The following is a 288,358-nucleotide window of genomic DNA, read 5'->3' as shown; positions in this document are numbered from 1 at the left end:
TCCACCATGGATTTCCTGTGGCCTGTCTGTAAAGGCCCCTTTTGACTCCTGAACTTCTTTGATTGATCACTATCAACTGTTAAGATTTTTCTATCCTTCAGATACCTCGACCCACAAATAAAAGTCAGGTATGAAGTATATTCTGTGTCTTTTTTTTAAGATGCTGTACTCATATCAGTAACTCCTGTCTATCTATACAGATATATGGAATAATTCAGGATAGGCTTTGACCTGCCAGAATTAAGCATAAAATAAAGCAGTTCGACATACATCTACGTAAGGGACTACCAACACTCCCATTTCAGAATCATCCAGATACAAACCAGTTCACGTCAAAGTGCCAGATGTGTACTAAAAGCACATTGTTCCAGTAGTAATTAGCCAAATTAAAAAATGATTTGCCAGCATTCGGTCTGCAGAGTGCTCATTTTTAACCCATTTAATTATTCTGCACTGGTTTTCTCCTCAAGCTTTGTCTCTTGACCTACTGTGGATACCTACCACTATGAAAACCTAGACTGCTCTGAAATACATTTCACTTTTGACACTGACAGTGACATTGTTCTATTGCAAAAAAAAAACCCCTAAAACCCAAAAAACAAACTTAAAAAGAACGACAGTCAAAAAGGAAAGGAGGAGAGAGAGAGCAAAGGCTGTCTGAAAAACTCACGATGCCAGTTTTTGTGAGTTTTCAGATGTAAGTCTGAACAATTTACACAAATGTCAATGGATTTCATTGATTCTGAGTTCTGGCACAAGGATCTCTACATCTTTTAAACAGCTGAGTTTTCCTCTGAGATAAAGCTGAGGCAGTGTGTTGGGACAGAGCTCAAAGTTGGACTGGAGAGCAGACACTAGTCCTGCAAAACTTATTGTAGATATTACTGAACAAGAAACCAGGGTACCTGAGCAAGCCCAGGACTGAGGTGTGGTGGAATTCTAAATGGGTCACTGTAAACTGCATTCTGCATCCACGTCTAATGTTGGCAAGTGAGGGAGAAGGTTGAAAAACTGGAAAAGCTTCTGATTAGAGGTTAGATGATCACAGCGGCCCTCTCTGGCTTTAATCTTTGACTCTATGAATAAACAATGAGAGTATTTAGAGTGCAGAGGGAAACAGGGAAACCTTATCAGCAGGTGCTCAGTTGGGTTCCCAATAATATTCACTGCTGGATATCACTGCTGGTCGGGGTCCACTCTTAATTGGATGGTGCTGAGAACACAAGGATGGGCAAGAAATGATCACATTTCCCTGGGAAGCCTGTGGAGGTCTATCACCCATTGCAACTGGGGCACCAGGAAACTTCCAGCAAAGTTGGCAGCCAGAGTTCTCTGCTGACAGCTTCTGTGTTTGGAAAGATTGGTTGAGATGGGAAGGTGCTTTTTTTGGGTATGAGGGAAAAAGGTGAATGGTACTTTAGGGAAAGCTGTGAGAAATTTATTTTGCTGCTGATGTTTATTATGCTTGTGGTTGCAGTATATGCTCCAATATATTATGATGCACAAAAGATTAAGCAAACTGCATAGCTATACAATTATTAGACAAAGGTCGTTGCACTGGGGATGACTTTTAAGATCTATGAACAATGAAATGTAAACCCACTCCAGTGTTCACTTATTTTCACAGTGATCTCTCTTCTTGATGAACTGAAAAATTTCATTTATATAAAGGTACAGCTCTCTTGCAAATCCAGTCTTTGCACTGCAATCACAGTAGTGGTGAAAGAAATGTGCAGTGAGAGGGAAAGCTCTTTCTTTCAAAAAGTTGCCTCCATTTGCATGTACTTCTAAAAGTAATGTACAGTATATCTTTAAGCAGATGGTACTGATACAGGATTTCCCCATGTCATTTACTTGCTCAGGACTGATATTTTATAGGGAAAATAAAATACAAAGAGAAGGGGTAAAACAAAAACAGAGTGTATTAAATATCTTTTTGGCATAAGACTGCAGCCAGATTGACTCTCTGAGCAACTATTTTTCAAAAAGCCTCCTGTGGTATTGGCCTAAGCATCCTCTGAACTAGGATATGTACAATATGTAGAGAAAGAGCAGCATTTGCTTAGTTTTCATATCATCCCTTATCAAAATAATTTTAAAAGCTATTTTCCAGGATTAAAGGGTTTATTACAAATAACAGTATTAATGAACAAGATACAGTTTGATTCTGTCATCGTCATTTCAACAAAAGTACATACCCAAATGAGGTGAAACACTTCTCTTTGATTCCATCAAAGCCTTTCCTTAATGTCATCTTAACCACTTTATCTTGGATTTTACATATCACACTAGCTGAGCTTTAGCTTTCACAGCTAAGCATTTTAATACCTTTGTGAGCTTGTCTATAAACAAATGACTGGGCACCTTCAGTTGGTAAGGTCAACTTTATGATTGATGAGCATGAAAATCCTCCCAGAAAATGTGCTATCCAATTTTGAAACTGAACATTAAAGGACCACTGTATACAGAGTGCTGACAGAAAAGGAACAGAAGTTACACTGCCATCACAGTATTGCTGGCTGCCTTTGTCACAGAATTTTTTCTTCGTTAACTCACCAACTCAGTCAGGGGGAATAACACTCTGTGTGAAAATGAGTTAGATCCAGTATAGCACAAATTTAAGTAGCTTTAGCTTGAGGATTACCCATAGCCTGTTTCCCACAAATGTGTTGAATTTCAGGTTTGAGTTTTATTAAGCAATACATCACTTAAGTTCCAATTTATTAAGAAGTAATACATCAAAATATAATAAAATGAAGTCTTAGCTAACAACTATGTGATTACTCAGCTCCTTACTGCAGGGGATACTTGATTTTATATATATGTAATCATAGGCAGAGCTAGCCAACTCTGCCAAAAACGCCAGTATATTGAAATTGCAACTCTTCACAGAAGTTCAGATGAAACTTTCATTGAGAAAGGTTTATTTGCTCCAGGACAGAATTCCTGATCAAGATGAGAGAGTGAAAGAGGCAGACAGACAGACGGGAAAGAGAATAGCCTTGTCCTTATAACAGCCACAGAAACTGAAGTCCCCTTAAAAAGACCCATGTCAAAACACTGGTTCTCTTGCAGTCCAGGTTCCTCACTGGAACACTCTAATCTTGTATCCTCTCTCTCTTCTTCAAAAAGTTGTGGCTTTATCTTGTGAAATAAGAAAAGTTTTGAAGTTTCACCAAAATGCAAAGTTGTTTCCCACTCTCCAAATGGGAATTGAATCCTATAGTTTCCATAGCATTTTGTAAAGGAAGCGTTGTAAAATGAAGAGACCTGATACCAATAAGGAGTTCAACTAGAAATAGTTTCATGTATGCAATTAGGTAGCCAGTTATTAAAATAGCAGTTTAGTTGTCAGATAATGATCTATCATAGCCGTGCATTCTTCAATACATGCTGAATTCTTGTGCCCAGCTTTCTATGAAGAGAGGTGCTATAATTCTTATGTTTGTTACTTGGCCAACATTAATTTATACACAAAACATTAGCTAATTAAAAAGAAAACTCATATTATTAAGATGTGTTATTCCTGTGACAGATAACAGAATTTAAGCAAAATTATTCTTTTTCTTCATTAGGCTGCATCTAGAAAATTCACGACAACTTTCTGAATTCATGTCTTCATAAAAATTGCGTTCTTCATTACATGTTTTAATTATTTTAACATAAAGCTTAATTCTATACTTTAGTACAAGGCAATTTAAAAAAGATTATTTTTCTTTTTCAAACTTACTGGGAGTTTGCTGCTAATAAAACAATAGAAGCTTGGAGAGAAGAGGCAAGCAGAAACCTGCCATTTCCCATCTGAAGCTTACAACGGAAAGTGACCCTCTGTGCTGGATAACTGCTAACAAAATGTATTACTCAGCAGGTACAGGTTCTTAAAATGAAAAAACACAAAAAAAATCAAAAAGAAAAAAAAAGAAAACTAGTACCATATTGACACAAAAAATGCCTTCTCTTTGAGTTACATAATCTGCTGATACATTACGATCATTGCCCTTCACCATATGATTAGTAAATTATGATTAATGTTATTAAAAATTACTGAGTTGGAAGGGACCCATGAGGATGATCGAGTCCAGCTCCTTACATAAAAGGACAAAGCATATCAAAGGAAAGCAGAAATATGTTTTGACCAGAAAATCGGGAGAGGTGGAGGTAGGACTGGGAGTATGGGTGGCATCAATTATTTTTCTTTTCCTATTCCAACTTTAAATTCTGCCAGTTAATAAAATAGCTCTAACTGCAGAAACCCATCTCTGCATTGAAGACCAGATGTTCATAGTGTGTCTTAGGCATGCCTCTAACTTTTCCCTCCTTGCTCTACCAAATTTATGACTGGGCTTAATATGCCCACCTAGATACGAACGATGTTTCTCTTTTATCCTGTTTACATGTTGAAGAAAGAGAGTCTTAACTTGTTTCTTTGCCTTGAATAATTAACAATGCTAGTACAATTTCCAAAAGCATCTTTCAAAACAAAACTATATTTTCTGTGTTGGTGTGATTACTAGCCATCAATGAAGAATCTATAGGAAAACTATATAAAATATTTAAATTGGAATTAAAATTGAAAGAGTAGGCTAGATGCATATTTAGGCTTCTGCTTCAATAATTTATTATAATTGCTGTAATGTAACGGGAGCTGCTATGGCAAACATAGCTGTAGAAATACTGCTAGAAAGTAACAAGAGTTCATGTAATAAATATGTTTCTTAAATACAAATGAAGCAAACGAAATTGTAAATGTTATTTATAGTTTCATTGCAAGCTATGAAAAGTGACTGAAATCAGATGGTACATCTGAAAGATTGTGCTTCCTTTCAGAGAAATGTAATTTATCTCATGATTTTAGGCAAGACCTCTGCTTGTAGAGGAAACCCACCTGCAGCTCTGTGACACAGCCCAAAATGTTCCCGCTGTCCCTGTGCTGCAGCAGAGACACACACACCCCCAGACCTGCAGACAGAGCCATGGGGAAGAGCTGTGGCTGCAGGAAACTGCCACTGGAGGAGCAGAGATCGTCCAGAGAGAAGGGAAGCAAGAAGAAAGGAAAGATGGGATGACAGAGCAGGTGTGAAAGGACAGTCAGTGAAACAAAAGCAAAGGCCTGAAAACAGAGCTTAGCTGTTTTATTTAGCTTAAAAAAAGAACAAAAACAAGAGCAAAGCTGAATTACCTTTCTCTTTTGTCCAGCACAGACAGAAAAACAGACAGAAAACACAAGTGTTCTGGGATAACACAAACTTTCTGGGCAAACAAAACATGAAAGGTCACTCAATTCTGAATGTATCTTCACTGAAAAAGCTCTTGTTTTTATCTCATGTAATGAATCCATGCTAGTTGTCTTGAGGTAAAAGCATAACGATGGTACAGTACTGTAGTTTTAAATAAAAACGGTATCCAAATCACATACACACAGAGCTGTGGCATAACTAAATGGTGTCACATTGAAGCTGCACACCTATTACAGGGAAGAAATGCATTACACAAGGATCTGCAGAAAGGCTGTACTTAGGCTGTATTTTGTATCAAATTCACCAAAATCCACTTGCTCACTCTGGAGGAGGGAGTAAGGACTTGGGGAGAGGCACCATCAGTTGTCAGCAGCCAGTGAATTCAGTGTTCAGTGAGATACACAGCACTGAAAACTGTCTCATCTTTACCCAGACTCTCACTTCCATCACCAGAGTAACTGATGAAATAAAAGGAGATGTTTTTAAAACAAAGTAAAATAGCTTGTAGAGCAAGAAGTCATCATCAGCTCATTCTTAATCTGCATCTGTTGTTCTAACAACACACCCCAAAAGAAAGGTTTGTAGACCGGAGGCAAGGAAAGCAGCTGGGGTAAGAAAGGGTTCTCTGAAGCATCCTGGTTTCAACCTGGCTTGAAATGACTGTGAGACAGCACCAGGACAGACAATAGGCTGGGAAGAGGGAATGTTAATATTCTTTAGGGAGCTTATACCCAGAATTTTTGTTTGGGACTGAAAAAGTACTTGATTCAACTGGTTTTAAAATCATAGAATAATTTAGCTTGGAAAAGTCTTCTAAGATAATCGACTTCAACCATTAACCCAGCACTGCCAAATCCACCACTAAACCACATCCCCAAATGTCACATCTACATGTACTTTAAATATCTCTGGGGATGACAACTCCTCCACTTCCCCGGGCAGACTGTTCCGGTACTTAACAACCTTCTTGGTGAAAAAAATTTCCCAATATCCAACTTAAATCTCCCCTGGTGCAACTGGAGGCCCTCTGCCCTTGTTCTGTAACCTTGGAGAGGAGACCACCCCGTGCTACAGCCGCCTTTCAGGTAGTTGGAGAGTGATAGGGTTCCTGCCAAGCTTCCTTTTCTCCAGGCTAAAGAATCCCAGCTGCCCCAGCTGCCCCAGCTGCTCCTCAAGATTTGTGTTCCAGACCCTTCTAAGGAAATAAAGTTTACCTGGTTTGTATGTCCTAGTTCCACTTCCCCTCAGTAACTTGTTGTCTTGGTTTGAAAGACAGGTGTCTGCTAAGGAAGGCAGTAGCCTCCCTTGGAATGGAAGATGCAACCCCCTTCCCTGTGAGTTATTATAATTTTGAAATCAAGGGCTTTTAGGCAAAGATGTGGGGAAATAGGAATAAAAGTTCTTTACTATTATATATCTATATGTGTATAACCAGTCAAACAAACAACAATAACTATGGCAGTAACAGCAAACAATCACAAACCCAGTCCCAGCCTTCTCGGCTGTCAGGCCCTTTCCCCTCGGGTGCAGTTCCGCTCGCAGCCGGCAGGGGCGCTGGCGGCTCCCGGTGAGCAGGGCAGGTGCGATGGTTCCCCCGCGGCTGCAGGGGGCGCTCCGGAGCGAGCTCGGGGAGCACGCGGCACCGGTGGCCTGGGATGGAACAAAGGCTTCCATCCCGGGAGGGATGGAACAAAGGCTTCACAAACCCCTGGGCAGCTGATCCCGGTGTCCGGCCAGACCCTTGTGAACAGCAGGCTGGAGCGGCAGGCTGGAACAGCAGGGACGAGCACAAATCCCAGATGGCAGACGAGGTGTATACAAACAGAGAACCGCCCCCCCGGGGGTCAGGGCAGGCAGGGCAAGCAGGCCTACAACGTAGCGAAGGCTCGAAACAGTGGCAGGGCAGGGCGGCCACAGCCCGGCTCCTAGCAGGGCAGGGAAGGCGGGCTTGGGATCCCGGGGCTTCTCCGGCAGAAAGAAAAATGGCCGAAAGAACAAGCAGCTTCCCTCTCTCCCCGAACCCCGAGACTGACTGACCACACACCCAGGTGTAACAAAAAAACCAGCCAGGTCCTTTGTTTTTCTTAAATACTCAGCCATTTGTTCCCCTAGCAACATGTATGGGGGGAAATTCCTTTAACAGAAAAAAAAACCAACCAAAAAACCAGGAGAGCTCCTAAAAACCCCAACACTTGTGAATTGTTTTGCCCGCTTAAGCTACCTCTAACTTCTGTTAGAGGTATGAAGGATGTAAATTCCTCCAAACATCACAAAAGAACACAGCCAGGTGGAGGAGAAAGACACAAGTCTGTGTGCCCACAACAGGGACTGGCAGGAGCTCAGGTGTCATTCTCAGGAGCTCACAGGAATGCTCCAGCCATAGCAAAGATATCCAACAAGGCAAAACTACTACGGTGCCGTCCCGGGCTAGCGCAATGTCCTGGCACTGAGCAAACTTCTGCCTGCCCCAAGCGGGGACAGATGGAGACCAAACGCAGCCTGGCGGGGCAGGCGGAGCACCTGCATGGGTTCACCTTGCCTCCCAGTGTTGAGGGCACGCGAAGGAGGTAGGATGGAAGCAGAGGGACTCTCTTGGGGGAAAAAGGTTTATTTGGAGAGCAGAAATCCACAGAGAAGCTCAAGCCATGCGGCTTGCAGGAGCATTTTGTACCCCTGACAAAGGGGTGTGGAAAATGCACAGTAACCAATGATACATCAACCAGGGGGTGTTACAGAGGCGGGGAGAAGGGATTACAACAAATGGGGGAAGGGGTAGGTGGGGAGGAGTAACAGAGACCAATTAGCTGCCGAAGAACCTAGATCTCTCTGAAAAGTGGCCAGATATGAGAAATATGGGGAAGGGAGAGCTGCAGCTGAAGGTAAGGCACGGATCACAGCCTCTGGCGTGCTCCCTGTAATTTCAGGGGTTTTGGGCTGTGGAAGAATCAAACCAGTGGACTCTCTGGTCCCTTCGATCCGGCTGGCCCTGGGGTCGGTCATGGTTCACTGCAACACAAAACCAAACAGAGCACCACAGAAAACCAAGCTATATATTTTTTGCTATTCCTAAAGTGTGGTTGTTTTTCCCAGAAAGTCCTTTGAAGCCTTTGAGTTGGCAGTCCTCCTGCCATGTGAACCTAATGAAACACCTTGCATATTCTATAGGCCATTGTTGTAACCGCTAGACTCTGCCTAGCAGGCTGCTGCTCCCTGAGAGCTCAGCGAGGGTTTCCTAGGGCCATGCGATTGATCACATCCTGGAGTCCATTTTGGACAGCCCTGCGTCCTGGCTCTGGCAGCCAGCAGTGTTACAACACAGTGGATGGTAAAGAAGGTAGAGAAGGGTCTCTCATGAGGGTTTGAGATGGCTTTAATCACATCTTGTCCCCGCGATGTTCAGAGGTAGAGGGACAACATGGTCTGGGTGCAGGGTGGTTTTGTCAGGGGCCCAGGGGGGGTCCCTGGGTGGGGTTGGGGTACAGGAGCAAATAGGGAGAAACTGAGGGAGTGGCCAGGGCTAGGGCAGGGAACAGGGGGAACATGTGAAATAGGAAAAGCAATGGATTAACAGATCCCCACAGGCCATAATAATTTATTTTCTCCAGTTGGTTTTTCCAGAGCAGGAATTGAAATTAAATGCACACATTTCAAAATTTCACATTAGGCAAGCCTAATCTATATGTATTTACACAAAACATAATGAGTTCCGCAGCCCCAAGGGTTGCATATTCTATAAACTTAGTTGCAGTAATTATTTATATTAAGAAGATATCTTCAGAGCCAGAAGGACTAGAAATAACTTCTGTTCAAAATTTTTCTACCTTTTAGAAAACAGATTCATGATCCTAAAGTAAAAAAAAAAAAAAAATTAAAAGTACAAATACATAAACAAAAATACTTGCAGTTTCAGAGATTAGTTTAAATGACATTACATTGAAATCTATAACTTCTCCCAGAAATTCAGCAGTGGTTCTCCCAGCACAAATAACAGTGATTGCATTTTAAAGTACTATACTTTTTCCAAAATCCAGATTAAGCAAGAAATTTGACATGAAAATATGAGTTTATAGAATCTTACCTGGACCTACTAAGGGCAAGCAATAGAAAAGAACAGCTAGCTATTTTTTCTCTTACTACTTTATATGGAATTATGCAAGAACAATTTCCCTAGATTATCATAATTAAGCACTAGAGATTGTACTTTTGTTTCAGCAATAAATATTTTCACATTTCCATTTGCACCACTAAGTAGCTCAAGAAATATTTACATTCTTTGCACTATGCCATGTAAAAGCTGTTATGAGAGTAAAACAAATTGTTGGGATCACTTTTTAGAGCAATAAAACCTGAAAACATTACTAAATAAAAGCACGATTTTCTAGTAGCACTCACAGAAATCTGAACCAGAGTTTTGAAATGCCAGTCTGCGTTTTGGGTACCTAATTTGCACAATTTTAATGAGACATGGACTGTAGGTTTCAGGTTTTACAAATGCACACTTACTAAATAGATAGCTCTACACATCCGAAAATTATTATTATAAAACAATATATATATTGGGAGCTGCCAATAATCCTAACCCTATGTTGTGCATTATCTGCACATAACACCCGAATGTAGAAAAAATGAAATCTTTCTGATATATTTTATTTATTTCACGGATAGACAAAATTTGTCATCCCTCTTGCTTATAACTATTTTCAGCTTTTATTTTTCGCTGAAGTAGATGATGGTTTCCTATGCTCTTTTAATCACCTATTCTAAGCTGTGATTTTTTTTACTGGGATCATTAGTAGAATGTAAAGATTGAAGCATAGGTATTCTTCTTACCAGATTAAGCCTTTCCACCTGATCTGCTAAGGCATATGTTCTAAAAATTATGGTTATCCTCCTGAAATAAACTTGCTCACTTAGCAATAGTCTATTATTATTAAACATCCTTCAAAAAGGCAATTCAGTTACTTTTGGTCTCTTATATTTTCCCATTTCCCTTTTTTTCTTCACTGATCACCTTAGAAACTGGTAGAAAGTGTTACTTCTTTTTACACAAATGGTCAAGCAAAATATGCAGATGTCCAAAGGAACAGCTGATAACAAAATTGAGCACTAGTCTTTATTTACAGAAATTCCATGCCTATTCCACAACAAAATTAATGCCAAAATAGCAGAGGCTTTTTCTTGACTTATAGATTCAGGTCTTTTGAGCCAACCCCTTGCCAAAAGCTTTCCTTCTTAATTTTTTTTTCTCAAGACCACACTGTAAGAGCTTTCTCTCTGTGCCCCTGTTGTGCTTAGCTCTCTCCCTGTCTCACACACAGCTAGTTTCACAAAATTTCCCCATCTCTACATTTTTTACAAAATCGTCAAAGAAAAAATGCAACTGAATGGTCTGACTCATGGTCCAAATTTCTGTGTGGGTAATGGTTTCCTGTTGTTTACCAAAACAGCATTTAATTTTTCCTTGATTTACTGTAAATAAAAGCTGATTTTCAAAAGATTGCTCAATGCATCTGCATCCTCTCTCTTCCTCCCCTAATATTAATTTTATCATTTGCCTTCATAGAAAAGAAAATACAAATTTCCCCTGTGGTGTGATAAGAAAGAAAGCAAAGATTTCCATGTGATACAAATTAAATATGGATATAATTGCATGTTATGTATATAATTTTTTTTTTTACATCAGGGCAATTTTACCTCAGCCCAAATTGGGGTTTGTGGCTGTCCAAGCCTGCCTCACTGCTTCCCACCCAATTTGCTTTCAACCACCCAGGATGGGCATCTTTCACTGAGCCCCTGAGGAATGTCTGTTGTTGCTGTGAGTTCTGCTGACTGAGACAGGTCTTACTCATTTTGTTCTAATGGAAAATTCATCTCTGTCACAGAAGTATCCTGCCATCAGTCTGTGCCAAGAGCTCACATCAACATCAATAGGAGCTTCGCGTGCATTGTGCAGGTAAGGTATAATCATCATTATTTATTAAACACTAATGGAGTCCCAGGCCCAGATCATTAAAAGTTACAGTTGAGATGCAGTCTGTATAAGACTGGTGATTCTTTAGGAGTGGTGGTATTTTCTTTTTGTCTCTGTTTCTTTGCTGTGTTTCCACAATATTTAACATGAGAAGTGGGTGGTTTTTTGCTTCAACAACTAGTCTGACAGTGAACTACTGAAACTATTTTGATAACCAACTAGCAAAAGTATATTATAATGATTGTCCTAGAAGACGACCTGCATTAAAGGCAGAGTCTAGTTAGTCCTGTATGGATATCATCTGTACATGTTTGACAGTGATCAAAATGTATAATTTGTCCTGTAATTTGTAAATATCTCATATTTCTGAATATGTGTTCTGAAAAACCCACCAAAACCTTCAGAGAAAACCAGGCTAAATGAGAGATCCAACATTTATTTTATTAATTCCATAAAATTTACTTACCTCACCTTCTTGTGCAAACCATTATTTTTTTTACTCTTGCTATTTCCTTTCATTTAAAAACTAAGTAAGTCTGTGAAGCTCCTGATTTGTTCTCAGTCTTCTGTGCTTTACTTTACCTGCCTTTGTGATCACAGGACTTGACTAAGGCGAAGACAGCAGCTCATGAAATTATTTCAATGACTGTTTAGTCCAGAAATTAGTCTCCTGAAGCACCAAGCTGTTGCACTCTTAGCACATTGCATTTGATCCAGCCAGATCTACATTTTTTTGTCCTGTTATTGATGAGAAAAAACAGACCTAAAGCCTTATTTTGTGCTATTGATCACATTTTGCCCCACAAATCACTCCTCGTGCACAATCCTTCAGCTGCCTCCTGTGAGGAATTCAGCAAGTACAGAGTGAATTTCTAATCAGCTGCGACTGTTCAGCACTAGGGCTGCCAATTATGCTCCCAGTGCCTGTATCTGCAAGTGTTATACATTTGTATTTGCTTCTTGCTGAGATCACACAGTTGGGAAAGCAATCATGCTCCATTACTCCTGGGTTTGATTCTTGGCCCATATGGCTGCTTGCGGACAGTCTTTCAGTGCTTTGCTTCATTTGTAGCTAACGTGGTTAATGACTCTTTGCTTTCTGCAAGTCCTGAGCTGCTGAAATTTGCAGCTGCTCTTTGTTAGTGGGGAAAGCTTCCCCTCTCTTACATTGCAGATTTCTGTTCTACCTAGTGACACCTGGACAAGCACTCTTTTTTGGGATGTGAGGAAAGGAAAGATGAAGCAAGTGGTTGCCCTTTTACTACCAGCAATTTTATCTGGGAATGGATTATATGAGAGTTTTCAGTCTGGCTCCAGGGAGTAGCACTGTCCTAGGATTGCTTTACTTAAGGTCACAAATGATTTATCACCAGCTGCTGATTCAAGTTAAATTACAGTACTCCTGCTGATGGATCTTTCTGCTGCCTTCAGTACAGTAGATCTTGGAACTTTGTGGAACTGTTTGAAGCAATTGCTTAGATTATGAAGCACCATCCCTGATCGGTATCATTCAGAATTGATGGTGTATTATCAGGTTGTAACTTGGCAATTGTGGATCAAGTTCTGCCTCACTGGTCACATTGCTACTCAGAATATAATATCCTATAAGCCTCTTTCTTTTTATTTGCTACAGATGTGGATGGAATTCTCTAGCAGCACAATATTAATTTTCAATGTAACACAGCATATAGATGTATTTGTCTTTTACAATTTAGCTTCTTGCAGCAGTTCAGACCACATCTGTTTGTTTTACCAAAGCATGGTCATGGATAGTCCCAAATGGTCTGAAACCAAACTGAGATAAAATGTAATTGCTTTTGGCAAACCCTCTCTATCTACTAGGTATTTCTTTCTAGGCAATCGAAACTATTTATGCATATCTAAAGTATGCATCTGGAGCTGGTCAGAACATTTTCATAAATGAAGTCTCATCAAAATATGCTGCTTTGTCAGAGCCAAAAATTTTGCAGAAAACATGCCTGTTTACATGAAGCTTTAATCAGGGAGGTATTCAAGATTCAAGGCTCTTGGTCACTTCTGGAGGCAAAAACAGAGAAAGCATGCAGTCTGTTTGAAAATCCAAGATTTTTCATCTCAAACCAATTATTTCTGAAAAACATTCAGGAGGTTCTGGTTTTGTTCCCATGCCAACTGAAAACAATGCTGACACCACAAAAGCTGCCGTGAAGCAATTACCACCCTCTGAAAGGGATGCTCACAAAAGCTGTACCTGCATCATCCCTTCAGCTGCACAGAGCACCTGGTGTAGATTATGGTGAGTTCAGAAGCTGAAGGACTGGAATGGCATGGGGCTCTGTCGTGGTAATTGGCTGTTCACACAACTGGTCTTTCACTGCCTGGAAAATTTTAACCCACAGAAACAACTGCTTTGTGATAAGAGATTCCAGGAAAAATAACCACTTTCCACCCTGAAAAAAAATTCCTAGTCAGAGAAAAGATAAAAATTCAAAAATCTAATATTTTCCAGAAATTAAAATATGGTGGAAAACTAGTTGGTCCATCAACATGCACTTAAATATTTTAAATATATTTTCAATATTCCAGGAGGTTTTAACTCTTTAATTAAAGTTTTTAACTTGCTGATATAAGCTTTTCAATGTGAGAAATATGCATATAAAATGATTAATCTCTCAAAATCTCAACAAACTTTACAATATGCCGTCATTTAGCATTTACTCTTACAGGATTTTCTGTTTCCTAATCCTAAGGGTAAGCCCACCTGAATTCTGTCAAAGAGAAGTACTAGACACTTGTTTCCAGGACAGACATCTAGCCATGGCTCATTCACCCAAGCTCTGGACAAATGGACTCCTCAGAGACATTTCTGGGGTTGCTGTCCTTCACAGAGCCCAGCTTGGTGATCCAAGGGCACATCACCCTCCAGGTTCTGCAGCCCCAAACATGGACCTCATAAATCCATGTGCTGGGGCCAGGCACTGCCAGGTGCTGGGGCTGCGCAGCTCTGCAGTGCTTTGGGAGCAGCGGCTCCACATCTACAAACCCAGCACCATCTGGTTCTCCAAGTGATCTTCAGGTCAAGTGCTCACCTTCAAGCACAGGAGGATGTCTGCTTCCCATTGCTTTAGAAAGGGCAAGTGCTTTTAACAAGACTTCTTCAAGATCAGCTGGAGAACAAGAGACCTGTGCAGCAGATGAAGGTGGACACACATGCTCACAGTTTGAATGGCAGAGCTGATTCCAGGCTCTCCCAAGATGGGGCATGCCCTTCATACAGGGGCATACAAATGGCCCCTCTACCCTCATGCTGGGTGAGTTCCCTGTACAGAGGTATTTTCCTTGGGGGACAGAAGGGAAGGAAAATGCAGTATGCCCCATCCTGCTTCTTTCCTAGGCTGGATAGGAAGTGTGTAGGTGATCGCTTTATTCTAAAAGGCTCAGTAACAAAAATATCCATATATCATATTAAATCATGTAAATAATTGGCATTTAGGGTGTGCACAGCAACAGGCTGCTTGGACAAACAGGTCTCAATTATTTGGGAAAGCAAAGACTGCAGAGGCATGGACTAATAAATACTTTATCTTTACATACATGCCACCGCCACACACCTGCTGATGGTCACCGAGTGCATTCGCATTAGCCACAGTCAACAGGGTCGACTGGAAAAACATTCCAGTGTTATAACAAGGTGCATTAACACCAAGAGTCTGCCACTGATCTCCAGTTATCCCCATTGCTCAGCACCTAATCTTGAAAGGTTTAGGAACATGGAAAACAAACTCAAACAAATTGCAATCAATATTTAAATAAAACAATCACAAAAGCCGTAAGACCATTAAAATATTGCAGGAGAAATACCTCTAATGTGTGTTTAAAAATACTTGCAGGGGCTTTATTTTTTATTCATTACTTTGTGTCTGCTGTTGCAGAGCCTGAAAGAGCCTCATGTTTTACTTCCTGATTGTATGCAAGGTGATGCAGAGTCCACATTTGATTTTAGGTTGCTTGTTGCCGGTCACTTCCTTCCTGTAGATCCCTAACGCATTACCCACAGCTGCTGCACCAACAAGTGTCAATAGTAATGCATTACACTTAATTAACAAGCATTCAGACTCTACTTTACAATAATTTAAGTAATCATAACTTAAACAAACACAAACCTTGGCCTTATTAAGTCTGTTCTAATTACTGGATTATTATTCTAACCTTAGTAATAGTCCAGAATATTTTGGAAATTAAAAGTTCTCTTCCCCTACAACATTTAAAAATCATTTTGTACCAGATAAACATGCATTTTCTTTTGTAATAAAGAAGGACTTCAAATCTAAATGAATGATACAGCAAGCATTTACTGAATTTTAATTTTTTTTTGTTACCTGTATGTAGAAATAAACATTTTGGTTCATTTTGACTCTATGAAATTAACAGCAGCCTGACATGAGATGAATCAACAGAAAGAACCCTTTTTATTGCAGATTATTCTTACCCATCAAGTACAAATTTTCTATAGTAGATATATTTTCCCTATTTACAAACCTTACTCTTACTACATGGTGGGAATAAATCCATCAGTATCAGGATATGTGGGGTTAGTCCAGCCAAAGACCGGCAACACAGCTGCACAAGTGGAATTATTCAAGTGGAAGCTTGCACACTTTTGCTGTTGCTAGCCACTATATTGTGCTCCAGCAGCAAAGCTCACATTTGGTACCCGACATTACACCATCTTCCGAAACAATTTGATTTTTAGTATTGCTGGATTTGAATGGCTATTTTGGCTCCAAACCATCGGAGTTACCCAGTTTGTGCACAGAACTTTAAGCTTTTTCTAACATGTCAGAGGGAGCAATAAATTGGTCATGGATGCCAGGGACTTTCGAGCCAGCTTTGCTGCCAAATACACACATATCAAATATTGACATGCTCACTTTTCAAATCAAGGGTGGTGAGGCATTGGGACTGGTTGTTCAGAGAAGCTGTGGATGCCCTACCCCTGGAAGTGTTCATGGCCAGATTGGATGGGACTTTGAGCAACCTGGTCTAGTGAAAGCTGTCCCTGACCATGGTAGGAGCATTGGAACTGGATAATTTTTAAGGTCCTTTCTATAGCAAGCACTGGAAGGACAAAAACCTTGCAAAATATCTTCTCAATTAGCTCACTGGATGAAACAGTATGTCACTCTTTGGACATTTTCTTTCCTTTTATTTTCTCAACCCCTTCTAATCCACAGCTTTCTTTTTCAGAGTCTGAGACGGCACTCTTGCTCACTAAGTCTAGCATGGTAACACGTAGTTCAACACTGCTATTAAGAGCACTGATTTAACTGCTACAGATAACGAATATATTTTTCTTTTACGTCAAGTGGTCCTTTCTGCCCTCTGTCTTCACTATTTGCTGCCTTGCTCTGGTTTTACACTCTGTTTTTCTATTTTTATTATTGCACTGCGTAAAACACTGCAAAGAGAGCAATATTCCCAGTTCTAATGCTTCATCATTACAAAGTTTCGTATTGAAATACATAGACAGAATTTTTCACAAGCATTTAACATTGACGGTACCTTTAGAATCATAGTTTGAAAAATTAATAATCCTAGATATGTACTTAGGGGCATGAAGTGATCAAATCTGCTTTTTGTCTTTTGTCTTGCATCTTGATACTCCAGTTAGGCTCTGCTGATAATGACTTGACTTGCTTTCTTATATAAAAGACTTCTTATAAGTTTCTCAAAGCCATTTACAAAGGCATCAGGCATTATCATGGTCTCTGCAGATGTGGAAAAGAGCTGGTAGGAGCTGACTTTGTTGCACAATGCCTGAGTATAAGACACCAGCACTACTGCCAGTCCAGTACTTTAACAACTTTTGATCTTAATTTGTAAAAGACCTTCCCAGGATTTGGGTATGACAAGAAAAACAGAAATCAGTTACACTTTCTCCAGTCTGAGAAGAACATAACCAGTGTGTCTTTCGGGGGCTAGGTGGGCATAGTAATTTTCTCAGAAACAATAACTTGAAATGCTCAGTGGAAATAAAGTCCACATAGGATGTGTGAAATGATTAAAAACCCCATGTACAATTAAGACTTACATTGTAACCATAGTTGTTTCTCTGAATAAAATTTACTTTCAAACATTGGAGTTTACAAATCTTTGAGAAAAATTCTGGAAGCAAACTGATTAAATTCCTAGTCAAAACTCTCCTGCTGAATCTTCCCTCTACACCTCGTTTAAACCTATTTTTTTAATAGTTTTGGGGGAACGGTCTTTGGGTTTGGAGTTATGTTTTGCTTTGGGGGTTTTGTTTGACATTGTAATGCAGGGTTTTTGTCTATGTGGACCAAGCCAGATTCCCACTGAAACTTCCTCCATGCTATATCTGCTAAGAATCCTTAAGCCTCTGACCCAACTGCTCTTCTGAAATTTGTTTCAGGTTGCAAAATTACTTGCTACATAAAATACATGCCAGCCTTTTATGCTGCATGTCATTTGTATTCACATAAATTTGCTTCTGACAGTTTCAGTACCCCAGCTGCATATGAGACAGAGGTTGGGGTGCAGCGTAGGAGCCTGATGAGCCCCTGATGGATGGATTTATAGATTGTGGATCTGTGAGTGTTCTAGCAGAGACCAAGGGCCTACTGCCATCATCACCCAAAAGCACTGAAGGGAAATACTAATTTGTGACCCAGCTTACCTGGGTTTGTAACTTGACCTGCCTTGGGAGTACCCAGGGCAGAACAGCCCTTTGGGAAGTCACCACGTGCCTGGCTTGAAAACCAGCAGCCCTGCAGCACTGGCAGAGACAGCATGGCATTAACAGCCTCTTTCTCAGAGATTAGGGCCACAAAAGATCACTCGACCTGAACTCCTGGGACTTCCAGCCTGTAATTAGCCTGATTTGCTGCCTTAACCTTTCTCCCTGAATATTCCCAGCTAGTGAGCCTAATTAAATCTCCTGAACATAGGATGTTTCAGACTGGCCTGAAATGCCTACTGCAGCTTGCCTGTACCTATCCAGCCCTACAAACACTGGGGTAGGAGAAGACAGATGGGAAGAGGCTCATCCTATCTCAGCAGGGCTAGGAGCAGATTGTCCTCCCTCCAGCCCATCTAAACATGACAGAATGGAGGTGAAAAGCACAGCAGGAATGAGACCTACAAGTGAGAAACACAATTGACAAAATATGCAGTAAATGGGATTGGAGTGGATCATTCAGTTGTATTTTTCTTGATACCCACTTACTCAAAACGGGACATGTTCTGTCCATTTTCTGTAAGTGTGTGGTCAAGTGAACAGAGAAAGACACTGACTGCTGTTCCCATCTGCCCCTGTGGTCCTATATGGCTCATCCAGCTGGAGCAGGTTAAGCACCACTGTCCTACACAAAAGGCACGGGAAGAACCCATCTGGCAAGCAGTTTTCCATACTCTTCCTGGTAGTGCCTAGCAAAAATAATTACAGGAGAAGCATAAGACCTGAAACTAAGCAGTGCTTCATTCCCTTCTCCCAGATACTTTCTCCTTTAGACTCTCCCTGACTTAAAGCCCAAAGCAGCACAGGGCAGACACTGCTTTAGGATGGTTCTAGTAATAGCACTAACAGCTCAGAAATGAATAGCATATGCCTGTCTGGATCAGGCTGGCCAAACAGCTTTGAACATCGCACTACATGACCCTTGACACAAGACAGGTTGATTTATTACACTGTTAGCCCTCCTGACAACAGGCACTGTGGGCTTGGGACTGTCTGGTCATTTTTCAAGATCTTTGTGCATTACTGGCACCTATATTCTCTAACATATTACATCAGACAGCTCAGCTACAGAATACTAAAAGCCCCTCTCTCCTGCATCATTCTTTTCCTCTCTCGCTGTTTTCCCAGGTAGTGGATGAATAGTTGATTCTAATGCAAGATAGGAGGTTAATATTTGTATTGGTAGAAAGAATAAATATGCATGATGTAAGTAAGGTCAAAAGGACAGAGTAGAGGGTGTTACAATAATGCATTTGCAATGATTCTTATTAAGTGATGTCCAATTACCCATAAAAGATGTTCCCCGATCCAGAAAACACAGTCCCATAAAAGGTCCTGCCTTTTGTGTGCCAGGGCATAATCTAAGACAGGGACAATCCAAGAAAAGATTTTTGAGTAAAAGTCACAATATCTTCTACATTTCAAAGAGTTAAAAACTGTTACAGTTCTGCAGCAGTAAGGAACCAGGTTTCTTCAATGGTCACAGCCAGAGCACCAGGTTTGTAGACTCTAAGGGCAAAAAGGCTTACTTCTACAGCAATGATGAACAGCTTAAAGCTCTTGAACTAGGCACAGCTTCCGAATGTGGTTTCAGTACTCATCATGCAGCATGTTCATGTGTTACATCACATGCAGGGCTGGCATGGCGACTGCTGAAGAATATCAGTGCAGAGCAGCACAGTGAGGAAATAAGACACTTGCAGCTGTTAACCATCATTGGACCATCCTCCAAGGATACCAGGACAACTGGTAGACAGACCAACTGGACTGACAACAGAGTCAGTCCTTCTGTACCCACTGTTTAGGCAATGAACCAGCCCAAACATCATTTGTTGTCCTCACTCTCTGAAACAAACTTTGCAGCAGTCACCTGACCAAACACTGCCAGCAACTGAAATTCTGCCCCTTGCTACAAAAAAGAAACAAACCTTAGGGTAGGCCTGGACAAGGTATGCAGCTCAGTTTATGAAATCACTGCCAAAGATATACTCTATAATACCAGGGTGAACTTCAGCATCCTTATAAGAGTGAAAAAGAAAAAATAACCACCATGAGTCTAACAGCATTGAGATTAGATAGGAAAGTACATAGAAACAAAGAAGTCCAGTGAAAGTAAAAAAAATTAAGCAGCTAAAGGACAAAATGCTTGTAAATGGTGAAGGGGACTGTTTTAAGACATCACTGTGAAGGCACACTAGAAAGCAAAAAGATTGGTAAAGACTTTTTCCCTCAGCCCCACATGTACAGTCACAGAAGGGTGGTGAGAAGACAGCCTGCTGAAAATAGAATCTTTGTCTCAATAAGAAAATAAAGAAAATGGGATAAAGAATAAACTTGACATGTAAAGATATAACAGCCATAAGGAAAGCCAAACAGATTAAAGGTGCAACCTGTTAAAGGCATAAAGAACATGAAAAAATACCTCTTCCTGAATGCAGAATCCTTGCCAAGGGTCACTCGGTCATCACCAAAGTGTCAGGGCAAGGTAAAAGATAACAAGACCATGACAGACTAGTTAGATGAATGCTTAGTATTACTGTTCATTATAGAAAAGTTTTCCATCTTTCAGCCCTACTCTGCAGGAGGAATATGCTAAAGAATCACTTTAAGGCTAAAGGGTCAGCAGAAGGAGGCGCAGAAGAGCCAACCCAGACTGTACTCATTTACACCTTCTTCAAAATCTGGGTACTGAGTTGTAATTTGAAATCTACATTAGCTTTGTCACTGAAACATGATTTTTTTCAGAGATCTCACATACAAATCTTCATGCTAGGTAAAGTGGTTACATCGAGAAGAAAGCATAGAATTAGGCCACATATTCCAGTGCAACAGGTAAGTGTCTAATTGGCTTTTGTACTGGGAGTCATTTCTCACAAACCAGTTAAAGTAGTTTAAAGGAGCAATAAGGAGGTAGAGCAAGATTATACAAAAGGGCCTGAAGACACCCATTTGCAGAGTCTCTTAAAGACACTAAACTGCCACACACCTTGCATATATAAATTATTCTTTAAAGGATGGGGGAAAATGATCAAGAATAAAGGGAAGTTCACACTGTAGGAATTTTAGTAAGGCAGTCTTCCAGGGAGCTACAATGGAGATTGCATTGCTCAATATACCTGTAAACGGCCTGTGTAAGATCACTGATAGTGACAAAGATTCAGGATGAGATAGGTTCACTAACTTACAGCAGTTCACTTCACTTACAGCAGAGGCTTTCAAAAGGTCTCCGGTCTTCAGTAAATGGGTTGTCAGCTGAACTGCAACACTGACAAATGCAAAGTCATCATCATGGGAAAACCAGCAGTATTATGTTAAAGGTCTACATATTAACTACTCCTGCTTAAGAACATGGCGTAACAATGGCCTGTCTGAGCCAGGTCCACCTTGCATAAGCTTCTGCCTGACTGAGGCCAATAGCAAAAGTTTAGAGAGAAGCATGGAAAGGAAGTAAATCATCCTTTCCCACCATACTCTCCCATCTCCTGACACTGTGATGCTTGAAACTCCTGAACCAGCAACATTCCTTCTGTTATTTAATAGCCATTGATTAATTTTTCTGTCATGGATTTCTTTAATTATTTTTAAATCCATGTAAAGTTGTGGTATTTGTACTACACTGTAGCAACAAGTTCCTCAGTGAAATACTCCATTAGATAAAAAGAAATTAGGACAGTTCTCTGACAGCTCAGTGGCCTGGAGCAATCAAATGAAGATGCTGCTATTAAAAAGGGAATTAATTGGAAAGATGTAGCAAGAAAAATAGGAAATGTCATAAAGCCATGGTGCTGATACATGGTGTACCCACATTTTGATGACTGGACGCTGTACTGGTCATCCCAAGAAAGAAAAGTTAGAGTCTGCAAAAAGATAGAGTCTGTAAAAGACTGTAGGGCATCATAAAGATTACCATACGGGAAGTCTTTCATAGGACAATGTTTTAAATAAAATAAGATACTTCAGCTTGTAAAAAGAGATAAGGAAGGAATGATAGAAATAAATCAGAGCTGTTTGAAAAGGAAGAATTCAAATGTACGAGTGAGAAATATCTCTTTGGTTTCCATAATTCTTCAGTTTTGACTTCTCCTAGATAACATCCCTAGAGATTAGATTTTTTTTAGATTTTTCAAGAAGAGAATAACAGGAGAATAAAGCTGCAAGTAGTTGCCGTTGACGCTTCAGGTTTTACTTCAGGAATTGGGAAAACTGGAAAGAAATGCTAGCTGTTTCTGCTATTCCTGAAAACTCACAGTGAGACACCTTCTGTGGCCTTAACTGTGTCTGAGACAGGCAACTGTGCTTTTAAAATCCTGATATCCCTCTTGAGCAGGGAGGCTGGCAGATGACCCACTGTGGTCCCTTCGAACCTGATCCACTCTGTGATTCTGTTAAACCAATGCAATGAGCATTTTCTATGCCACCCCTTCTTTCAAAGGATTTGTACAGAGCTCAGTTCTGCAACAGGATATTTGCTGCCCTGGTTTTCTAGAGAACACCCTCTTGATCCTTTGGGAAGTGAAAACAGGTTGGGAAATTGGAAAAGGAAATACCCATATAGAACTGTGCTATGAAATAAGGACTTTCCTTATAATCCTTATAAGCCATTTGTCCTCTACACAGACTAATATTCAGAGAAGAATTAGCTAAAGAATACTATAGCGTTACTGTGATGTAGCAAGAAAAATGTTTATATATTTAAAGAATTTTTTTCAGTGTAAATTTAGTATTAGAGGCGTGTTTCTGAATCATTGCCATACCAAAAGCACAAAGAACTTGTGTATAAAACAAAGATTTTTTTTCTCCCTTTGCTAATGTAATTTGCAAATGCATTTAAAATCACTCTATTAGAGTACATTACAGTCATCAAACTATATAGAGAAACATTTGATACGTCATATCAGGATGTGACTTGAAGAAGAGGTTTATGATGTGGATGTTGTGTACCATTTCTGATGTGTATCATGTGCATGATGCATGATTGTGGCTCTAAGAATCCAGTGCATGCTCTTTCTCTTCCCCAAAAGCTATTTGATAGCATTAACACAATGATGGCTCCTTACTCCAGTCTTGTGATGCTTTTCAAAATAAAATAGATTTGTGTTCAACAGAGAATTTGACTTTTTATTAAACAACGGCTAATTGGCTGACGGTCCTTTTCATGTTTGTAAATACTAGATTCTCCCCATGTGTCTGTTGCAAGCTACAATTTTTTTTTTTTTTACTCTTAATCTGCTGCTACTTGAGAACTGAAAGAAAAAAATCTACTTCAGATGAGCCACAAATAGCGGATTTGAATACCTGTTGTCATTGAACAAGGTATTCATGTGCTAATGTCATGGGTTAGCTAGCATAGTCCTGGAAGTGATGTCCCTGCAAAGGGTTGCTTACAGCTTCCTCTATGATCTAACAGAACCTATCAGCTGGCCAGTTTGAATATGGACAATTCTTTAAGCCACTTAAAGTTGTGACCGCCTCTGTGATCCACACTTAAGAATAGGAAACTCCGAGGCAGAGCCTCTCTGTCTCGTTTCCGGTGCTGGGACAGGTGGCTGCGGGCCCCGTGTGGGGGCGAGTGGGCCCGGCCCAGGTCCTGCTCAGGCTGGGCCGGGCTGGGTCATGGCCATCCTGGAGCCAATGGGCCCTGTTCCACCCATGGAACTCCCCCACAGCAGGGCTGTGGGCAGCTGGAGCGGCTTGGCTCCCCCCCCTCCACTGTGATAAGCAACATTCCAGCTGCAAGGCCTGGGTGAGATTAACCCTTTCAGTGCTATGAAGAGCTGAAAACCTGAGGGAAGAGAAAGAGGAGATGCTTAAAGCTGAAATTCTATTGTGAAGCTATGATATATCAGAGTATCCCATTGTAATTTCATGAAGATATGGGGGGTGGAGTGTTCAGCTCGTAAGCAAAAGCACCTGTGCTGAGATAGGCAGATGATGACGCAGCTGTAATTTCAGGAGAAGTTTGAACAGGGAGAGATGGAAGCGATGAGGACTTTTGCTCCAAATGGGAAAGGAGAAAACCTCAGTTCCTAGAGATGCTCCCAGAGATAGTCCTAAAGATGAAGATGAGGAAGACCCTTTGCTCCCAGGGAAGGAGAAGGGCCTCTATTCTTAAGAGATTAAATGCTCCCAGAGATGGGTGAAGAGAACTTTTGTTTCTGAACGGCTCAACCTTAAAATTGTACCCCAAAAAACTTCAAGAGTGGATCCTCAAAAGCAGTTGTGGGAAAAGCTGCAAGCTGGGGGAAAGGACTCACATGCGAGCAGAGAGACTCCTCTTCCTAAATGGACTGAACAAAGTTATTTGGAAGTGGGCAGCTGTCTCGTTGTGGTAATATTTTCACAGCATGGGCAAGAGAGACTCCTCTTCCTAAATGGACTGAACAAGGTTATTATGGAAGTGGTAAACAGACTGAACATCTCAAGGTTGTCTTTTCACATTGTCAGTGGGAGAAGAGAGGAAGGTGGGGGGAGGAGAAGAGTTCTGAAGGTGTGGTATAATTTTTTTTTCTCCTTTTAGGTCTGTTAATAAACTTCTTTATATTCTTTCAAGTTTGGTGCCTGCTTTGCATTTCTCCTAATTCTTATCTCACAGAAGATAAACAGTAATGAGTATTTTGGACCAAACCACTACACTAAATTGGTTTTTCCGCTCGGTTACAAACCCAACCCGCTACAGCTAACATTATAGAAAAGCAAATAAGAAGAATACAAAGAGATTCATAATGCCCAATTTCCATTAACTAAGTCTTTAAACTTTCTATATCTGTGTAAAGTACATTCCTAAACTGTGGTGACTCAGCACACGTCCAAACCCTTCAGTGTACTACTTCATCCTGACAGTATGTGTTACAAAAGGATGGGAATGGTCACCATCCCTCTGCATGTCTTGACAGAATAACGGGTGTCTGAGCTGGAAGTAATCTGTAGTCCTCCAAGGAAAGATCCATGAATCCAGTAGGATTGCAGGATACACAGGAAAGCATATCCATCACATGTGTTAGAGAGAGACAGAGATAACAAACTCTCTGAAGTTGTTTCTAAGTAACAATAATTATGAAAAAAAGTAGCAAAGAATCAAGACTTTGAAAACCTGGAGTCTGAAGTGCTGTCAGATAGGGAGTCTACAAGAAAAATGGAGAGAGATTTTTCACAGGGGCATGTAGTGACAGAACAAGGGGAATAGCTTCAAACTGAAAGAGAGTAGGTTTTCATTAGATATTAGAACACAGTTCTTTACTCAGAGGGTGGTGAGACATTGGAACAGGCTGCCCAGAGAAGTTGTGGATGTTCCATCCCTGGAAGTATTCAAGGCCATGTTGGGTGTGGCCCCGAACAGCCTGGTCTATTGACAGGTGTCCCAGCCCATGGCAGAGGGGTTGGAACTATATAACCATTAAGGTTCCTTCCAACACAAAACTAGTTCTCTTCTAGTAATGTATGCTTACGGTACTTAGCATTTGAACAGAAATGGCTGTAAATTCTACTAAATTATATCAGATGTTTTAAGAACTGACCCATAAAGTAGAGACATTATTACTTGCTTCTGAAATTTTTTAGTGATTTCTTACATTATATAGCAATCCTTGCCTATCTCACCCCCAACCAACCTTTATAAAGTAATGATTATCATAAATATATTTATCCTACTTGTCATAGAAAAATATTAGTCAAATTAGAATGGTTAAACATGGTATCAAGACAATATTCCATTAGGTCATGGACAAAGAAATTGATAGAAAAGCAATCATAACTGGAATGGAGTCTACTATTTTTCAAAATAGTTACAATGTTCTTGTTTTCAAGCAAAGTAGTCATCTAACATATATGGATTTCAGTATCATGTGGGAAATTGTTGTTCAAATTGAAATATGGATGGATGGATGGATGGATGGTTGTGAAGTCTGTAACGCTGGTTAACACAGTGATTTTACTTCATCTACATTTTCTTCCAGGTTCATTTAAAGGGAATGCTACCAAGCCAAAAAGAGAGAGGTGACTGAATTTTCTGAGGGTAAATGTGTTTAGTGAGACAGATCCTATTTATTATCTTCATTAATGGCTTTTAGACAAAAAAAAAAAGAACAGTGATCATCAAACTTGCTGATTAAACAAAGATAGGTCATCATGGAAGTAGAAGAGGACAAGGAGTGATGGATAACTCTGCAATAGTAAAAAAGCATAATAAAATATAAGAGACTAATAACAATTTTTGCCACTGGCCCATCAGCTGGATGCAGCAAAGGAAAGGCAGGGTAGTGATATACTGACTGGTCACAGAAGTATGAACCATCAGATGATGATGCATCTCCATCATCTGCAATCTAAAGGCAGATTTATATCTAGGCCTGATGTCCACCTTCCCTCCTGTACCCCACAGGCCCTGCCAGCTGCAAACCCACTGCAGCAGCCCAGTGCAAGAGCATGGGGAGACCGCACAGGTACTGCACCGTGTTACTCGGCACTCTTCAGAGACAGAAAGAGATATGGGATATGAATTCTCTCATCTGAGCTAAAACTGATACCAAGGCTTCATTCCCTGGCAAGTCCCACTTCTGTAAGGCTACTGCCCATAGAGGGTGAGGAGGGCAAAGTGTCTGAAAAGCATCTTTATAGGTCTCAGGCATCTGCTCTCAGGCACGGACTATGACCTGTTCGTAGCAGCATGACCTGAAGAGATGATCAGCCCATCCATCCTATGTTTTGTTGCATTTGGCCTTTCACATTATCTTGGGTGCTGCATGACATGAATGTACAGAAGCAGTGTCTGTGCTGAACAGTGCCTGAGGCAGTACACCCTCCCAGCATCTACCTCACTGGGACTGTGATATGGTGTGGTGGTTTGGTCCAAAATACTCATTACTATTTACCCTCTGTGAGATAAGAATTAGGAGAAAGCAAAGCAGGCACAAAACTTGAAAGAACATAAAGAAGTTTATTAACAGACCTAAAAGAAGGGAAAAAAGAAAAAAAAATAAAATCATACTACACCTTCAGAACACTTCTCCTCCCCACACCTTTCCCCCTTCTCCCACTGTAAAAAGACAACCCTTGAGACGTTCAGCCTGTTTACCACTTCCATAATAACCTTGTTCAGTTCACTTAGGGAGAGGAGTCTCTCTTGCTCATGCTATGGAGACATCTCCACAAGAGGTTCTCTCAGGGCTTCAGTATCACGAGACAGCCGCCTGGGTTGGTTCTCTGCTCGCATGTGAGTCCCTTCCCCCGACTTGCAGCTTTTCCCACAACTGCTTTCGAGAGTCCAATCTTGAGCTACTGGGGTACCATTTTAAGGTTGAGCTGTTCAGAAACAAATGTTCTCTTCGCCCATCTCTGGGAGCATTTTCATCTCTAAGAATAGAGGCCCTCCCCTTTTCCTGGGAGACAAGGGTCCTCATCATCTTCATCTCTAGGACTATCTCTGGGAGCATCTCTAGGAACAGAGGTCTTCTCGTTCTGATTGGAGCAAGAGTCCTCACCACTTCATCTCTCCCTGTTCAAACTTGTCATCAAATTACAGCTGCTTCAGCATTTGCTTATTCCAGCACAGGTACTTTTGCTCACAAGTACAAGTTGAATGCTCCACCGCCCCCATGCTTTCATGAAATTACAACGGGTACTCTGATACATCATAGTCCATCACCACCATAGTTTTACAACAGAATTTCAGCTTTAAGCATCTCCTCTTTCTCCTCCCTCAGGATTTCAGCTCTTCTTTCTTTACTTAATGTCTGCAGCACTTACAGCACTAAAAGGGTTAATCTCACCCAGGTCTTGCAGCTGGAATTTTGCTTATCGCTGTTGGTCACATGATCTTTGCCGGACAGCAGGGCAGCTTCAGCTGAATCTTCAGCCGCACTGGAGTTGGGGGGGGCTGTGCCGTCTGCACGTAGCAGGGCTGGGGGGAGCCACAGGTGGAACAGGGCCCATTGGCTCCAGGATGGCTGTGTCCCTGCCTGGGCCCGGCAGGCCCCGCTGGACCTCACACAGGCCCAGCCCAGTTACCTGTCCCCTGGCTGGAAGCAAGAGACAGAGCAGGGTTTGTCCATTCTTAAATGTGGACCACAGAGGTGGTCAAAATTCTAAGTGGCTTAAAAAGTTGCCAATATTCAAACTAGCCAGTTGGTAGGTTCTGTTAGGTCATAGAGGAAGCTGTCAGAACCTCTTTGCAAGAAAATCACTTCCGGGACTATGCTTGCTAACCCATGACATATGGGCATCCAATTAATCAACAGGAATCATTGAGTCCAGGAAGAACTATCACTTCAAGCTCAATTCTATCAATGGCAGACCTAAGCTGGCAGTATACAGACATATTCAGAGGACTTCCTCTGCCATATTCTCCACAGTACCTTTAATATCCAATTTATACCAGTCTACAGAATAACTTCCTCATTACCACAGATAACAGAGATTGATGATATTGCTCAAAGGACATCAAAAAGGTTTTGAAGTTATTAAGTAGTTGAAAAGAATGAGTATGGCAGAATTTGAGACACCTGATGCTGGGATATTACGTGTTTCTATAGTATTGCATAGCTTTCTTTACCAAATGTAGGAGACCTTATTTATTCCTGTTTTACCATGTACCAGAAGAAGAAAATACATCCTTTGGCGAGTATGATGATTTTTATTTCACTGATGAACTGATAGCTGAGTTGTAGTTTTAATACCAAAATAATTTTAAAAATCTATAATTTCTATTTTATCTGAAGTGGGAAATATAGAGCTCATTTTTCATTTGCTAATCTAACTCTGCTGCTGTCACTGTACAGAAACGGCATGTGTTCAAAAAAATAAGTGAGCGTCCATTAAGTCTCTGCAAAGGAGATGCAAAAAGTGTAATTCAGATTGCTGTAAACCACCGAGATTGCTTTTCAAGAGGAAACTTCTTGTTCAAGGCTTTGCTTTCAACCACAGTTTTTTTAAAGGGATGGGATTCTTCAGTAGCTAGAGAACCCTGGCCCTTCTATCCAAAAATGTGTGCTCAGGGGTGACAGTCTCCAGAGACAAAGACACATAAAACCCAAACGGTCATACTTCAAGCTGTCTTAGAAAGACACACCAACTACTATTCACAGGGATTCACACCCATGGTTTGGTAATAAAAATAATGGACCTCTATGAAAGTTTGCCAGATCATTTTGCATGCATACTGAGCGAGGAGTGAAAAGAAAGCTCCCACCTAAGTAACTAATTTTGAAGCATTACTCCAGCACATGTAAAACTTACATGGATTTTTTTTTTCTCTTTTGTCTTGATGTAGAGTGAAGGGAAAAAAGGAGATTGACAAAACTTGGAACATTTTTCAGAAATCTTTCATTTCAATAAAACAAAATCTTTACCTTAGGATACACTTTATGTTCTTGTGGCCCAGAACATTCCCTCCTGAATGGTCTGTGGACATTTAAATACCACAAGTTCCACGGAGTCCCACATCCACGTCCCCATGCTATCAGACCATCCCTAACTGAACTCTTTGAACATCTAATATGTAGCTATTAATTGAAAACTAAACAGGACTGACAAGATTTGAATTTCCATGTGTTAAGAACAGAGATACTTCAGAGGCATGTTCCTCTATGGAAATATTACTCTAATTATCTCACAGTGAGGTGGAAAAATAGACCAATTTTTAAATGTGCATTTTATTCCATTTCACCACCAGTGGTACAGAAGATGATTAGAATAGGCTAGATTTTTCACCAGATAAACAGTAGCCATCTTTACTGATGAGATGCCAGTTTTAGGTAGTGGGATTTTTACTCACTTTTGAAATACACTGTTTACTTTGACAGTTTTAGATGTCACTCAAAATCCTAGACTGGGAGTGGCAGTGGAATTTTAATTCATTTTTGAGGTATGTCACAGCTACCTTTATCAGAGAAAATGAAAGTCAGAATCACATGGTTTTGTTTAGAAACAGAGGTCTGCTTAACTTTAGGTTTTAGAAGGCAGAATAAATTTCACTGACACCATTTAGTCTGTTTTTAAACCATAATAGGGTTTCACTGAAACCATTTTACCATCATAACCTTACATTGTAATGGCTTCATAATGGCGCTGTCAAAAAGGTCCTTATAGACTTGCTCTGAAATAGTTTTCCCATAATAACTTCATATCTCTGACTTCATTGTAATGATTTCATCGTGAGGTCATGGACTAGCAATGAATCCCTTTTGCCATTGAAATCTTAGAGTTCCTCATTACAGCCTCAGTCACCACAGCATTGTGATGGGGCTCCACTGGATAACAATGAAACTGTTTCCTTATGATACATTAGGCTCAAATAATATTACCACCCTAATGATATAGTCAGGGGTTAGGAAAGAGTGAGCCACCCCCTTGCTCTTTTCAGTGTTTCAGTTCGGTGTTTGATGCTGGGGGCTGAAGGTGTGTGGTTTGGCTTCTGAACTGCCACCCCTTCTCTCATAATTGTCAATGGTGGCTACACGCCTTGCAAGAATGGCCAATTCTAAAAGAACAAAAACAGTAAAAGAGCCTTTTACTGCTTCTGGGCCCCAATTCAGGAAACGCTTAAGTCCATTCCTCTTTAGCAACAGGTCTAAGTATGTGATTAATTTTAAACCTGGATTCAAATCTCCTTAACTCCAGCGTGATCTAAATACATGGGCAGGTGCTTTCTTGTGTCAAGTCAGACTTGTGAACGTTGTCTGCAGCACTGAGCTCATGTTCTCATATCCTCAACCTAGCTGCTGCAAGAAAAATGCTGAAAAGTGATGCAGGTTCTGAGCTCCTGCTCAGGGTCAGTGGAACTATCAAGCCCTATAGAAGTGGATTTACAGGGAGTGCCCTGTGACAGCCTCAGCTGTCCTATCAAATCCACAGCCCTCCAAACCCACAACTCTACACTTCTACAGAAACTTGTACCTACTCTGTTTATTCAGCTTTCTTTGGTAGAATGAATACTCCTGATAAAACTTCTTTAATCAAGCTGACCTAATGAAGCAAACTAGTTCCCCTAGCCTCTCACCACAGGCTATCTTCTGCCAGACTCCTAAAATCCTTGCTGTCATTTTCCCTTGCTTGTGGACTTGGAAAAGTATGTTCTCAACAGACTTGCACTTTAGGCTACTGAAACCTTGAGTCACAATTGTTCTGCAATTGTCCCATCACAAGTTCCGCACTGACTGATGTTCCTTGTGCTGTCACTGCTGTTGCTCTAAAATCCTCCTACCTTCACATCACTTGCTGATGCTGACTACCCTTAAAAGATTAGAAAAACCAATTCCCAAGTCAAAACACAAGCTATTGATTTTATTTGCTACCTCACAGAATATGAAAGGAGCCGAGGAGTGCTGCTGCATGTGAAAGCTCCTTAGAGCTAAGAAGGAAAATTGGAACAATATAATTTTCTTAACACCTCAGCTTCTCTAAAACAGGTAACAGGGAAGTCAAGCAAGGAAGGCAAGCATGGCTCAGCCATTCTTGCCATTGCCTCTTTCAGTGTGACACAGATGGTGTTATTAATGGAACCTATAATGGTAAATATAGGCTAGATGTTTTTTCTTTTATTGTTGAAGCTATTTCAAATGTTATTTTTCTAGGTTTATGCGTGGATATGCAAATATGTCCAGAATAACTCTGTAAACCCATGGATGCCTTTACAACTTGCATCCACCAAGAGAGTGAAAGTCTGTAAAACAACAGGTGAAGAGTGAACTCTTTAGTTAGTTGCAAACTGAAAAATAAAACAGACTCGGATCAACTTCAACTGGGTATTTTTCAATTATTTAACCAAGGCAGGAAGCAAATATTTAATTCAACATGGAATATCCTTTTGAAATCAAAATAAATTGCTTTGTTTTCAGACACCTGCTAAACAACTCCAAAATTTATTGAGGGGCAACCTTTAAAAACCCTGTGTTCATATTCTCTATTTATTTACCCAATGGCTCAGCAGTCACCGAATGAGAAAGACTTGTTTTGGTACCTTCCACCACCTCTAAAGAAAATGTCGTCTACTCAGTTTCACTACATCCAGTCAGGTTTTCCCCATGTCAATGTCAAATCTTTTTCCATTTTTCTTTACTTCAAACCTTTTCCCAACACATTTCTAAAAAAAGATGGAATGGATATCTTACCACAAACTTTTTCCCAACACATTTCTAAAAAAAAGATGGAATGGATATCTTACCAAATACCCTTATTGTCCCTTTCGCAAGCTGCAAACTACCTGGAAAAACCAATTAATTCATTTACCAAAGACAGTGAGTCACATGTCTCTTCCAGAATAAAAGAAGAAGCAAGAAAACTAATATTTATCTTACAGTTTACTATGATCTACTGGCCCACTTATAAAAAGACTATTTTAAATAAATTGTCTATAAATCCATAAAATAAACAAAGTCTCTTTTCCTGAGCTCCAGTCAATTAATCTGAAAATAATCCCTTAAAGATTTTATTTAGAGCTGAGTACCTTCTTCAGAAAAACATACACAGTGATGCAGACAAATGACTTTCAGTTACAAAGGTGTAGCTGCACATTTTTAATTGACCATAGAGTCTTAATACTGATTCTATAGTCAAAAAACTTTACTCTACCCTCATATTCATTAACAATAGCCAATATTCAATTCTCATCATCACCATGTGAAAATGGCCTTCCTGGGCCAGCCATTTACTTAATAGAAGTTCTTATCAAACTCTGTTACATTTGGCTGCATAGCTTTAACTACATACATTTTAAATCTTTCCCAGTATAATTTAGAGTGCGTGGCACATATATACAAGTCAAGATAGCTAGTACAGAAAATGCTATGAAAAACCCCTAAAAATTTGGATAAATGAAGTCTGAAGTCCAAAATCCTTCTGATCTAAGTGAAATGCACTCTCTCTTTTAACTGTATGATGTTGTATTGACTCAAGTGTTAGCATTCTTCACCTCTGCCATTTTTATGGTTCAAAATATTTTTAAACAACAACAAGAATATAGCCCCAGCTGAAAAAAAGCTTAGAAAACTGTGGGTCAAAATAATGCAAGATGCCCAGAATCTGGAAGAGGTAAAACATATTCAAAAAGGGGAACCACAAATTCTGTAATACTTGCACAGGTAGAAAGAATATAAAGTACTCCTAGACAACCACATCACCCCAAGATTATTACACAAATGACCTTATGAATAAAGTATGTGTAGTGAGACTTCATACCTGCCTTTTCTACACACTCCATGGTATTAGGAAAATTGTTGGGGGGAGCAGTGGGACAGAGAGGAGAAAAGACCTGTAGGCCAGAGTATGGGAACAACTAGATAAAGAAGAGTAAGATAAGCAAGACATGTTTAAGCAAGCTGCATTTTTGCTGCAGGTTTAGGAAATTCCAGTGCCTTCCTTGGAGTGTCTGCTGGGAGTATTATGGTGTGTAATTTTGCTTGAGTGTTTGCTATCTCTGAGAAAAGCAGGCAAGACTTATGAACATCTCCAGGTTACTAATTTCTCAACCAGCAGAAGCTGCCACTGGGAAGTGCCCTTTGATACCACCAAGCACAGCTCTGAAAAAGCACATTCCTGAAACAGAAAATATTGGAGATTGTGTCAGTAGCTGACATTATAGTCCTGGAGGAATGATAAACCAAAGCTCTGCTTCAATTTGAGCTAAGCTACCAGTGAATCCAATATAAAGAATCCAATATAAACAGGCATATCAAATATGCTTTAGCAGCCTAGAAGCACAAACTTCTCAGGTTTTCTGGGACAGCATATATCTTAAATCATGTAGTGCTTTAAAAAAATCTTGACTAAATAGACTTACTAGAGGTTTATATTGCAGGTTAGATTTGTTGGGTTTGTTTTGGTTTTTTACTTGCATTTTTTGATGTTTTTTAAACATAGAGCAAAGAAAGAACTGTTTTCTTAAATATAAAACCAAATATATTTTATGTTCTTCCTCCCTTCTGCCCATGTATGCATACTTCAACACACTAAGTTTAGTCCTATGCTGTAAAATTGAATGAATTGAGTCAAAAGTCATACCATAATGAATTAGAAGGACAAAAAGGCACATACATGCACAGTCACCTGTAATTCTGCACCTTTTACTGAGAAAAGTATCACAGTGAGGAACAGACGCTGCAAACCAAACCCGCCATGTCTCCCTTAAAGCTTAAATTCGAAAAAATTCACATCTAAGCAGCTCCAGTTCTAGTAGCTTCTTCCTTCCCATGATGTTTCCCTTTTCTCACCACTCATTTCAGCACCCACTGGGGTAAGATGTAGTGGACATGAGCAGAGGTTGCAAGGACAAAGTATGCTGTGTATGAGATAATAAAAATATGTTGTCTCTTATCTTTTCCACAGCAACCAATCCGTAAGCTTCCCTTTAAAGACACTCAGTGACTACCTCTGCTCTGCTCAAAAAGATGGCTCAATGCGTTCCTGCTTGGTGGCCAGACATGGTGCTATCTCACACATCTGAGAAGAAGCAATTTGAGGCATACACTCCTCTCTCGTATTTCAGGAAGCAAAAAAAAAAGCTGGAGAGAAAAAAGAAGGGAAAAATCTAGTCAGGCTGAAATTGCAGATCAGATCCCTTACCTTTACTATGTACACCACTCAGAATGCAAATTGCTGCTAGTAAAAGAGTGATTGCCAAAAAACCCACCCTGCCATAATATCTCAAGACTAAATATACATATTAGACAGAGTTGCCAAATCTCCAGTGACATGTGGCCTTTGCAATTTCTGCGAATTCCTGGAAGGTAAGTGTTAATTACAGTATGTGGACAAAACCTAATGACTTGTTTTGGAGTTAATGTCCCATTCAAAAAGGATTACTGTTGTTATCAACCACATCAGGCAATTAATGGCATCCATAATGCTTAAAAATTAACAGTGGCAGCATAGCTGAGTGACTGTTTTGAAAAACTGGTCATTCCTTGGAGATTAATGAGCAATTTTCTGTCAGAGAGCAGGATGCACTCTGGTAGAAAACTGACAAAAGAGGCACCATCCTCAGGGGATTATTTTTAACAATCCATTTTGCTGCGCATATTTAAAAGAAAATTTGGTAGATATCGCTGCCATTCCAGAAGTATATTCTCATTTATTTTTCCCCTTAAACATTATAAGCCAATATATGACAAGTTACACTGAACTGGATATCTAGAATCTAAAATGAATAATTACAGGGGAAGAACCAACAAGGTGTAAAATACTGCATAAGGATTTTTTCCCAATTGCTTTCATTTAGGTTTGTTAGACAAATAAATATCAGCATTGTAGGCAATTAGATTTCACTGAAATCAGTCACAATCAATTAATGCGAACTGTTTTACTATTTTTGCTTGTGTGTGTCTAAGCAGGTACTCTGTTTTAAAGTAAAAAGTTTCAGAAGAGTGTGGTTAAATGAATTTAATTAGAATATAATGAGTGTGATTCTTACTAGAAAGTGAAACTGTGGTTTTAAAACATATATCCATATATTCTTTTGGAAAGAATTGCCCGACTTTAAAACTTCCTTTTTTTTTTTAACCCAAAACTTAGCCAAGATTCTAGCTTGTTTCTCCACTTATCAATTTGGTCATTGACTTGTACCCTCACAGATTACAACTGATCAGGTATGTAGTACCCAACATAAACTCAGCCCAAAGTATAGAATGGGCCAGCAGGTCCCATCTATCCAGGCTCACACTATTTCCCATGAAAAAACTGGCTATGACCCACAGTTTGTGGGCTTGCAGTTCAGGTCCAGGCCTGAGTTGCTTTTTTTCCCCTGAGGGTTGCTGATGCTCCTACCTTACTTCTCTCACAGAGCCTCATCGAGTTAATCATTTATAGTTCTCCAGTCCACTTCTAATAAAATTATACATAACCACCAAGGGCATGCTCTCTGGGCCTGGAAGAGACTGGCATATATAATCAGTTTATGGGTAGGAGGGAAAAAAGTTGCAAAGTGAAAATATTGCCGATTGATTTGTTTTGCATGGAAGTCTTCCATGACAAACTAAGCTCTTCTTCCAGAGGCTGCAGAATTGTTACAGCTGTTTATGATGTACCCCTGAGCAGATCTCATCCTGTCAGTGAGCCCAGATGACAGAGAAACAGTAAAACTTGCTTCTAGAGAAAGGGAAGCAAAGATGGAAAAAGTGAAACAAAGAAATCAGGAGCCATTGATTCCCTCAGAGAAAATTTTGCAATGGTCTAGGCTTTCCTGAGAATCATCAGGCAGGTGAAAAAAAAGGAAAGCATAAGGGAACTAGGCACGTTTTAACAAAGATATTCAGGGCCACCTGGGTAAATTACTTTCCCTTTCAAGGACCTTTCTGAAAACAAGCAGGTTTTCTGTCTCATTTGGGGTTTGCACAGTGCAGTTCCTAAAAGTAACCCAGTGCAGGGTCCCTGACAGTGTGTTTCTGTACAGTCTCCCTCCACCCCTCATCTTGGCTGCTGTGGCTTTAGCTGCAAGGCTTGGCAGTGGTCCACGGCTTTGTCCCAATGTTCTGGCGGCTGCTCTCCCAGCATATGGTCTATTCAGTTTTTCCCCAGCTGTTACTCAGCCAGGGAGACCACCCCAGCTCTCTCCCAGTTACAGACTTCTGTTCAGAAACAGGGAATCAATTTTCTCCTTATTAAAGGGGCACGAGGAGCAGAGGGGAAGTGAGCAGGTATTCACATGAACCTCGTGCATCCTAAGCTGAGTGCTGACACAGGGGCTTGCTGTCACTGAATAGTCAGCCAAGCCTTCAGAGGGCAATTCAGACTCTTTGGTGTGGAGTAGTGTTTAGGAGTATGTGGCAACCAACCTCCTTACCTCCCTACTATTTTTCCAACTCATTTATCCTTCACATGCTTCCTGGAGGCTCAATGACTCTTCTGGAGTTTTCATTCCTTTTTGATTAAATTGCATGGTGCCCATGCCAAAATGTGTGCTCCTGGTAGGACTTAAAGGGACCTTCTGTGTCTTTCAGTAGTGGGCAAGGTCAAATGAACAAAAATAAAGAATTAACTCACCTCTCCTTAAATTGTAGGGGTGTGATTCGACTAACTAGTGAAGGTGTAGTGGTTTGGTCCAAAATACTCATTACTGTTTACCCTCTGCGAGATAAGAATTAGGAGAAATGCAAAGCAGGCACCAAACTTGAAAGAATATAAAGAAGTTTATTAACAGACCTAAAAGCAGAAAGAAAAAAAAAAAATCATACCACACCTTCAGAACACTTCTCCTCCCCACACCTTCCTCTCTTCTCCCAGTGACAATGTAAAAAGACAACCCTTGAGATGTTCAGTCTGTTTACCACTTCCATAATAACCTTGTTCAGTCCATTTAGGAAGAGGAGTCTCTCTTGTCCATGCTATGAAAACATTATCACAACGAGACAGCTGCCCAGGTTGGTTCCCTGCTCGCATGTGAGTCCCCTCCCCCGACTTGCAGCTTTTCCCACAACTGCTTTTGAGGGTCCACTCTTGAAGTTTCTGGAGTACAATTTTAAGGTTGAGCCGTTCAGAAACAAAAGTTCTCTTCACCCATCTCTGGCATTTCATCTCTAAGAACAGAGGCCCTTCTCCTTCCCTGGGAGCAAAGGGTCCTCCTCGTCTTCATCTTTAGGACTATCTCTGGGAGCATCTCTAGGAACTGAGGTTTTCTCCTTTCCCATTTGGAGCAAAAGTCCTCATTGCTTCCATCTCTCCCTGTTCAAACTTCTCATGAAATTATAGCTGTGTCAGCATCTGCCTATCTCAGCACAGGTGCTTTTGCTCACAAGTTGAACGCTACACCCCCCATATCTTCATGAAATTACAACGGGTACTCTGATATATCATAGCTTTACAACAGAATTTCAGCTTTAAGCATCCCCTCTTTCTCTTCCCTCAGGTTTTCAGCTCTTCATAGCACTGAAAGGGTTAATCTCACCCAGGCCTTGCAGCTGGAATGTCGCTTATTGCTGTTGGCCACATGATCCTTTGCCGGACAGCAGGGCAGCTTCAGCTGAATCTTGGCTGCAGCGGAGAGGGGGAGCTGAGCTGCTCCAGCTGCCCACAGCCCTGCTGTGGGGGAGGGGGGGGTTCCGTGGGTGGAACAGGGCCCATCGGCTCCAGGATGGCCATGGCCCGGCCTGGCCTGGCCCGAGCAGGACCTGGGCCGGGCCCGCTGGCCCCCACACGGGGCCCGCAGCCACCTGTGCCAGCACTGGAAACGAGAGAGAGATTGGGGGGGGGAGTTTGTCTATTCTTAAGTGTGGATCACAGAGGCAGTCACAACTTTAAGTGGCTTAAAGAATTGTCCATCTGCAAACTGGCCAGCTGATAGGTTCTGTTAGGTCATAGAGGAAGCTGTAAACACCCCTTTGCAAGAACATCACTTCTGGAACTATGCTTGCTAACCCATGACAAGGTAAAGCCATGCAGAAATAGTGCTGCAAACTTTGACCTTACTTAAGAGTTGCTTTAAGTACTCTGCAAATAAGGACCTATAAACTAAAACATGTAAGACCATTTGACATGTGGAAAGGCACATTGAAAGACTCTCACTAGCCCACACCTCAGAAAGCCAACGAAATAAAACTACAAGGAAGAAAAGATGGGATGTGAGTTGAAGAAGGAGAAGGTTGGTGCACCAGGGAAATCAGATCAGTTCTGTAGTAAAGTTTATTTTTACAAACTCCCATTAAGAACTCAGTTATCTACATTAAAGAGAGATATTTAGTGGCTTGCTAACTTGGCGGCTTGCCACCAAATGACCAAGACTAGTCACTACTGGAGTTATTGGAACCTTCTTTCAACCAAGAAACTTACTGTTTGCTTTCAGTTTCTTCTAAACAAAATAAACAAAATATTATCAAGCACAAATTGCCAAAAAAAAAAAGGAAAATTTTCACATGAATAGGGTGCTGAACTAAGGAAGAGAAATTGCAGGCAACAGAACTCTCAGCCACATAGCCAGAAAACAGAAGGATCTAAAGTACGAAAAACATCAAGAGACATTTTCATTTATCACAGTGTCCATGATTTTTTAATTGTCTGGGACAGTGTTGTGAGCATAACAGCATAAGAGGAATGCAAAGGAAATGGATCACAAGCTTCACAACGAGTTCAGATGTAGCCGGAGTAAACTTGTACTTCCAATCTTAATTTTTTCACATGTGTAAATCTGTCTTGGGTTGTACATGGCAGAGGTTGTGTGGGACTCAAAGGGAAAGCCCCTAGTATCTCCCTGCAATTCCATCTGAGGTGACCCAGCATACAACAGCACAACAGTTTTTTTAGCACTTACTATATTGGTTACTACCTGGGAAATATTCCCACTCTTACTGCTGTTGCTTCAGTAACAGCCACAGTCACAAAGACAGTGGCAGTCATTTATTGGTTTTTGACTTCAACTCTGCTGCTTCTTTCTCCCATAGATTCATCTCCAGTAGGTCCTCAGCATCCTGCTCAGCACAACTTCCAGGTCATCAGGTCGTGTTGGGTCTGTTTCTTTTTTCTTCCTCCTTCTGCTATGGGATTCACCAGCAGTGACCCCAGACCTTCATCTGAAAGAGAGAGCAACCTCAAAGTTTGTGGATGAAGGTTCATGGAACACTAAAGAAAGACTGCACACTCTTGGTGGATGGTCAGTTGCCAGATCTGCCCATTGCTGTGGTTTTCAGAATTTATACCAACCACTGTTTCTTTTGTCCTGAACTAAACTGAAGCCCCTTTAGCATCCACATATATTTGTGTGCTCTCACTAAATGTATGGATTAGCGTAACACTTGGCTTTGATTTGAGAGTGCACAGAGATAAAACAAGAATATCAGGATAAGAAAATAGGACACTGAAGTTGAAGTGACAGTGAATGAAACAATAACTGTAGACTTGAGTGCATGCACTGAAAGGACACTTAGTTCTAGTTTTCATTATTACAAGACAGCAAGACCACAAGAGCAGTGACCAATAGAAAGTCAGTGGGGAGGAAAGAAATCTCCTTGGAGTAGCGGATTAATTTGTACTGCAAGAACCATGCCAAGGTCACGATTCAATAGATAAGGGGTTGCTAATAAAGAGCATGCTGGCCTTTTTGGAGGTGTCTTGTAGCCCATAGCAGAATGAATGCACAGTGACAAATTTTGCCCACATCCCTGTTTGTGAATTAGGAATCATGGCCTCCTGTACAAGATGGTCTAAAGGACAACTCAAAACATTTTGATATTAAATACTCTGTGGGAGTAAATCACATCAATTACTTTAATCAAAAAGTCTTTTCTTTCCCCCTGTCCTCCTCATCACTCTTTTTTTTTCTTCCCTCCTCTGCCTTATTTGCTGCTTATCTCCTTCTGGATTTTCTGCTTGAAAACTCAGGCTTCCAACCCAGCTTTCTAAATTAGATGGCATAGATAAGATACTTCAAGATGTGCTTATGTGTGCCTAGCACTCAGACCAATTTTGTCTTTCCTTCAGAGGTGGAAATACTCATTCACATCCTCTACCTCTGAATATGACCATGACTGACTTAACAGTGTTCTGGTCAGCAATCACCAACCTCAAACAGATTTTTTTCTTTTTAAATTTCTGGGCTGAGACAGATTCTGCTGGTCAGATATGAGACAGAGCATCTGAAATGAGGATTTAAATGGTAACCATACACAAACACATACGCATGCAGTCTCTGGTGCAGGAGGAAGGAAAAAGGTGAGAAATTCTCAGATATAAAATAGAATTGGGGAAACAAAATGAGTTTCACTCACACGTTCACTGCAAAGTAGATAGGCTAGAACTGTTCTTAAAGCACAGCACAGACTTTATCCTGTAGCTGTGTCTGAGCAAATGTGTCAATTTTCTGTGGACAGGCAGGCAAGGTTTTAAGGGGATGTGAATAACAGGGTGGGATTCTGGGTAAACCTCAGAGAAGTATGTGGATTTCACCTACTATGAAGGCATATCCATAGGCACCACTGATATTTCTCCCCTCCTGTACTTTGGTATGGCTCCGTTTCTTTTCAAACACAATTAAATCTAACCACGTACCTACTAGTGGACCAGGACTGTGGAAGTTTCACTGAAATTAGTCAAGACTCCAGTAATTCCACTAGTCTTAGTGGATCTTTCTGCAGCAGCAGGTGTTTGCTAGCAAGAGAAGGGATTTCATAATCTGAACTCTACTTGCTGAAAATCAATCTGCTGCCAGGATTATTAGAATCCCTGCACTGGGGATACAGCACATCGGACCCTAGAAAACCTACTTCAGTTACAGAAACTACAAATATACAAGTTCACAGGATTTATGTGAACCAACACAGGGGTTCCTTTGGCCGCTTTCCCACCAGACCATTGCATTAGATAGCGGCACAAAACTTTCAAACTTGTGTATCTACAATTTGGGGGCATATTTCCCAATTTCTCTTCACAATCTATTCACATATCTCTAACTGTCTCCTTGTACTACCCAGAAATCCCAAAAGAAAATATAGACAAATCACATGTGATTCTGCTCCACATCCAGAGGAATCCACCACATCTGTGAATCCTGCAGTTTTACTGAAGTATTAAATATCTGGTAGGAATGCACGTTCAAGCAACACTGGCTTGTTTTCATTCTCTACTTACAAATGCAGTTTGCCATGGCCAGCCGATTTTCTGAGGCTCGCTGCTAGAGATATTCTAGGTTGGGAATCTTTGACATACACCCTTGTTTTACTGTGCACCATATAATATGCTACTAAATCAGTTCCTTCCCCTAGCCACTCCAGTCCCTTGGGCTTTAACCCCACTCATTGACAGCCACCTTGCTCATGCTCCTCTGGAGAGACTTCACTTAACAGATTGCTTCTTGATTTTATCAGAATAAGTATAAATATGGGCTATCTCAACCCAGCAGCCTAGCTCTTCCTTAAAGTACTGAATTATTTCTGTTGCCCGCTGTATCAGCAGACTGAGATAGCAGCCCTGAGAAAATAAGTCCATCTTGGTATGACTCATTTCCACGAACTCTTGGTTCCTTTTATTTTGAATTAAATTAAAATACAGTGATTGATACTGGCATACTGGAAAAAATCAATATTTGACCCAAATACCTTTAACAGTAACATGTTCAAGTGTTACAGTGGTTTCCTCTGGAGAGCATAGATTAGATTTTATATTCATTCAGTCCAGAAATGACAATATTAATGGAATAGAAATGTTAAGAGTTGAACCCACAAATTACAGGTAGATCAGAAAAAAAGTGTGTCTTTGTTTTGTGTCAGACATTAGGGTCTGAGAGTACGTAACCACAAACCAACAAGCATGGAGTTCAGTACAACTAACAAGCACTAATTGGTTTTCCAAGTCAACCAGGAGAAGATACAGAAGTACTTCTTGGGCTAAACAAGTAAATTATCATAGAGAGAACCCTCTCTAACTGCCACATCATGTTGACAACACAAAAGGAAATCACATCACAAGACAGGGAGGATGGAAGTACAGAGGACCACCAGTGTGAAAAAGAGACAGAAACAAATCCATCCTTCAATAAAGCTCTACAAAATTTCTCCACCCCCTTTGCCTTCGTCTTCACGCTGTGTTGTTCTGTCTTTGTTAGTAGTTGTCTTCTTTCTGGTGTCCTTCTTATTTCTTCTCTCCTTCCCCTTTTTTCTTTTTTTTGTCACTGCCAAAGCACATAGCCTAACAAATTCCACGTGTGTGAATATGGAGTTTGAAATATACATTATGCTTCTATTTTTCTGTATGTTCAGAAAAGGGGTTTGAGTTTGGAACTTGGTGTTTTGAGTGTTGAGCCCAAATGGAAAGTGCTCACATAGCATGTGATATATCCTCTTCAAGGAGACCTGGAACACCTGCTGTGAGTGTAGCTCAGCATTCACATGTGTGCTGCTATTCTGAATGAAAGAGAGCACAGAAGACCCACATGCATGTTTGAAACCTTATGGTAGCAAAAAAAGTGTAAAAATCTCTAAAGTTCTAATGCAATAATATTGCAAGTACAACTTGCATGATTTCTGAGCAATGACAACTTTTTGGATATTCCTATATTGCTCTTATATTTGCAACGACAGACAATATAATTGCCTCTTTAGGAATTTCTCAGCAAAAACATATTAATAGCACCAGTCTGGCTCAAAAGTACAAGGTCATTCAAATTCTTTCCAGATATCCTTCACCAAGGGCAACCACCACTACTAGAAGCAACCCCTTAGGTTGCTAAAACACTTCATCCCTTATGGTATGTCAGAGCCACAGACATTTGAGGAGGAAAAAAAGCCCAAAAAGACAGCCTTATTATATTTACTTGCACGAAAATCACAAGTCTTTCCTTTATGCTTCTGACAGAAATGTTTCGATTCAATTAAAGGAATTGCATTTAGTATCTGCATATTTATCAGCTGCTGTCTGTTGTCCTAGCATATAAAGGCAGAAGACAGAATATGTTTTTACATCCATATCAAATAACATGAGAGAGCTGGAACACATGCTATGAGTGTAGCTTAGCACAAAAATGAGTTAAGCTAGGCACAGATCTCTTTGAACACCCTAAATGAACACTTGACAAAATGGAAAAGGTACAGTGTTTTCACTGACAAGAAAGGGGTTTTACAAAAAAAAAGATTCAATTTTATAACCTACATTATTAGAGTTAACAAAGGGAAAGACAAGATATTGGAATTCCTCTCAGTTTGTGGACTTGTTTATTTAGGGATTTGTATTGAAAGTATTAAATTCAACAAGACGGGTATGATCTTTTTAGTCTACTGTATTTTATATCTCAAAAATATGAGCACATGAAATAAAGATATGATCAAGCCTGATACATAATCTCTTAGGCAGAGCTTGTGTGGGATGACACCCAGGTTTTCTTTTCAATACCAAGGACAGAGCAGTTAAAGAAAGACGAGGGCAGCCTAAAATAGTCAAGTTAGAAGTTAGAAGCATTCTAAAGTTCTACTATTAACAGCTATCAGTGAAGCCCACTGAAAATCATCTCCTGTCAGCGCCAGACATGGCAAGAGTCTGTTACTGCCATCTGCATGCTGTTTCCTGACTGTGACACTGCTCATATTGCCTGTTTTGGATAAAACAATTCCACACAAACTGTGCTTTTTTACAGACTTTTGAAGAACCCCACATGATATTACATTGTTTTATTACAAAGAATTATAAAGAATTTCATATTATGAAAAATTTAGCACTTTTCTTCCCACCAATAGGCACCTCTTCTATCAATTCAGAGGGCTGCGGGGGTGACTCAGATTCCTACTCACATCATTCACAGCAGAACACAAAATCTGTGTAATGAGTGGGAAAATGGGGTTCAAAGAAAGCAAAAGAATTTTGCATGCATTACCTTGAAGAGCTAAGTTTTACCTTTACTTCTGCTACGGAGTTTTTGTGTTACACTGTCAGTGTACAATTACAGAGGCCGCTTAAATCAGACTTCTCCTAGATCATTTCATGCTCTTCATTTTATGGCCTCCACATGGTCCATGAAATCTGTTTTAGAAATAAGTTAAGTACTTAGGGTTGCTCCCAATAGCCCAGGGAATCTTTGCTACCAGAACACACAAACTATGAAAACAAACAATGAAATTATACTATGAATGCAAATTATGAAAAAACACATCCTATCTTGTTTTAAGCAAGCTTGGGAACTGACAATAATCCTTCTTTACTTTAGTTCTCCCATCAGTTAAACAGGAAAGTGACATCCTTTAACCCAGGAACACACTGAAATTATGTTAATGAGCAGATAAGAAGCACTAGGACACTAGGCAAGACTACCATAGCAAGTATTTTTACCCTGATATGGTCAGTATTTCTACATTCAGAATTAGGTTTGAATCTTAGGGACAAAAGGGAGGGTCATGCCTCAAACAAAGAAGACTAAAGTAAATGTCAAATTAATACTCTTTTTGTGGGTACCAACCATTCAGAGCGGTGAATTAGGCAGTGACTGTGACATAAATTATATGAGATCTTGTAATTAAAGACACTTTTGCTTTACATACAGTGCAAGGGGTTGTATTAAGATTACAAAGACTTCTAGCATTTTCCATTATTTATGGTTTTGATTTTGCATCCTTGAAATTCTCCAAATGAAATCTTCCAAAATGCAAAAAGCTTGTTTTATTCCACCTTTATAATTTATTTCTGAATCCAAGAGAATCAACTTTCTTCCACTGATGGGGATTCCAACCCTTCACAGGAAGTCTTTATGCTCTTCTATCTCAAAGTTAGTTGAGAATACTTTGATATTCTTTATCACATGCTCATCACGTTTTGGTCATGGAACTGAAACACCTTTGAGTCAACAGGTATAAATAAATTCCATCATAACATGAATAATGCCAACCAAATTGGGCTTTTTTAGTCTATTAAACAAGTAACATATACTAATGACAATGGAGGTACACCAGTGTAATTTTGTGGAAAGTGACACCTATAGTCTATATTTCCAAAAGCAATCCAGTGCTTCTCATTGAAATAATTTTGCAGGGATTTTACACCTGAATAACTTGGAAAAATCGATGGTTTTAAATTTTTGATTTTATTTTGCACTTGATCTTTGAATGAGTAACTCAGACTGTTAGTAAGACCATGTTTGAGAGGTAACATAATATTTTCTGGATCTGTGAGATCAACACGTGGTCAAATACCTTTTCATATCGGTCACCAATTTCCTTTCTGTTTAACATAAAATTTCTGGAAGGCCAGAGGGGAGAGAAAAGCCAATTGTCTTGAAAGTAAATGCAAAATACTTTTAGAGGACAGAGGGAATTAATTGCCTACACCATGTGGCGTTCAGGTTACCTCCGGAAGGACAATATTTCATAGATTGACAAGAAATAAAAATAATATCTGTTGTAAAATTATCTACCCATTACTCTTACTGGTTCTTTGCCAGGCTAACCCTTTCAACAAAAGTGGTCTAATACATTCAGAAATATTTCAAAATTCAAGTTTCTTCTGCACCTCTCTGCTATCTGTTAATGTTTGGTTATTTTAGCCTTGGCTCACATCAGTAGTTGAGGGTCTTCCATCTATTCACAGTGTCCCAAGAGAAAAAAATATTTCCATTTTATAGACCAGACGACAAAATATATTGAGAAGACTAGAAGGGCAAAGGAGTTAGGTGCCCTATCACTCTTGGAAAGTCATAGGCCAAAGTTTGGCATTAGGCTCCTAAACATGCATGGAAAGAGCCTGGGATGCAACATTGGGATTTGTTGGGCCTATGTCCTAGTCAGGAGTCACTTCAAGCTAGCTGATGCTGCAGAGTTTTGGTAGGCCCAAATGGAGGAATGTTATTCTTTCTCTCTCTGACTGCATGTCACGGTTCCTTTACCTCCTCCTGGAGTAAAATCAGCCTTTACTCAAAATTCACTTGGAGGACAGTTGTACAGCAGCTCCTGCCTCCCTTAATCCAGTGTCAGTGGCTATAGCACTCTGCTCACTGTGAGAACACGGTTTCAGTTCCTTTCTCTAATTGCAAGGAACTTGAAATTCCCAGGTGAATCATTTTGCTACGAGGTTGCATACTGTGGTGATATATGATGTTTTTAGCACTGTCTGTTGAAACTGCAACATTTTGCCAAAATACAGAAGGAAATTATAAGCACGAGCATGGCTGGTTAGGTGCCATGGTGGTTCGGTGGTTGGGAGGAAAAGCTATGAACTATTTTCTGATCCTCTGAATATTTAATACATAAGACTTAAACATTCATTGAATTCAGATAATATTTACTTAAGCCATTAGTCAATATTTTCCTCATTAAGAATGGCAGGATTTGACCCATTCCACAGTCAATCCAGTGGCACCAGGTAAATAACATAGTTTTTAACTCACATTTTTCATACAGAAGATTTCCTTAAGCAAATGGAATTAAATTTACAAATGCAGTACACATAATATTTGGATGTAATATTAGCTCCATCAGGAAGAAAAAATCCTGAAAGTTAACAAAAATTGATTGATGCTCCCTGACTGGAAGTGTCTGTAATTTTTTGCATGATAGCAATATGGAATGTGTTAACTCCATGAACACCAGTCTCCTTTAAAACTGCTGTTGCTATTCTAACCACATTATCAGCCTCACACATGTTTACCTCAGGGATATTTAGCTAGCCATAATTGACTTTTGCACAAAAAGAAAGCTGCAGGCAAGGTTTAATCCTTTTGGGCTTGCCTTCTCAGTAAAATAAACAAGTATCTAGGAGAATTGTAACTAGATCAAGTATAGAATCAGAGCATGAGGTGAATCTGTTCAGTCTTTTTCAATTTTATAATTCTTTAAATTTTCACAATTAAGATATCTGGAAAATAACAACATCTTTGCATTTAAGATGTTACAAATAAACAGAGAATTCAGCAACTCCACTTCCAATAACAGCATTTCTCTAATGGTTATTTAACCATGTCAGATTCCTTCATGGAGGTGGAGTTTAAAAAAGCCTGTTGTACTAATATCACACTAAACTTCAGCTGATAAGGTTAATGCCAGGCAGCAGTGATTGCACATAAACTTTAGGTGAGATTAATCTTGCTTAATATGGTAGGTGGTGTCATGGTATAACCCCAGCTGTTGGCTCAGACCCACACAGCCTCTCACTCCCCTCCCAGGAGGATGGGGGAGAGACTCAGAAGGGTAAAAGTGAGAAAAAGCATGAGTTGAGATAAAGAGAGTTCAGTAGGTAAAGAAAAGCTGTGCATATAAGCAAAGAAAAGCAAGAAATTAATTCGTAACTTCCCATGGGCTGGCAGGTGTTCAGCCTGGAAAGCAGGGCCCAATCACACATAACACTGACTTGGGAAGACAAATTCCATCACTCTGAGTGTCCTCCCCTTTCTTCTCTTTCCCCCAGCTCTATATGCTGAACATGACACTTGTATGGTGTGGGATATTTCTTGGGTCAGCTGGGGTCGTCTGTCTTATCTGGGTCCACTCCCAACCCCTTGTGCACCCCCAGCCCCCTCTCTGGTGGGCTGGGGTGAGAAGCAGAAAAGCTCCAGAGTCTGTGTACGTGTTGCTCATCAGTAACAAAATCATCCCTGAATTATCAACACTGTTTTAGTCACAAACCCAAAACACAGGCATGTGCTACTATGAAGCTACTATGAAGAAAACTTAACTCTGCCCCAGTCAAAACCATCACAGGTGACTAAGACTGGTGTTCAGTAGGTCCTTTAACCTGGTGCTACCAGGGAAAGAAAGCAGGCCTGCACTGCTTTTACTTACATGCCTTATTCCCAGTCCTGCACATATTTGTCTCTTGTGCTGATACCACATTTGTACAAATATATGGTAAATTGTTCAGGGAGCTGATCTGGCTGAAAACCAGCCATTTTCACACAAGCTTAGTTTTAGCTCAGATCCACTCACCACATGGTGCATCTGACACTTTGTGATGAGCACATGAGGAGGGGGGAAGACTCCAATACTGTTTCTTCTGACAGCAGGGCAAGCTTAAACTGATAATTCATCTTTGTCTTCAAATAGATGGAAGGAAGCATATTCTAGAGTTGCATCTTTTCTTTGCTGACAACAAAAGAAGCTCAGAAAACTAGCTTGAGCTTAAATTTCTAATTGCAGACAGCTGAAGTGAGAGAGATCTCATCCATGAACAAAGCAGTCCATACTATGGTAAAAATTCAAAACAAAATATTGTTTTAGGTTCTAACTCTGTACGTCAGGTCAACCATCTCAAGTGTAGGTAAAGGCAATCAGTGCTAGGCTATGCAATAGATGAGAAGGTAGGTCACTCGGGATAAAATTGTTGCTTCAGAAAATAAGCAGCAAACTTCTTGTTGATGTAGAGCACATAAGAATTTTATCCTACAGTCCTATGTTTTAATCTGTTTTTATCCATTGCTTAGCTCTTAACAAATAAATTAATATATATCTCCCTTCTCTATCTGTAAAATGGTCATTGATAGGACTGTATTTGTAAAATGCTTTCTAACAATATGTATGAAGGAGTTATTTAAGTGTTAAGTACATTTTTATCTACTGACAAGTCATCTGCTCTACTAGCAGAACAATTACAGAAAATGTTCTATATATTTATATGCAGACAAATCTAGATTTAAGTGAAAAGATTGAAGGGGGGGAAATGAGTGATTTCCCAAATTTATTCTTTCATATATGAAATTCTGTATAAAAGTTTTTGTAAACTGTTCTCTGACCTATATCACAATTTATATTCCCCACAGGAAAAAGAAAAAAACCCAGCTGCTTAACTTTTAACTTCCATCACTAGTCAAGTAACTGTGGTCCAACTCAATGTGTATGTGAATGTGTATGTGGAAATAAGAAGCAGGTTTTAACCAGAGAATGGAACTCTGCACTCAGAGTGATAGAAAGAGGTTTGATTTTCTAAATATAGCAATATGGGGTGTTTCTAGCAGATACAATAACTTTAAGCATGTGTGTGTGTGTAGGGGAGGTGTTGTAATGAGTCAGGCATGATATTATTGTTTTAATCAAAAATCAGCAATCATGGTATGAAAGCCTATAAATATATTATACATATCTATAGATAGATATAGATACCTATCTATAGATATAACTATACATAGATATAGATAGATAGATAGATAGATAGATAGATATATTTATAGCCTATAGATACTTCAGCCTTTTCCTATTTTCTTGGTTTTCCCTGAAAATCTATGAAAAGATCATTGAGAAAAAGATCTTTGAACTGGGTGCCTGAAAGTATTACTGTAGGTTTGCAGAATGTAGTACAGCTTTGCTTTATTGTTAGTACATTACACTTACAGTGCTAGAGCAACCAAGTAGAATTGGGAGAGGGGGAAAAATGCCAGTCTCATGAAAAGTCCCTGACAGAACTCTGCCTTCCTTCAAGGAATTCAAACATAACTCAAAAGATGACAGGAAAGGGTAACAAACATTTGAATACTTAAGGCTGGAGATGACTAAAACTAAGAGGGAAGCAATAAGGGCAATAACAACTGCACTGTGGTTCAGAAATAGAAACCTTTTCTCAAGGATGTAGTGAAGTATGAGAAATCCAGAAAGTCAAGTTGTAGCAAAAGAAGTCAAAACCCAGTATCATATGAGTATAGAAATCTGTAAGAATGTCAGCTTTAATAAAATGTACACCTTCAATACATAGTTGCAGCTGAAAGTGCAAAAAAGTACAAAGCTGAGTCTGGTTACATGTTAGAAGAAAATCCAAGTTATTCTTACTGATTGTATTCTGTAGTGATGACAATCACAATAATAATATTTGATGAATAAAAATAGGACTATTCTCATGAAATGTATATCCACACACATCTTAATTTCTTTTATCAAAGTAAATAGAGGATCATAAAATGGTTAAGGTTGGAAGGGACCTCTGGGGGTCATGCGGTTCATGAAGGATCACCTAGAGCTGTTTGCCCTTGACCATGTTTAGACAGCTTTTGAGTACCTCTTAGGCTGGAACAGGGAATTTAATACCACAACTCCAGAACTGTCTCTACAGATACTTTTGATTGTCATTCCATAGAAGGATGTGAAAGACTTCCAAAATTTCCTCAAAATCCTCTTATAAACCTTAGAAAAATCTGGGGTTTATTAAACCACTATGTTAGATGGTGTTGGGACAGGTTCTTTCATTAAGGGTGCAGCAACCCCTCCTGCAGACTGTGAGTCTGAGAATAGAATGCTGTAGGACATATTTAGGAAATGTGAATATATCTCAGTTTAAACTCCTGTATAAAAATTAGACTAGGTGTATCGAAACTAGAGAGATTGAAAGCACAGGTTGCACCTGCATTGAAAGAAATCCATCATAGAAAATATAAAGAGCTAAATATACTGCATTAAAGATAAAGATTGATTATTATTCCTCATCAATTTTTAATACATCAAGATTTTTCTCATATACTTATGTAGTTGCAGACAACTGGAAATAATTTTTGCTCAAACCATTACTTTTGCTCAAACCATTAGATTACTCCTATTTTGGAGTATTATATGCCATCACCAGCCTAAAATCCTAAAAAGGTTGTCACCTCTTTAATATTTTTAAAGCCTCGCAGAGTACTTGCAAAGCTGAAATTTTATTTTCATGTACATGAAAAGATAACAACCTTTTCACTGTATTTTAAATCACACATGAAGTTGAATTACATTTTAAGAATTGTCACTTATGCATTGGTTGCATGATTTGTCATTCACTGGGCTCCTCTTATTAAGGAATGAAAAGGCAGGAAGCAGCAATTTAACTAAGTAACATGTTATGCCATGGTCTCCGGCAGGTTTAGGGGAAGTTTGTTTGATTTACTCTGGGCAGTGCGCGGGAGAAACGAGAAAATTCGCAGGATGTTCAATAACAAACTTTTACTTGCAAACTTTAGAATATTAAAGTACAATATGGTACTCTGCAAATTTTAAAATGTAGCCATTTTGGTTAGAGATGCAACAATATAAAAGTGTAAAAACAACTCTTACGAAAATGTATAATGAAAAAGAAAGAGAAAGGATAAGACTAGAAATGTATACAGTCTCCACTCTTGGATCCACAAATAAGACTTGACTTGCAATTTTTTGTTGTTGGTCGAAGTGATAGTCACAGTCTTGATCTGTTGGGGTGGTGGAAACCCATGAAATACAAAGCCTGGGGGGTTAGTATTATGCTCAGGCTCAGTGGGATTGCCCAGGTACCTCTCCTAGGGTGAGGAGTTTTACGCTGGATGATGTAATACTGTGGTTCGTGGGACACTCTGGCAGTCTTCAACACCTTCTAAGACATGACAGCTGCCTCTTACGTGTCAGCGTAGCTTGGTTGTGTCAGTTATGGCCCATCAGAAGGCATGAACTCCTTCAGGCTTATGTCCTGGTACTTGCCCTGAGGGGAATTTTCACAGCTAAGCCACTTTGTAAGGATATTAACATGATGAAAAGCACGATCATACCCCACAGAAGCTGCCCCTTTGTTTGAGAACAATTCTACAGTGAGTAGGTCAGCAAATTAGGGCCATTTTCAATGTAAATTTCTGAACAACATCAGAAACGCATGCAAGTTGTAGCACACATTGGTGAGATGTAACAGAGCTGGGTACATATTCTACTCATCCTCCAGTGGAGTAATACAGAACAGAACAGAACAGAATCTAGAACATCATCTGGAGCAATCTACAAGCAATCTTCTTCAATACTCTACTAAAGTCAGTCTGCTGCAATGCCTGTCAGTCTATTAATAGCACTGAGACTGAGGACAGCACGGCAGCCAGTTGTTTCATTTCTTAAGGAAATATACTTTTTAATGAACAAATATATGAGAAAGTTACACTTTCTTCCCTCTCCAAACCTTCCCACGTCAGTTATAACATTTATATTTTGATCTCACGGAGCCTGTTTTCCAGTAGGTTGTAAAACGTCCATTGGGAACTATTCAATGTATGAATAAATAATTCTCTGTATGCTATAATGTGTCTGTTAATGGCACCACAAATATATTGATCTCAACCATCTACATATCAACATGGTTGTCTATATCAACACGTGTAAAAAACTGCAGTGGACAACAGCTGGCAAACCACTCAGGACAGCAAGGAGAAACTTGCAATGAAAGATTGCACTGGAATTTGTATAATTACAAGTTTCACAAAGAGATAAATCTCCTGTCTCTGCTTCTCTTTTAAATTTCTGCCATATAGCATGATCAAGAGGTTATGCATCTGAATCCCAGTTTTCCTGTATGCTAGCCAGAGGTTATCCATTTGTTTGTGGAGCGGCTTCTGGCTTTCCCATCCTCGTGTCCTTTATTCTACTTCCAGCTGCCCTGAATAGTGATCAATAAGTTACCAGTCTGTGCTGCAATCAGTTTCCTAACTCATTTCTGCTCCCACAAAAAAATATCTTTTTCTTATTCTTTTTAAATTTTTTATTACTCAGATCAATACAATCAGAGTTCTGCATCTGTCTCGCCTGCACTCAGCAGAGCCAGCCAGTGTGGGGACCAGCCAGTTTCTCAGTAATGTTCATGTTAAGAGAGCAATTTTTTTCCCCCACACCAAGTTCCTCCTAATGACTTCCTCTGAGATGCCAGGGGTGGCCTTGCTTCCCTTCCCCACAACTCGTTGTCTCTGTCCTGCCATGTCTGCTTTATAAAATGACGCCTTCCAATTTTAGGCCCATTTCTTTCCCCACAAGCAGTGAATGCTCTGTTAATCTTTAGGAATGGACCTCCCAAGAAGGCTGTAACTTCTATTTTAAGGAAGATTACAGTCTGGGTGAATGAATTTTATGACCGCAGTTAGTACTATTTCTAATCTGCCTTTGTTATCTAAGGTTTGGTAGAAGGTCACAGAAGTTTAAATTCTGGACTACCTTGCCAGAAATCATCTGCCTAAACAGCTTTAAACTTCTGATCCTTTTACAGATCTGACCCTGCATTACTCTGCATGTGTTGTGGGTTTACAGAAGACCTCATATCCATAGCTGAATTTTCTATTAATATTTCAAATACTAGTCAGACTTGATATAGTTCCTTCATCTTCATGTGATTAGAAAAGCTACATTTTTCATAATTCCCATACAAGAGTCTGCCTAACACGACAACAATTGAGAAACATAATTCCAGAAATTCAAACCAAAAAGTACAATGCTTTTATTAGAGAAATTTCAAAATTATAAAACCAACTAAAAAGAATCCATGGTGCTACTACTCAAAATATTCTGGAACAAAATCCCCTTCTCCTATTCCTCTCTTCCAAAGAATCCTAATATTAAGCTTGCAAAAAACCCTCAAATTCTTCAAGTGTTAAAGGCATGTCCCAACAAACAGTAAATAAATCATCACCGATAAAATAGATTTCATTTGTGTTAAATGAATGTCAAGATTACTTCCACTGAAATGAAAGCCAGATTCAGAAATTAGATCAGGAATAGAGCATTGTTTTCCCTGGAAAAAATGTGCATTTTCAGTCTACACTAAGGAAAGGAGGAAGTAAAGTGAAAATATCTACAAATTAAAAGGAAACTTATTTAAAACAGTGATCTTAGATTTGTAGAATCACCACAGTTTCTTAAAATTGGAGTCCCAGCATCAGTTTATTCAATGAATTATGATTTCTTTGTTTTATAGTACATTTAAAATCACTTAATCTAACAAATTCATAAAAAGACAATTTTTTAAAAGTTAATATGCCAATAACATATCAAATATATTCTGTAAGTTTTTCTTTGCTATATTCCCAGATTAAATATAAGTCTATAAAAAGTAAATAGCTCATTTAATGTTCAACTTTTCTTGTTTAAACTTGATGAGATTTGAATTATATTGTAAGGAAACTCATTGGAAACCCTGTAATTTCCTAAAAAAAATCAGTTCAATTCAATGTCTAATAAAAAGCAGAGTACTATTTCAAATTTAGGAGATAAAACGTACTGGGCATCTGAATCTAATCCAGGATTTACATGATTAAAATGGATACCCCAAAAAAACAAGCAAAATTTATGTATATAACTTTAGGTACCAAAGTTTGAAAAATTACCTAAAAATCTATGTAAAAGTATGAAAAAATCTTCAATCAGTATGCATAAACTGTGTCTGCCTCACTTACTGACTGTGATAAAATAAAGGCACCAGGTCGGGAGAATATTTTTGCCCTGAGGTGCTCAGTACCAAACTGAAAGCCCAGGGGATAGTTTGAGGACCAGGAAGACAATTTTTTTCCATGTCAAGTGCAATTATACTGTACAGGTCTTCTCATGTATGTTGATCTAAGATTATGATTTTCAAATGAAAAGGGACAGTTACCTCCAGAGTAGGACAAGATCATTGTTTATTGCGTGTCATGGGAAGCACAGGTAAACACAATTCAAAACATTACTCTTCCAAAATCAACTAGAATCAATCTTCGAAATGATGTCACAGAAAAAAAAATTCTCATGAACAACTAGACAAAATTTCCCTGAGATTTATTTAATGAAAAGCAGCAACTATACCTTGCTTCGCAAAAGTGTATGTCACAATGCAGGTGAAACCCACATCTAATTACTCACCAGAAAATGGCCTCTCTGACATGAAACAGGGAAAATTGTTTCATAAATCAATTTTGCACTAACCTTCTAAACAAATACACACCACATGTTTGAGATGCAATTACTTTGCCTTGTACATCACAGAATAAGGTGACTTGCTATTCAATGGAAGGAGAGGTGAGAGTTGCTCTCTGTTCCCTGCACTGTACATAACAATCTATTATTAGAGAAATTATAAACATTCACAACAAATACATGGTCCTCGACTCTCATGCACAGGCTCGTCTTAAACCTCTCCATGCAGCATTTCTTCACACCAGGGCCAGTGACAAGCTCAGCACCATCCCACAGCAGCAACTGCTGTCTGTGCTGGCTTATCTGCCTCCCACTGAGCATACCACATAAATAATTTAGACCCAGCCCTTTCTGTGTGTATATGGTTAATGGGCACTTGCATCTGCTTTCCAGAAGCTTCTGGAGTAAGAAGTACTTAAGACGGAAGTCCGAATTTTTTACTATTTTAATATTATTTTTATTACATTATCTTCTTCAAACGAGAAAATAGTTGTAAGGACAAAATAGTGCACGCTTCTAAAGAAAGAATGATGCAAACACTACTACTTATACGGTCTTAATACTGCTGCACTATTTGTCCCACTTCCTAAAACTGAGTTAGGGAGTTTACAATGAGGTACATAACTGAAAATGTCTTGCCTGGATTTCAGGGAGCAGCATGAAAAGACAGACAGAGATGGGAGGTGGTAAGTCAAGCTGGTTTTGGTTGGGAGAGAGTTAATTTTCTTCATAGTAGCCATTAAGAGTCTGTGTTTTCTATTTGTGACCAAAACAGTGTTGATAATAGAGATTTTTTATATATTGCTGAGCAGCGCTCACAGAGAGTCAGGACCTTTCTGCTCCTCACCCGACCACACCAGCAAGGGTGCTGGGGGTGCACAAGGAGTTGGGAGGGAACCTAGTCTGGACAGCTGACCCCAACTGACCCAAGGAGTATTGCACACCATACAGAGTCATGCTCAGCATATAAAGGTGGGGGAAGTAGGAGGAAAGTGAGTAGAATATTTGGATTGATGGTGTTTGTCTACTCAAGTCTCCGTTATGCACGATGGAAACCTGCTTTCCCTGGGTGGTTGAACACCTGCCCATAGGAAATGGTGAATTACTTCCCTTGTTTTGCTTTGGTTGTGAATGTCTTTTGCTTTACCTATTGAACTGTCTTTAGCTCAACCCATGAGTTTTCTCACTTTTGCCTTTATGATTCTCTCCCTCCATCCGATCAGACAAGTGACTGAGCGGCTGTGTGGGCCTGGGGCTAAATCCTGACACGAGCTAAGGGTTTATAGCAATCCCACCCTTCAGATTCAAAGGGGTCTGAAATGCCTACTTCTACACATACAGTTTAGACATATTTGTTTTCTGTGCGTGTGCTCTAGTCATCAGAATTGCTTTTGCCCCTTTACTGTACTTGTTTCTTTACATCATATGGAAATCTGCTTGGCTTGCTCACCCCACATGACAGGGATGGTTTGGCTGAGGTTATTGTAAACCTGATTTTCCCTCACAGTACCAAGAGTACACAAGAGCAAATCCTTGAGCCAGCGGTGAACCCAAGCGCAGCAAGTCCAAAGCTGCCTTGGGAAGAGGCTGCTTTTTACCAACATCTTGTAGTCAATAGAAGTTAAATAAGCTGAAAGGAAGTGTTTTCTTGATGAGACAGCTATAAATCAATAAATAAGGGATTAAAGGGATATTCAAAATGAAGGTGTCAACATGGGAACACACAGACAAGTCGGTGTGAATGAAGGGAGATGGTGGGCTTACCAGAGATGATGCTATTTGCATAATACATCAGTTTATACTTTCACAAGGATAAACACAAAGATGAAAATTTATTTGCTTAAATCCAAGCTCATTAAATAGTAAATATCAAATTACTAATAGTTATCTTAGGTAATCTTTGTGGAGGAAGGATTAAATTTACAAAACTGCTTGGCTTTGCCCTGACAAATCTGACACCAACACACTAACCATTTCTTCACTTCATTACTAATTTTGGTTTTAAGTCCTGATGCTATGGTTTCTTTACTTCAGTGTTGGGGTAAATTCACCACTGATTTAAAATATACAATTCTGCATATGACTATATTATTTACAAGTTATAATATTAATACTTTAATGCTGGTGATAAATTAATAAATACCATTGCTGGCATGAAATACATGAATTACAAGGGTTGAAATATACAGATTGCAGTCACTTCATCATCTGGTATCAAAGCAAAAAGCATTGTGCCTTTCTTCATCACATAATCCTATTCCACTTTTGTCCTTATATATAATATGTCTGCTTTTGTGGCACGTGGTATGCATTCAATTAAGTAATAGCACTCCAGATGTGGTAAGTGCCCTGCTCTGGCTTTACATTGCAGCACAATGTGTCATGTATTGGCAAACTAGACAATGATCTGATTTACAATGTGTATTACTCTAAATGTGAAAACTGCTCATAAATTGCATTTTTCGTATCTATCACTTAGTCTTCTACTGCTCATACCTGACTTAAAAAACTGTAGGAATTACCCAGTGAAAAGAACTTGAAAGTTCACAGCATCCTGCAGGAGATGAGGCATTGTAATGCACATCCTCAATTCTCCGCAGGATTCAGCAGACTGCAAATCTGTCAGAGCAGAGTCTGTGGGGAAACTGTACTTTTCAGCCATCTCTGTTGTATATAATCCACATTATATGATGCAATAAGATACAAAATTGTCAGAATAGTCCAGAGTTGTTCTCTCTTTGCTTAAAATTATATGTGCAAAGACAAGAAGACTGAAGTACAGTTTGTATGTTTTGGAGCTGAAATCATATTGTCAACATGATGCATCATAAATTTTAAACCATCAGCTGTCATGGCTGATCTTGTACAGGTGCTGAACAGTAAGCATTTGTGCTAAAATAACACCACATAATATATCAGTTCTGATAAGTGTTACTCCATGCTTTTATCTAGACATAGTAAACAGAAAAAAAGAAATAAGCATACAGCATTGTGAACGCTCAGAAGTAGATACAACTTTAAATAAATGCTTGAAAATAAAACCTTAGATCCTGGACAGATGGTATTGTCCTACAACATTTCTTCAGAAAGTACACCAGCACATCAACATCTCCAGATTTTGGGAAATGTGCATTGTGACAGAATCATCAGTCCAGCTTAATTCAGATTTCTCTCCTTTCCCAACTTCTGCCCACAATTCCTGTCTTAAGGGCTTTTTAGGTAGGATCACTCTCACCCTATCTGGAAAACTCTCAACCAGTAAAGCCCACAGAACCATAAGAGCTACCCTTTGGTACCATGAGAAGAAATGAGCAGCATAGGGTGGGGTGGATAGGAACTGCTTGGTCCACCCTTGCTGCAGCCAGAATGGCTGTATCTGGCCATGTCTTTACTTAAGATGTAAAATAGTTGTGCCAGGTGGGGTGGAGTTGCTAGGCTGGTACCAAGTAAAGCTTTGAGAGAACAAGAGTTTCAATTAAAACAACCAGCAAACCCATTACTCCATGTTGTGTGTAAATAGCGCCAACTGCCCAGTAAAATGCTGTGAGGAAATGCCCTGGTTCACTCTTCATCTGTATGGGATGTCTGACCCAGCCAAGGCACGTGACTCCTCAGAGTACTTGGTAGCTTAACCAGCACTGTTCTGGTTTGATGCTCCTTCCAGAAGTGCAGGCAACACCACGGTGCAATCCCCAGAAGCTCCCCTCATCCCTGTGCTCCCAGCTGGCCCACAGAGCAGAGACACCCAGCAGGAAACATTTCCAGCTACTGTCAGAAAAAGAACTTAAACTTGAAATAATGGGAACCAGATGACTAAACAGATCATTAGAGGTGACCAGTTTGTTGACAGGTGATACAGCAGGGGGAGATATGTTTAAAACACACACAAACTGTGACAGTGGATTGGTTTTAGTGGAGTTAACATATGTTGCATGTCAAATAATGAGACAGGAAACAATGAAGACTATACTGAAGATTTAATTAAAATAAGAATATGCTCTTTGAAAATGTATTCTTATATAATGGCAACCATGCTCCAGTTCAGAAGCTTTCAACTTCTTTTTAACATGACTGAATAACAGACCTTCTCTTCTTTGTATTTATAACTTGAAAAAAGGAAAACTTTTAACTTGGACAATTTCACTTTTTTGGTCATTATTTGAGGGTTAGAGGAGCAGAGGCCAAAAGGTGACAACTTCCTTTACAAGGTTATTACTTGCAGCTCATGCAGAGAGGTAGTTCCAGAAATGTAAACTTCAGGGCCACATCTCACACCTGTCTCTAGGACAGCTGCTGCTGCTCCCTCCCACAGAAATTTGCCTTCCCATTAGTACAGTAAATGATTTATACTACAACAGTAATACAAAATTACAACCCAAGAAAAACTAGCACCAAAAGAAAATCTCTACTTCTAACTCTTTTTAAATGTCTAACAGTGAAGTCAGTGCTTGTCAAAATTGCTGTAATCACAGTCCTTTTATACACAGGTCAGGCAGCCTGCAGGACTGGAGAATACAGGAGCTTCCACACTCACTGTAACCAGGTGTAATGAATGACCGCAAGAGTGGTTGTTTATCAGGCTGATCAGGACAAGTGTTTATATTTGCTGCACTGAGAACCTTTGCATTGTTGTAGATTAAAGAACTACAAACTTTTTCATCATTTAAGAACTAACTTCTGATTTAAAGAAAAGCACTGATTATTTGGCTGTTCTTATAATGGGACCAAGGTTTAGTCTTAACTGACTGGTGTCCATAACAGGAAAATTGAAGGATGGTGACCAAGGCCAAGTGGGTGATTTCTTACTTTCATTTAGTCCCTAGAAATGTGTTGGTGCTATCACAAGAGTGAAGAACGCAGATTAGTATTTGTAGATCCCCTTCAATCCCATTGCAGATGAAGCTGTGTCAGCTGTACAGGTTGCTGACTCCAGCCCCATCTGCTATCCCCACTGCTGCAGCCCACCAGCTCCTCCAGCCTGCTAGCAGAAGGGTTTGTGTGGCCATGTCTCCACCATCCCTTGCAGAACCAGCCAGGTTAGCCAATACTGATTGTTTCAAATCTCAGGGTTATTTGGCTCATTTTAACTGAGATGGGTTTGGATGCAATTACAGCAGCAAGTCATCAGCAGTGACGTGGCAGAAGCAGCCCTCATGTCAGCAAAGGGAGGGTTACAGGGAGCTGGGGCTGCCTGGAGGCATCACCTCCTCAACTGGCCCCAGAGCACCTGGAAAGGGTGCACAGACACCAGGTGAGTCTCACTGGGGGAGCCCACTTCAAACTAATTACTTCACAGGCAATCAAACAATCATCAGCTGATAACCACTTTTGGATATCATGGATCTGACTGATTCACACAAGAGACCAGAGCTGAAAATCTCTGTAGTCAATAATCAAAGCTCTGAGCCAGCTAATTCCCTTCTGTTAACACTGCCTACGCATGCACAAACACATGCACATGTTTTCTCTCTCTTTTCCCTTTGTCTGCCACCTTGAGCTGTAGCTGCAGATCCGAGGCAGGGCAGGGTGAGCACTCTATATTCTCTGCAATTACCCTGACATGCAGTTAGACCCACCTCCAGGTATTAGGGCCTGGAACATCACTGATAGCACCAAAACAAAAAGGTCGATGCTATATTTTTACAACCCAGGCAAGACAAAAGCGCCTCTACAGTAAAAAAAATCTTTACAGTATATAGCATCAATGAGCATAAGATATATTGGTAGGCTTATTCTTTTAAGATGCAACCACAGGGGCTCTTGTGTATGTTTGCAAAGCAGACTGCTTAGCATAAAAAGATTCTGCTCTGTTTGTGCAAGAAGAAATGGGCCATTCTTTACTTTCCTATGGCATTACAATTTCCAACCCTCATTGTCTATCACTTTCTGGGTGGTAAATTACTGTTTCTTTAGCAAAGGTTCAGATCCACAGGCCTTAGCAACTCCCTTTTAAACTTTCAACGGTGTATTTAGAATAAATCTTATAACAAAGTTACATAGTGTAGTACCACACAAGTAACAATGGCATTACTTCCACATGGTCAAAAGTTTTTAGGGAAAGATTTTTTATTAGAAGGATCCAAAATTCAGTCACAAAAGTGAGACGCAGCTAACAGTTCTCATAAGAAAAGAGGGGGCCTGGGGGATGACAACTGAAGTCTCAGTTTTGGACAGAATAGGTAACAAGTACAGAGCTTCAGCAGCTAGGAAAAATGCAGGCACCTCCCCAAAGAATTCAACAAGGTAATTTTGGTAAGCTCCCCAGTGAAATTAAATTGAAATATCTACATATGAGGAATCCAGGTTCAACACCTCAATAGTGGCAAAATCTTGTGTTGATTTTTTCCAGCTTCAGCTGAAGTTAATCAGAAAGCACTCAAACTTACATCCCAAGTCTCTTGTCCTGCAGAAATGAACTGGAATGCCAGAAAAGCCAGGAAAGCAGGACAGTGTCTTTTCAGTCATACTAACAAGGCTAGCCCTACACTGGTTTAAACCCAAAGAAAATCAGCTTGTATGATGGTTGGAGTTGTCTGTGGTAGAAAGGAACACAACGATCCATGAGGTCACTCTCAACATCATCTTATCTGTGCTAGCCTAAATTTACTTACTTTGAGTCTCTGACTCATATAAGCATGTTGCTATAGCTTTTTCAGGATGAAGGGCAACAGGTTTGATTCTGCTTAATTAAAAGTAACCAGCAGATTTACATAGACTTGTACAGGAATAAGATAGCCCTAAGTTACTAAATCGAACAGGCATTACAATACTTGCAAAAGAGAAGGAAAAAAAGTTAATTTTTTAAGGAAACAGCTAAAATAGCTATAAAAATAGACAAAAATTTACCAGTAGGCTTTGTTAAATAGAAAGCCTTTCTTTGTTTAAGTATGGATGCATCAATTTCCAGCAACTTTTCCAAAAGCATTTAAGTGACTTGGGAACTTAAGATCATTACATGTTTTTGGAAAACTTCATATTCTAAATCATATTGCATAAAAATCTGTGAAAGTTTCAAGGGATGGACAGACAGATGTCCAAATTGGTTTCTTTTTTGTATTCCTTGCTTGTAGCTTCTCCCTCTGTTAGCTGCCTTTTTTAATCTCACTTTTTTGGGAAATTAAAAAAAAAAAAAAAAAAAGAAAGGAAAAAAGCAGTACTCAGACACGCAGCCTGGTTCAAAGCTCTGGTGGGTAGCAGGGAAATACTTTAGAGATCAGGTGAAATGAATTCAAGATGAGTGAAAATGGTCTTTGGTTCTGCTCTACTACCTTTTACTGAAGATTCACTGCAGAGACGTGAATCATCTCCATCCATGCTGTGCTTTGCTTCTTGCAGGCATTTTTCACAGGTCCCTCCTGCTTCTTTTGTCTCCCAGTGTCAGACACGGTGATTTACCATTGGTCACTGTGGCATTAAGGGCTTACTACCAGTTAGAACAAGTGTGGAGGAAAAGGAACCTGCTGCAAAATAAATAAATAACATGATGGCAGACACCTTGTAATAAGGAATAACAATTAGGTAATGAAGACAGGGAAAAATGGGGAAGCACAGATTCTGTTCACTTGGCTTACAGCAAAAAACAATATTTTTTACTTTAGATCAACTAAAATCTCTGCTTAAAGTAAACTGAGAATACAATTAGATTCAGGCAACTGGGCTCTTTGTCTTTTTAGAAAGAAATCTCCTTCCCAGCCAGAATGAACAATAGAAATGTAGAAATAGGGTAAAAAAAAATACTTTTAATGAACACATTAATAATCAAACAGATGTAATTGTACAAGACACTAATGGAAACCATTGTTCACAGAAGAAGACAAATATCAACATGATAGAATGCTGGTTTTATAAGGTATATGAAACTTCAGCTCTCTTCTCCAAGTTATCCCCTCAAAAAATAAATAAAGATCATGTATTAAATATAACAGTGATTCTATTTAGAAAATCTAAATCGCTGGTTTTTAGAGCATTCAAAAAACCTAGGAGCAGTACCTGCAGTCTTAAATTTTATGTCTTCCTTCAAGGACTGTAAATAGTTCTGGTGTTTATGATAAAAGAGATAGCAGGAAAAAAAAAGAAGAATATATAGGAGAAATATGCATATTTTACCTGAAAAGGAGTTTTGTCTTCTTCATTTATGTATAATAGTCCAGAGATCCTATATATGTTATTAAAATTTAATGCTAATAGTATGCTAAGAAAAGCACGTACTGCTGTTGCTACATACGCTACAGTACAGAAGAGAACAAAATCACATTTTAAAATCTCCCCATTTTTTCCCCAACACTTTTTATTAATGTTTAAACTCTTAGATGTGTCTCTGAGGTCTTTTAAACTCTCAAAAAAGTCTTTAGCCAAACCCAGACTACACAAGGGCTGGAGCACTGAGTAAATTTTAAAAAAATTCAAAAACTAAACTGAACTAAATAAAGAAAATGATTTCTGAGACTTTTTAAAGTTCTGTTGGACAATAAAACTAAAACTACAGATGATACCAGGTTCTGTTCCAACAAATACCATATTAATGGACTTTGTGATAGTGTTTAAAACATTTTCTGATTTTTCAGAGAAGCATATAAGAACCAAGGGCCAGTGCTCCTTTATCATTAGTAAGAGGGCTGTTATTTTTGGGGCAACTCATTGTGCCTGGGATAGTTTTGGAGTGTATTTCCCAAAAGATATTCCCCAAACTGTTATTCCAAGTGAAGAAATGTTGGATGTATGAAAGCAGCATTGTTTCCTTAGAGCTTTTATCACTTATGGTTTGGACCCAAGGATTTAGTTTATTCTATCCCTAAATTAGGGCATGTCATGGGTTGACACTGGCCAGCTGCCAGGCACCCATGAAAGCTGCTCACTCACTCCCCTCTGCAGCTAGACAGAGGAGAGAAAATTTAATGAAGGGTTCATAAGTTGAGATAAGGATCAAGAGAGATCACTTATCAAATACCATCACAGGCAAAACAGGCTCAATTTAGAGATATAAAATGAATTTATTACTAACAAAATCAAAGCAGGATAATGAGAAGTAAAATAAGCCCTTAAAAACACCTTCTCCCCATCCCTCCTTCCTTCCAGCTCTACCTCCTACCCCAGTGGTGCTAGGAGACAGGGAATGGGATTATGGTCAGTTCATCACCTGTGGCTTCTCCCAATGGTCCAGGAGAGGAGTCCTTCCCCTGCTGCACCGTGGAGTTCCTCCCATGGGAGATAGTTCTCAGTGAACTTCTCCAATGTGAGTCCATCCCATGAGCAACACCACCCCCCAAATGCTGCAGCATGGGTCACTCTTCCATGGGGTGCAGTCCTCCAAGGACAGGCTGCTCCAGCATGGGAACAGGGCCCCTCTCTCCACAGGTCTCCCACGGGGTCACAGCCTCTTTCCAGGAATCCACCTGCTCTGGAGTGGGCACCTCCCCCACGGGCTGCGGGTGGATCTCTGCATCCCCTGTGGATCCATGGTCTGCAGGGGCACAGCTGCCTCACCATGGGCTGCACCACATCCTGCAGAGGAATTTCAGCTCCAGTGCCTGGAGCACCTCCTGCCCCTCCTTCTGCACTGACCTTGGTGTCTGCAGAGTTGTTCTGCTCATGTGTTCTCACTCCACTCTTCTCTGGCTGCAAATACTGCTGTGCAACAACCTTTGTTTTGATTTGTTCTCAACTATGTTATCACAGAGGCATTACCATCATTTCTGAGTGACCCAGCCTTGGCCAGCAGCGGGTCTATCTTTGGAGCTACCAGGGACTGGCTCTGCCAGATGTCGTGGAAGCTTCCAGAAGTTTCTCTCAGAAGCCACCTCTGTGGCCTCCTCCACACTACTAAAAACAGGCCATGCAAATCCAATACAGGAGGAAAAAAACCCCCCACTTTTCGTTATATAATTCCAAAGGATCTCTGAGAAGGGACGTTGCACTGAAAGCCAGTAACTTTTCTTGTTGTTAGACCAATCCTTGGCACAGTCTAGGCATAGGCATGATCAGTCAGCCAGAAATTTTTGAGGCAGCCTCTCTGTTTCAGAGCATGAGACACTTCTTCTTTTTCTTTTTAATCATCATGGACACAAGCTGCTACATGCAGATGCTCTTATGACCAAAGAGCAGTCCTGGGAACTTCCCTTCTAGTAGTACAACCATGGCCAGAGGCTCCCACACACCACAGCCAAGCCTTTCCTTTGAGACATCCCTCCTGGGAAGAGATTGTGCTGTTCCTCCCAATAACTGCTCACTTCTTTTTTTCCTGTGGACTACAGGAAGTACTGCTGAAGGCTGCCACTTCAGGTTCTGCTGTGGAGACAGATCTGAGCCTATTGTTCAGCCATGGAATATATTGCTCTTATTTTAGATAATTTTCAAATTATTTCCTAACAGCAGGAAAAGCAGAGGATGGAGACTGCAACACATGGCATGTGTATATCCACTTTCGATCCCCAGGACCCCCTTTGCAAATGAGATTTTGTACTTTATAGAGTTTTGTTTTCCCAGTAGTAAACTATTTAAATGGATAACCACATTTAAGCTACTCCTGGGGAAGAGCCAATTTAAGAAAAACCATCCAGGAATTCACTGCAAATGAGATGCTGCCTCTCCAAAGACTTTGCTCCTTGCCACCATGGTGACAGGCTTGGGATTGGCTTCTAACAGAGAATACCAGAAAGTTGGGAATTTGCCCATTATAACTTAAATTAAGAGGGTTGGAACTATATAGACAAAAAGTGATCTTCCCCCCAGTATCCCCCCGGAAAGCCCCCCCCAGCCAACCCTATGTATCTTTCCTGGCAAATAAAAAACAGTAACCACATTACAAATACTGACTACAGCAAGGTAGTGAAAGTTACCAGAGTCTTTCCTTATAAAATGAAACCATGTGATTAAGGTGTAGTTCTTTGGGGCAGTTACCTACTATAAGGGATTCTTATGGATTCTGTATTGCACTTCAGACACAGAAAGGTGGCTGATGCCCCAAGCCTGTCAGTATTTCAGAGGCATTTGGACAATGCCCTTAACTACGTTTAACTGTCAGTCAGCCCTGGAGCTGCCAGCCAGTTGGACTAAATGATCTTTGTACATCCCTTCCAACTGAAATATCCTATCCTACATCTAACTTTCTTTAATTCTTTTATAATTTTTATTAGACAAGCTATTGCAATGCTGTTATTATAATTATATATGTATTTATATCCCAGCTGAAGTCAGCAGTAAAACTGCTATTGATTCATTATCTGGAATTCTGGGATATCAGCTTTAAGATGTGGTTTGCATCCACAGTTGCATCTATTCACAGGTGTTCTATAGGTATCAAAAATTATAAGTCTACTGCACAACAAAAATTAAGCCTAGTGTTCACACAGAATTTTTTAAGGACACAACCTTGTCTGGTCAGGATCGGTCTATTTAGGTGCTCAAATTGTTACAATGCAGAGGAAATTGCTGGTTAACAGAATCCAAAAACAGTTCCAAGGAGTAACTTGGCTTTTTGTCTTGCGAGAACAAATGAAAATGCTCATGGAGCAGTACCTAGAAACAATCAACTTGTACTGATGGGCAGAAGAGTTTATCTCAGTGGTCAAGCACACCCACAGTTGCAAAACATGTCTAGCCTGGAAAATGAACTCATGTATAAATATCTCTTGGGAACTCACAGAAAACTCTCTGCTACATGATGGGTTTTGTGACCTCTGTAGGTCTTGCCCATCCACTCCAGCTTCCTCTTACTCAGTGCACACAGGCACTTGTTACCCAAGAAATGAGAGTGCTCTACTCAATGGTGAGGTGCCTCAAATTAGCCCAATGGCTTAACTTTCTGTTCTGGTTGTTCTAAATCCAAAAATCACCCACAATGAATATGTTTATTTTTGATGGATTCAGTAGTCATTACTACTGCATTCATCAATTGGACGCATTTCAAGGGCACTGAAGTATATTAATTGAAACAAGTTAAATCAGCAGTCATTGCTGGAATTATTCATTTTCACTTTCTTTCTTGAACTATTTGGCCTTAATGACTTTGATTAAATCACTTGAATAGTATTTCATTGGTATTTCTAATTTATGCCACTATTCTGCTAACATCCATCCATAAATGATCAGGGCTAATATCCATCTGTGGACATTTGAGAAACACTCCTTTATTCTTTATTGTTTGCTCTTCAAAGAGTGAAGGTGCTTCTACAATGGTTTGCTAACTTTGGAAGCTTGCCAGCCTTACTACAATTTTCAGCGCTGTTCATGTGAAGAAGAGAGGAGTATAGTGAATAAAGGTATGTCAAACTGGCTACAGGTCTATGCAGGAGGTCCACAGAGATTAAAGAAACTTGTAGGTCAGTTGTAAGTAGTTCAAAGAGTCCTTCATTTCCTCACTTTTGAGATTTTGCTTACAGCTCCCTTATCTTCCAAGCTGAAATACCATTTGGTACAAGCAGAACTTCAAAAGTAGAGCTCCTATTTGGCTCCTAGAAATAACAGCTTTCCTTTCTTCGGCAACTACTGACCTGCTGGCCCTAGTGTCAGGAAGAAATATTAATTATATTCCCACTTTTAATCACATCAAGGGAGAGGTCAAATCTTAAATAGCACCATAAACAGCTTTACACATATCAAAGCCTCCCTCTTTTAGAACCTGTCAAAAACTTTAAGTAACAAATTCACAAAATCTATTTTGTTTTATTGTGCTGGGAACTTGGGAATTTTGCTATATCACTGCATGTTATTTGAAAATCAAAAGAACACAATTTACATCTAGAGTAGAGTGCTTGTCTACTGGTATACTATGACAGTTAGCTAAGGATTCACCAGCCTGGCCAAAGTCAAAAGCCATCCTTGGAATTTAAGAACCTTTTTGAAGTTGCCATTTGTCTGACCTTTCTTGTCTTCTTAATGTCACGCGAGCCAGTGAACTGGAGAGTAAAGTTCAGCTAAATCCAAAACTGTGCTAAGAGCACTACACCTGCACTTCCTTCAATTTGCTTTTCTTCTTGTTAAGCATGACGAATTCATAGAGCCCTCTGCAGTTTACTGATGCAAAGCACTCCGTTGGATTCTCTTTCAAATTCAAATGACAGTATTCTTCTCTAGATCTTGATAACACTTTTAAGAAATCATGAAATGTCCACCCTTCTGGTTTCTCTGAAATAAAGGTGAAACTAATTCAGGAATACACTTTCAGCTCTCTATGCTAAAGCCATTCAGGGTCTCCTGCCAATCACTGAGAAGATAACTTATTTCAAGACTTCCCACATCACATATATTATAATCACAGCTTATTCCTTGTCAGATATGGTAATTGCAGGCACAGAAGTGCAGATAGTGGCTGGTAGAAACAACCATTCTGTATGTATGAATCTGGTAGGATACAAACCAGCCTGAGTACAGAAACTGTCAGCCTAGTTGTCAGCATTAAGTTATGCCCAGTAAACCTTGTATTGCAAACACTGCTTTTTTCCCACTGGTTATGTCTTCTGAAGTATCCTTTAAAGGATAAAGCCAATATGATTAAGGCTAGAGAAATTAGATACTCAGCTAGTGTTTCACTGGGACATGACAACCAGATACTGGATTAAACTACACAAAACCCTAAAATTTAGTTCTCAATCTACAGTATTTTTGCTGATATTCTTCTGATTCAGACATTTTAGGAGGACTGCAGTTTGTTTGTTGTTTATTTTTTCCTTTTACAGGCATGTTCGTAGATGTGATACATGGAAAATGTGATCAAACTTACTGACTACACCATAGGAATCTGTTCTTCTGACAATTGAGCCCAGGCTAAAGTTTACAGTCACCAAAGCTCCAGAAAGCTTTACTCAATGCTCATAGGGCATGTTTTAAAACAATGGTCAACACTTAGTACTTCCTTTGCATGTTTCCTTCCCTGCATAAGTAAGTCATAAATGCTGCCCGATACACAAGTGCGCTAAACTTTTAATCTTGCAACTCTGCTTTTATTCAAGCTTGTTCAGCTCATGGTCCACCAAGACCCTTAGGTCTCTTGGCCAGAGCTGTTCCCCACCCTGTGCTGGAGTTGTTCTTCCTTCCCAGGTACATACAGGGCTTTGCTTTTGTCCTGATTGAGCTTCAAAAGGTTCCCATCTATAAGATCAACGAAAGTTTCACAAAAAACCCTAACTCAGGAAGACCAGTACACATTTTCTTTATTCCTTCCTTCTGGTTAAGCTCTTGCTAATGTTGCATGCTCTTTCATTTTTCATAATTAATTTAAATTATAAATTCTTAATTCGGTTAAATTCTGAAAAAAACCCTTTAAAATGAGACTCGAGGACCTGTTAGTCCAAAGCTGTATTTCAAACAAAACCATTTCCTTATTTACAAACTTGTTCACAGCTATGGTGACCTTATGCTAAAATTCCTATTTAAAGGGGGAAGAATAAGTACGAGCCAATTACCTGAACACAAAAAAAAGCAATACCAAAAATATTGTGGCTCTTACTGGAGATATTTAAATTATTTCATTATAAGAAAAACAAACATTCAGAAACTTTCCCCTTTACTTCTCAGTTTTGTTGCAGCAATTTAAATAAGTTAAAACAGTAGACAAATGATCACCAAAAGGTTGCATCATAAAATTATGTTTTCACATGTTTGGGGCTTTCATAAAACCATTTGAAGTTTCACTGTTTTATTTCTGCTTCATGTTGCTTTTATCTGTCCATACTTGGGTATTTGGACTTGAAACTGAATTCTTCTATGGTGCTGGAGAAGACAGGGCATGGGGAGATTCAGTCAAGAGCATTGGTCAGACTTTTTTTTCCAGTTAAAGAAGTTCTTTTAGACAGGACCCACAATACAGTGAAATATTAATGTGAGCACATGACTGTTCTGATTTTTAAGTGAAAGACCCACATGCCATCCTCTCCTACTCTCAAATTAGCTTAACTCCCATCCCTCAAAAAAGAACCCAAATCAAAAAACCACACTTATCCATAAAAATGTAACCATTTTAATGAGAGTTAGTAAAATGTTCCATCTCCAACATAATCTGCTGATATATCCCCAATATATCACATGGGTTTGCAAATCCTCAGAATGAACAAAAATAGAAGCCCATGTCTCAGCCTAGGTGGGAATTGTAACCTATAGTATACTGGACAGAAGTAAAGAGGATTCCTCCCATTGGAAAGGCGGTATCTGTCACCTGCAGAAGGTGTACACTCTACCTGTTTTCAGGAGAGAATTCAAGGTTCAGAATAACAGAAGTCCATACTGGGTTTACGTTTCCCAGTAATTGCAGTTCTGGGCCATTATCAGACATCTCAAGTACAGGTCACAGAGCAGAGAGACCTTGTTTCTCTGTGTGCTCCTTGCTGACTCCAGCCAACAAGGAGAAGCTGTCCAAAGGCAGAATTGCACAGAAGTTGGTGGATTTAGTGGTATTGTCGTTGACCCAAAAACCAAGTTGTAGACAATTCAGATTGGATGCTCAGAATCAGCAAACTCCAATGACAACAATTTCTCTATATTTCTCTTTACAGAAAGATAAGAGTACCAACCTCTCGCATGTGAAAAGACATTAATTCTTATTTGAAAGACACGTGAAACAACAGTGATGAACACCACTGGAGAGACCCAATGGAATTAATAATTCTCTCTCCGTAACAAGACTTGGCTAGCAATGAGTGAGACATAAGAGCATCTTACAGGAAAAGTTTTCATTAGCTACCTCATATGCATTCAGGACTGGGGGTGCTCACAGACTGGGAAAAAAATGGCCATGCCTGTGTAATTAAACACTCTCATCAGGATGGACATACACACAGGAGCCAAGTTAGAACTGCACACGCAACCTTAAGTATGACTTTTCCTTTTTGAAATTAAAAATGCAGACCTATATTAAGAGAATATCATTAAGATTGCAACGTCATTTGGCAGTGGTATTATGAAAAACAGGCACTATCATACAAAGTGAACTTAACCTTAGCAGAAAAGAGAATCATAAGACAACACATTTGGGTCATTGTATTTTTTGTAATCATAAATCTAGATGAAGCAACAGAAAATACCAAAATTTAATTAAAATTGTTAATTATAACAAAGAAAACATTTTGCAAAAACCAGCAACATCTATATATCTGCTTTTTCAGTTAGTTGTTGCTTTTCGAACTATGTTTTCATTGTTTATCTATTCCACTTAGATGTAGTATGTCTGGTCTCCTAGCTAATCCACTCTTGTTTCCTGCATTATGAACCTATGCTTTTGGTGAAAGGCAGAGTCAACGCATCGATTTTTTTGAAACCTTAGTGAAATAAAAACATACTGTTTGATGCATCAGATTCATTTCCCAAACCTGACTTAGATTATTCACTGAATATAACTGCTCATTCTGTACAATATAGTTTTAGTATTGATTGAAAATCCTATACACATGTTAGGGAAAACATAAATCCCCTCCATGCCATTCTTGCCCTGGAACAGCTAAGAATGGAGGGATGTTTTTGAAACACCCCTAACCACCCCCAATTCAGCCATCAAAGGCACCTGTGAAGGGTCATAACTACACTCCCTCATACTTAACGATATCTGAAACAATGGAAAAAAACAAATCTTCCCATCTAGTTTTGGAAGAATCTGAAGGAGGATGTGAACCTGAACTGATGGCTTCAGGAACATACAGCCATGGCAAGATGGTCTGAGCAGAAGCTGTCACCATGAAAACAGTCTGCAAATAGAAAGCCTGAGACATTCCTCACATTGCAGCAATTGGAGCATAGAAGAAAACATGGAGATTAACAAGGGAGTATCTGAAAAAAGCAGAAAGCACACAAGCAAAGGAGGGTCAGAAAATCAGACTCAGATAGGAAACATCTATGTATTCTCTGCAAAGAGGACTAAAATGATAACTGTACATGAGATAAGCCTTCTGGGAACAGGCCGAGGCAACAGGCATAATTATGCTGAGGCATAATTTCAGACTATGTAAGAAAACATCTGAATTTACAATTCATAACTATTTCCTTGTTTCAGTGTGAATTATATATGCACATGAATTTTATGAAGGATTGGGAAAACTTATGCACTTCTAGATGGACAAGAGCTTATCTAGGAACATGTATAAAAATTAAGGGCATTTTTCTTATCTGGTGCCGTTGTCTGCTACTACTAGGCCTATAAACAGCTCTAGAGATTCATTTAAATTAGGTGAAAAGTTGGATTTTTAAAATATAATATTATTATATATTGTAATATCATTGTAGCAAGAATCCATTCTGAGGAATTATCTGAAGCATACTAAAATCATAAAAAATGTCTCCAAAGGATTCACTGAACAACAGGCATTTTCCTCAGTTTCTGCTGCTAGCATGTCCAGAGAAAAAGTGCAGAACGTGCTCAGTATAGTCCTCAGATAAGAATCCAGTCAAACTATAATTTTTCCCAAGATAATGTGATTCTGTGCAAAACATGCCCCCCTCTCTGGCTGCTCCTGTATCCTCTGAGGAATAGGATGAAAATACATCTCAAGTTGAATGGTTGACTTTGTGTACTTTTATAATAACTTTTTCAAATTAATTAAGCTTTTTATTTTGTTATATTTCCCTTCCTCTGTGAATTAATTAGGAGCAAATTAAAATTTTTATGTTTTCCTATAAATCACAAATCAAACATATCATCTGATTTTGAGCAAGTTCAAAAATTCACTTACTGGGGTTTTTTTCTCTGTTATCTGAATGGTTAAACATAGTAGGATAATTTTACATTTGAAAGAGATAACCCCCCCCAACTATCTCCACAAATACTAACTTACATGTCTTTAAATGTACAAAAATTTAAATGTATGAAAAATTCTGCCAGCAAAGCTTTTCACAAAAGAATGTCCAAAGTAGATGGAGGCACACAAACAAGGAATGCAAGTAAATATCTGAAGGCATTTTCATGCTGTTTGCCCACATTTCCTTATTTACAAGGGAAGGAGCCATTGTGTCAGCTACTTATGGCAACCAAGCATAATTTGTCACAGATGTCCTGGTAAGTTTTGATACAATGTGAAATCAGTCAAGCTTCAATCAGGTCTTGGTCACTAGTCTGGTCTTGGGGACACTACTCTAAGGCAGCCTTTAGAGACCTGCAGTTTTTATTGGCTTCATATCTCACCAACTAAGTATTTCATCCAGTCTTTTGCACCACCTAGCTATCCTTGCTCATTATCTAACTAGGTGTGTTAACCAGCATTTCTTATATGAATTAAAAACATGTTATTCTGACACTGCGCTTACGGTCTCCTAGCAACAGAACTTCTTCTTAATAAGGCACTTGTTATTTTCAGGGGTCTATCATGAATACTTTAAATAGCCTTAGTTTTCTGTATAGATTCCCTAACTTGATCAATTCTTTTCTTCATAAGTTTGATAATCTATGAAAATGTTTTATAATTACCATAATAGCACAATAACTTGATCTCTAAAATACAAATATCTCTGTACTAATGTTTCATTTCAACACTGCACTTAAATTAAGTGGAAGTTATTTCTCACATTACCAGGGATTTCTGTTTAGCCACTTTATCCTCATGAGTACAGGTTCTCATAAGCATCTCAGTAAATTATTACAGTAGATCACAAATAAGCATATCATAAAAAGAGAGAAGAGATTCATGTTGTACTAGTTCTTTTCAAATAAAAACAGTGTTCTTTCTGGCTTTGATCAAGACATAAAAAGTGGATGTTTAAAGGTAAGTGACAGTAGAAAAGAAAGGAAAGCAAAAATCCGAGAAAATAATGGGAAAAGCCCAATTGAAATTACTTAGCATTTTATTTTAAATTCATCAGATATCTAGATTGCAAGTCTAAGGTAGCAGAACATGATATAATTTGTATCTGATGGACTATTTAATTCTTGTAAACTTCTTTTGTTCTTATCAATCTTATAAAATTATACCTTCTCAGGGTAATTCTGGAATTCATGCAGAAATAAGTGCAATGCAATTTTACTTGTAAAGACAAATCATTCATTTGTGAGAAATGATTTTGAAAAAATATAATGAAGGTATTTATTACGTCAATAATTTTAAAAATTGGTCAAGGTGTTCTAATGTTCATATTTTGGTGACAGCGTAGACATCAGTGCAATTGTCACCTGCCAAAGACTGAATACACATCTTAAAGTTATGTATTTCACTAATGTACCAAGTTGCAACATCAATTTGCAAGCTGTCTGACTGACAGTTTATCTTCTCAGATGGACCTAAGGTACATCAATATGCAGAATGAGTCATCTGAAGAGAATAAAAAGCAGCTGGAAGACAGAACTGAGCTACTGTCCAGCTCCAAATACACTGACCTACCACAAGGTCACGAAAGCCTGCTTGGGGAGAGGAGGCTACAGAGCAGCTAAACAGGCAGGACATTTCACAGGCAGGACAGTTTTCTTCCTTCCAGTACTGAAAAAGGTGATAAAAAGGGGCTCCTCTAGCAGTAGCTTCCTTTGGTAGCCTCTAACACCTTACTAACCCATGTTCCACTGATCCTGGAAGACCTTAGGATGTTGGAGGGGGATATCTGGAAAGGTGTGTGATAAATGTCCCTTTTTTCTCAAGAACAAGGAATTTGCTAAATCTGTAAGGCTAGCTGTTGGTGACCTAAAATGTCACCAGGGGACTGAGAGGGAGCATTTGGGCAGAGAAGTAGTGAAAAGTCTACTGTAATAGAGGCAGTTTCATGCTTCAGCAGTTGGCCCCATCATTGTCAAACCTCACCCTCCAAAGTCATAAACTTGACTGGGTAGCCAGAAAGGTTTTTCATTCAACAGAATAATTACGGCACAAACACAGTGCTATGTAAGCTAGTCTCACAACATGAATCCACTCCACTGAACTTTTCAAAGAACATATGAACTGAAAATGAACAGTATTTGCCTAGCAACAATTAATACCTTCAACAAATTGAAGATATTCATATTTAGAGGAAAAAATCCCAATGTACTGGAAATATAACTGAAACCCAGTGGAATGGATTGTAATATTAAGACAACGGAATTCAAGTTTACCAGAGACATGGTGCATCACTGCAGCTACGTGTGCCTTTCAGCAGATAATGTGGAATTTAAGAACTACAGCACATAAACCCAAACATGGGATACTGCAGGTCATCCACTCCTTTCGAGTAGCAGCTATCACCAGAACAACCAGTAAAATCTTTCTTTAATGGCTGCCCATATTGTGCAAGATTGGATAAAAATATTCCTATATTGAATGCCATTCTGGTAAACAGTTTACACTCAGATTTTTAAAAAAGCACATAATTTTTTAGTGAGCATATGCAGCAGCCACAGAAGTAATGCAATACTGAGTTCCACTGACAAAGGAGTTAAAAACTGACTTTAAAAGTTAGTGGCTGGTTTGAAAAACTGTTATTATGTTGTGTTTATTTCCTTCAAGCAGCATGTGGTACAGAAAATACTAAAGAATACAGCAAGAACTTGTAAAAGGTAATGTTTCAGTCATGACTATGATCATGATATTTAAATAACAATTATTATTATTATTATTATTAAAATTGCTTTGAAAGGACTGATGAAAGCCACAAATATATAAATAATGAGAAAGATAATGACAATAGAATCTGCTATTTTCTAAAGGATACAGGGCTTTCCAAAATGTTGTTAATTATTGACAAATCTCTTGGAAAAATAAGGTGATTTGTACATGATTACAAAAATGTAAAAATTGGTTTCATTGTTAGAAGTCTGTAAAAAGTAAAAAAAAAAAAAGGTGGGAAGGTGGTGCTGATATGGCTACTAAGATACTTAAATAGATAATTCAAAAATAGACAGTATCAACAAAAAAAAATAGATGTTAAAAAATAAAACTTACAGTCAACAAGTTCCATGGTAACTAAGTCTTCGCAATTGAATCACTAACCTTTTCTGACAGGATATGAGTTTAGATATTAATAACATTTCTATTGATAAAATGCTTAAGATTGAAAAAAATAAAGTTACTTAGTACTACATGACATCTTGATTTTCAAATCTTACTGTTTTAAGAATGACAGTATACAGAAGTAGCAATGTCCAACGTGAACTGAGGGTATCAAAAACTCCTTTACCGGCACATCTGAAAATAAAGTGACTGGGAAAACATTGATTAATTGGACAACTAAAGGGTGAGGCTCCTCAAAGATCTTTTTGGGTCTAATTCTCATCAATATTTTTAATCAATGATTTGAGGATATTTTTGATGAATGAGAATAGAAAATCTTTGGCAGTTAAATACAATAGTTGACAGAGATTCATGGAGTGGTAAGTAGCGAGGGAGCTGCTTACTGCTACAAACAATCTGAATCACTTGCTTAAACGAACACAATTCATGAAAATGCTTTAAATAGATCCCAACACACACACAAAATTGCTCTGTGAAGAAACAACACAGGTTACAGTTAATGGGTGGGATTTTCTCAGTTCACTCCTTTTACTGAGGAGAAGAGAAAAAGGATCTGGTTTTACAGGGTGGGTTTTTTTCCTCATTTTAAAAACCAAGCTGCTTGCAAGGAGATTACATTTAGACAGACAAGAACGAAACCACCCTCAGTGACTTAAATCTGAAGGGAGAGGAAGAATAACTTAGTAGTCCCTGTTCCACAGTGCCGTTTCCTGAGCTTCCCATTTTCCTTGAGTCTGGTGATGTTCTGGTGTCTTAGGGTGACTTTATGATGTGTATCCCCTATCACCGCTCTATGCCCAGACATGATTCCTGTGCCTTTCTGTGTCTTTAAAACTGGGTGAGAGAGAAGGAAAAAAGCCAGATGAACTTTTCAAAGCAGTTTATGCTCCAAGGTCACACTACTCCTCTGCGTGGTTCTGCGGTGGCAGGAGCAGAGGAAGCACCCTTTGCTGCTTTTCACTCAGCTTTCGGCTCTGTTTCTCCAGAGAGAGACGGAGACTTAAACTTTTTTTTCACTGGGACTTTGGCCTCTTCTTCTTCTGGAACTGTTCAGAACACCTAGAACTCACTGGGAGAGCTTTCCACCGAGGTCCGGAGGGGCCTACACTGAACCCAGGTCCAGAGAAGAGAAAGAGAGAGAGACCGCACCCACAGAAATGACCGAAATCTTCCCAGGTTTCTTTCCACAGCAAGAGGTTTTATTCTTTAGCATTATTCTTTTCCAATTGTGCATTGTGTCTGTTAAATAAATAGTTTTTCCCTTTCACTTTCCTCCAAGGAAAACTCTTTCTTTTACCCCAGACCCAGTGGGGGAGGGACGGCTGTAACCTGCCCTCTATCAGAGGACATTCATTTTGGGACATCTGGATACCTTTTTCTTGGAGGGGGAAGAGAAGGTAAATGGGGATTTTTCTCCTAAAACTTTGGCTACCTATTCCTGTGTTTTTGTCAGCCACAGAGGAGCCAGGAGATGTTCAGCTGAGAACACAGCTCTGCACAGACATCCCGTTCAATGACTCGTGCTCCAACCAGCCAGTGCTCAGCCTGAGACACAAGTTCAGAGCAGTTCAAGGTGAGTGCACAAGAGCCCACCACCACTGAAAGCACGTCACAGCAAAGGCAGGACGATCAATGTGTGGAGGCCCAACACAAAAGCTCAGTCATAGAATCATAGAACTGTCCTGGTTTGGAAGGGACATTAAAATCGTACGGTTCCAACGCCCCTGCCATTGGCAGGGATGCTCAGTGTCAAAGGCAACCCCCCACCCCGCAGTGCACTAGGCCCAGACACCCAAAGTACCAAGTGACTGGGAAAGAATATACTTAAAATTTCACTTTATTGTATTGTCTAGTTAATTGCAAAGACATAAAAGAGTCATCTTGTGCATGCTGGCATCAGTACTGCTCTTACAAATGCATATGCAAAACAGAGAAGTTTGTGCCGAGAGACTTGAAAAAGTGGTTTTCTACATATTTTAATGAGAAATTCACATTCTAAGTCAGTTTACAAGGTCCCTAAATTTGGCAAACATAAAAGTAGTAGTATTAACTGAAATAATATTTGGCAACTTCTGTAAGCTGTCAACAGTTTGAAATCTTCAAAAGAGTAAGAAACAGACAGAAACCATACAACATAACCAAGTTCACAAATAAAACTACTGGAAGACTGTTGCTGCCTGCTCTGAGGTCGCCCTTCCCCCTCCTTGGTCAAACAAGCCAGGACTTGTCCCTGCCATGTGCTCTGAACTCCTTTGTTCCAGGCGCGGGCAAAACCAAATGTAACTCAGACTCTTCAGCAGTGTCTGATTGGCCGGTCACCCCGGGTCTGCCCCCAGTCCTCCCCTTTCTCCTTCTCCGAATAAAAGAAAGGGCCCGAGAGGGGGCCCGCCCTCTTTGGCTTTGCAAATCTTTCTGCAAACATCTGTGTGTCTCTGTGTCTTATTGAAAGCAGGACTATAGTTTAAGCTGAGAGCCATATTTCTCCCTCTTTGCTTCTGCTGGTGGTATTAGATTTGCAGCTACTATTCGCCGCTTTTAGAGCCACTGAAATGCTGGATTGCCTGTGCTACCTCTCTAGGCTGCCCAAGGCTTTCTAAGGCATTGAACTACGAGTGCTAGCCAGTAAAAAGCCATGAGTATTCCACAGAAGACATGTGTACAATATGGGTGGATAGGGCTTAAACATCTAAGCAAGTGCCTGACCACGCTCATTTATTTACTTTGCACAGCACAGCAACACCCAGGTGAACTAACCCTGGTCCAAAAGTGTCAGTGCAGCACTTCTCTTCAGCTAATAAACCTACTCTGGCAGAGCTCAGTAGCTCAGGTGCAGAGCCCACTTCCACGCCTATTTCACTTCCATCCTTGGGACTATCTCAGACGTTACCTGGGGTGTCTCTGCACTGCAGGAGATTTAATGACTTGATCAAGAGGTGTTGTGACTTTCACTATTAAGCACCGGCTGTGAAGGAGAAGGATGTGCTTCTAGTTTCAACCTAAAGCCTAGATCTGCTTTCCTGTCTTTTTGTGAGCATTGCAAGAAAAAGCAGAGCTGTGCCACACCCACGTAAATAACATAATCCACTGGGAAACAAAACACATGCACTGATGGAAGCAGCCATGATTAGCTGCATCTGAAATACTCTTCCTTTTGAATTAATGACAATGTCCAGTTTCATTCCTGTATTTTTCTTGATTTGTCAAAAAACAAACAAACAAACAAAAAAACCCCAACACTGCAGATGTGAGAAGGTGGAGGCAATGTGGAAAAATCTAGTAATTAGTTCATTACCAAAAACAAAATCAGTCAAATAAGTATGCTATACTACAAATTTCACTACTCTGGATGAGAATCAGTGCAGAAATACTCATATCCTTGAGCCTGTGGAAGCTTTCTTCACCAACAACAGTGGGATCAAGGTTTAACTCAGAACATCTGTTAATCACAAGGACAGAGTAAGATTTATCGCGTCCTTAATTTCTCACTTTTTAAGACTTTGGGATTAGTTTTCGGGGAAGACACTCAATTTAGGGGACTGTTACTTAGCAACCATAATCTGTTTTAAAACAAAGCTGTAGCCTGTGGGGTTTTTTTTTTTCAGCAAGGAAATAATAGATCTCTGTCCTTACGTGCTTCTTACCAAATTAATAGCTAGAGCAAACACCTAGACTGAACATCAGAGGAAGGCTGCAAGCAAGCTACTTGTCAAAGAAGCATCCTTACATAGTTTGACCCTTTCCTCATTTTTGCAATCATGGCAAAGAAAGTCTTGATTCTTAAGAAAAAAAAAAACCCACAAAATTATTTGAAAAATATTTCCTTCAGACACTGGCTGCTGGATGATACAGAGCAGTCACGCCCATGGGTGTGGGGAAAATTATGCTTTTGAAAAAAAAAGGGAAAAATAGATACCTGATGGGCTTTGTTGTCTGCAAAAAAACCACAGAACATAGCAAGAAAAGCCAGGGGACGTGTAGTACCTAATCCTCAAAATCAAATAGCAGACCAGAACAACTTTCTTACTCTACCATCTAAGACTCAAGCAGGGACCCCACAAACCTGCTGAGTATACTGGAGCTAAGCCGGCCCCAGTTGTACACTCTGAAAGATTTTGGTGTTCCTAATCATCATACATAGCATCCTGAGCTATCCAAAGGCTTCGAGAAAAGGACAAGGCAACAACATATGGCCTAAACAGACTGTTCGTGTCTTCTCCTAAACAAGGAACAGCTTCACCTTAGACTGACTTTGTAATTACAGGCTATGGGGAACAGTTAGGCACTTGAAAACAGTCAGCACAACAAATGGCAGAGACAGGGAAGGACTCAGAAATGCTGAATGCAGCAATTACCTCAATGGTAAGATGTGAATTCTGGTTTCAGTGTCTGAGACAATCCTGCTCCACTCACACCACTTGCTATGGGAATCTTAAAACGCAACCTGGAAGCAGAAGAATCCTTTGCACTACCCCCTCCTTTGCAGATGAAACAATGATAAAAGTTCCTCCAGAGCTGAGCTTTTAGCAATTTGAGGACAAGATTCTGAAAAAAACCTCCCCAGAGTGATAAATTTAAATAACTGCAAAGTAAGCAAAGTGTGTTAACATACCAGCTTTCTCCAGCAGCACGAACAGAATCTGAACAGTTTTTCCAAAGCAATTATTGAGTAGCTAGGGAAAAACTGCAATGCCACCTCAAATAACTCACGTCTATATGACTCAGTTCAGGAATATTAATAAAATCCACACATCCAGAGCCTGAACTGATTAGAGTTTAGGAGATACTGGATTCTGAGCAATAACTTCCCAAATTTACCATAACTATTCTGTACCTAGTGTCATTCATGCGGGGCAAAAATAACTTGTCAACTCTTGACAAACCCCTAAATCTTAGAAATACGCTATTTTAAACTGTGAATTTGTTTTGGCTTTCTTAACTAGTCTTGAGCACAAAAACTTAAGGATAAGAATGTCCTTGTATCACTCTTAGACTAGAAATTGTAGTTGATGTATGATTTCTTTTAAAAGTATGAATATTAACATACATGTATTTGATGTGCATCAAAAATAAACATAATGATTATTTGCAAATATGCCAAAATCCAAACTGATCTTGTAATTAGTGGAAAAAAATTATATACACTGACCAATCTACAGGACTACAACTAGCAACAAGTATGACAAGTAATTTGCATTTCTTGCCAGAAAGCCAATACCCTCTTTTACCTCCTCTAAATCAGAACTGGCTTTACATCAAGTGCTAGAGCTTAGGAGAGCTAAAATATGTTTTCCTCTGTCTTATCCTTGTGTTTCACTGTGAAGGGCTTATTTCTCCCAGGAACACAGTAACAGCTGCTGGTTTTTTCCTCCATGATTTCACATGGCACATTTCTCACTGCAGCTCTCAGCAATTTATTCTTATTGCTTTACTGCTTTAAGTTTTTTTCCACAAGTTCAGTGTTGTATACATAAAAATTACATATGAGGAGTGAAGGAAAAATCCCTTTAATTCAGCAGATTGTATGAAATGCCTCCACCTGAAGATGCTAAAGCCATGGCTGGGTTTTGGGTGCAGGGAGAGCATTTATTTATTTTGGTTCTTAAAGGTGCAATATGTGCTAGACATTGTTCATGCGGAGACTAGTGATTTTGAAACTGCCATTCAGTTTTCTACCTCCATCAGATCAGGTCAAGAATCTTGGAGAATTTACCTCAATGAGACAGGAAAGAGGTCACCTCACGGGGGAAAGAAAGCCCTTAAGAAAGATTGCTACAGAACCACACTGCTGTGTCAGAGCACGCTGCTGCTAACAGAGGTCGTGAGCCAGGGTTTGCTTACATTAGTATGGCTAAAAACCAAGGGGATAAAATTCAACCACTGACACAGCGCCCTAATTTAACTTTCACGAGTTTCTAACTGTAAAAAACATCAAGTGTTCACGTTTTTACATTCTAAAATTAAAATTACATAAATTAATTACAGCTTCGACTTTGAAGACTCTGAGCTATCGCAGCCAAAGACAAGAAAGGAACCCCCAGGAGGCCACTCAACCCTTACTTGTTCATTCAGAACGTGAACACTAAATCTCATTGATCTTCTGATCACTACAAATTATTGGTAAGCTCTGCATTAAACCAGGCTGTTGTAAATTGGAGTTGACAGTATTATCACTGGAAGAAATGCATGAACTCTGTGTTTGCCAAAGTGTGACCTCCTGGACTAGTGGTGTAGCACTGGATGGACTGAGATTTTTAATCCAGCTATCACTCTCACACAAATTATTTCAATCACACAGAATTAACTTTTGCTTAATAACATTTTTCCACACTAAACATGCACTGTGACTTAAAAATCAAATCCAAAAGGATATCAGTGAAACATTCCCATCTTCAGGTGTAGGCTCACAAGACTCACCTCCATCAGGACATTAATGACCTTCCAGATAGCCTCCTTCCATGAAAACATCCTCTACAGACATTCTCACACTAGCTTGCATGCCAGCAGGATAAAATTTTGGAAGAAAAAACCCAGAAATTAAACGTGAGTGTTAAAACCAGAGAAGAGACCCTATTTACAAAGTGAGTGACAAGAATTTTTATATTACAGGAAGCAAAGAGATTACAGAACATAACTGACAACTGATTTGGGAAGCTTGTATGGTTTGCCAACCAACTGTATATGAACATCTTTCTCTGGTTTTGTCATTTTGTTGGGGTTTTTTTGTATACTTGAAGATGACACATACTGTTCCTTAGTCAGGGCACTTTGTCACCACCTCAGTGGTAAAGAATTACTTAAAAAAAACCAAGAAACAAAGGAGACAGAAAGAAAGAGTTACTTAATCCTTGAAAGTCTTTTGTTGATATGGACCAAGGGTGACATTCAATGTGAGGAAAATTACATGGGTAAAATTATAAACAAGGAAAATTGCTTTGATAAACAAAGCTTTTATGGAAAAGCAGAAACTGGCATACCATGCCTGAAAGGCAGGCATGTACCTGGGAAGAAACTGAGGACACATAGAGGAGTTTCAGTTGTAGAAATTTGCCATTTTTGTACATTATTTTTCTCTTAAAACAGCTAATAGGAATGATTTGGTGTATTTACATACAAACATATTCACTTGATTAGTGATGTGCTTATGTTACATTATCTTATAATCAAAATAGTTCACTTGAACTTGAAAAGCCAGAAGAAATACTCTTGACAAGTAACCTGAAGATCTATGTACAGATGAACTGAAGAATATTGCCTTTGGTTTGTAATTAAGGGATAGAGCCAGTAAGTGCCTTTGGAGTTTGAAAGATTGACACCACAGTCCTGAGTTATTTTAGGCACCTGTGTTACACAGTAGAGTTGGGAACCTCACTCTGGGCACACCTCTCTCCCTTCTTGAAGGATACCCTAGCAGAGCCTATCAGTCATCCCAAATGATACCCAGTGGTACCTGTGCAAAAATTATTCCTCTCTTCGGGTCACAAACAGAGCAGTCAGAAAACAGGGCATGACTCTGCAAGCACAGAGTAGGGGGCAAGGTCTTATCTTCTGGCTCCTGCTGCTTTGGGTTAGAATAAAAATCCACCTGGTTTAATAATCTATTTCCTGCTATGTTCCGTAGGCCATAATTTGAGGAGAATATATGAAATGGGATGAGGATAAACTGATACTTCCCGGCCATATAGTGTTGATTGTCCCAAGTTAGAAGGGAAAGGGCCTTCTAAGTCAAAGGCTGCAACCACAGCAACTTTTAACAGCCAAAGTACTCTCCATGAATTCATTAATTCAATTATTTTGGCTCTCAGACCATAATATATGACCAAGTTTCACAATTTCATCTGTGCACAGTAACACTTTTTAAAATTTGGTTGGCTCTCAATTCTTCAAGTGTGAGTAGTGGAGAGTAACCATTTCCTCCCTTCCATGTTTTTTTTTAGGACCCTCTTGAGCGCAGTAGTGTCTCCTTAACTCTTGATCCTCTCTATTACCCTTCCCTAGTTTATGTAACAACTCTGTTGAAGCAGGGAGACCAAAGCTGACTGCAGAATTCCAGATATGATGCACTGCAGATTTATACAGTGAAACAATAAAGTTTTTTGTTTTGCTCTTCATTCACAGATGAGTATTTCCTAACATTTGTCTTTTTAAGCTTCTTTTTAACCTTTTCTGAGCAGTAAGCTCAGTTCTTGGTGCGAAGGGGGAAGCCAAAAATTCCCTTTTCTGTACTCTTTTCCACACCCCTCCCCTCCCTTTATCTTCAGAAAACAGTGCTAGAACAGAAGAAAAACCAAAAGGTTGAATACTCTCTTCATCCTCAAATTCAAAAACTCACTACTCAAATAATAGCCCACACAGGCAGGAAAGCAAGTAATTCTGATAGTTTCTCTTTGTCAAACTAAGGAGTGATTTATAGTGATAGTCAGATATTATCTGATAGAGTACTTTTCTGTAGTAAAATGAATACTCAACATTCAATTTTCTGAGGAAAAAAACCCATGGGGAGGTGACCCAGCTCCTACTTCTGCAGCTACTCTACAGCTCATTCAACAAAAGATCCAAGGACAAGATACAGCTTCCATCACATTTCCAGTGACACCAGGTGTAAAAACTTCAGAAAATACCCAGTTTAGATACTTCCCAAACTAATTTAAAAATAATAATTAAAAAAAAAAAACCCAACCCCTCCTCCCCATTGAAGTTTTGCACATCAGTCTCAGGGTTTTGGTTACAAGGACAAGTTTTTTAGAAACACCAAGATTACATCAGGCAGCTTGACTGATCCCTTTATGATGCTAAAGGGGAAAGACAAGCCCAAACTAGACTCATGCATCTACAGTCAAGAAGCCACTTGGAGCAAAACAACAACAACTTTATTGACCCATTCTGGACAATGCTGCATATATATATATATATATTCTCCCTTACAGGTCAGTAGATGGCACTCTCTATATTTACTATCTACGTGTTTTGTACACTTGTCAAAGAAATGCTGCTTCTCCTGGAACTGCAGTAGTAGATCACAGGTCCTTAGACAGCTTCCTTTAGAAGGGAGCTCTGTGCTTTACCTACTCCTTAGTGCAGATTTCAGTTTTCCCATGGCACACAATCTGGTCAAGTTTGTTGATTAGGACCTGTAAACCCATGGAAACATGAATTGCACATATGGTCTGTACTTTATGCAGTTAAAGGACAATCCATTCTCCCATCTGCAGTGTAATGGGCCTCAAAATTGGCCCTTTCTACAAAGGCCAAAAATGGTTCAGCATTAACAAAGCACCTGCACACGAAGCAAAATGAGGTCTATGTTAAAACAGAGCCCTCTTCATTTACCTGGTCAGGTCACTATCCATTTAGAGTCATAATAACTTCATTTAATTGTTTGTCTTTCATATTTGTAAAGCCAGCAGAGCCAAGGGAAGGCAGACCTAACGCCTCTTCTGTGCATATCATGTACATAAAGATCCTTCAAACTGAAACAACTAGATAAAGTCTTATTTACAAAAAGAATAATAAACTAGTTTGAGGTAAAAGCTAACAGTTCCACGAGACACATTACAACCCAGAAGAGAAAGCGTATCTAGGGCTGACTGCTCACAAGGGCACCTGGAGAAGGCAGGCAGGTCTGGATTCCCTGTGCATCACCACCCTGCTGTGCAGAGCACTACTTTCATCTGGTCAGGACTGCAAAGCACCACACCACTGGAGGAGTCTCACATGGGGGCACTTGGTTTCTATAAAAGCCCACTTCACACAGCAAGCTAAGAGTCATGAATACTGAGCAAGTCTAAACCCTTGTTTATCCTCACAGATCAGATGAGATCAGAAACAAAGATGAGAAGAAAATACATGTTTCTTTTTTGTTGTGCACTATTATAGCAAGCACCACCGCATCAACCCAATGGTATGAACATGTAACACCAATATAGTCCTTTAATACTTCCTTTTTTGAAAATGCTTCTGAACTACAATAATATATTAAATTTGATAAATACAATTACTACCAGCATTTAATTGGTTCTTGATTACAATCAATTACATTTCTGAAACAATCAAGCATCCTACAATTAAAAGTAATTGATTCATTAGCACACCCCTACTAGACAATTACACAAATGCATTATTTATGTAATTAGATACATTTACAGTTCATTATTCCACTTTTTATTCTATTGTTGCAAAGCTACACATGTAGAGTCTTACTTTATAACTCTCTTTGCTTTCTATTGACATGGAGATTGCACTTATTTTATTTACCCAATTTCAACTTAGAAATCAAAACCTGAAAGAGACTCAATCCCTACAAAAACAGTGATTAAAACTCATTCATTTGTCATATGGGTGAAAAGCAAAGGTAAGAAAATATTTTCTAGGGGAAAACTTCCTATTTGAGTTGAAAAAAGCAGCTGTAAATTTTTAGAGGTTTCAATAATGGAAATTATCATTTCTATGTGCCAAGGCTCTTATATGAGAATTTGAGGGTGAGCAGGAAAGAGAAGCTAGTAAAAAATTACCGTGATTAGAGCTGCTTCCAAGACCAAAACTAACTAATGGCACATACTTACTCTATTATGGCATGAAAAACAGTTCAGAATTTGACAGTTATAACCATGAATTAAGGATCTGATTTTCAGATGTTCTAGTTCTCTACATATTTTACAAATATACTTATGGCTACAATTGTCCAAGCTTGCTAAGAAAATGTAATAAAATCCACAAACCAAACTCCACCAAAACACCACAGCCACACTTGGTCAGACAAAGAAGAAAGGACAGATTTGTGAGAACTGGAAGGGGCATCTCTGACCTGAGAAACAGAAGAGAAGAGAAAGGTATACTGGAAGCTCACTGAGCAAGACATGGTGGCCTGTCTGCTAACTGATGGTACTGCAATAATTGCAGAGAGAAAAGAAGTGAATATAGAGAAATGAAAAGACCTTTCCCCTGAAGAAGACTTAATAAAAAAAGTCTGCCAGACCCATTCCCATGGGGCTCTGAAGCAATGGCTATTAAGACCTCCCTTCTGATCCCTCTGGTCTAAATGTGGGGTGACTGCCACAAAATTTCAACCCCAACATTCCTGAAACAGTGACCAAATGAAAAACCCAAGCAACAAAAGTCTGCAAATTTCTATGCTTAAATTGCAACAACCCTCATTTTTCAACAGCATTACATTTTACTTTCACTTACTTCATACAAATGTTTGTAATATTTATCATTACATGATCATTAATAATTGCTTGTCATGCACACATTGGCATTAAAAAAAAAAGAAATATTAGAAGAGTGAATTATTATCTAACTGTTGCTGGTTTCACTTTTCGCAATGAAAGCTATGTAATAAAGCTGCTAGGGTTAATGGAGAAAAAGTTATTTTTTGGTAGAGCTCCCAGGCAAACCTCTTCTCTCATCTTCCATAGTCCTGGTGCATTCCTCAAGTGAGCTCACTAAGCTTCCACTCTCATTTGCTGGACAAGTGACAGAGCAGAAGGATATGATATTCAATAATTGCTCATACTTGCACACTTTAAATGTTAGATTCTGGGAATGGCAGGGAATAAGTGATCGTTGCTCCATCCATAGAAACAGTTAAAGATATAGCACCCTTGTGGTTACCTCAGATGCCATCACAAACACTTCTTTCTATTTTTTAAGATACTCTGATGATGCTAAATCTTCACTCATTCCTTCAAGCCTGGATGAATAATCTAGAAAACTTTGGTTTCCTGTGTGTTTCTTGTTTTGTTCCATAAGCCAGTCAGCCACAGTCAGAAGCAGACACTTGGAGAAAAAAAAGCAGCAGAACTCAAGATAAAGAGGAGAAATCAATAAATTACCATCATAGTTCTTCAGCAGCCTTGGTGCTGAAAGATATGCCCCTACTTAGTCTGACAGTCAACCATGAAAAGTATCATGGCAAAGAGGATCCCACCAGCTGTATTTTTGTATAACAATAACAGATGCCCTCTCAGATCCTATGAAATGGAAAAGCTACTTGAAAAAAAATCTTGAAATGAAAAAGAACAGGCCAGCTACATGCAGCAGAATCTGACCCTGTATTACACCTCTATCAGGCACTGCAACTTCAAAACAATTGAAGTCAGAAAGGCAATCAAGAAAACCCTCAGGCACAACAGAAGCTTTCATGGAGAATCAGCTATGTTATAAAGCAATCAGTGACCAACCAAAATATCCCCAAACAAATATTTTTAAATGATCATACATTCATCCCTGAGCTTTCTGCATCGTATTTGACCGAAACGGACAGATGTTGCATTGGATTTATGTTTATATGTGTCCATCTTTTTTGATTGATTTGTCTCCTCACTCTTCACAAGTTAAAAGCTTCTCTCATGCTTTTTTCCTCTATGGTTTCTCCATGGTTACTGAAGCAAAGGAAGAAACTATCTACCTCCCTGCAACCTTGATTTAATTCTGATGTTTAGCCTGAGTAGGAATTTCTAAGCCCCACTGTGGTTCAGTTACACAGCTCCAATGAAATCAAAATACACTAGTCTAGCTTGCAGTCCAATATTATTCCTCATTGCATCTGGCTTCACTTACAAAACACTTCAAACTTCATCTGCAAAGAAGCACGGCTGCCTTCAAAGTCATTAAGTCTTAAAAATCAGAGAAAAGTTCTTCCAAGCGTGTTTATTTGATCCAAAACATTAACATGCTGACAGCTGTTGAGCTGCTTCATTTAGCTGTCACAACAGACCATGGAGCACCATAGTGAAATGGACACTTCTGTGTCTGACATCTGCCACTCTTCCATTAACTGCTGCTTCACCACAAACATTTTACCGAATAATTGATTTGGCGAGGTGTATGCAACAGAGTGTCTTTTTTTTATGCATTAAAACATCTGGGTTTTTGCACTGAAAGGTTCTGCTGAAAGTAATAAAGTCCAAATAGAAGATTTTTAAACTGCCATTTTTTGGCTATGACATGAGAAGGATTCCCACAGAGAGGTAACATGCCTCATCTACTTAGGAAAGCATACCTTCTGTAACAGAAGTTGAAAAGCCTTGCTAAAAATATTAACAATGTAAGCTTTAATAGAAATGAAAATTCTTAGGAAAGCTTCATCTCTACAGGGCTGTTCTTAAATCTAAAGTATCTGCAACTCAGTGGGAAACACAGGTCATATGAAAGCAATTTATAATGTTCCACAGCAGAGGCAGAAAAGAGCAGCTTTAATATCAAGGGGGAAAAAAAAAATCATCACAGTAGACACCTTTCCAAAGTTTAATCCTGAGAAATATAAAGTGCTCAGGACTCTTAGAAGAGTCTGTAATGTTTGAGAATCAACAGTTCTCAAAATCAGAATGAAAATCAGGAATTTTCCTACTATCAAAAAACCTAATGTCTGGGTTTGGAATTGACTGAAGTTAATACAACAAAGTCTCCTTGAACCAAATTTGCCAAAATTGCAAGGTGAGCCATGGAATGCCATGGAGTTACCTACAATACCTGTAAACCGTAAGACCATATAGGAAGAAACAGCCTTTCACTTTCACCTGGAGATGACAAAAGAATGGTTCTGTGTATTTTCTCATCACATATTTGTATCCCCAGATTTAGCTGAGTATCTGAAACTAAAGCATTGCCTTTTAAAGACTAAAATGGCATAGGTTGAAGGATACATTCAAAATTTAAGTTCTCTGTTATTTGCCATCTGTCTTGTCCAATGGACACATACGAAATACTGCTTTTGGCTTTATCCAAATTCCTGACATTGGTCTCCAATATAATGACCTTCCTTGGAAACAGAAACTAAATAGGGAAAACTTACACTCTGCACCTTTATACATTTTACAGAACTGCTTAAATCCAAAATGAAATTAAAAACAAATGAAAAGAAAGTAAAACATATTGGCTGGAAGTGCCTTTGGAGCCCAGCCCTCAAACACTGCTATATGATACCCCAAAGGTGTAGCACCTGATTAGGCTACTGGAATTATATCCTTTGGGAGTGTGCAATGAGCTCAGATGGTAATTCCAAAATGGAAACTCTGAAGAAGCTGATTTACTGTCATGGGATGGGAAGAAAAAAGATGAAAAAATAATGAAGACTGGGATTGCTGACTTGTACATCCCACACATGACAACTTTTCTGGCTTGCTTTAGAGATGTTCTACATGCCACTGGACCTAAACAATCTCATCTACCTTTAAAGTCAGATCTGCTCTGGGCAGGTTAGGCTAGATGATCTCTAGAGCTTTCTTCTGGGGAGCATATTGTAACAGGTACCAAAGACTGAGGCCTCCAAACAGGAAAGTAGTTCTTGTTCCCAGTATTCCTACAAAAAACTAAGACTTAAGTCTTATCAAAGTGCTGCTTTAGATCTAGAGTCATGCACCATTTAAAATAATTTATGAGAAATAGGCATAAAAATACTGGATGCAATGCATATAGACAGGTGGGACTATTCCTTGATTATTAACAGCTTCCCATTACAGTAAGAATCTTTTCATCTCTTTTTAATGGGCTGAGATCATTGCCTAAATTTCCTCTACAAACAAGTACTTTCACAGCGCAATTCATCAACATCCTGTGATAGATGGGATGACTGTCCAGCTGGCCCTTCCTCGCCAGCGACTACAGAAGGCAGAGATAACTACTTCAGTCCAGAAGTCTGGCTTCTAGACAGACCAAACTCAATGACAGAAATCCCATAAGTTACTGGCCAGGGAGGAGCCAGGGAGGAATCACTGGAATAAGGTCTCCATCCCTCTCCTTTACACAGATCTGAAGGCGGCAGAGAAACATAAGCCCCACCCAAGAGCCATAACTATTCATTATTTAGAGGTAGAAGAAAGAAACATGGCTGCTGTGGGTTTAACTCATGAAGTGTTAACAATGAGTACATTACAAGGCCAAACTATTCATAGGTACAACATGTGCATCTTTCTTATCTGCCCTGAAAATAATCTTCAGGGTCAAATTCACCAAAGATTCTAATAGAGGCACCCCCACGTGGACCTTTAATATCTCCTTAGACTATTAGTCCTCGTTTTACTTAATTTCAGTTTTCTTCAGAAGAATTACATCAGAGATACGCTAGTTGCATTATGTTTATCAATTATATTAGCACTGAATTGTTTTATCCCAACAATTTAATGGAAAACTGAATTACAGTGGCTTAGAATAGACTTTGAAAATGTTCCTAAGCAATTTATAGATTGAAGCGCCAGGAAAAAAAAATTAGTTAGTCTTGTTTCTTAATTTACTTTTGTGCTTTTAAAAAACAACAAAGGCAGTGTAGGTGTTGCACAGATTTCTGCATCTACCAACACAAATGAAGAACCTCTTATTTCGGTGATGTTACAGCATCTGCTTTACTACAGTCCTGTTACACTGGTTACACCGGTTACTGCCACACAAGGACAGATCTAGCCCCAAGGTAAAAGCAGTATGCCAGGCTACCTGATGTTAAAAGGACATTTTAGCTTTCTCAGCCCCTCCCTGCCCATAAATCCAGGCCCATTTAAATGAAGAAAAACCACTATTTCATGTGCATTGATGAAAACTACTCAACAGTCATCACCGAAATAATTTGAGGTTTATACTGGCACACATCAGAGTAGAAACTGCTCCAATGTTTTTCAAAGATCGACAGAGCTGGTGTTCTGCATTCACACATTTTAAAGGCTGTTCTTAAAGTGGGAATTTTCATCAGCTGCACAGCTCTGCAAGCTAGCATAATTTCTTGTTATACTGCCACAGGCTAAATTCAAAATCCTAGCTTAACACTGACGGCAAACTACAATTAGTACTGTTACTACCCTGGAAAAAAAAAAATCAGGAAATCCATCATTTTAATGGCCACATAAAATTTTATCAGGGAAATGTTCAACTTTTGTGACTTCTGTTCACCTCTGCTAATTTCCTACTTTGGATTTCATATGAACTGCTATATTTTATAAAAGGAAAAAAAGAAGCCAGAAAAACAAATTTGTGTAAAATTTTACCTTGGGAAAAAACTTTTATAATTTCCAATTCCTCTACATATTCATGGAAACATCAACCCAAATATACAGACTGTCATTCCAGACAACAAACAATGTTCATCTAATTGAATATTTTGTTCTGGACATGAGCTGGCATCAGACATTCAGAGAACAACAGAACAAATCTATACCCTATAAATATATGTTTTAGTTGAGAATTTATCAGAATTTAAAGAATTTATCCAGTGAAAATGTTCCCAGTATTTGTACAAAAAGGTAATACAATTCTGACCCCTGTTTCAATATCCTCCTGCAATGAGTTACATTACTGAAATAAATATATTACAAGAAATTAAATCACAGCAGTAGAATATTTTACCTTCTTTTTCTAAATTTGCTCCAGATTACCTTGAGCACTCTCTAAATTCCTGGTAATTTACGAAATAATCTTCATCACAACAGTGAAGCCAAAGTATTTTTAAAAAGAAGAGTTTGCACAGTAAAAGCCTTTTAAGTGTTGCTTGAGAGTTCTCGTAGTAATTAAGGTAAAGTTCCTTATCACATTATCCAGTTCTAGGTGTAAATATGTTCTTTTATTCTTCGAAGTTCTCCTCCAAGATCATACATGAACATTTAGAAGATAATAGCCTAATTATACATCATTTTAAGTAGAAGTCTTCTATGTTCTTCACTGATACAGTCAGATCTTCTTTTCCAAATTCTTCTTGAAAATACACACAGGTAGGGTTCAGTATAACTCGCTACGTGTTTGGAGGAGGAGAAGATGGGAAATTCATTAGTTTGCAACTAACACTAACTTATTAATAGTTTCCATAGTGTGATGTGTTTGAGCAATAAATGGAAGAATGCCTAGAGGGAATATAAGGAGCAGTCATTAAATGTTATAATAGACAGAGGAGCAGTGACCACTCTAGCCATCTGTTTGTTCTGTGTCTACCTGCAGCTGTGAGCCACGCTCAGGTAGGAATATCAATACCCTCCCCATAGTCCTGAGCTCTACTTGAAAGAAGAGACATCTACATTTGTGCTCCAGTAAAGGCTGGGAAGGAGACATTTGATTTGATGATACCTTCAGTAAAAAGCAGGAAGGAGAGCTCAAAAATAAGTCAGGGATGTATTTGTAATAAGGAGGATGCCAAAGGACACAAAAGCCACTATAACAAATCACTTGAACAGCTATACAGAACAGCACCCAGCCACAAAGATTAACCCAACAATTCACAGGGAAGAAGCTGGTTGCTACCATTATGTGAAGGCCAGACAATGTTACAACCAGAAGCTATGAGTTTAAGAGCAAGTACTCTATCCTACAGAAAGTTGGGACTGAACCCCATGGACATCTGACCTTTCATCCTTGAAATCAGGCATTAATGCCTTTCTCAATGCACAAAAAAAAAGTAAAATAGAGTTGACAGCATGAGAAAGAACTAATAACTGAGGACAAAAATTCTGCCCATTTCCATGTAAAAGGACAGAAGTGTTATAAGAGATTAGTCTTGCTAAAATCATGACTTCCTTATTGACCTCAAACACAGGAAAGGAGCTTACCAACTAGGTCAGATCACTAAAGAAGAGCATAAAAGAATGGCACAAGCAGCTGGAGCACAAGCAAAGAGGTCAAGACACAGAACATGACAATAAGAAACAAAGGAACCCTATGATAACAGCTGAGCAGAGATCAGGTCAGGCAAACTTCTGAAGCTGATCTGCCAATAGTCTGCCCTTAAAGTGAGTGCTTCAAAACACCAAAGAACTTACAGTATCTAAACATGAAGTAGAAAAGTTGTTTTTTTTTTTTAGAGGAAAGTCTCAGACTGGTCAAATAAGATAGATACAAAAAAGCTTTGAAAATGAAGTTCCATTCTCCCTACCACATCTTTACATTATTCCTCTTCAGTCTTGTTCTAATCCAGCAGCCACTTTGCCCTTCCTAAGTGTATGAATACTTCAGCCTCCTTCTGAACCCTGTGCCTATCACCTGCCTGTCTCGTAAGCTTCTCTCTCTCATTTGACCTGTTTCAAAACCAAGACGCCACAGCCTACCTTCCAGAAACATGTCCCTCCTAAGCGTGCTCTTAGGAAAGGACCAATATCCCTCTCCAGAAATTTCCATGTAATTCCTAGTTCAAGCAACCCCAAGAACTATGCAAGCTATTAAACGCAGATTATCTAGGCAGTAAGCTGTGAACACATAAATCAGGTTCTACAACTAGAAAGACTACATTAACCAACTGTTGAGAGAGAATGCAGAGAAGATGCAGAGAGGGCCAGAGAGCTCTTCTTGCATTAGTCTATATGAACAAGATCTATTGGTATCTAGCTGAATTAATAGCAACATCAGTCAGAGGTCAAATGAGAACACAGATTACAAATTATATTTTTCAAATTTAATTGGCCTGACAAGTATCAGTGAAGATACATAAAAAAATAGTTGAGCTGACATGAGAACCGATAGCAGCTCTGTGATGTCTCATGCCCGTGCTTAGAACAGCAGGAAAGAGAAGCTGAGAAATCACAGACAAGTCAAACTGAACCTCACATTCAAGAACATTTCTGGATGAAACAATTGTGTGCAGCTATATGGTAACACAGACATAAGTGGCAATCAATATGAATTTGTTAAGAACAAACTGACAAAACAATCCAATTTCTTCCTGTGTTGTGGCTAAAAGGTCTTTTTAGAAGAAGAAGAGTGATTGTCATTCATCTTGACTTCAGTAAGTCACAACGAAATCTGAACACAGAAATTAGATAACTGTACCCGCAGAGGACCAATGTTTCACTGTCAAATAGAAAGATGTACTGTATGGTGCTTCAGAGGGTCTGTCCAGGGTCTAGTCTTTTTTTCAGCATTTCTCTTAACAATCTAGATGATAGATAGAAGAAAACATTTCTGACAGTAATAGGGATTGCAAGTATGTTGGAGGACTGGTGAAAGATTCAAATAGGTTTTAACAAGCTGAAGAAACAGTGTTTACTCAAGATAAGATAAAAAAAAGCTAGTTAGTAAAAGTTCTGTTATTAACTAAAAGAAGTGGGGGGGCGGCACCTGGGGGCTATTTCTGAACTGTGAATCACAATCGTAACACTGCACAATGATTTTGGATATTTAAGAAATGCACAAACATGAGATGTTCAAAAGAAGATTAACAAGAACTATCAGATGTAGAAAACCTAAGGCACAAAAGAGGAAAAAACAGGAAGAAAATAATCTCTTCTCCATACCAGTGATGGATAGAACAAGCAATAATGGCCTTAAATACCAACCAGAAAGATAGATTTTAGGAAAATCACTCAGTTGAGAATAATAATGAAATACTGGAATAGATTGTCAAGGGTAGGTACGGGTTTTCCATCACTGATGATCTACAAAACAGAACTGACAATCTGATTTTGCCTGGGACACAAGGATGGCTTCTCCAAGTCTCTTCCAAGGCAGTTTTCCAAAACAATAAATGACTATCTCCTCTCTTAAGGACATCCTATCACACATGTGAATTTCCTTTGTTTAAACACAATTTGTTGTACAACAGACACTGATGCAACATTTCTTGTTCTAAATGAGTTTACAGATGTGGTAGTCCGAAATATGAGAAAGCACTGTCAGCATCTTTGAAAGCAAAAGTAGGGGAAAAAAACCCCAACCCTAAAAATAAAAAAAACCAGGAGACACACTTCAGTTTTGATCTTTTAGCAAAATTAAACTTATTTCCCATCCATTTTTCCCTTTCTAATAATATGTTTTCTAGTAAGGGTTTGGTTCTAACTGCTAAGTGTGATCTCCAACACAATTCGAAGTTTCCAACCATAAGATGGGATGATTAATAGACTTTACCCCAGAATTTTCCCTGATGATGACATGTTGCTATGGAAGTCAACCTCCAGAGCAAAACTGGAAGGAAGAAGTATTGTATCATTAATCACATCACTAATACAGCCCTAATAAACTGAGGTTCATGTCCTCTGGATGCTGATGGAATCAGATAAACCTGCTCTGACCAATGTTCTAATCAACTGCAATGTTTGCTGAAGGCCACAGTAGTATAGTTTATAAATATATAGGTGCTTTATTCACTTTACAAGTGAAAACACAAAATAAGAACTGAACAGACTCAATAGAAAAACTGCTAACTTCAATCCTTGGAATGTATCAAAGACAAAGTAATTTGGAGACAATGATGAGATGCTCCAGCAAAGCTTCCTTACTTCATTAAAATTGTTCTGAAATTATTTCCAAGTATCAGGGAGATACAATACCATTCCCTGTTAAACCTCAAGACTTCTGTCACAGAATATTTGTGGTATATATCCAATTAAATTTGTGGCATAAATAATATATATATATACACATACACACACACACACACACATATATATATGTTGAAGTTCAGTACACCATTCTGCATTGTGGTACCCATGCTGAGTACATCACAAGCAACCAATACCATGGCAGTTCAAAATAATGCAAGATAAGAATAGAAAGGAAGAGGGAAAATGAATTACAGAGAAGGCATAACAGGTGGAGTCTCCAGACACAGATTCTCAAAACAATTACACTCAATTATTCATCCACCACCAAAAGCACCTGCTGAACAGCAGAAGAATCCTAAGGTAAAAGAATTGCTATTACTTATAATTGCTTACATTGCTTATAATGTATCAAACTAGAACATGCCCTGTCACAAACACACTTACTCTCATACTGGCTTTTCCCTCCCATGACTGGTCTGAGTACCAAGCCTCATTCTGAAAACTGTGTCATTAGATACCAAGTTTTTTGCCTTATGTTTTGCTGATGACAACTGAATTTTTTCAGGTTGTTCTCCATTTTGGTTTAAAAAATAGGACAACTGGATTTTTTTTTCCATAGTCTAAGTCATATATAAAATTATTATTATAAAGTCTCTTGTCAAAGGCAAAATTATATAATCTCTTGCCAAAGTCACAATCATGAAATCTCTTATTCAACTTATTTAAATAGAGAAGCGGTTATAACATGCCTTTGTTCACAAAAAGCTTTTCATACACAGTAACTGTTGGCTTCAGTGAATGTTATGTATAATTGACAATCCTGAAACATATTCAGATACAGTTTCACTGTAGGGAGGGTGTCAGGAGGCTGGAGCCAGGCTCTCCCCGTGGTGTGAATCCATAGGACAAGAGGCAATGGACAGAAACTGATGCACAGGAAGTTCCACCTGAATACAATGAAGAAATTCTTTACTCTGTGGGTGACTGAGCACTGGAAACAACTGCGTCACTGGATATATTCAAGAACCATCTGGTTGCAATCCTATGCCATGTGCTGTAGGATAACCCTTCTTGAGCAGGGAGATTGGACCAGATGAGCCACTGTGGTCCCTTCCAACCTGACCCACTCTGTGATTCACTTCATCAAATAACCAAACAACTTAAAAAACCAGACCAAACCAAAACTCAACCAACCAAACCAAACACCGCATCCAACAGGCTGTGTCTTCGTACTGCAAATTATCCGTAGACAGTAATGTGAAAATCAGTCTTTGATAAAGATGTGTTAGGAATAACAAATATATGTGATTATAGAGTAGTTTATAAACAGTTAATAAATGACCTGGAAACTATTTATCCTGGTAATTTTTCAGAGTAAGATTGACAAGTAACTGCTACCAGAATTGTAATGAAATAACAACATACATTAGAAAGAGTCCAGCTCTTTCCCATAGTTATATAAATCTGGCACAATTGAAAATGGAAAAAAAAATACCTATTGAGCCAAAGAATTGTAAACCTAAAACCACAACAAACAAGAGGAACAAATCTATAAATGGTGCTGTATGATGTCTTTTTGATCAAGAGATGTAGTCCAAAGTGTTGAGTAATTCCAAAATGTAGCTATACAGCTTTTACACATCTACTTTTTTTACTAAGCATGCTTGTTTACAGAACTCAAGATTTTCTTTTAAATCCCTATCTCCTATTTGAATTTATTTTTTTACTTAAATGCTGTTAGTTGAAATTGTTAACACTGCACTCAGTTGAGGTCTTCTCTGAGCTTCCCTCTGAGGCCAAGGAATGGATGTCTTCAAGTTCAGTTAGTTTACTGGATTCTGATTGCAGGACAGAAGTAGCCTCAGCTCCTCACTCATCCTATGTCTGGTGAAAAACAGGGCCATGAGGGAAAAATATTATTTATCTACACTGGAGTAACAGGAAAGAAGCTAGCTTCCAAATTTCCCCATATTTACTCCTGGCTGCATGTAGGGTCAGAAGGAGGAAGCAAACTAAAGATACCATATAATGTAGCTCTAACTCCCAAGCACCCAAGGAGAATTTTGCTGGGCTGAATATGCTCTCTCCAGGTCTCACAGCAATATTAAACTGATCAAACAGCAGAAGGTGTCTAACTATTCAACTTATTTTGTATTCAGTGTACACTCTCCTAATTGTTTTCAATTACTGCACTTCTTTTCCAGGAAACAGATAGTGCTTGCCTCTGCTTGGCACTTATTAACAGTGGCCTCAGACACTCAAAACATAGTGGCTACATTTCTGTGCATCTGTCTGTGGATGCAAGACCTGATTGCATTGAAACTATGCTCAACTTGCCCAAAACTTGCAGTTTCACTCTACCCAGTGAAGGAACCTGGCCCATTTTTCCAAATAATAAATAATTACCTTCTCTCATTTCCCAACAGCCTGATGGAATTTCTCTCAAAAAGAGGTGGAACTTTTGAGTTCGCTAACCTGATCTTTCATGTCTAGCCAGAAATTCTTATTTGCTCAGGACAGTGACATCTAAGTGCATTTTTGAGATGTTATTTACATGTTCATCATTCTCCTAGAACAGTCATTCCTAATCTGCATGTTAAAACTTATCTGTGAAGTAAGCAAAGTAAATTATACCAACAAAACATCCAAAGAATATTGGCTCAGTGTTCAAACTACTGTCTGTAACTTAAATCAACAGCACATTAGAGATGTGATTAGGAGATGTGATATCATGCTTATGTTTATATTATTTGTATAATATTTATACAAATAAATATTTATAATTTCTTCCCCTTCCTTACCTGGATGCATTTGAATGCGCTTTTGAGTGTATTGTGCTGCTCTGGTTAGTAGAGCAACTTTGTTTATTCAGTTTAGAAGATAACCTGAGTGATGCCTGAAGGTGGGTATTAGAGGGACCTGGGATATAAAAAAGTCTCCCTCTCATTTTGTTCATTTTCTCTTGGATGAAATCAGTCATATTTCAGTCAATGTCTGCTTGGGACTTCCAGAGAAACCTTTACTTTCATGTATGGATATGAATCACTTAAGCTTGTTCTTTTAAATAACAATTTTTTTTCCAAGCAAAAGATGCCTACACAATTTTAACAAGAGATAATGGTTTTATAGAATCATAGAATTATTAAGGTTGGAGAAGACCTTTAAGATGGCCAAGTTCAGATTCACAGGCCTGTAATTCTCCTTCTGCCTTCTTGTAAGTGGGCATCACATTTGCTACCTTCCAGGCATCTGGGACCTCCGCAGTTAACCAGGGCTGATGATAAATGATGGTAAGTGGCTCAGTGAGCACTTCAGCAGCTCCCTCAGTACCCTTGTCTGAATCCCATCCAGCCACATAGTCTCGTGCATTATGGGGGCTTCATTCTGCTCCCCAGTATCTTCTGATGACCACTTGAGATACATACCTTCCTATGAAAAGCTGTAGTCTTTAGCAAGATGTACTGTTTGCTAAGAGACCTGAATGCATTAACAAAGAGTTGTGAATGGCAACCAGTGCCTTGCCTTCTTGTTTAAAACTGATGCTTCAATTAAACAACTCATCTTGGCAACAAGATTGATCTATGGTGATTTAGAACGGAAGTTAAATGTTTTTTTTCATTAATCTCAAGACATTTATTTTAATAATAATAGTAATAGTAGTAGTAATAATAACAGTAATAATGCTGCCTCACCAGTATTCCTGGTTTAACAAACCTCAGTTGAGTAAGTACTCACTATACAGAAGCCATACAAAGTGTCACCTGTAAACCACAAGACATTTGGCTTCTGAACTGTCGGACATCCCAGGTAGCTTTCACACACATACATTCACACACATACAGTGCAGCAAGGCAGAAAAATAGATTGCAATGAGAGAGTAGTACGAATCCACATAGAGAAGCACAGTTGTCAGAGTAGTAATAAATGTGCAACTGCTTTCACGGTAACTTTAATGGCCAAGACAGCAGAGGTTGGGAAGGAAAAGAGGAAAAGTCTCTATTATCTATCTGAAGACAGTCTTAGCTTCAGTCTTAGCTACACAAGGAAATGTTATTTTGGTTTGCTTTGCCCAGAACAGCACCTCAATATATTACTACATCTTCTCTAAAGAAACAAATGAAGCCTGCTCAGACTACCAGCAGCCAGGGAGATCATTCCCAACTCCCCCACTCTCTAACATAAATTCAGTGTCTACTCATTTACTAGTGAGAATTACATATTGGCAGTGCTCTGAAGCCAGAGTGCTCTCTAGAGGCAGGGGCTCTGTGCCTCTCAGGAAAGCAGCACGTGCCAATATGCCACATGACCTGATCTTTACTACCAATGTTACTCTTTCACCATCTCTGGCAAAACAAAACAGTTGCACTCTTAAGATTAGCAGGAGCCACTTCCTGACACAAAGCAAAACCCAACTGCTCAGCTGATTCCAAACGAACAACAGCTCCCATTCCACGTCCCTATCCAGAAGGAGCTGCCACGTCTTAGCAGAGTGAGCTGGAACATGGCATGAGAAAATCCTCCTTAACCTGACACCACATCTCTTCCACACTGGTTCCATCTTTACCATGTAACAGATCACACATACTAACTTTCAGAGGAGCAAAACTTGCAGACACTGAACAGAATATGAAGAACTTATTCCAGTGAGTTTCTGTTTAAAATCTTTTATTCAGATGCATGGCTTCTTGCTCATCTGGCCCCAGTTTACAATTAAAACCTCTACAGTCATCCATGGACTGCCCCACTTTCTAGGTGGCCTGCAGATTCTCCTCAGAATTTCTTCTTCTGTACTCTTTACACTCCACCTTCAACATGTGATTGTTCACTTCCCCAGCAAGATCTCAGAAAGGTTCTTAACTTACACATTTTAGTTTCATATTTTCTCTTAGATATTGAATATTTCTTTGAACACAGTGGTCTTAATTTACCTGTGCTGGCAGTTTAAGTGGGGCAGAGCTTTATTTCCAATGTATGGCCAAGTGCTTCTATATTCCAAAAGATGGTAACAAATTCTGTCTCTCCTCTGTTAATTTTTTTTTATTTTAATTATTTAATATATACAAGAATTGTTTCGTATATAAAAGAAAACTACAGCTATTCATCATTGCATGAGAACTTACCTCACTGCACAATAATACTTTTACCATAGAGTAACTGCTCAGACAACCTCCTATTCCTGAAGTAATGTCATTTGGGGAAAAAAAAATTAAAAAATGAAAAAACAACAGTAACATCATTTATCTTATCAAAGAAAATAAGTTTTTATGGCAATCCCAAGAAGAAGGGCTTCACTGATACTTGCGTGTTTTACCACACAGCCTGGATTCCCTATCAAACCAACTGCTAAAAATGCATCTATTTCTTTAAATATAAAACCACTATCTACAGCAAAAGTACTCCCTACTAATTCTCCCAGTCCACAATGACAGACTTTTCTGTCATTTGAAAGAAACAGTAAAACCAATTACAGCCCTGAGAAATGGGAATTATGCAAGGAGAAATACTAATAAATCAACCCCCTGACATCAGGAATGCATAAAAGAGACATTGTAAGTCCTTATATAAAGGGGATGTATTTAAAACAGAAAAAAATGCAGAAGAATATACACCAGATTGTTTTTAAATACTGGCATGATAGAAATTGACCTGTGTTGTTTTAACAGATCTAGTTTTGAGGTTTGATTTCAACTCTTTCATTCAATTTTGAAAGCTCTAAATTTTGTTTTACAGAAAACCTGGGGGGAAAAAAATCAAAATTCTTCACTTACTAGAATTTTTTAGTTCAGCACAGTATTATGGAAAAAAAATATGAGAATGATGATATGGAACAGAACTTCCCACATGCTCTTTTTGCAAAGTAGAGACAGTATTTAAACAATGTGACAAAGAAAACAAATTTAAGCAGCCTTTTTAACTGAAGACTTCCCTATGAATTGTCTCATAAGTAAATTCACAACTGGTGAGCAACCCTTTCCTAGCAGACCACCAGCTGTTGGCTTGGTATATCCCAGTTCGACCTGGATGATTTGGGTTTCAATTTCTTTGCTAAGCATTGCAACAAAAGTTTATTCATGTCATTAGAATTTCAGGCATGCCTCTTCCTCAACAGTCATTGAACAACTCATGAAAGAAGCTGACATGTCCCACGTTAAATATATTTCCATCACTAGTGGGATGAAACAGATCGGGAAATGGTATTCCCTACTGTAGATTTGGCTCTGCCTCCCACAGCAACTTCCAGATCTGGAGTAGAATCAGCTAGAACAGGAACAAACTGATACTGCAAATGCAGGGAGAGAGCAATTGGCAAGGAATGGGGTAAAACAGGGTTCTGCAGAGCTCATCAGTGAGCTGGGTTTTGCCTCTCAATCCTGAGGTGCTGGTTACTGACAGCTCCTGATGCGAGGCGAGGACAGGAGAACAAAGAGCTAATTGAAAAGAGGACCAAGAGCTCTAACATATCAGGACAGGACCAAAAGCCAGCAGCTGTACTCTGGGTAACATTGGTCTCCCTCCTCATAGTGGTAATGACCTTTCCTCAACTCTCTTCTGTTAACAGTGGAGATGCAGCAAGTCTGGCAAACATCTGCCCCAGGCTCAGTGTTGCTGCCTCAACACTAAATGTGCCTAGAGCTGAGCCATGACTCAAGGCCACAGGGAAGCACTGGAGTTCAGATTTCAGCATGGAAGAATTACACCAAAAGGATTATATCCCTGATAAGTCACCTACAGCCTCTGCAAACTTTTAAAGTTGGAACATTCGCACAGCAGCTAGTGCGAATCCTTCATTCCAGCTAGGGTATAATTATATGGTTCTGCTTGACAATGTCACATAGCAGGGGCAATGAAATATCCATTTCACAGTGAGGCCAAAATGACATGGCTACTACTATGGATGGTTAGGCTTCTTAATTTATGTCTCAGAACTCATTTGAATTCATTGAGCATTGTCGACTATATTCAACCTTACTATAGATAGCTGCTTATAAATTTTATAAGAAATAAACACTTCAGGCATGGGCAATTTATTTTTTCCTGCAATCTGACTATCTTTTGTGAAATTGCACACTACAGTCAAATACTTACAGTATCTAATTTATAAAAAGCATGAAAACCAAAGGCTTCAAACTGTTGCAGAATGGTAGACAGAAGCAAATACATTAGAGGAAGAATAAAAACAAACAAAAAGAAAATACTTAAGGCATCGAAGGTGCCTCAAACAGAAGATTAATGTTTTACAAGAAAGCCACTTATCACTTTCTGTGCTTTCTGTATTTGAAAAATACTTAACCATGGGGTGGGATTTTTAAAGAAGAAAACAGGGCAAACGTTTCCTGGATTCTTACAAAGTAAGAAGGTAAATATGTGAAGACTTGACTGGAATGAAATAGAATCTCTCAACTTTGAGTGCATTGTCTGCTGTCCTTTAAAAACAGACTAACCCAGTGTGTACTTCATTAGTATTCTAATTGTCAAGTAGTGCTCAGTGGTTGTCTCAGGCTGTCTGATTAAAAATTAAACAAAATTAACTTTTTTCAATTGCCAGATGCATTGAAGGTTTGTGGGTTTTTAATTTTTTTTTTAAAAATTAAACTCCCTCCCCAACACTTAGGATCACATGCTTCATAGTGGAGCAGTAACTCACTATACTTGGCAAGAGTAGACCATGAAAGACTATTTAATCCTGAATTACAGTGCAGAGGTGCTATTCTTATAATGCACTGTTTCTGTTCTGTTCAGTTCAGCTAATCTTTGCGTTCTCCAAGGGTGAAAGAAAAACTGATGGGACTGTGACAACAGAACATGGCAAACAGCTCCATTACCTACAACTAGATGTGGTGCACATAAGACAGCTTGTTTTCATCTCTAACTAGACACTGTGCTTTGGTAAGGACATTCTTATGGATGTGATCTTGGCTACTGAGCAGACTCAGGCATTTAAAAGTAAGATCTGGGTACTGTCAAACTACTCTCTTCCAATTATACATCTATCTAACATAAAACTGTGCCAACAGGTGTTCCCCTTAATCATGAATGCAATGTTTCAATAATGCTAAAAAGGATGACCTAAAAAGTGAATTTCTAGACAGTACCTCAAGATCCTGGCACACATTTTCAGGCACATCCACAGACATCTCTTCAATTTACTCAAATAAATAACTTAAACCATCTTGTTCCTTTGTTTCTTATAATTACAGTAGGGATCCTTCTTTCTCTCTGTTAAAGTTAGATACTATGTAAACAAAATTAATTGTGTTATGTGTGTAGACACTGCAGTTGTAGAGGATAAAACTGATTCTATATTCAGAATACTGAGATTAATAGGACCCAGAGTGTTCCCAAGACACAAGAAAAATATACAGTTATTATTTTAAGCTACAGCCAACTGGAATAACATGCCAATCGGTTTGATCAAGGACAAGAGAGGAGTCATGTTAGACTAGAGATTTTTTGAAACTTAGACTATGGCCCCTTGTTTCATTCATGTTAAACATGTTGTCAGTGACACTAACTATAGCATTTATAAAACCATTTTGAAAGACCAGGCAAAGTAGTGAACTTGTTAAAAAGCTGTAGTGAACACACTAAGGTTGCATTAACAAACACCAAAACCTTCAGAAAAAATACTGAATGAACATATGCCAGTCTCTAGCAAGACAGATTTTCCTTTGTAATCAGGCTCTCTTATGCTGGAACAACATACAAAGGCAAATACAGGTAACGTGATCAACTCAGTTCTTTTTATATTTTGGAATATTGATGGTTAAAAATTATTGTTGGCCAGAAAACAGAGCTGAAGAATTACAGAATTCTTCTCAATACAACCCGATTTATGCTCTCCTTCAGAAATTTTTGAGGGCTGTCAGGTATTGCTATGATATTCAACTTTCCTGCAGTATTTACACGTGGCTTCTTCCCTCTCTTAAGTACATGCAGGGACACAGCCAGAGACACTAGAGCTGGATATGTAATTTTTTGGGTAAGGCTCAGCTGAATTCTTCTTCCTCCATTGAAATGTTGGTCTCATTTGCAAGATTATGCATAAATATTAAGGACAAAGACTAGGAAATTAAATTAAATCCCAAATTTGTTCCCTTGCAACACGGGCCACATCCATGTGAGTTATTTGCAGTGGTGGACTGGAACAGGTTAAGAGCAAAACAAAACAAAGAATTAAAAGAAACAGGGCAACTCATTCAAAATTACTGAATCTATACAGGTAGACATCAGATGGGGCCATGAGGCTGGGTTAGCATATATTATCTTAAAATCAATTTATTATCCTTTTAGAGTTGATCTGAATACTGTCAGGCCTTTCATATTTTATACTTGATTGTCCAAGTCCTTCCTCTTTGAACACAGAAAGTGTTCAACACCCAAATGCTTCAACTGTAGCCTAATTAACATAGTGTTAAAAAGGATTTTATTATAGAACTATTACCAGCAATTCACACAGGATGTTTAGTGGCATTTCATATTTGTACTCTTACAAAATGTTTAAAGTATGAAAAGCTGTTCTAAGGAAAATGTCTTCATGTCTGGAGTTAAACAGCTCTGTGTGTTTTCATGTCCAAATGTAAAATATCTACTATGCCCAAAATTTTGCAGGTTTTAAACTAAAAAGATTCTTTCCTGCAATGAAATAGTCTTGGCACCTTAAAATAAAATTCAGCAGCTTTCAACATTCCCAGTGTCACCTACTATGCTTTAACATTGTATGATCAACAGCTGGGGTGATGTTATGAAGCCGCTTTATTCCTTAACCGCCCGCTCAATGCCCAAGGACACTGTGCCTTTACGATGGACCCCGGGGGCGGGGCCGGAGCCACGGACCCGAGGGGGCGGTTGAACGGCTCAGCCCAAAGGCTCAGGGGCTCCAGGGCCTGGGCAGGGGCTCGGGGAGGCTCGGGAGGGAGTGTGCCGGGAGCGCTGTGCTGTTTTTTGGGTTTCTTTTGTGTTCCAGCTAGCTGGGAAAAGGTTCTGTTGGGTTTATTTCTTGTTCTTTTTTCCCTTCCCTCCCCCTGCGCCTCACGGCCTCTCTTCCCTCCTTGCCGGTCTGGGGAGCCTGCGGGGGTGGCCCTGACAGGCCTGCGGGGTGGCTCTGGCTGGTCCGAGCCCCGGTGTCTGTTCCCTCTCGGGGAATTTGTTGTATTTTGAGGGGTTTTCTTATCCTGTTCTACCCTGTTTTGTTTGTGTGTTAATAAACAGTTTGTTTTTTCCACTTTCACTTTCTGTGACCCACTTGTCTTATTGGTGAAGGAAAAGGGGGGGTCCCTTTTCCCTGCGGAGGAGACACTCATTCCAGAGTGTTTCCTCCTGAAGTTTTGTCTCCAAAACCGAGACATCTTGGCACCTTAAAATAAAATTCAGCAGCTTTAAACATTCCCAGTGTCACCTACTATGCTTTAACATTGTATAATCAACAGCTGAGCAATCAAATAAACAGAATCCGAGCATGCTAAAACGTAAATATTCACCCACCTGTGACTTCATTCCCCAGGCTGTGACTTTGCAAATTCTTTTCTGGGAGGTGAACTAAAGCAAATAGGGCTGGATTTGTAGTAAAGGGCACCTCTCTAGCATTACCATTTTTCACCAGAAACACCTACAGCTTCCCATTCCACCTATAAAGGAAACTGCCTACACTGCGGAGGAAGAACCAAGAAATATTGGCCTGCCCTGATGTTAAATCATTATGGCTATGACAGGCGTTCCTACACATGATGCATGTGCAGCTGCAAAAAAGGTCACCGTGTTTTCTCCTTGGCAGTTAACACTACGCGCTGAACATCTCTGCTTCCTTTTTAAATTTACACTAGCTCCACTCCCTTAAAAATTAGAGGAAAAATTTGCAAAGTAATTAGATTTCTATGTCTAATTAGAGAAGACTTAATTCACTACTGATATATTTCACCCTTCTGTCAGCTAGTTTAGCAATGACTTTTCACATATTCAGAGTTTTCCATACCACTGAGCTCCAAACTAATTTACAACCTTTGGATATTGTTATGTGCTGTGACAATAAATAACAGAATCCCCAGATTTCGCACTATGTTAGATCCAGGCGCCTCTTACAACAGCCACCTTTTCAGATAAAAATCAGAGCTGCTGGGCTCAGCACAGTCATGGTGTAGGCACAAACCAGCTCCACATCGCGTCTGCAGACAGTCCTATATTTCTAACAGCACACAGGCTTCATCAACAGCCTGGCACAGGTAACATCCTAACCTAAACATTGCAATTACTGTGAGAGCACAGAACAGTGGCAGTGTATATACACATGCATTTCTGTCACCAGTTAGAGAAGATCAGTGTGGCATTGATAAAAATCAATGGCAATGAGCTTATTTAGAACAGACAGGGGCCTTGTCTTGAAGAGCCCACCTTTTAGCCAATTACACAAACTCATTTTAGCAAAGCAGTGCTGTACTTTCTAAAAGAATCTCATTAGTACTGGCTTAGCATTAGCTTGGCTACATTTGGAAAATCATGATTCAATTCATTTGCTTATTGCAGTGGTATACCCTGGCAAAGACAGGATTCACTAAGACCTACTTTTGAAGACAGCTTAGTGAGAGTGTGCTGATAAAAAATATTATTTAAATAATCTCACTACAAGACAGCATCTCTCATCATGGATGCTGGCCAAGTGTTTCCAATATTTTGTGAGTTAGTGCAGCCAGAGGCAAAAACAAACCCAGTAGTCACCAGGAGGATTTGTGGGGCTTCCCCTGGTAGCTTCCCATCCAAGTACGATGCATGCTTTCTGAGATCTGATACCAAATGTGGCAGGGCTGCGGCTAAGAGGGTCACCATGGGATTATTTTAATGTGCACTGAAATGGAAGCAATTTATTACATGCTGCAGTAGCATCGCTTTCGTTCAAATTATAAGAGGTTGCAAGCAGCCTTTTAAATCTGCTCTGCTTTTCCCTCCGGTCCCAGCTTACCTTCCAGCTTCTTGGAAGGATGATGCTCTGCAAAGCAGGCTTTGGAGGTTATACTAAGAACAGAGCATTCAGTAAGTATTCTGTTGACCTCCCAGAGCATGCAGGGCTAGAAACATACATCTGCATGCCTAAATTCAGTTTCCCCAATGGCCTAAGAAAGGGATGCATCTGTGGAACAAGTTTCGCACTTACTTGAATATTATCATAAAACATTTACATGATTTAATTAGATTATGTAAATGCTTTACTCCAATTTGAAGCTTTGAAAATCATAATGTCATGCTCTAAATTATGCAAATATTGAAAATGCTTTTCACAGCAGCAGAAGCAAAGACACAAGTGAGACAGTCCTGCCACATGCTGTTCTGCTGTTCTCTATTCACCGAAGACCACACAGAATGCATTACTGTAATTCTGACTTTTTCTATTAACATTTTTCGCACAGGTTGTAGTTATTTCGTGCCCTCATTTTATACTAAGCCCCAAATCCAAATTTGATTTGGAAAACGTTCTGTGGTTTATATCCATATCCTGACTAAGCAGCAGATTTTTCACAATATCCTCCCCCCTCCTCTGACACAACATGCACTTCATGGTAAGGAGATCTCAGCAAGGAGATGCAGTAAGAGTTATTCATTGAAACATCTTCCTAAGTGCTGAGCAGTGAAAAATGGAAGTAGGTAAAACCTTGGCAAATGTTTTTCTCTTAAGTTAACTTACTTCTGCTGTACTCCTGGATAGAAGTGCTGCCACAATAGAGCACATGTCACTAAGAGATCCTGCACCTCATAGCACACTTTTTAGACACAACAGGACTTTATAGGATCTACAGAAATAAGTTACAACATGTAGGGATGGTACCAAATTAGTTGGAGACAAAAGAAACAATCATGTGAGTCAAAAGAACCACCAAGAATGAATTGCAGGAATTAAGACATACACCAAAGTTGGGTAGCTGAATTTTACGAGGACTTTGTTATTAAAAAAATTGCTTTGTTACTGTTTTCCAATGCAAACTGACTGCAACAGCTTCTTCTTCAACACAGCAGCTCAGTGTATCTGAAACACTGAAGTCTGATGTTGACAGATTTCAATTGCCAAAATGGACCCTAAAGCATGTACTACCTCTAGGGTCACAAATCTTTCTATACGATCAGAATACCTCACCTCCAACTCCTACTGGTTCCCCAATATTTGGACACCCCCGTCCCCCAAACTGATGACCATGTCCAGAAAAAAAAAAAAAGATAATAAAGTTTAATTTTATGAAAAATCCAAAAATGTTTAAATTCTAAGGCAAGGGAACTAAGGCAAGAGAGATATTTCTTCCTGTGCAATTACGGCTTTTCCTCACCACACTGTTAAGGGACCTATCCTAGAGCTCTTCAGCCATGGGTGACCAGAGAGTAGTTGATGTGCAGGCCAGGTTATGCCACATGGCCATTGGTATATCCATGCTGATACAAACCATCTGGGGTAACACTTATATCTAGCAGCAGCCTACGTTCCTGGCTAACCATAGAATACACCTGTCCATTTTTATCTTACACAGATTATGACTCTTGGGAAAGCTGCTCCCTCAGAAATCTGTCAGCTCTGGCGTGCTACCTGGCTATGGTTATGACTTCTGAGAAAGCTGACGGGTTGTTAGAAAAGGCAGTATGAAAGTCTGTGGGGAAAAGCCACACAAGACAAACATGAAACTGCAGACAGAGGTAATCCTCTTTGTAGTGGGAAACATTAGCAGCTGCGGGGTTCAATAGGGAAAAGACACCAAAATGCAAAGGTCTAAAATCCTAATGGGACAAACAGAGCTGGAAGATGGCCACTCTACGACTCTGTTCCAAGCAGCAGAGAGGACAACACCTTCCTAGCAAGGAAAATTCACTTCAGGTGTATTCCAGACGTGAGGAATAAACTAGTGCTAGACCCAGCAGCCTGTTAGATTTTTGGCTGAGACAGGCACAAGCCACTGCCTTTTCCTACATACCCTGCCAGCAGCTCCCAGATTATCATCAATATCTTGTCCATGGCAACAAGAAAATACCTGTCTGCAACACACTTCACCTGTTCCCTTGCTCTGCTTGCTAGGTTTGCCCACTCTCTGCTGACCTCAGTCATCACAACACTGCCCACCTTCTGATTTTACAGTGCCCTTTATATTCAATACTCTTTCTAGGACAATCCACCTAAAAGGCCATTTTTTTTCACCTATATGGGAAAGTTACAACATACAAATAATAAACTTGTAGGGACAAATTTATTTTTGAAAGTTTCATAAAGCACTTTTCAGGGATGCATGAGTGCTCTCTTCACTAAAAGGATAAAATTGATGCTCATCACTACTCCAGAAAAATTCACAAAACCCAGAAGTGAAACATTTAATAAAAATGAAAGTAATTTTTTAAAAACAAGTGTAAAGAACAACACACTCTCAACTGAATAGTAAAGTGGTTTTCGAACACTAAGTAGTAAAACTCTCACTACCCTTCCCAGCAGAAATTATCCCACAATGCATAAAGTAGACCTGGCTCAACCTCTGTCACGGGCAATACCAGAAGAACTCTAGGTACTTACTCTTCAGTTCTGACAGGTCTTAAGTCAGGTCATAAGGCTGTCATACAGGTCTGGCAGCAGAATTAAGTTGCTCTTATTCCAGGTTCAACAATGTCTTTCCTGTGACAGGAGTCTTTGAAATGAAACTCCCTATCCAAAATTGCACCCTCCTGTGGTTATCACACAAAATAAATGGAGCATAGCTGACTGAAATTATTCTGATTCAATTATTTCAACTAACCATATTTATCAGCCTCCTAAAGTCATAAATCATAGCAATCTCTGTTGGGAAATTCAAAATTGATGTGGCCCCGCCTGAATCAGAGGAGGCGGTAGGCATCTGACAGCCTTGAGGAGCAGCCTTGTGTGAGTTGATTGAAATTTCTAGCAGTATTAATCTTAATAACCTCAGGTAGCTTCCTCCCCACAGCCTTTCTGCGCAAGCAGCGAGGGAGGGAGCACTGCAACAATTACTCCCTCGTTCTCTCCAGCTGACTCTGTTTTCTGATGAATATGAACATGTCAGTCATACTCAGCCTTCATCCCTTCTCAGCCCTCAGCAATGACCAGTCCAAAACCTGCAGAATTGTGATTTGAGCCTTGAGGTGTAGGACACAGAAACAGAAACCAGACTACCTCTCAATAAAGTAGCATGAAGACTTAAAAGCTTTTTCCTCTGCCTTATGAGAAGTGCCTGTGAACTGCAATAGAAAAAACAGAGAGCATTTTTCTTAGTCATTCAAAAAACAGATGGAAGATATTCAAGTTGTATTAATGCTGGAAAAACATGATTAAAACATAGACCAGAAATATGCATCCATCCAGGAAAGTGATTTCAAGTAACCGTCCCTCACAACTGACAGGATGGTCAGAAGTTGTTGAAGTTCATTGGCATTTGCTTTGTGATGGATTAAACAGCTTCCATTGTGATGAAGCTTTCATTTGTGCCTTCCCTAACAGACTTTCCAATATTAATATGCACCAGATTTCTTCCACGTCACCCAGACTGACTTCCAGAAAAAAAAAGCAATATCAAAGCATCTATGGCTCTATCCACCTACCAGCTGCCATTGGCAGGCATGTATCCACCCAAGCCTAACTCTGAAAATAAATGTGTAATGCGGCCACTCTCATGATGATAAAGAAATGTTCTTAAGAAGATGCTTTCCTGTTTGTGCATATCATTATCCTGAGTAGCATAATCCTTTGTTTGGAAGCAGCTTTGAGAGAACTTCTCAAAATATTGTATGTGTATATTGAGACATGGCTGAAGTCCTCAAGTGAGTGGTTCACCCCACAAACTGCATGCTGGAAAACAGACCATTCCTATTCATGACCTTTGCAAATTCAAGTTTCAGGCATTCTCCCCACCCACTACTTTCCAGGCAGAGTTAAAATTGGTTCATTACTTGCCTTAGCAGAAACTCTTTCCAATGATGAAAAACTAACACTTGCAGGGTTTTTTTCCCTTCAAGTGTGTTTGAAGACAAATTCAATTTTCCATTATATACTATGTTTCACCCATCCTCCTTGGAAAACAGAGTGATGTAAGGGAAATAATATAAGCTGTCAGGCTAGAATTCTGGCTCTTCTCTGTAACAAAATGCATAATCCCCACTTTGTTGCATGAAAGCGATCTCTTAAGTTCTGATATTTGCCAGTATTTTGACTGGCATTTATAAGAAAAACCTCAGTTAAAAACAAACATTGATAATTTGGCTAAAACTTCCTCATTTTGAAACACATTTCCTTATCCACCTCTGTGCACTGCTGTTCCACATAGCCCAAATATCGATACCATTTCTGCTATTTGCCAGTCTTTCTTGTCTTCTCAGTCCTCTACAAATTTTTAGAAGCTGGCAGTGGCTCAGTGAGTTTGTCTGCCAAGTCTATTGCCACCCCAGGATTCAGCTCATCTAGACTTGCCGATTAGTATGTGGTATCTTTGGGTTTTCCAAGGTTTCCCATATTCTCCTCAATTCATTCTGTTTAGGAGCTTTTCTACAGTCCCTCCTGCCAAAATCCTGAACTCAGCGCAGCATCAAAATAAATGTACAATTTGCTGAGAAGGTACATTAGAGGGTCTTCCCTGCTCAGCCCAGCTGCTTGGCAGCTGTGCTTTAGCTCCAGGACAATGGCAACCGTTTGCCAGGCATCTTCACACTGGGAGCTTGACTCCCAGATTTAGTAAGACTCATTCATCTCTTTTTCCCCAAAGCTATCTTCTGTGCTGGAGCAGTAGGACTCCCTTAGGAAGCTGGAGCTGCCATAGCACCAAAAACTGTAGCATCAAACAAGTTTTCTCAAGAATAGCTCAGAATTCTTTTGCTGCAAGGCAAGTTAGTGTGGAAGGAAGAGTGGGACTCAGATACTTTCACCTCTAGTATCTTGAGATGTTCTGACTCTGGCACTCCCTTGAAGTCATTAACAGGGGTATTAACAGTGTTTGTCATAAACAGGTATTTCTGCAGATTTAACTAGTGTGACTCAAGATTAACAGCCCACTTGAAATTTTCTTCCTGCCTCTCTGGTTACTGCTGGCTTGGGTTAATTACCCCATCTGATAATTTTGCACTGAAAGGGAAAGAATAACGAACAGCTAAAAATCCCACACCCCTAGAATGTACGTTTGGACTAATAACTTATGGATCAGTAACTAACGTACATGAACCATCTTCAACATCAGAACTAAAATGCTGCAACATAAATGGCAATTCTCTAACACTAAAATCAGTTAACACAGGAAGATTAACATGGTAGAAATTTAGCGACCTTTAATATCATGGCCAAAAGAAGCAAATAATATTGTTGGGGTTTTTCTACTCTTTACCCCCGTATCCTTTTCTTCACTTACTGTCAATTTCTTTCATCTTTCCTATTTCTCTTTTCCAAGTGATCCAAATTTCCCTGATCTTGTCCTTTTCAATTCACTTTTCATTCTGCATTTGCCAGCCTTCCTTTTCACTTTTTCTTCCCATGTCTCTTACTCCAAACCTGTTTATGTCATTTTCTTCTCACTTTGCTAGATTCTCACTGACCAAAGTGGCAGGTGGAACGAGCAGAAGCAATGTGCAAATTGTTCTGGGAAGTATCCATGGCTTCACACCTTGCAGCTCCCTTTATGGGAAGGCCAAGCTTCATGAAAAACTGATTTGCAGTTTTCTCTCAGTCACTTCACATGCTATTCCAGAAATCATAGGCTTTCTTCAGCTTCAGAACAACATTCATATCGCAGGCATCACAAGAACTTTAAGCACTTTATTTGTATCCTCTAGAAAAAGAAAAAATACCCTGGACATCCTCTGTGAAGCCAAATGGAAGCTCTGTAGCACTACAAACTTGCATCCAAATGCTGATCTTAATGATGATTACCTACTTTTCACTGCTCCAATTAAATCAAAAGCATGTAAGATATCACATGGTGTCCTACCATTGCAGACTACAGTCAGATGACACTGCTGAAGTCCATGTTACATCAGCTGCAGAATTTCAGTCTCAAATACTGCCAAAGGTACCAGGCTGAAAGATTAAGAAAATCCAAATGCAGAGGCAAATCCAGAATTAATGTTTTCTGTTCCCTGCTGGAAAATTCTGTGTTCTGAAAGCTTAATTCTTTACAAAGCACTGTTTTAAACTAATTTTAGTGCTGCACATAATCCAGATCATACAGCTTCTTCTTTCAACTCAACTTCAAGAACTGAAAAGGTACAGGGTATGGACTATAGGCCTAGAGCAAACACACAGTCTACCTAAGCCATCTGATGTATGTTCTTCATTCATTCTGATGTTGACAAGCTATTCATTAACTTTGTGGGCTTCATGATAGATCAAGCTAATTTCAGCACTAAAACCACAGGAAAAGTCCAGGTCAGTACTGAGAGGTTTTGCTTTTTGGTGTTTGGTGGTGGGTTGGGTTTTTGGTCTTTTCTTAATACTAAGTTAGCACCATTTTAGTTCAAGTTAAACAGATTGTTATTTCAAGCTTCTCATTAAATGGCCAAGATTTGTATTGACTTTGATCAGTTTCACTTAGATCATGCTCAAAACCATTATAAAATATTATAAATTCCTTTCTTCTTCAATAATTCATTTTCTGTGGAGTAAAAATACCACATAACATTTTTGTAGCTCCACACCAGAGACATATTAATACATAATTGGGAAAAGAAAAAGATTTTCAGCACGAAACCTAGAAAGAAACAAATTTTTAGACAGCAAGGCTGACAATATGACATTTTAAAGGAATAATGTAACTTACTTTTTCAAAATCAAAACCTACTAAAGTTTCTTACCTGGACACAATCTGCAAAGAAAGAAAAATAATTTAAGAGGTGTTTGAAAACAGAGCAATTTTGTGCTTACCAATGCTGCTATATGACTGTATAAAGAGAATTCTCTGAGACACTGAAAACCACCCAGAGCTGTGAGGTCAGACCATGATCTGAACTTCCAAAGCAGTGATGGACTCCTTGCTGTACAGAAATCTACTTGCCTTTGCAGTCTTATTGCAAAGGAGTATTTTGCAACAATATTGTTTCCAAACACAATATGAAGATTCTGTTAGAAATTTACCTGAGAAATGAGAGTTTTTTGAAATCCCCTAAAACACAGCTCACAACAAAAGTAAACATGCAGAGAGAAACATGCAAAGAAAAACGCAGCAGCAATGTGCTATCTTAGCTCTAGAAACAAAACTTTAGAGACTAAGTTATTATTTTAAATTTCCATTTCCTACCTTTTCTGGTAAATAGCACATGTCCAGGGAGGTAATTAAAGAGACTGGACAATCACATGGGGATTCTCTGCCAGTACTCTTTGTAGTGTCCACCAATTGATGGTTCAAAAGGATTTTTCTAAGCCAGAGATGCTGACTTTATATTTAGCAACCTTTAATGGATTCATCGTTCAAGTACTGTTTCAGTTACTTTCAAGTCATGTAAATTTTAACATTAATGAGATTTTTTTCTTTGTGCAGTTTTGGTTTTTTTTCTGGGCGAAGGGATTGTTAAAGGGGAGTGCCATAGCTCACCTTCATGCCTGTGAAGACCACTTTATTTCGTATGCTTTGAGCCACCATATGCAGATCACATTCAATAACCTCTAGTTCTGGTATCAGGAGAGACAGTGAACAATCACTCCGTATTCATCCTCTCCCTCTGCCACTTGTGATTTTATGGACTTTTATCATTCCATCTCAATTCCATTCACCATTCCTTCACTCTCCTCTAAAATCTTTCTGCTTTACTACATTGGGCTGGAGAGGGAAGAAACCACAGCTACACACAGTACTAAGGATACACATACACCAGTGATTTATAAATATATATTATTTGGGGGGATTAACAATACTTTATTTTCTTTACTTGCTTTCTAGTAATTCCCAGTGTTTTAATTAAAATTTTAATCTCTATTAAGATGATGTCTTTAAAGATCTTTAAAACCCCCAAGATCTTACTTCCAAGTAATAGCCATATTGGTGGTCCACCGTATGTAAAACAACTGCTTTCTCCCATATTAGTTACTTAACATTTCCTGCACTGAATTTCATCTGCCATTTTATCATGCATGAGATAAGGCCCTTTCATAATTCTTCGGTCATCTTTACTACTCTGAACACTCTCTGCAAACTTTGCCATATTTTTCTGCAGCCCTTTTTCCAAAAGGTCACGAGTATACTGTGAAGCACATGCCTAAGCACAGATCCTTGTGGACTTCACTGGTAATTTATTTTTTTGCTACTAAATGTGACACTTTATTCTTCCTTCCTATTTCCTTTTAATCAGTTATTTAACCATCTTAGAACCCTTCCTTTCATCCTACAGCAGCTTGCTTGCTCCAACAGCCTGGGAGGAATTCTTTTCAAATGCCTTCCCTTTCAGAAGGTCATTTCCACATTGCTGCCGGTGCTGTACATGTAGCCCAGATCCCACTTTACAGCCAGCCAAAAATGATTAAAATTTGACCCTTTGTGCTCTCCTGATTCTACTGTAATGCATTTTCATTCAAATTTGACCTGCAAATCCCTTCCTTTCCAGTACCAATCCACTCTCTTCTTTCCTATTGAGTGATACATGCATTTAACAAGACTAAAACAAAAGAAAACATTTCTTGATACTACTTGTTTACAGAGCTTTCCAGCTCATATAAGCTTAAAATATTAAAGGAAATACAGCCACATAAAAATTAGTCTGAAATCTATCCTGCATTTATTACATGTTAAAAATCAAGTCAAGTCCCACACACAGTTATGCAATTTCCCCATCACCTTCACACTGCCAGCCAGATACACTGCCAAAGTTTCATTAGACGTTTGTTGCTAATGTGAAGAAAGTTTTAAGGAGTATACCAAAGATATACTGCAGAGGTTTTTCATTTTTTTTCCAGAGGGGTGGGTGGGGATTGTGGTGCACAGGTGGGACAGACATGATACCCAACAAGATTTTGTGTCTGAAGATGAAAAGCTCCACATATAAAGCAGCAGCCCAGCCAAGGATTTTGACGTTCAGACAACTGAAGCACTACTGACTTGAAAATGTAGTTTTTCTTACAATATACAGGTGAATAGCTCATGCCTAATTACAGATTGAAACAATTTGAAATAGCACAAATTTAAAATATAAATGCAGAAAATCAGGTAATTAGAATTTCCAACTAAGCATTCATTCTGGAGCAGACAGGCAACATCATTAACACAAATACAAACAATAGTAGGGACGATTTAATTGCATTACTTCACTCCTATGAATTTTTCCAAATAAGCTCTTTAAGAAAGCCATAGATGGAATTCAGCTGTCATCTTTTCTGGATATTTTGGCCTACAGCAGTCAGTCATGCTCTCCAAATGTGATCTCACCAAAGCAGCTGTGTGTACACAACAAATCACATTTGGACATGTTTCGATCCAAGAGCGGGTAAGGACAAACAGAGGTGAGCAGCAGGCTGTCCCTCAACACTAACACCAACAGTTGCCATAGCAACACAAGGCATAACTGGAAGAGGTTGGTATTGATCTTTCCATCCCATCTTCATTGCCATTTCTTCAGAGTGCTCTACACAATGCTACCACAACCAACACCATCACATGTACCCAAGTTCTGAAGTAAAAGAGAAATAATAGTGTTGAAAAGGGAGCAGGGAATAATTAATGCTGCAGTGAGCCTGGGTTTTCAAAGAGCAAGCAGCAAATCTTCATCTTAGTGCAAGCTATGCCAGGGGAAGATAGGATGTCAGTATGTACAGGAATGTTTCACCATGCCTTCCACCTACGTTTGAAATTTCCTGTGCATTCTCCTACAGCACAGCATCTGCCTGTTCTCAGCATTTGAAACAACACAGTAACCAATGTCTAGGTCACCTATTGCAAAAAGTAGGATATAGCAAAGGATATTTTGTGCTTAGTTGCAAGCCTTTTACATCGTGCCAGCATACCGCAGATTGGCACAGAGCCAGAAGGATAAGAAAGTCTAAGTAGACAAATATTAAAGAGATTTTTCAGGTTAACAGTGGTATAGCTCCAGAGTCCCTCACAGCACAACTTAACCTATAAATATGGGATAACACATTACATGAGTATATCAGAGATTTTGGTAAAGACTAATATAGTTTCCAGTAACAATACATAGCTGAGAACTGCATTTAGTTCACAAATTGCGGGATGTTACTTTGTTGATTCTACCATAAGGCTCAAATGAAAAACATATTTTGAAGTTTTCACTTTCACAAAAAACATTTCTTCTGAAGACATGCAAAAACTTGAGAAAAAGTGTTTAAAATGTTAGACAGTATTAAGAAAGCCTTTTAAGATCACTCCCAACTGTATTTGTGGCCAGAACAGTTAGCGGAATGTGGTCCTAGCTAAGAGTAGAAGGCTGCTTATGCAAGAAATATAAAATATTATTCTTGAAAACAAGTAGATCACTTCTGCTACATGCACCCTATATTGTTCCAGTTTTGTATCAGCATAACATTTCTGTAATTCATTATATTTGCATAAAGCTGATGTAATAAAGCAATAGTATGCAAAGTACCCACTACCTCCAAAAACTTTAAAGCTCACAAAGTGATTAGCCTCTAAAAAAAACCAAACCATCTAGGTAGCACAGCCTTCAGAAAATGCATCATAGTTTCTCAAATACTAAAGACAAAATACAAGTCTACATCAGTACAGATGTTCTTAACAAAATTTTAACATTTATACTTAAAAAAAATAGATCCTGAAAAAAACCCCGTAACAATACCTACTGGTTGTGTACATCAAGATAACAACTCTAACATAATCCAATAAACAAATAATAACAGTATATAAACAAATTATAACAGTATATGATATTTAAGGGCTCTGGGAACCCTGTTAATAACCAGTCTCCCATCATAACTTAAAGAGGCAAATAGCCACGGGTCTGCTGAGGACCATTCAACTGCATATACGCTATCTTCATGTTCTTCATAGGTAGCTATTACACTGTCCTGAAGGGGCTCTTTAATCCTAAAATTGAAAAAAAACACCAAAAAAAAGGGTAAGGATTTGTGAACACACTCAATTTTAAAGACAGTATTAAGTGTCACTAACATCTAGATACATAAAATCCCATTTAAAGTATAAGAATGCAGTAGTAGGTTCTAAGGAAATATTTGATACCTTATGTTTGCATGTACTTATGTTTTAGATGACAGTAGAGTCAAGTCAGTGCAAAAGACCCCACTTACAGGGACAAAGTCACTCTTACTCTACACTTGAGTGCATTTTCTGTCTCTCAGAACCTACACTAAGCATCTCTCTCACTCTCTAAAGCTAGGTAAACTACATGGCATGATCTAAATGTACAACTTTTTACCAACATCTTTTCTCTCATCATGCTACATCCCTTCCTCTCCCCCTTCACTGTTCAATGAATTCTTAAAATAATATACAGTGTTAGAGATACGTAGATGGGTAAGAAGTGGCAGTCCCTAACATCAGTCTCTCCTGTGCTGCCATTCTGGACTCATTCTCTCTAGAGTTATGGAAGGGGGATGGTGCCCCTCTGAACATTGCGATTTTTATCTCCCATTGCTAGAGTTGTATCAGTACCAGATTCTCATCTATTGCATACCCCACCTCTCACTGCAACACCCGAGCTCCTGGTCACCTACATTATAGGAGAGACACAGGTTCCCTTCTGCATTGCAAATATTCAAGAGATGCAGGCAATTCTCTGAAGTCCAAACCACTCAAGAGTCATTGGTTGTACTCTGTTAACTGAGCACAGCCCTTCTTCCCTGCATTCCTAAAGATAGTCTCTCCTCTCAGAATGCCAGTACAGCACATTATTTTGTAGCTACAGGGTAGGGGAGTTTTCAGAGGATGACCTTAGTGCTCCTTCAGCCACAGAGAATCATCTCTGTCTGACAAGAATCAGTCCGCCCTTCAAAGGCTTCCGTCCGCCTCCTAGAAACAGCCTTGTACTACAGCTGCAACCCTCCTCACAGAAAGCAAAGCCAAAGAGCCTTGTGAATGCCACTCAATCATTTAAACAGATGCTGCTACTACAGAAATGAAGTGTTGTTATTGGCTGTCTTTGCCCTTTCCTGCTGCTCTCTGAAAGCATGCCGCTCTGCAATCACAAAGCCTGGATGGAAGCACAGTAGGGTATCTTGCAGGGTATTGCTGCCCCACCTAGCCAGCTGAGCCAGCTGTGAATCTAACACTGCAATTAAAATTAAATTGAGTTTAATGAAGAAACCAAAAGCAGACTCATACTGCAGAATAGCTTCAGATATGTATTTTCCAGGATTTTTACCATTTATTTGTGCTACATTACAGGTTAACTAACCAAAAAAAGGGCACAGCACAACCAACACCCAGCCACTGGTTAACTGCAAAGAACAAGCTTGTTTTTCAGTTCTCCTGAATATGAACTTTGATACAAACCATCTAACAGCAGAGAGCTAACACACACATACAGGTACTTCATCTCCTGTAACATGTTTGTCTAACTTCCTGCTGAATGACATGCCTGGTTAAGTGAAAGTTGGTCATGTCCCCAGACAGCAATGTACTTCATGCAGTGCTCACCCACTTACCCACAACTCCATTATTCTGAAGGTTTGAGATGTCTCTCTGGATAGGCAGGGGAGTAATGCACAGTGCACACGGCTGTCAGGGGACACGACTGACTTCCAGTTAACCACGAGTCTCAGTTAACCGAAGGTTGGATAAACAGGGACAAATAAGCTTCTAGATTACACTATTTTCTGTATGCTCAGAGCTGTTTCAGTGTTTCATTTAAATAACACAGCTCATCTAATTTAATTTACAGGAGTCAGGGGAATGAGTGTTCAGGAAACAAGCCTGTAGATGAATTTCTGTTTGGCATTCCCATTTATTACTACAGTTTTAACTGTGTTTTATTATTATCTATACACTGAATTTCCTCTTAGGTATGAAAGTAAATTTTGTGCCTTCCTAGAAAAAGAAAGCATGCTATTCCACTTGGTTCTTCAGGCGAACGACACAGCCTTGAAACAGTTATTGAGAATCAGAGAAAATCCTTATGGAGGTGATCACTTGGTATAAAAGAGCTAGATACTATACAAGACAATCAGGATGGAAAAAAAATCATCTCAAAATGACGTGTCTCAGGAACAATACAGAAGACCCAAACGAAACTGTCCGTGAGCACCCTTTACAAACATGATGAATGAAAACAGATTAGCCTTTAAATTATGCAATGGGTAATGGGCCCAGAAGGATTCTGCTAGTGGAATAAAAAGCAGAATTCATTTCATGTATGTGAAAGACTGTTCTAAAACATTAAAAAAAATTCAACATAAGGAGCAGAGGTGTTTGTGATGAGTTTTTTTGCCTCACAACAGTAATCTCTTAGAGGCAGACTACCTTACCCGATGCTAAGAGATTTCCAAGAAAACACCTCAGATTTCTCTGCGTTTTGGCTACATGTTTGCTTTTTTTGGTAATCCAAGAATAGGCTGAGGACACTGTTTTTGAATCTATATCAATCTAGGGTACTTAGGATTGTTCTGTTCCTGAGTCACACAACGAGTTATGTAGTCCCAATGAAATTTTACACATCTTTTACACATATTTATTTATTAAAGAACCATCTCAGATTAACAAGAAGAATAGCTGTACAGAGCTGGATATGAAGTAAACTTTCTTCTACAGTACATTAGTATGCATAATTCATGTTGTTGCCAGAACACAGAGATGCCTCTTTTTATATAAAAGCTGCAGGTTATGTATATAAAAATAGCCATGTATAGCTATATATATAGCATGCACATATGTGTACAAAACAGCTACGTATAGCATGAATAGCTATGCTATATAGCTAGTTCAGTGTACCACAGATGCCTTGGCCTATTGATCCCATAATAGAGAGATGGTGCTGTGCAAGCCCAGCAGTTGGACTCCATGATCCTTGTGGGTCCCTTCCAACTCAGCTTATTCTGTGATTCTGTGACTGTATTTGATAGCATACTTGATAATCACTTGTTATGCCTAGCAAGCTTAGTAAGCTCTTTTCTTCCTCACCTCAGATCTTCTTGACCCTTGCTTCTTTAGTTTCTTGCTTTCCTATCTATTTTGAAGATTTTATTCTGACCAGACTAAAATACCTTTTCTTATACATGTTCTTGCACTGCATCAACTGACAATGCATCACATTCCTTTGCCACCAAGAATTCACAGTATGAAATGTGACGTTTCTACCAACATCATGCATAAATTTCAGACCTGTGCCACACTGAGCTGAAAATGGACTGTGTTTTCTCTGTAGTCTTATTCAAATAACACGACCCCAACCAGCTTCTAAGAAAGGAGAGAACCTTTTATTTTACTAGATAACTGAGGTTAATTGTGTTACAGATTTGAGAAAGAAGCCTGTTCAGCCTTGGATAATTGTTTTCATGTAGAAAGCTGTTATTTCCAATTACTTCTCATGCTAACAACCACTTAAGTTTGCAGTGCTTGCAATTCTGTTTTGTCACCACAGTGTTCAATAAAATATGGTTTTCAGTCAGCAAAAATAATTAATTCCTTATCACAGTCAAAATTAAACCCTCTTTAATCTAAAAATCACTATGAAATAGAAGTGAATCAATAAAGCAGCAACATGTACTGCAGCAACCAAAAATGAATCCTGAAAACCATAGCACTGGATTCTGGAATAGCCCATGGATGCACTTTCCTTTTGACTTCAAGAGAAAATTGTTTCTGGTAATATTAGACAACATACTATTTGCTTTTTCACTCTCTTAAAAAAGCCTGAATTCAAGTATGTTTATTCTTGAACACAATTTTTATACGTAATAATTGGCCATTCATACTATTCCAAACATACTATTTTTTATTCAAAAAAGAGCTTTCTGAACTGCTTCTACAGGAAACCAAGAAAGGCATACTTTTACATAACAGGCTTCATAGATGTCCTAATATGAAAAATAAATTAAGGAAGGTATACTTGCTGATGAGGGTTAAAGAAAGAAATAGTACAAGAAAACCAGAAGCTTTTAAAGAAAATAGTCCTGGAACTGAAAAGTTCTGCTGTACTACATTTTGCCCAGCTTCTTACACATCCAAAAAGTGAAGTCCAGAATCCTGGCATTGCCCAAAACAGAAACTATTAAACTTGTTTTAATTAATTAGGTCTCTTGGTTGATTCCATACCATAATTCTATGACTCCTAGGTTTCTCCAGGACATTAATACCAAAAGCAAAATAGCATCAAAATTAACACTAGTGACAGCTATGTGAAAATATCCTGAAAGCCTGCCTCAGCATGTTTGGCAAATACTTTTCAAAATATCAGCGCTGACAAATCTCTCCTCTGAAGTCACAGAGGCATATACAAAGGTGTTATGTTAGATTGTACAGTTCATATGTAATATTGTGAAACACATGATTTATTATTCAAAAACTCTAAACAACATTTCTACTACAAAAAGTAGAAACCACCAACTTCTTTAGACAGAATTTTGAAGAAAGTGTCTTTCTACAGAGAGGGCAGCCACCATTTTCTTTCTGGTCCATTCTGATGGCTGAAGATGTTTCTACATGTAAACAGCTCATTAAAAACTTCACGATCTCAAGTGAGATTCTCTCTACTGGAAGGACTAATCACATCTCTCAGCTTTAAATATAAAATGTTGAGAAGTGCTTGTGTTAGATCATCTGTTTGTATCAAAGGACATTATGGCTAACATCTATGACAAAAAAGATGGAAACTAAGCATTCAGGAAAAACACTAAACCAGTATTTTCGAATAGGAATTTCTGGTACAATCTTCAAAGGAAAACAAAGATAATGATAATCTTTGAAGATATCACCAAGAAATGCAGCATAAGGGAGAAGGCAGCATACTTACCTTAGGAACAAGTTCTACCAGTGAGTGAAAACAGCAAACATCTTAAGCCCACAAACCCCAAAGAAAGCTAAGGGAGCTGGGAGCTTACACTACAAAATTAAAGTTCAAGGATGGCTTCCTTTCCAGGACCAATGTATAAGCTCAAAATGTTATTGACTATATAAATCATTCAATTGTTATGGATACAGAATAGGCTCTTTCTCTTAAAGAACAAGTCCTTCATTATCAGTTGAGCCTTGTCACAAAGTTCTGGCCACAGAAGTCATGAAGAATGAAAACATTGCTGTAGATGCAGCATGTATCTTGCTGCTGGTACTCCTATGATAGCAAATAGTCTTCTCATGCTGTGTATCACCAGCATACCAAACAGAAACCTACGCAGTCCAAAATTTAAACCTATAAGGCAAACAATATGAATTGGAATGACAGAAGAAAAGGAATCCTGATTGGCAAGTAAAAATGGCCACACTAAACTGTAAGAAGCTAGTAGCTTTTTTTTATTGTTAGAAAGAGAAATGTAGAATTAAAATGACTACCAGAATAATTTAATACAGTAACACCTAGAGTCACTCACTAACATCAGGATTTTGGATAACCAAAGACTAAAGAAAGGATATAAGACAGTCAACATCTCCCTTAGGAGGAAGACAGTTCCCATTGCTCTCCTAATACCTTACAGGGAGCTGACAGTCACCTTCAGGAGATTTAGTATTCAGGCAAGTTCAGTGTTGCAGGGAGAATGTTCTTGCAACAACAGGGTGCAAAGCCACTAAAGAAAGAGGTCAAGAAGCCTGACAAGTGATTGCATCCACAGATGTGGAATTATCCCATGTTTTAAAAGGTTTGTTCAAACTTAGGCATTGAAAAGCACTTCTCATGTTCTTATCCATGCACATTAGCTTTGTTCTGGGGATGAAACCTAAATGAACCCCAAGTACTCACCCTCATCTGTTCTATTTTCCTTTATTTTCTACACTTTTTTCTACCTCTGGATCAAGGTGCTTGAAACAGAAGTAGCAGAGCATTTCATTCACCATTTCTCAGATGGTTTTTTTTTCCACATTTGAACTGTCCATTAAACAACCCAGACTGAGAACTTGACCAGAATACAACATAGCTATATGGCCACATGCCTACACCTCTTCTCTGTGAACAGCTCCATCCTCTTCTTAGACTACCTATTTTCAATAGTGGCTTTGGGCTTCTGTAAGAGCCTAATAATAAGAGAAAGGCTCCAAAGAGTGCTTCGTCATTATGACTGCTCAACACCTGAAAGGCTTCAAAAGTGCTTTTTCATTATGACTGCTCTAAACCTGAAAAACTCCAGAAAATGCCTCATCATTCTGTCTGCTTATCATTCTACAGGCAATTTGGACTGTGGGTAGCCCACCTTGAGGCCCATAAAAAGGAAGGTGGAACTGGTGCAAGTCGAATGGAAAAGTGAGGGGCAGAGTCCCTGACCTTTGCCTTTCCCCCCCACCACCACCATCGCCTGCTGCGAGACTTTCTGAGGCCTCCTGAGGAGACCCCCCCGAACCTGCACCCCTGGACCAGAATCACGAGTGAGTTGTGGAACCCCTGCCCTGCTCCTGTGTCCCGTGGGGAGAGCACTGTGAGTGGGCCAAGGCTCGGCTGCGGGCGGCTGCTTTCCAGCCAAACTGCTCCCAAGATCAGAGAAGGCAGATCAGACGCTTCAAACTGCTTCGCTCCCCCCACCCCATCTCGGCAGCACTAAAGGTAGCACAGTGTGGTGGTGACCTATCCTATGCTTTTCTTTTTAAGTAACCTTGGCTTTTTCTAACTTTCCTCTACTCTTCTCTTTCCTTCTCTTTGCCTCTTTTACCATTAAATAAAATACATCCATTTTTTGGCAGCAACATCTAACCTCGTTTGGTTTTAATCTTGTTTCTGGGAATATTTTGAACCTTCTAAGTTCTTTCCAGTTTATGTACAGAGACTTAGCTTGCTTTGCTTTTCTGGGTTTAAACCGGATCGTTACAGCTTCCCATGCAGAAAGCACTGAAGCCTTTCTTAATTCAGTGCAAGAAAACAAACACAGTTGGCGTGTTTCTCCTAGACACGTTTCACAAAAGCTGTGCATGCACATCTGGCATGTTTTGGAACAAACAAAAACACAGTTAGTGAGAACAGATAAACTCAAGAATATGGCTGATAACAAAGGAAAACCCTACATGGAAGAATCAGAAGTCTCCAAAGATTATTCAGAAGGCAGTAAATGTCCCTGAACTGTGAATAGTCAGGGGATAGGAGCATATACCCAGGGGAAATACATCTCCTTTTCCTATTGCTATACTTTTTCCTCCTGACTACTATGAGATATATGACACAGGCTAGGGAGACCTCTAACATGATACAGGGAAGCTGCCTGCTCTTCCATTTTTATAATGGATGGGAGAAACAACAGCAGCAGTTAAAAAGTAGGGAAAAGACAGCAAACTAGTTGCTCTGATCTAAACCAGCAATTAAGAGGAACTGGCAGTCACTTGATTTCAACAAGAGACAGATCCTCATGCAACAGTCCTAGAACATTGCTTACGCAAGCATGTTCTGGTCTCTAAGATGGCAGCATAGGCCCAAGATGTCAACACATATATAGACAAACACTGAAAGAAGAAACCACTAACAAGAAATTCTTAGTAAGAATGGAATACAGCAGTTTTTAGTTTGTCTATTCATTATGCAATGAAGTTGAATTCTTTTCTTTTGAAAAAAATTATCTCCAAATACTTATTTTCAGTTGGGAACCTTAAAAACTAGACAACTACTGCAGCAAATCTGGCAAGAATAATTGAGTAGGTAGACTCATGCATAGTTCTACATGGTTGAACAAGGAAGGGTTAAACTGACATACTATTTTTGGTTTGTGCCCAACCAAGAAATACAGTAAAAATTAGGAAATTTACTCTGAAAGATATTAAAAATTAACAAGACTTAAAGATTTCAGGAAGGAGTCTTAACTGTGTAGAACAGTATTAGAAGTCAATGTTTTCAAAATATGGGGACTTTACTAAGTAGAACAAACAACAAACCTTTAAAGATATAACTGGCACATACTCATCATTTTTATATTTAATCAAAGGAGTATTTTTACAAGTTATTGTATTCAGGACAAATAAAATGCAGAAAGAGTCTTTTCCTTTCTTTACAATTGATATTTCAACTTTCTGAGAGAGGTATGGCACTCAGTCTGAAGGTGACTGGCCAGATACTCTAGTTGTCCAAATACATGCTCTTCCTGGTGTATTTCAAGATACACCTGAAACAGACATTCTCTTTATTAGTATTTGTGTGCTGTTTAATAACAAATCAGATGTCCTCCAAAACAGGATAAAAATGAACCTTGTGAGAATATAACACCTTCTTGAAAGTCTAGAACATACCCAAGCAAAAAAAAAAAAACAACCCAAAAAACCCCACGCCCCTGCTGCACCAAGCCATACAGTGAAAACCTGTATTTTATAAAAGAGACAGTACCATGGAATGGTGCAACAGACTCTTCATAGAGGTCTCCAGGAGGGCATCATAGTCAAAATATTTGGTACTAGTGGTTGACTAACAAGAAGTATTCCCAACAGCTGTTATGCCCTCTTCATTTGTGCACTCAGAACTAAAGAGACATTGATTTGGCAACAGTTCAAGGCCAGTGAGCAGCTTGCAAACATCCTTTGGACTCAACTTGTAACAAGAGGGCGGAAGGGGGAGCCTAAAACAAGACTTTCACAGTACCAAGCAGAGGTTACAAAAGCTGATGTGCTTTCCCAGGTTTTACAGAAAACAGATGAGTAGCTGAAAAGCACATATTTAAAATGCAAATGCAGAATTGATACTCTTCTAGCCTCTGGGAACAGGCAAGGGCTCTACATCACTGCTATACAAGTCATTCACGATGGGGTTTACATCCAACCCATAGCCATAGGAAAAGATGCATTATATTTGTTGTATTGCATTGGATGACCTTGGATTCAAAAATTCCCATTCTATAATGACTTGTGTTTCAGTGAGGCAACCTACACAGTCTACAATCCACAGAAATTCAGAATTCCAGATAACCTACTACACAGTGTCTGTCAGAATGTTATTTACTTGTGTTATTTTTAATGCATTCCCACCATATAAAAAACAAATGTGGTCTCTTTCTCATTTCCACTAATGCTATTTATCTTCCATCCTGAACAGAATAAATTGCAATCTCCAGCCAAAGATAAGGAAGCAGAAGATGTCCCTGACTGTGGCAGGGGGGTTGAAACTAGGTGATCTTTAAGACCCCTTCCAACACAAACCATTTTCTGATTCTATATTTAAAACACTGTAACTCAGTTACATTCTAGAAAGTAAGTACATACTGTTGATGTGAGCAAATTTTTAGGTACTTAATTTGATACTCCTTGATTTTTCAGGCACTTAAAACATGTAGAGAAAATCTTTTCAAGAAATCCTATACATTTAAAATTAGCCATTTCTATATATGGAATAACTTTCTTATTTAATATTAAAAAAAGAATAGTTCCCAGGTCCTTTAAATGAAGCCAAAACACCAAAATTATATGGAGCAAAACTACATCTTTAATAATAAAGTAAGGTTCAAGAGCAACCTTAAAAATGCAATTAGAGAAGTAACCTAAACTGTATTTAAAATTTTAGCTGAAACATCTAGCCAGCACAGCTGAGCAACTAGGGGATGTTTTTTGTAATTTCCTTGTTCCTTATCACATCCGACTATTCTTCATTTTAAAAGCTCATTCAGGAATTAATCTGCCTATATCATTGCAGACAGCTTTGCAGAGCTGTCCAGAGAAGGGCAATGGAGCTGGCGAAAGGTCTAGTGAGTAAGTCACATAAGGAGTGGTTGAGGGAGCTGGGGTTGTTTAGTCTGGAGAAGAGGAGGCTCATGGGTGACCCTACTGCTCTCTACAACTGCCTAACAGGATATTGTAGCCAGCTGGGGATTGGTCTCTTCTCCCATGCAACAAGTGACAGGAGATGACACAGCCTCAAGCTATGCCAGGGTAGGTTTAGGTTGGACAGATCTCTTCACAGAAAGGGTGATTAGAAATTGGAATGGGCTGCCCAGAAAAGTGATGGAATCACCATCCCTGGGGGTGCTCAAGCAAAGACTGGATGTGGCAGTCATCGCCATGGTCTAGTCGACAGGGTATTGTTCAGTCATAGGTTGGACTCTGATCTCAGAGGTCTTTTCCAACCTAATTAATTCTGTAATTCTGTGGTTCACTTTGTAAAGGAAGAGTTTGCTGAAGATCACCATGAAAGCTAGTCACAAAATTAGAAAGCCTCAGCCCAACCTCAATCTACAGAACTCCCTATATATACATATATACACTTGTAAAGACATGTAAAAAGGGAAACAAGCATAATATACTGCACAATAAAAAAGATGAAAGCACATAAAAATTGAATATAAAAATTATTATTTTAGCATTTCAGTTAATTCTTCACTAAAACCCCATCCCTTCAAAATTCACAAGGAAAATATGTGATTCCACACAAACCAAATGGATGGGTTTACAAATGTTTGCCAATAGCATGCACTATTCTCTACCAAGAGTGTTGAAACCAAGCTTCTGGTTCGCTTGAACTAGGTCTGATGAGTTACTGGGTTCCAGAGCAGTCAGAGATATTAAGAGAAAAAAAAAAAAAAAAAAAGCGTTTATACTTCCTTTCTTCTGCCTGTGCAGAAGCTCATCATTAGACAGGTAACACTTCCTAAGGGTTAAAACACATACACAGAAAATACAAAAGCATATTTTCAAATTCTCAACCCAGATTGTTCTACATGCTTGACTTGAACCCAAGCTCCCTTAAAGTGAATTTTTTCACCAATCCAGTGGACTTTAGAAGTGATCCTCAGCATCACCATTCCCCTCCTACCAGTGAACATGGAGTGACCATGCCAATCAGATTTAAAGAGTGTATTCCACCCAAGTCTGAATAAAGTGGGAATTCAAACTACTTACCTCAAAGGCATGTATACAAAAATCCTAGTCAGCAAAAAAAAATAACATGTAAACCATCACAATGAAAAGACAAATTATAAGCATCTGCATAAAACTCAGGAAACTTCATACTTCTCTTCTTGATGCTGGTCCTCTTGGTCACTGAGTTCATCATCATCTACCATATGCCCAAATGGTTCAGAAGAAATTGATACCATATTAGACAGGATAACTCTGCTATCACTGCTTCCTGTAAGGATCAGCTGATCATGAGAATGATTGTATCTGACATTCCAGACCCTAAAAACGTTAAAGCAGAGAGAACAAGAAACTATTCATAGTAGGTAGTACATCACTGTTAAACAATTTTTTTTTAAGGGCAGCACTAAAAATTCATCTTTTCAATGTTTTAAATATGCATAGAAGTAACATGCCTCATTCCAAAGACATTTTTTGCCGTCTTCATTTGGCTTTTAAGCTTCCATGTAATCTGTTTTCTATGAGGTGTCTTTAAAAATTCAACAAGTAAGTTTAAAAAAAAATAAAATAAATCACACCATTCAGTAGTATCATTCCTTGAGGGTACATGCCAATTCATTGTTGACTTAAGTCCTAAATATAAAAATTTCCCCAAAGCAAAATATGGATTAAAAATAGCCTGTTAAGCAAAAATCTCACAACATTCTTACAATGAAGTTTAAAATAGATCCTAAACCAAATGCAGGATTATATTTCTCTTCAAGTTTTACATTTTACGTATTAAGTTAATACCAAATGTCTTATTGTTCTTGTTTTCTTCTTTTTCTTTGAATATTCTGAAGAAAAAAATTTAAAATAATGTTTTTGTTAATTCCCATCTTCATTCCCCTTAAAATAGCTTTAGGGTCTGGATTTATTTTGCAAGAATTACTCCAATCCAAATTTTATAAAATATAAATAATTCATCTTTTCTTAAGCACTGAAATTTGCAGCCATCAGACAAGATTCTCTCCTTACTCCAGCCACAGGCCAGTGCAGTAGATACAGGCTCTAAATCTCAGAGAATAAAATTACTCACTTGCATATTTTTGAGTTAAGGACTGTGAAGAGCATCAAAAAAATGGAGCTGCATTACTGAACATTTCAACCATCTGACAACAGAAGGATGGATAGCAGCTGCTTTACTGCACATCAGGTGCAGTACATCAGGCTCCATTTGGGAAGGCACACCTGTGTCCCAGCAGGGGCCCATGGGCCAAATTCTGTGCTGTGCGTCTCAAAGGTCTACCCCACCTCCCAACAACGTTAACAACAGTTTCTTGCCAATTAGACTAACGTTGTCTAAACTCTTAATTTACAATTACACAAGGAACATCGGCATGTTAAAATTTTTCCTCTGTGCAAAAAAATTATTATGTACAATAGCACAAACATAGTCAGTTTGCATTGTTCCTAAACGATAAAATAATTAGCTGAATAAATTATATAAACCATCCACCCGCAAAACAGCATGCAGATAATTTGTTCTACCAGTGGGAATGCTCCTCTAGTGTCTTCACTGGTTCAGTGACATTTCTTGTGTCCCAGAATTTCACCTTGCAGTCATCTCCACAGCTAGCCAGGTAGTACTGCTTATTGGGATTAAAGTCCAGGTCTCGTACCAGCTGTCCATGTGCATTTTCTATACAATATATCTGCCTATAAAACATTAAAAAAATTATGTGGTCTATAAAAAGCACTCCACCTACAGGAATCTGTTTCCCTGGAAACTTGCATAATCCCCTTAGCACCCACAGACCTAGAGCTCCCATTCCAGCTGCTAACAATAGTGACTCGTACAGATTTCTCAGCTTGCCTTGAAGCTTTGCTCCTTCCATGTTTGTTTCCATTAGGATCATCTGGAGTTAAAAGGAAACAGTAGTTCCAGATGATTCTAGTACAACTCTGTAAAAACTGTTATAAATGTCTGCTACTAAACCACATTAGTTTCAGATAAGAACTTCTCTGCCCCTAAGCAGTTATACTAATTCCCTGTATATGAAATCTACTTCTCCCTCAGAAAAAGCTGAGATGCAAAGGTTGCAACAGATATCAACAACAGCTTTTTATTACTGCTCCGTATTGAATTTACCTTCTTGAGCTCTTGCATTTATCACTAATTTACCTGTGGCCCTTAAACTCCTCAGCCAGACGCATACTCATCCATCTGGACCACTTCAGAAAACATCTGCAGTACTGCTAACAGCCTAGCACATCTATTCAAAACATCATGCGCCATCAGTTTGTTTCCCTACCTTGCCTCTTAAAGTTGGGGTTTGTCTGGGCTTTTCTTGTTTCCACTATTGTGTCACCAGTTTTCTCAAAGCCACCAATACATCATCTAAAGTTCTGCTTAGACTTGACCGTCTCCTACAATCTTCACTAGAACTTTTCAACACTTCATGAGCTTTTTGTTTTTCTTTAAATGAAAAATGTTTCCCTGCAGTAAACATACTGACCAAAATTTCCTATTTCTTGTGAAGACTACATATTTTTATGGTCTTCTGTCACAATCAGATAGTCTCTTGCTGTTAATTCCTAACTCCTAATACAAAGTGAAATAGCTCCATAAGGAGAGATTCAAAGTGTATCAGGCCTATAACAAGCCCTATCCTGACAGCTGTGGCAGTCACCAGTGAAATTACTAAGGTATCTAGCATCAACACTCTTCTCAGAGTTTGAGAGGCTAAGGATATCATTCAGGTATGCCTTTCTACCAGGTATTGTAGGAGTGGAATTCAAACTTCCACTTATTTTCTTAGGATATGTATATGGCAAAAATTTTAAGTCTCAAGCATGTTTGCTGCAGTAAAACACTTCTTTCTTTCTTTATTGCACCTTTCACTTTTTTCTTGCATTGCTCATAGAGATGTGTGTACGGGCTTAAAAATACCACTGTCCACTGTATATTCAACACTACTCACCATGAAAGCCTTTATCCCAACTTAACTATTATTCTGACCATTTGATCCCTTTCCTCCCAAAATATGAATATACATTTCTTCACTTTTCACCCTACCTACAGCAATAATACATACACTAAATTTCCCACTTACATCATAAGATTTATGCCAGACCACATGAACATTTTCTCCAGCTATTGACTCTGCCTCCTCATATTATTCTTCTTACATATTATTTAGAGTTTAGCCTTGGAGTCTGAATTTTCCTGATAAAATTCTCTCTCTAAATCCAATCAGCCTAGTGTCTGTCTCCTCTGCTTCACAAGCTCTTCTCTGATTAAGACTGCTTCTTAGTCTAGTCTAGGACTCTTCCTACCAATCTTTTTTTTCTTCTCCCCTTCTTTGTTTGCTATGTCCAAAAGAACATACTCCCTCTATCTTGCAGCTATCATAACCACACTCTGCAGGAGCAGCTATTCTAGCTTCTTCGAGTATCTCTCTTCACTTTGCTGGTAGACCAGTTTTCTGCCCTTGATTCCTCCCTCCCCCATCATTTCATGCTTCTTATACTGCCAGAGTTTATATTGCCCTGATTTTAAACTCCTAGCCTAACTAATTATTATGAAATATTTACATATAGACATATTACAGAGTAATGGAAGATGAGACTTACTCTTGCACATACTTTTTGAGTATATTGCAAACAGCCTTTTGGCACGGCCTAGTAATCAAACTGGTTTAAGGACTATCTACTCTGAGCCCCACTTGAAGTAAATAGAATTGTGGGGTTTGTTTCTGTTAACCAAGGTACCCCTTTCACTGTGGATCCAGACTATAATACCCAGACTATAGAAGTTACTCAGAGAATTCCTTTAATGCAAGATAGAGATGCTTTTTCTAATAAGACAGAGCATGAAGCAGAGTTTACAATATTTAATATTTTCACTTCAAAAAACAGGCTTTAGTTTCAAGATCTGCATGCTATGTGTTAGAAACAGGAGGATTACAAAAACATTACAAAAATAATAAAACCCATTCTCCTTTGTCCTCTCTTTCCACTCTTGTACACTTCATTTAAAAGTGTCTTTATAAATCTAAGTATACACATCTACATAAAGTTAGATTTTTATGTATCACTTTACAAGGCAAAGAACAGGACCTTCAAACTTCATGATAAGCATATAGGAAGTGACTTTTAATTATTGTATTTTTAGCTTTCCTTAATTAAATAAATCTTTTTGGCAAAAACACACAAGACTAGCAAACAAGGGATTTATTGCTACAACTCTGAGCTGGCAGGAACCACTGAACTAAATTTAAAGTCATCGCCCTTTAAGGCAATGAAAGTTATTACAAGACATCAGTCTTCTCGGTTTAGTGATAAATTACTATGTGCTAAGGGGATAAAGTGTATTTTAAAAAAGCTTGCAGAGGCTTTAGTAGTCATGGCAACAGATGTGCACAACATCACTCCTTTGCTTACCAAAATCACAACTAAGCAGGGGGGAAAACGCCTTATTAGGTATATTCAAAGCTTTTATTTGGTTATGATTTTGGTAGATTCAGTGATTTCTTATAACTAGTAAGCTACAATCTTTAGTATAGAACACTTTGTTAAAATCAGAAGCGAAGAGGAAACTTGACCTGTGAATTGCCTTCAAAGATTAAAGTCATCTTTAAATGCTATGAAGACAGTTCATAGCATAGTCAGGACTGTTGTTAAACCATTTTCAGGCTGAATTACAAAACAGCTTCATTCAGGTAATCCTTATGTATTGAACAAATCCTTGTGAGACTAGTATATAGTTCAATAAAACTCAATATACAGGTCAGAATTGAAGCTGAGGGGGAATACCAGAGAAAACTCTTTGCTAAATTGTAACTATATGAGGTATGCAAGCTTTTCTATTCTTTTTATAAGGTTTGCCATTTTTCTTATCATTTTAAAAAAAAGAAAGTGCTAGGAACAATGCAAAAATCTCTCTCCAAAGGAGATAAGAGAACATGACTGCAAGCTCTCATTACCTCATGCTTCGCGTGTCCCACCCTCGGACAGTGGTATCATTGGCTGTGGCAATCTGGGTACAGTTGTGGTGTGGACTCCATCTTCCCGAAGTAAATTTTAATTGTCCTTTCCCTTCCAAGGCTGTGGAACTAGAGAGCTAGAATAATGAAACAAAGCTGGCAATGTTTCTAAATGTAACACTAAAATGAAACCAGTTACAATGAAGACAAAGCTGTTCAATAGCCTATTGCTCCAAGGCAGACGACCAAATCCGAAGATTCAAGAAAGAAAAAAAAAAAGAAAAAAAAAAGTAAAAAACCCCCAACAAATAAAAGCTAGAGCTGATTTTCCACCAGCAATTTTTAAAAAGGTGTATGCAGTGTAATGTATGCAAAAATATTGTAAGTACTGTGCTTTCTATAAAACAGTTTCAGATTATTGTTGAAAGAGTAGAAAGATAATATGGGCACATTGCACAGAGTTGCAGCTGCCACACACACACACATTTAGCTTCATTAACAGTCTTACAAGACTTTTTCCATGTCAAAATGCCAGATTTTAGCTGTAGTAACAATTACGGTGTCAAAAGACTCTTTTCCATAAATGTATAGTAGCTTTTAAAAATAAATAAATCAAGGCCCAGGTGCCCACGTTATCACATACATGCCTGTTAAAATAATAGTAGATACTAGATAACAAATCTACAATCTGTGAGATATAAAAGTTTCAGTTCCAAAACCAGGCTTGCATGTCGTGGAGTAGGTAGGTCTGCATCTCCACAGTTAATGAAAAGAAGGTCCAAAGTAATCAACTTTGTCTTTGAAGTTGTATAGCAAGTTGTCCCCCCATTTCACGTGAACATGGGGGAAATCGAAGCTGCCGACACTGCAAATTACTTTTACTTCCAATCACTTACTGAAACTGCTTAATATCTAAAGAGAAGGAGGGAAACCAAAATATTTGCATTTAATCAGATATAAAATTTACACAAATTTCAAGCAGCAACACAAACAGCAGACGTATTGGTCATCTTTCACACAATTTTCATATTTCAAAATGTTTCATTGTGAAACAATTTGTATTTCACAAAAGCAGATTACTGCACTGGATCCTATTGGATCCTAATGCAACATAAATATTCTATTTAATAGTAGATTTCTCAGTGGAAATATTATGCTTTGATAGATGAAAAAGACTAAAACATACAAACTGTTTACATAAACTTTAACTGACATCAACAGAAAAATATGCTGTTCACACAACACTGCTTAAATCTATTTGTATATTGTATAAATGTTCATGCATGTATTTTGCTGAATTTTTATTACTACCACTCCACCAAGAATATCAAATTTCTTTAGCATTATGATTAACAATCTAGAAATTACAAACAGATTTTTTTTAAAAAAAGAACGTGGAATTCCCAGCATGTAAGATCATATATTGCTCATGTGTTAATGCATAATGTAACACTGTGGCCAAACCTACTCCTCTAACACCATTCCTCCTTTAGAACAAATACTGTCTGAAAGCCTTTCTACAACTTGCAGGTCATTAATAGAAATTAAAAAACACTGCATAGGACACTGGACACAGGATAATATAATTCACTTTTTATTTTTTGACACATACTAGATTCCAGGCACAAAAGAATATTCATAGCTTGTGTAGGTCACTTCAAAAATTAAACTAAGTTTCTTTAGTAAGCAGACTTGGCCATTCAAAGCTCAGACCAGGGGGAAGGAAGCAAATGTTAACACTGACAGTAAGACAGTACCAAAAGAGAGTATATTTTATCAGGTATTTCAAAAATCTGCTCTTGAGATGGAAAACATCACATACTCAAAACATGACTCAGGGCAGAGGATCTTTGTCAGCAGTAGACAATACTTCCTCCAGCATTCCAGACATATATTTACTCATTTCAACTTTTATAATGTAAACTACTATAAAATGATCAAATTTTTCTTCTTTGCAGTCAAAAGTTTAGGGTTGAGGCCAGCACACACATATTGTGCTATTTCTTACCAACATATATAAAAAAAAAAATCACATATATGGGACAATTCATCCTTGCCTTCACAAGCAATTAATAAATACTTGCAGAAATTAAAAGACATCTTTCCTTATACAGATGTCCAGCTATGTATGCAGCCAAGTTTTTAATCAACTCAATCTTCTTTTCCATGCTGTCTATGAACCTGAAAGCAACTGCAAGGATTTAAAGGACCATTTGGAGATAAAGAAGAGAAATTTTCATGAATAAAAAGGAATCCTTATGTAACAGAAGGAAGTCTGCAAGTTTCCTCCCTGGAAATCCAAGAAATAAAGGAAACAAAGTTGGTAGTTCAGAATCACAAATGCAGGTTCAAAAAAACCTTAGCCGTAAGTTTAATTCATACTCTAATATATGGACAGGTAAGCAAGGACTCTTTTATCTTGAACTCTTTCCTCCATTTCTTTAAATGCAGGAAAACTGACTACAAAAAGGGAGGAAAACATTACATAGGTGTATTTTAAACATTATTCTTGCATGAGGATTAGGATCTGTGCTGCCCTGAAGATGAAGACATGAAGGTGTGAGGGCCACACTGGATACTGAAGGTAAACAATTCATGGTATTATTTTATAAACACAAAATGGGACTTACATTAAGGAAGAAGGAAAGGAACAGAGTCTACTTTTAGACAACAAAATTAGGAATTACTCTTGCAATGCACGAGGATCACACTGATTTCAGAAAAGAACTCTAGAGAAAATGAAATCTTGAACAGTGTAAAATGGTTATCAGAGTATGGATGGATTTAACACTATTCCTAAATGCTTAGCTGGAACAATGCCTAAATCTAGTGACACAAGAACAAAAATAAAAGGGCAGCATGATATTATAGTACAGTTGCATAAGAGCAACACTTTGAAATAAGAATAAAATGCTCTGAAAAAAATTAAGCAATGTAAAATGATTAGAACTGTTTATGTTATCCTCAATGAAGGAAGGGGTTTTACAAAAACAAAATAACAAAACATGAAAAAATGTCTGTCCTAGGATATCCTAGATACCAGTCCTAGGAAGGACTGATTTCTGTGTATTCAAATGAAAATATCAATTACTCCAACTTATTTTAGTCAAAATATTAAGGACTGAGGTTGATTTTTCTGCTTCAAAATTTGATTATATAAGGGCTGACTGGGAAAGAGGAAAGGACAGGCAGTATCCTTCAAAAAAAACCACCAAAAGCCAATATATAATATATGTTAAAGGGTACAGAAATTATCTAGAAAAACCACAAGCAGCATGGAGACAGTGAACCAACTGTTCATGTTCTCTTCCAAGAAAAGAGCTATGGGCCACCGAGGGAAAGCTGCAGAAGATTAAACAGGAAACAAAAGAAAGTGATTCTTTACTCAGTGAACTCCTTGACAAAAGATACACGGATACATAAAGCTTGACCAATACACGGATACATAAAGCTTGAATGTGACCAAGAACAGAACAGGAAGGTACTTGGAAGAATGATACATTAAGGGCTACATTTAGTAGACAAAACCAAGCAGACTATTTTGAGATTGACATTAAAAAGGCATGAGTGTTTTTCTGACTTGATATTGACAGAAACAGAAATGTTGATGAGGATTGTAAATTGACTTGAATTCCTCCAACTGCAGGCAACCATGCCACATAGTCCTTTCATAACTGCTCTTGACTCCTGAACCATCTTAAAACTATATGCCTTTTCAAATAGCCTCAGTTATTCTCAGAATAGCTAAGTAACAGAATCCACATATTTTTAAGTGCTGAGTTTCTGCATTACACTAAGAAAATATTTTTATTCCCCAAACACAACTTTTCTGCTTTATTTTACAAAAATTACACTAAACATCAAGTTCATCCTCTGAAATATGTTGTTATTCCTATATGCTGATGATGCATTCCAAGTTCTGTCAACAAAAATTTTTATTATTTCATTCCGACTTCTATTCTATTGTTAAGGATGCCATTAAATAAAATTGATTCCAACTCTAAGAACTGGTTTCTATTCTCATTCTGATCCAGTAATTTCCCTTTTATTTTTCTTCAGACAGTTTTCTTCCCTCCTATAGCTAATCTATGTTTATTCTAGTTGCAGTAATAACGGGGCACTAAAAAATTCTCCACTAAATTCCACAAGGTATTTCCTGTCTTGAGAAACAGCAGCTATCTTTCCAAGAAAGCATCTCATGCTTATTCTTAACATCCTCTATATTTGGATATGTCACTTTTATCCAGATAGCCTGTGAAATCTTCCCCAAAATATATTCTGCCTTGCCTGGAATGCCACTGCCTGGTATTATCTGTTGTTGTGAACCAAGACCACATGAATGCTGCTAAATAATCCAGAAGGGACAAGAAATCTAGAAGGAATCTAATTAATAATTTGGACTAAAATGATCAAAACCACACCTCTATTTATCCCCTTTGTGAAAACATATGAAAACCAGAAAAATATCTAGATTTTAGTATCTCCATTTCTTTCTGTTCACTCATCTGCCATGCCAAACCCACTGCATTAATCCGAGGGAGAGTTCTAGCGATTTGTCAACATCTGACCTCAAATCTGTACACAGAAATATTAACTGTCATCTTCTCAGCAGACTCTACCCAGACCTGGTGGATTGTCTGGGCTTCTCTTGGGTCCAGCTAATGATTATAAATGGCAAAGAATAGCTAATTTAATTGCAAAAGGTAATGATGCAGTGAGCATAAGATTAGTTTTACCCCAGAAGGTAATGTCCTCAAAACAATAATAAAGGGAGTGATCAAAAGGACAGAAGCTTGCCTTAATGTAAATACAGGCAAATTAAATACTGTAAGGAGGAAACAAGTTAGCAAGAAACCTTGAGAGAAAATAAAAAACAAAACCCCAAACCAAAACCAAAATGAACCCAAACAAACCCACTGAACTGTACAGTAAATTACAGTTACAAAATGTTTCCCATCCCAAGCTGACCAGATAATTCAGAGAATGAGCACATCAATAATTTTATTACCAAGAAGCTCTGAATGTATTGGGAACTCTAAAATTCTTCAGGCTACTTTTAATGAAACAATGTGACTTGTAAATTGCAGGCAGATACAGAAAAGGAACCAAATAAGACTCTGAAGTTTTGATGACTGTAGAAAAGCAGAAATTTTGGCCTACGCAAAATTTTAAAGACAGATATTTTCAGTTTTTCATCTATATTATACCTGAATTCTGGAAAAAAATTTTCATAAACATGAAAAGTCCATAGAGTAGCATTTGGTTTACCTCTTGCCATTAAAATGGCCTATAATATGGACCTATGAGAAAAAAAAAGGAAGCAATTGAAATGTGTTGTAAAAACAGGAAGACCAGTGATGCACCAGCGTAATGAATACCTCCTTACCTCTGTTACCTGCTACAGATACAGTGGATCTGATCTTAATTTTCGTTAATGATAATGATATTATTCAACTTGAACACCATCACGTGTTTTTTACAAGAAGAGAAAACAACTCAAACACACTGACATTTCTATTACTTTAATCCTAGGCTCTTGATTTAATCAGTTATAATGCATATAAACACACAGAAGCACATGGTTATTTTACTTGTAAGTCTATAGCAATATGTATATTTTGTAAAGACATTCTCCCCTTAGCAATCCCTACAGAACATATAAGTTTACTAGTGTCGAGGAGAACATTCAGTGGAGGTAGCTCGGTGTGCAGCTGTAGTGCCAGCTGCAGACTGAGCTGCAGGTGGTGCAGAGAAATGAGGCAAGAGGCTGGGAAGAGGTGCTGATCATTTGCTCAACAAAAGGCACAGGGACCTGTGTCACCAGCTGGGTGACTGGACACTCAAGAGACACAGGAGGAGCAGAGGACTGAGAAGGAAGACTCCAGACTTTTGCTGCATAGACTGGGAGGGTGTAAAACCCCAGGGTTTTCTTTATTCAGGGTCCCTCATAAGAGGAACCAGCCCAGGCTGTTGTTTTGCTGTTGCACCATGACTTGAAGGATGGAGAGGACTGAGACTCTGCTATGGGAAATCTGGTCTGTCTGAGTGAGAGTGTGGCGTGCAGGGAGTCAAGCAGGGACCTGCTGGCCCACTGGAGCTGCTCAAAGTCTCTGACCATGGAAGTGGGACTGCCAGAGTGACTCTTGGTCAGACAGGGAAGTTTCCTCAACACCAGCTATGTCCTGCTTAGTCACCGCCTGCCTGAACCAAACAGCATGTTAGATGATAAGACATCAGTGGCTAAGAGATTCCAAAAATGGACAACCTTTCACCTTAGCAAACAATAAAGACAACTTTTCTTGTCATTCACATAATCTCTGTGTATCTGTATATAAAGTAAATGTTGTGGTTTGTTTTTTTTTTAAATTTAATTTAACATGCCCCTTTTTTTAATGTGGCAAGATCTGATTTCTTTGCTTTAGGCTGTTCTGTATCTGTTTTCTAGGCAAAAAAAAGCACTTTTTACTAATATCTCAGGAAAGCGTCTCTTTACACTCTGATCAAAAAGCATTAAAATACAAATCACGTGCTTTTTAGAATTATGATATATTATGCATACAGCAATCCCTTATAAACAGGATATTCACAGAAAGAAACCACTGTTTCACCAACAGCTCATTAGCCTACAAACACTCCTTGTAAATGGTGATAACGAAATAGAAAATATATTTGCTGCTTACCCCTACCAATGCTATCTGTTTTATAACCAACCTGTTCTCACAGATTTCTCTCGCATTCTAAATACTATAGCAGCAAAATTTGGGGTAGACTGTTGGTTTATGGAGGAGGGTTTTACTTGTTTGGGTATTTTTTTTTTTTAAAGAGAAAGTCAACTGTGTAACAAAACATTGCTTGTTTTTCTTTATTGCTCTTTGTAACTGTCAGTCCTACATATTTTTTGCAAATGTAAAATTGCTACCGAATAAGTTATTACTTTTCATCCAAGTTATTATTTTTCATCCATATATAGAATTTAACAGCAAGTTAATCTCTTAGTAAGGAGGTAATCATCAAAGATTTCAGAAATGCACCACAGTTAATTCTAGTCCTGAAAAAGCCTATGATACTGGACTTCAGCATGTCGTAATTTTCATTACTAGAAAGTCTATAGCAGGCCTTTTAAAGAGATGCTTATGCTTTCTTCAGTCTTGTTCAGCTGGACTCCAGTTAGCTCAGGAATCCACAGACTTGTTTGAGACAAATTTGTTGCCGACAAAAATTCAACATTCAAAAATTGCAAGAATTCCAGTCATCTCAGAAGAGATTACTAGGCTAAAGATTTTGATGCATGGAGATATGTTTTTCTGAGAGTCAAGTTCCAATGAACTTTCTCTATCAAACCTCACTTTAAAAGCAGTCCCTGACTTGGTATTGAAGTAAGTATCATCTAATAACAACTCAAAATTGCCGGAGCAGAAGATTGATTATGGTAAACAGTTTTTCTCAGGTAATATTTTAATCACAAATAATTCTCGTTTACAGTGTAATTGCATGAGATACTACATTCTTTTAGATGGAAATATAGAGGATCAGTCAAATTCTATATCAAGCCTCCTGAGAGCCTGACTGTAAAATACAAACAACATTCTTAACTTCTGCAAACAAAGGTTTTTAACAAACATTTTAAAATGCTCCTATCTGAAGATGTCAGTCAAGGGTTGATATATCTACTTCATTAGATGAAGCAGATTTTTGATAAAGAATTTCACATTTGGTTTTATTCATTTTCTTTTATCAAATATAAGCATATAACAAATGTCACAGGTTAAATTGCTTTAATTCCTTTATCACTTACTTTGACTTCTAGAGTCCTTTTCTGCCACCAACATTTGATGCAGTACAAGCATATTTTAGAAGTATCAATTTAAAAAATGTTCTACATAAGGAGCGCTACTTGAAATACTGAAACGATCAGCAAGCTGAATATTGCACTGAGGACAAAAATACTGATTCGCCAAATCATGCTGAAATCAAAAAATTTGGTAGAGTCTACTCCTCTCCAAAATTATGCAGATCATAATTCTAGCAATGGAAGGAAAAGAAAACGGAAATCATAGTTATCTGCACAAATATTTGTGTGATGGAGGGGGGGGTTTAGTTTTGAGAAAAGGAATAGTATATGGAAGACACAACACATAAACTTCTAGTAAATAATTCCCAAGCAGTATAAAATGAGGAATAAAAACCCCATAAAATTTGGCATTCATTACAAGATTCCCGCACAGAGAAACTGATAATACACCAGACAGCATCCTAAAGGAAATCACAGAATCATAGAACAGTTTGGGTTTGAAGGGGCCTCAAAGATCATTTAGTGCCAATCCCCTGCCAAGGGCAGAGACATTTCAGAGAGGTTAGGATTTAGAAAAAACTTGAGAGAGTTATGAGAAAGTGGTTGAACAGTGCAAATACTAATTAACATTCAAAAGAATTTCAGCAAGTGAGGACAGAACCGCACCAAGAGTGGAAGTAGGAGAAAGGGAAAATGCTAAGTTGCCTAGCAGTCTCAGTATTTCAAAGATACATGAGGACCAGTAGCATGGAAACAGTACCAACCCCAAAGCAGTTTTTCAATATTGCAGAAAGGTTTGTGTATTATGCAGACATTAGGAAAGAAATACTGACTAATGCAGGTATAATGCAAATCCAGTGGCTACAATGCCACAGACAAGCTCCTGAAGGCAAGCTGTCAGAAATTCTCAACATCAATTTGATAAAAACAAACACTGATTTGAAGCCTTGGAAGGCAACATAACACCAATTGAAGTTGCAGGTGAAAAAAAAGCTGAAGTTTTCTCATCTAGACAAGGAACCCAAAGGGCTTAATTATAAACATAAAGTATTAAACTATATAACATTACATTGATACTATGTGATATCTAGCAAAATACTAATAACTCAAGACATCATCTATTTGCACAGTCAGACGGTACCAACAAGGAAGAGTTTATGGACACAATGTCTTTACTAAGTTGAAAAAACTGATTCTGCAGCATCCAGGAAAAGAAATTAACCCTGACCTGAGGAGCTAAATCTAAAAGTGACAACAGATCAACTGAATAGTAATGTCCTTGACATAACAAGTTTCCATTTTTAAGCACAGACACTGACCTAAATGACTATATGGAATCATTCAAAGTTTTCTATATACAATCTATGATACGGCTTAATCAGACAAAAATCTATGCCAATGACACTTTTTTATATATGTTTCTGAATAAGATGTTTTTAACAATAACTGAAGTAATCTGAATGAACTGTATAGTACTAAATTAAACTAACACTGAGAATTCAAAGCAGCACATAGCAAATAGAGAAACTTATATTATGCTTATACAGTCAAGAGTTGAAAATTAAATAGAAGGCTACATGGCATTAACCAACATGAGTTCATACACCATTATCTGAATTCAGTAACCTTTGCCTTTACTGACCATCAATTTTTCACTTGAACACAATCACCAAATCAGCACTGCTTTATTCTAGATTATTCACTATAAACCTGTAGGACAGTAAAGGGAACTCTGGAACAAAGAAAACATTTACCCACTAACAACAGATACAGAAATACTACACTTAAACAGTCATATTCAAGACAATGGTAGAGTATTCATTTCCTCCACCTACATTAAAGGCAATGAGATATTTTTGAAGGGATAGTTAAAAGATGAGCAAATTCTAGGCTAGGGAATGTTGTTTTTTGCACTAAATTCAAGTATAGCATATTTCATCAAAAGAAAATTTCTTACCACAGCTTTGTCTGAACTTTCCTGCAAATCCCACAATAATATGTTGTTATCAGCCAGTGAAATAATCTTTTTACCATCTCCCATTGGTTCCCACATAACACTGCAAAACAGAAACAGAAAAACAAAACCAACAACCCAACATTAAAATCAATCAGAATTTGAACTAGAAAGCCATTTTAATTCTGTGGATCTAATCTATTCCAAAACATATTAAACCATACTCCTTCTGGTTTACTTTAGATTAAATCCACCACATATTTTAAGTGCAAAATCTGCCATTAACTAGCAATTTGTAGCAGTCATTCTGCATACACACACAGAAACACAACCAGAGACCTTGATGTACACTAACTTTAGAAGGCTTTAGTTTGAAACCTCAGAGGTGTTCATATGTAGTGTCATGCATCCTTTCTGAAGGTGCACCAAAAATCATAAGCCTTACTTTTGATGCAAACTTCTTCCAGTTCTGCAGCTGTTATCATGACTTAATCAACATATACTTTTAACCTGTGATTCACATCATGCTATACAGGAAGGAACTCAAGAATATCAGTCCTCTTCTCATTCTATGAGAAGCAGCATATTTAAGCCAGTCAGTATGGGCAGCTCAGCTAAGTATGTGCACTCTAAACCTAATAAACTTGCTGGAGGTAACAGTAAGATTGAAAGAATAATACTTGTCATTTTATGAGAATAGGCTACTATTTTTGTAATTTTATAACACTTTTGTAACGAAGTTTTGCAACCTCTCAAAAAGCATACAGCAACAATACACCTGAAGGTAGAGATCACAGCTTTAGTATTAATAGGTTAATGGAGAAACTTCTTTCCATTTTAAAACTGAAACTTCAGCTATTTAAAAGTATTTGATATGCTGTTTTCATCTTCAGTGCCTTTTTGAGGCACTTTTTACCACCACCTGAAGTTTACCAGAAATCCACAACTAGACACAAGTTTTCTAGTCTGTTTTGCCTTTTGCATCAACCAATTCAGTAATTAGATGGAATAAGTGAAAGAAGGTTGCACAAATAGATGCAGCCTTGGGCAAGTGAGCCCAACATTAGGCAGACACTGGCAACCTTCCTAACCCTGCACTGCGCACTATGCATGTTTCTATTTTATCCCAGATTTTGCATTACTCCTATATTCCTAATACACTGGATGTAACCTGGCTGGCCCCAGATCCAAGTGATGGAAGTTCATCTAATCTTATGCTATAGAACACAAGGAAAAGAAAATAGGAAGTTGCAACTAACAGAAAGAAGTGACACAGTGTCTTTTTTTACTCCATACATACAACAAAACTCAGTTATTCTCAGCTGATACCTTTCTCTCAAATTACTCTTGCTCCTTGTGTGAACAGTTTCATCAGTTTTTACTCTGTTCTTTCAGTAAAACAATCATCAGATAGGCAAGGCAGATGACTGCACCTGTTTGCTGTTTCGTAAAGAAAAATCTGGAACTCTAACTAAAAGCATGCATTGGCTGACTCCTCACCCTCTGAGCTTTTCCCTAAGGCAATGCAGCAGAATAAAGGAGTAGCTTCTGCATTGTCTGCTGGAAGCATGGCCTGCATCCTTACTGTGCTGACAATCCATGGAAATTACCTACTTATAAAAGTCCATTTGTAGTGAGCTTTCTTGTATTAGGACAAAATCACTACATTTAGCACATTAAGCTACCATCATGTTTTTAAATGTGTTTTAACAAGAACATGGTATCAGAATGATTCTATGATTTACTTTAAATTTGGCTGTATTGTCTGTAGTATTGCCAATCTAATTTAACAATAAACACTTTTGAAAAGTTGTATGGTACAACTTGGAAAAAATTTACAAGCAATTGAAAATAAGTGTTGATAATAAAAATGATGGCATGCAGTTTCAATTACATGTTGAACAACATTTTGCCCATAATAATGTGAAGAAACCAACTGGCACTGCCATGCATATTTCAGAATTTCATGTAGTTGTGCTGCACGGATACATCGATTAGATCCTTCAAATAGATGAAAATATTTTATGAAAACATGTAACAGGATAAAGAAAATTAGTGCACTATAACCTTGCATGTGATCACAACTAACCTTCCACAATCCAGTTTTCCAAAGTGAAACTGAAAAACATCAGGACCATCACATGGCTGAATAGGTAACTAAGAAATCTTCAAGTTGATTCTGATAACATTTATTTAAGTCCATCACTTTACTTACATTTTGCTGAAAATATAACTGGCATTTCATATGGATCTATGTAGATATATTTTTAATTACAGGCAATGAAATCTAGTTTGACCACTTAATTCTTTAGGAGCCCTTTCAGCCAGAGATCAGTATTTTTTATGCTTGTTGGTATATCTGCACCTTTCGTACACTAATCACTCAACTTTCAGTTGTAAAAGCTAGATTGAAAACAATTTCTTTGATTGTTCAAAAGTAGGAAGAAATTCCACATTTTTGAGAGCCACTGAACTTCAAGGTAAAAGAATTTTTACAGCTGAATATAGTGTGCTAATTAGAGCCAAATATAACCAAGGTGACATGCCTTTCAATGAAGAGGTCTCTCCACATTCACTCTATCCTTGTGAGATGCCCATTTTATTTCTATTTCAATTTTCATTTATGGGTGTGGTTGTAGTGATCATTCATTCAGATTTTATAATCTTAAACAGAAATTACTCAAGTCACCCTTTGTAACATGTTCAGCTACGTTCTGTACTCATGACTGAACGTTAAACATGAAATACTAGGGAGAAAGAGGGGGGCAGGAAATACTGGTGAGTGAAAAGAAAGAATTATTTTCAAAGTAAGATACAAATTTTAGAAAAACTGAAGTTTCATTTAGAACAGTTTTCAGCACAGCAGAGATGGCAATAATGTCTAAAAAGGAAAACAGATAAACCAGGCAGTACCATTTTCCTGAGTGTGCCAACAGTTGCTGATACAGTTTTCAGAAATTGACAAGACAGTAGTCAAATTCACAGTTGCCACTCAGAAACTGAGTGTCAATTTCTGGGCTGCTCTTTAAATAAACTATAAACAGCAGACAAGCAATTATTTATGTTGCATTTTACCCTACTTTGTTATCATCTGACTCAGGATGCTTTCTTTAATTAAGCTTGTAGCTAGTAGTTTTTGGTACCAAAAAAAAAAAAAAAATTAAATCCTACAGAGAACACTACCTTAGCAAAAAATAAGAGTATTTAAAATATTCACTCAAATGCACACATGAAAGGACTCTGTTACCTTGTTCTATGCCGAAAAGATAGTTAACACCTCTATCAATAAATGTACTGAGTTTTTACAAATGAACAATTCAAAGTCCTCCATTATAGACTAAGGAAGAAAAAAGCAACATGCAAACACTTTTCATCAACATGAACTGCAGTTAAGCCACAAGTGTTGGACAAAGCAAGCATTAACTACTGATTAACTGTAATTACAGAAGTGACAACCATTTATTTCTATAAATGGAAAAATTTTGCTAAACTGAAAACTCTCATGCACTGAAAAATGGAAAATACATCCGTACATTTGGTAACTCAGCAGACCATCCTGCAGCTTCAGTATAGCCCACAAAAAATTCACATATTAAGGACTCAAATATCCTGCCTTCTTTGCATTACAATGATTCCAATTTAAAGATGACTCTTGCTTACCAGGTAATCAGGACATTAATTAGATGAGAAAGGAGATCAGACCAAGTACAACCTGGAACCCACAATTCTTGTTCCCTTCCCAAGTGCTCTACAAAGCAGCCACATTTCTGAATGAAATCAGTTCTGGCCATTTTACAGTTTATTGAAGTCTGCTGCACAGAACACAAGTTACACGTAATCTCAAAATTCTCAGACAGTGAGATCTAATTTGGAGTCCAACTCCTCAAGATGCAGTAAAACAAGAATCACAGCTTCCTAAAAAAACTTAAAAGGTAAGGTGAACTTTTTAGCTAAAAAGCTCCTGAGAAATGAGAATTAAGAAATGAAGTCAAGGATTATTTTGGACAAGAACCCCAAAGACAGCTGGGCTTTATTCTGACTCTTACATTACTTTTACATTGAGAAAAATTAAACTGCTTTACAAACAAATACAAAAGTATTCCAATAAGGAGGCGCCACAGAAAAATCACTTACCTCTAAAATGTTTATTTTTCCTTAAATGATCATTGTGTAGGCCTCTACAACACACTCCTCATGGAGTAGCCATTGCCAGACACCATTTCTATTCTGTTGCCTGAACAGGGCTTAAAAACCCCCCGAAGTGAATATTATGGATATTTGACACATTAGGAAAGAAACATATAACTGGCTTGTCTGTCAAAGATCAGTAAGGTGGTCATCCTAAGAAAAACATTTTGTATTATCAGTGTCTATCAGGAAAGCACACAGAGTGCTGCCAGGTAAAACTCCTGCCCAGCTTCTGGAGGCCTCAGGATGACAATAGCTTTTTCCACGTACTAAGGCAAAAATTAAGGGCTGAAACAAACTTCTGTGCAAAACAGCTGGTGTGGGCAAAAGCAATCGCTGCAGACTCATTTTAGAGGAAACACGTATCTACTTTTGAGAGGGACAATTTGAGTATTTTCATATGAGATTTTTCAAAGATGGAAATATGGATATAGCATATCCTTACTAATTTATTGCTGTTAGTAACAAACTGCATGGTTGGTCAGGGGAATAAAACCTAACAAAACAGAATATCCCTCTGAGTATATTTCCCCAGTGATTTGAAACGTGTGCGTAAGAAGAAAATTATGATTGCCTGGATCTGCACTGATGCTGAAGAAAATCACTGCTCCTTCTGTTCAGAAGAAGAGCAAACGGAAGAATGCTAAAGGTTTACACAGACATAGATGTACCCTCTAACACCTCTAATCCAGCAACTGTGGATTCTGGGAGAATTTGAGGTGAAGAGAATTCCAGAAGCAGCTGGGACTGTAACTGATGTGGTCTCCCCCTAACCTGCCTCTCCAACACCACTGCCCAAGACTGAGCACTGGGATGGATGGACTGTGGGAGGCTGCAGGGCACACCTTCAGACCTCACAAACATTTTACCAAATAGATACACTTAACCAAAAATGTACAAGGATCAATTTTTTTCACCCAATAGACATCCAAAAGACATTTCAAAACCCTGAATTTTTAACTACCGTGTAAGCAAGTGTCAACAGCAACATCGCTACATCTACAGTCATTCCAGAATATTGTGCTAGGAAAGAATTCTACTCTAAGGGATAAATATTCTAAATAATAAGTGCTTAATGGGGTTTTGGAGAGTAAACTGGAGTCTGACACCAAGGAAACAGGGGCACCTGTTCAGTTAGTTCCTCATGAATATTTAAATTCCTCCTGCTTAACTAATTTTTTTCACAGTTCTACAACACCATTTTTCTTTAACATTTCCCACTAACATTTTAAGCAATTCAGTAAGACTGAAAATAAAATTATTAGAATAAATAGAATAGTATTATAATAAACAGATGTATCTATTTCACCTGCAAAATCACTTGAGGCAGACTTCAACCATCACTTTTTCAGTGGTAAGAATAGCTTAAGTGACATCACAAAAAGGAAAAAACCCCCTTTGAAAAGTAGCTCAATTTTCTTTCAGTGGGGAAAAATCTCAACTAATTTGGCAGTAAAACTGGGGAATATAACAGCATGGTGAGAAATGAAATGAAATTATGTTCAAGTTGGGACAGAGAGTGAAAAAGTACTCTACAAACCCATTTTTTTGTTACCTGTAGAGTAATACGATTTCTGCACTGTTTTCTGTATCGTGACTTATGAATCCAAACTAAACACAAAAAACTGCAAAGACTTCATCAAAACTAATTTTCATTCAAGCATATGGAATCTATTGAACTTATCAGAAGTGATAAGTTAACTGAATGCATACAGTAAGTTCACATAAAGGAATAAATAAATAAATATTTTCCCCTTCAGTATTTGCTTCAGTGTCAGATTTTAGTTTGACTAAGTTTCCCTCTGCTGTATATTAGTAGAGTCAAATAAATGCTGATTAAAAGCTAACATAATAAACTGGGCATACAATACAAAGTTCTATTAGTTCAGTATCCAATTAATGAATTGCATTTATTGCCTAGTAAATGTGATTACATTGAAGAGCTCAAAGTTTTAAAATTGCACAACACTAACCACTCAAAATTACCACAAACATTCAAGGGAATGAAAAAGAGAAGATGAGAGTTCTAAATTACTCTGCTGGTTCCAGATTTATTTTGAAGGACGAAAAAAGTGGAAAAGGAGAGAGAAAATGTGAGAAAGACATCTAATGGTTGAACACTGAATATTTGGACTTATACACAATAGATGGTTTTATTTACAGTAAAGAAGAATCAAAGATTCAAGAGAGCAAAATTCTGTGAAGAATTCAGGATCACATGGAATTATGAAGAGAGCAGGGACATAAATAGTTTAAACTGTTACCAATTTAGAAAGGATCAGAATATAAAGGGCATTATCAGTACCAATAAGCAGCTGTTAAGATACATTCTCAGTGAAACTACACTTGTCATGTAGTAAGCTAGTCCAAAAAAATTGTCTCTATACTTATTGTTGTAATATCAGAAGAGGCTGATGGAGAATACAAATATGTGGAATGAATCAAGTGCAGAAGAATTATTCTTAAATGCTGACAATTTCAGATAGCTCTGAAATTTTGTGTATCGTGTGAAGATACAATTAATATCTGCTGGGCAGCTGTTACAAATCACCTCCCCCCTGAAAATACAGAGTTCAGTTTATACACCAGAGTATGCAACTGACAGTCCTGAAACTCTCTATATAAATATCAGAGGGAGTTCTGTCCTCACGATTATATTTCTGGTACTGGGACATATGAAGTGTTAAAATAAGGTTAAAAACTGCATTTATTACATGTCTTTCCTATAAAACATATCTAACAGTTAACTGTACCACATATTCAAGACCATACAATCCTTCTAAAATTATTGTTACTTTCAGGTTTATATTCATTAGGTATAGACTATTAAATTATTTTAAACTTTTTTTTGAATGAAACCTTAAGCTAGAACTTTAACATACATATCCTGAAGCTTAATAGAGGGGTACTATAGAAGAAGTAACATTACCAACACTATGACAGGAAAGAGAAGTGATACTTGAATATCACATGGAAGTGTTAGAGCTATTATAAACACTGTTTTCACTTTTCTTTTGAGTTTCAGATTCTCTTACTTCTTGGTTTTTTTACTTGAAAATGTTTTGGGGTGGCTTGGTTTTTGTGTTTTTTGTTTTTTTTTTTTTTTTAATAAATTTAAAGGCCAAAAAGATAAGTAAAACCCTACTGGATTTCATTCATCTGTCTTCAGGGCATCAATTATCAGTGTGCCTAACTTCGATCAGGTGACTGTGTGCATTAATGGAATGAACATGATGAAACTGAAGCAATGTTATGTATAGCATCTTCTTTATCTTAAATGAATTAAATCTCTACTCAAGTTGAAAGAACTGTTAGAGAGAATTTGCACTTCTGTAAAAAACCAACCTTAATGAGGTTGATTTGTACTGTGTATGGCCAAGGAAGAGATGGTACTTCTCTGTACTCTATCTGGAGACCTTCAATGAAATACCAAATAAAATCTAAGTACTTAAAATCTGTGGGAATAGCTCATTTATAACTTCCTCCTTTGTGAATTCAAAGTTCTAATTTAATATTTTAGTGATAAACATCCTGGAGTTCTTGAAACATCTGTGACTCTAAAAAATTTATAATTTGTCTCCCTCTCTATGTTCTCTTAGATATGGTAATATTTGCATGTTCATATCTAGGATTGATTGAGTGGGATACACCAAAACAAAAAAATCAACTTGAGCTAGTAGAGAAGCCTAATGAAGTGATCTATCATTATTTGTAATATATTCGTCCCTTTCAAAAAATTTTTAGCAGCTCTTGTTTTCTATTTAAAATACAAATTCTTCATTCCTCACCTTTCAGACTTCTCAGAATTGAGCTTCCACTTACATTGTCTCTGTAACCCCCATTCATTTTCCCTTTACAGTTGTATTTCACTGTTCATCTAACACTTTCCCCTTATTTATTTTCATTTTATTCCCCATTTACTACACAGACCACAATCCAACTTACTTCACTTGTTCCCCTCTCTTTTAAAGTACACAGCCTAGTACCAAGCAGGATCTATCCTATTTTATACCTGCCACACTTGGAAGGGAAAAAGTAGGATTTTAAGTATATAGAGGCGAGCCTGCTTCCAGCAGATGCAAGAGAAACTCCCTGCTGTGTTACAAATTCAAGATCTCACAGATTGTATTTTCTCTTATGTCCTGTAGTATCCTTCTTCTCCGAGGACTATCTTGTCAAGTCTACTACCAAAAAGTCTGCAGCAAAACTGAGAGGGAAGTAGAACAGTAGGTTACTGCTAAAACATAAGTCTTTTGGGGTTTAACAGACAAGAGTTCTGGGGATTCCTCCAAGCTGCATTCAGAGGAATAATCAAAATCTCATTAACTGCTGTCCTGTTTCCTTGGCCTCTCCTATGCAGACAGTACTTTGGACTGCTTCTTGCAAGATACCCAATGGTAAGTTCCTTTAATTGAATCTTACAACATTGCATAGAGCAACATACTTATTGTTATGTGTGTTTCACTCTGCATGAATACATATATTTATCTACCAATTGAATTTATTGAAGAGACTTTTTTTTTTTAAAGCACACACACACAAATTTCCATGTGTATCTGGGGTTTTCCACTCTGTAATAATTCACTCAGTATTTCTGCATTTGAAATCTTTGCATTTTGGCTTACATGAGGAACAGCAGGCAGAGGATGAAAAAAAAAATCTTAGGCTAGAACCAAACAGAACAATTAACAGGCCTATTTGGTGGCCTAATTTAAGCATCTGTTTAATCTTCTGAACTCTCTTTATGCCATACAAGAGTTTGAGTAAAAATGCTGATGAGTCCCAAATTCAAAGCAGTAAACAATCTCAGTAACTAAAAATGAATGGTTATGCTTAATTTTTAAACACAGTAACTCATGCAATCCAGATAAAGTGGAACTGTAGAAAAGCAAACTTCTTTTTCATTTGCCTGTAATGTCTTGGAGATTCGATTTTGCCAAAGGTTTTGTCAAGATTAGAAAATTATTTCAATAGATCTTGAGCAGGAGGAGCACAGTGTTGAGTCACACACCAGCAAAGTTTAAGATTTTAGTCACAATCGACTGAAAACACTCTTTTGGTCTTGGTTCACAAAAGAGAACTGGTATTAAATGTGTCTCTGCTGGTTTTTAATAAGAAATTTCAGAGACATGTCAGCACAGCATTCCATAAAGGAGATGAGATAAAAGTAAAAAAATGAAGAATCAGTTCTTAACATAAGTACAGAGTTGAACAAAACCAATACCTGACACATCAGACCAGGAAAAAATCCCACCTTGTGTTTCCTAGTGCATGATACTAGAAACAGAACAATCTGTGAGGTAATTTTTCAACTAGCAGGCTTTCTTAATGGAAGAGAAAAACAATATAAGACAATAAACCTTAAAAAAGGCATGAAAAGGAATAAAGAAGAGGAGGGTAAACATGAACAAAACTACAAGTAAAGCCCTGAGGTGGGTGATAGATGCCAGAGTACATAACCAGTTGCATGTTCAAGATAGTTTTGCTTTTTTTCCTGATTTACAATCAAGTCTCAATTACTTATGATCTGCAACCAGATTCATGAATATCATGAAGCATCTGTGCGCTACAGATACCAAGACACACAAAAAATACCTTCCTATGAGCTGCTATCTGGAGTCAGTGTCACAAAGGCTGACACCAACATTACATGCTGCATCTTTAAACTGTGCTGGCAACTCTGCCACACTCTTGCGGGCCCAGCATATAAAGATGTGATAGAAATGCCATTTTTCGTTTAATTTTTTTTAGCATGCATTTTGACTAATAATATTCAAAATTAACTTAAAAAATGAAGCCTGTGTCCAATTTGTGGCTCTGGTACACTGCTGTACTGCACACTGTGGATTAAGCAACCTCCTTGAAGTGTACATGGTCACACTGAACCCAGGTCCAGTGCTCAGCCTGTGGTTTTCTGGGCAAAATGTAAAGAGTATGCTCTAATGGCAAGGCAAATGACAGAGCCTTCTTACTGCAAGTGTATGGTGCCAGACCACCACGGATCTCAGTGATTGTGTACACCAGAACACTGGCTTACATTGTGGTTTGAAAACTGTTTACACTTCGCATTGAGGAAAATTGCTTTTCTGATTTATGTTTGGTTCTAACAACAATTGAACCCTTAGTGTCTAAATAGCTTCATGTTTCTCTAAACACCTGAGAAGTGTAATACAAAGAATATTTACGTTGCTATTTGTAGCCAACACACCACTCACTGAGGCATGGCATGTTAAGTGACACATTTAGCACAAAAGGCCTAATTTACTCATTTATGAGCTGTGTCCAATATGATTGAGACACAAATAGAAAAGCCTGCTCTAGAACAAGATCCTCTAACTCAGCTGTGCTTGCCTGAGATGCTGTGAGGAGTACTAATGCCAAGTTCTCTGTTTACATCTTTTATCTCTCTGTAACACTGGACATTTTCAAATCTCTGTGCATATATATACACATGCACATAGATAATGGGCATTAAATTGTAGCAGAAATTTGTAAGCACTAAGTACTGGATAAAATCAGATAGCAGATGACTGAAAACTGCACATGAACTTGTTATAAGCTGTTATTAGAGGAAAAGAATTATTCTGGGCATTCGCATAATTCACATCCTGATAAAAAGCAGTGATACGCCTCCTATTCTTCCTTTCGTGATCCAGCTACCATACAAAGTTCTGGCATTCCAGCATCAGACAGAAACTGTTTATGGGAAGCTGCAAGACAAAAGGCACAAAGCTTAAAAGGGTAAAAAGTAAAGATAAAACAAACAAAAAAACCTTTCCAATATAATTGGGAATATTAGTTATCAAAAGGTTTCAACAATAAAAATTGAATTAAAATAATAAAAGAATTACAAAGAGGAGCACTCATTTTAAAATGTGTAGCAAAGAATTAAAGGATACTACCATGAAGAAATTTAACATTCAGAAAATGTGTATCTTAGAAAAAAGTAATATATACGTTTTTGAATGCACTGATATGTCCCATCTTGTCCAAGAACCGCCTAATAAATATTACCTTCAATTTACCCCTTTTTTTGGTTAAAATTTAACCTGCAAGGCTGAAACTAGAAATCTGTGGCTAGAAATGGATGCTTAAAACTTATGATATGCCCTGCATCTGGTCAGGAAGCAGTGGGAACATGTCATATACACACATCCATAAAGCAACAAACTTGCAAATACACAACGGACAAATTTAACTTTCTTTTAAATAACAGAAAGGAAAGGGAAACAAGCTTCTGTAATAACATCTGCAGGATTGCAGCTCTCCTTGTCTTGACTTAGACAACAGATAAAGAATAGTTACACAGGCACCATATAACATAATGAATTCTTATCCTTATCAAACAACAAATTACTCACACTCATGCTAAATCAGTTGAGGGAAGACTAAAAAAGAAAAACATAAGTGCAACATCAAATTTATATTCGATAAAAAGACTGAAATTCTAAGTATTATATCTCTGTGCAACAAAGGTTTTAGATGGGGGCAGGTGGGAAAAAACACATTAAAACAGTACACAGGCTGTTACTCCATATGTGTTTGCAGGACGATAATAAATGTTTTTAATCTATGAAACATCTGGGACTAAAAATCCAATTTATACTTTTTTTTTTAAAAGATGGAATAGTTTTAAAGTGCATGGCATAGCTTCTACACTATAAATCTGCACAAAACTAACAGCATGGGTCTATCCTTTAGGTTTTTTCTAGGAGTATAAAATATGCAGAATCCTACCAGGCCATATTGCCATGGGCTGTGTTGTCAAGGTGACAGAGTAGCTCCAGGGTTTGAGTGTTGCTTGATGAATCATCAGGGGATTCATGACTGCCTGATTCCAATTCCTTCGGCATCCTCCAAACAGCAGCACATGTCATGACTTTAGTGTCTGAAGCTAAGCAACAGAGAATAATGTCAACAGATCATTGTATGGGAGACGTATTGTGTATACACTGCACCAACATTTATACAAATCTATAAGCAATGCACATCTGCTGTTTGAAATATTTAAAAATATTATACCAAGATGAATTCAAAGAATGCAGAACGTGGCTACAGACACAGACCTCAAGTTAGCAGTCAAGTTGCTGCAAAACTCATAATTAGCACGCATTTAATATGTGTCTCCCTGAACAAAACCAAAATGAAGTGCTCATGAAAACTCTTCGGGAGGCATGTTTTCCAAGTTTCATTGCCCATACTGATGTTAATGAAAATGACCCACAAGTTACCTTGCTTGATTCCTTAATAGTAAAGATACAGACATCACCTAAACACTGTCTTGGGGTGACTTTATGATGTGTATCCCCTATTGCCGCTCTGTGCCCGTGTCTCTAAAACCAGGGGCAAGAGAAGGAAAAAAAAAAAAAAAAAGCCAGACAAACTTTTCAAAGCAGTTTGTGCTCCAAGGACACAGAGATAGCTGCTACTGGTGCTGTAGAGCAGAGGAAAAGCACCTTCCAGCTTTTCCCAGTTCTTGGCTCCTTTTCTTGAAAGGGAGAGACAGAGAGTTAAATTCATTTGTTTTCCTGGGACTCCAGCTTCCTCCTCTTCTCTTCTGGACTGTTCAACAATGCCAGAACACACTGGGAGATCTTACACCTTGGCCCAGCTCCGAAGAGGAGAAAGCCACATTCACAAAGGACTCTGGAAATTTACCAGGTTCTCTCCACAGAGAGAGGTTTTATTATTTAGCATTATTCTTTTCCCATTGTCTGTCAAATAAATAGGCTTTTTTCTTTCACTTTCCTCGGAGGAATTTTTTCCTGAACCTGGTGGTGGAGGGGCAGCTGAAACCTGCCTTCTATCAGAGGATGTTAATTTTGGACGTTCCTCCAAACTTGTCTCAAACTGGGACAAACACTTCTCTTTTAAGGGCTATCTTCGGTTCAATCCAGAACATTATCTCATATCCTTTACTACCAGTAACTGTTTATTGCAAAATTAGGTTTTCCATGTAAGTACGTGCCTCTAACCCCAACAAATAATAGCAGCTTCCAAAAGACAAACTGAACTTACACACATACAGCAAAGTATTACAGTGTATGAAGAACAAGGCAACTGTAGATTGAGGAGAAAATACCATATGGTCTGTGCACATATGGCATTGCCCATCACCCAATACAGCAATTTGTAGCAGTGCAGAATGGGAGGAGACCAGGGCAGCAGTGCATATGTTCACGCTGTTCCAGCCACTGGTCCGGGGTTCACTGAGGATGAACAGGTTGGCGTGATCCACTCCAGCGGGAACAAAGGAACCAGCCACAGCTACCTTGAGCAAAAGCAGGGGGAGTGACTGCCAGCTGAAGGATGAGCTAAATGAGAAGTCCAGAGGATAAGCAGCAATGAGTGATACATTTTCTGTTCTGAGGTCATTTCAGATGCCTCTATCTCCAACTACATTTTAGCCGATTTTAGTCAAGGGCATCTGATTACAGAGCTGTGAGCAAATGTGACCAACTTCCATCAGTGGAAAGGAAAACGGCAGCAACTGTAATTAGAGTGTTTTCAAGAGGAAGGAAGGACACTGAAAAGGCCTTCTCAGGCTAAAATGGTACTAATGTGGGAAAAAACATGCATTATAAAGGTCACTAATCTGGATACTCTTATGGAAAAAGAGGCACCCAAACAACACTGAATAGGACAAAAAGTAACTGATACGTAATAAGTCCTGAATACAAGAATGCAGACATGTTTAAAATGCAGTCATATGAAATAAAAGGAAAAAAAAGGTAGGTAGGTCAAACCTGTAGGAAAAAAAGGCCCTTTCTGTGACAGGAAACAGGGATAGGAAGAGGGCTTTATATGAATTCAGAACACACAATCACTGGGTATTTGATAGATTGCGCTGAGTATAAATTATATGTATGATGCACATAACTGTTCTACAGTAATTTGGATATACAAGTTGAATACAGTAAAAAGAGACCATACATCTAAAGATGATAGAAAATCCCCTATTTATTAACACTTAATTGAACTTTTGCTAATTGTAGAGCATGCTAACTAAACAGCTATTTCCAAATCATTTCAGGCAAATTGTTTACTCTAGATCCACATGCCACTGAGGAAGAGAAGAAAGAGAAGGGGATGGCTACCTTTCCTTAGCAAAGGGCAAACCCACACACAGTGTGCATTGTATACCATGCAAGTAATAAATAACTTAAAGTGCAATAAAGCTAAAGAAGGGGAGATTTATCAAACGCTTCACTTCAATGTGACAGAACAGTAATGAACAGCTTCTGGTAGATTATAACTACTAAAAGGTCTGTACTATGCATATAAAGCATTAGCTTTTCCACTGTCATCAAGGTCATGACAGAGAACCACAACATCAAATCACAGAAAACAAACTACATGTTCCTCAAGCCATCTTTCCTCTCAGTACAGCACAACAAGTCTTAAGAGAACTTGAAAATGTCACAAAGAAATGTAATAATCAAGAAACAGATTTTTAGAGAAAGTGCCCTACACAAAAGACTTTTCAATGCACTGATGGGATACACATCATAAGGTCACCCCAAGACACCAGTCCTATCTTCCCCAAGAATTATCTAATAAATATTACCTTTTTCTTTTTAGTTGAAATTTAACCTACAAGGCTTCAACTAGTAATCAGTGGTGAGATAAATTCTTAAAATCTATGGTACAAACTATGACATAATTAAAAATGAAGACTCAACTATCACTTCTGAAGTCTTTTTGGGAGGGAGGGGGGTATTTTTGGTTTGCTTGGCTTGGGTTCTTTTGCTGTTGTTGTCTTTTTGTGGGGGTTTTTTTTTGGTTTTTTTTTAATGTTTTTGGGGGGGATTTTGGGGTTTTTTTACAAACTAGCTAACAAACATAAATTTTTATGCAGCCAGATTTTGGAAAGCATCGAGACTGATTTTAAGTATTGTTCACTTTTGATAAATTTAAAATTACTCCTATTAGAATATATGTAAGTATAATGAGATTATGAAGGCTATTTTACATAGCAGGTGTCTGAATACAGAAACCAAAGAGGCCCTTTCCACTCTCATGTACGACATGTACAGCAATATCCAACACTGATGTTTCATTATCCTGGTTCAGTTTCAATCCAGACTTCTCATTTCATTTACAACAATCTGCTCTGTTATTCCACTTTTCTTAAAATTCTCTGATAATTGTGAAGCAGCCTGTAAAACTTGCATGATCACCTCCCACACTGTATTTTTTCTGAAAAGTTATAGCAGACTGCATTCTTATGGTTTCAACTTTTCTTGCTAGTAGATGGTTAGGTGGTCCCAAAATTATGTCAAACTGTGGTTGATAAAACATGGAGCAAGTGTATTAACATGTCTATGCCCTGCATCTGTTCAGGAAGCAGTGAGAACATGTCATATACACACACCCATAAAGCAACAAACTTGCAAATACACAATGGACAAATTTAACTTTCTTCTGAATACCAGAAAGGAAAAGGAAACAAATCCCTGTAATAAACTATGCAGTACTGAACTCTCCTTGGCTTGTCTTAAACAAACGAAATGAGTAGTTATACAGGCGTCACATAATATGAATTCTCGTCCTTAACAAACAATAAATTACTTCCGCATAGGCCAAATCAGTTGAGGGAAGACTGAAAACCAAAGACTGAAGTGCAACATCAAATTTATATTCCATAAAAAGATTGAAATTCCAAATACTGCTGCTTTGTGCAGCAAAGGTTTTATATGAGGGGAGGTGGGGAGAAACACGTTCTCAAGACATCTTTCCTCTTACTACAGCACCACAATCTTAAGACAGCCTTGAAATGACATTTTAACTTCTTAAAACTGGAGTATTAGTTCCTTGCACAATCAGATTTCCAGACTGAAAACCCTAAAACAATTAAACCAGCATTATTTTGAAGATTGAAGGAGGCCAAAGCATATGCATATATATATGTGTGTATACATAGAGAGAAATGCCCCTGAAACTTGATGTGACCCAGGCTCCTACAACACTGGTGGTTTGAAAACTGAAGTCCAGGTTGGTGCAGAATTTCATATGCAGAATTTTATGCAGTTTCATGCCTGTTTTACTTCACTGGGACTAGTGGTGAAGGATAAAATTAACTGCACATCAGAAAGGGTAACACTAAAAGCCAACAAGCACAAAACTTTGACACTTAGCACAGACATTATCCTCTGCTTTCAGTTGGGTTTGATGATGCTCAGGGAAAGTGTGAGATCACTTTCCAGCTGCTGAACGTCCATCCATCTTGAACAACTGTATGTGCATTGCAAATATTCTGATTCTAATTTTAAACTTCGGAGAAATTCTGGAATTAGATACATGGCTGAAATCTGTAGAATAAAGACTTTATTCAGAGCACTACTAATTTCTCCTTGGACAGTTTGACACTTTGTTAATTCCCAGATATGAGAAACAAAAATGGAATTTCCACAGCTAGCCATAGAAGTAATTTTAGATATGTCTGGCCTTAAGGAAGGCTTAATTTCCTTTTATATAAGGAACTTTTTAAAAGACACCATTTTCACCTTTGTAAAAGAGAGGGCAAATCTAAGTGCTGAGTGAAAGTGTCACTCTTCTGATAGAGGAAGTGGAGCTTTTTCTGGGTCACAATGCCTCTTAATCAAATAACAACTAGCTACAAACCTACAGAAATCCATAAACACAAACATGAACTCTCACTACATAGAAATCAAAATCCCATAACAAGCTTCCCATGGCCACATGAAAAGCTCACTAACAGTATACCGTATTTGTGGCATTACCCATATAGCCTTATTTCCCAAGCGATAATATTAAAATTTAAAAATCCAGTGTTACTAGGTAATTTCACTACCACCTCTGTAGTGCCATTGCTTATCTAGAATGCCTACAGCCAAAGAGAAACTCCAGGTTTTCTCATCTTTTACTATCTTCACATCACATTACTGCACATACGCATACAAAATGACAATGTTTTTATCTACCAGCTCTCATATTATCTCTTTAAAATGTTAAAAGATAAGTATGAAACCAATATTTAAATGACAATACCAGTTATTCTGTAAAAGAAAGAAAAACAAGCTAAACACATAGTGTGTCTATGTCATGCTTGTATGCCTTCCTTAAAACTCTTTATATGGTTGGAAAACATTTTTGCATCCCTACTTCATATTGAAACAAGAATTTTTATTTATGTCACAGCATCAATGAGGAAGAGAACAGATAAGGCTGTGTTGCAGTTTTATCACTGAGTGTATCAAGAAAAATGTTACAGGGTTTACTAAGCACTACTGAACTTTCATAAAGAATAAGTCAAAGGTTTGAAGAAGGATGCCCCAGTGTATTCCTCACACACTGTTCACATAAAATGATCCAGGAATGAGACAATGAACTATTGAATTTTTGCCATATTTGTTCTTCCTCATTCAAGAGGGGGAAATATTTGTTCCTCATCATCCCTCATCTAATTCATCATACATCTTCAGTGTATCTTTTCCTAGGTATAGCTAAGGATGGAACTAAATGTACTGTTCCAACTGCAACAACCACAGGTTAAGCACCATTTCCCCAAGACCACCAATATTATCTCCTGGATAATATTGTCCTCCAGAGGACAATATCTGCTACAGTGACTGCACATAGTTTAATCTACCTAGTTCTGTTGAAATGATCCAGGCTTGCAAACAAGCAAAACAGAATTTAAGGAAAAAACAACTAATCCCATACTTTGACAGCACTGAATTAGGAAGCAACTACACATGATGCTGGTAGCAATAAGGGTACAGTAGTTAAATGTAGAAACAAACTTTGGTGAGTTCAAACTTTGTTGCATTCAGCCAAAGTCTAACACATAATCATGACTACAGAACATGAGGCCATCTTTGGTGACTACTTTACAAGTTGAGCAAGTGAGAAAGCCCTCTGCATGCAGACCATACAATTTGCAAAGGGTCACAACATGGTCAATCAGTATCAATTTTCCCTGCAGCACTCAAAACGACCTCTCAATGAGGGCTATTTCCATGATGATTTTTGGCTTTATACTACCAGCTGGTTCCAACACAGAAAAAAAAGTAAAAGCTGCCAACTGGTGGGACATCCCATTTATCCTCCTCCAAACACTGTTCCCCTTGGAGCATTGCTCCAACTTAAATTAAGAGAAAGAAAAAAGCCTGGGGAAAAAAATATCTGCCTGAAATTTAAACGTAACAGGAAGTTACTAACTGGAGTTCAAAAAGAAACACATCTGTAAGGTTAACTACAAGTACCTGTTACTCCTTTATAGAGTTCCTCTATGCACAACCAATCAATTCACTGCACTACTGCTGCTGGAACAGAGTAGCCAGCAGACATTCCTTAAGAACTACACAATAATTTCTGGACTAGATGCAAAAAGAAAATCCTGTGGGTGTAAGAACACTGCTGATTCCAGATGCAACACAGTTGTTCAGGACACTGAAAGTCATTCCTGCTGTTGTAGAAAATTACTACTTTTTTATGAATTGGCAGTTTTCTAAGCTAGAAGGGATGGCCTATACACTTCATCCTGCTTTTGATTTTGCATCAGCAACACCTACAGTTGAAGACTCATAAATGAAAGAAGTGAGTTTTGTCACATTTCCAGACTTAGACAGAAGAACCTAAAATTTTAAGTAATTCAGAATTATTATAAAGATTCCTTCAGAAAATGCCACTGGCTGCAAAACTACAAAGAATGCAACTGAACATCAGATATCATAAAAATCTGTTTATACAATCTCCTTAATTTATTCTCTTTAATAAACAGCAGCTTTAAAAAGGACTTAACATGCAACCTCAGTAAACATACTAAGAAACCAACTGATATCTGGACCATTGATGCAGTAAATCAGAATATCCAAACAAGAAATACAGTCTAATTTGTCACCATAGAGAGTAAGGGCTCTTACCTAGACCTATGTTAGTTTTTATATTGTTAAGAACAAAATGTCATACTTGCTATGTTAGACCTGTGATTTTCCAATTGAAAACAATCTGGTAATTTCATTATTTTCTCATGCTGAATCCCTTTACTGAAATTCTCGCTCCTCAAATGTTTTTTGTAAGGGAGCTAGAGAAAGAAACTCTTCTACTTAAAAGTTTAACAGTTTGAGTTTTAACCAAAAAAAAAAACCAACAAAAAAAACCAAAACAAAAATCCCCATGGCAGAACAAAAGAATCCCCAATAGAGCAAAAGGCAAAAAACCTCACCTGAAACTACTTTAGAGAGACTTTTATCAAATATTTCAAAACCAAATATGAAATACAAAAAATCCAAAGAATATATGGAATATAAAACCCAAATCCTCAATGGAAGTGTGGATACTAATCAATACTCTGCAATTTCAGAAAATGAGGACTTAGTACATTCAGAAACACACCAACTCTGTTTGCCTTTGTCATTCAGGTGTGGAATGATGCACATCTAGGACTCGTGAAAAGTCAGTATTATTGCTCACCCATGTTCACTGACTGGAGCCACTTCTGCAAAAGGGAAGCTACTACCTTTTGAAGTAAATTCAGATATATTAGAAAAAAATAAAGCAGAGACTTATTTTAAGAGGAGCAATTAAAAATAATCTTTATTATTTCACAACAAAGTTTAAAACAATATTTTAAGAAGTTAGCACCCCTCTTAAGCAAAGTGTTAAGTAGATATTACAATAATATAAAAGAAGTATAAGAAAAGAGTTAAATTGACATTTATGAAACACTACCACCTGCCCCTCCCACCCCTCCACTCTCATCCAACATATTCAAGTGGATCTTAATCCCAGTTATACAGGTCCACATCAGCCAACATTACAGTTCACTATTGTTCAATTGTCTGCCTTCAAGCTTCTGGTGTCACTTGCTGAATAAAACCCACCATGCTGCTGCAGTCCTGATCTGTCAGAAGCTTCCAGCAGACCAGATATAGGTCTGCTTAGTCCTCAATCATATCATTTTACATACCACTTTAATCTTTGTGTTCAATCACTCTTTATGGTCTTTCTTAATTAAACACATGATATATCACCCTTGATTGTTCTTCCTTCTCCCAAAATTCAAGCCAATTATTGCCAGCCTCCCAGTCTCTTTTTGAACAATACCAAAAGACCTTTTATATGTACATCAGTAATTCAGTATTTTAAAGTTAATTCTTGATCATCAATAGCTATACGCACCTGTCTGTACTATCTACAGGAACCATGTTTTCATATTACTTTTTGCTGTCATTCTACCTCATTCCCCTGTGTTTAACCTTGAAACCTGAATGACCATGTTTCCTACATCACTGCCTGCAGACATTCACACTGAAGCTGGAGGAGCTGAAGTATCAGTGCCTGACAGGGTTTGCTCTTTGATCAGCGCAGGTGGTGCAAAGCCAGCTGCCTGCAGTTATTCTGTTGCCCAGGGAACAACAACTGAAGTGTGTACTTCCTAAATCTGCACAGGAGGCCCTTCTGCAGCATTGCCACAGCAGCTCGTGCTGTGCGAGGCTGAAGTGGCGAAGCTGCTATAGCTGCAGCCCAGCTGGTGCCCATTAGTGCTCTCGGTATGACAGGAACAAGCAGCTAGTGTTCAGAACCCTCCTCCCTTCCACTGACAAACAGCACTCTTCCTTATAAATCAATGCAAACATCCTTCCTCAAGTTTAATAAAATTAAGAAATAAAAACAAAATTACACAGGTATGCATATTTTGTTTAAAAAAAGAATATGCCTTTCAGTCTTTCAAATCAATAAAAAAATAAACTGTATTCCATTTATTCAACATCATGCCCTTCACAGGCAAAAAAAGAGGAGGAAAACAGATCATTTGTTTTCTGGGTTAATAACTTCATCTTTTGTCCTAAAAGCCTGTGTAGTCTTTGATTTTACATTTTTTCTGAAATACACAGGGTGAGATATATGTAGGAATAAACAGGCAGTTAAATTTTTCTTTCCATTACTTAAATTCACTTTTTAGCTACCAAAAACCAGACATTGATTTTCAAAAAAACCCAAAACAAAACAAACAAAATCCCCACAAAACATCTCACTCTTTATCCTAATAGAAGTATATGATTGCATTGTATATACAGATGTCTAAGGAGGTTTTAAAAACCTCACCTGCTGCATACTAATGCAGCTAGAATGATCTAAGAGCGTGCAAAGGGGTTGGGTATGACATGGAGAGACAGGTAAACCCATCATTTTCTATCAAAGAACAGGAGCCTGTGCAGAAAGCAGACAGTCAAATTGGAAAAAGTATAAATTGCACTTTTTTATAGTCTGATGCTTCTTACGTTATCCCAAGGTGATTTCAGACAATGTTTCAGCATAGACCTTTTTTTGATTATATACTCTGCAGATATACATCTGTTTGAGGGAGGTCAAAATTAACTGATTGCACTTCTGGAAGTCTGCCATATGGGGACAGCCCAAGCAAAGAAGTGCAACCATTGCTATACTGGTGAGCTGAACTCTGCTCTTCAGGCAGAATTTGACCGCAATAATGTAAAAGCTGCAACAACAGTGAGAGCCACACAAGCAGAAAGGTATTGGCTTGCCATATAAAAACAATTTGTGAGATTTAACTCTGTGCTGAGGAGAGCTGCACAGTACACCAATAAAACTTAATGAGGCATATTTACATGTTGGCTTCCATCATCACAAAGGCGAGTGGAGCTGAACAGCATTGTCCACATTGCTGCTTTTACACACACAGAAGTTGTCTCATGGAGGTAACTCACTTTCATCACCAACAAAGCCATGGCAGCTGTTAATGAAGTAAGGTGAGATGAAACCAATGCACTTAAGCTCCCACTTGATATTTTGTAAGTATTAAAAATTGTGTTCCTCAACAAGTTGATGGGAACTGCAGACCATTTATCCCCCCATTGAATCAGGCACCTTAATAGACAGTTGCATATTCAATCGTATATCTAAATAACCTCAAGCATTCCCATTCTACTCCACAGGAGCTCCAAAGACAAATATAATTACAGTTCATAGAAATCTACCTCAAGCAGGACAAATGCCACTCCATCCAACATGAGCAGCTTACGTGGCTGCCTCAAGCTTGACGAACCAAGTTCTAACCACTAGCTCAATTCAAAAAGGTAGGTTCACTACCCCTTACAGCAGCCTTCCACGGTCTCCACTTGGTACTTTCCCTCAATAGAAATCCAGACGTGTGGCCACAACCAACACACAAAAAGTTTATTCCAGCAATAAATTGGGATTCAAAGCTTAGATCTCAGAATCATAATCTGCTTGTATCTTTACATTAACTGGACAATTTGGGTAGCTCACTTCCAGATGTGCTCACACATCACGCAAAAGTAAGTAATGGAAGAAAAGAATTATAAACAACTACTACTAGCTAGATACGCTATTTTGAGATATACTCAGTTTTCTGTTCATTCAGCCAATTACAAAATGCTACAATAAGAAAGGTATTTTTACTAATACAAGGAAAATAAGTTGTGGTTGAGCTTTTTCTTAGTTCAAGGTATCAACAACTAGCATATCCAAACAGTCTAAAGAAAGAAAAAGACTGAATATTGCTCTATGCTAGTCAGTAGTTTTCTCAAATTGGGGCATTCAAACAATACATCATGTTGTTAGTTGGCAGCTAATAACTATGCAGTTCTCACTTGTTTACACCTCAGAAACACTCACAAGAGAGAAACCCCACCACATTTTTTTTTATTGAACTCAAGTGGAGAAAGATATATAGCTCTTCCCTAAAAGGCTTATAATACAAGAAAAGAAATTATGAAAACATAACCAAATAGAAACATTTTGGTGGTCAAATCTTCAGCTCAGAGATGGGATACAATTCCTTTGCTAGTACTGACCAAGTACAATTTACGTTTATTTCAAATGCAGACTCTTACTGGTGTGTACAGTCTTGCTGGGATTAGAGGTATGGATCTTTAGGATGGATGGATAAGGAAGGTGAGAAGGGAGAATCACCCTTTATAAACATCAGCAACTAGAGTGCATGGAGCTCTCAGCTCAAATGAGAGATTATGGTTTAGGATTAGAAGGTAGACCAATGCTGCAACATGCAGTTGGTGTCTGCTAGAAAGATGAAAGGATCACAACCATCTGACAATGAGAAGGAGTTTCATATTTATAGTCTTGGTCCTTGTGTACGACTTTAATAACCTCAGTGTCTAGCAGAGGGGTCTTTGCTATCCTCAGGATTGAGGGATCCCAGGCTGCAAAGACCAGTGGGAAAGTCTGGTGCAATGCAGAGCAGACTTACCCTTCACAAAGGAGCATCAAGTTAGGGAATATTTAAAGAAATTAGATCCTAGTAATGCATCCCCAAGAACTGAGGAATGGCCAATGTATTTATGAGGCCAGTTTCAATTAACTCTAAAAGGTCATGGTGATGGAGAGAGGTTCCTGAGGACTCTGAGAAAGTAAATGACATTCCTATATTTAAGATGGGCAAGAAGGATCTACACACTAATCACTCTCCCCTTAGTCCCCAGGAAGGTGACAGATTAAGAGAATCTGAAAAACATTTCCAAACATAACCTGACTGGGACTACTCAGTACAGATTTATGAAGGAGACATCATGTCTGACAAATATGATTGCATTCTGCAGTGAAAATCAAATTAAAAATAGGCTTGGTAAAAATGGGGAGAGTAGTTGATGTTATTTACCTTTAACAAGCCTTTGGTCCGTAACATCCTCACAGACAAACTGAAGAATTGGAAGGCTGGGTTCAAAACTGGTTGAACTGCCATTCTCAAAGGCTTGTGATCAGTGGCATAGAAGTCATCTGCAGCCAGTCACTACTGGTGTACCCCAGGGGCTGACAGTGTGGCCAGCACTGTTCAGCGTCTTCATTAATGACCTCAGGGAACATCGGAGGGACAGAAACAGGCTGGAGAAACAGACCAACAGGAACTCTGAAGTTTAACAATGCTCTGCAGAAAGGCCCCTGAAGGTCATGGTGACAGCAATTTGAGCATGTGAAACAATGGAGAAATGCTGTTAGTCTACTAGATGGCACATGCACCCACAATGGATATCATAAAACTATGCTGAGCTGCAAAACAGTCTTCAAAATATCAAAAAAGGCACATGAACATTACCTTCAAATTCTCGTATTTCCTGTAGCTCTGTCACTTAAATAGCTGCAGTAGTAGAAATGTCGTAAGTTTTATGTCTAATGGTCAGAAACATTGATGCTTGTTTGATGACACATGAAATAAAAAAAAAACTCACACAAGAGAATTAAGGTTTCAAACTATTGCCTAGAATTAGGAGAAAAATCTCAAATTATAACAGTCCTCAAAACATTTTAACATGGTTTCAATATGAGGACATGCAATAGAATATGCTACAGAATCGATGTCATCAGATAACCAGATTGACTCCAGATTTGCTACTTTATAAAAAAAATATCATTTAGCTAAAATATTTAAGATATGGCTAGTACTTGAATTGTGATGTTGATATAAGCCAGCAAGAGGGAATAAAAAAAAGAAGAAGAAATAAGAAAAAAAATCTTTGTCATTCTCTTAAGAGTATGAAAGCAAGTGACATTCCTTTGGTCTTCCCCAGCTTTTCAAGAAAGATGGGATAATGGAAAAAAAAAGCAGGCTACTTCCCATGGTAGAAAGAAGGTCATGAAATATGGAATGCAAGAGAGTGTGGTTGCAAAATGTCTTAACATTTACTGGAAGGAACTTGCATAGTTATACTTGGCTTCACTTGCATTATTTGGGAATAACTCTGAAGTCCAACACAAAACTAATCTAACACAGAGAAAAGCAAGCCTTTCACTTATTTAACAAACTGGTTGGACAAGAATGCCTAAACACATATTGTAAGAATGTATGTGTTTCTGCAAAACAATATTTACAACAATAGCATTGACTGGAAGTGGCAAAAGAACACATTCTCTTGCAGTTTTTTATATTAGTTCAGATAAATATTTGAAAAGAGTTAAAAAACTGCATGGCATTAGAGACAGAAAAACACTTCTTCTGTTCTAAGCTTTAAAAAACATAACAAAACAAAACAAAAAGGTAGAGGAGAATGAAACCTTCTAACAGTGAAAGAGAGATCAGCCTGACAATTCAAGAGATTATCCCCCAGCGACAGCACTAATTCAGAAGCATTTTATCCACTTTCTGCATTTAAAGCACTCTTTTCAATATCATGACCATTCTGTAATACTTGAATTTCAGTAATTTTCTCTCCTCCCTCTTCTGACATTCATTCTCTTTTGCTTCATGCCAAAAACATTACAATTATCCTGATAATCACTGTCAAAATAAAGATGAAATCTTAAATCAAGGGATAACAAGAACCTGTGCTTCAAGCTAATTATATTATACGTGGTCCATGGTCCCCCAGTTCTTAGACTTTTCACTGTGTATCTGCTCTTACAAACTGGCTTAGACACAACAGAGCTTGACTCCTACAGCAGTCTTACACGTAAGTAAGATTATAGCACAGACTATGATATGACAGCTACGTTACCTCTCGTTTGGACAGAACTCAATATACCTCTATGCATAGAGGCTTTCAAATTTGAATAGCAATTAACAACAAGCAAGGAACAATTTCTCAAGCTGTTCAACACTTGTGTAGTATTTTTTTATCACATGGATCAGACAGTCAACCATTTCACTTAAAACCCTTTTTGCATGGTACTTTTAAAGGAACACTGAAATTACATGCAAGAGCTAGAATTCCTAGAAAAAAAAAAAACAGGTACAAACTGAAAAGAACATTAGGAGAACACCAAGCACATTTATTTCTTCCTTCAAACTATGGGAATAAATTTTCTTCTGTACATCCCACCGCTACTGCTGAGAAGAGGGAATATTTAAAGACACGTTCCAATTCCGTGCCCATATGAATGATTGTCGTATATCCCTTGGCTGTACCAATGATTTCCCTATGCAGAGTGTTTTCATTACAGAAAGCAAAAGTCTCACCTGCTGTCTTCAATACTAAGCAGATGAAGCATCACCAGCAGCATTATATCCGGTATCCTTACTGATGAATTTCTCTGCAGAAAGTTTTTTTAATACACAAGTTCACTGTGTGGTAAGTGCAATGCACCAGACAGCCATAACTTATGGCAGATTTAATGTTTTGAAATAATGGATTTTAAAGGCAAACTATTTTCAACAAAATTAAACACCAGTTTTGTGTTTGTATGCTCTGGATCTACAAAGGCAAGCTATCTGTATGAAGTCTTCATAAGCACCGCACCAGGGCGCCTATCTTGTTTGGAAAAATCCAAGTGAAAACCAGGATGTGTGCACACACATGCCTGCCTGCCTGTGGAAAATTGCAGGTAACAGCTTTGTCCAGTCACACTTCCTTTTGCCCTCTGGTGGCTTCCTACGTCCCTACATGAAACAAGTGCAGAACCTATTTTTGTAGGAGTTTAAAAATACATTTGAACTGGGACAACAAATGAGTTTCCACATATATTTCCACGGATTTGAATAAGAATTTGAATTCTTAGGAGAAGCAGGGGCAAGAACAAATACAAAACATGACAGCAACATAGAAACTTACTAATTATGCTTTTAAATTTAGATTAGACAAAGATTCTGCTTTTAAATTTAGTTTTTCCCCTTCCTAGTGAAAGCAATTCATCTAGCTTTATCTCATGTATTTAAAACAATGATTTATCTGAAAGGCTAAAGTTAAAACCAGAGGAGGCATTCCACTGTGAGCTCCTGAAACAGCATTATTAGTGTAACAGTGTCAACTATCTAGTCTTGCAGAGCTGACACTTTTAGGTAATTTCATGCCATGCAAAAGGTGAGAATGGAAGGACTCAAAAGATGAGCTCCTCTCTTTACCAAAGTTAGTTAACGCACATAGAGAAAAATAGTTTAAGCCATCCAAACATGATGGTGTACTATAACGTGGTAGTTGCAGTTCAGGAACAGTTCTTTGTATCAAGACTGACAGTTTTCTGTGCCTTATGTGCAGCAGTAGATGAGGAAGTCAGCAAAACATCGGCATCCTTACAAAAGGCACAGAAAATAAAACAGAAGTGATTGTTTCACAGCCCCATGAAAACCTGCTAAGCCTTTCTACGAACTCAGAAATCACCAACCTGGCAAACAACTCCAGTTCATGATCTGATTCAGCATTTGGTATCTGAAAGCAGCTAGAAAGAAGTACATTCCTCAGAAGCAAGAACTAGTACGAATTAAGACAATTATCATTGCTAGAAACTTAATTTTGCCTCAATGAATGCATGCACCTAATACCTAGTAATTAAACATTCTCTTCAAGCTGAGCAGCATGAAGCTTTCACTTTAATTCATCAAGACTCTTTGAGACGAACCAACCAAACACGTACTAATCCTTATCACAACAAAACCACCCCATAGCATTAGACACTTTAAAAGTGCTATACAAAAAAGGATAACTGTTTCAAAATATCTTCTTCTGTAGAAGGATGAAATTATCTCTAAAATGATTACTCTTAATTTTGTCGAATAAGCCACACAACAGAACCACCATATTAAGATCAGCAGAACAGAAATTCTTGAACAGATCTTCATATCTTAATTTATTTCATATACATCTTTATAATATCTTTCATCTAATTTCTGAAGTACTTGCATGTTTCCCTTCAGTAATTCTCCAAAACAAACGACCTGTGTATTTTACAGAAATGTGCAATGGAGAACCATGACAGATTTTTTTCTTTTGGCAAGTTACTTAAAACATGTCAGGTACAGATCTCTAGCCCTGAGGCCAGAAAGCACAATCAAGCTGATTTTTTTTTTGCAGGATAAGTTAAAAGGAGGCTACACTCCAACTATTCATGAACTTCTTGGACTATGACTGGGCATCATTGTCTGAAAGTACACTGTGTAACTTGGTGCACACCAAAACTGCTCAGGGAGTACCCTCACAGTTTAACAATAGGCTTTACTGCAAGGCAGTTTCTAAGTCAATGCCATGGCCCTGTTCAAGTTACTAGAATACATACATAACCTTAAAATAATAGTCTAATATCCTGAGACTATTTATTTTACTCTACAGGTTACAGTTTCCAGAAAAAAATGATCATTACAGCAATATTGCTGTAAAAAACCGACCAACCAAACAAAAAAAGCCCCCAACAAACAAGCAGTCAGCTGACTGATGCCAAAAGCTGATTATTCAACGTCAAGACTTTCACAGCCAGCAGGTTCTATCCCTCACAAACTAGCAGTTAAGGGTTGTTTTCTTCCTAAATTGTTTCAGTGTTGATACAGCTCACACACACACTTTCCACATCTGCTCCCACCCTACCTGACATCATTAGAGTAAATCACTCCAAACATCAGACGTTAACGCTGTTATTTTTATCGCCTACATTGTCACATACTAATTTTCAGGTTTTCAATTACATAAAGGTACTCTTGTGGTTGTGAAAATAGCCTTGCAACCCAATTCACAATTGCATAAACGATCAGAATAATCATTCTGTTTAGTTTGCTGGCACAGTTTAAAACAGCTAAAAGAGAAGTTGAAGTCTCCAGACCACTGTTCATCTTACAGCAAAATCAAAACTAAAAGTTAGATTCAACAATTTAAGACTTGGCAAATTATTTCACTGATCCTTTCAGCAAATGCCACCGGAAGAAAAACAAGGTCTCAGGAAAATACCAGAAGTTGCCACAGATAAAGAAGAAACAAAATGCAAAACAAAAAATGCTAATCAAAAACCAAAACATGCAGACATTTAACCACAATAATAGACTTGTGTATTGACAGACACTAAACATCTGCTAACACTTAAGGTCTATATCTTACCTCTAACATTTCTCCAGCCTCCCCCAGAACTGATTGCCCAAAAGCTTTTTTACCATCTCATACCTTCTTGCGTTCTCACAAGTGGTTGCAGCCATAGGGTCACCGCTTAAGTGACATATCCCATAATCGTTTCTGGGATCTCCTTCCTCACGATCTCTTTATTTCTCCCACTCAACCATTGCCTTTATTTCCTCACTTTGTCTTTCAGCAAGCATTTCCCCTATTTAGACCTGTGACAGGCAACAACACAATTGTCTACAATTATGTTGTGAGACATGGTCCTTTATTTTTGCCCCTCCAAGCATATCTTACCTCTGCACCCAGGAGACACACTGAAGTAGCTGCATACAATCACATCCTGAAAATTCACCTTTGCAGTAATGGATACCACTACCTTGATCCAACTGGAGGTTCAGCAGGCAAACTATTTTCCACCTATGCAAACTTTTCAGTTTCAGTCTGGATCGTTCTTCTATTTCCTCCCCTTTATCTCCCCATCACATCATGCAAACCCACCAGCAGTTTGCCTTAACCCTTGACTTTCACCATCTCTAAGTATCTGGAGAACACGTAACAGAACACAGTAACTTCCCAAGCATCTGGCCATTACACAGCATCAAAATTCAAACAAACCACTAGTTTCTGCTGACATGCTAAATAGATTAATTTGTATCTAAGAGCAATGCATAAATCTGGGGGTTAATTCTAGCTTACAGGATATAATGAAAGCTATATCCAGGTTTTGCAAATAATGCTGTATAAACTATAATTATATTTATAAAATAATTATTTTAGAATGACAGCTTTTCCCAAATTCATCACCATGATCATTAATTTCAACCTCTTTACTTATTATTCTGGTCCACAGAGACCAGACCCAAGAGCCACTCAGAAAGAAGCCATCCATTGCTGGCAAACTGGCAAGTGACTGCAGAACTCATTTAAATAGCTTGCAGAAAAATGCCCCTGAATTCCCCATTTCTTTAATGATGTAGCTGAAGTTTACTTTATAAGTCCACAGGAAATAGTCTGCCTCCATTTTAACCGCATCCTAAAAAAGCAGGTGAGAGACGCAGAGGGATGTATAAACAAGGCAACAGATTAAAAAGAAGTTCTGTATGAAACAAAGCACATGCAAGGCATGACTCAACCCCCCCAAACCCATATACAGCCTGCACCTATCCTATCACTGTGCATCCACCTAACTCGGAAATTTTTCAAACACCACATAACAGTGTATGATAAGCTGGAATGACAAAAAGGGCATCATCAACATATTTCCAAGTATTACCCAACATCATATTAATCATCGTATCAATGGAGGGATCTCAATTTTTTTGGCCATTTCTAGAGCTGAGGCTCCCATCACCTACTTTACATACAAAAATTATTAGACACACCCTAGTCCATTGCCTGTTAGTATTTCTTGTTGCCTCAGAACCCAATTAAAAGTCCATTCAAACGGTTTTCTGAATTCCCCTCCTATAGCCTGAAACTTGAGCAATACTGAGACTGTATACAGATCATTTTCCAATGGAGGCTAGCACTTCGTCAGGTCTCCACTGTTCTAGTTCCCAAGTGACTCCCCTTTAGTGTGATTTACAGGGTTTTGGCATCTCACTTTTTCACAATGAAAAATTATCCTAGAGTAGGCTAGGATGCTCGTCTGAATAATGAAGCAAGCTTTTTTGAAACTTGCAGTAGGAATGCACATGTGAAATGATTTTCCCTTTAGCAGTTGAAGAGAGTGCTGAGATAGCTACAAACTTCTTGAAGACTAATTTATCTTCATTTTTAAACTTATTATTATATTTAGTGCACCATTATTCTCACTGGTTCATATCATTATTTGGAGGGTACATTTTTGACCCTCAACCCACCCCACAATTCCTCTTTTCTGATATTTAAATGTGCATTTCTACTAAGAAATGCTATGATCTCCTAATTACTTTGTCACCTTTCTTACTCACTTTTTGGAAGTGTCACTCCTGTCACATTTTAATTTAACAAAAGTAATAAAAAAGAGAATAGCCAACTTACTACAGCTAGTCAGAACAGCAAAAAAAGAAGAAAGGTGTAAAGTTCCTAGAATTGTTCTCACAGGGATTTTCCACTAAATGCAGCATCCTCCATTTTAATTCTGGGCTACTGTAAAGCAAATTATTTGATTTCTACTTTGCTGAACATAAGTTTAGGATATTAGTAAGTATCAGGCAAATAAGCACATGTAAATTTTCAGAGATTAGGTATTAAACCATTAAAATGCAACTGTAGCACTCTAGCTTATTGCCACTTTTATTACCATCACCCCAAACCATCTCTAAATAGTGTTGTTCTCTCAAGAATCCAACCTTTTAGGTTTTTTTTAAACCTAATCTATCTCATACTGAACTTTAACAATCTAATTTAACTTCTAAAGCTAGAAGACTACCAAACTCATTTCTCCCCTTGACTTTTACCTACTTTAAAGCTGTCAGTAACAATCTTGCTCTCTTCAAGAGGGAAAAAAACCCCACCACATACCCCTGTTTTAATTCAGTTGATTTGTTGCAGTAGAAGAGAAAAACGATACAGCAACATGTCACTAAACTGACTAATAGTGCATGAGTTCATCTGGATACCTCAGATACTAATTTTACAAAGCCTTCTTCCCTTGTCCCCGAGATATTTAGACTATAATCCTTCTTTTCTCTTCTTATACCCAGCTTCTTTCACATATTTATGCACTTTCTCTCTTCAGTTAGGGAATCTGTGATAAAATACAACATTCCCAATTCTCACAACATCAAACAATTGCCAAACAGGTTTGCAAAAAGAGAAGCTACTTCTCAGTGTCTCCTCAAGACACATCTTGTCTATTAGCAATTTCAGTTACACTGGGAAGGCATTAATACATTTCTAGCACACAATACTGGTGAGTTAGCTAGAAATGTGGAGCACAGGCAAGTGCTGTGCCTCGAGCATAGTAAATTCCCGATCTTTTCTGAAGGTTAGACAAGATTATACACAACTAGTAAGCCTATCACTTGAGAATAAAATCATCTTCCTATAATATCAGTCATAACAGTATAAAATTTCCTAAGTGATATATTAATGATTGGTGAAGGGGGGGGAGACCACTATAATTGAGGCAGGAACTAAGTCTAATAAGTTCTCCTTTTGTAATTATGTGATTAAACCAGTATTTTTAAAGTGTGTGCATGAGGAGGGATGGTAAAAGAGTTTCACAATTTTTTCTTTAAGACAAAATGTCCCAGAAAATGGAATTTCTGGTTAATATCCAAAGACACAGTTGTTCCAATAATACTGGAACCATTATTATTCTAGTTAATGTCATAGTTGAGAATGCATCATTAACAAAGCCTTGTATTTTTTCAATGTCAAAATTAGACAAAGTAGTAAATACTGATGCTAACAATAACAGGAGGTTTCCTTCATTTTGACTTCAGAGTCAGGAAGGTATTCTCCTTTTTAAAACCTAATTGTACGTTGATACTCTATTAAAATATCTTGAACAAAAAATACAGAGCACCATTTAACTTTACTGACTGTTCAGAGAACATAGTTCCCAAAAAACGTTCTCAATAACGTAATGGGGATGATAACTGGATACTATGGAAAGATTTTTCACTGCGTTTGAAAAAAGAAATTTATATTTCTTAAACTTCCTATATAAAAGGCAAATTCCTCTTAACAAAAATCAAAGATCACGAGAGCTGTGAAAAAGTGCTCTTCTGTTTGCACCTACTACATCTTTTTTTCATACCTCAGTTATGGTTACTCTCTGCAAATGTGTGAGAGTAAAAGAAAACTCAGTATGTTTCCCAATATAAAGGAGGAAATTTCACCCTATTCCATTAGCTTATCCAGTGAGCTACGAAACAGAAAATGTACATGATTCCACTTCTCTTCAATGCCACATTTCACCACTTCTTCAAGTGACTTCAAGAAATAGCTATTAATAACGGACACACATCACATTTCCTCAATCTCCCAGTGTCAACAACATTCAAGTCTTGACAGAAGAGCTGGTCTCAGACACAAGGGATGGGCACAATACTTACAGCTGTTCCTGACAGCATCATCTCATTTGACTTGTAGTTCAATGAGAAAATGCATTAAGAGTCTTTTTAAAATAACAAAGAAATGCAATACATTAAATTGTTGTAAAGGTTTCAATTGCTTAATTTGGTTGCATTACTACTTGAAATAAGTTGTCTGCTGAACTCTGTATTCCTTATTACAAAACCCCACACTGTGTGCTTTCAGTTCTATACACTGCTATTTAGAGTCAGTGACTGCCATTTGAGAATGAGATCTTGTGTTCTGCAGAATGTTAATGGATGAGAATTCTGAAGTAAGATGCATGAAGTATAAACAAGAGAGCTTAGTATTAAGAAATCAGATAAACTAAATCTAGAACACAAAGAATCTAGAATAGAAAACATTCATATGATTTAATAGGTCTAATAAAGGAAATTGGAAATCTCACAGAAATGCTCTCAATCAAAATGCCCACAATCATTTCAATGGAAAAATCTACTTATCTTCTATCATTGGTTTTAAAAAAAACCCTAAGATTTGTGAAAGAAATTCAAATTTTAGCAGTTTTATTTCAATTCAAAAGAATTAGGAGAACTAGGCAATCCTGGAATCCTCTCCCTAATACAACCAGAAGGCTGAACAGCAGGAACGCACATCTCTACAACTGTTCACGGATGTATGGAGCCTGAAACTCATTCCTTTTTTGTTATACTCTTGGACCGTATTTCCATGAAAGAACAGACTAATACGTATTAGAAGAAATATTTATTTCAATTGACACCTCAGATTTCTTACGTGTCACAGAGAAAAATCACCCCCTTCCCCAAGTGATGCAAGTGGATTTTTCAAGCCTCGTGCCAGAAAATCTTCACACCTGCCTCACTCAGGAATTGCACAGAGATCCTTAATCTCAACTGTTGTGCACTCAGTGTAAGGTTAGACGAGGAGCATTCCTACTCAGGAGATATTTAGATAAGAAGCTATAGCTCTCTGTGGGCATACCTGAATTTCACATATGAAAAATAACATTATACACAAACTTTTTCTGCAGTTTTAAGTAAAGCTTGACGCTGGCATATTTTGAAAGACATTTACTTCCACTTTCAAAAGCAAACATATAAACCAATAAAAATGATGCATAAAGTAACAGGAATATATTTTATTTGCCATGCTTTGCATTCATCAGCCAAGCATAAGGTTTATTTTGCGGCTTTTCTTAACATGAATGCAGAAGTTGACTTCTAACCAAGATAACCTAAGGATATGACACAAATGAGGTAGAGGTAAAAGTGTAGCAGATTTTTTTAGAAATCCTTGTGTTGATAATTCTAACTGAAAGTGTCTACGCATAGCTACAGGTTCAAACTTTGCACATTCAAAATATCAAAACACGTGTTCAAGTTGAGCACATTAAAAAGGACTTACTTTTATTGTAGCAGGTTGCTAGTACACCTTTATCTGCAGGACTGGTACTGATGTGCCAAATTTCACCCACTTGATGAAGGAGAACATTTTTGTTTATAATGTTATTTTCATCATCAAAATCTATGATGTGAATCTGCAAATACAATAAAATAGAACATTAGAGTTTCAAATGTTTTCCTGTGGGTCTTAATTATACATGATGACTACATGGAACAATTTAATGAGATTTTTATAACCGATACCTACTTTAATTAATTGTTATACTAACAATTTACTATATCATTGATTTCATGCAGGATTAACTTTTCTAGGAAAACACAAGCAATTTCCCTGTTTGAGGAAATACCATGCTTATTCTCAATTTTCAACTTAAAGCTTGAAGGTGATTTTTTCATTTAATGGCTAATAGTAAATAAGCCACGTATTACAATTCAACACTTCTTACAGCAATAAACAAAAATAACAACATTACAATCCTTAGTCTAAATGTCTGCACCAATTCTGTATCCAAATCATCTAATTCAAACCATCTACAAAGGAAGAAGGAGAGAGAGGGAAAGGACTCTTCTTTGAAGCAAATACTTTACACTCAGTAAGAAACTTTTTGAGAGTTCACTTTAGCAGTCACATATCTTTACCAAGATACAAACCAAATCTTTTTATACTGTATCGAAATATAAAATACTGAAAGATGAAGAAAAAAAAATAGTATTTAAATAGATAATATTTTTAAAAGCTAGAACTAAGTTTGCATTTTATTATTTTAATTTTTGTTTGTTGCAGGTTTCTTTGCTATGAGTTTGGTTTTTTGATAGGCCCACATTACTATCATTTTTCCCTCCCCTTCTTTTAGTCAGTTGTTTTTCTATACTTGCCACAGAAATACAAGAAATTTAGCAAGATTCTTGTCTGGCATAACATACAGAAGGAACTTCACTCATGGGACTAATTCCCCTAAGCTCAACAGTGGAAAAATAAATTTAGAAGACTCACAAATTTTAAACAATTGTATCCTGATTAAAAATTAAGTTTCAAAGTTGGGTGAACAATGAAGAAGAAAAAGAAGCCAAGAGACATCCTATCATCATGACTGAATTAAGTCTACTGAATTAACTACTGAATCACTGCAAAAATCTTAGTTATGCAGAAATACAGAAAATTTTCTTAAAATACAGAGGCTGCAATATACGTCTTAACTTCAACTGAACACTACATTATTTTTAAGGGGCTGAGCTTACATGTTACCTTTTTGTTTATTGCCCAAACAGTCATCAGCAACTCCTCCTTGAAATATAATCCTGGACCTCATCACTTGTATTATTCTTCCATTTTGTCATCCAAGGCATAGAACCACCTCTGCACTTGATTATCAAGCTGTCTTTTGAGACGTCATTTGCTGCCTTGAACCTATGAATCTACTCAGGAATCAGGACACTATACATCTACCCCAACAACTGCATATCCATCTTAAAGAGTGACACTTCTGCCTTTCAAGAAAGATTAGTTTAACCTCATACCTTGTTTTTGTTTGGAGTCTCTTTTGGCAGCTCAGGCCAAGTCTCTTATCCGAGAAAGTGAATCACAAATCTAAGTCCCATTTACTACAGCCACACAGATTCTTCCCACACTAACCAGGTTAAAAGAGTCACTTGGCACATAAGGGAGTGCTCTTTATCCCATGTGAAGCCCTTTGAAGGCACAGGTAACAAACTTCTCTCTGTCGTTATGTCTCAGATTCAGCTGACAACATGGACAGCTGTAAACTGGCGGAACACACAGGTAGCTATTGAAATGCCCAGACTGAGATCTTTAGGAAATATGAAATTTAATTCTTATGCAACAGTATTGTTTGCATGTTGTGAGTTGAAAAATTACATCTTTCACAGCTATGCCAGTCAACACCATCTACCAGAAAAAGTCAATCAGCATAACAGAAAGAACTGCAAAAGTTCCCCCAATGGTTTTTTGCTAAGGATCTTTCCACTCAACTTGATTTGAATACATGATATATAGAATAGTGACTTCACTAAATACTAAGGACAACAGAAATTTCATAGAAAAATACTCTAATACCAAATACTGCACACCACCATGTCCACCATTAAACCATGTCCTCAAGTGCCATATTCACGGGTTTTTTGAACTCTTCTGGGGATGATGACTCCACCACTTCTCTGGGCAGTCTCTTCCAATCCTTTACAACCCTTTCCATGAAAATATTTTTCCTAATATCCAGCTTAAACTTCTCCTGGTGTAACTTAAGGCTATTTCCTCTCTCTATTTCCTGTCCTGTCACTGGTTGCCTGGGAGAAGAGACTAATTCCCACCTGGCTAAAACCTCCTTCCAGGGAGCTGTAGACAGTGATAAGACACCCCACCCCCCAGCCTCCTTTCCTCCAGACTAAACAACCTCAGCTCCTCCTCAAAACAGCTGTGCTCCAGACCTGCCACCAGCTCCATCACCCTTCTCTGGACGCACCACAGCACCTCAAAGTCTTCTTTGCACTGAGGAGCCCAGAACTGAGCACAAAGTTTGAGATGCTGAGTACAGGGGATGCAGTGCATTACATAAATCATGAAAATTAGTATTTTAAGTTCTAAGACACATGACTAAAAATTAACTTGCAGAGTTCTGAGAATGAGATGAGAAAAGAATAAATTACATACTTGAATATTTCCAATGCGTACAATAAATGCACTAAGTTTAGCAACAATGAAAGTACTGAGGACAAAAGTTCCAAAACTACACGATGTAGAACACAGTGCTACTACTTAAACCATTCCCAGCACATCATGAGGACCAAATGCCAAGTACTATACACTATTAATATGTCAAATATTAACAGAATATAAAATCTTATAAACACTTTCCTTTCTTTTGAAATACTAGCATTAATAGGAAAATATTTTCACCTAAAACATATTCTCCTATGAATACCTAAAATTGTTTCATACAGCAATAAACCTCAATGAGGCAAAAGTTATCATGTCAGCTGTAAAATTATTGCTCTTTCATTTGCACTGCACCTGCCCATGACCAGAAGGGAAGAAATAATCTGCACATGATAAAACCTGTCAATGTGCAGGACTTGGTAAAGTACTAAGTGTTGCAAGCTAGCTCATAAGTTTGGTCAGGTAACTAAAAAAGTTTTTAAGCAAATGTAGAGAACCTAGTGCTGAATTAAGTTATAATGAGCTGAGGCCTAGGGCACTTCTTGGGGATTGAGGAACTAGTTGAGAAGAAATGATGGCCTGAGGCACAGCTACAGGCCAATAACCTCCAAACATTTGTTAATACACTAAGAATTGTCCTGCATTTCTATTGTTAATGTTATTCATTGGAAAAAGAAAAGCATACTCAAAATTGAAGCATATGCAAACATTTCTAAAATACATAGTATATACCCAAAAAACTTACCACAATCAGAAAATCTAAATTATTAAAGATCTGTTGGCTATCAACTGATTAAGTGAGAACCACTCTTCAACAGTTTTGTATCAGGATTTAATTAGTTGACCAAGTAGTAAAGCCATCACAGAAATCACAGTTTAAAAAAAAAAAAAAAGCAAAAAAAACCCCAACAAAAACCCCCCACATTATAACCAAATATTTGAAGAGCAAGAAACAGCGCAATCAAAAATATAATCATGTGCATCGAACTTTTAACTAAGTTTGTCTGCCACTTCTTTTGTTACTCTACCCCCAAGTATTACTTGAAATGTAAATAAACTGAATATTCCGTCCCCCTTATGCCTTGGAATAACTTTTCTTGAGTCTCATCCAGCACTATCACTGAGTAAAGAACTCAAAACCTCACTGGGAATTGACAGCTCACATGCCCAAAGCTATGGTTCCAAGCCATTTTGTGCAGCCCATTTTCAAAAGAGTCGGTCACTCTATTCAGTCCCAGGGACTTCCATGGTGGGTGTTAGCCTTGGCTAAGAGACCCCACCCAGACACCGGCTCTCCCCAAAAAGACGGGGAGAAACCGGGAACAACAGGAATGAGATAGTTTATGTGCCCAGCTACAGACAGGGAGGTCACTTACTAACTAATATTCTGGGCAAAAGAGACTTGACTTGGGTGACTGAATTAGTTTATTGGCAGTTAAAATAAACAAGTACCTTCTCTCCCCTACTTTCCAGGCTGAACTTCACCCCAGACTCCTCTGACCCTTTCAAGTGGGGCAGGGGGATATGGTGGTTATGGGTGTTTTCTCCCTGATGCTCTTTGCATCTCACTCTTCTCCTCTGCTTCAGCACAGGGCCTTCATGGGAAACTGACTCACCTGTGTCCTGGAGTGGACTCAGTGGAACCAGCCATGTCTGGCATAGGCAACCCCTGGCCTCTTCTCAGAGGCCACCACTACAGCTCTCCTGCTACCCAAGCCTTGCCACCTGCACTCAATACAGCCTTCTAACCCTTTCAGCCTCAAGAACTTGCTTCGGTATAACTTTTACTGAAATTTAATCACAAAAATTAAATTACAACTCATACTCCTAACTGCAGAAGAAACACCCCAATAGAAATTGAGGCATGAAAGTCACTCAGATTTTAGTTTGAATTGTTAAACTCATGATCAGAAAGGACACAGATGATTGCCAATAATGAATATTGAAAAATCCAGTTTATGAAGCTTCACATACTGTGCATGTACCAGGAGTCCCATTAGAAGCAATTAAGGCTTAAAGACTTTTGTTTTACTTTACTTCTCTTCATGGTTCCAGAGCATCTATAGATTCAAATTAACAAAAATACGGCAGTTTCTTTACTAAGCCAATCTGATTTAGTCATACAATTTGGAGGAGTGGTATGATTTTCAGAAAATACACACAGCTTTCATTCACCTACATTTCTTACCAATATCTTTACATTCTACCCACAGATGTCGTTAACTATCAGTCAATGTTCACATTCAACAGGGGGGAGAAAGAAAGAGGGATGCTATTGGAACAATGTTACAAAAAGAGGTAAAAATTACAACTGACATTTGACAGAAAAATTACCTGATTATCATATCTAAGGGACTGTGTTCCAACCAAAAATCTAATTGCATCTGTTTCTGCTGTCTGAGGTGTTAAAGCTCGTGCCTAGGGAAGAAGAAACCCATTAGAAAAGTACAATTAATAAAATACATTAATTTCAGCAAAAATCTTGAAGCTTATATATCAATTATCATTTTAAGCATTACATTCTTACAAACTGCAAACTTTCCTGTCCTTTATGTCCATTTTGCTTAACACATTTTTTGTGCAATTTGTCATACCTTGTGAGGATTGGGGAACACACAGGTGCTAAATACATTACCTGATCTCCATTATAACAGTGAAAAGATTAAATACAGCATCTCCTCCAAACTAATTTTCCTTTATCTTATTCCATAGAACAGTGAACAATTTTTAACTATTGTTAAAAAACAATATGATATCCAAGAAAGGCTGTTCTTATAGAAGTTTTCACACCATTCAGGTTGAATATGCCTGTGTAAAAAATAACTTTTTCTCACCATTAGCCACCAAGTTTAGAAGCAAATTAAAATCTAAGCCTCTTCTTTTCCACTGCAGTCCACTAGAGATAAGAGTTGTCTGAATGGTGGGAGAAGCAATTTGTTACTTATCCATAACACTTTTGTCATAATGTTATTTCTTTGTTGTATTATGTTAATGGCATTGGAGAGTCTCTGCCTTTCTTTTTCAAGTTGTACCAACCACAGTCTTGGAAGAAGTGAAACAAAGCAGTGAAGGGCCATGGGATAAATAAAGCACAGCTTGAACTAAAACCACAATCACTAGTTTGCACTAGTCATTAGTAGAGACTCTCAGATAATTTTGAGTAAATAGAAGGTAAACTAATATTCAAAGGCATTTTTAGCAACTATAAATCGTGAGGAATAGCTGCTATTTCTCCATGCAAAAGACACCCTTAATAATATTGTTCAAAATTACTATTTTAAATCTAAAAACAAATCTTTCCAATTCCCATCCTATTTGGCATAAAATAGCTCAGCTCTCTCCAGGCACTAAGGCCTATAGGATTCGGGTAACTGCTGAACGGCCCTTCTTACCGCCATCCTGTCATGCAGCTTGTTACCTTCTGGATTCAGGAACACTTCAATATCATTCCATTTGAAACTTCTTTTTAAATTGATATAAAAAAGATGCCTAGAAGCTTGGAAGGGAGTATTTGGAATATATTATATCCCAATACCCAAATTTAGAGCAATTTAATTCCAGAAAAGCAACTTGAAGATATTTGACTTTTCTTAAATAAAGCAAAGCCATGCAAGCCATTGTCTGGCAACAGCACTAAGAAAAAACTGATTTTTCAGAATCATCTCTGGACTTGTATAGAGCAGATACTTCTTTTCTGGTATCTGAAATGTGTGATTTAAACAGTGTAATATTTTGTGTAAGATGGAGCATAAAAAGTTGAAAGATGCAACAAGCTTAGTAAGGTATAGGCTAATATCCTATACATACATTTATAATATCTATGTAGGGAAAAAAGAAGAACGAGAGAACATACAAATAGTTTGTGTTCAAAAAACTCAAATGCAGATCAAAGATTAGCGTGAATCCATACCAATCTGCTTTACTTTCTTATTTATGCAGCACTCATCTACAAGAAGCCTAGAGTGTTCCTGATTGACAGACACAACTTAAGTCCACCAAGATGATTGGAGAAAAGCTTTTGTCTTTAAAAGAATTTACATTTGCAGATCTTTGCAAGCATTTCTTTCCATTCAAAAGACCTGCTCTCAATTATTTTGAGAAAACACTAGAAATAACTCCACAGCTACATAACTCCTTCAATCAAAGAAGCTTCTGTTGTTTCTATACAAAAAAGAGAAGTAGAGATCGCTAGGATCTTTAATAAAATAAGTAAATAAAAGGGGTTTCCAGCCCTTTTAAAGCTTTTCAACTAGGTCTCATCATGCTGCTTTCAAAAATTCATAAAGTTGGACACAAGGTGCCCAACATAAAATTGTGTAAATACATAGTAACATTTATATCATCAGCTTCTCTAGCTCTTACTTAAAATAATTTTTCATTTTGCAGAAAAAAAAAATCAAAGGCATGATAAAAAAAATATTTTAACGCATTTCAAAAGAACAAATACACTATTGTTTATCCCCTGACAAAAAACCCCTGCAACATCTATACATAGGATACAAAGTTCAAACTCATCAACCACTCATAAATCAGGAAGATTCTGATTCATAGTATCTGTATCAGCACAACAGACTTTCAGTCGCCTCTTGCACAAAGATATGTGTAATTTTGTCTACTCTTGAGTTACTCTGAGAGAAAAAGAAGTTCTTTCAACAGATGAAGACACCAAGTAATCCTTGTAACAAACAATACAACTGAAACTGAAGCACTGTCAAGATCATGGAAAATGCCTTAAGTTTGTCATCTTGTACTGTAACCTGTCAGAGCAGGTTGCAAATTAAATCTTTCATCAAGCATCCTGCGTTATGAATGCAGCTCATAGATAGGAAATAAGTAAAAAAGCATAGTAAAATGAATATTGATTAATCTAAATGGAAATTATTATTTTTCTATGTCTGCACCCACAGAACACAAAACTGTATATAGCCCAAGAAGACTTTACTACTGGGCTTACCTGGAAAGGGACTTTTCACAAAGGCACATAGTGACAGGACAAGGGAGAATGGAAGGCAGGTTTAGTTTGGATATTTTAAAAAAATTCTTTACTGTGAGGGTGGTGAGGCACTGAACAGGTTGCCCAGAGAGGTCGCGGACTCCCCATCCCTGGAGTTCAAGACCAGGCTGAATAACCTGGTCCGGTGGAAGGTGTCCCTGCCCGTGGCAGGGAGGGGTTGGAACTGGATGATCTGTAAAGTCTGTTCCAACCCAAATCATTTAATGATTCTACCCAAGATATTAAACTTACTAAAGTTACTTACTTACTAAAAAAATTGCCATAATGCTTAGAAAATACCCAGAATACACATCTGAAACACACAAGCAGCAAGAAAACAAGTCATGTCCCACCTGATAGTGCTAGACAATGCAACAACTTAAAATCACATCATTTTGTTTTTAAAGAAGGCCTAACTATAGGAAAAAAATATTAGCAAGCAAAGTTTAAAACATTGTGAACCACAAAACTTTTTGGCTACATGTCCAAATTCCATATTTACCAACAGCCCTATGAGGGAACGTGCACAGTTTAAAGCAAGCAGTTTTACAAAACAGAACAATTAAACTGCAAATCCACCAAAAAAAATAGACATGCAAAACTCTAGCACACAAGTGCGACAGACAGAAGTATCAAGATAAAGCAAAAGAAACAACAATCATTGTAGCAGAATGCAGGTAAGACTAACTTGGAGACTGGGCATTGTGTCTATGCCTACACTATGCTCAGTGTGATGCTGGGCAAAGATCACCTTCTACCGTGTCCTTGACAATTTAGGCCACCTGCAGAATAATAAAAACCTCTGAGAAAAAGAAATAGAATAGAGTCTATCGTCCTTGACAACAGCAAGAGATGATCCAGAAGAACACAATGACAAACCTCAAAAGGATAAAGAAGGTTGGTTTAAACTAAGGGCATTATGGAACTGCAATGCACTGATTCTCTACACTTTGTTCATAATTTCTTCCGAAAAACTTTCACTACTCAATATCTAAAATACCAGCCAAATGCACAGAGTTTTGGGCTGGTTTTTTTGATTTTTTTTTTTTGTTTGTTTGTCTGGCGTTTTTTTTGGTTGTTTGTTTGGTGGTTTTGTTTTGTTGGTGGTTTTTTTTTTTTTTTTGGTTGGTTTGGAGTTTTTTTTGTTTGCTTTGTTAATTTGACTGTTACTATTTATGGCATTAATAGACAAACAAAAAAGTACTTGTTCAATACATATGTTGTCCTGCTGATGCATTGCACTGGTTTGGTATTAACAAACAAGAAAACAAACAGACTCCAACATTGGAATATTTGTATTACATTTAATACAAACAAAAAATATTCTGCAGACCAGAGATCATTTGAAATTCATACAATCAATCTGTACTAACAAACCGTGAACTTGCAATGCAAAATGTGAGGACACAGTATTTGGCTTGCAATCCCTAAATCTGAATTTAAAGTTATTTGACCATCTGCTTATGCTGAAAACCAGAACCAGTGTACTGCAACTTGCGGTGGGGAGCTGGATTTGCTCCCCACCTCATTCTGGAGGCAAAATACAAGTTCCCTGCCCTCCCCAGACAAGCCCCAGGCTGCTAATGTCATGAATGTTATTTTTGCCTTCTGGCACAATTTCAATTTTCAAGTAAGTACACTTTGATTTATCCTTAGGTAAGACAGCCTTGTTTCTCCCACCACAGTAGGAGACCCTCTCAGTGACTCTAATAAGCTGCAGTGACTATCAGTGAAAAGGTTGGCAGCACACATGCCCAGGTGACCTTCAATGCTCTCAGACAGCTGCTTTCCCCAAGTCTCTCACAGCACAAGAATTCCCATCACTGATGTATTTAGTGCACTGACCCTATTCCAAAGACTGACAGATTCTGTAAACCCTCACAACAACAAACGTAACCCGCATACAAAGACCTGCATAGCACAATCCTCAGAAAACCCATTCATTTGTTGCGAAGGTAACAATCATCATGTAAAAGTTCCTTCAAGTTCACCTAGCTGTATCTTTATATTGTCATTTCTCTGTACCATACCTAACATTAGGACGATCCTACTAATTCCTTGAGGGTCCTAAAAAATACTTTCCAACTGTTCTACTTCATGCATTATGAAAATCTTTGGGGGATTAGTGAAGAGAGCTTTGCCACTTAGCAACTTTTGTTCCTCTACTAACACTTTAAAGCACAAAGGTTTAAAATATACAGGATTGGCATTCATGAGGCAAGTAATCTTAGAGAAGAAAGAGAACTGACACAAAAGCTAGGAATTTTAGTATGACATTATTATGCAGTTTCTTAAACTGATTCAATTTTCAAAGTAAATCTTCCAAAGACTTTGCTAAAGCTGGACCAAAATTATTATGTACATTCTGCTTAGGCCAGTCTCTCTGAACCCACAGGAGACCACAAGAGCTTCCCCCAGGGAAGAGAACACCACTGCCAATAGGAGCGATAGGCTCTGCACTCCCATACCAGGAACACAGCGAGTCTGAAAGTCAGCACAGGTTTCCCTGGGTAGCTCACAGATGACACACATTTTCCTAGGAAGACCCATTTTACCACTTCTAGTAAATCTATACCTGGCTTTTACTCCATCACAGGTAAGTCAGTTGAGCTATTCTCAATACATACTGATGACAATAGGTATACACACATTGGTCACAGGTCTTCTACAATCTATTTCAGTTGCTATTTTGCACTGTTTAAGTTTCTTACTATAAGAAAACACATTTGGTTTTAGAGAAATTAAGTTTCATCTTACTCTTGCAAGCAGGCAAGTCCTAAAAATCAATAGTCTCTGTTCAGATTAATTAAACCTGTTAACAACTAACAGACAACACAAAATGAGCCAAGTACTGCTTATTCAAGAAGCACAACAACCACAATGCAGAACACTAACTCTATCAAAGCATTAGTGCACTTTTTTCAACCCTGCTTCAGCCAGACCCTATCTCAGGGTGCTGCTGGAGCTGCCCAGGCACAGCACAGCCCTGTGCTCAGCCAGGTGGCTTTCTGCTGTTCTTGCCTCCTGCTCATTATCCTTTTCCCTTGCAATTCTACGTACTTTTGACATGCAACTTCTAGTAGGAGTATCCAGGATGCTGAAATTTAGCTCAGTGTTGTGGTATCTCCAAAAGCCATTAAATGTGCCAAACACACGCTCTAAAATGATCACTCTCTGGCATAAGCCATGTTCCTCTTCCCTCATCCCATGATGTTGGCTGGCTTCTGCATACTTTTAAACAAGCAAGCTGTAGGCTTGAACCAAATACCTATCCCAGAAAGCACCACTCCACACTGCTCATTTCCAGGGCTATAAACATTATCCAGTCAATCTTAAACTCAGGCAAATAATGTATTTTGAGATGTTCAGGGGTGCTTTCACACCTGCTCAAAATGTCACTGTTTAAACCCTCAAGAAAAACATGGGGAAAATTGTGACTCCCTGAAAATGAAAGCCTGTGTTGAATTCAACACAGGGTAAACATACCAGGTACTCCAGGTTAGACAGTAAAGCCCAGGTCAACCCTACACAGGACAAGAAAGACATAATTTCACTGACAAAAACCAGGACTTAACAACAGTCCTGGGACCTCATTCATTGCATTCTTATAATTGAGGATATTGATGAATTCCACCAAGGTTCCCTTTAGAAGAACCACCTTGGTATTGAAATGTTCTGCAGCTGCTGCTGTTGCTTTGTATTCATCATCATGAGCCACAGCCACATCACTCAGTACCTTAATTCAAGCAGTATATCACATTTTCATTCACCATCCACTGTAATCTTCTCACTGCAGTCAGACAGAGCAACTATGGTGAGACTGTCTTTTTAAAAGTCACAAAAAGAGTCATACACCCTAAAAGTCACACGTAATTTGCTTGTCTGTACAATGTTCATATAGCTCACAGACAAACCTAAGAGATTAAACAAGAGAAAAATGTATTTATTCATTACTCTGAGTGACCTTATGTATGCCAATACATCAGAACACATTCTGCACACAGAAACGAATAGAAACCTTGCAGAAATAATTTTAAGGTAGTTGGTGGATAGCACCTAGGAGGAATTAGCTTTATGTTCCTACAAATATGGTCACATTAGATCAGATGAAAAGCACATCCACACAACTATACTTTTTCCACCAGTGGCCAAAGATGGACTTTTACTGACTGCTGGAGCCCAAACATAAGAAGCTAAGACAAAATCTTTAAAACTTGGCTGAAAAATTAGTCTGAAGAGATGCCTTCAGACAAAAAGAGGTAATTGTGATGATGCAACTAACCATTCTTATCTAGCAACACAGAAGAAATGATGCTTAAAAAAATAATAATCTTTCTTATAAGACGTACAGATGCAAGTTGGAAAAACCAGATAAGTTCTCGGTTTAAGTTTCTATTAGTGTCTCTCCACTTTCAAAAAGCACAGAGAGGCAATTTGTTTTAAAGCCACACTGGGAGTTAATGGAGATCAGAAACAGAGCCTTCATCTCTACGCTCCCTTTCTGACTTACCCATAAATCATCTCTTCTTTCCTCACTCTCTCCCTAAGTGATCTGTATTAACAGTAATTTCCTTTCATTACAGCTACTTTACCTCATCCTTTTGCTTTATCCTACTGCCAGACAACTCCAACAAGTTACGTACTTCAAAGGAGAGAAGAAGTCTGTGGGAGACATATGGTTTGGGGGGGGGACAGGGTACACAGGTCCATGAAGGTCCCAGACAACACACAGTAGCTTCCCCAAATTTTTGGAAGATGAATTATATGTGACCTTCTAGAAAGGCACTATGAATTTTATTAAGTACAGAATATATATTCTGTTCTGCAAAAGAGATTTAAGTATAAGTTCCATTAATTTTGAAGTATGAGCTACAGCCATGTCTAGCCAATCACAAAATACTACCATACAATACACACAGCATGCTATCAGACTTTATCAGACTTCAGCAGATTCAACATTTAGGGCAGGTGTATACTACGGAGCAGCTCCTATACAAGAGGACAACCAAACAAATACAAAATTTGCTAATGAAAGCTACTGGTATAGTCAGGACTACAGAGCACACTACTCAGTATGCAGAACACTTGTTACAAAGAGCCTTTGTACACTAATTTTCAAGAACGCTTTAGCAAAGGTGCCAAAAAAAAAAGTGCACGTGTAGATATTTATATTACTACATCTACTGTAGAATGAATTGCTTTGTTAGGAGGTGCTGGTTTTCTTCTGCAGGTATTACTGCTATAAAGGCTAGTGATGATAAGCCAGCTGTTGCCAAAGAGAACACACAACAGCTGAGTAAAGCCCTTAGTGGAGGAAGAATGAACTAGGGTCCCTCTGACTCTGCTTTCTCAGAACTTACAGAAACCTCATTAAACACACCACCTGTGTTCCTCTAAGAAGATGATCAGTAAGTTTCTAAGTTAGACAGTTCCATTTCCTTACAGCCATAATACTGATATGATGGACAGATTTGTCCCATGGGACAAAGGCACATACATAGACCTCACAGGGAGATCCCACAAAGTTCATGCAGATTTACGGTTGGGTATATCCAACTAAAACTCGTAATTTACTGGGAACAGTTTCATGCTCTCTTGCCAGAAAAACAATTTTTAATTTTTTTTTCTGACAAGGCAGAATCAAGGATGTCTTTGACAGTACTTTCGTACCACTCCAGCGCCAGACAAAGCCTTTTCCGGAGGCGGAGCAGGGAGCGGTGCCCGGGCAGGAGACCCCCGGCACAACGGGGACAAGGAGCCCTGCCCGCGCCCCGCACCTGCAAACAGCGCGTTTGGGAGGGGAGACTGACTCCCGGCCGCTGTCCAGCCACCCTTAAACACCCCAACGCAGCTGCCAAAAGCCACCACAACCCGGCGGTGCCCGTGGTGCCCCCAGTCCCGGCTCGGGGAAGGACGCCGGTCTCCCCCGGGCGGGCTCTCCCCTGCCTCTCTGCACACACCCGACCCCGCGGCCACCGCCTTCTCAGAAGCAGGACCGGCACCTGCCAACCCTCCCTTAATCTCGCCTCACGCTCACCTGGAACTCCAGCCCGTAAATCACCGGCGCGTCGTCCTCCATCACGACCCCCCCAGCGCAGTCAGACACCCCCAGTCGCCTCCAATGCTTTCTGGCCCTCGGCGCGGCCCGTCGTCGGCCGCTTCCGGGAGCTGCGCGCGCGCAGCCCCGCCCTGTCCGGCCCGTGCGCAGGCGCTGTGCGGGGGGGAGCGGCGGTGGCTCGGAGGTGACGGGACGGGACGGGACGGGACGGCGTGGCGTGGCGTGGCGTGGCCGCGCAGCTGACGGGCCTCCGGGTGGGTGGGTGGTCGCTGAGGCGGCCTCGGGGCTGCGCCGGCGGGGGCCGGGCCCACCCCCGCCGCGGGTGTTCCGGACTGGGGAGGCCACGGTGGCGCCGGAGGCTGCGCCGAGCCCAGCCCGGGGCTGCGGGGGTTCGTAAGCGGCGCTGCTGCCGCCGCCGAGCGCTCCTCCTGCTTAGCTGGCCCGTGCTCGGTAGCCTGTGCTGGAGATAGCCCTGAACCCACGCTTCCCTTTGCTGAAACCGGGACCTAGCGGGTTTTTGCGGCCAGGGGAGCAAATACTGAGTCACTGGAACAGGTTGCCAGGGGAGGTTCGAGAGCTCTCAACCCTGAAGGAGTTCAAAGCCAGGTTGGATGGGGCTCTGAGCAACCTGGTCTAGTGGAAGGTGTCCCTGCCCATGGTAGGGGGCTTGGAATCAGATGATCTTGTAAGGTCTCTTTACAAACCAAACCATTGTCTGATGTGATTCTATGATATTGTTTCATCTGTGTTTAGTGGCAGGTATTTGCTCTTCAATCTAAATAGTTTTACGACTTGCAGAAAGGATAAAGGGAAAATATTTTAGAATTAATTTTGCGGTTAGACGTTAAATGAAAAATGTCAAAGGGAAGATGTGAAATAATGAAATTACTTTGTTTCTAAAGCAAAAATTTCAGTATTTGTATGATACTTAGGAGTTTCACTTTGACACCTGAGTGATATACAAGTAATAAAACTAATTCTTGTTCTGGTGGGGGCTTCTTCTTCTTTAGTTACTATGGAACATAATGAAAGCAATGCTAAGGATGCGAAGAGCACCTCAGATGAAGATGACAGCAGAGACGTAGTTCAGCAGAAAACTCAGGAAGAAATTCTCTTTCATGAGGAAACCATCGATCTTGGTGGAGATGAATTTGAGTCTGAAGGGAATGAAACTGTATCAGAGGATTCAAATAATTTTGCAGATAAACTTAATGAGCAAATGATGGAGAGTGTCATTATTTCAGATTCTCCGAACAACAGTGAAGATGACACAGGTGAACTTGGTTGTCTTCAGGAGATTGTAGACCAAATGGAAGCTAAAGATAATAAAAAAACACAAGCAGAAGTGGATAAAGAAGAGTTTTTAAGTAATGAGAGTGAAACTGAACATGAAGAAACTCCTAAAGACTTTTCTGATATTGGAACAGATGATCAGGCATCTTTAAAGGAAGACTCAATTCAGGAAGCAGTTAAGGAGAATCCAAAGTTGGGAAACAACGTTCCTGTTGAAGCAAAACCAAATAATATTGATGAAAACAAACCTGAGGACCAAATTTTGTCACCCAATACTACCACACCATCTTCTGAGGCTGAGCCCATTCCTGTGTGCACCATCTTCAGCCAAGCAAACAATCCTAGTACCCAGCCACAGTTATTCCTACCTGACGGTTTTGAGCCTCAGATGGTAAAATCTCCTAGTTTTAGTAGTATAATAGAGACTCCAGTGAAGTCTAATCCACAGGTGGTTCAACCAAGTCCTAGTCTAAGCAAGTTCTTTGGCGACACCGTTAACACTAATACTTTAGCTTCTGATTTTTTTGATTCATTTACCACATCCAATTTTATTTCTGTTAGTAATCCCAATGCAAGCTCTTCAGTTCCAGAGCAAATGTCCTCTCTTTCTAATGGTGGAGGTGGTTCTTCATCCAACCCTACCTTCCCCATGCAAAATGGGAGACCTGAAGCAGATGGTCCTCCATCATCTCTAGAAATAACTCAATCCCCCAAGCCATTCTCACAAATCCAAGCTGTTTTTGCTGGGAGTGATGACCCATTTGCCACAGCCTTAAATATGAGTGAATTAGATAGAAGAAATGATGCTTGGATTCCTAGTGAGGAAACAAGAAATGTTCTCATTTCAGTTGCCACACAACAGTACAGTGCCGTGTTCATAGATAAAGAGAATCTCACCATGCCTGGATTAAAATTCGATAATATCCAGGTAAGAGTCTATTACTGTATCTTTGTCTATGATTATTTTTAGAAATACTATAGAAGAGCTGTCCAGTAATCTGTGTATCCTAGTGGTTCACGTTGTTGCTGATGGTCACCTTGTGTGTATTACTTCAGTCCTAATTAGAAAATGCAGTGTCACTGCTGCCTTGTACAGGAAGAGGCTAAAACCAGATCTGGTTTATTCATAGTGACGTTTGTTTGGTACATTGGAAACCGGTGTTGACAGTTTCCATAGAAGCCGAAGCTGGTTGTATTTTTAAGTACTTTATTTCTCCAAGTTTTCTCCAAGTTAGTGCTCACATTCGGAATATATACAAACCCTCTAAGCTGTGCTACAGAGTCTTAATAGCAGACAGCTTTGTATGTGGAATTCACTGTTGTGGTCAAGTGAGAAATAACATTTTTCACTCATGTTCACAGTGGTCTAAATAATGTTAACACTGACTGAAATTGCATCATTTCTATCTTCCCTAAGCAATGGAAAGGTATAACCTGTAAGAAAGATTGAGTGCTGCAGCAAGCTGCTGGGAAGGGATAACCCCAAAATTAAAAACTCTAAAGGAGATCGTAAAGCAAACAATATAGTAATTTTTTGTCTTCTATCAATTTCTAACTGATGAGAAGCCATAAAGCATTTTTTTCAGAATTTGAGAAATTTTACTCAGATCTCAGGATTTACTCAGGATTTCTCATGAAGCTGTTTTATCCTGGCTGCTCAGCCAGGCTAACCATCATAATATTTTGGGTTTTCTTGAAACAGGCTAATCCTACTCTTTGATATCTGTGCCTCTGGATAATAGAATTGTTGTTTAGATAGATGGTGTTGAGGGTTTGGATACTTTAATTATGCATAACAAGGACCATCAGTCAATAGTCAAATACAAGCAGAGAGCAGTCTGCAGTAACTTCTCAATCTGCAGGAGCTAGCAGAAAAGTTTCTGGAGTGAAGCAGGTCCAGATTTATAGATGCATTATCTGAAAAATCTTGGGTTTTGTTCACAAGCAATAAATACCAATTTAGACATATGAAATGCTACTGCTGCTTCTTGGGTTAACTTTATCTTAAAACATGTTATCACAGAGCCAAATAATTAGCATGGAAGAAAACACTGTAAGAGGAAGCTATTCCTCCTCCAGTCCTGCCCAAAATATCACTTAGACCTTGATGAGTTATTCCAGTGTGCACTTTCTCTCCTGACAGCCAATCGGTTGGACAGAATGAATCCCTTCTGCAATCTCCAAGGATGGTGGTCTCCTTTTTGCAAGCTTCCTTTTATAGAATAGTTCTCTTTCACCTTCCTCAGTCCAGTCAAGGATTAAAGGCTTGTTTCTGCTGATGATTCCCTAAATCTGTGCTCATGCAAATATGCAGATCTACCATTTAGTACATAATTGAAAAGAAGATGTTTGGCAATGTCTATGTGATGTATTTCTACAAAAGACCTGATGTAAAATCATCAGTGGAATTAAAGGGCATTCCTACTGGTTTCTTCATTGTTTATAATTTATAAGAGTCTCCTAGACATGCCCACAGGAACAAGTTTTGAAGTGCTTTGTGTTTAGAAAACTTTCCTCACTTTCACTTACTGCTTTTCCGTGGCCTGAGTGCATGCCATGACTGACTTGACATCCCCTAGTTTGGTATCATTGTTCCATAGTATTGTAAATTGTGTATTTAATGAAACTGTAATTGTAGAGTACTTGAAATGTTAACTGAAACATTGTGGGAGGTATGTTTTCAATGTTAAAGCAGCTTCCGACAAGGTTTGTATAGCTTTGTTACGAATAGTTTGCTAATGCCGAATGTTAATGCAAGATGTTAAACCAAGCTACATGCAGTGGAGACAGAAGTTGGTTGAAAAATGCATTTGCAATGAGTGAACTCTAGGTGTGCTTCAGGGAAGGACTGAAATTTCATGTGACTTGTCGAAGAGCTTGGGACTTTATATTTTGGCTTGCTTGCTCAGAAAATGTATTGTAAGACGAGTTTTATGTGGATAAATCACACCAAGAAAAATACTGAATGATTTTTATTTCAGCTGTATGCTACTTTTTGACAATCATTTAAAAACCATTAGTTTTTAAACTATCTTGGGTTGTGTATGGTGAAGATTGTAGGAGTGTTCTCCAAGTGTCAGAACAAATCTGAGTGCTGCTTTTTATGCTCTTTCCATTATGCCTTTTTTCATGAGTTGCTGTCTTCTGTCGTTGTCCTTTGTTTCATTGCATTCATTTGTACTTTTTTCTACACCAGAGGACTGTTGGATCCAAAGTACTATCAGGGGGATTAAAAATTCTTCTGTATTTATGTCATTTTGCACACACTGTCGTTTCTTAATTCTTCAGGCTCTTCTGTCTGAGAGGCAGATATGTTGTTTATTCATAGAATAAGTGACATCATTAGAGGTAAAAAATTTCCATGTAGTGAAAAAGCAGTTGCAATCTCATTGCTTAAGAAACTAGACAGAAAACACAACTATGTTTCCTATCACTGTCCATGGGGAAAATTGAAACACTTAATGTCAGTTCTCTTTGTCATAGCTAAACTCTACTGTTACTATATGCAGTTCACCCTCTTTTTGGGCAAAAAGCTATTGAGGTCAGATAACACAGTTTCTGTGACTGATGCCTGCAGCTAGTTCTTTTGAAATTTAAAACACTTGTTGAAGTGTTGCTGTTTACTTTGGTTTATGATCTCTCAAAGTTTATTTTCTGGATATTTAAGGCTAGCTTATCATGTGCATGTTTATCTTAGATCAGTAGATTGCACTTTTCAATGTTAACATACATTACAAAAACCTGTAGAACTTTCTGGTTTTTATAAGATCTTTGAGGAGTATTTTATAAGATCTGTGAACAATAGCAGTATAAGAAGCAAATTAACCTGAATGTGTCAGTGCTAACTGAAACCTGTACATGGAGAAAAAATACAGTAAATTATGTGGAGTAAATGTAGAAGTTTTCATTCCAATGCTGTATATTCATGTGCAGTTATGTTTATTTCACACCTGACATACTGGAGAATATGTATTTCTTTAGAGGAAAGAACTCTTTTGCTCAGTTTTAATTCTGCATTTTTTTTTTCCAAAATAATGTTTTAAATAGTCTTGTTATCTGTTTTCTTTTTCTGTTCCATGAACACCAAGGGAGATGCGGTAAAAGACTTAATGCTTCGCTTCTTGGGGGAGCAGGCTGCAGTGAAGAGACAAGTTTTAAATGCCAACTCTGTAGAGCAGTCATTTGTAGGCTTGAAACAGCTAATTGTAAGTAACAATCATCATATATATTTAATATTGTGTTTCTCTCAAGATAATTGGGAGCTACTGACTGAGGAGAAACTGGAAAAAAAAATCTGTATATTAGTCTATTCATGATAGTACTATCATTCAATAGTACTAGCCAAACTACAGTAGTTTTTAATGGAAATGACACTGGGGTTTAATTAATTGCCTTTAAATCACATCGTAAACCTTTCTTTATATGCAAAAGTTACAAAAAATTATTTTAAGTGACTGAGTTTTTATGTAATGCAGATGGTTGCAAAACAGATTTTAATAATGTTTCTGTTTATCTGTGTATATATTTATGTTTTCATCTGAATGTTTTACAAAAAGACATAAAAGTTGTAAATGTCAAACCAGACTGATACGATAATTTCAACTGCTTAATTTTTTACTTCAGTGCAGAAAACCAAAACAAATTACTTCCAAAGGAAAGCTTAACTTAATCCTTTCATTATTGTAAAGATTTCTGTCCTGGAAATAGTTGCATCTAGCAGCATTGTAAACATTGCCTTGTTCCTTTAACCATTGTGTTCCTGTATAAAACTCATTACTTTTGCATGACTGAGCCTTATTTTATCTGATGACGTAGCAAGGTATTTTGCACTTACTTTATTTTTGAAAAAATGGATGAAAAATTGCTGAGGAAAAGTAGTGAGGATTTATCAGGACAGGCTGTATTTAGTATTTAACATCTTTTAATTTAATCTTGTGACTTTACATGTGAAGCTCCAAAAGAGACAACTTTTTTGTCGTGTTAGGAATACTGTAGGAGGTCTCTGCAAGCACTATTTAAGGAGTTCAGAGGTAATTTCAAAACCTAAACATGAAAAAACAGATTGTGATCTCCATCCTAGACATGTGTTTTCTGTTTATCTCGAAGTTTTGCTTGACTTGAGAGAGGGAAATAATCTTATGAAAAAGTCTTGTACCCACCAGTGTCTTAACTAGGAAAAACTTTTTTTTCACACTTACTTTCCATCTTCCAGAAGAGAATTTTTGATGTGTGGGAAATGCTTTTCTATTTAGCCCGCTAGCAGTGTCTATGCAAGATGTTCTTTTATGTGGCAGACCATCTTGTACCTTAATTACAATGCTGCTGCTGATAGTGTTTTTGCTTTGGGCATGCTCTTAAGCTTCAGAAGAGTAATGCTAAAGCTTTTAGGCCCAAGGCAGTAAAGCTAGGAGGCAATCTGTAGCTGTAGGATTTTTTGTTACTTACACCACTTGTGGTTACTTGAAAATTGTACTTGAAAAAAGACTGCCGTATCTTGCCACTATAAATATGTAATGTTTGCTCTAAATACGGAATAATTTCTTCAAGCTGCTAGACCAGGAAGGGGTTACTAACTACATTTTCTTAACTGATGTGTAAGTGCCCTGCCAATGTAATTTACAGGGGAGAAGCATGTCATAGCTAGTGGAGGAGGACATTTTAATCACTTTAATGGTGTTACATGTAGAGTTAATGACTCCCTTTGAGTCTATTTTAAAAAAGTCATATACTGTTATTTTTGCACATGATTAATGTTGTGCTTTTGCATGTATTTTCAAATATAACAAACATGGATACCGTGGTATGACATACATATTCACTGTAATAAGTTATGAATTGTTCTTAAAAATAGGGGATGGTATTGTTCTTTTGTTTCTAAATCAGTGAGCAATTTCCTACATTTTTGTAGCTGAGTTGAGAGAAGGTGGGAGACACAAGTAGCGCAAATTGTAGATGTGTGCTTTTGGGAAGACGTTGCATTTCTTCACTAAGAAGCATCTATTTGTTGGATAAAATTTCAGTGGTTTTCCTGAGACACTGAATAATGTTATAAATTGTGTATCAGAGGAATTCCCTTTTCATCACTGAACGCATTTTCTGTAGATTTCCAGTCCATGTGCCTCTCTTTGCTTGACAGAAGAATTACATTTGAAATCTGTTTTGCTATGCAGTTCCGCTGTCTGTATGTAAACCTCCCCCAGGACTTCTGGGGTTTTTTGAAGAACAGAGAAGTTCTGCAAGGAATAATGCATTATGTGTTGGGTGGCTGATCTGCTTGGCTAGCTTTGATGTGTGTACAGTCATCAGTACTGAGATGTTTTGGGGTTTTAATTTTTGGTTATGTATATGGATAAAAAAAATCCTTTCAAAAGATAAACATCTAGTCTAATAGTGTTCAAAAAGTACAGAAATCATCCAAGCTGCTGGCTTTCGTTAAAACAACAACAGCTCCATGCTTTTGGGGGGAGTGGAAAGATAATACTAATGTTGTGTGGAGAGAAGTTCTCTTCTGCAGGCTGCTGCTGTGTTAGTGAACTATTTAGTAATAATACTTGGTTGACTTAGAGAAATTAGTGTTTTCACACAATTACATCTGGACAACCATGTCCTGATCATCACAGAATAATTATTTTTGTCTTTGAGAACGTTCTTCAGTATTTTTTATGCTATATCTGAAGCTGTAGTGTCCGTATTTGCCTTGGGTCTCTACTTAAAACTTACAAACAAAATTCAGGTACAGGGGACCCAGATTTTTAGAACTGTGGGATTGTAGACCATAGGAGGCACGAAAGTGACCTGCAAGGTTTTGAGGGATGTTTAAAATGGATAAAGATTTCTGGTGGACTGGCAGCTCTTAAGTCTGGTACAATAATGTGTCCAGTTAATTTGAAATGAAGCTGTACTGCCAGCAGCCTTTTATTAAGCTTCCACATAGAATTATGCTCCATGACCAGGAGGCAGCTCCAATTTTGAAATCATTGCAAATATTGTGTTTCATTTTCCAATAAGGACTGTTTTCACAATGACTGTCAGACTTGCTTCTCTTGACTGTCTTGCTCTATAAAGTACTTTTTGTCCATGCCTGAAATAGAATTTAAAAGATTGTAACAACTAAATTGGTCATAAATGATCCGTTATTATTTTTGGATGCTAACTCTCATTTGGGATGAAAAGTTTAGCAGTTTTAGAGTCTGTGTTTGCTCCTGTTCTCAGGATAATAAGAATTTAGTTTGTCTCTTGAGAAGTTGAATGAATTTCAGGTAATCCATGTCAGTATCTTTCTGCTTCTCTAAGTTGATACAGATAGATGTTGAAGGATGTTATAAATGCATTATCAATTCCTGCTCTTCCAAAAGAGCATAGATGGCTCAGTCTGCCATGCTGTTTCATGGTCTTGCTGTCAGCCAACTTCTGCATTTCCAGTGGAACTCAACTTTATCTGGCATTTGACAATGCAGAGGAGAGGTGGTTAGTGCATGGTGGTCTCTGTAGTGACCTGTTTGCAGCCTGTGTAGCTGCAAAGTGGGGGTCAGAAAGTCTTCAGTTGTTATTACTGATTTTTGACTGTTTGCTGTATCAACATGTTTTCTGAAATATTGGAGAGAATTTAATAAAATACCAATTCAAGGTTAGTGTCTGAACTTTGCAAGCACCAGTATAAATGTATTTTATTCCTTTACATTTCATCAGACAACATGACTCTTTTCTATTACATTTATATTTTTTTTGTATTAAGAAACTATTTGAAAAAAATACTACTTTCAGGAATAAGATGTATTTTCTTTAGAATGACCTGCTGGATGCATGTCCCTTTAAAACCTCTGTATAATAGAAAAGTATGATAGCTTAAAACCTGTGAAGCATTAATCTGTGTTTTAAGTTTTCAGTATGTTGCGTCAGGCTATACAAGGCAGAGACATTTTTAGGATATTTCTGTTGAAAAACTGATTAACAGGGTGACAGTACAGTTTGATTTGTCTAACTAGGAATGTTTTTGTTTTATGAATAAAAAAATAAATTTAAGAGTATTTTGAAATTAGTCATGCAGTGAAAATTCAGATGTTTACATTTTATAGGTGAAGCAGTTGTTACTGTTCTGAATTTATCATTTATGCATTGTATTCTTCCTTGTTCTTTGTTTTTGATTAATAAGAATTTTGTATCTGGACAATGTTAGAAAACTTTATTTTTGTTGAGAGAACTGTACTAGGGGTTATAATCTGACATACTAAAGTCAGTGAGATAAGAATGGGAATTGAATATTTCATGACTGTAGAGTAATTTGGATATTATTGATAATACATGGCTGGCAATTTTTTCTCCTTTTTTAGGAGAAAACAAAGTTGTGAATATTACATTATATTCATTTATATAATTAAACATGATACAGCTTTAAGTTTAGAATTCCTTATGGTTTTGTGTATTCTTTTGTTTTAGTGATCTGGTAATATTAGTGCCTGATTTCCCTTTTTGCCTAATTAGATGTGCAGATTTGATAAATGACGTTCTGCTTCTTACAGGCTGGCTCTCCTGACCTTGTTGTTATTACTGATGGGCACATGTCGCTGCTGCAGACAACATAAGCAGTTGTGCACTTTAGGGACTTTATGATTTTGCTACTTACTCTTTTCTTCTTCCCAGAGCAGTAAAAACTGGAGGGCAGCAGTTGATTTGTGTGGGCGGCTTCTAACTGCACATGGTCAAGGCTATAAAAAAAGTGGGCTGCCTGCTAGCCATACAACAGATTCTTTACAGGTATGTTTAAAGGTATGCCCTTGTCACTTTCTTCCAACAATATTCATATTGGCTTTTTTTTTAACATGATCAAACTCCTTTTCCTAATTGTAACATAGAAACTGAGGTTATTTAAGTATTTTAGCAGGTCACTTTTTCTGTTTTCTTATGTAAAGTAGGCCTTCATTTAAAACAAACTTAGTTTTATTAAGTAAAATCCAATCTTGATTCTATTTTTTTAAAGGTTTTTACACTAGTAAAATGGAATATGTTTTTCTGTTTTGAAAGACTCACTCCGCTAAAGTTCATGTAACTATCTAGATTGTGAATGTTGTAGTAAGATTCCAAATGTTAGAAATGTATTACGTGTTGCTTAGAAAATAAGAATCCAGATTAATAAAATATTGCAAGTGATTCAGATGTGACCAGATGAGAAATCATGTTTTTGACCCTAGTGATTATAAAGCTCATGGAGTTTCACCAAAAGATTTGAAGAATACCATAAGGTTGGAAACACAGTTAAAATACCAAATTGATAATTTGTACATGCTAACTCATTTTGAAGAGAGATGTTTCAATTTTGAAGCAGGCTAGTTTTTAAGCTTCATCTTCAAAATCTTAGTACCTTTACAAACAATTAAACATCAGTCCTCTGTGTTTTGTATTAATGATTTGATGAAAAGTACTTTGTAAAAGAGCAGGTTAATATAAATCCTGATTCTTTTCAGTAACTTGGAAACTCTTTACTCAGCTTTCATCAGAAGAAGTTGAAAAGTTGAAATTGTATTGAATATGGCTTTTGATTCAAGCTAATAACAGACTTTGTCTTTCCCTTTTCTTATGTATATTAATTTTTAGCTGTGGTTTGTGAGACTAGCACTGCTGGTAAAACTGAATCTGTTCCAAAATGCAGAAATGGAATTTGAACCATTTGGAAATTTAGACCAGCCTGATCTTTATTATGAATATTACCCTAACGTATACCCTGGACGTAAAGGTAAAACACTTGATTTATAAAATGCTTTTTATTTTTGCCATTTTTACCAGTCATTTTAAAATATTGGTTGGATTCAGGGGGTTTTTAAGCCTAAAGCATTGGAGAGCTTTGGCTTATGTTGGTTTCGGTTTGTTTTTTTCCCCAGAAAAACATGACTGATTAGTACATTAAAGTATTGCTAGCATTATGGAGGTAGCGATAAGAAGTAACAACTGGTAGAGCAATACGGGTAGGCAGTGTATTTCGTGAGGCTGCTGCAGAGGAATGTTTTTAACAAGTAAATATAATCGTTTAGTCCTATGATATTGAAATTAAGAACTACCGAACTTGAATAGTTCATTTTACCCAAAAGCAGGCTTGACAGATGATGAGAGAGTTTGTGGAAACAGACTCTATAAGCTTTTCCTCTTCAGTTCATCTGGGGACTATCACTATGCTATTTTTAACACTCACATGCCCATAGGCTACTGCAGGTGTTATTTCCTGGTTTCTAGATTAAAAGGAAAAAAAACCACTAAATTTAGAACTAAGCTAATAATTCTTCTTCATTGAAACATGATTAAATCCAATATTTTCTTGATAACTGAAAGTAAGTAGAAATCAGAGGTTTACTATGTATCTCATTATTGAAGAGAATAAAAACAACACCAGCTTCATTTCTTTATAAGCAATTTGTCTCAAGTTACAAACATACTACTTCCCTCTTCTCCAGATAGCCCATAGGTTAACCACATAGTTCCACTTCTCAGAGTATTCTAGTCCTACAGAAGTCTGGGTTTGAAAAATTGCTATTTTTAAGAGTAATTTTGCTCTTGTTCAGGCTATTTTGAAATTTTATTTTTTCTAAATCTGTTATATAGAAAAGAATAACTCTCTGATGCAAGTACACTGTTGAGTGTTCTTAATGTTCTTTGGCTTTCATGTTTGAACCACAGTGTGTAATAAAACATTTGTAAGAAGCGGTTCTTATAGGCAGTGCCACTCTGAAAAATTACAGTCCATTTTACATGAGGTGCTGGTAGTCTTGATGGGGTAACCTAGAAAGATAGAAGATTTTGAGGTTACTGAGGAAGGGAAGTTGGTGTCAGAAAGTTCATGATTTTTTGCAGATTACTTTGCTTAGTGATGCAAAAGATCAGTTGCAGCCCAGCAAGGCCAATGCAGACTGCCTAGAAAACTCTCTCTGACATTACTCGTTGTCCTTCAGGCAATCACAGGCAATCCCCTGGGAAGGAACTGTGTCAGTTTGAAGAGTGAAAAGAGGTCCTGGTCATCAGGTTGGACAGCTTTTTGGATCTGGTGTTCTTAGGGCAGCTGCGCACATGATGCTACAGCAATAGTAGTCTTCCACAGGCCATACGTATGTCTCCACATCTTTTATTATTTAAATTAGCTGCTTAACAATGCACATATACTAAATATCCATAATCCAGCACAGCATAGTTTATTGGTAGACAAAAAAGAACTGCCTGTGTTCTCCTACATCCCTGCAAATGGCATTTCTCTCTATGCAAGGAATGTCTGATAGCTGTTCCAACATCATAATCACCTTGTATGTGTATGAGATATCTACAACTAGCAGGTCAGCTCCATCCAACCTTGATCCTATTTTACCTTACATATGATCAGATTATGCTCCCAGTTGCTAAATTCAACTGTTAAAAATGAACTGAGGCATATAATTATTAAATAGACTATGTTCCTTAAGATCACCTTTTTTTACCATCAATATCCACGTAACTTGTATGAAATAGCCACAAGTTGTTGAGTGATTGCTCCAGGACCCAAAGCTCAGTCACAGGACAGGTGCACCTGGCCAGACTGTCCAGAACTGCTGCTCCCTGCATCACCTGTGGCAAGAGGACTCAAGTGCCTCAAATACTGACCTGTAAGGATTTTTCTTAGACAAAACAGCTTATTTTTAATATTGAAAAATACAGATAAATCATTCCTATGTTTTGGTTGAAATATATTAGTATCAATACACAATCCACTACTATTTGGCAACTTTGTGTATCATTTTGTGGTGTAACAAGCATAAAAGAAAGGGTTTTATTTCAACATTTTAATTTTGATTCATGTTATATAAATGGAGTAAGCACTTAAAAGTCAATTTAAAAATGAGAGTATAGATATAAATAATGTATCCATTAATTGTATTGCAGATAATATTTTGCATAATTTCTTTGTATTCAAAATATTCATAATAAAAAATGTAATACATTAGGAAGTTTTCTGGGGTTTATGCGTGAAGTAGGAAAAGTTCGAAACTTCTTACAGGAGTGAGAATAGCCCCTCATCCATTAATCTCTGAGAAATATTATCTCAAAGAATTTAGGTTGCAAGTAAGTGTATGAAAAGTGAAAGATGCTCTTCCACTAATTTAACTTAACATGGCAAACATGGTCCTCTTAATTTCCCTCTGAAACTCACCTAGAGCTGTTTCCCTTTTGGTAGCACTGCTAATCTCAATTTCATCTTCATATTTTGTATGGCATTTGCAGCCATGCTATGCACTGATCTCATTATTGTTGTCTTTATCATGGCTATAAGATGTTGTCCTTCTGGAATCTTCCTTTCCTGGTTTCTGTGGGTTCTTTGTTCAGTCATCTGCATTGCCTGTAGGAGTGCAGCCTCACAGGGCGTTGATTCTCCTGGGATCCTTGTGTTGGCCAGTGGAGTTGGTTAAGGCACTCTTGGGTCATTCCTGATTGATAAGGAGCAGAGAACAAACTGTTCTCATTTTCTAGTAAAATCTTAAGATTCCTCAGTTATAAATTCACTTCTTTTAAATTCATCTGCATAAAGAAGCTAAAAAGTCCTATTTCTACATATATATTTTTTTTCTTTCATAATAGGTAGGTCCTTAGGTCAGGAACTCTGTTTCAGACTGCTTCCTGCACATCTTTATTGTACTGTGTGGGATATATAAGGCTGAATTTTTGTCATCGTTCTCATGACAGATGGATTTCAGGATTTTTTTAAGGGTTTTAACTTTATACTTACACAGCCTGACCCACTTCTATTCATACCATTTGTGTCTGTGTTCCTTGTGATATGTAATAAACTCTCATTTGATAGCTTGCCTAACCTAAGACAGCCTTTCCACTGGTAATGCCTGTGTGTTTCTGGACCCGTGAGAGCCAGCAGTTAAAATGGAACATTAAAATGCTGTTTCATTCTTTTATGAGGTAATTTGGTCTTGTTTCTGGTTAATAGAGCAGTAAGTTACAGAAAAGTTAATGCTACCAAAATCAGTCTTCTAAAGCTACAAAACTTGTGAATAATTTATTTTGTATTAGAAAGGGGGAAAAAATAAGCTGTGCATAAGTAAAAATTTGACTTTGTTCCCCTGACCAGAAGCTTATGTAACATGGGGTGGGGGTTTTTTTCCCTTTTCCTTTTATCATTCTCCTTGTGATGATGCAGCATCATCTGTATTCCTCTAAATGAAACCAATCTTCTGTTCTCTGGTGGGAAGGGCCTAAATAAGGAACATGGCATTAAATATCTAGTTGTATGTGTTCTAGAAACTTATTTCATACTGTACACCTTCCCTTGAGCTCTAGTTTTAATACCAACACAAGGTTTTTAAAAGTGTGGCAGTGTTGTGACTAGGGATATACTAGTGTGTTCTGCGATAGGATGGCTCTCTAGGATGGATAGTGATAGTTTAAAAAAATAATATAAATAATATATATATAAAATATATATTTTTTTCTCAAAATAGTGTGAGTCTATCACAACTGCTCTAGCATTTTTCACTAGTGGTACTTCTATGACATTACCAATATTCACTCCAGTTAGAATTTTTATCAGAAATATATGAAAAAATTAATAGAAAAAAATTGTGTGAGACTTCATTTTTAATGTGTCCTTAGTTACTCAAGCAGTGGTCTTAATTTGTTTCTTTTATTCAGTTTTGAAATTCCAGTCATTGTAAAGGAATCGTATCATAAATGGTCTGGAACTGTCACTCTAACTCATGGTGCTAACAAGTTTTCAGTGCTAATGTGTAAGGTGAACTGTAATAATTGTTACTACATTTTGTAAGCTTATAAAATAGCAAAATTTGTAATGAGAAACTAGTTTTGTACCTGTTGATACAGAGATCCTATGAAAACACTTATCCAGACTATTTCTCTAATACCCACAACAGACATTTTAAAGGCGTCTGGACTGTGTGTAGTCCAGAGGAGTATGTACAGCTCCAAGGTCTACCTGAAGCTTGGTCCTGAATATCGGCCTGTGCCATAAGTAAGGACAGACTTGAATTGGGGAAATTATCTCCTTTATGTGATGCCTCTATAGTGGTGTTTGGCTATTTTGAATTTACTGTCTCCCTTTCTTTTCCTCTTCTACTTGTCTATGCTGGTATGAGGCAGGCTGGCTGAAGCTTTTTTTTTTTTTTTTTTTATTTATGGGGTCTGATGGTGCTATAAATAAAACATCCATTTTTTTTTACCCTCATCAGATTTTGATTAGTGAGATAACTGGCAGAATATGAAGTGGTGTGGGGAAAAAAGATAAATAATAATAAAAATATTAATAATAAAAGATTGTGGTAGGTAGAGAGACAAAAGGAAGTAATCAATGTAAAAACAAAGATAAGAGAAGAAATGCACAGGCTAGAGAAATTATGTCATAGAGAGTGCTTGTCTTCATGAATGAATTTTGCAGGAAAGCAGAAAAAAAATACTCCATTGTTACACATGGTACTGGGTTTTTTTCTCATGTGTTACCACAAATACTGCCTGAAGTTAACACTCCCATGTCAGACTGATTCAGTCTTGGCAGTTGCTCAGGAGGGTTCTTCATTCAAGCTCATGTTGGCAGTAAAAAACATATTAAAAGGTCTCATAGAACTGGTTTGCCCATTATTTTGTTTTCATTATTGTGTACGTCTCTACTGCCTCTTTAAATTCACTGTTCTGTTGTTTCAGAGGTACCTTCTACCTGTAAAATCAGGTAATAAAACTTGAATAAATACCACTCGGTTATTCAGACTACTCAGACATGCAAATAGAAATTTTTCTGAAATGATACAGATATTTTAGTTAAGAAATGTATATATAATCTAAGGGGGTAGAGTACTGCTAAAATACTTAATTGTGCATTCTTTCCCAAGGCTACATAGTCTCACTGTAGACAGTACCAGCTTTACACAGAATTTCTTAATACTATGAGCAAGTAATTCATTTCTAAATTCTGCCTTAATACAGTTATCAGTAGGTAAGATTTAAGGTGATCTCTTTGCTGCAGGGCAATTGTTGTAGAGTTTTCCTGCATTCTTTGTCTTATATTTTCCTTTCTTCAGTGCAAGTAACTCCAAATTACTGAAAAAGTAGTTTTGAAACCTTTTAAAACCAGATCATGATTCAGAGTTTCTGTTCCTAGGTCATGTGCAGTTAAATTGTAAAGTATATGCAAGCATGTAATTTCAGATAAAATTTTCAAAACATTTTCTTTAAATGGTTCCAAACATTTAGGCTCCTATCTCATCTTCAGTCTCTCTGGATTGAGGGTAATAAACAAAAACTTGGAAACTAGTCTGTTGAACTGGGATTTTTAAGTGTACTTTTAATTGCTAGTCAGCAAAGCTAGAATTTGAAGTTTACTACATTATCCCTCTGAAAAATCCTATAATTTTTACAAATACACTGTTGGTAGAAGTATGGCAAGGATATACATCTCTCTTTGAATATATATGTGTAAAGCAGAATATTTTTCAGAAACTGGATTTTGTGTATTTCTCTTTTACCCAGTGAAGGAAGGAATTGGTTTGGTTTGGTTTGGGTTTTTTTACTGTTATAAGATCCTATTTTATCCTTTTAGTAATTGGTAATCTGCTCTTCTGTTGCTTTTTTGGCATTTAAGATTTGTTGAACAAGCTGTAGAAGGCAGATCAGAAAGTGTTTCCGGTTACTGGTTTGCAACAAGAAAATACAAAGATAAAATGGTTGGTCATTGGAATACTCTTCTCTGCTCCAAAAGGGCTGCAGATGAGGGTTGCAGTTCGAATTTGATTGACATGAGGTGATGTTTATGTTTTGACAGTTATGAAAATGTGCAGCTGTTCATAAAGAAATAGAAATTGAAATCTGTGGTCTTAGAAAATTCTACCTGATCTTACTCTTTATTCCATCTGTTCCCATGCTTTCAGAGTATTCATTTTCCTTTCAGCAGACCTTTTTTTACTTTTTAGTTTTGCCTTTTGTATGCTGATAATACGTATATATATACATACAAATGAAATTAATTCATGTGGAAGTAACAATCAAAAATCACATTCTTTGAAAAAAAAATCTCCAGTGTATTTAAAAGTGATTGCTAAGAAAATTGTCCTAAAATTAAACCATTTTCCATTATAAATTTTTTATATATTATTATGAAACCCCTAAAGAAGAGCAACAGAGGTCAACTGTAAAATATCAAGCTAGAATAAGACCTATTTAACTTAAAAATAAAATTTCACTATATAGAGCTGTAATTGTAGGGTATTGCCTTTTGTGGAAATTAAGCTTAGATGGCATAGTTTTACTGTGTAAGAGGACATTACTGTAGAAATCAGAAGCATGAAGTAGAGAGCGAAATCATGTTCTTAACTAAACGTAATTACAGGATATGCTATTTGTTTTAAATACTTCTTTGACATGTTGCCCTGTTAAATTCAGTACTGAGTTAAATATAATAGAGTACATGGGTTTGACTCCAAGTAGTTTTGCAAAAGACAGTCTGTGATAAATTCAGTGTTTATATAAAATTTTTTTATCCCTAGTGGGATACCACAGGAATATATATGTATGCATGCTTGTATAGAAACCTGTTACAAAGAAATATGTCTCTCCCTGCGTGCTTTAAGTATGTGGCATCACAGTAAGTGAGTAGGTGAAACTTTTCAGACAAGATGATGTAATCCTTAGTCTAACAAGCACATGTATTATTTCTGTTACAGCTGAGTGTTAGTGCAGTCAATCTTACTTTCTTGTTTTGGTTTTTTTTTTCCCCCAATGTGTGTTCATTGAGGGAAGTATAGGTTTTTTTCCCCGCTAATCTTCTTTTCATTAAATTTTGTACTCCAAATTCTACAACCTGCCTTCAGACCTTCCTAACGCTATTATTATTGATCTACCAGAGTCATCAGCAGACATCATTTACTTCTTCCCAATTATTTTCTTGCTAAACTAGACAATGTAAAATGAAAATTACGGTGTTTTCTGAAAATCTCTTCTGCCTTTTTTAAGTCTCACCTCTTGTCAGTTCTAACACATCTGTTAATCACAGAATTGCATTGGTGAACAGATTTCTTCGCATGCATTTTCTATTACTGCCATGTATTTCTTTTTGAGAAGTGTATGTAAATTGTATTAGCACCTTATATTAGTAGCACTCATTGAAAACTTTACCAAATCTAAGTAATTTATGGCCTTTTTTTAACCAGAAAGTCAGTTTATTAATGTAGGAACTGAATTAGATACATTATCCATACTTCATGTAATTTAACTAAAGAGCAGTTTACTTGTAGACAGGAACGTATCTGGGAAAATGCATTTAGCCAAAAATCTCAAGAGTTTATAATTTATAAGCAGCATATTTAAGGTCTATATTTGGATGAGTGGCTTGAATAAATGCTGCAGGCTTTTTATGAGCAGTTTGCTCATCTGATTTGACCTGAAATTACACAATACTGTTGACATGGACTGGTAAGAAAGCCTTACCAGTGGTAAAAGGGCATTTCTCTTCTCCTTTCCCCAGTTGTCACATTTGTATGAGAGCATGTGTACAAGTTTTGTGCTTTCTTCCAAAAAAAAAAAAAATCCTGCTATTCAGAAGGATTACAAGGAAACTGAGGAAAGGAGGGCAGAAGGAGCTAGTGTTTCTGGTATTTTAAATAAAGTTAGCAGCTTGTTTAATAAGCAGTAAGTAACAGACATTCATTGGATGGATTTGCTGGATGTTTACAGTAAAATATCTTCTATTTATGTAATGAGTTTTCAAAAGAAAGAGAAGAAACAGATGCTAGAGTTTTAGATCCTCCTGTGAGAAATTGTAATACAAATACTGATTTGAAAATTCTTTACAGTAACTAGCTTTACACCCTGGGACAGCTTTCTTCTGGTTTTGTTTGAGAGATCTGTCACCACACTTGATGTACTACTGAGGATCTCACTGGAATGCTTTTTGGTCACAAGCTATGAAGGAAATATGAAGTGGTTGAGAAATAATACATCCATACAGTACATTTTGAAATAATATGGTTCTGAATGCCTGTTACAACTGAGGACTTAATTTTAATAGGAAATAAATCAGATTCTTATGGAATCTAAGTTGACCTAGATCATATTCATCATTCTAATGTCCTCTGACACCACTTCCAATGGTGTAGATTGGTAGTGGGTTATTCTTTCCCCTCACGGGGATCGTAGTAGAGTAGTTTCATTCAGCAATACATAAGATCAGTTCTTTACAAAATACAGAATTCCAAAAAACTGTTTCACAAAACATTATATACATTTTATAAAAATTGGTAATGTGAGCTGTTTCATCTGTGTTCCATTAAATACGTCTGTATGTTGACATGTTCTGGTACTGGTTTTTTGTATGAGTGTTTATTGAATTGACCTCTTGTTGCATCTTACAAGAGGATGTAAAGATACAGACTTGTTCAGAATTGACAATATTGCAACACAGTCATTAATCAAAATGTTGCTGAAACTTTGTACTCTTTCCGTTGTACAAAATTTCCCATTTTTTATCTTTGCCTCAGAAATCCCACTGAGTGCAGCAGGAGGTGCATCATCAGTAACTTAAGACTACTTTCTCCAAAAGAACATTACCAAACTAGCTGGTCCTAGACACTGATTTTTTTGGCAGGATTACTATTGGATTGTGGAGTTAGAACTTGGTCACCAGAGAGGTGGTAGAGATAGAACCAGCCGGAGTTCAGATTTGCTTCCATAGGTTTGCAGTGCAGTTTGCAGCATGTCTACAAAGCCATTTTTCTCTGGTGTTTTGGCACAGAATTTACTCTTAAATTATTTTCAACTTCCTTTTTGTTGTTGTTCACCACCTACACTGACCATGTATCTTCTGTCATGCTAGGCACTATTCGGAATACATACATAAAATATTTCACATCTTTTGTTACTGGTTTAATCAACTACTATGTGTCTCTTAACAGAATTTCAAGGGCAGTTTTATTTTCTTAATGGTTTTTTCCACATATGATGATGCATGAAACTCATGTGTGTGTCCATTACAGGAACACAGCAGTCAGGGAAGCCATGGGGAATAAATAGCATCAGCAAAAGAGAATTTATGTCAATGTAAGTGGCTTGCTGTGAAGGTCATAATTAGTGAGTCTTGTGATTAAAATTTTGTCAACCTTTAAAAAAGTGTCTAGAGGCAGTGACTCATTCTGTATAGCATTTACCTCTTTGACGTACAAGCCTGTCAAGAACAGGTGCAAAAATCTATTTAGAAAGCTCCTGAGTCCTGTTTTTGAGAAAAGATGAGGCAAGAGGTGACTTGAGAGGCAAATCCCCTTAGAATATGTGTACGGCCAATGTACATATTAAAATATTAGAAATGTAGAAATGGCACGGTATTTTGCAGGGCCTATATCCCCATTATGCCAGCTCTGATTTGGTTTCAGTAGTGGTGTTTAGTTTCTGTTCAGTATTGGTGTCTATGTATCAGGATTATACAGTTACCTGAAAGCAAGACGTTGCACACACCAGGGTTTGGGTAAGCTCCTAAAACTGCATGTGAAGTCAGCCAGGATGCCCATAAACTTAGACAATGAGGTCTTTGGCAAATATAATAATAGTAATAACAACAACAGTAGTAGTGGTAGTAGTAAACTAGTATGAAAAGGAAGACATTTCTTTTTCTCCCGAAATACTGCTTAAAATTCCCCATCTTTTGACGTTTTGAATGAACCAGAAATTACACAAAAATATGCCAAAAGGTTTTGCATGCCCCAGCTGACACTATACCATGCCATAAATCAAGTCCCTCCGGATGGGAGAGAATTTGCTGAAAGTCCTTGCAAGGAGTTTGAGAGATAAACCAAGACTTTTCCTTTAGTTTCAATGCTTCCACATAGTTGTTTATTAAGTCTTATCAGAGGAACAGAGCCACTAGCGTGACCCAGGTACAGCATAGAAGGAAGAAAAGTAGGAGTGAGAGCGTCTTCTGACTCTTTATCAAGATTTACACAGCTTTTAAAGATACTTTAACCAATAGTTACTAAAAACGTACATTATTTTCACTTTCCTACCAATTATTCAGTAACACGACTGGGAACTGCAGAATTTTCTATCCAGTCAATCCAAACTACTTTTACTGCAGAATATGGAGTAGTAGAAGAAGGAGAAGAAGGTTTAGAGAACAACAGCAGTCCTCCATTTTGATGTTTTTTACTCTTATCGATTTACTATAAGGAGAAGCCCAACACCTCTAAATTTTTCACCCTGTGACAATCTTACATAGTAGTCTATCACCTAATTCACACCACTGTATTTTCTAGTTCTTGTTTGACTGTTGGTAATTTTTTCCAAGGTTTGAAGCTAAAACAGTGTTGTTCAGGGGGGTAAGAACCCTTAAAAACAGGCAGAGAAATATTCTCGGCACTCTGGGTTCCCACACCAGTTATATCTCTTTCACAAGCATACTTCGAAGGCCAGTAATTTCATCTTATTTATTCTGCACTGGTTATAAAATATACATAATTCTTAAATGCTAGCAGTAATGTAGCTGCAACTTGAGTAAACTTCATTTCTTTAAATCCTTCATTTTATTTAGTGTAAAAAAATCTTCAGTGAAACATTGTACTTCCCAGTACAACTTGTTTTTGAATATTTGAGTTAGGTGCACCTTCTTCTTACCTTCTTGACTATGGTTTACTTGTGTTTGTCTATTTAAAACATGTTAAACATGTCACATGATACAGCTGAGAAAAAGTTTCCTATTTTCTCATCTTTCACATTTTTCATCAGGAGAAGAAAAAGATATGAAGGCAAAATGGACTTTGTGATATAAACACTAGTGAGGCATACCTTTTTTAATGTAGACAAATCACAAATGGATCATTATAGCAAACACACTTAACAAAATTAATTATGTTTCTAGGTTCCATGGTTCCTTTCTCCATGCGAATTTTGCATGCTGAACTTCCTCAGTACCTAGGAAATCCTCAGGAATCACTTGACAGACTGCATAGTATGAAGACAATCTGCACCAAGGTAACAGCATCTCTAGACACTAACATTTCTTAATGTTTAAGAAATAAATTTTATTGTCCTTACAAAGAACATTAAGCTTCAATTATGACAGTCTTTACTCCATCTTGATGCAAATAAGAAATTTCCTATTAAAAGTAATGAAGTGCCACTTCCATTTTAAGAGATACCCTTCTCTCCTCTGTGGTAGCTCTGGCTCAACTGAGTAGAACAGAGGACACATTTCATGCTTTTGCCAGACAAGATGTGGAGCACAGTAAGCAGATGTGTTTAAGGGTGAGTAGGAGAGATTTCTTCCCTCCACTCAACTGCATCCAGCTTGCTGAAAACAGCTGTTAATGACCTTGATCCTTCAGCAGTAGTCCAAATAGCTGGTTTTAGGAACAACAGTCATTTAGGAATATAAATACAACCTGCTGAGTTTGGTTGGGGTTTTTGTTTTATCAAAAACTATAATATAAAATTATGGCTTAAATTATAACGTGGGATTTGTTGGTGCTGAAATCGGAGTCATGGTGTTGTGAGCACTTTTTCCACTAAAACCAGCAACCCTGACCATAAGCATTCGTCCTTAAATGTTTTTTTTACAGAAATCTTTCCCAAATAGTCTAATGCACCAGTGACCGTGAATTTTACAGTGTGGTAAATTGTAGAAGAAATGCAACTGTATTGCTTTATCTATGACACTTGAAAGTTCAAAACTGTACGTAAGATAAATACATGTGATTACTTTTCATTTTCAGTATTCCTTGCAAGTTTCCTATATTTACTCCTTAAAATAACTTGGGTAAGGGAAGTGGAGGGCTTTGATAATTGCCAGTTGTATATTTATAATGGCATTAGGTGTATGAAATCAACTTTCTTCTAACACAGTAATGTCTAGGAAAACCAAATGTTTACAGTAAAAAGCCCAGTTCTTTGTATTATGAGGGGAAAAAATGAATGGTTTAGGTAATAAGATGTGAAAGTGGCATTTTCTATAAAGTTGTTAAGAATTTGTTTGGAAATGGTTGAGAGATGTATCGAATTTGGCCAAGAAGTGCTACTTTTTAGCCCTTGATGACTGCTGTTCCAATAATATCACTGGCCAGCTGTTCTCTCAGGCCCTCTTCTTTATAAACAGTCCTCAATTTGAAGTAATTCTGTTCTTCTAGGAAATGCCATACATTTCTACTGCAGGATTTAATGGTGCTTCTACTGACATTTGCCTGCCCCAGTCTGCAGCAGATTGGCTGTTTCATATCTTGGATTTATGCAATCTGGTATTAAGTGCTGCACTGTCTGCCCTCAGTCATGAAGGTGCCACTAGGTTCCAAAACTGAACTGATTTCTACATTCCTTAATCTTGTAAAGAGAGAAAACTGCATGAATGTGAACAAGGGAGTGACTGCTGAGCAGGGCATTCATCAGCCATCTGGCAGACTTGATTGAAATGGCCGTATCTCAGTTACAGTGTGATCAGCCATGATTCTCTGCCAGTTAAAGATTGTTGGTCAGTAGAGGAATGAAGTAAAAGGAAATTAACTCTGTCCCCCACACGTACACTCCTTTATAAGACCTTCAGGTCATCTACAGCCTTGAGGTGGCTCTGCCTCTGCTGTTTACCTCAAGTGCATATCCTTAGAGCATACCTGCTGTACCAAGGACACTTTTAAACTATAATACAAGATTTTGTTTGAACATGAACTAGGCTAATTATTTGTTTAAATAAGGGAAACTGAATATGGTGGAGAAGATGAAATAGAAATAAAGGAGAGTCACAAATTATTATATACATGTTTCCCTGCCTACTAAGTTCTTGAAGAATAGGTCTCTTTACCTGTGTTCTCAGTCCATCAACTGCTAGTGACCTGGCTCACTGCAAATTCTGTGTTACTCCTTGTACCCTTGGAGAAAGCTGCTTTGAGGCTGGCTCTACATCTTCCATGAGCTCTTCTGAGGAGTCTCCTGTTCTCTGCACTTGGTTCAGAGATTGTCACCTCTTTGCCTTCCTGTGTCTGAGTTTGCAAGGCTTCCCCTGGGTTACTGTGTTCAATTGCAGCAAGAAAGACAACAATATCCCTTTTGTTCTGACAGATTCTATTAGAGCCAGGATATGGTAGTGAGGACAAGCTATTGTCTGTGCTGGTGGATGCTTCTTTTTAAAGTACAGTACACAGATAACTACAAATAAAACATCCTTCTTGGAAGTATTTCTGATCAGTTATTCTAGATACCTCTTTGCAGATTACTTCGTTTGTTTGCATTCAGTTAAATACCTTAATTTTTGGAGCAATTCAAAGACAACTGTAGAAACAAGAGTGTGGAAAAGGACAGCATGTAAAGATAACTGTTTTTAAAAGACAGTTGTAAATCGTTGGTAATTTAACCATTTGAAGTCAGGGCTGGCTGATAAAAAACATTGTTTACATATGTTTTGATTTTTGTATGCTGTTTGTCTAACGATCACATCTGGAATGTTCAAGAATATGGTTCTAATACATATAAAAACACATGGCGTAACCAAGAAAATAACATAAAGGATGTACACTCATTAGTCTTAATATTTGTATGTGACACTTGGGAACCATTTGGGTTATATCAGAATTAATTGGGGAGCTTTCAACCAAAAGCTTCTAGTGTTTTACCTCCCTATTTTAAAAAGTGGAAAAATAATCTTTGGTCATCTGTATTTACAGAAGGGCATGCAAATCATCATTATGTAAATTAGATGATCTCGGAGTCATAAAAGCTAGAAGAAAGAAAAGACCTATTAACTCACCTAGTCTGTCTCTCTGCAATGCAAGGTTGTTTTGTAGTTTTTAATGAGCCAGCCTAAGGTGCTGAGGCCACATCCCTTGGGAGGTTATTCCAGGCTAATGGTAATGCGTTCTGATCATAAGAAAATTTGTCTTTCTGTTTCATTTCTCTTCCCTCATGTAACAGTGGGTTTTTTTCCTATCCAATACTTGCTTTTAATCTGCTAAATTCTTTATTGCTTTTTGTTGTATATATTCTACAGACATTTGTCAACTTTAAATTAATCATTCCACTTAAAGATGGAACTGTATTAATTTAGGTTAGTTGGTATGTACAGCCTCCATCTACTTAGATATTTCTGGTACCTGGAGCAGGATGGGAGGTTGGGTGCAAAAATGTTATTTTCATTTTTCCTGTATATATTTTTCCATATATATTTTTTCCTGCAGTAATGTTTTTCCCTTTTCCAGTATTCCTGCAAGTGTCTAATCAAGATCTGGTTAGATATTTTGCATCTATTTCTGTATGTACAGCATTGGGAAAGTAATTATCTATAGTCCCGAAAGGGTGTTCATAGCCTGGGAGAGGAATCCAGTGGAATTGTTACTGTCTCTGTGTTATTGCTGGTCTTCCCAACATGAACTGCCTCAATGAGTTGTTGTACCTCTAAGTCTGCCTTGAAATTAATGAAATGGTGTCTGAACAACCAGGCAATAAGAGTAACAATAGCAACTTAAATCACAAGTGTTTGTTCTTTTCACGTGTTTATTTAAAAACATAAGCATGATCACTTTAGTGCTAATAATGCTGAGGACATGCTATAAAATGCTTAACTGGAGACCAAAATCTGAAAAGAACAACTTCCAGGCTAAATCTAAACTCCTCTCTTTTTTGTACCTATGCTTCTCTAGATGTTTGAGGGAGAGCTCCTGGAAATTTACACATTTCATAGTATAATATATTTCACTTTCAAACCCCAGTTCCTCAACTGCCCGAGCTGTACTGGGCTCTTCTACCTGGTGGGTGGAGCAGGGGCAAGTGGGTTAACCGTCTTCCTTCCTAAAAAGGCCTCTGCAAGTGTTACCTCTGCAAAACTTGTCAAAAATACTTTTGGGCCATTTGCACATCAGCCACAACTTCTGTAGTTCCACCACTCTCCTTCATGAGTAGTTATGTTCCTCCTGGTCCTTTCATACACACTCTTCCATATCTCCTGGTCTTCTGTTTTACTTCCAAATTGGTGAACTTCCCAGTCTCTTTGAAATTTCAGTCTCTTAGGTCTGATTATTATAAGCTTCTGGTTGGTAAGGTGACATAAGTTTTCTGGTTTTCATGTGTTACTTCAGTCTGGGAGGTATTTGTCTTGACACCTTGTTTGTTAAGTTCATAGAAACTATGATGGCGCTGTACCAGTCTGAGTTCCCAAAAAGCCACAGTTCCAGAAGCACCAGAAAAGGCTAAATTGTGGTATGCATATAGTAGTAATTCCAGCATTCAGGCAGTAGATAGGGAATGAAACAGAAGACTCAGTGAAGTAATACTAGCCAGTGAAACTAATTCACTAACTCAGTGAAAGTGTGCATTTGTAAGTGTTCAAAACAAGAAAAAGCATAGGTCATATGTAAAACTGATGAATTAAATGGTAGAAGTGTTCAATCATATTTTCCTTCATATTAGGAGCATGGATGGTTAGAGGTATGTCATATGATATTGCTAGAATAAACAGTTTACCAGCTAAATATTTCATACTGACTGAACCCTATAACTTATACCGAGGAACTGTCAGAATCATTGATGTTACTATTAAACAATTCTTGGAAAATGGGGAAATGCCCAAATACTGGAAACCTGCAGGTGGTGTTTTTGTACTTAAGAAGGGCAAAAGAGAGATAAACCTAGGGAATAAAACAATTAGCTTCAAATCATCACCAAGCTCTGTTTTAATTACGTTGAGTTTGAGGTGATGGCTAGATATCCCCAAGTAATGCCACAGAATGGTTAATGTAATACTCTAATTGTATGCTAATATCTAGTTCTTCCTTTTTCGATTATGCTAGTGAGTATGTTTTCAGAGAAATACATTGTCTTTTTAAAGAAGACAGCATGTCGCCTTGATGAAGGCCCCTTGTTGTGTTCATACCATTTCAAGAGTAGGAGCTTTGGGCCTTACTGAATTTGAGAAGAAATCACTAGATATTTTGTAGCGGAAGAGAAAGATCAGGGTTTTTAGACCAGAGAAAGTCGATTATAAAGTGGTTTGGATTTGTGAGAGAGAAGAATGTGGGGTTTTTTTTCTGTCCTATTACACACCAGGCATTTAACATTGAAAGGTGGCACTTTGGTTTCTAAGTGATTTCTAGGTGGCTGCGCTGGTTTTGAAAGTGGGACTGAGAGTCAGTCTTGCAGGCGTGCCACTGCCAGCTCATAAATTGCCACCTGTCAGCTAAGCTGCAGTATCTACTGGCATATGCTCATAGCCTCTCAAAATCTGAGGTACGGCAGCTCAGTCTAGCCCTCTGGGACCAAAGTTTACAGTAAGCCATATTACCTTGTATTTATCATGGCCTAGCAGTTCTTACCAGGAAAATTAGCCTGGCTCAGCTGGCAGGTGGTAAATGTTCTACATTCATTGTATGTCTCTCCTTGCTCTAAAGTTCTTGGTAGCTGAATTTATGAACTTAACTTCAAAACTTCACTCTAGTGCATGAAAAGGGCTTGGTTTCTCACAGGGCAGTTTCTTCCAGTTTAACATGTGTAAAATTGGTGGCATGAGATGACTTTCTGGAGGTACAGACTACCTTCACTGGCTCTAGAAAACACCAATACACTTTGCAAGGCCGGATTAATTCTATCTGTCTTCTTTTTCAAGGATTTCCTGTGTTGATTTGAAGTGTTCCTTTATGAAACACTGAGCACAATTGGAATGCTTTGTTGGTTTAGGAAAAGACAATTACTTCCAATACTGTCAGAAACTGAAAGCTCTTCATTTGGAAGTGCAATCAGTCCCCAGAAGAGGCAGTGCCTCGTATTTCCTTCATTGGGTAACCACAGTGGCTGATTAGAACAGCAAGTGGCCCTAATAGTTTTTTGAAGGAAATCTCAGGCAGCATTCTACAACCAAAGTTATACATCTGTAGCAGGAAACATGGAGTCATCTGTGGGAATCGGGAAATGAACTCGGAGAAACTGTAATGGAATTAGGAAAAGGAAAGTTGTCGTGTATTTCAAATAGAGCCTTGCATGCATATTTTAAAAGTGCTTGAGACACAAGCTTCATTCAGTAGTATACATTTCCATTCTTCCAACAAAACAACAAATGTTTCATTCACTCAACAATTTACATGATTTAATACTATGATAAATAAAAAGAAGCAATAAACCCCAAAGTTTGAGAAGGAAATTGCAGTAAGTACTAAGATGAATACCTCATTAAAGACAAAAACATGAAACTAAAGAAACTAAAACCCATACTTAGGGTGAGGAAGTCAGGAGGCCATGGCCTTCTCTGAAAAATATCAGTTTGACTTTCACTGTGGTCATTAATGTTCATTCTCTGGTGAAGCATATTTCCTGTTTTACTTAGCAAAATGTGTATGACCCCTAGAGTGTGCTGACATTTAATGTTCTGTAAGTATCATAAACCGAACTCTAACATCCTTCTACAATACAATGGCTCTCTTACTTTATGCAATTGATCTAGCTATGGTAATAACCAGTAATTTTGAACTCTACCTAGGTGAAGCATTCCTGCATGAATTGGTTTACATAGAAACTGTCAATTGTAGATCATTTGCATTAACTATATAGTGCTGTTTAAACTCATGTTGGTTACTTTAAAAAAATTACTACAGATACTAGAAAATTTGGAACAAGGCTTGGCTGAAGATGGAAGTATGACTAACATTACACAGGAAAACAGACAAGGTAGGTATTCTTTAAACATTTTTTTCACAGATGGTGTGTTTTTATTGCTAGCCTAAGTATTCCAGAAGTTTTCACAAGAGTGCCCCAGACTGGCTGAAACAGTAGTTTTGTAGTCTGGTAGCCTACTCAGCCCCTGAAATGATACACCTTGTGCTGCTTTTTGCTGGAATTAATTTCACAGTTTTGCTCTTGATCAAACTCATGCAATAAATAAATTCTTTTTCCTACTTAGGAGAAACAACGTGGCTGTTATCTTTTTGTGATGAATATATAAGTGTATTGGTATTGTAGGTAGATAGATGTTTCATCTTAAGCCTTGGCTGACTGACTCCTCTCAAACCTCATGTCTGACATCACTCAGTTTTTTCAGATTGAACTACCACCATACAATGGCTACTCTGGCTTAGGGTGCTGCTGCACAGGTGGCTGAGTCTCACTGTAGCTGCATGGTACTTAGACTCCTGGAATATCTAAGTCACTCATTAGAACAATATTTAGATTATATGTCAATTATCATGATTTTCATTTTCATGATTTTATGTCCAATTATGTTTTATCCTGTCCTTTCTATCTTAGTTATGTTGCTTCAATAGTATAGGGCAATTTACTGCACAAAAAAGGGTGATCAGGACAAGCTTTTTTTTTTTAACAGAATTTATACTAATGAGGTCATTTGAGTGTACTTGAAAATTGAACAAGATGTGACTTTTTAGACATTGCTATGAATTGTGTGGACCCCTCATGATGCCTAGCAAGGAATCACACATCAGGAAAACAAAAAGCTTTCAGCTTTAGCTACCAGTCTAAGGAGTGTTACCAAGTTCTTTCTAGGAGACCATTCACATGGAGACTGTGGAAAAAAAAGTCTGGCTCTGAGATAGGAAGAGGCTGGGTAGAGTTAGTAGCAGAAAAAAATTATAAATAATTCCTTAAAACTATGTCTATATGGAAGGGTGCAGACCCATCTGAACTGTTCTTCTACCTGGTCTTCAATTTGACTGGATGTAAAAGTTGCTTTAGTGTGTCAGTGTACCTGACTTGATACACCATCTAAATGTGTCCTAAAAATGTGAACACATGGGAGCAGCATATATCAGAAAGGTATTTGCACATTTAGTCGAATGAATACATTTACTACTCTTCACAAAAGATTTAGGAAAAAGGGAAATAATTTTACATTGAAGATTTAGACACAGCACTTCATGAGTTTATGTTCTTTCCTCTTGTATCTGATACACTTTTTGCCTCTGTTCTCCTACTTGCTTTGCCCTGTTAGCACTTTCTGCCAGAATTTTCATCCTTATCTCCACATCTTTTTCTTTTTTGCAACTTTAAAACCAAAGTGTTGATCCCCCTTTAAGGTACAAGGACTTCTTCCTAGCTGTATCATAATCCTGTGTCCTGCAGTCTGCCTCACTCAAGAGTTACTGGCTCCTTGCTTTTCCTCTCTGCTTCAGAGCTCACATGGGCTCAGGAGAAGGCATAGTTAGAAAAGCAGCAGCTAGTAGTTACCAAGGGACATGGCTGCAGAAAATTTGGAGAGATCTCTACATGTCTACTCTGCAGCTGCCTCTAGGTTTAAGACTGCCAAAAAGCCCACGGGACCTTTGTAGAGGCTGTTGACTGCTGTTGTCTGTGGAGGTCAGCCAGGTCTGCTCCCTCTCTGCTTCTTCTTTGCATTTGGAGCTCCAGGAAGCTGATAATGGGTTTGCTTTTTTTCATCTGAGACTTGCTGAAGCAAACCTTATTAACTTTATGTGATGGCAGCCCTAATTCATTATGGGGATTATGCTTAGCATGTAATTTCCATGCTGCTGATGTAAGAAGGTGCAACACCAATCAACTTAGCATGTACATCTCCTCTAGCCTGGAACAGAGCACCTCATTTGCCAGTTTTTCAGCAGGCAGTGAGATTTAGCATTGCACCACTTGCCTGGTAATACGTTCTATAAGATGCCAATTTTGTAACTTCACAATGCCTGTTGAAATGAATAGCAGTGTGGAGTACAGAGCCCTTGATGAAAACAAGTAAAAGCAAATGTTTAGAGTGGAAGCATACCTGCATGGACCTGCAGAGAGCGTTTCAGGCATCTCAGTAAAACACAGTGATCTGCTGTTGCGTTTTTGGTTTTGTTTACTGCTTTGCAGGTTTTCTTTAACCCATTTCTGCCAGTGTTAAGAAGCCTCATCCCACAGAGCTACAGAATTTCCAGACCAGGTTCCTGTTCAGTTTATAGCACAGGCTGAAGACATCTGGTCTGCCTGCTTTGCAGTCCTTTTTTGAGAGCTGTAGCTGGTGCTGATTGTTAACATGAAACCTGGATGTCTCTGGTGTAGGAATCAACATCTAATTTGTTGTCACCTAAGTCCTAAAAAACTGAATGTGATGACCAAACTATGAGGACGGGCAAAAAAGGAGATGCTTACTTAAGTGAAATAATGGAGGGGAGTTATTTAATTATGTTCAGATTTTACAGGAAAGAAAAAAAGGAAATGTGTCATGAAGTACTTGTTCATGGTTTACAGAATCACCTCCATTGGTAGCACTAGGGATGTGTGGTCAAGGGGGAATTTCTAAAACAAAAGCTAGGAGTAATGAATGATTGTAAGGTACAGTAGATGAAATACTGGGTTCAGTCTTGGACCCTACATTATAACCCTCTTCGACAAAGATAATTTGAGAATATTCATGGATTGGGGTTTTCCTCTTTAGGAAAAGCAGTAGACATTTCACCAAGCTCTTCTTACTTGTAATGACTGTGTGCTGAAAGAATTACCTGTGTAATCTGCCGTGCTTCCATCAGAGACTACATTAATGATACAAATGAGTGGTCTCAGTTATCACAATTTTATTGAAATAGCCTCTTCCCCCTTCCCCCCACTCTCTTTCAAATCATTACAGTGACCTTGACAGCTGATTGACTGAGATACATGTATTTTTCAAATGTACTAGAATAGTTCTAATGTTTATTTTTGAGGATTAGAGGAATATTTCTAGCATTGATCTATGGTACTCTAACACGAGAGAAAATAAGGGTCTGTATGAACTGTTCTCTTACAACATCAGGAGTCTTGTCTGCAAAGCAGGAAGGAGAAATCTGCTGCAGCTTTTAATGCTTGCAAGCTCCGGGAGCATAGGGAAAGCAGACAAGCTTGGCAGATTTTTTTCAGCATATCTCTCAGCCAGAGGCAAGCACAAACAGTCCCAGACTCAGACATTTCTCACTCTGCATGTTTTGGCTCTGAAATGACATCTATGTTTGATTTTTTAATTTATCACATTTAATGCTGTAGATTATGTGTTTTTAAACTGATGCTCATTATCACTCGAATCCTTTTATGCACCTTTTGTTCTGATGTTGGAAAACGTGTTGCTTATTTCGGTGTTTAATATTTGGCCTGAGCCGAGAGCTGAGCGACTGTCTATTGCTCTGTGTTGTTGCTTTGTGTATGGGACTCAGAGCTGCTTGAGCAATTCCCTTGGAGAGATGCAGAATTGTCTGATGCTGCAGCAAGGCTGAGGATTAAAAATTCTAGGCTAAAACCCAGTGGTGTTAACAAGGGAGACCTTTCAAAATCGTAATTCATAGGACCAATAATTGATGGCAAGAAAGAACCTCTAATTTATTTTTGCAAATTCACAAGCTGCTCTTACTTTGCAGCCTCTGTTCAGCTGTGGAGGTCACGTCTGGGCCGGGTGATGTACTCCATGGCAAACTGTCTGCTAATGATGAAGGTACGTGGGTGGCAGAACTGCAGAGGTACCGTATATTCCAGAATAGAATGTCAGAGAAAATGCAAGTGAATTACTGGTGCAGAGATAAGGGAAGACTACCTGACAGTACATGAAGGTTTTGCTTAGTGAAGAATTAATTAGGCTTAATAATGTCTTATTTAATAGATAGCTATTTGCACTAATGTTCTTTGAGAATATATCTGTACTTACTTCTCCCCAAATCATCCTAGAGAACATGCAATAACAATACAGAATTTGCATTTTTAAATTGAAATTTTCAAACACTTAACTAAATGCTCTAATTGAAAGTAATTATGTGCTCTGCCTTTTACAAATTGTGCACTAGGAATGTTGCTCTGTTTGTGAGGATTAATAACACTGTAGCTTTTGTATCTGATGGAGATCCAGAACATCTAAATACATCCTCCGTTGTCAATCGATCTCAGTTGTAATATGTCTTCTTTCAAGTTTAAATCCTCACTAGTGGGTAGGGGTGGAAGAGAAAGGAATAAAAGCAGAAGTGACTAGCTTTCACTACTGAGGTTTTTTTTTCCCTTGATTCCTCCTTACATTTTTTAACCAGTTGTACTCCATTTGGTGCAACACTCTTAGCTTCTCCTTGTATTCGGGAAGTAGAAATAAAACAACTTCTGCTGATGGTGTTTTGGTTAGGGAAATGGGTGTTGCCACTCTTGCAGCAAACTGCTGTTATCCTGAGCTTAGCTGTGCTTTACAAATCAATTAGCAGCAACAGCCTCGGAGCAGGGCTGTCAGCAGTAGAATCTTCACAGGCCAAGATGTGCACTCCTGGCTCCCTGCACTTCGATTGCCCAAGGTCATGCCAGACCTGATCCTCTGATGTTTACTGAGCTACTTCCCAAACAAGGCTCCATTCTTAATATTACAATACCTCAGAAAAGTATGATTTCTTCCTTTTTTTTTTTTTTTTAAATACAAAAGCCAGCTATACAGCTTTACACAAAATGGAATATCCTTGTTATGAGAATTAGGGGAAATACCCATTTGTTTTCATGATTTTATTGCAATAAGAACATTTCTGTCTTGAATAGAAATAATTGTTCATTAAAACATGGGGTATTTTTAAGAGTTAGTAAGCATCTGTCTTTTGAAGTAGGTACATGATATAGGTTCATTTTTTTAATAATTTTCAGTAAACAAGTGAAGAAAAGAATGAGTTGCCATTCCAAATAAAGTAGAATATATAAATAAGAAAATGCTGGTATATTTTCAAGAAATTCACTTTACTTTTTGCTGTGAATTCTTTTTAACTCACGTAGTATTGTTTTTCATGTGTACACACAAATCTACATCCATGCACGGTTCTCACCTTCCTCTGGTTTGTTCTTGTTAGTGCTATTTTCTTTGAGTAATAGAAATAAATTTGTGAATACCAATTACCATGTTTTTGGAAATGATATTTCAGAAATTCTGCAGCTCAGATACTTCTTAAGACCAGTTGTATTTAGGACCTATCTCCCAGCTGTTAATTTATAAATTTATGGTTCACAATAGCTTCCAGGTTACCCACAATTGCATGTTAATGCATAATTACTTCCATCTGAAATTTGCATTTCAGTGCACTGGCTATAGGTTAGTTGTGGGTCTTTCAGTTTTCAGGAATATCCCCAGACCATTCGAACATGCAGCAGTACTGTAGTCATCTTCTCTACCTTCCAGAGTATTCATTATGAATCTATTCAAATAAGTTTTAAACACATTTTTGTAAGTTCTTCCATGAACAATTATATTAATTTAACATGGTTCCACCTTTTTTTGCTGCTGTATCATCTACTTTAAAAACTGCATTTGTTTTTATTCTGGTGTTTCACGTGTGTGTAATTTAAGAAAAAACTATTTCATTCTCCAAGTCAGAGCCATCTATTGCCATCTAGTGACCATTTACAGTATTGTAACATTATGCTTGATCTGATACTGTTACGTGTTACGTGTGCAAGTAGTTGATGATGAAGATAATAATAATAATAATTTATTAAAGTAAAACAATGTGACTTTGGTATGAATAAAAACCCCAAACTTATTATCTCACTTTTACCGACCGCTTTGTTTGGCCAAAAAAACTACAGTAGTATCTAACAGGGAGCAATCTTGTCAGGATTGACAGTTGAAAATTAAAAAAACCCACTTTGATTATATATTGGCCGTATAACTATTTAAAGCTACTTTAGTAATCCTCAACTCTTGGTTAGGTTTATTTCATGTCATATCTTTTCAGCATTACTTACCTGAATCAAAGGATTCTGCTTATGTAGTACAAAGATTTTTGCCTTTTTAAATATGCCTCATTGGTTTCATAGTTAAACATCTCCTTAAATTATTGAGACGGGGGGGGTATATTAATTTGGAGATAGCGAGTGAAGGCAAAGTGTTTCACCCAGACACAGGAAATCAGTCATGTTTCCTACACCCTGGGACTATCTTTCCTAGGTGCTGAATTCTGCCTGTTGTGTCCCTTTATCTGTGTGACCAGTGACAATTTGGTAGCAGTTTAAGGCGGTCTTAATATACCTTTCTTTCCTGTTCATCTCCCTTAATTTATATAACCTTTCTTAAATGGATTCTACCTTCCTTCTGTGCACCACTGTTGGACTTAACCAAATGACAAAGAAATGGTGGATCTCAGTCATATTAACTGGTATCAAACAGCTTTCCCATTTCCTGTGAACAAGGGGCAACTTAAGGAAAGATGTGGAAACACAGCAGGAGGGGAAGGGGAGAGGGAGACCATGTAACCTCTCACTGTAGACTTCCATTTACAAGAACTGTGGGCTTAAGTCACTATGAAAGCGTATCCTGAATATAGCTGCATGAGGGGAATATTAATTTAACATGCAAATGATGATGTGCATTGCTTCATTTCAAAAGTCTTATCTGCAAAATGCCTATCACTTTACTAAATCGCCATGGAAGTGTCTTAAGAACTTTTTAAGTTCTTTTCATCTGAGCTAAAATCGCTTTTGACATTATCTTACCAGACTTTCATCTCTCTAAGGAATAAACACTTAAGTATTTTCCATATATATTATAAATGCCCTCTAAATTAAAGGCACATTTTGTGCTTTTTAGTTTTCTTAAGTGTTGTGTTAGCTTTTGTAGAACTTGCCCTTCGTAACACAAAAGCATTAGAATTGATTTTAATCTGGGTTGTCACAGTTTGAGACAAATTAAAGGAGATGCTCTGGGAGGAATGTCCCCTCCAAAGAAAGCAGGTTTCAGCTGCCTCTCCCCCACCACATTTGGAAAGAAAATTCCTCAGAGGAAAGTGAAAAAGGACAAGAAGTTATTTTTTTAACAAACACAATGCACGCTGGCATGGGAAAAGAGTAATGCTAAATAATAGAACCTCTCACTGTGGAGAGAACCTGGGTAGATTTCAGAGTCCTTTGTGGGTGTGGCTTTCTCCTCTCCAGAGCTGGGGTTCGGTGTGGGCCCCTGCGGGCCAAGGTCTGCACCTTGCCTCCCGGTGTGTTCTGGTGTTGCTGAACAGTCCGGAAGAGAAGAAGAAGAAGCCAAAGTCCCAGGGCTCTGTACTTGAGCTAATGAACAGGAAACTAGCTGAAAAGCAAAAGGAATGTAACTCTCTTCTCTGCTGGAGAAGTGGAGCAGCCGGGCAGAAGAAGCCAGCAAGCTTATCTCTGGTTTTGAACACAGTGCCGAAGGAATTCCACTGGCTTCCCCCCCATCTTAAAAGTCTGCCTTAAAGCTAGAGAAAAGGCACAGGATTCATGTCTAGGCATAGGGCAGCGGATACACATCATAAAGTCACCCCAAGACATTCCACCCCTTATCCAATATCATTGGCTCAATGTCCAAACTAACATATTCTAACTGTACACACACACATTAATACATACATATAATACAACTAAAACTGTACCAAAAAGGAGTTAACAGCTTGTGCTAGTGACACAAGAGACTGATGCTTGAGGACTTTGGTTCCTCTATGATTTAAAGGAGAAAAACTGCATGAATCATCATGTCCTGTGCCTGAGTGCTGCAGTACAGCTCTCAAGATTCATAGCACTGTGAATCTCTGCTTTCATAACCTTTCCACAACTGTACTAGATAGAGAGGAAGGATAACTTATCCCTGTCCTTTCTCCCCAAAATAAAGTATTTATGAACTATCCACTTCTATAACTTAAGATTTTTAGTCATAAGGTTTCTTGAACTTATTCTCAGCATTCTACACATCACGGTCATTTATGCTTGTTTCTAATTAAGTACTTACGGTGGTGATGAGGGAAACATGAAAATGTGTAATGCAGTGACCATGAAGGGAAGTACAGTTACACTGTGGTGCATTAAAGGAAAAATATACTCCAGTGAGTAGGTCCAGTGGCTTACTAGAACTATTTTGGATTAGTATATTGTAATGTTAACCCCAAATTTTCATAATAAAAGAGGTACTGAGTTATAAAACAATAGGCCAATTCTCATTCATATCCTGAATAGTGTAACTTAAGTCCTCCTTCTGGGATTTTTTTACGAAGGTGCGGAAAACTGGAAGGCTCTTAATCTTTTGAAATTAAAGACCATGACAATATGTCAGCCCCATCTCTAAGTCTTAAGATCACAGGCTGTAGTCATTGGGGTTTTTACTGGCGGTACTTAATATGTTTTACTCCTCACAACCACACCTTGTATCAGTCAAGACTTCACTCCTCAGAGGTGGTGTGTATTTATTATTCCATCAGACAATCTTTGTTGTATTATGTCACATTAGCAAAACTGTGAATGAAACAGTCTTTAGTAAGTGAGACCAAATATCATCTATTTTACTATATGCTCCATCAGAAGGAACTGTCAGATAAGATGCCTCTATAACTCACCACTGAATAGTATTGTTCTGTATCACATGTAGGGTATTCAAGAAATCTCCTAATGCTTTCATGATAGAGTGGGGAGAAGAATAAATGCATATTAAACTCACTGTGGGATCCACAGGTGACTACAGAATGAGGTTGTATTTAGAAGTGAGCCTAGATATGACGATGTTTCACAGTTTCATCCTGGGGCCATCCTTGCTTTTGCCTTTGGACATAAATAATTTAGTCTCTTTCCATCTCCTAGAAGAAATGGGTCCCATTTCTGTGACACATACTGCAAGGCATGGGGTGGGTAAGCACAGATGCAATGTGCTATCCTGTTGTATGGAAAGAGGGTGCAGTGTCCACCAACACAGTGCATAGACTCTTAATGTTCACCTCTACTCTCACATTTTAGGAGCTGTCAGTGTTTATGTACTCGTAGTTGTAATGCATATGGTGTTGGAGATAACATTAAGGAATGCAGAAAAGGAGGGGGGTTTCTTTGCCTGACTAGGCCAAATCCATTGAGCCCCTGCAGCTTGGGCCTCTTAAGACATGGCTGCTTATTCCTACCAAGGCTGGCTGCTATGTACACGAGAGAGCCTGTGCTGCTGTGATTGTGCAAACACTGCCCACTCATGCAGCTTCTTGTGGCTGAGGCTCTTCTGCTGTCAGTTCATGCTAACCTGTAAACTAAGCTGGCAGAAGCACTTTCCTGTCAACTTGCTGCATGCTCTCCTCGGAAGTGTTTCTGCATCAGTTTGGGGATGTGACTGCAGAGCCCCAATCCCTCGTGGTTGTGCTGTGCATCTTTGTTGTGTAGCCAGAGCCTTAGAGTGTGCACAAGAGTGAGCACTGGGTAAGGGGCAGCTTTAGACCACAGAATTTGATACAAGAAAATTATTTCTCTAGTGACCACATTTGATGCTTGAAGGGATTGAAATCACAGTCACAGACAATCCTTCAGATTTAGTGGATTATACTCTTGGAAGAATTAATAGGTGCTACAAGCATGGCTGGGGTTCCTCTAAAGAGCTAGATCAAAGGGTCCCTATTCCAAGTTTTTTATGCCTGCCTGACAGTCATACTCCATGATCAATTAAGTCCTTTACTGAGAGCTGTTACAATGAAAATTGAGTTTTTCGTAAATCATAAATTCATGAAAAATTGTGGTTGTTTTAATTTCATCACATTTAAGTCATGAATTATAAATACACCAGAATTTAAATAAATATGCTTGTGTATATGGCATGTTGGTTTTCCTTAAAGTCTTTTTATTACCAATAATAAGTGTGAACTTGTCATGGCATGTTAGAATTGGAATAACCTCTAAATGTTAATAATTAATTGTTCAGAATTAATCATTATACCCACAGTATCCAAGTTGTTTGCAAAAGAAGGGTCCTGCAGAGGGCTTTCCTGGGCTGTTTAACTCACCTCCTACAATTACAGGACATGTAATTTCTCTCATATACAGATCAGACTCCAAAGATACGTCTTGACTTTTTGTTTGTATGAAACAATTAATATATTTCAAATAGAATGGTTTGGGTCAGAACAGACATTTAAAGGTCATGTAGTCCAACCTACCCCTGCCATGCACTGGGACATCTTGAACTGGATTGAGTTGCTGAGAGCACCAACCAGTCTGACCTGGAATGTTTCCATCCAGGGATGGAGCATCCACAATAGCTCTGGGCAACTTGTTCCAGTGTTTCATTGCCCTCAGTGTAAACAGGTTATTCCTTATATCTAGTCTAAGTCAACCCTGTTTTAGTTTAAAACCATTATGCCTTGTCCTATCACAATAGGCCCTGATATATAAGCCCATTTCAGGTACTGAAAGGCTGCAGTGAGGTTTCTCCAGGCTGAACAACCCCAACTCTCTCAGCCTTCCTCCTTGAGAGGTGTTCCAGCCCTCACCATTTTTGTTGCCCTCATCTGGACCTGCTCCAACACATTCATGTGTTTCCTGTGCTGAGGACTTCAGAGCTGGGTGCAGGGTTTACATCCTTTTAAATGCATCCTCAGGAAAAGGAATTCGTTACACCTGGGGAACATTGCTTCCTCAAACTAAGCAGGAGATGAAGAAAAACAATCTTTACTAGTAGCTGTGATCACATTAGGGACAAGTTAACTGAGTACTATAATTTGACCAAGAAAAATGGAAGGGCAGAGAGTATCCCAAGATGTCTGTGTAGTTCTGAACGATTATTCTCTGTTGTCCTTTGCTTTCTAATGCCCACCACAATTCTTGTATTAAGTTGAAGGGCAGGACTGTTGGGAAGCACCAAAGTGTTACAGCACTCAGCCTTTGTTTGGCCTGCCCCTTGTAAGCAAAGGCAGGTGCTCTCTGCCTCTGCTCACGTTTCTCCAAGCTGCAGCAACTGAGGCTGGCACAGTCCTGGGCCAGTGGATGTTTATAGCCTGTCTCAGTCAGCACAGAGCACAGGCAGTGCCTCTTACCTCTGCCTGCCAAACCACGTGGCCAGGCTCTGAAAGTCATGTCCTGCCCAGGTCACTGAATTACTGCAGTTCAACCATGAAACAGCTGAACTGCAGGAACCAGTCACATGGGCATTTCTTTCCAGTGGGAAATGGGAGCATGGTTTTGTTTAATCTTCTGTCACTGGTCCTTAGCTGGAGGGTATACTGGCACTCCGTCTTGAACAGGCAGATCTCGGAGTGGCCTCCTGCCAGCACGGCCTTTGTGCAGATGTATCACTTGCAAAGCTTTCTGGAGATCAGAACTAGCCCTCCCCTCACTTAGTTTTAGCCCAAATCCATTTTCTATTTAGATTACCTGCTTTTATGCACTAAAAAGCCCAACAGTTTGGGTGGAGGAAGAGAAAATGTCTTGTTTCCTTTGGTAGTAGTGCTAGTTTGTCATCTGAAGATGTGCAAGAATTGCAGTTTCTGTCACATGATGCTTTTCACAAGAGCATGTGCACAGGCACTTCACAAAGCTTTTGGAATATAGTTTGTTAAACCATGTAAATTACATACATATTTGAAACATGAGACATTTCTCAAGTATGTATACTCCCAGTCACACAGAAGGTGCTTGACTTCCATCCTAAATCATAATCTGAGGCGTAAATGTTCAGAGTTTTAGTTTGTGGCATGATCCAGTTTAAAAAAAAAAAAAATCTCCTGTGTATGCAGTTCCAGTATAACTGAGAAAAGACCAATGTAAGTCAGCTACTAGTGCCTACAGTGATTGATAGAAATTCTGTCCCACTGACAAGTTGCAAATGCTTTAATTCTATTGGAATACGTCTTTACAAAGAAGCTGACAAAGGCTGAAGTATTCTGAGCTGAAATACCTGATTGTATGCTTTTCACCCTTAGGACTATGTGCTGGCTGTAGATGCTTACCACACCGTCATCAAGTATTACCCACAGCAAGAACCTCAGTTGCTGAGTGGAATTGGAAGGATTTTCCTTCAGGTACGCATTTTGTTCTAAATTTGTTAGGTAATACTGCTGTTGATAGCTACATAGAGAATAATTGTTGCATTTAAAACTGTAGCTGTTTTTGTAGGGCACATGTCAAATTGCAGAGGCAGTGCTCAAAACAAAAACCCTTCTACCATGTCAGATAAAATTAGGAAATATGAAGCACCTATAGTATTAAAAGTACATTAGCAAATAAAGAATATGCTGTAGAAAGTTACACTAGTACTTTGGTCAAAATGTGACATTCTGCTTTCCCTAAAACTAATGGTAAAGCTCCCATTGACAGCAGTGAACCAGAATTTCACTAAAAATTTCATGTCTCACTGCCTCAGACTGCATGCAACTCTCAGTCACACCATATATCTGCAATCTTCATCTAGAAAAAAAATCAAGAGTGTCCTTCTGTTGTCCAGATGATATCCCTGAGAAGACAGGGAAGGGCACCTTAAAAAAAAAAAATAAGACAGTACAAGTATAATAAATGTCCATGGAACTGTATTTAATAAGTAGAAATAGATGTCTTTTTGTTTTTCATAAAAAGATGCATCTACATAGCTATCTGATTTTTTTAATTTTTAGTATCTCACAAGTTCTTTGCAGTTTCATATTTCTGATACTGATATTTTAAACTTTTCCTCTTTTATCTACTTACTTTTATTATTAATGATAAATCTAATTTTGGATTGTCATGTATCTATAAATTATCTTATTTGTGAATTCCTGTAATAAAATTATATTGAAATTGAGTAATTTACTCTTAATAGAGAATTATTAACATTGTTTGCTTCAAATCATAGAATGTCATTCAAATTCAATTATGGGTTTTCAGTTCTCAGCAGGAGCATGGTTTCACAGTGTGGTAGACATGCCTGTCTTTGAAAGTCTAGTTTAAAGGGGATCTCCATCACTTTGGAGCAATTTTATGATATTGGCTGCATGCATTAATTATTACCTAAACAGGGAACATAGTAATTATGCATATTAAAGAATGGTACTGTGAATATGCAAAATACTAAAGGAAATACAAGTTATTAATAGTTCTGGTCTTACTGGGAAAATGACTGGGTACGTTACTGGCACTGCCTTGCTGACAAGAGTGTCTGCCCTGATGTCACACCCAAAGTCTGTTTGTCACTCCTTTACTATGGAGACATTTTCACTCCCATGAGGAAAGCATCTCCTAACTTACCGAATCATTTGAAATCACTGCCCTCCACAATGTGACAACAGGCCTTCAGTTCTTAGGGGTCTTATTGTCAGATCTGGACATAGCTAAAGGGGGTGTGAGGAATCCTTGATATTAGAAGATATCTAGAAGATAGACGTTAAAAGGAATAATTTCTAAATGCAAATGCTTTCCTTTCTTCTAGCACCTTAAGGAGATAAGGTTTTATTGCTTGGCTTGTTGTCTTTTTCTGTGACAAAATCTTCAGCTCTGTCTGGGGGGCACTGGTGCAACAGATGCAAGATTTTGATAAGAGAAATAGGCAGTGTGCAGGTAATCCAAACCAAGACGTTCAAATTAAAGAAGGATAAATGTGTTGCAATCCTGGGCATCATCATTTTGGTAAGATAACCCTGTGGTATGTGTGCACTGTTGACAAGGCACTCCCTGGAAAAAAAAATAAAATGTCTTGCAGGTAAAATTGGAAAGCAGTTTTCTCATATTCAAATGTCACAACTTCTCAAAAACAAGTAGTAATTCCCAAATAATCTCAGACTATGCCACTAACTTTGAACATTTACCAAGAGAGGCTTTAAGGCAGCCAGATTCCAGTTGCTTATCAGTCACAGACACTGTTTGACAATAGACATCATACATATGAAACAAAGCCGTAATGTAGAATAAAGTGTAATTCAGGAGTTTAATAGAAAAAAATCTCAACCTTTTTCAACATGCAAAACTTCGCTTTATTGGTGATTTTTTTTTTTTTCTTAATTAAATTGAGCTAACTGGTCTAAAGCATCTTTATCTTCACATGTAAATGGAGCATGAGGAGGTCGAGATGTGATGTATGGCCTTTGTTGCCTTAAAAAGTGGGAAATGAGAATGAGAGAAGTGCAGAATGGAGGAAAAGACAGAGGCTATCACAAAGAAATTTTCATACGGACTGTAATTCTTTCAGCAGTCACCTGATGTGTAAAACAGAAATTCACCTGAAATGGAGAAATAGTGAATACATTTTAGTCTCTAGGATTATATTGTGTAGTGCTCACTGGCCGACCTATCCAAAGTTGCCATTTGAGTAAGTACACTAAGAAAGAATTTTAAAAGCTGCCTGACCTTACCTTCTGCAATAGATTGCTGCAAAACTGAGTCAAAAAGCAATAAAAAATTTCTAGGAGTACTTAAGAAAAATAATCTTGGTTTCCAGACAAACAACAAAGTTAAGCACGTAGTATATTGGAGGGTCCTTGTTAGAGGATAGGATTATTTAAGGTTAACAATAGAATCTTCATTTATGTTTGATGTGCTAATTATTATTAGATACTGAAGTCATACTTTCTGAACTAAGTTAAATAAAATTAAGTTATAAAGACCACTTAAATTGGTTAAATTACTTTAATGACTAATTAAAACTAATTATTTCTTTTAAATGGTATTCTCCACGAAAAAATTTTAAAAAGTAAACTGTTTCCCCTCTGTGGCAAAAATGAGATTTAAGAGTTTGGCATGTTTGCTGAGAAGATACAAGATGCTGCTAAGAAATCAGAACTATTCATGATCACAAATAATGTCTGATTATTATCAAAGCATATTAGATTTGGATGCATCAAGCTCCCAGGAGAGCAAACTGGTAGCTTGCTTTAGAAATTGATTGTTCTCATGGTTAAGGGATTCCTTCTAATTTCCAGGCTAAAAATACTCAAGGACAGATTCATTTACACTTTGCCAGCATTATCCTCTAGTTAAATGCCATTATTTTCATGGTGATTTACATCTTTAGTGGTATTTATAGAGAGAAATTGTATCCTTTGTCTTTATAACTGAATGTATGGTATTTTAGAATGAGTAATATTCGGTTTTTTTGAGTCCAGTTACATAACATCTGGGAGAAATGCATCTGTTTCATTAGAAAAGTATTGGGTATTCCAGAAATGCTTGGTAGATGGACAGTTGCATCTTTGACTGCAGTGTTCAATTGGATCATCTCCTAAATGTAAAGAAGAATAATTTCTTTATATTGCCAAGGGCTAAGTCTTGTGGTTAGAGGTGAAGCAGTATCTGTTATATTAGTGGTCTGAGTAGGGCTTTGGGTACTGCCACTGTGATACTCCCATAAGCAAATTGGGAAGAAATCTAAATGAAGCCTTCAGATGGATGTTTGCTGTCTCTGAAAAGTGCAATTGGAAAGTCATTTGCTGATGACTAGAAGGACTTGCTAGATGATCTTGTCTACAAGGATCTCTTTAGGGTTTGTAGTGTTTGTATTTTTGGTTAGGTAGTACTTGTATGATGAAATATGAAGAATGCTTGTAAAATGTACAGATGATGCCAAGCTGGGAATGGTACAGACACTATGAAGAGCAGGATCAGAACGCAAAATAATCTTGACAAGTTAAGAAACTGAAATGTTAAATTGGCTGTGATTCGAACAGCAAAGGCAAAATGCTACCAAAGACTGGGAGTAATATACAAATACAAAATGGGAAGAAACAACAAGCCTATTCCCTGTAGAAAGGAAATAGGCTGAGGGTAAGAAAACTACACAGGAGTAAACAAATTGGACTTCCAGATATTTGCTATAAAAGCAAAATTCGTATTCACATGTGAAATATAAAGTGATTCCTTCTTCTCACTGCTGGTGAGAGATCAGTTGGATTGTTGAGACCTCTTAGGTGGGCACTCAGGGAGGATGTAAAGTAACAGGGGAGAGTTCAGAGAATCCAGAATGCGTTTACTTATGAGAAAGGGGTAAACACTGATTTGCCTGCAAATTGATTCTCATTGTAGAAGGGGAAGAAAAAAATTTTCAAGTATGCAAAAGACCGTAAAAAAAGAGGAGTTGCACATTCTCCCCTACCACTATGGACAGGACAAAAAACGGAGGTAAAAAGTGCAGTAAGATAGAATGTATTTTCTAATACTAGGGCAATTTAAGAATTCTGGATTAAGTTTCCTAGTAAGACTCAGATGTGTAATATCCACCATCTGAGAGCTTTAAGGAGACTTCAACACATTTGTGACAAACATTTTTCATAATTTTGTCCTGTTCTTAAACAAACAGGTGGTCTCTTGAGGGCCCCTTGAATCTCCCCACCTGAGGACTGCCTGGTTTCCATGGCTTTATGTTTCTGAACTGGTTTCATTTTATTCCTTTTGATAGATTCTGATTCTGATTGATTTATTTTACCAAGTAGTAAGTTTTCATCTTCTTCCATCTCTCCAGCCTGAAAAATACACTGCTAACTTATTTTCAAAATAAGTGGCGTTTGTAGGTTACGGGCGGGATCGGTCGGGACGGAGACGGAGAGATCTCTATAGGCAGGTCTTGGGACACAGTCGGTTTACTGTAAAGGCGTGGGTATGGGGGCACTGCTCAGAGCTGCCAGACTCAGCTCTGAGCAGGCCCAAGAGAGTAAGCAGGTGAGAGAGAGAGAGAGGGTGTAAGAGCAAGAGTGGAAGTAAGGAAGGAAAGGAATGAAGTGGAAGTAATAGTAAAGAATGCCTGAAGTCCTGGTTACAATACAATAAATCATCTTCTGCACTGAATATTCTAATTGTCACTAACCAATCTAATACAAGATACAAATCCTATAGCATTTACATACAGCCTATAAGAGTTCTTATATTACCATAGAGTGTTACATCTTAACTTCTAAAAACTACTCTTTGGACCCCTTCTGCTGAGCTAGTAGGGTCTGCTCTGACCCTTGGACCGCTTGCAAGCAGAGGGTATTGTTCAGTCAAGAGGGGATTACCTTCAGTCGGCCATACCATTGTTTTCCAGTTGTTCAGTAACTAAGACTTGGTATTTCAAAAGTGGCTTTCATTTCGATGTTGCCTGTAGTTTTCATATTCCCAAAATCTTTTGTCAGGCAATCATATTTACAAGGTTTTCCTGTTTCATCTTCCCCAACAGGCGTTCTTCAAGTATTTTTTTTTTTCATCTCAAAGAGCAATGTATGTAACATTCCTTTAGGTGAAATACCCCTTCCTTTTTAGAAATCCCCTTTGCCATTCCATCTCCATCAAATCTGTACTTCTTTATGCCAGTTTTAAAATCTCTCATTCCTTCATCCTGCTCGAGCCACTCATTGGTGTTTTTTTAATCTGCAAATGGACCATCTTCCCAATATCCTCAGTGGCCCATTGCACTGTAGTTGTTTTCTGACATGTGGTGTGATGCACTGAAGTCATCCTGTGGCCCCTGACTATGACCCAGAGGCTGTGGGTTAACCTGGTGTGGGTCCTGTGCTACCTACAAGGCCACTGGTGTCTGTCTTCCCTTCCTATGGAGTAACACCCCATCCCTTTGGAAGTAACTCTGACCTTTTTTCATTTTCACCTACTTTTTTGAACTGTGCAGTTAGTTACAACAAAAGAGCCAAATGAGGATATGGGGCCTCCCTGCCCTACAGTCTGTGAGTGCTCTTGAGCCCCCAGCTGAGAAGCTGCCTTAGGCAAACTGCACATGCTTCTGTGGTGCTTTTCATGACCTTAACGTGGCTCTTCAAATACATTGTTTTGCAACAGGTGTTACCCAGTCACCTTCGTGTAAAAAGATTGCTAATGGATATGTTATATATGATTTTGTGTCGTTACAAGATAAAATCAGGATGTATCTCTTCTTATTGTCGTAACTTACTTATGATTTTTCTGTCTAGATTGGAGACATAAAAACTGCAGAAAAATATTTTCAAGATGTTGAGAAAGTGACTCACAAATTGGATGGACTACAGAGCCAAATTATGGTTTTAATGAACAGGTAGATCATTTAATAGCTAAAGAAAACTTTTTAAAATGTAGTTTTACAAAGTATGCAATGTGATCCTTAAACTACCCTTGAGACAATCCTGTTCTCTTTCTCTCTTTTATTTGACTTCATCTGTCATAAGTGAGACTGAATGGCATACAGACTCAGGAGATCTCTGTAACTTGGTACAGTCATATTATTCTGCATTGAAACTGCAATCCTTCCGTTGATTTTACAAAGCTTTTTCTCATTCTTTCAGGCACTGCATATTTTCACTGCTTTTTTTCAATACACGTTTGCATAAATAACTCTTAGGAGAGGAGAAGTTATTTTGGGCAGTCATCCTATAATCAGATCTGCCAGGAAAGTACCACCCAGTACCTTCAAAGGATGCTTGAATACACTGTAGTAAATGGAACTGTGTGATGGGGGACTCACTTTGCAATGGTTAGCACATTGGCTTAATATATTTAGAAGATACTATTCAAAAGTGCTCTGAAAATTATATGGCTAATTTTATGAAGAGAAATAATTCTGGGAAGAGAGTATTTGCATTTAAATTAATAAAAACACAATGAAGACTGTTGCTTCCATAGGCAGAAAATGTAATAGCTGAGTGATCCAAATTGTCATTCCATTTGTCTGTAAATCAGCGTCTCCTTCACACTGTGAAGAACAAATGTCAGAAACTCTTACATCTGTAACAGGAAAAATAAAAAATGGTGTCCATTCATTTTTAAATGTATTACCTTGGGTTTTTGAGGAGAACTCATTTATATGTCACTTACTTTCTAGAGCATTTCTCCACCTTGGTCAGAATAATTTTGCAGAAGCTCATCGATTTTTCACAGAAATTTTAAGGATCGACTCATCAAATGCTGTGGTAAATTTTCAAATTGCTACATATATAATGAACGCCTAAATTATTCTTGTAATATGTCATGCATGGATTTAATTAGTACTCGGAGTATGCTCAGAGCTTTACAGAAAAATGGGATGTGGCATGTGTGCCAAAAGGTTTTCAGTATACATAAGGATAAGATGGAAAATGGGATGGGAAATTAAGAACCAGTCTGTATGAAGGGCACGAATACTTACGCATGCATGTAGAAATTCTGAGACACTCTTCTTTTACAGGATCTTTGCAAAAGCACTTTTTTTTGCACTCACTGTTTTTAGCATAGACTTGCATGTCAGAAAAAGAAACGGCAGCTGCCAACATGTATAAAATTAACTTGATTTCACACAACACTGAAGGGATATTGTAGTTTTAAACGTGACATTTTTAACACATTGCGTATCAGAGCCTTGGGTTCCTGTCACAAACTGAGATCAAAGAGTTCTTTATTTACCTTCGGGTTTTCTAGACCTGGTTTTCAGTGCATGGTCATGTAAGAGTGGTCCCGAGAAGTCAGACAGTTTACCCCTAGTAATCTGATCCAAGGCCATTTACAGACTGAAGGCACTGAGTTTAAGGAACACATGAATGGCATCATTTTGCAGGCTGTAAAATAGTGTGTATTATAATCACATGAGATCAGTCAGTTTTCCTGAATGGACAGAAAAATGTTTTTTTCTAAAAGGCCATGTTCTTCCTTGATCTGCAACTTTCAGAGTATATGAAAGTTTCTGCTGCTAAACATGTTATATCACTTTGTACTGTTGGAATCTTGAAGTAACTCATAAAACCTGATTTGTGTGGTAAGGAAACTGGAACCTGACTTGATAATTTATGATGTATTTAGACTGCCCTATGTGCTGGATTTACGTGAAGTCATTTGTAAATGCTTTTGGAATAAGAAGATATCATCCTGTTGCTTATGTGGACATGTAAGCCAGAGAGAGAGAAAAACACTTCTGAAAACATAGTGAAGTAACGAAAAAAAAAAATCTATGAAAATGATTGCATGTAGAGACTCATGTGGTTTCTGAAATTTGTTTCACTTGGCTTTCATAATTGACTAATGTCCTGTACTATTTATATTTCATTTTAGACTCTGTCTTTTAGAGTTTCAGCTCTTAGAAGTCAGCAGGTCTTAATGGCAGAGGGTAAATCTTGAGAATTTTAAGAAGAAAAGGATAGCACTGTATAATTGATAATGTATTTTAGTTTTGCACACACATGCAGAATAGTAATTCTTAGCATACAGTAAATATGTTGTAATTGCAGATGATAGACTTCTTTTCCTTCTCTCTCATCACTTGTAAATACATACATATATATATATGTATTTATAAGCACACTGTTTATTTACAATATGTTTTTCACTAGGCTAACAACAATGCTGCTGTTTGTCTTCTTTACCTGGGAAAACTGAAGGATTCCCTCCGGCAGTTGGAAGGAATGGTTCAGCAGGACCCTCAACACTACCTACACGAGAGTGTCCTCTTCAACCTGACTACTATGTATGAACTGGAGTCATCTCGCAGTATGCAGAAGAAGCAGGCACTTCTAGAGGCTGTAGCTATCAAAGAGGGTGATAGCTTTAATACTCAGTGTCTCAAGTTAGGATAGATGATTTCCAACTAATTTTTCCCAGCAAGGCTGATTTTTTAAATTGTATATACTCTTGCTAATGTGTAAATGTGAAATAAAATTTATTCAATTATGAATATTCAGTGGTATTATTACAGAACCTGTCACCTCTAACAGGCCTGTCATTGCAAAGACTTTGTGCTGACCTAGAGCCAGCTTCATCCCTACAGGTCTGTTACTGTCCAGTTACTCTTCATTACAGTGCACTATGTTATATATATATGTATATATATATATATAATCAACTACTCAGATTATTTTATGAGAAAAACTGAATTTAACCTTATATTGTCTTGGTAATTTTTCAGTAGCTATGAGCAAGCCACATGAGCTTATTTCATCAGCTAAGAGTTATTGACAGAGTATCAGTATGTGTATTATGGAGAGGAAGTTCTGAATGCACCTCTCTTCATTTGCTTCTACTATGTGTGTCTCATTTTGTCCCTGTCAGACTCCTGAGTATTACACCTTTGTGTGTCCATGGCTGTCAGAGGAGGCTGCTTGCTAAACCACCATTCAGAATCACAGCATGGCCAAGATTGGGAGGAACTGCTGGAGGCCATCTGGTCCAAGTCCCAGTAGCACAGGGACATGTCCAAGAGCATGTGAGGGAGTCATACAGTCCTGCACAGTATCAGTTTCCCACAGTATGAGGGACTATACTAAATGGTCTCCCTGTACTTCCTTGATTTTGTGTTACTGTTAAATCTTTCAGATTAAAAGCTGCTGCACTCTGGCATTCTGCTGGGTAGAGAAAGGAGCACTGGGAGTTGGAGTGGAAGCACAAGGGATTTCAGCTCAGTTCCTCTTCTTTCCCATTATCAAGTGAAAACACTGTGCACGAAGTATTTCCCAAGGAAAATGGTATCTAAGGGTTAGGCCACATGAAGTGGAACCAAATGGGGTTCAGGACACAAGGCAATTATCAGTGATGCAGCAGTATCAGCATACACTGATTTTCGCATCCCTCAGAACACAGATTTTTGGAATCACAGTACCACTGTGATATTAGTGTATTTCACATCTCTGCCCACATTTTTCCCTTCATCTGTATTGTAAAGATTCAATGCAGATACTCCCACTCGTATAGGAACATAATACATACATCTGTTCATAGGGCAGTTTTACTGGTTTGAGATTTAATGTTTAGCAATTGTTTCTTGTCATAAATCACTGCCATGGGACAATTTTGTGTGTTACATTTTTTTAATACCATATCCATCAATTAATTCTCACTCCCTTTAAATAGCCCCACCTGTATTTTTAGGTAACCAGTAACTCATTTTTATGCTTGTCCATCTGGAGATACTGTACAGGGGCCAAACAGCTGTCCTCAAAAATCAGGTTGTTTCAAAATTTCTGCAGTCTAGACATGAAAAGAGGTAAGGATGCTTCAAAGTTGCTAGTCACCTGAAAAGGCATAAGCCTACAGAAACAGAATTTGCTCCATTTTTACAGTATATTTCTGTTTGACAGGCCATACTTGTACACTGAAACAACAGTTATGTACCAATCAACTGAAAAAATATTAAAGCAGTTGGTATTTCTGTTTCTGACGTGGCCTGTAGGTTGCACAGCTGGATCTGAATTAAACTGGTGCAGCACCTGAGTAGACTTGTCCTAAGGTACCACTACTAAACTCAAAAATTAAATACTCCATACCACCTGCTTCAGCTGGGCTTAAACACCGTTTACATAACTTTAGTGAGTATTAAAATAGTAAATTAAAAGTAGTTACATTAGCATTCTTTATGAGGTTTTACATTTGTTTTAAATGCTGCTAGGATTTTAGACAAGGTTTAATGTTGGAACCCCTGGCTTTAGAGAATTTCAGTCTTTCAGTGCTGACAGGTAATGATCTTCAAAAGCACACTGCATTTGACCTGAGGCCTTGGGAAAGGCTTCCCAAATTATGGGGTAACACTGAGATTGTTGCTGTGTAATTAAAGTTATGTCACTGGGTGGAATATGTAGAGATGTAGAAAATTTAGGTTTATGGGATATAGTGATACATATATGTGTGTAACGAGATGGAGGATTTTGGGTGTGGGTTTGTTCTTCTTTTCCCCTTCTTTTTCACAAATCTGTGTGGTTTACTTTTGGGTCAAAAAACGCGCAGTGCGGATCATAAATGAATAGTTACTGGGTTATAAGTAAAAATAAATTGATTGGCATTCCCTAATTGGATAGATTGGACTTTAAATGGCCTTGCAAGGTAGAACTCAGGGCCATTTTCCACCTTGTTAACTAAGAAGCACATTCCATGCAGCTGTACCATAGATAAAAAAATAATAAACATCGATTAGAAGAAAAGCCTGGCGCCTCCTGTGTTTGAATGCAAACTCCGAGTAAAAGAACTCGCAAATCAGAGGCAAAAGAAACGAGAATTAACAGTTTAACAGTAATTGGAGAGATTCTCAGTTTACGCTGATAGCTGAAGTTACTGTAGTTTTCAGTTTGTTACACCTGTTAATCTGATCAGGTATGTTATTCCCTGTACTCATTTTGATATTCTAGTAGTATATTTTCTCCAGTATAGGTCCCTTTTCTTAGTCATGGGGTTTCTTTGGAGATGAAAAGAACTCTGGTATGTGATGACCATTGTTCTCAAAGACATTGCACTGAACAACTTACCAGGACATGTAGTGATAGGACAAGGGGAAACAGTTTTAAATTAAAAGCGAATAGGTTTTGATTGGACATAAGGAAAATATACTACTTCGTGGTGCAGCACTGGAATAGTTCACCCAGAGAGACTCCCCATCCTTGGATGTGTTCAAGACAAAGGCTGGATGGGTTTTGAGCAACCTGTTCTAGTGGGAGGTGTCCCTGCCCTTGGGAGGGGATTGGACTAGATGATCTTCAAAGGTCCTTTCCAACCTAAGTTATCTGTAATTCCCATTAAAATTTTTTACAGTAATATGTAAAATAATACAAGAGAGATTCACACACATTTAGCTGAAGTGTCAGGAAGCTTCATTTGTCTGTTCCAATGCTAAGTGAAAGTAGCATGATCCATCATCATCCAACATGCTGAAGCCACTTGCCTCTTTACAACTGGAGTAAACTTCCTTTTTGATTCAGTAGTGCCTGATACTGCTCATGTCAGTGACAGTCTGTATTCTGACTGGCAGAGAATAAAAATTTATTATCCTAGTCAGAGTCAAATAACCATTAAAAAAGAAACACTCTGAAAACATAATCTGTGGAGATACTCACAGCTTTTACCGGCTAGGCTCGTAGTTCAATGCCTTAGAAAGCCTTGGGCAGCCTAGAGAGATAGCACGGGCAATCCAGCATTTCAGTAGCTCTAAAAGCAGCAAAATGGTAGCTGCAAATCTAATACCACCAGTAGAAGCAAAGAGGGAGCAATATAGCTTTTGGTTGCCAATTCCTACAATTAGAAGCTTTCAAATGGAGACAGAGACAAGATGTTCGCAGAAAGGGTGCAAGCCAAAGAGGGCGGGCCCCCTCTCGGGCCCTTTCTTTTATTCGGAGAAGGGGAAAGGAGAGGACTGGGGGCAGACCCGGGGTGACCGGCCAATCAGACACTGCTAAAGAGTTTGAGTTACATTTGGTTTTGTCCGTGCTTGGAACAAAAGGGTTCAGAGCACATGGCAGAGGCAAGTGTCTTGGGGAGGGGGAAGGGAAGCTCGGAACAGGCAGCAACAATAATCCCCTGTTCTCCAAATTTCTGTACATTCTAATTCATGTGTATTACTACATAGGTCTCACTTCAGCATGTTTGCTGTGTTCTTATCCGTAGAAGCTTTTACTCAGATAAAAATGCCATTAGAGGAGACTTGGACTGGGTGACCTCTAAGCTCAGTGAGCCATTAAACAAGTGACATCCTGGTAGACTTGCAGAATAATTAAAATTTAAATGCAAAGGCATATTATCACTGCTGGATGTATGCAAATTGTTAACTGTTTATGAAATCAAGGAAAGACTGTCAATGTCACTTTATGGTTTGGATTTAACATATATACAAGTTGAGTGTTTGACTTCCCTATATTCTGCCTGTTACACATCTGAATGCTCTATATGATGTTAAAACATTAAAGCTAAGGACAAACTCTGTCCTCAAAACATTAATTATACCAGGCAATCCTGTTAAATTCAATGAATTCAGCTGAATTTAATGAGGGTTCCTGGTGTAAAGGAGGGCAGAGCTCAGTTCTAAAACACAGCTTGCATATATCATCTGGCTAAGTGAGAAAAGCTGTGGAAAGCAGAGCCTGAAGGAGCTGATTGTTGTATTCAAATCTTGAGGCTTAATGTACCTTAACAGAAGTTTTGCATTTAAATTTCCACTTTTATTAAAAGAGGAGAAAAGAAGCTGTACTTCAGACATTCAGATAATTACATTATGCACAGAGACTCTGGTCCTCAAAAGAACTTGAGCACCTATCTGCCATTTCTAATACCTAACTGCAGTTCCGGTGATAATGGCATCCCCTCACCAGCTGTCATTGATGTTTTCCTGGTGCCTCAGTTTTCAGACTGGACACATTAAGTGTTCCCCAAAGGTATGTGCAGACACGCCTGGAACTCCACAATGGACTTCAGCCAGTGTACTGGAAAGGATGGTTATTTCTTCACCTACCCCATCCTTCATGTCAGCAGGAGCACTCTGCACAAGCTGGATGAGCTCACTGATGTGGTGGAAGAACTCACCCAGGCAGCAAACACCATCTTCAGATACATCTTCATCTGGAGGCTTTCAACACAGGCATGTGCTGGGAATTACTGCACTGCCTGGGTAGGCTGCTGGGTTTTCTGTGCTCTAGGCCTAATAAGAGGTAGCCCCTCTGTGAAGCCTTTGCTGCAGGTGTTTTGCAAATCCAGTCGGAGAGGGGGATAAGCAGGGTGTGATCTGTGTGCCCAGCTAAGTTACGTCTCTCTCATTTGTATGTCAGCTGATGTGCTTAATCAACCACATGCGCTGGAGCCGTCTAAAAGAGAAGTGCAGGATCTGTGGTACTGCATCACCGGCTGCAGTGAGAAACACGCGTTCCCTTGCTGCTTCAACTTGCAACCGAGCAACATGGGAAAACAGGACTGAAGCATCAAATACAGATGTAAATGTATTTCAGACAGGCAGAACCCAGCAGGCAGGGTCAACTTCTCTGAGGTTGCTCAGGTAGCAACCATATTGCTGCTGTCCTGAGCAGAGGCTGGCGAAACTAAAGATGTTAGAACAAGGTGAATTCATCCAGTAGCTCACACCTATAATAAGAGCTCAAAGGAAGATGCCATCCACCTCTTCGACCCTGCTTTCTACCCACTTAATAGAACATTGAGGAAGAAATTATCTTACCAGTGAGGTACCTTACGATGTAGGAAGCTGCACAGAGTTTCTGGCATTTGAACAGCAGTTCTGTAGTGCTGAATGCAAACCAGCTCCAGCACTAACTTTCAGGAAATGGTAGCAGAAACCTGCTTTCCCACTTAGTTCTCCCAGCCAGTTTGGGAATTAGAAATTCAAAGATTCTCATCTTCAAGAGGTGTGAGAGATGGTCACAACCCTGGTCTTAGGGAGGAAGAGAAAGTTGTGGATGGGGAAAGATGCTGCCTTTCCAAGGTGTTCTGGATCAACACCTAAATCTGGGCAGTCATCTGCAGATGTATATTATGTATGAGAGTCATTAAAATTATCCACCTGAAAGGCAGCCATAATGGCTTACAATTTTCCCCCAAAGAGGTGAAAAAATTGGATGTTACTTTTTGAGGCAAGGGAGGAAGGGGGGAGAAGGTTCCTCTTCGGCTTTGAAAAACTGTCAAAACAGTTAGTACTAAACTGAAAAAACTGAAGTAAAGAGATGCAGAACTAGAGCTGTTTATTAGAACAATTCCCCCCCAACAACAACAATCCTCCCCAAAAAAACCCCATTCTTTGCAATGCAAGATGTGAGCAAGTACTTCAAATTCTGGGACACACTCCAGTGGCAGGCAGCAGGCTTGTGCATAACCCGGCCACCACTTTGTTTGTGCCCCACCACTTTGTTTTGTTGCAGCATCACCAAGGACAGCTCACCTCTTTCCCATGAATAGCGGGTCAGCTTTAAGTTGCCTGAATCATTTGGGAAAAAAATAAGCCTGAGGGTGGACCCAAATCAAATTCTCCCAGCTCAAATGCCTGTGATCACAGGGGAAACCAGAGTCCAGAGCTCAGCTTGGCTGCTCTGGGCTGTGTCCATGACCAAAGGCAGTCCCAGAGCATACACAGCCCAATTTTCTACCAGCCAATATTGACAGTCACAACAGTTTTTAATTGGTAGTCTGAGAAGCAGCACAGAGAATGAAACAAAATTTATACAGGTATCCCAGAGAGAACTGCAGCAGGGGAGGCCAGAATTGAAAGAGATACACAGTCCTTTAACTGTTGAATCTTTCCCCAGGCATTTTTGTTTGTAGAATTTTGCTTCTTTACCTTATCTGGCTATTTATACAGTTAATAAATAATGAGAGCTCGTGACTCAGTTGCACAAGACCAGGTTTCTCAAATTGCAGGTATAGCAGAGTATTACCTTTTTGCCACCACACAAAATGTTTTGAGAATCAAGCTGTAAAATCACAATGAGTGCAGCAAATCAGATCAAATCTGGATCTTTGAGCCAGGAATATTTAAACTGTAACACTAATTCATCCCCCAATAAGTTGATATGTTTATTTGACTTCAGGAAATAGAAGACAACAGGCAGTGACCCTATTCTCAGACTTCTCCCCCTGTTTTGAGGGGAGCGGAGGGAAATGAGAATTTCTATCATTTTCCCAGGAAAGACTCACAAACAGATGATGTAATTTTCAAGCATAGCACAGGTCAGGTCTACTGCTTGGCCAAATATCCAAATCCACAATTTAGCCACAAAGAAATAGTCTTCAAAACAGTGCTCAGCTTTCATCTCAGTCTTTATGTGTGCTGGTGTTTGCCAGCTGATATTAAATGACTGCCTTTGTCAGGAAACTGTCCCTTCTCACAAATTCCTAGTTCAAGCTAAATCCTGGAACCAGAAACCTGGCAGGAGAGTGCCTGTTCTGCCAGTAGGACCTGATGCTTTGAGTACATGAAGATTTGTACTTGTCAAGTTCAGCAGCCAGGCCAGGCAGCTACCAGCTCCCACAGCAGCAGGTAGCAGCACAGCCCCCGCTCTCAGGCAGCCCAGAGCGAGACACCCACCACCAACAGCATTTCCCTTCACCTATTTTTAGGCCCCCCCAGTGGATGTTACTAGTTAATGACCAACTGGCTGTGAAGTGTCTTTTCGTTAAAAAATCCAGCCAAAGTAACTTGCCCCAGGACATATAACAAGGGAGTGCAGCCACCAGTTTGCCCACCTAAATTATTAAAAATCAGACTGTCCATCCACAGTTTGCATTGAGTCCCCTTCAGAAGAGCTCTCTCAAGATGTTCATGAGAAAATGGGGTATATGCCACTTTGGGAAGGTTTGGATTAAAGCAGAAAATAATACATAGGTACCAAAAAAAGCTATATTTAAACATCTCAATTCGGTACCATTTCTCCTATTTTTTTTTTAAACTCTTATCCTGGAGGAGCTGAAATATTTCCTGTGCCTGAGTTAATGCTGCCAATACGATGTTGCTGGAACTACTTACATGAATTTTCATACTACATCAATATACCAAGATTTTCCACTATCTGTGGTAAAACAGAACCATGTTTTTGGACCAAAAATCGATTTCACTTTGCACTTGGAAGAGTGGGGGGGAGAGGGGGGTGGGGGAGAAAAAAGAAAAAAAACTACAAAAATCACCATGAAAATAACATGCATTTTTCATCAGAAGGAATGGCATGTTCTCCTTCCCATCTCTCTCCACTTTCTGGAATGTTTTCTATTAATATTAACATTTTTTTTCTGCCCAGCTGTTTCCTCCCACTGCTATCTCCCACATAACCTCTTTGCAGGTGTGGAATCTTTATACCAGTCCCAAATTGCTTTTTTCCTGGCTGACAAAAACCGCTTTCAGAGTGCAATGCTTTCACCCTTTCAAAGACACCTACAGCACTAAAGGGCATGGACTCCGAAGTGTTGACAGTCAGACCCCCGCAGCCCCTGCCACCTCTCAGCAGCAGAATGCATCGTGCTATGAAAATGATGAACGATCTGCAGTGGGGTGATCGTGTGTTATTTTGACAGCCAGGAGATGGGAGCTGTATCAGGTGTATATATTCCTCCAGAGAGGCAACAAAACAAGGTGGTTCAGTCCTGCTTCCCAGGTCACATCCTACATCAGCGAGCTGCTGAAAGCAATTGCTGTGGGCAGCTGCTTTACTGTCCATCCCTCATCACCACTCCAAACTGTAAATCTCTCCTGAGGAGAATGCATTACCTGCTCTGTCTTCCTGGGCGCTCCCCCAGCCTGTTAGGGGATGGCTGTTCTGCAAGTGGGGGTTCCTGAGGGTGCACACTGCTGCCTCCACCTCTCCTTTTGCAGAGAGAGATCAAAACAGAAAGGCCCAAAGGAGGAATGAAAGGTCTCACCTTGGCTTCTGTTAAAAAAAAAAAAAGGAACCAAAAGCTTAGAAGGGGGATGAATTAGATTGGATACCAGCACCAGGAGAAAGCAGTCATTTTACTTTACATTCTGAAACCCAATTTTCTGTGGCATATAAATCAAAGGAATAAAATCTGCTGCAGGCAATAACTGTCATTTATTCCTGTAGTTGTACCTTGAAAAATCCCCAAAGTTTGTTCTGGGAGCAGGAAGCCCCAGTGTGCTGTACAAGAGGACATTCAAGTGCTCCCTCTAGACAAGTGGCACACAAATCCCTGAGCTGGTAAGGCACATGTCACAGCACAGCCTCTCCCATGTGAGTCTGACTGAAGCTAAACTTCCTATTTGCTCATAACACTGATTTTTCAGACAGGCTTTTGGACCACAGCACAAAAGCCAGTCCTGGCTGCATGGAGATCTGGGTGGGTTTGCATTTGGCAAGCATGGGTTGTGCCTGCACCCCCTCCCATAAACTGAGCCCACACTGGCAGACTGAAGGGTCAGCTGTCTCCCCACATCTCATCTAGCTTGCAACCCAAACCCCAGGAAACATGACTTTTCACCCCTTTCCCCCTTCCAACTTTTAAGTTTAGTACAATTTCATTTCAAAATTGCAACTTCACTTTTCAGAAACGCTTAGAGAAATAAAACACCTAGAAATGGTTAACAGTAATGCTGCTACAAAGTGAGAAAAACAGTTTCCTACTAAAGAAGGGCTGTGTACACACTCATAGGGAAAAACAGTGGGAAGTTCAATTATCCATCATCTGCCACATTAGGAAGAGCCAGGTAGGGCCATTTCAACCTCTTTCTAGAGCTGTTTATTTAGGAGACTGTGAGGCAGGAGCTTGTATCTGGCTGAAATCAGCACACAGGCTGCAGTCAGCTCATCATCCACTGAGAGCTGGAGCAAGCAGTACATCTGCCCAGCTGACATAATTCATCATCGAGAAGAGCAAATTCATCCCAAAACGCTCCAGTGCCCTTTGCTGGGGAGCTCCATGTCCTGTATAAGCACAAGGCATTTGCTGAAAACCAGCCTGGTGTGCCTAAGCCTACTCTTCTCCCTCTCACAGCTCAAGAAACGGAGGCACACACAGTCAGTAATTTGTCCCATGTTACAGAACAAATCAGTGCCAGCACAAGGAGTAAAAGCTGATTAACAATTACAGTAACACTGTTGTTCAATGTGTCCTAAATGGCAGCACAAGGAATTAAAAAAAAAAAAAAAACCACACAAAAAAAAATCAACATACCTAGGTCAAAGTAATTTTATTAATAAATTGCAAGAACAATTTGCTACATTTTACTGAGAAAACCACAGGTTTATGCACCAGGGCAGAACTTGGAAAGCTGCATACTAAAATGCCGATTATGCAAATTTACCTTATGAACATTTTTAGACAAGAAGGAAGCAGGGTTTATTTTCTTTAATTAAAACCAGAATCCTACGTAGTTCATTAGCATGGATTCTGAGCAAAATGAATATTAATGTAGCCCACCTCTCCCAATTCCACCTGCCAGAAATATCAAGGAAAAAAAGGTTAGAAAATGGATTCCTGAGCAACAGTAAGTGCAACTAGCTAATGTCACTGCAAGGCTGCTGGCATCTTTGAAAGGTCACAGAGATCAGGAAAACCTTTTTGAGCATAAAAAAGCAAATAACACTGCCACCTTCAAAAAGGCAGACAGAAGATCCGGGGAACTTCAGGCTGCTCAGCCCCGCTTCAGTCCCCAGGACTGTTACAGAATAAGCCATTATTGGAAGGTGTTCCAGGCACAAGAAATACCAGGTGATGGGGAGCAACCAGTCAATGCCAATTCACCAATTCAAGGGCAGATTCTGCTTGATGCCGACTGCCAGGGGCAAGGACTGGCTCTGTGGCAGAGGGGACACCATAGGCACCATTCACCTTGACTCCAGCAAGACTTTCACTAGCATGTCCCACAGCAGCCTTGTAGCCTGAGGATGTAAACTACAGAGCCAAGAACTTCGGGTCCATTGGGCTCAAAACAGTCAGTGCTTTGAGCTTAACTGTCAGGTGGCTACAAGTGACAGCCCTCAGTCACCAGAACCAGGGCAAAACATACTGAACATCTTACTTAACAGAAGGGAGCCCAGCCAAGGGCACTGGTTTGTGCAGCCTGGAGAGGGGAAAGCTCAGAGGAGACCCAACTACAGTTTCCTGCTAGAACAGGGACTGTGAAGAAGACAGAGCCAGACTCTCCTCAGACATGCAGTGAAAGGGCAAGAGACAACAACTGCAAGCTGCAACCAAGGAGTTGGCCATGAAGAACAAATGCTTGGCCATGGGAGCAGCTAAGTGCTGGAACCAGCACCCAGACAGGCTGTGGGACCTCCACCACAGAGGTTTCCAAACTTCAGGGTCTTGAGCAACTTGGTCTAGCTTTAAATCTGGCATAGTAATTCACAGGGTTGGACTAAATGACCTCCAAATGACCTTTCAATCTAAATTTTTCCATAATTCTGTGATTCCAATTTCCTGTGTAAATACAAGTTTAATCAGTGAAAAGCAACAAGGCACATTTATTCTGATGGGGCTTCAGGACATTCCACCTGTCAGGTCAGGTCTCAGACACCATTACTGTGCTTCATCAGCCAAAAACTTCATATATTGTTTCCGAGCAGGAAAATCATCAGCCGGCCTGTTGTACGCAGTCCAGACGGGTTCTCCAACAAACAGCCTCATTGCCTTCACGTAATTCTGCCAAAGAACAAGAAGTGACAAGCAATTTAAGAGCTCCTTTTCGAGGGATCTTCATTCCAAAGCTAGGGTTTCATTTGCACTTCTGCAGAAATTTTTGAAACTATTTCATGATGGACTGAAAGCTTCACACAACCCAGAAAATAAAAGCACTATACTGCTGTTCCTGCTCCCGGTGCCTGCCGTGGGAGACTCTGGCATAATGCAGTGATACATTGTGTCATGATCAGAACCTCCAGTTCAGGCAGAGGCAGTACTTCTCCCTGTTTCAAAGAAACCAAAACCATCCCGTCTTATCCAAATCTTTTGCACTGGATCCACAATAATCAGCAGTGCAGCATTTAAATCCTATTTGCTTAGTTAAACAGCAGCAACCAGAGTACCCAAGATGTTTACACAATGCTTTTGGGGAATACCAGAAGCTTTGAAGTCAGAGCCATAAAAACTGAATGGGGAGTGCATAAACTGCCCAAAAAATAATGCTTACAGGAAGTGAAAAGTCTCCAGATTCCAACAGGAAAAGCAACAGCCTCTCACACCAGCTAACCAAAAGTATGCCTGGTGCAAGGTACAGCTGTGGCAGCAGAAAATTGGATTTTACATCCTGCAGAAGTGCTCCAAACCATGGGGCTATGGGGAACTCTCCTCTTCTGTCCACTACACTACAGATTTAGACCCTACCTATTCTATAAAACACAGATAGATTATTATCTTACACCCAGGCGTTCAGCAATGGTAAGAATAAAGTTAGGTACCAACAGAACTTAGCTGCAAAATGCAAGGGTCTAGAAGCACCTAAAGATTTTACTTTGAAGATGCTTCTGGACTAAAGCTCCTGAAGTAAACAAACATTTAAGACTTCTTGGGGATTCAACCATAACCCCTGACACTTTGTCTATGTAAAGAAAAGGTCTTAAAATAGTAAATGCAGCTTATTCACTGTGGATCTCAAGATGCAGATGGGAAAAGTCAGGTTTTTCACCAAAGCAGCATCTCCTTTTTTCACATGTATGAACACTGCTATCTGGACAGCTGATTCAAAACAAAACCATTCTCAAGGCTTCACCAGAGATGTGATTTTGCCACACAGGAGACAGCACGTTTCCCCATTTTGCAGGGGTAATTCCGTTACAAACACATTTGTAAAAGCCCACAAGAAGAGAAACACAGATCAAGACATTGAGTGCAAATCTCATGCTCCCACTGACAAAAATACCATTCCAAAAGAGGTCACCTCCTGTGAAGCCAGCATCCAGCTTAGCACACAGTAGTTGCAAGTAGTGGCTCTGGACCCTTAAATCCTTCTTTCCCCAAAGGTGAATTTAACACTTGTGAAAAATGTCACTGCTATACACAGACATGCACTTCTATCCCTACAAAAATACACAACAAGGCAACACAGAAGGATCCATCTACACCTTGTCCGCCTCAACTGACAGCTGGGGCAATTGTGGGAGGGTCAGCCCAAGGCTTGACATGCCACAGATATCATGTGGCCATGACTTACAGCTGACAAGGAGAAGCTGAATTTGTGACCTGGAGATGAAAGGTTCAGATGCTGTGAATTATTTAGTATTTTTCATTCTCCTCCTTCATATCTATTTTGCTAATGAACTGCAAGTCTCAGGGCATGTAGTTACTAATGTGATATATATTCACATGGATTTGTCATCAAAATTTATGGTAATCTACAACAACATACGTTCTCATCCAGTGTAAATCGGTGATATATGCCGGCAGGGAGGGTTATCATGTCTCCTTTTTCCATGGAAATCCGAATCCATTTGTCGTCCTTGTCTCGAACATCAAAATAGCCAGATCCCTCTAAGATGTAGCGAATTTCATCATCAAGGTGTAAATGTTCTTCATAAAATGTTTTTATCTAGGAATAGCAAATATTTCTTAAAACTACTGAACATGGGAAAACTGCAAAGAAATCTGGTAGAAACATGTGGCAAAGCAGAGAAAGGCTTTCAAAGGGTAACTGTGTTTTAACTAACAGAGGAGACCAACATAGTTAAGATGGCCAATCCGGCCAGGCAGTCCCTGTCTCAGGACACATCTAAGCAGGCTCATACATTTCCTTTGGAGGACAGAACTCCTCTGACAAGAAAAGCAGCTCTAGCTGTACATAACCATTCTCTGAATAACAGTAATGCTTACACCCATTTGAAAGAGAAATGGGTAAAACTTCCCACTGCAGGATTTGGTCCTTGCATGTGCTCAGTTTGATCATTTTGTGCCTTTTTTTTTCCCCAACGTGCAATACCAGAACAAAGCTATAGATTATCCCCCCCTTTTACACTGATGTAGAGCTGAATTAGTTGCACCGAGTACTACTACTGTCTGTGAAAATGCAGTTACTGCCAAACATGGCCCATCTACAGCAATCTGATATAAAGTGTGCCATGCCTGCCCACACACAGTGAGACCCAGCTCCAGGCTCTCTCGTCCAAGGCAGCGGCAGCACCCTTCTCTTTTTTTCTGGAATGGTGAATTCTTCTTCTACATGCACAGAATATAAAACACATTTTAAAAGTACAATTAACGAAGAACTGAGAGGGTTAGTGCACAGTGAGCAGTGCAGTGCCAGGTACCATTACCACCTGCTCAGGTCTGGATGATATTCAGCCACACTCGTGCAAATGTCCTTGAGCCAGAAGTGATCTGGCACAGCAGGATGAGCAAAAGTCCCTACATCTTGTAAAGAATGTGTTTCTGTCAGATAAAGCCTACCCAGGATATCTACCTAATGAGTTACTACCTAATTCACCTTTTCACCAAGATAAAACAACTAGAACACAATGGGCTTAAAACAAACTGGTAAATGGAAATTTAATAAAAATATGAAAGTGTCATTGGGCTGCTGTCCTCAAGTCAGAGCAGCAAGCCAGCAGCACCTGGAGGCTGGGATGAGAAAGCTCCTTCAAGGAGGCTCACTTGAACAGCACTGAGCTGTTATGAAATTGTCAAGGTTCCAACTCCCCAAGGTAACAATCTTCTTGTACAAGGAATGTATCCCTCCAATTCTGTAGGGTTAACACTCACTTTAAAAAGGCACATTACGCAGGCAGCCATTAGGACGTTTTAGCCTTCAAAGCCCTGGCCCAGCTGGCAGCCACTTGCCAGAGAGGTTCTCCGAGGACAGGTCAGCATTGGCAGAACTCTCCTGGTAGGAATCTTAGTTTTGAAATGACAGTGATAGAAATGATCCTCAAAACCTCTGAAAGCAATCTACAGAAGCAAAAGACCTCTGCTATCTTTAAAATAATATCAAAAGGTCTTTTTTAATGTTAAGGACTTCGGTACAGGATGTATTTTAGACGTGGAAGCCTCATCCCTGTGTCCTGCTGGCTGTGCAGGTGTCACACGCTGGCCGCACGCTCCAGCGGCAGACGGAGCGGAAACCCGCAATGAAAACAAAGTTTCGCGCACCTTTTCCTCATAATTTGGAAGCTTGTCCTTATGTATGGTCACTATATCCATCCAAGAATAATTTTCTGCTCTCCGAATCTCTTTCAAGCATGGATCAGTCTCATAGTTATCAGCATCCAACTAAAAAAAAAAAAAATAGGCAGAGAGGGAAAGAAAAGAGCATTCGTACGCCATTGCTTAAGGTGGAACTCAGGGAACTCGTGGGAATCTCGAGCTGCCGGCAGTGCCGGGGCGGGCCGGTCCGCAGGGGGAGCTGCCCCAGGGACACGGGGTGCGTGCACCGGCCCCTGCCCGGGCTGCCTCGCCCTCCGCGGCCCAGCCCGGCCCGGCCCGGCCCGGCGCGGGCTCCCCGCGCGGCTCAGCCCGGCGCCGCAGCGCCCCGCCGTACGCTGCGGTACCCCCTGCGCTACCCCCCGCCGTACACCCCGGTACACCACGCCGTACGCGGCCGTACCGCCGCCGTACACCCCGCCGTACCCTGCGGTACACCACGCCGAGGCGGCGCAGCTGCTCCAGGCTGACGGCGCGGTTGGGCCGCTGCCGGTGCGGGGCCCGCTGGTCCTCCTGGGACTCGTCCATGTACCAGGCCTCCACCATCGCGCCGCCGCAGCGTCCGCGGGGCCGGGCTGGAGCGCGTCCCGCCCCGGCGGGGCTCCAGCGCCCGGCAGCGAGCGGGGACCCGGCCCGCCCCGCGGCCTGAGGGAGAGCCTTTACGGGCGCCAGGGGCAGCTCCGAACGCGCTGAACAGGGTGCGGTGCGGAGCGCGCCGCTTTCGTTTGAGGGAACAGCTCCAGGCTGAGAGCCGAGTCTCGCCGAGAGAGCGGCCGGGGCTCGGGGCTTCTCGCCCGCACCAGCCCCCTCGGGTAACGCGACTGACCGGCCACGGTCTTTGCATCGTGTCTGCCCTGGCTGTAATGCGCTGACAGAACAGTACGTCTCAGGCTTAAAGGCCTGCATTGCAACCCCACAATAATGGAAAAATAAAGAAGACATTAGAAGGAAAAAAACCGAGTGGTAAGAAATGCTGCGCAGAAAAGCTTGCATGGTCTCCATCCATGGAGATACAGCCTCAGCGTCCTCCCCGAGCTGGAGTGAACACGACACACTGGGGTGTGTCCCCTCCAGCCTCCACACTTCTCAGTCTATATGATTCTATATGGCAAATAAACCAACAGCCAGTAAAACACGATATAAGAATAGACAGACAACTAAAACAATCCCTCCTTAGCATTCTTCTTCCTAAAAAGAGTTTTATACTTACCAGAGCGTCTCAACCACTACTATTCCAATTTTTATAAAAAGGTACCAGATCTTTAATAGTATTCATGTTTGAGCAGCACTGGTCATCAAACAGATACTCTAGAAGCTGTGTTAAGGCAGATGGAGGACAAGGAGATGATTTGCGACAGCCAGCACTGAAGGTCATGGCTGGTAACTGCCAATATTCTCCTAAACTTGCAGTTTGCTGAAAAGAGGACTTGGACATCCAACATCCTCTGCAGGCCCTCAAGGCCTTGTTAAATACTTGTGAAAAGTACTATTTCTTTTTCATCCTTTAATCAGCCTTATTCTTATAACCTTCTTCTTTGCTTTCTTCTCTCCTAAATTTCCAGACTAAGAATATTTGTATCAAATTAATATAAAACTGTCCTATTAGATTTTGTTATAATCTACCTATTAGATGCAGGTAATCAAGTGACCTAAATTCAGTATTACACAGTTCTTACGATTTACCCACCACTAGCTTAGTTTTTCCAAAGCTTCTGCTTCCAAAAAAATACTGTTTTCCATACAGCAAATAGGATTTACTTGTTCAACTGAGTATGTACCATAGGCAAGTAATTAGAAATCTGGTTGGGGTGGTGGATCTTATTCTTGCAGCCAAACTTCCACATTAAACAGATACCTGTGTGCAGATATACAAAAGAAGCAGAGGGGGCAATCCAGTCAGTGCCCTCATGACCCCTAGATGAACTCTAATGTACAGCTTTGGAGAAAAAAAAAAAAAAACAAAAACCAAAAAAACCAACCCTCACTGATCTATTAACTATTGGCTAGCCAGTTTCCTCCTCCTACCACAACCATGCGACTAAATATGTAAAACCTCATACTTGGCCTCAGGATATGATATTATAATGCATGAGAACTATTAAGTAACAAGCTTCTGCAGTTCTAACCATTTTGTACAGCAATTAACAAATACAAAAACATTTCAGCTACTTCTAGCTTAAGCCCTACTATTCAGTGGTACAAAGGTATCATATAGAGAAGATGACACAGATAACACAACAAACCTGTTTGCTTTTCCTGTATACTTGCATAGAAAATAAACCCATGTTGATTACTGGTAATTACTCTCCAATTCAAGTGCACATTAGCCATTCCATTAATCTCATAATTGACTGGAAAAAATGAAGTCAAACATTTGATATCCAGAAGATATGAAGAAGCTTATCATCTTCTAGTCCCATTTCAGACGAACTGGTCTATTACTACCTTTGGGACAACACTGAAGAGGAACTAACAATGCTAATGAGAACCAGTATGCATAAAAAAACCTACTTAATGGAAACAGGAAGCCAGAGACAAAGAGTTTGGACATGAAGCAGGTACAGAACAGTAAAAATTCATTGTTCAGGTTTTCTTGTGATCTGGCTTCTTTATTTATGCCACCCTGCAAAAAACCATGATAAAAGCAAGCTACTGGTGCTGTACCTGACACTGTGAGGCACACACAGGTCAGTGTTACAAACCCATCTGTGGATGGACATCTGTCTTAGATGACCTCCTACCAAATCAACCAACCCCAAAGTCTGCCCCAGCTATTTTGGGCTGCAATATACACCTCCGTACAAAAAAAATAATTTATTTCACTAAGAAAAATACAGAACACTTCAATTTAATATTACTTCTCCAGAAGCCTGTCTTTATGGTGAATTCATAAGTACACAAGACAGCTAAAAACACTGACCACAGCCCTTCCAATAGATGCAGAAAAAACAAATTCTCAGTATCATCAACTAAATATTGTCTCAATTATAAAACAAATGCAATAGAAGAAAATGTGGGGTTTTCCTTCCCAGAAGTTGGTTTATATGTAGTGCTTCAGGCCAGAAAGAAGTACAGCTCAAAGTTCAACTCCAAAACAATTACAGCAGTTCAAGCTGTTGCTGTCATGTTAGGCCTTTTCCTCCCAGCGCAACAGTCTCTAATCCCAGGACATCAGCACTTCTGTTTACAAGCTCCTTCTCTTGCTAGTCTATCAGCTTCTTCATTTCCTCGGAAGCCAGCATGACCGGGAATATGCATCTGTCAGGGCAAAATATAGGAGTGTTAGATTTGAAAGAAACCAGGAAGAAAGTAGATACATGAAATTTGATCAAACAACACCCTGTCACTGATAGTACAGGAGCACCTCCTCAGAGGTCCTCACCTAATATTTAGCCCTTAGTCATTCTTCCCAGGGATTTTCATAGTCTCTCTTCTTCTAGGGAAAGTCTTGCCAAACTGTGAAAATCATCTTTATGGGAATTAGTGAATAGCATAAGGACCACCTAACCTCTCCTTTAAGACATGCAGACAACAGCTCTAACTCAAAATTCCCACTTACAGAGAAGAGAGAAAAACCTCCCTGCATTCAGTGCTTAGACTGAGTTAATCTTTCCCCAAAAGCAAAAGACCTCTATTCCACTAAAAGCCTTGGTAGTTAGAGCACTTGCTTAGGATACAGACACAGGATATTAAAAGAATCTCTCAATTTTTAGATGTCTTACTTGTCCATCCATCAATCAGGAATGGAAAAATCTTTCAACTCTAATAAGCCCATCCTTGTCAGAAGTAAGGGTGGAGTAGGCAGGTGAAGAAAAATCAAGCTTGCTATTTGACAAGATCTGAGAGGGGACAAGCATGAAGGTGTGTGAGATGATACTAGATTTATATGGCAAGGGTTTGGTACCAGGTGAAGGGCTGCAGGTGTGAAAAGACACCAGCAGTGCCCCTACATCAGACAGAACCAGATCCAGACAGCTCCAAAAGGGACCCACAGTTAGACACAGCTAAGCCCACCAGCAAAGCTGATGGCTCTTCTGTGATAACATGTTTAAGAAAGGGTAAAAATGCTGCACAACAGCCAGAGAAAAGACTGAGAATACATGAGAGGAACAGCTCTGCAGATGCCAATGTCACTGCTGAAGGAGCAGGTGCTCCAGGCACCTGAGCAGAGATGCCCCTGCAGTGTGTGGTGCAGACCATGGTCAGTCAGCCTGTCCTCCTTACAGCCCAGGGAAGTCCATGGAGGAGCAGACATTCACCTGCAGCCCATGGAAGATTCTGTATGCATACAACACTCCTCCTGAAACAAAATTCTTCCCAATTTTTAAAAGAGATTCAGGTTTAAGAAGTGTGCATAAAGGAGTATCTTTTAATTATGTAAAATATTCCCAAGAACAGTTGGTCTTTGAATTTTTAGTTTCTCCTCAACAGAAAATAGGAGCAGCTATAGAAAATCAAGTCAGCCTGTAAACTGGAGTCAACAACTCTAACACAGAACAACATGAACAGAGTATCTGCAATAAATTCCCATTAAAAAATTGCACATTAAACATCTACATGACCCTGTTTTCTACAGGGGAAAGACAGAAGCTGAGTAAACATGCCATTAGCAGCTGCAAAGTCAATGGTATACACATTTTCTCAATCCAGTGCTCTTGTAACACAGTTAAGCTAAAATTTAAGAGGGGAAGGAATATATTCCCTAAAGTGTTAAGCACTGATATTAAGGTTTTAGAAAAACACATTTTACCAGAAATACCCATATATATATCCAGTTACTTCTTTACTGGAGAGCAAAACAAGTTAAGAATTGTTATTTTAAAGATCTTTTTGCCAATTTTTCTCAGAAGAAACACAGTTAAGGCATAGAAAACTAGAGTTAGCTTATTTGGGGTTACACACACTTGGTTTTCTCAGTTTAAAGACACTCATGTGATTTACTCCAACAAACCAGCATCTTAATGAGTTCTGAAAAGCAAATACAGAAATTCAGCTATGACACAAAAAGACAGTTATATTCCAAGGTTAGATTTCCAGTAACAGAAATTGCATCTACTAACACACTAAAAATAATTATTGCAGGCATTTTCTAAGTAGTAGTAAGAGACAGGAAACAAACACAAATATTCATTTAAATGAAATACTGGTTCCAAGAATCTTTGTTATGTTGCTAATTTGCTTTAAACACAACAAGCAGCTCCTCTGTATTTACAGTTTTATTTAAGGATGTGAGTCTTATGGTCTACAAAATTCTCAGTTATGACCACACTTGTAAGTTTTTACCAGAAACATGTTTAAGATGTCATTAAGAATAAGAAACAAGGAACTTACCCACTGAATTTCTATGTCTTTTACTAGATTATCAAGCCTTTCAAAATCTTCTTTATTTATTACACTTCCTCCTGAACTTGTTCTCCAGCCATTTGTTTTCCAATTGTCAACCCAGCTCGTAATACCTGTGCAAACAGTAAACAGTGCTATTAAAGGAGCCAACAAGGATCTAGATGGAGCCAACAGCCTTTAACAAGACATTAACTCCTGTACAAAGTCTCAGACAAAGACACTGGAGACAAAAGATAATTCTTGTTTCGTTCTCTGCTGCTATCTTTCAGGATTGTATTTTTTCATTATTATCTGAATTACCCAACCATGTTTTCCCAAAGAGAGATATTTAATTTAAATACTACAATCTTATATACGCATTATACACAAATTATCTCATTAACTGCAATAAACTGAAGCTAAGGATTTGCTTGATGGTCCAGTAACCTAAGTTTACTGCTGGCCAGAAAATTGTCTATGTTCTGCTTAAGTAAGGATTTTTTTTTTTTAAATATCTTAGCTCGTGTGGACAATGTAAGACATCCTTACTGCTTTCATGACCTGAACCAAATAGGAAATCACCAATCTTGCACACAAAACCTCCTTAAAACCAAACTACATCCATTTGTACTTAACTACAGGCCTCCTTCTCTGGCATTTTTAAATAATAACTCCTAGACACATCTACAAAATAACTTTGGTTGAACAAGAATCAGAACCTGCATCTTGGTGACCCAAAATGCAAAATGAAACTGCAAGCAAAACCAAAGAGATTAAGATAAAAACAGGGTAAAAGAGCAACATTTAATTTTCAACCGTAAGTAGCACTAAGTTTTTGTTTAAGGTCATTTCAAAAAAAACCCCACAAAATCAAATCTCCAAAGCAATCTGGAAACATGTACTGCCTTTGTAAAACTGAGGAAAAAAAGAAAGAAAAAAAAATACTTATGCAGTTCAAGATTATCACAGGAACAAAATCTGAAGATCTTGGGGAAAGAGGAAGAAAGTTTTTTTCAGAAACTAAGTCTTATCAGCTGCTTCATATGGTATTTATAGAGAATAGAATTAAGTTTCCAAAGTCTTTGGATGAAGGTGAAACTTTTAATACATACTCTGAGCACATATCATTTCTGGCTAGTCTTTCAGTATAGCCTAAAAGCTTAGAAGCAAGAAAACTTGAATGTATTTCACACATGTGTTTAAGACAGCCTCTCCAATCCAACAAAAAACCTACAGGTTACCACATCAACTTCCAAGTCACTTCCTGAGTACAGCGTTCACAGCCTATACATAAGCAACAATTTTTCTAGATCTTGTGTCACACTAAGCACCTCAAGACAAAAATCCTGTTGTTACTTCTGTCAGTAACTACTGTAACTGACACTTTGACGCTATTTTTATTTCCTATGGTTAGCAGGCAAGGTCTGATACTCCAAAGTTTTCCACCAAGCGGTCATGAGTGACGAGTTATGCATTGTCTTCCTTACATTCCTCTCTCCAGGACTCAGAATGTTCTGTGGGTCTTAATATAATGAAATAGCATGCAGTGTTTTTAAGTATCAGGAAAATTAAAATTGTTAACTTACCATTAATAGTAAACTTGCTATCAGTGTAGATTATTAACTTCTTGATGTTTTGACTCTTGGCTTGCTCTATTGCTTTGCAGGCTGCCTTAAGAACATTTCAATACAATCACAGTTCAGAAAGGATTCTGACCACACAGAATTAAAATACCAAGAAAGTACCTGATGCTAACACAGAACTGCGAAGAGTATTACTGTAACTTCTTCACCAATGATTATCAACACATTTTAGTGTAGAGGATCCCAAAATTATGTATGCAGACAATGCCTTTTTGATTCAGGCAGAGGCAGGCACCTAAGTTGCAATGGCAAACAAAACCTCATAACATTCTGAGTTTCAACTCTGTGCTGAAGGAGTAGCTCTCTGAACCATTTTCTAACTACCAAAACCTCTATCAACTGCACAACAAGTTTTAGGCATTTTCTCCAAAACTTTGAGAAGGAAGGATTCATATCGGTTCCAACAGTCTGGAAGCCTTAACGGGTTCTGCAATGTAACATGGAGAAGTGGCTGGGTGTGGATGTAGAACTGAAAAGCTCTTTAGTGACAAGTTTGATGACTGGCACACCAACACCACCTCTGCTTGTCTCTAAAATAAACTTTGCAGTTTTCAAGCAGATCAAGTGCCCATTTCAGTTCATGTCCAAACACAGAGTATGGCATAGCAGCAGTATCATAATTAAGAGGAGATGAGAAGGGAAGACTAAACCTGCTGTCACAAACAGAAGTTAGCCAGGAGCCTAGAGTTGTTTCTTAGATTTACCCAAGGATTACGAATACTCTGATTCTGCCATCCTAAGAAGCTGACTCTCCTCTTAACCAATACTCAGCAGCCCTCACTCCAAGGTCTGAAACATACACATTGAAAATGAAAGGGAATCTATGCAGATTTGAGAGCAGACTTCCCTAATGTAAGGCTGTTTAAATAGCTGTGCTTGGTGACATTTGGGAATTCTCAAGGTGAATTACCTTCTTCAAAGCCAATAAAGACCAATAAAACTTGAAGATAACTATTTGTTTGAAGTCGTAACTCTGGATATTTTACATACTTCCCTTAGAGCTCCATATTGGTTTCTGGAAACCAGAGTTGAAACAGGCTAACATGGAGAATTCAGGACATTGACTACTTACATGGATTTCTGCTCTTTGATTAGTCTGCCGTCCAGGAAGTCTTTCACTGGTATTTCTGTGTCCAAAGAACAAATAGTAGATTAGTTATCCCAAGTATTGAGACTGGTGTAAAATGGCTACACATTTAAAAATTAAAGACAAGAGAGTTACTTTTATTTTTATAAAAAAGTATGAATGGATATTCTAGCTCTAGCTTTCACCGGCATAGAGCAACCCACGTATCAGGACCTGACATCAGTATGACATTCCATTTGTCATCTTCTGTGCACACCAACTTCTATTTTAAAATTTTCCAGGTTACTTGAATTCTAGCTTCAGCCCTCCAAAATATTTCCAGTTGTCTTTCCCAGAGAAGCTGCTTTCTTTGTTCCCCTCAGTATCTCCTCTGTCTCATAACATTGTCATTATGAGTCTCAACATCAGAGTTTCATATTTAAAAGGAGGCTGGTATTGTAAAGCACATAAAAACCAAATAGAATATATTAATAAAAAAAAAACTCCAGCCAGCTACTTACAAAGGGTGGCCTGGTCCCCAGTAGACACCTATTCCAGCTCGTGCCCTATTACGTCCATTACCAGTGCAACAGCCATCTGTATAAACAACTGCAAAGTCACCTACAAAAAATTACCAAAATCAGAAGTTCAAGCACTTTAAGAACATGGACTCTTTAAGCTGAAAGAAATGTTTGCCAGCATATTAATCCCCAAAACATCCCTCCCCAGAGAGCCCTTCCTAAAGTTTAACTGCAGAAGCCACATGAATTAGCAGCACAGAACACCACAAGTGCCACTGCAGCTTGACACCCTCACTGCTGGCTGTCAAACCAGCCAGCCTCAAGAACAGCTTCTGCCCCACGTCCCATACATCTCAGTATACTTCATGTCTTCTTCAAAACTTCCCAGCTACAGCAATACACTTAAATATAGTCTGTAACCCAGACACACATAAAATCACACCTAGAATGATATGGTTAAGCTATATGTTGGTATCAGTTAAAACCAATCAAAATTAAACTGACGGACAATGTGAACAAATAGATCACGACTCACATTTTCATTTCAAAAAGCAATAGTGGGCCTAATGCTGCCATATAAAAACCTCTCTAAAAGCTTTCTAATAGTTACACTTGTTACTTCACAGAGAGCAAAAAAAAGAATATTAAATTAATTATCAAAGACCTCACCCATATATGAAAACTTATCTTCACTGACTGTTGATGTTGAGCACACTGAGCGTGCTTCATCATGTTTTACACGCTTTGCAATCTGCTCTTCGTTTGTAGACTGTTCATATGGCCTTTTACATGTACTACAACAAACAGTATTGAATTCTGGTTCCTCTCTCTGGCTACCACTTTCTTGAGTTACAGCTGGAGGACCAAGTGCCCCTTAAAAAAAAAAAAAACAAATTCAGCAAAATCAAATTTTATTCGAAATGACTGCTTCTAAAGTCAACAGTTGATATCAACTATTAGCAATGTTAGTCTTATCTGACACCACCCCAAACTATTATGCAAAAAGACTAGAATACACAAGTCATTCTTCATCCTAAATCAAACCGAAGAAGAAACAGACATGTAAGGGCACTTACACCTTAATTACAGACACAGAACAAGCAACGCTCTCCAAGGACCCACAGAAACGCTCTCATTGCCCTGGCACATCCACCGCTGCGTCCGGGGGCCACCGCCACGGCCCTGCGCCAGTGACGCGGAATGAGCGGGGGCTGGTGCCCGCCTTCCGACAGAGGCCGCAGCGCTGGCACAGCCATCGTGCAGGGCAGGCGGGCCGCCTCCTGCCTGCCCCGAGCCCCGGCGGGACGGCCGCCCGCCCTCCTTCCCCTCCTCCCGCCCGGGCGGCGGGACGCGCTACCTGCTGCCTCGGGCTGCTGCGGCCCCGGGAGGCCGGCGCGAACGAAGGTCCAGGCGTCCTTCTCGCTGGCGAACTTCTTGAAGCTAGCGAAGGGGAATTTGTTCACCTGCTCCTGGCACTCCGCCCTGCAACAGAGCGGGCCGCGGTGAGGCCGGGCCGGGCGGGTTCCCCTCTCCACCACGGCCCTTGCTCACCAGGTGCGGTAGACGCCGGTCCGCCGGCCCTTGCGCACCGCGTAGAACATAGAACCGGCCCTGGGGAGAAAACAGGAGTGACTGAGCACGGCCACGAGCCAGCGTAGCATCGCACGGCCCCGCCGCCATCCGCGCCCCCGCCCCGCTCTGCGCCCACCCCAGCACCGCTGCGCCTGCGCGGCCGCCGCGCTCAGGGGAGCGCCGGGGCGTCCAACAGGCCGCCAGAGAGGCCAAAGTACCGGAAAATCCTGCGGCGCGGGGCTTTGTATGGGTTGGCTTATTTGTGTGGTTGGTTTTGTTCCCTCTCCCCGCCAATAATGGTATTTTAAAAACCTAAATCAGCTGTTGTTTTGGGGGCGGGGCACGAGGTGTGTGAGGTTGCAGCGGTTTGGCATCAACCACCTCGTTCTGGAAGCCCCAGTTGTTAAAAGGCAAATGAGACCTCTCAGGTGCGTTGACACATTTAGCACGTCCAAAAGGCTGGAGCTGAACGAGGTCATTAAGCTGGTTCTCATTCTGCTGTGCAAATCAAGGGTGCTTGTGTTCTAGCTGAGCCCTGTGCCGAGGTGGCCTCTGGAGTGAGGAGAAACACCTTCACAGAATCGCAGGATCCTTAGGGTTGGGAGGGACCTCTGCAGGTCATCTGCCAAGGCAGGGTCACCTGGCGCAGGTGACACAGGAGCATGTCCTGGTGGGTTTTGAATGTCTCGAGATAGGGAGACTCCACAATCTCCCTGAACAGCTGCCACCCTCTGTGAAAAAGTTCTTCCTCATGTTGAGGTGGAACTGCTCATGTTTTAGTTTATGGCCACTACTCCTTGTCCTGTCGCTGAGCACCACCAAAAAGAGTCTGACACCATCCTCTTAGCAGCCACTTCCAAGATATTTACATGCATTAATGACATACCTTGCCCAAGCAGTTCAAACCATTGCCAGCTGCAAGCTGCTGCCACGTATCCTCGTATCCGGACTGTCATGTACTGGGAGACCAAAGCTTGGAGCTCTGGATATGTGCCAAATTCAGCACCTCAGCTTCTGACAAGATCAAAGTAGCAAAGATGGACACACTGGTGTGGCCACCTCCAGAAACAGCCCAAGGTATCCGAGCTGCTGCGTTTTCAGCTGTTGGACTTCCCTCATCGCTCTAATACAGATCCCTGTAACAAAGCTGACCACATGGTGCCAGAGCTGCAGTGTTGTGTTCAGATTTACAAGGGTGGCCCAGTAAAATGCCAAGAATGCAAAACACTGGCGTTAATTTTGCTTTCTGTTGCAAAACCAGCAAATGGGCTCAACATTACTATGTGTATCACTTGGATAACACCTCTCTTTAAAAAAACCCCAAACCCAAAGAGCTTATGTATTTGACAGGCCTTGGTGGAACAGAGAAACAACTTGGTGAGGGTTGTATGAGAATATAATTACTGCATTTTTCTTGCTTCTTCCAACATATTCATAAGACTTCATATACTCTTACAAAATGCTTATGTGTGCTTTTCTCAGATCAAGATTATTTATTTACACTGATTATCTCTGTAAAGGTTTCCACTGAGACTTTTCATTACTTCCTGCCTGTGATATTTTTATTTTATTGCTCTTGATTAACTTTTCTTTTAATTATAATTTCCTATAGTGGAAGGATTTCTTATTCCTTACAGGTTTGCACATTTTTATTACTTGTAGTCTCCTTTGGTCAACACATACTACAGGAACAACATGCAGTAAGCTATGGGGAAAGAAAAGACCTTCTGTTACCCTCACTATTCTCTGGTTGAACAGATTCACACATCAAATTTACATGCAAGGACTGAGCAATAACTCTCCTGCTGTCATGACCAACATGCAGAGTTCAGATTCAAACCAGAAAAAAAAAGATTTTTGAAGTCCACTGGGTACTCCGCACACCCTTTGCTTTTTCTCTCAGTTGGTACAACTGAGGCTGTATATGATGCCAGCCCTACTTTTACCACTGCATCTCCATTGCTGATTTTTCCATGCTGTTGTGCTGCAGTGGCAGGAGACAGGGATCCTTCTCCTCCTGTGACAGCTGGCATTTTTACTGTGGTGTCATTTAGCAGTGCTAGGCTATGTGATACCTGTGTTTGCTCCATGGTACTTGCTCTTTGGCTGCTGTAGCATTAGTGGAGTTGGGGGTTTTCCAATCAGCCTGGGGCAGAAAGGACATTTCAGGCTCTGTAACTCAGTTTTTTTGAAATGAGTGTGAAGACTTATCAAGAAGTGAACCATTTAATCCCCCCAATGCAAAGCTGAAGCATTCAGTCAAAAAAACCTCTCACTTGAATACAGATTAATGTAAATATATATGTGGATTGGTAACCCTGTATAGCCACTACAGAATAAACTGATCAAATACACAAATCCAGCCAATTTTTGCCAAATCAAAACTTGCACAAGCACTTGTGCTACCACAGATGAGGTGCTTGGGATGGGTGACTAAGGGAGAAAAGACAAGAGCAAGTCCCTGTTTTGGTAGAAACATGGTGGCACCATGTTGAATGAGTGGTCATTGAGCCATGCACAGCAGTCATGTTTTACACTTTATAAGGGGTCCTATATTTCTCCCCCACATTAGAACCAAAACTTATTTATTCATTTATTTGCCTTTTTTGTGGCAGCTATTTCTGTATTTATAACAGACTGTAGGAAAAAAAGGAGGACTTATATGTGTTCAAAACTATACTCATCACTTAAGTAAGGGCACATCTTTAAGATGTTTTTACTTAAACTCTCTGTAAATGTTAGCTGATTACTTTTCCCACATTAATGACTAATATATACACATTAGCTAAGTATTTTAATATTCTTTGATAAATGTATTTTAGCTTGAAACATATTTAACCATTATGTGCTTCCCCACATAAGGTTTTAAAGCAAAATCTGATGCGACCTGAATCAAGTGTTTCCTATTTAAAACTGAACTTTTAGGTGGGTAGGTCACTAGGTAGGCACTTTATCTAGCATACCCTGCAAATGTATATTGCCATCTCATCTCCTCAACTGAAAATATAAGACATGAAAAGGACGTGTTTTTATCTTCCTTCTCAGAACTGAGATCTTGCAGAACAAAATACTTGCCTATCGTTCAGTGTAAAACTATGTGTCAGTGAAGCTGCAAAGCAGTAGTCCCTCTGCATCATCACAACCTTCAGTTTACACTTAGAAGAACAGCCTACCCGTGAGGTGGTTGTATCAGCCTTGTTCAGAGAAGTGAACTAGTAATAGATTTAGTTTTGCTTCCATTCTAGAGTTAGCTAAAACCCTGACAAGACTTGCCATCTTGCTCTGTTTCTTCCACTTATTATATTACTTACTATATTCGTAACATCATGACATCATATATTCATGGCATTCATAGCATTCTATTGCTGCTGGGATACTTTTGTTACACATCTGACTAATTTATTCTTTCCACTTCTTCACCCTGCCCATTCTGAGACTGCACGGCATAAGATCCTTATTAATTATATTACTTTGTAATGACATAACTTCTTTTAAAGATCACAGGTCCACAGTGATTCTTAAAAACCTGTCAGATACTTTGAGTACCAGGCATTATTGGGTACCAGGCACATCGATCTTGACACTCTGCATCCTTCCCCTAACATAAATTCAGTATCCAAAAGGAAACGTATCTCTACACCTTTTTTTCTCATTGCTGTTATGCAGCATCCTGGTCTGTTCAGTAGCACTCATAGCATGGAGCTAGGAAGCTGCAGATAGTCACATTGCATCTTTATTCATTAACAGTCATGTTTTGATCCATCCACACATCACCTATTCTTTCTCCCTTTCATGAATGACTTCACAGTATAAACTGAGTGCAGACTACTAGACTGATGAGATGATTCCTTGTTATCTTTCTTTTTGGTACTCTTTAATCAGGTCCTGATCACTGTTGCTTAGTGTCAGAGACTGAAATATTGTCATTTATGACTTAAACATTTTCATGAAGGACTTTTAAAACTATATTACAAAAGCTGCAGAGAAGACTACCAAACCCTGAATAGGGCTCTGAGAGGCCCAACACCGCTGGTTGATGAAGATAAGATAAAGTAACAACTCAGGGCTGGGGACATTCACAAAGCACAAGTATAACACCTCAGGAGTGGAGGCCACTGCCCCAGGGCTGTCAGCTGCCAGGCTCACACAGACCCTCGCACCAAAAGGGTGGAGGGAGGAGAGGCTATGGGTGTGTGTTGGAAAAACCTCTGGTCAGAGGCACAGTGACCGCCCATCCTCCACTGTGCAGACCAGCTCAGCTGAGAGGCCCTTCACACGGGGAAAAAGCCGCATCCATGTGAAGGACAGTAGAGAGGGTGTCATGGCCCATCAATGCCCCCCCCAAAAGGGGTGCTCAGACCCTACACCAGAGATGATACAACAGACCCCCAGTGTTGCAAGGAACAGTGTCACACTGGCTCCCTGCAAGGGGGGTATGTGGGCATTCCCACCTGCCCAAAATGTATATTAATCCATGGGATTCTATACTCTTTGGCGTGTGGCGGTGTGTGGCAGCGTGGCCACGGCAGCAAGGGGGGACCCTCACCACCAGCAGAGCAGATGGAGGGGAGACACGAGACATCACTGGGACCTTCGCATGGGTGATATGCTTCCACCTAATCCCTGTCACTCTCTCCCTGTCCCCCCACTCCCCACACACACTTCTTTCTCTATCTCTTTCTTTCTTTCTTTTCTCTTTGCCTCTTTTACTATTAAATAAAACATATCCATGTTTTGGCACCAACATCTAACGTTGTTTGGTTTTAATCACATCTTTTGGGTATATTTTGAACCTTCTAAGTTCTTTCCAGTTTATACACAGAGACTTAATTTTCTTTGCTCTTCTGGATTTAAACTGGATTGTAACACTTAGCCAATCCAAATCTCTGTACATATTAATCCTGGCCATCAGTATGAGCTGAGCAGTTTTTCCCATTCATTGAATTAATGCTAGGAACAAGGAGTGACTTGGGAGAAAAATGGACACTGAACAATCTGCTTTTCTGGATATCATAAATTTAGTCAAAAGTCCACAAATGTTAGAAAACTTGATGACCTGCCTGTTGCAGGTGCTACGGTTGTTTAGGTTGGGGTGTTGGTGTCTTTGTCAGTTTTTTGTTTACAAGAGCTTATTACTCCGCTACTGCATTTTTAAAGTAACAGACTACACACAGCGTTACATCATAATAGCAAATGTGTTTGTATAAGCTTAAACTGGCTGCTCTTAGGGTAATCCAGGGAATCTGAGCACAGAACCAGTGCTCTGAACCCCATTCCTAGGCCTAACATCCCTGGACAGTATGTGCCAAGAGCTGAACGCCTGCCTCCAAGTGGGACTTTCCCTTGAGCAGGAAACCTAAATCAGCCAACAGGGAAGTGTCAAGATGGGTATTTTTTGTCTAGGCAAGGTTTTAGCTCCACTTCAGATATATATACATCCAGGCACTTTTACCTGAATCAACATGCAAGCCACTTCTTTTGAAATTAAGAGTACAGCCTGTTCTATTTATCAGTGTGCAACCCAAGTGTTATTAGAGCCTTCTTTGTTAGACAATAACACAGTATGTAATAAAAAGTGCTTCTACTGATGACAGAGTACGTTGAACCCAGCACTCTCATCTTGAGTTAGTACCTGCACACAGCTGAAGACTCCCGCGTTATTTCTAGTCTAGTAACACTCTGGGAAGTGTGATCACTGTGACACTCTCTTAGCAGAAGCAACTGAGAGGTCATGTTTACAGAGGCAAACAAAAACCAAAGTCAGGCTGCCCTGTGCTGGCAGGTGATTGCCCTCACTCCCGGGTTGCCAGCACCCTCCCTGGCATGGTTTTGGCCATGGTCCCTCCAGCACAACGCCTCGCTGCAGGCCTGGGGTGACTGTGCCAGCGCTGCTCCAGCACGTCTCTTCCGCCTTGAAAGGGCTGAACATCAGGGTGAAACTCCCAGACCACTAAATTAACGTGGAGTGATGAAACGGATAAGGCAGGAAAAACACCATCCACTCTCCCACTGCTGTTCGAGCGGTGGCTGCTGCCATCCTGCACAGCCCTGGCGGGAGGGGGGAGCTCCGCGGGGCAGCCAGAGCCGCGCTTCCTCCGCGGGCTGCGCAAACGGAGCGCACCGCGGGGCTAAAGCCGAGACTCTGGTGGTGGCTCTTCACAGGAGCGGCATTTCGATACCAGAGGCTGAGAACTCCTCCTGTGAGGGGAGCGGCGGGGGCGGACCACGGCGAAGGCTTGGCGTTAACAGCGAGGGACAGGATGGTACAACCTTTCCTTCCGTCTCCTTCGCTCCCCCCGCAGGAAGCGCGTCCTCGGCAAAGGCTAAAGTGGGACGGGAGGGCAGCTCCCAGCGCCCACCTCGCTCCCCGACACTGCGCATGTGGCAGCCCGCACCCTCCACTCCAGGACTGTAAATGTCCGCTCGGGCCTCGCAGTGGCGGAGCCGCTGTGTGTCCGCAGTGCCCGCCCTGCCCTTCTTCCTACTCTGGCTTCACCCCGCAGTGGGCGGGGCGAGCGCCTTCCCAGCCCGCGATCTGTCCTGCTCTCGCGAGAGCTCCCCCTTTTCCCGGCCGGCGCGGAGCGAGGTGGGTGTCCGGGCTGGGGCCGCCGTTCCGCCGCTGGGGCCGCCGCGATACGGGACCGGGCTCGGAGCGGGGCCCCCCGCGGCACCGCGGCGTGGGGATGCGCCCGATTACCGCCCGCCCGGCGCCCGATGGCCGCCGGGGCGCCCGGGGCCGGGGGTGGCCAGCCGGCGGGGTTTCCCTCCTCCCTCGTCCGGCGGTGCTCCGCGGAAGGCGGGAGAAGGGGACCGGGAGCAGGGCCCAGGAGCGCCGCTCGCCCTTCGGGCGACTCGTGGGGCTCTGTGAGTGGCGGTCCCGCTTCCCTGGGCTCCCGGGGCCTTGCAGTGGGCCCCGAGGTGGGCAGGCCCCGCGCTCCCCGGGACGCTTTTCCTGTCTCCTGGTGGGCACGCTCTGGAGCGACGTGCTGGGGCTGGCCTGGCCCGTGGGGCGTTCTCTGGCTTAGTTTTGGAGCGGGTGGCTGCGCAGCCGGGTTGCGGAGTCCTCGCTGTGTTTAGAACAGGTGACATATGCGTGGTGACAGCCGAAGTGTTCTTTTGCATTGCAGAAAGGCCATGTTCAGCTCTAGCGCCAAGATTGTGAAGCCTAATGGCGAGAAGCCAGATGAGTTCGAGTCTGGTATATCCCAGGTAGGTGGCTTTTCCTTGTGCTCTTTGGCAATTCACTTCAGCTTACAGAGACAATTATCCAGACCGTAAACTTCGAGGTTCATCCTGTCTAAACGTGTTTTCTTTCCTAGTTTTACTTAGGAACTGAGTCACTTAGCATGTGTTTCCAACTTGTTAGATGTTGGTGTGTATTACAGGAAGTTAAATCTTTGATATTGACTGTGGTGAAAAGTATGTATAGCTGCTCTCTGGCACTGTGTACACACTTTGGTCTCAAGGGTTCTCATGAGTTGAAGTGTATGTAATGGATCATTCCACAACTTCACTTTTCTAGGCTCTGCTGGAGTTGGAAATGAACTCCGACTTAAAGGCTCAGCTGCGCGAGTTGAACATCACAGCAGCTAAGGTAGGTTGGACCTTCCCCATCAAGAACTGGGTGGTGACTTGTTCTGTGTATGTTTAATTTTTGTGGATGTTAATGTCTTACGGCTTGTGATGGTTTTGTTGTGTGCTGTTGTGGCTTCTGTTCTGGTATTTGCTGTTAGCACGTAGGATTTTGTAATAGTGTTTTTCTTAGGAACTAGCCTGAAAAGTCACTGTAAAACCCCAAATAGCAGTTTAGTGTGTTAAATAAAAGTGTTTAAAAACGAAGAATCTACATTATATGTCTGCAGACTGAGTTTGGGGTCTGACGCTGGCTTTTTGCTGTAGATATTGGCTGGAAATGTAGGTGTTTCAGAAACTTTGTCATAAACTGTTATTAATACTCTTTGTAAAAAAATTCTTTGTGAGTCTCTTATGTACAAGTAATAGGTGGTAGGTGGATTAAGGCAGTAGACTGACATGGTCATGTAGCTTAGCCTGCTTGTACATTTCAATTTTAGATCATGCAGACAGCTGAAACATCAAGAAAGAAAAGGAAGAAGACAATTACTGGAAAAGGAGGAAGAAAATTAGTGTTAGAATTTGTCAGCCTGGGAGACTGGATGGCAGCAATGAAGCTGGTTACTGCAACCAGAAACTTACGTGGGCTGCTTTTGGCTCTTGCCCAGGCCCACCAGTACAGACACAGGGTCTGACTGCTTAGAGTTCAGTTAAAGAATCTGGGAATGCAGAAAGCAGCTTGGTGTGTGAGCTGAGGGGCCTTCAGAAGAAACAGCATCTCTGGAAGTGGAGCAATGCCAGCTGTCCTTTCTGAAGGGTTTTTAGAAACGTGTTTGTCGCTGCTTGATTTTATTGTGAGAGATCTCCCATGGGCACCTTAGCTGGCTCATATGAAAGCATAGCTGGTGAAAAACAATCCATCCTTCCATTCTGTTGGAGAATGAGGATGTCTCTGCAGCCAATTTCATGGGAGAAGTGCCTTGTAAGGCTATGGAAACTTCTTTGGGTTTGGTCAGCTACTGGAGAGATAAACCAGGGGAGAAGTAGCCTGTCTTAGTGTATTGTAATCCTGTTGGCATTTGGATGGGTGAGAAATGGTTTGAATGAGTAGTGATGCAGGCCTAGCCAAGTGGTGGACAGAACGTGATTTCCATGAAGCCGTAAATTAAAAGTAAGATATTTGTTCCCTTGAAGTTTGTCTGGAGTCTGCACTAGAGGCAAGTAATTTTTGAAACTGTGTATCAGCACAACTGCAGATGCGATAGTAAGCATTCAGTATAGTTACAATTCTAGCATCCGAGTCTGATCCTGCAGAAGGAATGGGCTTTGCTGTTCAGAGGATGTTATTCTGAAAGGGGTGGTGGGATTTACTGCCCAATCACTCCTCCACAGCAAAACAAATGCTGTGATAGAGGTTTTTCTGTTCACTGCTTTGTCTGTAGAGCATTAAGGCAGATACTGCTCTGTGATGCACTCCCCGCCCCACAGAGTCAGAAGCAAGACTATCAATACCTGTGCTCAGGGGATTCACGGTCAAACCAAACATGACTTCTTGACCCCCAGCTAATGCTTACTTTGTACTTCTGTTTCAGGAAATTGAAGTGGGTGGTGGCAGAAAAGCCATCATTATCTTCGTACCAGTTCCTCAGCTGAAGTCCTTCCAGAAGATTCAGGTGCGGTTAGTTCGGGAGCTGGAGAAGAAATTTAGTGGAAAACATGTGGTGTTCATCGCTCAGGTAAAAAACCCCTTAGAATCACAAAAATGTTGATTTGAAGGGATCTCTGGAAGTGATCTAGTCCAGGCTCATGCATGTTCTGGTGTTGCATTACCCGTTCAAGATAATAGTGATAGTAATTCATTGTACCAGCAGGAAATGTAGTGAGTGTCTGGTGGATGTTAACTAAAACTATTTCAGCTGGCAGCTATGCAAACTTGGTGAGATGCAAAGGTTTTTCATGGAGGATATAACTTTCTTGTTCCGACCTCTTCTACTCCTTCAGAAGTTTGAGATGCAAAGCTTTAAAGTAAAAGGGAGCAAATATTAATATATTGCTTACTAAGCACTTCAAATATAAGTTAATAGGAAAGGAGGAAAAAACCTCATCCAAGTTCTAAATATATGATAGGAGCTAAGGCTTGAAAAGGTGTTGGAGGGATCTCTGGGCCATACTTAAGGGTTGGACAAACTAGGAATCTGTCTGCAGAGTGGACAACTAGTTGGACTGAAGCTAGCTGAAAATTTTTCATGATATATTTAAGAGACAGAGCACCTTACTCTGAGTCTTTATGGGGCCAAGAAGATTTATTTTAATAAAGTGCCTCTGGCTCACTTCACCTAGAGGTTCTTCACCCAGAGGGTGATTGGGCACTGGAACAGGCTCCCCAGGGGAGTGGTTTGACAGGGTTCAAGAAACGTTTGGGCAATACTCTTGGGCACATGGTGTGACTTGTGGGGATGTTTTGTGCAGGGCCGGGAGTTGGACTCAGTGATCCTTGTTGGTCTCTTCCAACTCAGCGTATTCTGTGATTCTGTAAAATTCTGTGATTCTGTAATCCCCTGAGAATTCCTTATCAGTTCAGAAGGGAATATGTGCTTTTGAGTATGACATGACGCAATTTGGATTATGGTAACCCCATCATGAATACAGTCATGGAGAAGCTGTGGTGTGATGTGATGCAGGTGGCTAAAACTGCATCCAAAATGTTTTATAACATCTACCCTTGCAGTAGGGAAGTAGAAAATAAGTTTTACTTACCTAAAGTAGTATAAATTCATTTAGATCCTAATTTTGGAACAGGTTATATTTAAGCCAGGGTTTGATCTGGATTGTGCAATACGTCTTAAATGCTAGTTTTAATAATAAGATGTCACCAAGCTGACTGTGGAACTGAGCTCACTACTCTGGTTTGCACCAGAGGCTCAGTGTAACAGAAGTTTAAAATGTCCTGGGATTTCTGTTCCCAAAGAAGTGTGTTAGCAGTGCTAGTGAGACACAGTAAACTACTGTGGTTGTATTCCTGGGGAGGGGGTATGAAGTACAAATCTTCTATTTCAGTACACTGAATACAGTAGTAATTGAGAAATATAGCCGTACAACACCTCACCTTCTGCAGGCAACTCTAGTTCTCCAGTTTCTAATGCTGGTGTATCTTTAAGGATACTTAAGTCTATCTTTTTGGCTTTTCATGCATCAGTTTCTAGTGTGGGGGAGAAGGTGCACATGCTGGGGGTGTTTCTGAGTTGATTGTAACCACTAGATATTGAGAAATGCCTTTTTTTTTCTTTTGCCTTAACAGAGAAGGATTCTGCCCAAGCCAACAAGAAAAAGCCGCACAAAAAACAAGCAAAAGCGTCCAAGGAGGTTAGTAAATAGTACTGATTCAGTATGACAGCCTTCTTTTGTAACTGGTAGTTTAGTCAAGTAATGGTTAGCTGAGTTTTTGAGAAGTTGTTCAGGTGATTGGGTGGTCTTGTCCTTTCTCCTACTGCTTGAAATAGCATCATTTGACTGCTAAAGTGTGTGGTAGCAAGTTCACCTTTGGGCACTGTGTTGCATTTCTTAGCACTCGATTTGTATTTCCAGCTACAGCTATAGGAAATTTTTAGCTAGCAGTGCTGGCTTATAAACCCCAACCTGCTGTCTCTGTTACCACAGTGTGCTGACAAGACCTATTTTTTTTTTAAGTTGTAGGAAGAGCCTGTTCCACATCACATATTAGACTGTGCATAAGTCAAGGCTTGCACACTGAAAGGGATGCAGTGAGGGAGAGAGTGGCTGAGGAGGGGTGTAGGTACGAGTACTAGTCCCTCTGGATGTGAATTTGATAGCAATAGTATAGTCATTTGTGTTAAATGGCCTTCCTGCTCTCATCTAGTCACTGGATTGCTAGACATGCAACACTGCTATATCTCTCTGGATGTCAGTGCCTCATATATGTGTTGCTATATCATTATGTAAGTCTGTGTCTTAAAAGTGGGTCTTCTTTATGACATGTGGCATGTGTTGTGGCTCCTCCCTGCCCCAGTATTATACCTGTGTCATGTGTTACTGTATTTCGTAGTTTTCAGGTGTGGATTTTAAAAGTACAGTTTCACGGTACTCATCTAGCGGCAGTCCTGCCTTTGGAGGACTCCACTGTGTTCTATTAAAACTAGCACTGCACAGTGGTTAGAGAAATTGGCATTTGTGTCTGAGTAGCATGCTGCCACTTTGTGCACAGAGGAAGGCAAGTGTGGGGGACTGCCCCTGTCTCAGCCTGAAATGAGATCAGGCTGCTGTGTTGCTTTGGATGTCTGTGTCCCTTAGCTATCCCAGTCTTGTCAGGTGTGAAGTGCTGCTGTAGACACAGGTGTTAGTTACTAGTAATACTGCTCTGAAACTGTAGCTTGGGATGCTGGAAGTCTTAGTAGTCCTTAGACTCATGTAAAATAACCTGGGCCACCTTTTCTTGTGTTGGCTCACTAATGGACAGTTCACGAACACGCATGGAGACTTCAGTCTTCTAAGCATGGACTCAATTTACCAGCTAGTCTTTTTCTGTATTACATTGGTCTTCTAAGCTGCTTGGGTTTAGGCAGATAAAAAAACCAGTGTTTTCAAAACTGGGTCTCCTATGAATGTACTCTGTGCAGCTGAGGATACTCACACACTTAAACTCTTCCAGTCAGTGTGTCTGGCAGAGTTGCAGATGGAGCAGTTTGGTTTTGATTTAAATATTCATTAAATGTGTAGAAATAGAAGAATGTTTCAGGGCTGTTGCCACAAAACAACATGTAATCTAAAATATCAAAAGCCTGGCTACTTTTTCTTGTTGTGCAGTCATTAAGTTTCTGCACTCTGTAGAATTTAGCTTTTCTTTTTTCATGACCTGTGATAGTGTTGTATTGTCACACTGTGGCATTAAATAGTAAAAGCAACACTGAATTTTCAGTCAGAGCATGCTATGGAAGATTTAAACCTTGTCAAACTGGAAAATTTTCAAGAGGATGTGTTTTAATGATATAAATGTGGCATTTCAGCCGTACACTTACTGCAGTGCACGATGCTATTCTTGAGGACCTGGTCTTCCCAAGTGAAATCGTGGGCAAGAGAATCCGTGTAAAACTGGACGGCAGCAGGCTTATAAAAGTCCATCTGGACAAAGCACAACAGAACAATGTTGAACACAAGGTAAATTAAAAAACTTACTTTCTCATGCAGGTCAGGGTGACATTATGACATCCCTAAGAGACTGCTTAGGGATACAGCAGAAGACTTGCCTTTTGGCTTGTGGCAGTGAAGATGCTTCTGTTTGTTTGTGGAGTAAGTGCTGAAATAGGGGCAAGACTGTTTTGAACTAAAGCTCGAGTTCAACTTGCCAAAGCCCCTGGATTATAAAGTAGCTATATTGGTTCCCTCATGGGACCAGACAGTGTTCTATTGGGTTTTTTGTATGTATAGGGGTTGGTTGGGTTGCTTGGTTTGTTTGTTCGTGGTTTTCTTTTTGTTGTTTTTCAATTGAAGCACTTAGTTTTAACCTTGAACAGATGTGTTCAGTAAAGCCTGCACTTTGCTTCGTTTTTTTCTGGAGTGGGGAAATGGGGGGGTTTGTGTTTGGGCCTGCTGAGCTCTTGGGGTCTCATATTATTGCAAATCAAAGAAGGTCCAATACTCTAGAGGAAATGTATTTTTTGTGTAAATCCTCAGCTACCTTAATCTGGCAGAAAATAACTGGCCTCAGAGTGAAGATACACTGGCAAATAGTATAGTACCTTAAGTATGTTAACTGAGAGTTACTTGTTTACACAGCATGTATAAGCAAGATTTATTTGTCTTCACAGGTGGAAACATTTTCTGGTGTGTACAAGAAGCTCACAGGCAAAGATGTGGTGTTTGAATTTCCAGAATTCCAGCTGTAAAATGCGAAAAAATGGCTGAATAAACAACTGTTCATATAACAGAGTAATTTCATATAAATTTTGAATTCCATAAACACAGATGGGGATTAACTGGTTCATGGGACTTTGCCACTGTCTGGAGAGTGACACCTGTGAATCAAAGTATTAAGTCCCCAGCATTTTATTGGTAGCCCTCTTAGGTGTTTATTGGCACTGTTGCAACACAACTGGACAAAAGAGTCCAGAGTCTGCAAAAAGAATTTGTAATGAAAAACCTAAATATTCCAAATCTCACCTTTTGGGGAAAATACAGAGAATTACTGTAGAGCAGTGGAACTCCTGAGTTTTGCACACGAGATACCGGTTGGAGACCTACATGTTCCTGACACGGGAAGAAGTCAACTAGCAGGTGGCGTGTGACTTACAAAATATGTAGAAATGACACCTGAATTAGGGGTTTGAATTCTTAGGAAATGTGTTGGGGGAGGCATAGGTTGATTTTGAGGTAACTTGCTCTAAGTGGCAGCATTTCTGACCAGTTCTTACCTAAAAGCAGACTCTGTAGTTTCTCACCTTTATCAGACTGAAATGGGAAGGAATTTTTACATCTTGAGTGCTTGACTACATCACTGGACAAAAACTACAGGTTTTTTAGGTATTGATCTTGCTTTCAGAAATGTTTAGGATTTTTTTTTAGATGATGTTTTAACATGGTTCTGTACATGCTTGGTGACATAGGGAGAAGTGGGGAAGGACTAGATGTATCAGCATCTGAAGGCTGATAATGTCTCAGAAACATTACATTTCTTACTTCAGTATCTGTGTTAAAGAACATCGTACACAAGCACAGAGGGGAACATGGAGTTGGTCATGTAAAGTTCTGAGCAAATTATATGGATTTAGTACTTAATTGTGCTAAACATAGTATTAGGAGTGTTTAACACAGTAAAAGACAATTCTGGAGTCACTATTAAGTGGAGAGCTAAGTTGGGAACAAGTTGTGTGGCAGGAGCACTTAATAACTTGCATTTTCCTACCTGAGAATAGATGGAGAAGTGCCACTCACCAAGGGTCTTTGTACCTTTACTTCCTTTTTCTATTTAGTTTTGGTTGCTTCCTATTTGACACCTCTTCTTCAGCTATGGAGAGCTAAAAGGTTAAAACAAGTTCTGCGTTGCTTTTGCATTGAAAAAATGAAGACTTTAAAAGTTATAGCATGGCTTAGTAGGGTGAGATGGATAGCCCTTGCTGTTACTTTTGGTGCTGAGAATGCAAAGAGGGAAAACGTGCCCTGTTGCAATTAGTTGATTTCCTGTTACTTGCTGACAAGGCTTGAATATTTGCACAAAAAGCAGGCTGTATCTTTGAAGAAGTTGGTTTACCTTAAGGCCTTCTCCTATTTCCTTTTCAAACTTCTGTCTCTGGAGTATAACTTAATTCCTTATTTATTCCTTGACTATTGTTCATCTTGGATGATTCAGCAGAAGTGAATTCATCAGCTTCCCTTAGAATGAGATGAGAGGAGTTGTAGGTATATAAGAAGCCCAAATCCTGGCTGCTTTTGTGGAGGATAATTGTAAAAGGTCTTACAGTAGGGTTGCCATAACTTTTAAATTCAAGTTTTCATTGCAAAAATGAATATTACTCAGATTGGAAATGCCACCTCGTCTAGTCCCCCAAAAATCTAATCTTGAGTCAGACACGTTACCAAGCTTCCCACTAAAACAGTCACAGATGGCAGCCTGTGCAAACAGACCTTGGCTGGTGTGGGCTGGAAGAAGCAGCTTGGGGAGTACGTGGAGACTTACCAGATGTTAACTACCTTTAGTTAGAGGCTGGTGAGTCTGCTGGGGCTGTGTAACCTCTGCAAGGAGAGGTGATCCTCAGCAGGCTTTGCTAGAGAGCATTTCCTGTTCTATAGTGCAATGTAACTCAGGTTTCATCTCTTCATAGTACTAAAAATGTCACTTAAGTTTCTTTTGAAGCACTGGGGGGGAGGGGGGGTAAGTGGGGGAGGAGAAATCCAGTAAACTGAACATAAAGATTGCAAATGTTCCCAGGCATTGCCAGCTGCCTATAGATTTTTCTTGGATCTTGTTGCAAGCCCTCTTGAACTATATGATATGCAAAGGCTCACAATGGCCCCATAAGCAAATTCTTTGAGGGAAAGAATAATGCTGTCAAAGCTCTTTATGGTTTTTACATAAACTAAGCTACAAGGAAAGGTGAATTTTTGTGGCATAAAGATACAAGGCTGTGTGTTTGCAAAAGACTTTATAGTCTTAGTTTACCTTTATTTACAGACTCCCTTGTGTGTTTGTGTCAGTGATACAGTCAGACAACTCCCTCTGTCCCTTGACAAGCATACCAAGTGCATGCCTGCAATCTGGAAAGTCAGTTTGATGCCATCTGGTCAAGTGCTAATGAGGCTGCTGGAACGCTGGTGTCAAATGTTACCTTAACCTAAGCAAATTCCATGTGAGATGATGCTAGACTTTTCCTATACCTTTGATATGCTGGCACAGTTGAACTCTGAACATGGGATTCACCACGGGTTTTATCAGCTGCTCTGGGTGAAAAAGTGGTGAGGCATTCTGTACCAAGACTATGCAGTAGTAGTATTTGGGTAGTATCCATGCGGAGAGACAGTCATATGCTGAAGTTCTTTCCTGTAGTAGCTCCAAATGAGAAGCAAGGGGTTTACATCTGTTAAGTGCTCATGAGACTTCCACCTGATACTAGAGCTTCACTTGTTTATTTCATATGAATCCTTTCACTATGTCTTCAAATATTTTTGCCTGTGTGAGGAATGTGAGTAAGACTGATCCCTGGTGATTTTTCTTCGAAAAGGTCTGTAGCTTTGCCACAATTCTAGTGTAGCAGAACTTGCTTGAAGTTTTGGGTGGTAAGTGCTTTACCTGTCTTGTATTAATAGGATAACCTGATCTATGATAACATCATGTCTGAGTAGCCCCTCTTGAGTGTAAGTGGGAGCAACTGGTGAGTTTCAGTGTAGTGATGCCAAGCAACATTTAATGGAAATCCTATCACTCCTGCATTGTGGGCTGAAATAATCTATTTCCTCTTCGTTTTTCCTAAATTTTCCAAGTGGGAGGCCTGAGTTTGATTCTCAATTACATCTGAAGGTCAGAGCAATGCTGAAAAGCTAGACCTTTTCCAGTTTGTGGGATGTGCTATCTAGGCCACTAGACGTTTATCAGAAAGACAGAAAAAAAGATGTTGATTACAGAAAATTATGAAGCCTCATAAAATGAAGGCTGGTGGTCAGGCTGAGGGAGTGTGAGTTTCCTTGTCTCCAGTAGGGGCTGACTGCAGCACTGATCAGTGTGAGTAATGCACTGCTGTTTAACAAAGTCTCTTTGCCCTGCCCCTTGCTGCCTGCCTTGAGGGCGCTCCTGTGAAAACACTGCTGACATGAACACATGAATGTCTTTGTACTAGTGCTCTGTTCCTTACAGAGAGATACGAGTAAAGGACCTTACCTGTGTATTGCCATCAAGAGAAGAAAGTGTGTTGGATTTGTTAAGTCTATGAGTTCATGTATCCCCTCTTCTGCCTTCCAGTTACTCTTTCAGGAAAGTAATTCTTAAGCTTAGCAACATGCAGTTGCTGTTGCTAAATTATTAATAGCCAATGTTTTTAATTATTGCGTATCAAGTTAACGTGTGGCTCAGTTGTGATCTGCCCCTGGAGCAGCAAAAATAGAATTAAATCCAAGCACTGAGGAGATTATTCCAGTTTTAGAGATGAGTAACAGAAAAAGCACTACTGCTGCAGTGAATGCTGATTATAAATTTTATACAAAAAGAAAATTAATGCAGCATCACTAATGAAGTTGAAGGCCAGATTTTACACAGTTGCAGGTAGAGTTAATCCTGTGTTGCTGTAGCCACACTGATCTTTCCCACCATACATCTCATGTATTGCGCAGCAGAGGTGCTAAGGAGAGCTTCTGCTGTCTGTGTCCACAGAGGGCAGAGGTGCTGGGGCTGTGCTAAGGGGTGCAGATGGATGGATATCTTCACAGGGACAGATCTGCAGGCTGAGCTTTAGCAGGATTGTCTTAATGCTTAATAAAGTTGTTTCCTATTTTCTTGGCTAAAGAGATACTGTTACATGAAGCAAAGGGAATAGGACACATCATTGTGCTGCCCTGAGAGCAGAGGAGGGGTGGCACTTGGCGTGCTTGTGTACATGTCTGTACCATGGAGGAGTCCCTCATCTGCTGCATCTTCTCGCTACTTGCAGGAGTTTTTTGGTAATGCCCTGGGAGGCTTAATGTGGGCTGGTTAGTGAGGCAGCTCTTACTTTCAAGAGCTGGAACAGCATTTGTGATGGCCTGCAATAAACAGCTCCAGCAATTGAGCTCAGATACTGATTTCTTAGAGAGTTTGGATATTGGAAATTATCATCCTTTGGAAAAATCTGATTGGGAAATGCTGATACCATTGGATGCTTTGCTAAACCAAAGGGAGAATCAGGGCCATGTCATATCTTAAGATTTTAAAATAAGTATTGTGTTTAATCCTCTTACAGATGCAAAGATAATGCCAACTCACTAAGCAAAGAGTAGAAAAATTTGCCTGGATGCTCCTAAAATGTATTAGTGTATTTTTTCCTGTTTTCTAAAAACTTTTTTTTGTCCTTTTACAACCAGTTGGATTTTCTCTGCATGGGTTGGCTTTGGTTTGGTTTGAATCCAAGACTTCTACTTGTAGTTGGGTCAATGTGGTATTTAACCTGACTTTAAAGACTGAGGAAAAGTTGTGTAGTGGGTCAAGCTGAGGTAGCTGGCCTAAGTGGTGTCTTGCTGTATTGAAACATAGAATGGTTTGGGTTTCAAGGGACCTTAAGGATGATCTACTAAGTCCCCCCTGCTGTGGGCAGGGACACCTTCCACCAGATAAGGTTGTTTAAAGCTCCATCCAACCCGGCCTTGAGCACCTCCAGGGATGGGGCATCCATAGCTCTGGGAAGCCTGTTCCAGTGTCTCACCACCCTCACTGTGAAGAATTCATAGTATCCAATATAAACCTGCCCTCTTTCCATTTGAAGGCTTTCTGCCTTGTCACTACGTGTCTTGTAAAAAGTCCCTCTCCAGCTTTCTTTTAGCTCTACCCCCCTTTAGGTAATGGAAGGTGCTCTAAGGTCTCTCAGGAGCCTTCTCCAGGCTGAAGAAGCCTGACTCTTTCAGCCCATGTTCATTAGAAAGGTCCTCCAGCCCAGCTCTGATTGTGTTTGTTAGCCCTCCTCTGGACTCATTCCAACAGGTCCACATTTTTTTATGTTGGGGGTCTCAGAGCTGGATGCAGCACTGCAGGTAGGCTCTCCTGAGAGAGGAGTAGAGGGACAGAATCACTTCCCTCAACCTGCTAGCCACACTTCTTTTGATGCAGCCCAGGATGTGATTGGATTTCTGGGCTGCAAGTGCACATTGCCAGGTCATGTTGAGCTTCTCATCAACCAACACCCCCAAGTTGTTCTTCTCAGGGCTGTTCCTGATCCATTCTCTGCCCAGTCTGTGTTTATGCTTGGGATTGCCCCAACCCAGGTGCAGCCCATTGCACTCGGTGGTGTTGAACTTCATGAGGTTTGCACAGACCCATCTCAAGCCTGTCAAACAGATCTCCTGTTTCCTTGCAGATAGGACTCACATTTTCCTTAGTCTTCCTTTTATCAGTGATGTACCTAAAGAAGCCTTTTTTGTTGCCTTTGATGTCCCTGGCCAGATTTAATTCTCCCAGGGCATGTCTGCTTTCCTAACATGATCCCTGGTTGCTCAGACAATCTCTATTCCTCCCAGGCTGCATGTTCTTGCTTCCACCCTCTTCAGGCTTCCTTTCTGTGTTTCAGTTTGTCCAGTCCTTGTTCCTCTGTACTGGTATACCATGGCCTCCGAAGGCTGTCCCTTTCCATCCAGCAAAGGGTGGCAGAAAGACTGAATCAGCTCTTGAAGTGCTACAGTGTCCCGGACAGGCATGTTAATATAATAAAGAACTTAATAACCAATGGCTGTTGTGACCCGGTGATGACCTAAGCTGCTCTCACATGGTCCATGCATCAGTACCCCAGTTTGCACATAATAGCTTGATTTAGATGATGCACAAGTATGGCTACAGAGTTTCCAGTCGGTTTTTGGAGTGGGAAAAGGTTGCTTAGGCCCTTCTGTATGGGGACTATGCCTTTCTCTCTCTCATGTGAAAGGAAACTTGCTTATTCTCCCTTTTCCTAGAGAAAACACTTTCACTGCCTTTATAGTGTTTGCCCTTTTCCTTTTGAACTCTGGTCATTTATGTTTATGTTTTCATTTCTGCTCCCCCAGTGTTGAGTCCTACCTTTTCTACGGACTTTCCCTGAATGGCTCTATTTCTCCATTATATTCTGTTTTTGGCCTTAAAGTTATTTGCCTGTGTTTACAGGGAGAGTAGATATGTATGTAAATGGAGTTGTCTTTGCCATGGTAATATGATCTTCAAAGGCTTGGACTACAGTCACTTTGCTGCATTCTTTACATAAAATGTTTGTCTTGGTGAGTTGCTGCCAACAGAGTGCTGCAAGGGCCTAGTCCTGCTAATTGCCTTCTGCTTCCACTGAACTGATGGGGCTTGTATGCATAAAAAATGAACTTTGAAATTAGAGTTGCGTGGTCCTTATACAGTTACGTTCATGTTCTACCATTTTGCCCTTTCTTTACTGAGGTAATCTGGAAGTTATCATTGGCTCTTAACTTTTCATGACCATTTGGTGCGTGTTAAAATACAGGAGTCCATAGCAGCGGAGGAGGGTAGCTAGGTTCCAGTCCAACAGGGAAACATTTATGAAGGTAGTCCACAGGGAGTCCTGAGTATTAGGCATCACTACCTTTTATTGTATCTGATTTTGTCTTTGCCATCAAAGCTGGTCAGTGTGTGCTGTGCTGTGGGCTAACAAAATACAAGCTGTTGTGGGAAAGAAGGCTGCACACCCCAGGCTTAGGGAGAGGTTTGCTGGGAGAGAGGATATGTAAAGTCAAGAGCAAAGCAGGAAGAGAGTGCATCACACATGTCATCAGCTTGTACTGCAAGCCCCACCACAGCACAAAATTCTCAGTGGAGTGGACCTACACATCAAAAGAGATCTGAAAAATGATAAAGAAGTGAACACACAGATGATTCTATTGCAGCTTTCTCTAGCCCCTCAGTCTAAAACCTTTTCTGTTTTCTGATACTTTCCTGATCTTGGGACTGTGGAAGATGGAAAGGAACCTCCCACTACTGCCCTTAGCTCCTGTCCTGGTTTTCCAGTAAGAGGTCGCATATTCGGGGTTGCCCAGGCTGCTAGCCCACAGGTTGCTTGCTTATAGCACAACCCCTCAAACCTTACCTGGAGAAATTGGGAGGAGGGAACAGTGGCATGAGATGGACGGAGACAGAGGATTCACAAGATTTTTTTGTAGCTATCAGAGCTACAGTCTTAAAAATATAGCAGCTTTTCATCAGAGGGTATTAATTGGTATAGTCACAAGTGGTACTCTATATTTGGCCTGAAAATTGAGAGTGAAACCGTTTCTATCTGTTGAAGTATAAACTGCTGTGACTGAGGGGAGTGTTCTCAAAATCCCACTTCCCAGAATCAGCTGGCCCCAGTTTTTTGCTGCTCAAATGCATGTGGACTACTGTGGTTTATCCAGGCCTCAAATTAGTTTAGCTGTTTAAGGTAAAACCCAGAGTTGTGCAACTATTTAGAAGCTATAGTGAAAGAGCACTAAAGTCCTATCAAAAGATGTTTTAAAAAAAACCCCCAAAATTTTGTGAAGATGCCTGCCATGCAGATATGTAAATTTAGCATTTACATTGTTGTGGGGTGTTCAGACATGGCTCTGAAACAGTTGCATGTTTTACTC

At 39.0% G+C, this 288,358-nt stretch overlaps 6 protein-coding genes and 1 long non-coding RNA gene across 15 annotated transcripts in view; 3 read left to right on the top strand and 4 right to left on the bottom strand.

Annotated features, from left to right (window-relative positions):
* Positions 1-38,886: 38,886 nt before the first annotated feature.
* LOC121667019 lies at positions 38,887-64,415 on the bottom strand. The gene is made up of 3 exons (XR_006016885.1): positions 62,211-64,415; positions 44,237-44,362; positions 38,887-39,429 (listed from the first exon to the last, which is right to left on the bottom strand). It is a non-coding gene; the product is annotated as an uncharacterized LOC121667019 (long non-coding RNA).
* Positions 64,416-116,738: 52,323 nt separating this feature from the next.
* EIPR1 (EARP complex and GARP complex interacting protein 1) lies at positions 116,739-192,836 on the bottom strand. Its single transcript, XM_042033091.1, has 9 exons — positions 192,702-192,836; positions 184,006-184,089; positions 178,999-179,131; positions 156,509-156,665; positions 144,587-144,686; positions 134,838-134,974; positions 131,401-131,568; positions 130,024-130,191; positions 116,739-119,040 (listed from the first exon to the last, which is right to left on the bottom strand). The coding sequence occupies exons 1-9, from the start codon at positions 192,741-192,743 to the stop codon at positions 118,866-118,868; spliced, it is 1,164 nt and encodes a 387-aa protein (XP_041889025.1). The 5' UTR covers positions 192,744-192,836; the 3' UTR covers positions 116,739-118,865.
* TRAPPC12 (trafficking protein particle complex subunit 12) lies at positions 192,760-242,226 on the top strand. 6 transcript variants are annotated; one of them, XM_042033086.1, is made up of 12 exons: positions 192,760-192,906; positions 193,733-194,943; positions 198,104-198,220; positions 202,656-202,769; positions 203,607-203,745; positions 214,879-214,991; positions 221,579-221,651; positions 225,314-225,387; positions 233,588-233,686; positions 239,525-239,625; positions 240,409-240,496; positions 241,886-242,226. In XM_042033086.1, exons 1-12 carry the CDS (start codon positions 192,786-192,788, stop codon positions 242,126-242,128), a joined length of 2,493 nt encoding a protein of 830 aa, XP_041889020.1. In that variant the 5' UTR covers positions 192,760-192,785; the 3' UTR covers positions 242,129-242,226. The 6 variants fall into 6 exon arrangements, 5 of the variants coding, with proteins under 5 accessions (XP_041889020.1, XP_041889019.1, XP_041889024.1 ...); XM_042033085.1 differs by having other exon boundaries at positions 202,656-202,781; XM_042033090.1 differs by lacking the exon at positions 192,760-192,906 and adding an exon at positions 192,922-193,111 and having other exon boundaries at positions 202,656-202,781.
* Positions 242,227-251,915: 9,689 nt separating this feature from the next.
* ADI1 (acireductone dioxygenase 1) lies at positions 251,916-257,480 on the bottom strand. The gene is made up of 4 exons (XM_042033074.1): positions 257,307-257,480; positions 256,830-256,949; positions 255,097-255,276; positions 251,916-253,394 (listed from the first exon to the last, which is right to left on the bottom strand). Exons 1-4 carry the CDS (start codon positions 257,424-257,426, stop codon positions 253,272-253,274), a joined length of 543 nt encoding a protein of 180 aa, XP_041889008.1. The 5' UTR covers positions 257,427-257,480; the 3' UTR covers positions 251,916-253,271.
* Positions 257,481-259,678: 2,198 nt separating this feature from the next.
* On the bottom strand, positions 259,679-267,137 carry RNASEH1 (ribonuclease H1). Of its 2 annotated transcripts, XM_042033077.1 has the most exons (9): positions 266,984-267,137; positions 266,790-266,914; positions 266,102-266,305; positions 265,433-265,532; positions 264,918-264,972; positions 263,789-263,873; positions 262,212-262,336; positions 260,263-260,336; positions 260,011-260,138 (listed from the first exon to the last, which is right to left on the bottom strand). In XM_042033077.1, exons 1-8 carry the CDS (start codon positions 267,091-267,093, stop codon positions 260,277-260,279), a joined length of 864 nt encoding a protein of 287 aa, XP_041889011.1. In that variant the 5' UTR covers positions 267,094-267,137; the 3' UTR covers positions 260,011-260,138; positions 260,263-260,276. The 2 variants fall into 2 exon arrangements, with proteins under 2 accessions (XP_041889010.1, XP_041889011.1); XM_042033076.1 differs by lacking the exon at positions 260,263-260,336 and having other exon boundaries at positions 259,679-260,138.
* Positions 267,138-273,536: 6,399 nt separating this feature from the next.
* On the top strand, positions 273,537-280,515 carry RPS7 (ribosomal protein S7). Its single transcript, XM_042033075.1, has 7 exons — positions 273,537-273,590; positions 274,132-274,213; positions 274,527-274,598; positions 276,169-276,312; positions 277,875-277,939; positions 279,598-279,748; positions 280,399-280,515. The coding sequence occupies exons 2-7, from the start codon at positions 274,139-274,141 to the stop codon at positions 280,474-280,476; spliced, it is 585 nt and encodes a 194-aa protein (XP_041889009.1). The 5' UTR covers positions 273,537-273,590; positions 274,132-274,138; the 3' UTR covers positions 280,477-280,515.
* The window catches only part of COLEC11 (collectin subfamily member 11), a 48,666-nt gene continuing 40,820 nt past the window's right edge, over positions 280,513-288,358 (top strand). For 2 of the 3 annotated variants that reach the window (XM_042033084.1, XM_042033079.1), the window contains exon 1: positions 280,875-288,358. This exon is cut by the window's right edge and continues 544 nt beyond it. The gene's annotated coding sequence lies outside the window, so the exon portion shown is untranslated. The other variant, XM_042033082.1, reaches the window with a different exon arrangement.

Source organism: Corvus kubaryi, unplaced genomic scaffold (assembly GCF_017639235.1).
Source record: "Corvus kubaryi isolate FWS band 111438036 unplaced genomic scaffold, C.kubaryi_AGA036_p1.0 37354, whole genome shotgun sequence".
Classification (NCBI taxonomy): domain Eukaryota; kingdom Metazoa; phylum Chordata; class Aves; order Passeriformes; family Corvidae; genus Corvus; species Corvus kubaryi.
This window is presented reverse-complemented; position numbering and strand designations above follow the sequence as displayed.

Bases quoted from the DNA above. Each gene is read 5' to 3' on its own strand.
- EIPR1 (XM_042033091.1), bottom strand. From the start codon at position 192,743: ATGGAGGACGACGCGCCGGTGATTTACGGGCTGGAGTTCCAG. The intron at 184,090-192,701 runs GTGAGCGTGAGG...CTTCTTCCCTAG, and splicing joins TTTACGGGCTGGAGTTCCAG to GCACGAGCTTTAACACCTCA. The intron at 130,192-131,400 runs GTAGAACAAATT...TAACGTTTTTAG, and splicing joins CTAGAGGAGCATTCCCACTG to GGTCTGGAATGTCAGATACA.
- TRAPPC12 (XM_042033085.1), top strand. From the start codon at position 192,786: ATGCTTTCTGGCCCTCGGCGCGGCCCGTCGTCGGCCGCTTCCGGGAGC. The intron at 194,944-198,103 runs GTAAGAGTCTAT...ATGAACACCAAG, and splicing joins TAAAATTCGATAATATCCAG to GGAGATGCGGTAAAAGACTT. The intron at 240,497-241,885 runs GTAAATTTTCAA...GTTTTTCACTAG, and splicing joins TCGACTCATCAAATGCTGTG to GCTAACAACAATGCTGCTGT.
- ADI1 (XM_042033074.1), bottom strand. From the start codon at position 257,426: ATGGTGGAGGCCTGGTACATGGACGAGTCCCAGGAGGACCAGCGGGCC. The intron at 255,277-256,829 runs GTGCGCGAAACT...TGCTATTCCTAG, and splicing joins TTCCAAATTATGAGGAAAAG to ATAAAAACATTTTATGAAGA. The intron at 253,395-255,096 runs GTATGTTGTTGT...GTTCTTTGGCAG, and splicing joins GATTTACACTGGATGAGAAC to AATTACGTGAAGGCAATGAG.
- RNASEH1 (XM_042033076.1), bottom strand. From the start codon at position 267,093: ATGCTACGCTGGCTCGTGGCCGTGCTCAGTCACTCCTGTTTTCTCCCC. The intron at 266,306-266,789 runs GTAGCGCGTCCC...TTTTTTTTTAAG, and splicing joins GCAGCAGCCCGAGGCAGCAG to GGGCACTTGGTCCTCCAGCT. The intron at 262,337-263,788 runs GTAAGTTAACAA...CTGTTTGCACAG, and splicing joins TAGCAAGTTTACTATTAATG to GTATTACGAGCTGGGTTGAC.
- RPS7 (XM_042033075.1), top strand. From the start codon at position 274,139: ATGTTCAGCTCTAGCGCCAAGATTGTGAAGCCTAATGGCGAGAAGCCA. The intron at 276,313-277,874 runs GTAAAAAACCCC...TTGCCTTAACAG, and splicing joins ATGTGGTGTTCATCGCTCAG to AGAAGGATTCTGCCCAAGCC. The intron at 277,940-279,597 runs GTTAGTAAATAG...GTGGCATTTCAG, and splicing joins AAGCAAAAGCGTCCAAGGAG to CCGTACACTTACTGCAGTGC.